This window comes from Cuculus canorus, chromosome 3 (genome assembly GCF_017976375.1).
Source record: "Cuculus canorus isolate bCucCan1 chromosome 3, bCucCan1.pri, whole genome shotgun sequence".
In the NCBI taxonomy this organism is placed as follows: Eukaryota; Metazoa; Chordata; class Aves; order Cuculiformes; family Cuculidae; genus Cuculus; species Cuculus canorus.
In genome coordinates this window covers 102,380,636-102,645,155 of record NC_071403.1, presented here as the reverse complement: position 1 = coordinate 102,645,155, position 264,520 = coordinate 102,380,636, and the positions used below count along the sequence as shown (strand labels likewise).

Below are 264,520 nucleotides of genomic sequence, written 5' to 3'. Positions count from 1 at the left end.
TCCCCCCTTTAAGTACTGAAGGGCCACTATAAGGTCTCCTGGGAGCCTTCTCTTCTCTAGGCTGAACAAGCCAAACTCCCTCAGCCTGTCTGATACAGGTGGTGCTCCAGCTCTCTGATCATCTTCATGGCCCTCCTCTGGACTTGCTCTAACAGATCCATGTCCTTCCTGTGCTGAGGACCCCAGAACAGATGGTAGTACTCCAGGTGAGCTCTCATGAGAGCAGAGTAGAGGAGAAAATCACTGCCCTTGACCTGCTGTTCACACTTCTTCTGAGGCAGCCCAGGATATATTTGGCTTTCTGGGCTGCATGTGCACATTATCAGCTCATGTTGAGCTTCTTAATCCACCAGGACTCCCAAGACCGTCTCTTCAGGGCTACTCTGAATCCATTCTCCACTCAGCCTGTAATTGTGCTTGGGATTGTCCTGACCCAGGTGCAGGACCTTGCACTTGGCCCTGTTGAACTTCAGGGGGTTAGCACAGGCCCATCTCTCAAGCCTGTCAAGGTCCCTCTGGATGGCATCCCTTCTCTCCAGCATGTCAGCCGTGCTACACAGCTCGGTATCATCTGCAAACTTACTGAGGGTGCACTCAATCCCACTGTCCATGTCTTTGACAAAGATATTAAGCAACACCAGTCTCAATACCAACTCCTGCGGAATGCCACTCATCACTGGTCTTTACTTGGCCACTGAGCCATTGACTGCAACTCTTTGAGTGAGACCAACCAGCCAATTGCTTATCCACTGAGTGGTCCATCCGTCAGATCTGTGTCTCTCCAATTTAGAGACAAGAATGGCATGTGGGACAGTGTCTAAAGACAAGAACGTATGACCAACACCCTTAAGCCAAGCAGGGATACTGTTCTGGAGTTCAGTGAGAATGGGGCCTGCATCAGTCTCCTCTGATGCAGCGATCCCACATTTCTAAGACGTCTTCCTGAAGCAATACATCTTGAGCAATACAACAACCTTTCACTGTCTCAGTTCACTCATATTTAGAATGAAAATAATGGCTCTAGCATATCTCACTGGGGGTTCTGAGGCTGAATTGGTGATTATGAACTGCTACAAGATCTCTGGAGAGCTGGAAGAGCATAGTGTTTTAACCAGTTTTCTGCTGCCTTAAATACTGGATTTGGGTAACTCAGTGTGTATCTATTTATTTGCCCTGCTTCAGAGATACTAAAGGGGGAAGATTAAGTCAGATATGGAATCAGAAAATCTTCCTTATTACGATATAATGAAGGCTAAAGGCACATTGATTCTTTTGACACATTCTTTCAGTACTCACATGCTAACACAGTTGTGGGTTAGAGACTAGGATTTTGATTGATACCTCTATGCCAGTACTTTCATTCCATGAAGAATCAATTGTTTTACTTATCAAGAAGCAAGAAACAACATAAACCAAACATTTCACCTTTGTGGATAAGGATTCAGAATGAATGTTAATAGAAAAGTGTAGGTCTTCCTTGGGGGTGCAAAAGCCAAATGTGCTCTAAGGGCTGGCAGGAGTGGACCAGAGATATCAGTGGCAAGATTCCTACTGATCATTATCTACTTCATCTTGCTGCTGAGGCTGCTGGAGGCTTCAGGTTTTCTGCAGAGGTAAAGAAGTTATTTTCTTTTCCTGGGTGAGGGTGATTTGGGGCAGGTGGAGTCACTAATCATCCCTTCTGGGTAGCCAACTGACTTCACAGCAAGGTCCTGTGCACTGGGATCACAGCCAGGCATGGTCAGCATGAAACAGGTTTCAAATCGCCAAGGTTAGGAAGTACAGTAAGCAATAGGCTAATCATGTTTCTTGAATAAGATAAGAGCCGTGTCACACAGTACCATAGCAGTTCCCTCTCCAGCCTGCCTGGATCCCCTTCAGGTCCTTATAAAATCTCTGGAAGAGTAAATCTTATCTTGGCCACCACTTAATGCAACGGTGATGCTGCTATAGATGTAGGTTGTGCATCTGCAGCTTCTGAGGTTTATACTTATCCCCCTTTTTCCATATCCTCCTCAAGTCCCTTCCCCAAAGTGAAACTAGATCATATTCCGCCCACGTTGAGCACACAGCCCTCATTGTTGGGCAGCATATGGCCAGCAACGAGGTCGTTCTTACACGTCAGTCCCTGATACTGACATTATCATGTCTTATAGTAAATACTTCACAATCTCAAGTCACCCTGGTTTTTAATGAGCCGTATTTAACAATCCGCTAGCATCAAGACCCTTGTTATTATTTCAGCTGTGCCTCTGAGATAAGGCTGGTGGTAAACAGATCCAGCTGGACAGCAGATTTGCCTGCAAAACGTGTGCTTGTTCTTTTGGAAATTTTAAAGAGCGCTTGCTTGACTTGCCCTTTAGAAAATCTTTGTTCTACTAGTTTCCTATTTCCTGCCCACAGTTTCATGTCATCTACTGGAAGCAGCTGACAAAAGCATCACATTCGCTTTTTCCATAAAGAAAATCCTTGATGTTCTGCTTGTCCTTTATGTTGATCTGCAGCATGTACCCTGACAAGTGTTTTTTGTGGGTACAGAGGAGAACAGCAACAGTATGCCCAGCCTGCCACTTTTGACCTACCAGAGCCATCTGCAACAAATTATTTACCCACTGAGTTTGAATTTTGTTTCTAAAGAGATAACAGTTTCTACAAGTGGATCTCATGCCTAGAGCTTCTCACTGGGTATTTAGTGTGAAACAATTTTAGCAGAGGGACTGTACTCATAGCCATCACTATTTGGCACTGTAGTGTTTGCAATCTAAAATCAGACTGATATGGGCTTGTTCCATGAGGTCATATAGCTGTTGGAAAATAGCTAGTATTCTACACAATCAGCTCTCATTAGCAAACAGTATAAGCATGATTTAACTATCCATCCCAAGTGCAGAATGCTCTTTGCTCCTCAGACGTGTAAGTTAGGTCAAAACAGCCACATTCCTTGTCAGCTGCCATCTGTCAGACGGTTTTGTAATGTGGAATTTTGAAAACAATTATTTTTCCTACCCTTTTCTTTTTAAAAGGCCATTCTGTAGTGAGAGATGAGAGACACTGATGTAGTTCTTTATTAGTAGACTTTGCGTGCTAGAAAGACCTTTGTGAGTGTTTACACCCCAAAACAACTCAGCAGAGATTAAGATGCTCCTCTTCTGCCAGCTTCTTTGCTAATGCCATTCCCAACGTGGTGGGAGGCTTGAGGTGGTGGCATTTCCAAAGCTGCTTTTCCTAGTGTGACAGCAATGCCTTTGAAAATGCACTGTATTGTTATGCTTGTAATGTTCTTGTTGGGAAAGGTGTTGAATGCAGCAGGAGGTTTTGTCTTTTGATTCAGACTCTTAACTAGTGAATTCTTGGCAAAGAAAGGCTTCCAACGATGATACTTGGATTGAGATTTCTGAAAGATGGGGCTGCTTGTAAAAAGACAGCCTCCCATTTTTCTGCTATTGTGAAGTATTTTGGAAGTTTTTGGTGCATTTCTAAATATTTTCTGTTCTTGTTCTCTGTTTAGCATTGTTGCATTCATAACCCTCTGCAGAGTATTAATCATAATCATCAGATTCAACAACACTGCGCTATGTAGCCAGAAAAGTCTTGGGAAGTGTCCCCCTCCCTTTCTGGGGTTGTGGAACTTAACCCCAGAAAGCATTATGACTAAAGCACAGTAAAGCTTTCCATTCACCTAATAACTACAGTGTGAAAAAGTTTCCCAGAAATTCTGCTAGATAGGAGTCCAGGAATAATAATAATAATAATATCAGTTCCAGATGGTCTGAAAATAAATTCATAAGGCTATTGCCATAAGGATTAATATCAGTTCCAGATGGTCTGAGAATAAATTCATAAGGCTATTACCATAAGGATTGAGGCTGTTTTAGGGGATAGTTTATTGGGTTTCACCTGTACATTTCATTCTAGAAGTCTTGACCAATGGGGCCCTTCTTCTCCCTCACTGCACTCTTCACTTGATCCTGCTATGGTGGAATGAGCTGGCATTAGGATCTGGATTATCCCCTGGGGTTTCCACTGAATCCGTAATAGTACTCCCACTACAAACTATTCGGGAGCTAGCAGCAGTCTGTTCATCAGAAATATCTGTATTTGAAAAATGAATGAGTTTAGATAAAAGAGAGGATGTTACCTGTTCTAAGTAAATTATTTAAACTTGCAACCTGTTTCTATCTTTTCCATATGAAAAATTAATGCACCACAGGCCCTTTTGCATTTTTGTGGTAAAACAAATCTTTTTATAGGCTTTCCCCTCTTAAGGAACAGAGAAAAGGGCTTTCTACAGCCAGCAACAAAAATTTTTGCTACCAGTCCTCTTGTTCTCCCCCCCTGCCCCAAGGCGTACAACTCATTAATGAGGATCTAAGTATTAACATAACAGAGCAGGCCCATTAATCTCCAGAGCACAATGTGCTACTGAGAAAGAAAAGCTGAGTCAAAATTGCAGCTCTTAACATTTGTGCAGAATGAAATGAGGATTTTTTTTTTTTTCCCCCATGTACCACGTGGATCTTGTACTTGGCCTTAGACCGATGCTTGGTAAAAATTAGGGTCAAAATCTTCAACCTGGGTGCATAAACTAGGCTTTTATTTTCAAATTGATGCACTACCTGAACAAAACCACCCTAATTTTCAGCAGTGCTGATCAAATGCCCTTCCAATTCATTTCACTGGCAGTTAAGAAATCTCAGCACCTCTGAAAATCAAATACTGCTCAAATTTACAGCTCCTCTACTTGAAAATATCTCCTCAAGCCTCCATCTATTTAAATGGAGAAACGTGAAGCCAAGGGCACACGGTGATCTTGGCAGTTAATAACATTTTTGGTGATGCAACAAATCAATGAAACGCTTCAAAATAATGGCATCAACTCGGATTTAACAGTTTCATGACAGTGTCACTTTCCAACAGATGGATGTTGGGAATTTTCCCCATGTACTTCTATATGTATCAGTTCTGGCAGGTCACAGTTGCATCCCTCCCTCTACCCTCCCATCTTCACTTCAACTCTTCTTATGACAAGCAAGCAGCCTGGGCATGTTACTTACTGACCATTCTGTAAAGGTTTAGAAATACCATGTAGCATCTCCAGCTTGTTGGAGACATGACATCAGGGAAAGGTGAGTGTTGCCCTTCTCATCTTGCGTGAAGGGAAATTAAGAAGAGGGGACAATTCCAGATTTTCTTGAATTGGTCTCAGTCACTATTGAGAAATACCATAGATTTTCAGCGAAGAGGCAGACTATCTGATCCCTCTAGGTTAGTTTTATGGAGCTCATCATTGAAGTAGGAAGTGATTGTCCTGTCTTTGTAAGCTGCAATGATCATGTGTCTGAGTACTTCCATGTAAAGCATTAGTATTTCTAGCTCTGGAAGTGCCTGTGCTTGCGTTTGGATTCTCACTGCACCTGCCCCATGCAGTGTTAACTTTCTCTTCCATGTTCTCTCTGCTGCGTTGCTGCCTGTGAACAAAGCTGTAGTGTTTGCTCTTCTACAAGACTGCTTTCATGGGCATACCCACATCTTTATGGGCCCATCTTTCAGGGCCTCTTGCTTCTTCTCATTACTTATTTATTGCCTTTACCTGCTTATTTGGCTGTCTACCTTCTGTCCTTGTACACCTTGTCCCCTCCGATGCCCCTCATGCATTTTAAAGACAGTTTTATTAAAAAATAAAAGCAGGTGAGTTAAATAAGAATTTGTCTGCACAAGACCTCAAAGAAAGATTTAGCTGAGTTACAGTATGAGCTTCACACCGTTATGGAAGCTGAGGTAATATTTAGGTTTGCTTCTTTTGCATAATTTGTTGCAGAGTATCCCAAGCACATGCTGCCAAACTGCTTGGCAAGCAACGAGTGAAGGGAAAGTAACTCACAAATATTTAGTGCCTTCTGATTTCCATACAACCAGCCAGATGGATAACAGTGAGATATTAAGGCTGACGTTGTGAGCTTAATGCCAATCATGTATTTAAGGATTTACTATTTTGTTCTGTTATACTCAGTGAGATACAGCTGGAAGAATCAATTGGGAGTTCTTGGGCATCAGATGAAATTTTACGTAAAAACCTGCTGTGGAAAGTCCTTTTCCCTCTGGAGATGGATGATCTACAATGGCCATCTATTTCTTTCCTTGGTATTAATAATGTGAAGTGTATATTGAGCATTGCTTTGTGAGAAATCCTTTGATATCTTTGTTAAACACTGTCCTTTGCTATAGCTTTATCTCTACCAACAAATCTGGTGTGTTTTGTACAGACAGAAAAAATGATAAAAACAACTTATTCTATTGAAGGAGACCATTCAAATTTAAAATCAGATTACTTTGTTACAAGAAAGGCGGTTTATCTGTTCCAGGGAGACTTATCTCACTCTGATCAGCTGTGCCTTGAAAGACACAACACAGCAACACCTCTTAAAAGACCTTCACAAGGCTATGGCTTGAAGAGGATTCCCTGGAGGGGCCATCCCCTGATCTTCCACCCTTGCTGTGTTTCCTCAGCAGAGCTGGGGCCCTGCCCAGAAGCACCTGAAGGGCTGCTGCCACTGGAGTGTGCTGCCTGGAGCATCCCTGCCCCCAGAAGTGCTCTATCAGAAACAGCGCGGCCGGCAGGAACAGGGAAAGGATTGTGCCCCTGTACTCAGCACTGGTGAGGCTGCACCTTGAACCCTCACTACAAGAAAGACATTAAAGTGCTGGAGCGTGTCCAGAGAAGGGCAACGACAGTGGTGAAGGGGCTGGAGAACAAGTCTTACAAGAAACGGCTGAGGGAGCTGGGGTTGCTTGGCCTGGAGGAGGCTGAGGGGAGACCTTATCACTGTCTACAACTGCCTGAAAGGAGGTTGTAGAGAGGAGGGTGTAAGAGAGGAGGGTGTTGGTCTCTTCTCCCAAGTGATAGGATGAGAGGGAATGGCCTTAAGTTGCACCAGGGAAGGTTCAGATTGGACATTAGGAAAAATGTCTTTGCCAAAAGTGTTCTCAGGTGCTGGCATGGGCTGCCCAGGGAGGTGGTTGCTCCCCGTCCCTAAAGGTATTTAAAAGCCAGATAGATGAGGTCCTCAGGGATGTTGTTTAGCAGTGGGCAGGTGTGGTTGGTGTCCACCATATCAAAGGTCTTCTGCAGCCAAAAGATTCTAAGATTCTACGACCCTCCCCCAGGCGGTGCCCCCACCCGCAGCAGCTCCAAAGGAGGGCTCCCGCCCCTCTCCCGCAGCAATTCCAACCTCCCAACGGGCTCCCCAGAGCCTCCCCTTTCCCCTCTCCCCGCCACCCTCAGGCTCCCCCGCAGAGGGAGCGGGCCCCGCGGCTCCAAGGCGGCGGTGCGGGGGATCCTTTTTCGCTTTGTTTTAGCTCTGTTCTCAGCCTGAGCGGCTGCATGGCGGCAGCAGAGTGCAGGCGCGTCGCCATGCCGGGTCCCCGTCACCGCCGCGGCGGGAGCCCAGGGCTCAAAGCGCCGTCCCTGCACCCCCGGGTGGGAAACTGCATCCATCGTGCCCAAAGGCTGCACTGCGCCGGGAAACCAGGCCGAGAAACGCGTGGTCTGGGAAACACAGGATCATAGGATCACAGAATCATGGGATCACAGAATCATAGAAGCATAGGATCATAGAACAGTGAAATCACAGAATCATCAGATCATAAAATAGTGGAATCATAGAATCATAGAAACGTAGGATCATAGAATCATGGAATCACAGAAGCCTAGAGTCATAGAATCGTGGAATCACAGAATCATAGAATCGTGGAATCACATAATTGTAGAATCATGGAATCAGAATCATAAGATCATAGAATCATGGAATAAGAATCATAGAAAAGTAGAATTATAGGATCATAGAATCATAGGATCTTAGAATCACAAAAATATAGAGTCATGGAATCACAGAATCATAGAAGCATAGGATCATAGAATAGTGGAATAACAGAATGATAGAACCTTGGAATCATAGAATGATAGAATGCTTTGGGTTGGAAGGGACCTTTACAGGTCAACTGGTCCAACACCCCCTGCAGCCAGCAGGGACACCTTCAAACAGACCAGGTTGCTCAGAGCCCCATCCAACCTGACCTTGAATGTTTCCAGGGATAGGGCATCTGCCACCTTTCTGGGCAACCTGTTCCAGTGCTTCACAAATGTGAATTGTCACGCTATAAATGAAGCGGCTGCTGGGGTGGTCGATTCCCGGCTCGCTCCTGGGCCTGGTGGTGCTGCTGGAGCAGCAGCTGTCGGGAAAGGAGCTGCTTAATATGCGGAAGGTGTCCTCCCTCTGCTTCTCATTTCATTTTGAGTAATCAATCGGGCTGCTTCAGAGCTACTGCTCACGATCTGCAATTTGTATAATTTGATTTGACAGTGATTCCATCGTTGTTATGTTTATTTACAAGAGAGGCCCTGTGATTCGTTCAGTTTTGATCTGTTGTTTTCTTTGCTTTTCGAATCATAGTTTCATAATTCCCCATCTAGTTCTTGCACACTGCCATGCATTGTGGCTCCCGAGCTGGCATTCACTTATTTGTGCCATGCACCAGGAGGGAGTATGGCTCTGTGCAGGACTTGCTCACACTTGCATAAGTAAAACTGCTGTAGTTTAACCTGAAATCTCTTATTCTATTACAGATGCATTCTGCCTTACATCAATTTAGTCTTGTACCCTTTCTCCCGCTTTTTTAAAAACAACTCACTGTGTTTACCTTCAGATGCTTGTTCATTTTGAGGGAGGCAAATAGAGCTTCCTTAAGCCTGTTTCTAAGACATAGCAAAACCACAAGGTATGGTACTGTAAATGCCAGAATGCCTTTTTTTTAATCACCTGCCCCGGAATTGAATCTGAAACCTGTGTCAAATCCCAATTGCCCTCCTTGAGTGAGGTACAGGAAAATCTCGCTATATCAAAATGACTTCCAGAACAGTGTTTTGAACCCAGGACAGACCTAACCAGTAGCAATTCTGAATGGAAGGGTTTATCATCTGTCCTGTCTCCCTAGACGTCAAGTGCTTAATTCTGAAACACTTGGGATATCGTCTGGAGTTCTTTACTGAGCAGAAATGCCTAGAAAGGGAAGAGAGCTTTTATTTTTTTCTTAACATATCTTCATTGTAGGAGGAGAGATGGAGGTGTCAACTTGGCATATAGTGACTTGTCAGAGAAACTGTGCAGAAGGTGAAAGATTGTTTTCTTTGCAACCTCACGTCTTCCAAAGTTACGTCTCTCTAGAAATATTCTAAGCCTGTAGCTTACCTGGAGAGAGGCAGAGTACTTGCTACCTGTATAATTGACGCTGTGTCATCAATGCAGAAAATAATACACAGGAAAAGGAAACTTGTCTCCTACATGAAGTAGGAGACACCTCAAACTCCAGACTTCTGATCCCTTGCCTCAGGGAACACATGGTTATTTTACCAATTAATAATGGTCATTGGAGCAATGCTCAAACCTGAATGCTGCCTTTTCTCATGTTTTATGTCCTCAGGTGTTCTATAAAAGCAGAGCATTGCCATCAATAGGCAACAACAGAGTGAAAGCTGTTGATTAGTAGTTTGTGATTTTGATGCTTTAATTATGCCTAAGACCTAACTAAGTTGCAGTCTTTTATTTTCCTCTTTAAAAAAAAACAAACAACAACAGGAAAAAAAGAAATAATGATGTGATTTTCTTTTCAATATTTCCTGTAAGTATAAGTATTTCTGCATGCATCTAAATGGTAAGATGATATTTTTTTTCCTGTGACACAAATGGCTGCTTTGGAAGGAAGCAATATCACAAAAAAATTGAACCATGTTTCAATGTCTAAATCCTATATCACACCAGTATGTGTAAGCACAGTTAAAATTTCAGGATGGAGATTCTGAAGCTAATGAGGAAAATTATTTAGGCAGGTACATGTGCTAAGCATGCAAATAAAAGGTACAGAGAAAAACTTCTAAAGTAGAGTTTACATATATTATCATTGTAACTGTATGAACAACAGGAAATTATGCAAGACTTAGTAAAATAATAGTAATAATGATTTGTGCTAGGTAATTGAAATTTATGAAGCAGTTTTGCTGTCTCTAATAAAGCTGTGATGTCTTCAAATAGAACTAATGAGTATGATAGAAGAGACTAGCATGAATAAACTTAATTCATGTTGCATTTACCAAACGAAGATAGTAAAATATTTTTTAAAGTGTCTGAATGTTAGTTTCATTGTTATATAAATGGGAAGCTGAGGCAGGAATGCAAGCCACATTTTGGTTTGCTTTGAAACGCAAGTCAGAAATGGGATATTGCAGTTCTTTGTTTAAACACCCTTTTCTCTTACTCAGTAAAATCTTGGCTTTAATTACAAACACTATGTAAAGTGCTGGTGTGCTTTGGCATTAGTTCGGTCTGTGACATGTTCCCCAAACCACTGCTGTGTTTAGCAAGTTTGATATTTTTTCTCACCTTGTCGCCACTTTAAGTGTAACTTTTTGTTACTCTTGAGTTCAGGTGTATGTCTTTTACTCTGAAGAAGCAAGCCAATTGCTCCTGCATCAAGGTGTCAGTGTCTGTGCCTTTGAGGTCTGTGAAGGAAGAAAGAAATGGGATTTCTGAAAGTAAGAGTGCTTTTGTTTGAGCCTGGATTATTTTTTAAAGTGCTGTTTCTGTGCTTAGGGTTTACATTAAGGTTGCTTTCTTCATCTGAGGGTTTTAATACTGTTTTCTTTTCTTCTGTACCATAGGCTATATTTCCAAGGTGATAGCAAATGCTTTTTATCACAAGAAAATTCTATGTAATTTGCAAGTGCAGCAATTACCATCCAGTTGGTAATTGGTCCTTGCTTTATGCATTTTGTGGGTTTTTCACCTGGACAGAGGATTAAGACCTTGGTGATGGTAAGGGTTCAGTTTCCCTTCTGTTCTTGTTTCATTGCATGTCAGTCTCCTAAAGGAAGTATGTTTGCTGCAGGACAGGATGAAACAGCATGGAATAGATTCTTTCAGCTATCTTACTGATCACATTGCTTTCTCTTGCTTCGGAAAAGTACTGGATTGTTATGGTATGGTTTGTTGGTGAAGAGTGATTTCGGGGGATTAAGAGGGACAGGGAAAAAATCCAGGAATAAGTTAGTAGAAGTGGCAAGCAAGTCAAATTGTCCTTGAGATGTGGTGTTAGTAGATTGGACTCTTCTGTCAGCAATGAGAAAGGACTGCAGAGGGCACAGAGGTTTTAAGTCCAGATTGACATATACTGGCAGAATTATGTATCAGTATTTTGAGAACTAGGAATCAGTTTATGGAATTAGTTTCTCTGTTTCCCTCCTCTCCCACTCCTTCCTTGCCTCCAGCTGAGCTCCTAATAAAAAGGCTCCGGGGAGGGGAATAGCAAGGAGCAGAAGGATGCTTATTGCTGCTTCATAGGAATGTAAATTAAGTAACTAATAATGTGCATTGAATAAATGGGTTTGGTTTTCTTACCTCACTTACTGCAGATTGCTACAAACAGCCCATCTCTGGCTTTCACTCACATATAAGCATGTGTAAATTTGATCTGTTCCTAGGAAAGTCTCAAGAAACTAAGCCTCATTTTTCAGCATCTTCCCCTTCTACAGGAACCAAGTTTCTTGATTCAGGGCTAACATGGCAAATATCCACCAATAATTATCATGTTTAGGACTACAGTGCAATGTGTGAAAGATGGATCTATCTACCCAAGCCCTGGGAATGATTTGGGTTTTTTTTTTGTAAAGCAAGAAAGTGGGTTTTGAAAGCCTGTGAGAGCAGAGAGAATGCTGGTGCTCCTCCACCACGCTTTTTATTTCTTGGTAAATTCTTAAATTTCTATGTGTGCAAGGCTGGCTGATGTTCATCCCCTCCAAATAGGCTCCTCACACAGAGAGTGACATACAGTAAAGGAGTCAAAGCTTCACACATGCACCTTTTCCTTAAGCTGCCTTTCTGGAGGGCGTTTGAGCTGCTATGAATACATTGAAATGGGAATGTTCCACATTCTCCTTTAGTAGTACGAAGCAAAGAGGGGTTCCGTGGGATTCATCACTAGGCGTGCTGTATTTGGCAAGTAACAGAAGAGGGAAGCAGAGAGGTGATGGCCTTCGGTGAGATCAACCCTGCTCTAGTCACTGGTGCTGAGGAGCCAAGAGAATAATTGGACTGACACAAGCAGTAAAAATGAGCGAAGCTACATGTCATGCCAGTTGACCTTGGAATTTAAGCTAGGACTTTGCCAGTTTAACCTAGGAATGCGGATGGGGTCGTTCGGTTCTTTCTGAAAACTGAGCCATCAAAGTCCCTTTGCATTCAGTAAGAAATACAGTGCACGAGCCTGCATTGTAAGTGGTCATAATGCTTGCTTCAGCTGCTTTAGGCTTAATATAAGAAGGTATTGTGACTCAATCCCACAGTGTAGTCTCATGACTGAGTTGCCTCACACAGCCCTTTTAGAGGGTCGGGCTCAGGTAGCTTTCTGATGGGTATCTGTTGCAGGTTTGCACTTACCTTACAGGATTATAAATTTTCTTGCTGAATAATCCAGCCTGTTTCTATGCTAACTTCACCAGCCAAGATCTAGTCTTCCTTGTTCATGTACATAGGAAACTGGGGCATTATCTTAAGATTGTGAGCTGTCTGCTCAAAGCTGCTTGGCTTCATTCAGTACAAAGACTTGCAAAATACAGTACAAAGCTTTTTCTGTGGCCTGCAATTTTTCTCTTCAGCAAGTAATAAAGAAGATGGGTGACTGCTTAAGGGATTGCTGCAAAAACATTTTGCTTCATTTTTTGTTGTTGTTTTTAAATCCTTTCCCTCCACTTCTTTGTTTTATGTTCTCTTCATGCTTGTTTTTGTCCCTATGCGCAGGCTGACCCTGAGAATTAGGGATTATCTGCTAGGATGGTAAATTGAGGTCCTTCCCAATCCCCTCTCATAATTCTCACTGTTTCTGTGAGGATCACTCAAGCAGGAAGGTGTGAAGAAAATACTGCTGGGAAAGTGTGAAAAGAGAGGAAAGATTTGTAGTAACAAAGATGTTTTTCCTTCAGCACAAACAGTTATGATCTTTTCCTGCTTGTTCCATTTCTTCATAAATATCCTGATCCTTGAACTGCATATTCTCTGGACAGCATGTCACTTAATTATTTTGCACTGGATGGAAAAAAACTGTAATTCCACTAAATTAAAAATAGAGCTGCAAATGGGCTTGGTTTGATCTCTGTGGCGTCTGAGGCAGAGGAACAAAATTAATTCCTGCGATTAGATGTTAATTGATGTCTGAGCATGTCTGTTCCTAGAAACAGCAAGACCACATATAGCATAACTAGCACCATTAAAACAGCATCATCTACCCACTGTGCTCAGCAAGCACAGAACAGGGAGGGGGGAATGACACTTATTAGGGACCTGTGTCTAAATAGAGTGGTGGGGGATGCTGTGACACGAGCAGAAGCTTGTCATGGGAAAGAGGGTGTGTAGCCTCTTTGAATGGTTGCAAGCTAGTGGTTAAATGCACGGCATATTACAGAAGAACTGTGGTTTTGTTTGTTAAACATACTTTCATTGCATTGCTGGTCAAGTCTGCTTGAGATTCACATCATAAGCAACTACAAAGGTTTATTACAAACTGATGAAATACCTGATAAAGGAAAAAAGAAAAAAACTCAGAAATTTTCTTTGGCCTTTGGAAAACCATATACTCACAGCTTTGATTAACTGGAATAAGAGGTCACTGAATCTGGTCTTTTACCTACTGTGTGTAACAGTTTCAGCTACATCCATTTCAATAATGAAATTCTGTTTCTGTGCTGCCTGTGCCTTATGTATAAAGCACCATGCACTGTATATATTTCATTTTGTTTCCATTTTACAATGCAGTAAAAATCTTTTTCAACTAGAATAGATGCTAGCCTTGGATACTGAAATTCTGAATAGAATAATAAATCCTGTGCATCACTAGCTTGACTTTCATCCAAGAGTCTCAAAGAGCTTTATAAACATCAAGTAATCTTTCCAGCATGCCCATCACAACTGGAGAGTGTTACAACCTTTGTGCAGCTATTATTATTAGTTTGTATGGTTGCATCTAAGAGCTCCAATCAGACTTAAGACTCTGCTGAGGGTATAATGAAAAGTTAAGCCCTATCCCAAAGGCCTTTGAACAATTATGGAAAAATAGGAGGGGGATACGAGAGGCTGGAGGAACACCAGGTAATAATAGAAAAGGGGAAAAAAAATCAGCTTATGAGGTGACCAGAGTTGGAACAGCATGGTTTGTCCAGCCGTTGTCATGCAACTTGTGGGCAGTGCAGTGAAGATAATACCTGAAGAATTTTTTTCAATGGTTCTTTGGGTTTTACTGTGTGGCTGCTTCCATGTTTAAAGGGCAGCTCAGGATCAGTATGTCTGAGGCACACTTGGTTTGATGAGCACTTAAGTTTGCCTGAGTACTAGGAGAAAAACTTACAGATTGGAGGTAACTGAACTGTAAAGGACTAAAGACTTGCTTTATGTGTAGTTGTAATACAAATGGAAAGAGTGAGCCAAGGAGAAGAGGAAAACAGAATGGCCAGTCCCTTGCCCTAAGAAAGCTGTCAACAAACTGAATGTGGGTGGTGGGCATTGTGACAGAGCTTCCTGCACATGCACCCTGTGATGATCTCAATTTTGTATTCCTGTTTCAGACATGCTTAGAGAGGAATTTTCAGCAGAAAAAAAAAGGAGGTACTACATCTGTACCACCATATGTATAATATTGTATATAGTTTGATCACCTGTGGTCAAACCAAATAAACTGCAGCAGGTGTGAAGAGAGCTCTTCTGGTAAATCAACAACTGCAGAAGCAACTTTAGAAAGCAATGTCTGGCATGTTTAGGCGGTGCAGTGATTTTTGGTCTTCTGGCTTGTCACTTGGGCTTACCCTTGCATTTTGTGTAGTCTAGTAAGTGAAGCACTGCCTTTCGGGTAAGGAAGAACTTGCTTCTGGGATTTCCTCCTAGCCCAGTAGCACTTAACACCTGGGGTGGTTGGGAACCTGCTTAGCTCAGAGCAGCCCCTACACTGACAGTTAAGGACTTGTCATTGGTCTCTGACCCCTACAAACAGGGGCACTGAGGTTCATCTGAGTCACCTGCACTCTGTGTGAGTTATTTATCATCTTAGCAATCCAAGAAGTGGAATGTCTCTCATTTTACAGCTCCTCTACTGCAGATCTACCCAGCGTTATACTTTCCAGCTTGTGTCTTTCAACATGCAAAGACTGAGGAACAACTACCATGGGGCTATTCGTTTTACTCTGAAATCTATTCTCCCACTTCTGAGATGCATGTGTTTATGCCTAGCTCTTACAAAGGGCAGAGCTTTTGTTGAGTACAGAAAACACCTGGAAGAGGAGAGTGCAATTCCTGTCTGCAGGTTCTGTTGCACTAGACCTCTCCTCCTCTAGGTTCATCCTTTGATTCCACCTCTGTTTTCCCTATTTGTTTTTCAGTCACCTGGCTGTTTTTGGTAAAGCTGAAGCACAACTTGGTTCTTTATCCAAATCTAGACAGTACTGTGCTTTTTGAGCAGGTTGCCTCTTCTATCTAGCTCCTTTCAGCAGTTTAGACTGGCCTGGGACATTCCTAATGTAGAAGTACGGGTGTGTAGAAACCTGTAACATTGGAAGTACAACTGTCTGTAGACTATAAGCACCTGTGTTAAAACAAAAGAAAACCCTCAGAGCCCTCACTACTTCTACCAACCAGACTGCTGGATCTCAGGTGTTTCTTAGGTATGTGTCACACTGCTTCTCCCATCCTCCACACCACCCAGGACTCCCATAGCAGGATAAGCTTCCATTGTGCCACAACTGTTGCAGTGGCTGCAGCCACCGCACTCCCTCAGTGCCAGTTTCAGCTTGCTAGCTCAAATTTGTTAGCGTGGGCGCCTTTGATATTCCACACCACTACTGCTGGTGAACCTTGCTGCTGAGGCCTTTCTCAGTGGCTGAAGCCTGTGAGTTGCACAGAACTCACAGACCTGCTGGAATTTTTCTGCAGGTCTAGCTCTTCGTGCTCTTTCTTACCATCAGTGGACTTAGGTGGCTGCTGTGTCAGAGAGCTGGGATTTGTGAATCCTTGTCTGTGGTTCTCTGCATGTATTCTACAAAATGTCTGTGATTAAGAGATTCCTCTTGTGAAGTCTCTGTTCCCTCTGTTCAGTCATGTTATCCCTGGCTTTAATCTAGAATCCTAGAGACTTTGTGACCTAGGGAGATGTCATCCAACCCAAGGATAATGGACACAATATAAACATGGTGCTGTGCCGTGAGTATAATAAGTCAGGCTGACTTAGAAACACTGGCTGTTGGTTCATTCTCATCCTGACTTGGGACCTTAGAGAAAGCTATTTGATCTGGCTGGGACTTGCACAGGAGAAGGAAAAGAGGGGTGACAATGTGGATGACCATCCTTTAACATCAGCGAATGCTGCATTCCTTTTGCATGTCTTGTTTGTCCATTCCAGTCCCTATGTCCTTGTCGGGTTATAATATGTGTGTCTCTTTCTGATGCAGTGAGATTTCACAGCCATTTTAGTGCTAGTCTGTTGCAGTAATCAGTGAAATACCTTGCAGCTGTTGGTCTCTTTGAAGATGTCACTCGAGCTAAAGATGCAGCTCAAAAGCAATCAGCCAAGGCTGGAAAAAAAGACACTCCGACTGCACAGATCAGAGTAGTATTTTACTTGGCATTCTGGCAGACTGCCACAGGCTGTGATTCTGCTCTTTTGTGAGGTAGTGCAGGTTCAAGCTTGGTCAGCTCTTAGGTGGGAGAATGCTAAGGGAAAATCTTGTGCTGCAAGGAGTGTTGTGTTTTGATGGAGGAGCTCTCTTCAAGGGCAGACAACACTTCAGTGTGATAACACGGGATGTTGTCCTTCTGGAATTGCCATCATTCATGCATGACAGGCAAATTGCATCTGGTTTATGCTGTAGATGAAAACTTGCCAAGGCACTGAGAGTCTTATTCTGCATGGCCTGTTCAAATCTCCATGTAAACAGCTTTAGTGCTGCCTCCCTAAATCTACATTCATATGATAACAAATGTTTGAGGTAATGTGTGTGAAGGACTATGTTTGCAAGAGGAGAATGTGTGTGAAGTGTTACCAAAGTGCTGGTGATAAATGATAATACAAGATTTTTAGCTGAAACCAGGTGGAAGTGGATTTACTTTGCATTTGCAGTGCGTTAAGAGCATATATGGCCTTGGCTACTGTTGCTCCATGGAAAAGCTGTATTTTGCTGTATATTGTGGTAACTCAGTCACTTGTAGTTCTATCTGGACAGAGACAGCAATCTCATTTGAACATGATTGCATTTTTTTCATGCCAAAGAAATGTGTAGTACTGCCAGTACGCTCAGAGCGATAGTGATTAGTGTGTGTCTAATCCACATCTTTGATGATTTTTCAGTGTGAAAAGCACTGTGTTTTGTTTGCTTCAATGTAGGAAACTCAGCAGTAAGGAAGTGCTCTTTGTGTTCGAGGTTTTCTCTCTGTAAAAATGAACTCTTTGTGGCTGGGCCTTTGAAGTGAGTCTGGGTCTAGTAGTAAAAATTCAGTACTGGAGTGAACATTTGGATTTTTCTAATATAAAGAATAGTGAGATGTACTGATGCCTCAAAGAGCATACCTCTGATGTCTGTGGCAGGCTAAATGCCGCTTGAAGCATTTCAGTTCTGTGATCTGGGATTGTTGGCCACCTAGGCTTCACGTGGGATTTCTAATAATTCTTTGTTGCATTTAGATTTTTTATATGACTGTAGAGACTCGTAGAAAATACTTATAATGATATTTTAGCATTTCTGCTGGCTTTTGAGATCTAAGATGAAAAAGAATGCAATAAGCCACCTAATCTGTGCAGTGCTTGCTGTCCTTTTCTTATATACAAGAGGTACTGCTTTTTTTCCTCTCACCACTAAATGACTTTATCTTCCCTTTATACCGCTAGAGGTAAGATGCTGCTATGCACTTAGAACGAGGAGGAAAAAAGGCATATACAAGGTAGGGCAGTTCAGATACCACCGAGAAACATGTACTAATTACACTGATTTTCTACCTGCATCTAGAATGACATAATTGCTTGAAAGACAGAGGGTGGAGACCTAAGATTAACTATTGTAACCTATCTTGCCTTTGAATGGGAAACCTTCTGGGTAGTTCTTTTACTTGCCGAGTGCCTGTTTTACAATGTCAGTGAAATGATTCCAAATGAGAGAAATGAGCCTAGCCAAAATACGCTGTCTCGCATGTCCTGTTTGCATGGTGGGGAGGTGACAGAGAGACAGAGAGGTGCTATATGACTGTAATTAACAAAAAAAAAAAAAAAAATCTATTTTTGCTATTCAAAAGGCATTTCTCACAGTTTCATCTGCTGGGTTCAGCATCAGACATTGATTGGCTTAGCAGTTTGACTCTGTTTCTGGTATTCTGATCTCAGTGAAAATATGTGGAAGGAGAGAGAAATGGAAGTAATAAGGAACCAAAGCCATCATATGCTATCTAATTGAATAAATCTATAAAAATCAAACAACCTCGCAATTGCTATTGAAGCTATTTCATCAAACGATCATGAAAATTCTCAAAGCTTATAGATATAAAACACGTTGGCAGCTGGGAAAGGAATCTGTAAAAAGGGAGAGCTTTTTAAAAACATTTGGATTACAGGTTCACACATCTAATTTACAAAACAAAAAGTAGAGCTGTAACACAAACCATCTCCCTCCAATTCCTGCACAGCATAGTAAACACATACTGTTAACATTCTACAGTAAAGAAAAGCCATTCAGAATTAGCAGAGCCACTGCACAGGTTTTAAGGCCATCTGGCACACAGCGCTCAACTGTCCATCACTTGAGACCCAATGTTACCTCTGGGCTCATGGAGACCTGCTATTGTCTCAGTTTCTCTATTACTGTCATTTGTTGACATGAAGAAATGGAGGTTATAGAAGATGTTGTTTATATGACCAAAACAAATGCTACCTTATTGGCAGCTGCCTTCTGTTTAGTTCCTTGTTGTAAAGGGAAGAAGGATATTGTCTTTGCAGCTCTTCATGGCTTCTTTTTAAATTGTGCACCAAATCTGACAACAAAAATCAAGGTTTATTACTCTGAATTAAATTCAGCTAGCTCACTGCTCGCAGGTCTCCTGTTCATGCTGAATGACTTTAGTTACCCTTGGCTACAGGAAATTCATTATCTTGGGTGTACTGTAGTAATGCAGATTTTAGGCACATCAGCTGAGCTGTGCTAGGACAGTTCTTGCTTTTGGTTTTTTAGTAGATGTAGACAGCACCAGATGGAGGGATTGTGCAGCAAATATAGCTGCTTGGTTTGTTGTGTTTGTTTCAAGTGCTGTGTGTTGTAACAGAGTAGCTGTGAGGAAGAGCTGCCTATTTATCTTGTAGCTCCTGCACTTGAGTGAAATACTGTGGAAGTACTTGCACCTTCTCTCAGAAAAAAATAGCCATTCTTCTCAGTTATGAAAACCTTTTAGAGGGAAAGAAGAGCAGTGACAAGGGTAAGGAAACTCCAGTAAGAAGAGACAAGAGCCCTTCTCTTTCCACAACAGCAGAGTGATGAGGATCACATCTCAGTTTTTCATCAGTTTGAAGAGAGGGCTTATTTTAGAGCCTGATAAACTAGCACATATTCTAGTTCAGAGATTGGGAGCTTCTTAGTGTACTTCGATGTGCTCAGTTGAAAGAAAAGATGGGGAGGAGTTCCACATGAATACTCTATCTGATTCAGGGTCCTGTCACAAATTATTTTTCTTCTTTCCTTTTACATTAATTGGACAAATGGAAAACAATGAAGAGAGGACATAGAACAGGCTATCTGGATCAATAAAAATGTCAGTTTGGCTGCATCGATGTAATAGGCAAAGCTAATATCATTTGGCTAAATCAATGGGTGTGGTTTTTGCAGCATCATGGTTGTCCAGAGTACTTAAAAAGTAAAGATTGTGACAGAGCTCAGCAGGAGAGACCCTGCCTAGTTTCCAACAGGAAATGATCATTATGCCAAACCACTGCTATACGGAGATCAGAGTGGGTTGTGAGGCTCAGCAGGGCAAGGCTGGGCAAGTTTAGCTGCCAAAATGGCAGTACCGTCAAATATAAAAAGTAATACAAGTTTTTAGTGAAGACTGGTCAGTGTTGCTGCTGCTGTACTTGTTGTCTGGTGGTGGTGTGTTGAGGTTACTGAGGTGTTGAGCACAGTACAGCTAGCAAATTTGCACTCAGGATATCTCAGCATTGGACTTGTCCAAGACCCACTGGTTTATAGTGATAGCATGGATTCAACCAGGGTTATTGTAGGCAAGTCCAGCTCTAACACTGCTGGCCAGGTTTCCAAGCCACCTTTGCAAGCCAAGCAATACGCACTGAGCAATATTCAAGTGAAGTATGGAACGACTTTTGCATCTGCATGAAGTGGAAGCATAGTCAGTGCAACCACATCTACGCAGTTGTTCATTGTGCCCTTAGGATGGCTGCTTTTCTCCTGACGTCAGATCTTCTTATTGCTATGAAGAAGTATTTCTTCTTTCGCTCACTTTATTTCCTACAGCATTTAAGTAGAATTACTTATACTGAAGCATTGCAACAGTTGCACAATGTTGTGCATTTAATTTACAGAATTGTTATCAGCAATATCAAACTAAAACTTTTTTGAAGAGTGTCTGCACTCTTCGCTGCCTAAAGACAGGGTAGCAAACTCATTTTCACAGCACTTAGTATTTATTGGTGTTTCTTTTAAGTTTTCACAATTAGCCCCAAAATTTACAGAAGTCCTGTGCAATTTCTCTGATGCTGCAGCATTCCCAGAGAGGTTTTCTTCAAATATTAGTGGAAGAGGAAGGAATCTTAGTGGTCAAACTGAAGGGGCAGCCAGTATATCTAGGAACAAATTTCATTTCAGTCTGATACCAGAAGTCATCATAGTTATTTGATACATCTCTTTCTTCTCAGCTTTACTTCTCAGCTGCTAAACGCTACAGTTCAATGAATTTTGTCCATTGATAATTAGATAAATATAGATGTGAAACTGGAGTGTTACCAAAGACCTGATATATGGAAGAGGTAGCCACGTGGGATGGGTGACAATTTCTCCTTTCAAGACTGCTAGAACTTAAATGAAAGTCCTTTAAACACTGACCTTCAGCTTCTTGGCTTATTTTGGTCACGTTCTTCTTTAGGAGCCACATACTGGCTTTGTTTGTACTTAGTAAAATACATAAGCATGTGACCCTTTCTTGTACACACAGGCAGCTTTTTTTTTTTTCAGGTAGAAAAGGTTCTTTATGCTATTGTGAAATTAATACTGACAGACAACTTCTTAATTGCCTGTAACACTTTCTTACAAGTATTTCAGTGCTTTACAAATATGAGTGCATGCTTTGAGCCTTTTGCCAAAGTGCAAATACCTCGGGGAGGAAGCAGCCCCATTTGCAGCATCACAAGCAAAAATCAAACATCCTCTCAGTTCAAGAAAGAAAAGAACAGTATTCCAGCTGACCTTAGGAAACCTAAATGGCTTGTAAGAAGAAGTCAGTCTGGTGTAGAACCCAGTCACCCTGTCTAGTGGCCTGTCCTTTCAGTAATCTTCCATGCCTGTTTGTTTTTCATTTCTTGTGAGCCAAAGCATTAGTTCAGCATGGAGTCAGATATGTTGTGTCATATGTTGGCATTGTGCAGTCGCTGATGCAGGGCTTATCTTAAGCAGTGAATGAAACTGTGGCTGAGAGATCTACTGTTTTCTGTTCCTGAGGAAGTTTGGTCTTGCACCCACAGGTTGGGTCAGTAACTGAAACAAGCTTCTGCAGGAAGCTCTGTGTCTTGGATGATAAAACAAGCAGTCAGTTCAGTGAAAGAACTGCTGGATTCTGCTTTCAGCCTGGCTTCTAAAAGACGATTAGTGCTAATCCTAAAAAACAGTGATGCAGTTTCCCTTGTTGCATGCAGGAGGACATTCCACCCAAGTCTTGCATCCCCCTCCCCTAAGCCTCTGTGTACCATCAAATACCACACCACCACTGTGATTTTGGAAAAGAGTTGTGGAATGTGGGAAGGAGGCTTGTGTGGAGCATGTGTCCCCCTTCACTGATCTTTGCTTGCCAACTATTCAGGACCTGGAACAAGACTTGAGGGACGGGGAGAGGGAAGGCTTCACTGTGGACTTCAGCAGTTCAGGGTGGCATGGGGAGTTGTACTCTTTCATCTTCTCTTCTAGAGCTTTTGATGTAGCATTTGCCACTTGTCTGAGGAGAGGAAGTGGGTGGATTTTATTGCAAAGACCATCTTAAGCCCTTTCCTAGTATTGGAGGAGAGGGTCTGCAGAGTACTGGCAGATAATGGCCAAGTGATGTGCGAGTGTGAAAACAATACAGGAGGTGCCTCACTAGCTCCAGCGCTGCACACAAACACTGTACAGTCAGTACCTTGCACACCACTACCCTTTTCTCCTGCCTGTATACCAAAGATGGTGCAAGAAATCTCACAGTGACTTCTCTCCACAACAACTGGGTTTTGTGCTCTTCTTTGCAGAGAGGCTGGCGCACAGATGTCAGCCTGGCCTGGTGACTGTGAACTTCTTGATACTGCCTGATTTTGGAGTGATAACTTCTATGCCAGTCACACCGGAGATGACTTGTCTTTCACTGATTTGGCAGTCAGTATGGACAAATACATAGTGAGCTCAATTCTTGTGGGTGAGTTTGGGCTGCAATTCTATATCAGAGCTGGCTACCACATTCAAGTAAATCTGGAGTAAGTGGATACTTTCGACCCCAGTATTACTTCTTTCTCCTTGCCAAATTACATGAACAAATTGGTGAACTGACTGCAGGTGAAGGTTGCGTAGTCTGTCATCTCTTATCAGATAATGCCTGTGTGTGTGTGTGAGAATACCCTGTGTGTGCCCTAGGCCTGTTGCAACTCATGCAATGTGACCAGGTTCCATGTCCTCTAGAAGGACATTTATTTTTTTGTTTGTTTTGTGCTTTTCTTACCCACCGTGTCCGACTGTTAGTTTGCTCAGTGCTCCTCAATACAAAAGAAGTTATGTTTTCTCCATAAGGCCTACATACCAGCAGAGAGGTAATACAAAAGACTGGTTAAAACAGCATCGTGTAAACCCTTTATCTGTTGCAAACCCTTGAAGTTCAGCTGCCTTCATTGACTGTAAAAGCCAGCGTGCAATGCTTGTGCTTTTATTTGTCTGGTTATGCTGGCACAGATAGGGCCCTGGTAGTCATGGATAGCAGATTGAATAATTTGTACGCAATACAAGCATGGCATGAAGAATGTGCTTCTCGCTGAAGTGAGCAAGTCACTTTATCATTGGGGTTTTTTTAAAACTAGAGATTATTTACCTGGCAGATATGAATTAACATGCTGGTGAATTCTGTGTAGAAAGAGTTTACATGTTCTTAGTAAGAAGAGTTTTCTTTTTTAGGTTTGTCTGTTTTTCTATACTTAGGAGATCAACCCCTTAGCCTCAAGTTCTAAAATAAAGGATAAAAATTACCCTTTCTAAGACTTTTTGTTTTCATTCTTGTCACATGCTTTGGAGTAGCAGTTGTCTAGTAATGGAATTACACAATACCCACAAACTGTAGTTCACAGTTAAGCTCTCTCAAACAGAAAATTACACAAAGAAATCCATAAACAGCAAGAACAGCAAGGGTCAGACTGTCTTACTGTGAAGAATTATACAGTGCGGGAAGCCTATTGCCTTTTGTTCTTTCTGCTGTTAATGCCCCAATCTCAGCTCCCATAGAGGTTTCTGAGGAAAAAAAAGAAATGTAGTGTTGTATTCGAAACACATTTCAGTATTAGAATCCTGTTTTGGTACACTTTCCACAAAACTATATAATCCTTATAGTGGATATATAGCTCTATCTGACATATTTCCTCTTTAGACTGCTCTCAAAATAATTGCTCCTCCTTGCCTTTACTCTAGAAAGATGCTGAATGTTGACTAAGGAAAACTGATCCATGTTGCTGTTAAGTGACAGGGCTGCTGTGAAATAAATGGTTAAAGACTGCATTGATCTTTCTGCCTTGCTGGATGTATACAGTCTGCATAAAGTCTAACACTTGTTTCAGTTCCTGTACAGTGATTTCAGTTCTACAGGCTGTTGAAATTCCTTCCCTACCTTTCTGCTATCAACCAAAGGCAGATAAAAGGAAGCCACCACAGAAAGCACAATTCAATCACTTCAAGATTAGCACTATCTTGTTTAATACATTATATCTCTTTATAAACAATTTTATTGTTTCACACAACAAACGTGGTTAGAAAGAGCAGGTACAATATACAACTTGATTGCCTTCGAGGACTCATGGCTGATAGGTTCTGTGAAGCTTGAGATCTTCCAGGGCTTGGGATAACAATGCAGAGCGCCACTGCAGCTGCCAAGCCAGTGGACAGCTTGCATGTCATGCAGCTGAGGCAGCATAATTGGCTCTATCTTATTATCCAGACTGAGAACAGCAAAGGCAAGGAACTGGTTCTGATTTATGCAAGAAGACAGATTGACTTGGGTCTACTTCATCCATGGTTTCTATGTCAATCAAATCTGCACATTTCAGTAGTTGTAACAGTTGAGAGCTGTCTTCACAAAGCTCGATGTAAAGAAATCAAACAAACCCAGAGTATCAGTCACATGCTAATAATTTTATATCAATCAGTGTGATTGATAAACATTTAGCATTATTTGGCAAATGAGTGATAACTTCATATTTTATCCATAGAATAACAACATTGGGTTAACAATAGAAAGAAAGAATTAAAGAGACAACAAAGACAACATCTTTTATTCTTAGTCTGGATGGGTATTCAGTACCTGTAGAGGTGCTACTAAACACGGCTTGCATACCTCTAGGGGCTGTAGTATCCAGCTAGCCTTAAGGTTCCTTGTATGGAGAAAGTCCACAAAGACGTTTAAGAGCAATGAAGAAGGGGTTTAAACTGGAAGTACAACTTAGCCTTAATGTTATCTGTTGCAGTGTATTGAGACAGATGAAGGAATCTCATTAATATTAAACAGCAGTAGTCATTTCACACTGAAAAATAACATTTTCATTACAGATGGTAACAGCTACTGGCAACACAAGCCTCAATACCTTTAGATGGGACCATCTGTACTGTTATGTTGTCTTCACATGGACTCTGTCTTTCAACATGATTATTTTGGGGGTGGGCATTGTAGTTATTGAGGGAGGATTTGCAAAAGGGATCATGGAAAAAGCCTACGGAAATTACAGCAAGCAGAATCCAGGGAGTAGAGAAATGAAGGCCTGCATGGGTACTATAACAGAGGCTGTCAGAGGTATCGGATAATAAGTTTCAAATAGCATGTATTTCCCTGCTCCCACTAATTTAGCAGGAGTTGCTGCCTCAAACAGAGGCAAAGTATTGCTATTAAGGTAGCAGCTGGAATACAGTCAGCGTCACCTAGCTGATCCTACACCTACAGACACGCATGCATTCACCCCTCACCCACTTCCACACCCCTAGGAACAGCATGACACACACTATTGAAAAATACCAGGAACCCAACAGTTTGCATTCACTCAAACTTCTCAGTTGTTGCAGGGAGGGATTTTTAATGGAATTGCAAATGAGCATAATGGTGCTTCCAGGACTAAGTCTACAGTAGTTGATAATGATTAAAATATAGCTACTATTAAACAGGCAAATTGTGATATTGAGACATGCTACATTTCCCCAGACGACAAGCCAGACAAGGACTGATTATATGTATGTGAGTGTGCAGAAAATGAGAGCTGGTTTTAGCCCAGCAGTGTAATTCTTCTCCAGACAGTTGATGCCTCAGGAGATTTGTGCGCGTGTATGTGAAAGATCCATTTGGAACTATTATTTTTGACAAGACCTGAGACAAAACATCCAACCCAGAAAAAACAAGGGGTGTGCAGTGTGACTTGAAGATAGCTATCTAGTACATAACTAACTTCTGCCTATGCGGTTAGTATTTAAACCTATATAAACATGGCCGGGGGTGGGGAGAAAGGATGAAGGGGAAAGTCTGCATGCAGACAGAATGCAGGTAAAGCCTCTGGCTGCTGCACGTGTGACAGACAATCCAAAGGAGCAGGATTCATGCAGAGCAGATACAGATTGATCAGTTAGATCTTTTGTAGTTAGCCATGATTTGAAAACTAGTGTGGACAAGAACAGTTGTGCTAGTCAACAGTGGTTAAGTTAAAATTTAACGCATTCTTAGAGCTCATCATCTTCCTCATGCTGCTGCCAAATACAGCACGTTAAGATGTCTTATCTCCAGAAACCGGTCAAGCTAAAGCTCTCAGGAATCTCAAGTAAATGTTGTATACTTTAAACACCATGGAAGAAGAAAGGGAGAAGGGAAAACCAGTAGTCAACTATTGCTAGAATGAAGAACAAACTCTGCATTTAGCTTATCAAGCAGCAGGCTCAGATTCTTTTCTCCCTCTTCTAATAGTCTTACGTTTATTTGCTTCTTTGAAAAGTTGAGAGATGAGACTAAGCATTTCAGGAGTTACCAATGAACCTTTCATTTAGCTTCTTAGTGCAGAAGTGCTGATCATGCAGGCCTTCCGTTCAAAAGATGAAACAATGCCATGCCTTTTCTTTTCTTTTAAGGATTGCTACTTTGCATCAGAAAAATACACCAACATTTTGCAGTGTTCCGAGAACCTTAAAGAGAGCTCCTTGCATCTCTGATACAGTGGATGACTTCAACAATTTGCTTTCAGAGATGTCAACTTCTTTTTTCACTTTTTAAAAAATGCTGAAGTGTTGAGAACTCATTGCAATGTGTTTTTTCCATCCTCGAGCACCACGGGTAGGTGAGGGCAAATGTCTTCTGCAACTCAGAAAATAAAAGGGACTAAGCAACCAGGAAATAGTGGGTGCCATCTTCTGGCCTTTCATGTGAAGGGAGAACCAACCGACGAGAGTAACTCTCTATAATTTTATTCTCATTAATTACAGTCACTGCACCGTGCTACAAGTTATTAACTCACAGCATACTCTTGCATGTTTTTAGCTTCGCACAAACCTAGCAGAAAGGAACATTCTGCTTATGGCTAAACCATTGCCATCAACACTTGCTACTATCAGAAGAACAAGCCCCTTTTGCCAGACGATGCAGTCACCATCTTTAAAAACTACATATAGTTTCAGTAATCTTTTCCTAATGCTTCAGATGCATGTATTGAATGTGAACTCATTTGCAGTTAGTCTTATAAAGTTCTGCTTGTTTTTCTTAAGAAAAGAGCAGCATATTGCAAAACAGAAAGGTTCTGTAGCAAAATACATAGGTATTACTAAATAATCCAACAAAAATGTTTTCTAATTATGACAGTCCTGTTTCATTTCCTTGCATATAACATACGTTGCAGAATTGACTCAGACAAACTCTACACAGGTATATTCACAAAGATAAAGCAAAGGTTTCCTGTACTACCAAGTCAAGACAGTTGGTGCTGTTCGGCAAGTAATTATTCACCTCTTTACCATTTTATGATCTGATCTGACTTGAAGGGGAAGGTGGATGTCACTTTACATCCTCTGCCTCCTGCTTTCACGCCTTCTTTTCTCCTGGCACAACTTCAGATTGGAGGATGAGGCATGCAGAGTTTGTGAGAAAGCGTATATGAACAGCATCACAGAACTGAAGTTCAAAAACCCCTTACCCTAACATCCAGAACGAGTAAATCATATCTGCATTAAGTTTCAGTTAACTGAAGAAATAGCGTATCGCTGTAGCAAAATACACAAGGAGGTTATAATTTCTATAGACCAACATCCATACTTTAATCTGCTTGAACCAACGTGCAGGGGCTTACAAGAAGAACAAAGTCGATGCTTTGTTTCCTGTGGTGAGTACTGAAAAAATCAAAGGGCAACATTCAAGCAGAACTACTTTCAAATGCTCAGCTACATGGGCTGACTGCCTCAACAAAAATGAAAAATGAATGAAGACGAGAAAGAGAAATACGTCCTTCTCACTGCTATCTTTGATAACTGTTATTTAAGAGTGGCTCTTAGCAGCAGCACTTAAGTTTTTTCTCCTGGAAAAGCTGCTGATGGTGAGAGATGAAGTCCGTCGTTGCACAAGTTCACCACATAAAATGTGCACGGTGAAGACTTTGGAACAGTTTAATCTTTTGCACTGTTTTTCCAATGTAGTCCTTTGTGTAGCAAAGTTATGTAGAGCCACAGCCTCAGCTAAGCATAAGATAATGAACTGGTTACACGAGAACTGTATCCTTCTGCAGCAGCTTCTGCCATATCAGCTTTTGTGTTGAGCCACAGCTTACTACCGCTTGTATAGTTTTTGATCTGCGTGTGGAATTCTAATCAGGTATTTGAGTGATAAAACAAACATCTGGTTCTAATAAGTAGCAGTTCTTTTTAGGTAGCGTTGTCTTGAATGTTTCCATTTGTTTTCTGGGTATAAAGGTTCCCAGGAGCATACAAAATTATTTCCAGTGTGAATTTGCTACAACCTCATTGTGACATTAAGGGATTACTTCAATAGACTTTTGCTCTGCTGTTCCACTGATGACTGCCAATTTCACTAACTACACTACGACAAAGAGAATGTTAATTCATTTGTCCGGACACTTATCTGTGTACACATCAACTGTGAGCATAGGTGCTGTCAATTATTCCACTGATGCATTTTTTGGAGTCTGTTATAAAACCTGTATTTTTATGACACCATTAATATCAGTTTTCTTCCCTGGTGAGTGTTTGTACTGAAACAGTCACTCTAAGGTTGAAAAAGAAGTGTTTTTATCCCTTAGAGATTTATACCTATGTTGGCATGTAGCCACAGAAGGAACTGCTACAAAAGTAGAACGAACACCACAATGAGTACAAAGTTAAATATAAACAGGACATGGTGTTCAAGACAACTTGTCCAAAAGAAGACAGATATGCTAATTCAAGTTTTGAATGTATTTATCACCTTCCATGGAGTAAAAACAGTCACTATTACTTTTCAACTGCTAAAATTGCACCAGGACTCCCTTCAAGGTGGTGGTGGTGCACTAGTGAAGAGTAGTTTATGTTCTTAGATACCTCATTCTAGTTACCTTGCTTCTCCTTCAAGAGACTAAACTGCTTCAAAACAGAAAATGGTGCAAGGAAGGACAGGCTCTGGCACAGAAATCTTCATGGGCAATTCTTATTTTTCCTCAAAGCCTTGGCCCACAACCACCTATAGGTTTGAAACTTGATGAAAAGGCAGAGCTGTTTCAGGTAACTTACCTTTACTATAACACAGCTGTCTTGTTCAAGATTTACACACAGTTTTATAACTGAAAGTACCATACTAACTTGAGGAAAACAATGGGTGCACGTGTCCCATGAATCAGCACAATTTCAATTCCAAACAATTTTCAGAATTGCTTTAAAATAATCACCTTCATATTCTCTCTCTCTCCAATACATTCCATTGTTGTTTAATTAGTCTTGTTTTTCTAGCATCTAAATGACAGTAGTTATTCCTCTATTTATCCATCCTGAATACAGCCCATTATGACTTGGAATACATCTGCTCTCGGTGCAGAAGTTGTCAAAACGCATGAAAAAACATTTAAGACTTTTAAAAACTTTGATGCTCATGAAAAATGCATGCAGAGTACGCGTTTGATTTAAGACTACAAACAACTTGTCATTTGATTATTGTATCTAACTTCAAAATTAAATTGACCAATACTCAGGCTACAGTAGATTTAGCCAGATTTGCTTACAAATGGAATCACTAAGCTTGAATCCAGCAGAAATATTATCCTGCCCTTCCAAACTGGCAGAAAATAATGTCCATCTTCGACCAATTGTAAAATCAGCTTCAAGTCCCTGGCCTAATGTTGATGTTCTCCCTATTCATATTTCTTACGTGAACTTGCAGCAGAAATGGTGCAAAATAGCAAGATCTGTTGGAATAGGCAGAAAGGAATTCAAACTTTAATCTGATTGGTTTAATTATTTTAGCAGGAGAAAAAAGAATAAAGTTACAAGATTCTTCTAATAATTTCACAATGTTAAACTAAAACTGAGCTCTAGGCTACATGTGTAAGTAAATCTAGAACACAAAAGGGTTAAATAAGATCTTCTTTTAAGATACAAGAACTTAAGCTTTCTTTACGTTTAACAAACTTCACAGAACAGATACTGCAAAGGAACAACCCCCTCCCCAACTTCTTTGTTTAAAGTGAACATTGTCCATAATTCACATGAACTTTAAGTAGTGTTCTCTCAAGAGCCACCTTGAAACCATTTGTGCACTTGTAACGAGATTAAAGAGAATATTAAGGAAGAACAAAATAGCATCTTCAGTATTAATGCAAAAAGTCTCGTGTATCAATCAGAATGCCCATCAAATGCTATGGTTGGATTTTGTAGGAAAAGAAAGTGCGTATCACAGCAGCCACCAAAATCCATGTTTTTTAAAACTCCTCACGGCAAATGTAAATAATATCCTTGGTCAGTCCCTCTCACTAGGACCATTCCTGAAAACGCAGCACATTACAGAAGATTTTGCTGCTGGTTTCATATTCTTGAATAATAACAATAATAAAAGAAACAGCTTGCCTTTTGGATAGCTTGCATTTTATAATGATGGGACACTTCTGATTTGTTTCGTGGTTAATTAACGCTGATACAATCAGATGCTGAGCATGTGTGTGGAGAGACATATATGTGTGTATATATATATACTCTTTTTTCTTCTTAAATTAGCTGTCTCCTTGTTAAATGCTCCTAGCTGGCTATGAAAGTCACAATATAATTTAGCCTATAAGGAGTTAGTTACCTGTAACAAGTAGAATGAAGGATGACTCGCACACGCTTACTCCCAAAACGCTGGGGTTTTTCAAGTGACACGTTACTTCACCTCTCTGATGTTTTGTATCTGCCCCGTATTTGAAGATGAGACAAAATTCTTCCCCCTCTCAGGTTTTCTTACTGATTTACCTGATTGTTATTACCTTACTAAGAGACTGAGAAGCTAAATTCACTCAGGATCAAGCTGGGCCACATCGGTACAAATCCTTTTTACCTGCGTAAACCCTGTGTGCAGCAGGAGACATGCTGATTTTTGTGGTTGCTTTTTTTGTTTCCCAGCTGACAAGACTGGTGCAATTCAGTTCAGCTCAGCTCAATGTGACATAACGTAATGCAGAACCACAGGTCTAAACAGATCCAAAACGCTCTACTCCATGTAATGTTTTTCACATTCACTTGCTATACTTGCTTTGCAATAGATGTGGGCAGAATTTTTCATGAGTGCGTTCAGCTGCATAGAAACAGGGCTGATAGAGCCCATTTGATTATCTCATTGATGCTCTGGAAGTCAGGAACACAAGCTCAATCTGATAAAGGGTGTTTTACTGGTTGTTCCCCAATACTGTTACTGAATTCCATTTGCTACAAAATGTCCATTTTTTTTTTTCCTCAATATATAAGTCTAGCTACAGAAAGTCAGTCTGTAGAATCCAGCCATGGCTACTGTGCTGTGAATTAGCCTTATTTGATCAATTATCAGATACCTGCACTTAGCAAAAGGCAAACAAGAGCCAATCAGGTTTCAGCCGGTGGGAATGGCTGCACTGCTCAAGGTACGTGGAATCTGTTCATACAACTCATAGAATCTCTGTGGATGCCATGTAAAACGTATGCACCATTTACTGCTCTGGGATGGAGTTGGCATTAAAGTGAGATCATAATTTAACCGAGAAGAAAGGAAAAAACCAAACCTGATAGGTTCTTTATAGTAAGATAGATATAAAAAATTTTCATAAGAATCTCTGTCCCCCTTTCTTTTTGGCTTCCTGGGAAGAACCAGAAAGATGTTCCTACCCCAACAGAATCCCTGATGCTGGTGACACTGCCTAACTCAAAAGCCACACGCGATGAAGGCACGAGTGACCAGTCAGGTCTTCTGGGCTTAGCAGCTGCAGTTGCTGCCTTAGAAGTATTTCACCTCCTCAGGATTCACTAGCAGTGAAGAGGTGAAAGGCTGCACATTAAACAGTTTGTCCGAAAGCCATGTGCATAGCAAACTTTTACACCAGCTTCTGTACAACTATTTGTTTTAACTCTGCAGCTGGAAGGTTTCCAGCGTAAGGCTTTTAGAGTGACTCCAGCGAAAACAGAAGCCTTTGGATTTTTCCTGTTTTGTTTAAATCCACTAGCCATGCTCAAAAATAATATTTTTTCCTGTTTTATTTTTATTCGGTAGCTAGCAGGCACCTTAGTAACCAGCCAGAAATCAATTTCAACAACCATCAACCCCTAAACTACAGTACCAGGATGGTTGGCTAAAGAAAGGAAACTGATTGGCTGTAGTCTGAAACTTGCCTAGTACAAGGTGTCTGGCTGACTTTGTCCTAAATAAGGCTAACATTAGTGAACTAAGAGAACAGCATTTGGTTGCAGTCTTGCACTCAGGAACATCCTTCGCCGATGCGTTGGCAAGATCTCCCTACTTTCCGATCCAGTTTCACCATTTTCATAATGGCTTCCTCGCGCCCACGTCCCATGTGGTCAAATGTGCAGTCATGTTGTTCAGGCAGGCGATGTAACATACAGAACACATAACCTACCATGGAAAGGGAGAAAAAAAAGGTGCAGTTAAGGACTTGGTTAAAGTGGCAGGATCTTACCTGAATCAGCAGTGAAGGCTCACCTACTGGGTGATTACTCAGTCCTCAAAAATTAATGCCAGCTTTAAGTTTTCACTTATCTTCCTTACAGGGTGTTAGTAAATATCTGCTTATTTACTGCATTTTCTTGAGTACTTTTCAACACAGTATCAAAGCTCATATTAGGTTTGGGATTTTTGCCATCCTCTCACCCACGAGAGGAAATCCTCAAAATTGCCTAAATTAGGTACACACAGTAACAAATCTAATGTTTTTTTAAGAAAAACCTGATCACCTTCACTGAAATATTTTCTACTTTACGTGGAGTTGGTTGTCACTTACGAAATTCATGCCTATGGTATTTCAGATTTAGCTCCCAAGCAGGCATTCAGGTCAGAAGTCTTAAAAGGAAGCACCTCGCTTCCTCCTTACTGCCAGTACTCCAAGTTGGCAGCAACTGCAGGAGAGGTCACTACTCCCCTACTATTCCAGTTCTCAGAAGCTTCACTTTATGAACTGTTGTGACACTAACCACAGTGGGCGAACAAGCATTTGACAGAGGGAGATGTCATGCCACATCATTGTAGATAAGAAGATGCAGGTTATTGTCGCTTTGTCTAAAGCTAGTCCATGTTATTCAGTTTTCCAGTAAGTATGTGATTCAGAAACATAGCAATACTTTTTCCTACAGGCGAGGAGGGCATCTTTAGTACCCATCTCCTTCTAGTCTTCAAAGAAAAAACAACTTTTTACTTACTTGGCTCTAACACTTTATAACAGTACAGAAATTGCCTCAAATTTCCTACCTCTAAAATGAACGTTACATAGGGATAAGTAGTATTAAGATGATATAGCAGGGAAGAGTCACATAGTTACAGGGTTCAAGTAGTCCACTGTATATGAAATGAAGTATGATATCACCCATACTGCAATATTTTTCCTGCTTGATGATGCAAAGAACATCATTCTGCCTCTCACAGAATGCTTTACACGTTACTGCTGCTCCTTGAATGCTCCAAAGATGTTTAAACTACAAAATGATTATATTTGAGAGATGGAGAAGGATAAAAATGAGTGAATGATGGAGTGTGTGTGTTTGTGCAGATATCTGTATCTATCTATACACGCATATTAAAAAAAAAAAAGTGTAAAGTATTTCAAGCTCCTGGACTATAAAATCTCAATTGTAGGAGAGAACAACAGGCTACCTTTATGTTAGCATGACTGTTAAGAAAACAGATAGGAAAAAGTATCACACACAGTATTATTAAAAAAAGAAAGCGAAGGAAAAATGATTTATCTTTGCTCTTTGTTTCAATAGCACCGGCTCTGAAAAGACATGTCCTTTATTTGTGGCTGGCTTTGAAACTCAGTTCTAGGAACAAAGTAAAAAAGACAAGTTTTCTGTATTGGTATATGCAGTTCAAAAATACGGATGGAAAGATGCAGATTGAATTGATATGTATCTTGGCCCTTGTGATCATTGCCTCCACTTCAATCTCGATCTGGGTCATACCACACTCAAATGTGACAAGTATCTTTCTTGAGGTGCCAAAAATTCAAGGTCTGATTTATAAAATGAAAACATCCTTGGACTATAGTTTCAATCCTGACAGGCATTTCATTCAGTTCTCTCTTACAGAAGGCATGGACTGAAGGTTTCCCTTTTTTGTTGAAGAAAGACTTCAAATTACTGAACCAACATCCACTGCAGGCACACGAATACATAAATACTTGACTAGATGAGCTCAAAAATCAAGTTTGTCATCTTATCTGGAATTGATGTGCAAGAAACAGATGCAAGAAAACCTGCAGACAGAGACTGGGCTGAAGTAATTTCAGTCTCTTGTAGGTAAAAAATGGTTTTAAATACAATGGTTTTACAGAATCTCTCCATATCATTAACAAATACATGTAGAAATGTTACTTAATGTTATCTAAAAGAAATCTTGAAGCTGCATACAATCTTCTACACAACTTCAGCAATACTATTTAGAGAATTCCATATATCTACTAAGAAAATACATATACAACATGTTACATAATTTTTGAAGATGACCTTTCAATTGCCCCATCTTCTCACCTTCTACAAAGCCTCCTGCCTTTTGAAGACCAGTGTAACATCATAATGTTCCTTTCTACTCTGCCACTCCTCCAACAGAGTCTATTTTGTGCTTTCCCATATCTTTACTTTTTTATTCTTTAGTTCTTTTCAGCGCACCTGTTTTCATGTAGGAAAAGCAGTAGTGTACACTGTTTTTATTCCAGATGAAATATACTATTTATTTTTTCTGTTTGTCAAGTATTTCCTTATGCATTCTTGAACATAATTTTAATAATTTTCCACAAAGAATGGCAGGAGATTTTAATTTTCCCAGTCTATGGGCAGAGCTTTTCTAATTTCAGTAACTAAATGATCTAAACCTGTTATTCATCTATGTATTTAAACATGTACTGCTAATTAGAACTTATACGATCTAGTGAAAGAATATCTAACCACATTTTGAACATTACTGAAGACAATTTTGCATATATTGACTGTTTTTTGGTTTGGTTTTTTTTGGGGGGGGGGGGGGGGCGGGTATTTCTGTTGAATGACCAACAAGGATCTTCTGGAAGTCTCATTTCCAAAAGAGACTTCAGATCTTTACTCCAATCGTTACTCCAAGTCACTGCTGCCAAAGTCATTTTAGAAACTGCAATTTGCGTTTTTGTAGGTTTTACTTAAAATGTAAAGGACTTGAGTACTGTTATACAGCATCTGGTTGAGTAACAGCAGTTCTGAACATTTTTTCACTAGTTCAGAGTAGATATGTTCAAGTAAATTACTCCCGCTACATTCACTCCTTGCTTCTTCACTGGTCTGGAAATAAGAGTGGACTTTCTGTTGTCTGTGTGTGCATAAACACATGATGTCATATCAAGACCATCAGTTTTTACAACAGTTCCATTCTTAACTGATGTGCACTGGGGTAGAAGGCCAATATATGTATTTCTATTTTGGTCCTTAAAATCAATCCAGGTTTAGAGGTGAAACCTTTTCTCCTGAGAACTCTGCTTTTATGGTTATAAAGCAAGTTAGATAACAGTAAATACACCACAAAAGTTCATTTAAGTTCATTATGGGAAGATATCAAATACAGGTTGTCTCCCTTAAAGGATTTTAGTGCAGAAATGCTCCTTTTAGTGCACTGTAACTAAAAGACAAAATAAATAACTTTCTGCTAGAAGAAAGAACATTGGAGAAGGGAATCCATCGACCAACTAAAGTTAGTTTATCCTAGTCATCAACCTGAAAACATGCCAGACTCCCACTCCAAGCACAGAAGATTTCAGTCTAGTAAATGTAATGATAGATCTCAGCAGCATTGCAATTGTTGTTTTCTGATGTAAGAAACAGTGAATCACCTACTCCTTTGGTTTCTCTTGGAAAAACATGATGTAGTGCCTCAAGACCTTTGAGCTCCTCCAAGCACCCCAAACACTACCTCACAATGCATCGTCAAAAATTCACTTCTATTTCATCACCAGAGCATAAACGTCTAAAGCCAAAAAGCACTGTTCCAGCTCTGCCTCACTTCTACCCAGGCAGATGTGTCTTTTGCATAGGACATACAAAAAAACATAATTCAAGGGAAGTCTAAGATCACACACAAGCAACTGTGAAGTCGCTTTCTTAATTCCTCAGGAATCTGCTGGGAAAAGGCAACTGGACAGGACAGAAAACAAAATAACCTTCCACATATAAGACCAGAGAATACCACAGACCTAGAGTTTGCTGTGTGAAGGTGATAGTGAAAAATGACTGCATTTTCCTCATTACATTGAAGAGCACTGGAATACGTTGAAGAATATGGAATAAGCAAATATTGCAACTAAAACCTACATTTAATTCTTAACTCCCTGTGTTCAAATTTTGAAAACATTAAGTCGCTAAAATACCAACAAAGTGACATGTGAAGCATGAGAAACAATTCAACTAAATGGCACAATAATCCAGAAGTCAAAAGTCAAGTTGTAATTTTGGAGGGTCCCTGATTTCATTAAATTTCTTTTTTTCCTCTTTGTTAACAGAAAGTTATCAGAAGAAAGTCTGGAATGTGGCACAAATGCCCAATAACCAGATTTCTCCAAACTACCAAGGGAGAAGCACAGTACACTGGCAGGGCTACCCACGGTTACATCCTTGGAAAGGCATGGAATCTCAGGCTCTTCTGATGTCCTGCTCCAGCATCACATTGTTACATAGAATTTATAATAAATATAATGATCCCTGTTACGGGAATAGTACCATACTACCTAGTGAGGTTAAATGTGAGTCTATATGCAGATTTCTGTGCAAGAACGGATTCTAAAATATCTTCAAAAGATAAATATATCTACAAGATATCATCCAACACAGCAAAACCAAGCAGATTAAGCAGCACAGAAGATTAGTTCATGCAGTGACACATGCTGCTGCAGCACTGCTCACAATAATTGGACATCATTCCCAAAAAGTGTCTAGTAATCCCAAAACAATGTTTATGCATCTTCCTTATCCCTCCCAACTGCAAAGACAACTTAATGTGTTGTAAATGGCACTAACAATAAAGCTATTAAAAAAGCTTGGGAAGGAAATGTTTTTTTTCTCTTTTCAAGACATGGAATAGGTAAGAAATCAATGTAGGATTAGAACAAATAGCCACCAAGATACAAAGCCAAGATACTGACGACTTGTGCATTGAGTACCTCAGGAAACACATGCTCTCTGGAATATACAGTATAGCTGTTACCCTAATATCTTGGAGATAGTGCAAAAGGACACCCAGCAATGGAAGGAAGTAACAGTGTCCAGCCTAGCAAAATTTCCAGTTCAGCTTGCATGTGGTCTTATGTTACAATACAGAAATATCCCAACCTGCTGATACCTTGTACTGTTCTCCTCCATTCTTGCATATACTCTAATTATCTCTTCTGATGGGAATGCTCTGCATTGGCATTGTCAGCTTTCATTACAAAACTCAAGGAATAATCCATTTTACTGACATTTTCTATAAAACCAAACCAAATCCCAACAAGCTTTCAGAAATATGTGAGCTAAATCATTCTCCTGTTTCCCTTTCCCAGCTTTGCAAGATGTCATGGACTTTGATTAAGCGCTAAGTAGTTCAGAATAACTTGGCTAGGAATCTTGCCATTCCTTCCCAAGGCAAAAGGGAAGGAAGACACATTACGGTGAAGCTTTCTAACCAAATAGATGTATTTTTTCAAACTCCACAAAACACAGCTTGAGGCAGTGCTTTCTATCATTTCTCCTACAAGAAGAGTGGATGGAGAATGTTATCCTCTCTAAGTGCTCAAAGTTAGGAGTCTCTAAATATTGATGCACAGTATCTTAAAAATAACTCACTCAAGACAGGTCAGTTCCACATTCCTTCACTAACAGTATAGCTGCAAAAGATTCAGGAAACACACAATAGGAAGAAATGTACTTCCCTTATCAACTTGTTTTTCTAGCCAACTGCTATGATCACTGCAACACGCTGTTCGATAGTTTCTTCTTTATATAGATCATCTGTATTTACTCATGACTATCAAAATGATCAATAATTGAATCAGAGGGAGGAAAAGAAAAGAAGCGGTATAAAACACCTTATAATGTTAATCTGCCAATCTGTCCCCGGAACAGCACTTGGGGCTTCTGTCCTACTCTTAAGTCAGTCATTATCTCGGGTTTCATGCTAGAAGCACATGCCTCTGTGATGTCTGCAATACTACTTAAAATTTTATGTCTGGGACTCACGATGCTTATGAGATCCTGCAGATTCATTTGCTACATGTACTACTGGTTTTATGCTTAGGAGACAAGAAGGGAGCAAAGATTTCTCTTCCTTTCTTGCCCTATTTTACTGTCTACCACAAAGAAGGTAAAGCAATATGTATGAGCAAGCATTAGACACAAAAAAGCTATGGGTGAAAAAAACTGCCCAGGAAATGAATGGCAAGAAGAAACGACATCATCTTAATCCTTTAACAGCCACTACTGGACAGATGTGGTTAAAGATTCTGCAAGAATATTTAGACTGCAAGGCAAAGACTTTGTATTTCCAAGTTTAGTCACGTATAACCTGTGTTTCAAAGTGTCTTCTGTCTGTTTTCTTGAAGATTGTAAGCCTGGGAAGCTGCTTTAGGGAGTATGCCAGAGAGGCAGGTTTTGCACTGTGGAGACTGCAAACACACTACCAAGTCCCAGTTTGTGCTAATTTCAAATTCACTTTCCTATTTATCTTACTACTTTACTTGAACAGAAAGCTGTCAAACTATTTTTCCCTACATTAAATGTGACAGAAATTTTGAACGGAGACTTTATACCACTTGAAGACAGTACGTGCTGTGTTTTTGGGGGTATTTCTCAATTAAAAATTTTTAAGGAGGTTCTTTGTAAGACACTATTTTACTCCTTGACTTTGCAACTAAGAAGAAGAACAAAAACTCAAAAGAAAAAGTTCCATCCTGGTTCTTTGAAGACAGTGAATTTGCAGTGGTGAAAATTCAGATATAGCACTCTGCTAGATTCAAGTCTTTTTTTTTTGCTCCAGTGGATACGAAGTCTGTAGAAGTAGAGAGGATCTTCAGGAACAGAACTGAGGTTTTCAGGAAATTATTTCTGAATTTCAAAGACTCCTCAATGAATCAAAGTGATAAATACAGTGTTCCTGCTTTGTAATAGTAAACTGCAATTAAAAACAGTTTGCTGTGGGTCAGGTCTTACTAAATACTGCAGGTCTCAGTCAGGATCATATCTCAGTTCTGCCATATGCCACAAAACAACAGTGCTTAAATCTTTCAGTTTGGACCAAACATTTTTCTTACTCTTCGGAACACATGCACATAAGAGTAACTACTTCTACATCACAACTTCTTTGCCTCACTACGGATTCATGAGTTAATGCCAGCATCTATGAGAGACAGTGCAGTAACAGAGCAATTTAAGTATACGATTACTTCCACGGATACAGTATGCAATGCTCATTTCTAAATTGCTTCATACCTCAGAAGTCACTGACCTACACACTTCACCTGTAGGCTCCCCTTTCAACCTTTTACACTGTCCACAATTTTTTTGTCTAAGTTGCAATTCCCAGCAGCCAGGCACAAGCAGTAGTTGCGACAGTTCAGGCTGACTTCCCAGCTAGCACAAATGGTGGGTTACCACTGCTGTGAAACACTGGCAGAACTGGGGTTTGATGCCAGTTCATCTGTGGTGATATATGCAACTTCACAGAAATCGGCATTTTAATTTGCTACATACTTTCTCAATATAACTGAAAGAAACATTTCTTTTTTTTTTTTCAAAAAGAGGTGGACAATTGTTGAAGCAAAAAAGAGGTTACAAATTAATTCTCATGTTAAATGACAATTGTCAAAGAAACCATTTTGCCCCCAACAGCTTGCAGCATCAGCAGCAGTGAGCACCAATGTATGACTAACTTGAAGGTGAAGACAAGCCAGGTTCAAAATTAGAAGTTTAGACTTGGGGTAGGTGAAGAGTTTGCTTTTTGGAAGAATCATGTGATCTTGAAATGATATATTCAGGAGAAATTAACATCACCGCTACACTTGTAAAAGGAACATTTGCTGCCATGTTTGCGGGGCAGAGAACACACTGAAACAACACTGCGTCTCCCACATAATTCCTAGTTTCATGAATTTATAGCCTGTTAGATTTGTTCTCCCACACCCTAAGAACAAGATATGCAGTAAACGAGCAGAATTATACCGAAAAGACATTCTAGCATCCAAGAGCAGACACCTAGCAAAGTAGAGGTAAACCATAATCACAGGTAACACTAATGCAAATTGTATTACTCTTATTTTATAAGATTTTCCATAGACTATATCAGCATATAAGGAAGTGTTTTTTTCCTACTTAGAACATCTTGATTTGAGAGTATGTGAAATCTTAAAACAACCTCCAAAGCCTTCTGAGAAAGGGCAGGTGGGTGACATCCTTCTGAGCATCAGTGCCTGGCCTTGCACAGAGACTGTCATTTACAAGAGTCAGATGAGTATTAATACTTACAGAATTCTCTCTACAGCAAGCCACTTGGGCTAGTACACTTCTGCCAGAAGCTGAGGATTTAATTAAAAGCCAAAGTATATCCAATAATTTAATTAAAATAGCAAGCAGTACTGAGTGATTCAATAACGTATGTCTATCATTTTGCTTAGCCCAATGAAAATGCAGGAAAGATAAAGCTACTAATAAAGAACTGGAATGAATAATGAAAGGGTCTATACTAATATATTGTATGTGTTGTATTAATTCTAACTGTTCTCCTGGATCCTGCATGTAGTTTAACTCCAAAATGTATTGTAACATCCCACGCTGAAAATGATTCGAGGTTTGACTTTCAGTATATTTCCTGAATGATATTGTTTATGCCTTGGTTTTAAACAGCTTTCTAGAGGTTGTACCATATTGATCCACAGTCTGACAACAGCTAAGCTTGCTGGTCAAATCACTGTCGAGAAGCAGCTCTTTTTCTTTAAAATCTAAATGAAATTTATTTTCTGTCTTTATCCCTTATGTATGGCTTATGTGCAAGGTCTCTTAGATTATACGCAAGTCTTCCTTTCCTGGGGACTTTTGCTATGTCGAGAGCTATTTTTCTTTTAACCTAGAGCTCCATTCAGAAGCTGTATTTATACCATAAAGGAAAAAAAATGCTTAGAATGATGTACACTTCCATCCTTACCCTCCTTTTATTTTTGAGTGCAAAGATGTACACAACATTCTCTGCTCCTGCTTGTTCAGAATACAGCAGGACCTCCCGTACATGACTTATGCACATATTTGAGCACCTTTCAGCAACTCAGGAACATCTGACAGCTGTGAACACCTCTGCAGGTAAATATTTTCATTTTGATACATATAAAGACACAGCTAAATAAAGGTATTAGTTTTAAAAACCTATTGAAGAAAATATTATACCTTAGTGATCAGGAGATCCATAAAACCACTTTTTTTTGGTCTTGAAACTTTCTTCCAAGTTCAGGGGCTTCAAAAGCCCGTGACATAGACTAATATTGTTATTTTAACTGTTGTGAAAATTGATGCGCACTGATCTTTATGCCATTTTCTTAGAAGACCTACAATAACCTAGTAGAGAACTCCAACAGGGAACCAGGTGGTCTCAAGTCCAAGTACCTCACTTTAACACTTTCTTATACCTTAAATATGGAATTTGAGACTATAGGTGTTATTTTCCTTTAGGCAATATTTCATTTAGTTAGTTTGTAGGGGAAAAAAAACCCTCTCTAGTTCCTGGAAAGAATCCTGACTTCTCAAGGCAAATTCTGACAATTCTTTTAAATATCCTTTTCCTTCTCCCAGTTCTGATGCAGCAATTGCTGTGATGGTTTTTTTTCCCACTTCTTCCTATGAAGAATTTAGACTTTCACCAACAAAATTCACTGGGCATCATTCTATCTAAGCCTTATTTCATGGTCAGCTGAACTAGTGGTTAGTGTCACTTCAAGATTTGTTAGATGATTATAGCATATTTTGGGATCTTCTGTGTTTACTTAAAATATCCAACACATTAGTAAAATCAGTAATTAAGTGCATAGCTATTTGTTAATGTATGGAAAAGTATATTCAATTCACTTTGAGGAGGATGCTTTCTAGGCGGTATCTTTCCTTCTAAGAAGACCACAAGAAGCTTTCCAAGTGCACAGTCGTGGCGAAGCTATAATGTGTGCCTGTGACACTCTGGATAAATAACAGTACTATAAAGAAAGAATTTTCAATAGAAAAGGTAGTGCATTTTAACCTTCAGAAATGTTCCCTTTAGCATCTGGCAGGTAGGTGGCTATTATCTTCATTTTTCTGATAAGAAAAAAATGACTCAAAGACTGAGCAAATCACTGCCCTAAAGGTACAGAAAGAGGAGGCATTAGAAATAAGACAGTTCCAGCTAGATTTTTGTCTTCAAGTTCACTAGGCCACATTTCTCTTGTGCATATAAGACAATTAAAACTTGCATTTGCTTTTACTTTATGCATATGCTTCTTTCATTCTGTAACCACAGTACAGCTATGTAAGGAAGAAGAGACCTAATGTAGTAGGTCTGTTTAGTTTAGTTTTCCTAAAAACAATGTTTAGTTTTTCTTCCTATACTACAGTATCCCTGCATAAACCACCTGGAGGTTATATACTGAAGGATGTAGCATATTGGTAGTGTCAAAATTAAACCTCTTTCTTTGGTTTTATTTTTAAAGGGAACATGCTAACTTGTTTTATTTAAGGGGAACTTGAGGACTTAAGAAACTGACTCGCCCAATTCAATTACACATATTGACTGGGAATATACGAAAGTAACTAAAAGGCTCAGTACACGTTACCCAATCAAGATATCCACCTCTTGCAGAACTTTAGGCAGCATGCTAGAAGAAATCAAAATCAGTACATGCTGTAAGAAACCTACATTAGTTGAACAAGGTGGCGGAATATACTAGAGCCTTTTCAAACTGTATTTCATGGTTCCTAATTATAAGCAGACCGTGAACTCCATTTACACTTTTAAAGTTGTGAACATTTTTTCTAAAGCTTAGACACTAGTGTTTTGCTGAGTCCTCTCCTTGGAGACTACGATACACCACTTACTCAACTGCTTTTTAACTGTTTTATTTCTAGTATTTTCAGAATAGATATTATTCAGAGAACAACATTAAGTAACAGCTCTTCTTATCCATAAATTAAATTACACTCTTGGGATAACATCTTTGTAAAATAAAACAAAACAAGAAGCCTTTTTAAGTTTGAATTCAAGCTTCAGTATTTTTTTCTCACTTTTTTTTTGTTCTATTTTGTTGTAAAACATTTGCAGCAATGTAAACTAAGGTGCTAGGCATTAGTGGAATGGCTGAAGCAAAAGTACTGTTCTAGGAGCAACTGTCTTGGGAGAACGGACAACAGAAGACAGCTAAAAATGGTACATCTTAAGGCCTGGCAGGAAGACTTGCCAAAAGTATAGTAAGTAACCAGTTACTAATAAGATTTATTTTTCCTTTACTACTTCTTATTGAACTGGTTGACTCATAATTTCCAGAAGCTGTGTGCATATTTAATTTTAATGAATGGAAGTACATCTGTTATACCAATACATAATCATGTCCCGAAGCCATTTTGGTTTGTACCAGATAAACCTTATCCATCTAGAAAGTGAATTTACCAGCACCATTACAAATTCTTCTCCACAGAAAAAGGTTCCATGAAAATGGAACCATGATTTAATATTTTACTGAATTGTAAGATTAGTTTCAATGCATGTTGGACTACTTCATAAAAAGAAGAAACAGTTTTTGCTTATCTATTCAAGTTTGTTTCTTTCTTCCCAACCTTTTTAAGATAATTTCTAAATTAACTAAGTAAATCAAATCATTCCAAATTTATTCTGGCACAATCCAAACAAGTGCCTCATCTCCTTTGTTTACAAGCAAGCAGCTCTGTTCTACAAGCTAAGAACCTGCAGCTGTTTTTCTTCCATCTGCTTTATTACTGTATCCCAGTAAGACCCACTTATCTGAACAAAAGGCACAGTCTCTTCTGTGTGGATACACTTTTGTTTTTGATGGCTAACAGAAATGCTTAGTGCTTGATATGAGTCTGATCCTTTCTTACTCTCAGCCCTCTGCTTAGTGGAAGACCGAAAAAGAAACAAAGCAACAGACACTTCTAAACAACCTGAAGAAAAGAAACCCACAAGGTTATTACAGCTTCACACAGAACTAAATTAAAAACAGGGATGCAGAAAAAAAAGCATAGGAACACCAGAAACTTCTTTTTTATATTTATTAACTATGCTTATGTGTTTGTGTGTGCATAATCTGAGAGAAGTTTTTGAAATGTTTTTGAAGGTATGTTTGCCAAAAATTTTTTGAACAGTTTTGCTCCTGTCCCTGCCAAGATCACATATTTTTACAATTCCTTTATAACGGTTTCTCATAGTGGTTGGATCTCCTTTAATTCACATTTACTCATTAATGTTTTAAAGTCCTTCCATTGTTAATAATATATATACTATTTATAATTTGGCAAGCACCAAATTATCTTCAGAACCCACTAGACTTATGTCAGGAGATGGTTTAGGATGTAGGATATTTTGTAAGAGATATAACGACTGTTTTGAATGTGTTCTAGTGCAAGAGAAATGTGTTCCCCACAAGAACACATTTATGTCCTCAGCACCTAACAGCCAGCTTTCCTTTAAGCTACTTTTTTCAAATGACTTCTCAAATTTGTAATTTTGTTCCCAGGCACAGCCTCCCTCATGATCACGTCTTTAATACATTTTCTCCTTTTATTTTAATAATCAACGAGAGTACCCCTGTTTCTGTCAATGATTCCTTTCATCTACTAAATAGGCATTTATAATCGCTTGTCTAATTGTCCCTATTTCTCCTGCTTGTTTTCAATCGAGTTAAGCATTCATTTATTTCCTCCTCTAGACAAGTAATCTTAAGATTACTCAAATACTTAGTTTGTTGCTTTACCTCCCTATTTTATACTGTTTGAGAGTTCAGCTTCTCCTTTACCTTTTTTTATCCCCATTTTTCTATATGAATGGATTTGTCATCCAAACCAACTACTATCCAACATGTACATCTTGTGCTACCATGCCTTATTTTCTTTATTCCCAGTTCTTCCTCTCTCTTCCTCCAATTTAAGCAAAAAACACAGAACTGTTAAGTGTTTTTATGCATTAAGTAGATAAGAAACAAGCCACAAAGTAGTTGGGTACAAATAGAGTTATCACCTATTCAGACACATTGATTTTCTGCGTTCCTGAGCCGTAGCAAGATACTTGCTATTAAACTTGTTAGAACTAGAAACCGTTTTATCAAGATAACTCTTAACAACTTTGATCACATCTTGATTAGGCATTTCACTAGCTTTGAAACAAAATGTGTCACGGCATCTACCCAGCTTGCATTAAAGTCACATTCAGCACCATCTCTGAGCAGCCCAGCACACTGCATACTGTAAAAAATAGAATCTGAGTGCTCTAGAAAGTGACATGCTTTAGTAGTTAGATCTCAATCACAATAAGCAAGAGACAATGATCTACAGGGATCAACAACCTATTGTTTGAGAAACATTAAATTTTCCAAACTACTTTGGCTTATAAAGTTCCTAACTAAATAGTAAAGAAAGTTATGCCCTTATAAAGGAGCTACAAAAATGCATTACTCCATCATTCCACATGTTAAGTGCAGAGAAGCAATAACAGATAACAGGCAAAGTTAAACTCTTGATTCGTTTCCTGACTCAGTCTTATTGCAGCAGAGGCCACTTGTGAATGTGCATGCCTTCAAATCAAGAAACAGAAAAACATCAATACTTGCCAGCATCTCACAGACAAAAATCACAAAACACCACGTTTTGCCTTCCCTCATGCCTGAGGTTAGTAGTTACTGCAGAGGCTCTATCAAGAGCAGCACTGAATACATAACTGTTCAAGTCTTTCAGTGTTCTGCAAAATTACAACTTGTTATAATACAACCTACCCTGGTAAAGCTCCAAGAGAACCTTTCCTATACACAAAGGCAAAAAATACTGCTGACAACTGTTTGCTCAGATCGCACCACAACTGAGCAGTATTTTTTTAATACAGTCAGATCGAACCAAAAGGTTTCAACAACAACCCATTCTATTAAGCATCTAGACTGGCAAAACAACACAAAAAAATTTATATTCCTATCTGGGAAGCACACAAACAAACTGGCAACATCTCTCTAAGGCACTACTGCTGGAAGCTGAAGACAGGCTAACTTTCCAAGGGCCTTTATTTTGGCCACATCATTGATTGCCAACAGTTCTGGGTTGATGGAGGCTGAGCTACAGATGTGTTGATTAGGATGTGGCCTACAAATAGCAAACCATTTTACACAATAGCTGCTGAAGAGCTGGCACTCTCTATTAATTTTTCTTTAATTGCTGACCAGGACTGGATCTAACATGATAGATGTGAAATTCCTTTATCACATTCCTTCATCCAATGTATGAAATTCCAACAATATTAAAGACCAATGCAGACTTCTCGGTGTTTGGTTTACATAGCAAGTGATACCAGAACTACTTTTTGCTGTAAAATAGTACACCTTTGCCGAAGCTATGCTTTCTGTGCAAATAATTTTTGTGTCTTAGAAGTTTACAGCTTGGGATCTTTTAAGAATATACACAACTTCATTTAGCAGTGATATACATCTAGTCAAGTAATTCAGACAAAGCCCTGCCCAGATTTTGGTTGGGAAAGAGTTAGTTTTCTTCCTAGTAGCTGGTATAGTGCTATGTTTTGATTTTACTATAAGAATAAGGCTGATAACTGAAGTTTTAGTTGTTGCTAAGCAGTGTTTACAGTAAGTCCAGGATTTTTCAGGTTCTCATGCCCTGCCAGCAAGAAACTGGGAGGGGTCACAGCCAGGACAGGTCACCCAAACTAGCCAAAGGTATATTCCACACCATATGACAACATGCTCTGTATTTAAACTGGGGGAGTTAGCTGGGGGGGTAGCTACTGCTCAGGGACAGGCTGAGCATCGGTCAGTTGGTGGTAATTGTTTTAATTTGCATCACTTATCTTTCATGGGTTTTATTTCTTTATCTTTTTGTTATTTTTATCATCATTACAATTTATTAATACTACTACTACTATTATGATTTTATTCCAATTATTAAACTATTCTTATCTCAAGCCAAGAGTTTTCTCACTTTTACTTTTCTGATTCTCCCACGTCCCACCACGAGAGAGGGGTGAGGGCAGAGGGGAGGATATAATGAAGGAGCGGCTGTGTGGTGCTTAGTTGCTGGCTGGGGTTAAACCACAACAGGCCTACAAATTTATAACATAATTTGAAAATAATCAACCTGCTTTCTAAAATACATTTCCAGAATTTTGTGTTACATAGCTTTCACTCACAAATTTGCTGCCCTTAATTTTAAAGCAAGTCTGTGGTAACCACCTGCTTACCACATCACCAAAATGACAACTTCATTTTCTGATCAAGGTTCATAGGCAATTGATTTTGGTCCACTTCATGCAAGAATGCTGTAATGGATTGCCACTTGAACAATATGATTCCTGTAATTCCTTGATGATATAACTGCCTACTAAATCTTATATTAAATAAAGACATTATTTCAATACAACTGTTATCCATCAGAAGACACTAAACTATTGAAAGGCCCACTCAAAACTAGAGAATGTTGCTGTCTGGAAAACATGCCCAGTGTAACTGTCATCTAGAAACATCTCACAGAAAGCTGGTTTTGTTCCAGTAGTGTTGATTTAAAGGTTATCCAGTCAGAGAGGCACAAAATGAGAATTAATTTTAAAATTTCTCTTTCTCACTGAAGCTGGCAAAGTGCATCAGCAATTAACAATTCCTATCACTTCTCCCAGTTCGCCGCGTGAAAAGGCTCAGAACTCATCTTACAAATTGCTCTTTTGAAGATCAAAGGGAAGCTGAATTTGTCGGTGTGCGCTCTGGATGAGTTTGTAATTTACTGGAACTTTCAGAGGAGGCTTGGCAGCACACTCGTTTGACAGCCCCAGGGTACAGGATTCAGGGGAGCTCTGTGACTCTTCCCTTCTGAGTTCCTTCCTTGCCTTTAATTGGCACCTCATTAGAAATTAATGAAAATGACATCCTCTGTTCTTCCTGCTCCAGGCACAGAATGCTACAAAAAGGCCCATCACAATTCATAACACATTCAATTTATATAGCAATGCCTCTTAAGCATTATTTATGAGATGTGAATTTCTTGTCAGCAGTTAATAACTTCTACAGAGCGGAAGCAGCATGAAAAAAGATCTTGAGAGTATGCATGTATGTGTGTATGAAAATAGATAAATCTTTCTAGAGCTAAAAAATGTTGTGTTTAAATTTGAAGGACCCTTACTGGAACTCCCTTCTCAGTAGTGAATTGTTTTTCTTCATAGCAAAGCCCTGCAGTACTGTCAAATCTGTCTAAAATTCCGTTTAGCATCAAGGGAACAAGCTGAGCAGCATCACCTCTCTCTGGACAAGTCTTACAGGAGACAGCAGAACCAATACAGCCGTTTCCCAAAGATATCAGAATTTTATGTAAAGAACCAGCCCACACTCCCTGGCCCCTTTTAAAAAGGCTGCGCCCTGTTGGACAAGCCCCAGCTATGCTGGATTAATATCTGCAGGTATGTCTATATTAAAACATTGTCCAGTGTGTATAGATTTTTCTTTCCACTACGTTTCTCTAAAAATCTCACTGGAAAAGCCACCAGGACACATCAGCAATAAAGGGAATGATTTCCAGTACTTTTAACATGAGCACAAGAAGATGAGTAACAGCAAAGAATAAAATTGCTGTTCTGTGGACTCTTAAGGATATAATTTGGGTTTTAACAGTGTTTCACACACAGCTTTGAAACAACACAATATTTATGTAGTTAATCCTTTTTCCTTCCATCCAAGCAAACACACAGATTTATCCTTCTAAAGATAGTGTCTGCTTTTTTATTGATTCTGACCATCAGATTTTTTTTTTTTTTATTTAAAGTTGATTATTTTTCCAAGTTTTTTTCCCATGGCTTTAATTCAGGATTAAGATGCCAATAACTTAACAGCAGTGGTCCAAAGACCAGATCAATGTTCTACCCTTGACCACTACTTTGGAGAATATGCATGTTTTTTTTACACCAGTTGATTTAATTTCCAACGCTTCTAGTTAAACATGTATCATCATCTGTGTTTTGCATTATACCATAGAGGATAACCCAATCTCATATGGATTTAGAAAACATCATAAATGAATGAGAATTTTAAGAGATTTATTATGCCCCACTTCCCACCTCCACAGGGTTTTTGATCTGGTTTATCATTCATGACCTAAAACCACCCAATCTTAGGGAAAAGTTAGAATGGTTTCGAAGGCAGCTTCTTTCCAAATGACAGAAGGTAAATGCTGACGGGTATTGGTGAAGCAATTTAGGTCATGTGAAGCCGAGATGACCTGTGCTGCTCAGTGGTAGGGTTTTGTTCGCTTCTTGTTAATATTCCTATTAAAAGTAAATAGTGCAGGGTATGCCTGCTTTCACACTATGAAAGCATTTCATTATAGATAACACATGTACTGAATACAGCATTAATGAAACATTATAGCTGCACAGATAAACCAAAGAACACCAGTCTTTTCAGCCCTGCCGTAAACATGGAAATAAGACTCCTGCCTCCCGCTTCTCATTAAATGCGAGGAACAGAAGTGTTTATTATACATCATTTAAACTACAGAGAATATAACACATAATGTAGGAAAGCAAATTTTCTTTTGCTTACTATTGCTGAGGAACTCGTAATTTTTTGTTTCATATTCATGTTTGTTGTGGTTTGAGCTAAATTACAGTCAGATTTCTGACTCTAGCTCAAGCTCGTCTAACTTCATTTTCTGAGAGCTAACTGATAATTTTCAGAAGTGATAACATGGGACATTACTATGCAGAAAGACCAATGCTTTTACTTATTCCTATAGTATCCAAGCCACCCTCAAGCTGTCGAAAAAAGGCCGCACCTGCAGGGAGGGGTGGAAAGGACAAGTGATCCCAATCTGACCAACAGAATATTCCATCCCATATGCGTCACACTCAGTATAAAATTGAGAGATTACAAGGGTCTTGCTCTGTTCTGCAATGGACGATGTTCAATGAGGACTTACCGTCTGACTGCCCCTAATCCTGGAACCATGCGTTCCTGAATCTGGCTCCCTCATAGCTGTGGTCCCATCCCCCTCATGTCTTCTCATGCAGCAGCAGTTATAGTGACACATAGTCATTGAGGGGTGGGAGCGCTTTCTCATATATATATATAATTACTTTCTAATTATTTCCATCATCATCAACATTATTATTATGATTTCATTAAAAATGTAGTTTTACTTTCCAACTTGCAAGTCTTTCCTCTCATTCCCTTCTCCCTTGGGGTGTGGTGGAAGGGAACTGGGAGTCCAACTGCTTGGTTTTAGCTGCCAAAATTGGCCGGGCAGGGACTAAACCATGACAATGTTTTATTAACACATTTTATGAACTTTGACAGAAGTATTTTTCCATAAAGCTGTATATATACAGTGGAAACAAAAATACTTCCTTACAACATTTGTATTGCAATAATATTGAACTATGGAACTAGTCCAGGAAAACTTGAGAGGAAGGGTCATTGGGCACTGGAACAGGCTGTCTAGGGAGGTGGTTGAGTCACTATCTCTGAAAGTATTTAAAAGATGGGTAGATGAGGTGCTCAGGGACATGGTTTAGTGATTGATAGGAATGGTTGGACTTGATGATCCAAGAGGTCTTTTCCAACCTAGTGATTCTATGAACAAACTAGATGCATTTGTCATCCAGTTCACAAAAAAAAAAAATGCAGTTCTTATTTTTCAAACACATTACTAATCAGTAGAAGGACTTTTAAAAAGTTGCTTTCAACTTCATTGCTCTTACATAGCTCCAATTTTGCAGAATCACCAAGTCATCCTTTTTGTAATTCTCCCCCAACTTGAAAAACTCTCTTGCTCCCAATATCAGGGACGATTCTTCTAGTTCAGTCAGGTACCTGCTGCAGGCGGCTTCAGTCACTTGATATGTGACAGCAACAGACCAAAAGCAGAAACTCCTGCCTCTATCATACTGAGCAGAAACAGCCATACCAAACCACGTCATTGATAAGTGTCTTCAAAGTATCTAGACACATGATTTCCATTGCAAGGATTTCAACATTACAGCTTTTGCTTTCATGTATGGTGGCTTCACAGATAGCGCATGTTAGTTCTGTGGCAATGCTCCAGTATCTGAAACAAAGCCTGTCTCACACTCAGAAGAGCACCACACAACAGTAATCTCTAAAAGGCTAAAGGCAGAAAGACGCTAAAGAACAGAGGATAACTTTGACTCTTCAGAGCTTTCTATTGCTTCTCTTCCCTTGATATTAGGTATTTGTTATAGGGTTCATTAACCAGGTCTTTGCAACCAGCTTAGGCAATCCTTTCTCTCCCCACTGCTGCTCAAGAGTACATGCCTTATACCCAGAAAACATTTTAATACAATGTTTTACATTTCAAAGATAGGATGTGAATTGTGCCAATCATCTATTTCTAAATCCTTTGACAGTTATCCCACTGCTGAGACACAGCAAATGTAACTAAACAAACTTCTCCAAATGTATCAATACAAGCATGGTCAGAAAGCACAAGTCTAAGCTTTCACTAGATAATTACATGAAAAATTAATTAGCAGGTAAAACTACTGTGTGCATTATTACTAGGTCTGATGAGCACATTTAAACCGGTTATGAACACAATTGTTCCATGAAGGAGAGAGCATCTCCTCTGGAATCTAGTCACATTAATTATTGTTTCAGAAAGATTATTTGCATGTAATATGAAACCTCAACTTTGCTGCCTGCATGAGATTATCATCCTCATTTCAATTAGCTGAACAGTATAATCAGCTTTAGAAAAAACAGGTTAGATGATTTTTAAGTGTATGGTGAACAAGTTTTGTCCCCCCCAACAGCTAACTGTGAAAATGAAAACATTTTCAGTTAGAGGCTTTTTTCGTTTTAGCTTTTTAACATAGATGTAATTATAAAACGCAGAATTTAGATACTGACCTATGTTCCTTTAAGGTCTGTAAAAACCTTGTCATCTTTGCATATTTACTGATGTGCTTTGTGTTTCTTCTCCTGTCAAGTGGGTATGACGCTCTCCCGCCTTACAGGGACTTCTAAAGCTAAATTCATTAACATCTGAGATCTCTTGAGACAAGGCAGTACACCAAGGCCAAAGTTTTAAAGGAAATTAGGCAGGAACTAATTATAATTTTTTGCTACCAGTGGAAGCTGTGGCTTCAGTTTAAAGTAACTTTGAAAGATAAAAAAATTCTAATGTTCTCTGTACTTCCACCTCTGATATGGATCCGAGCACGGCTGCGTTAACAAGCCGGATGCTACTGACAAACAGTACTCACCACAGCGACATGATCCCAGTTCCTGCTGTACTAGCTCCAATTTTGTTTGGCACTGGAAGCATCGGCGTCTACTCTTCTGTTTGGATCGACTGGTTTCTTCAGGCCTGTCATTACTGTCATCCAGTAGCCGTGGCCGTTTCACAGGAGAAGCCTCACTCTCCGACTGTGAATCTGTTGTATTCACAACAAATATTTTAGGAAAAACATTAGAACTTCCTTGCTGAGGTATCCCTTTGGGCAGACTGAAGGCATATTGCTTTCAGCTGGGGTAACCACTAAGCAGCATGATACTTCCCATTCTATTGCATATACACATTCTCTTAACAACCAAAATGAGCATCAAGTAAAGGACAAATTATCTTCCATCCCTATAAGAACTGCTCCTGCTGGCTGTACTGAATAGAAAAGAAACTGATTAGCTTCCTTCCAGCCACAGATGGGTCATATACAGCTACGTGTAGAGTACACATCATCCTAAACAACTGCAGACTTCATCTGTCGACTCATTTAGTTTCTTCTGTGCACCTTCTTTGTTCTCCCTGCACAAACCAACTGAAGTAGGCTGCTGCTGAAAAACAACTGAATGTGGGTCCGACCTATTTCCTCCCAGGGCAGGAGTGAGATTTTTAAGGCACAGCGTGTAACTATATCTCTTGTGGCTGAAGACAGTGCATGAAAGCACCATACTGTGCTTCCCTTTCTTTCCACATGGATAACAATTTAAATGTAAATTAGTATACACCAACAATACAAACCCAAACAAAATAAGTTCAACCTATACATGCACGCTATAAATTCAAGATGCTCACCCTTTTTTAAAGAATTAAATCAGAATACTACTTGCATTAATAACTTTATAAATTTCAGCTTAAAAGGAAATAGTGTTTGGAAAACCTTAAGAAGTGAAAGTTCAGGAAAGTGTTCCTTCAGGTAGTGCAGTGTGGCACCTCTTTAGCCCCCACCTTTTTTTCCTCCTTTTCCGAAGGAAAGTGTGTCGACCAAGGCTCTAGAGTAGCATACGAAATGCACATTACTGACTGGAACGTGGGATGCCCAAGTCTTATTTTCATGCATCTCAGAGGCAGCGGATTTCAGTAGGTCTGCTGCTCTGCAATCAGACTCAGGTCAGGCTAGAAAAGACATTTTCCTTTCCAAATCTGCACATAGTGGAATCTATTCTGTATTTCATATCTTGGTATGAAAAACATAGAAGCTGAAAATAAGTTTAGATTAAACAGCACAAATAAAGAAATTGTTCGTAGTAGTGTTACAAAGAGACCAACTGCTGAAAGCCATTACTGCAATCATTCAGCATACTAGTGCAAGATGGTGATCAAGCTAAAAAGAAGCATTAGTTCACTTAAATCCATTCCGAAAGGACATTAATCCAACAAATAACAAGGCAACTACATCTTTTTGGCAGGATGGTAGCCTATTGAACATGTTTTAACCTTTAAGTTTCTTCCTGCGTGGTGTCCTGGGTTTATGGAAAACATTTCTACTTTGTGTTACTGCCCAAGATTAGCCAGGGAAAGAAAACTGCTGTGTCCATATTCTTTTCATTTCAATGAACTTTTCTGATCCACTGCTTATCAACGTCACAATTTTCCTTGAGCAAATACCTAGTGAAGTCAGGCTATCAATACTCAACAGAGCATGCTCTGGAGGAAGAGGCTATTACTGTCCCTGGTTCCTCACATACAGTATAAACTAACCCACTTTTCTTACCTGAATTTCAGACCTTGTCTCACCGTGTTCTTCCAGTTGCTGGACTCCAATATTACAGCTATTATAAATATACAACTTACCTCACTTGAGTCTATTTCTGTCACACTGCTCTTAAGGTATGCTAAGAATGTGCCTGGCTTTTTGATAAGTACAAAGTCCTCTCATCTCACATTTAATAGAAAAGCGAGCTGCTTTCTACACAGTATACAGGTGATAAGTTTTTATTAAGCTGTAATATTTTTATCAGCTATGTGTCTCAATACAGCCTTCTTTTTGATCAATGTTGTAGATTAAAACTTACACCTTACAAAGTGCATCTATTAAGCCTAAACTAACATTCAGTACATAACGTACTCCACCTCTGCACACCTGGCTGTGCAAGAGCCCGGGCAAGGAAAACAAAACAGTGCGTAATGAATTAATACAGTAATGGAACAACTTGCCCTATCTTAAATTAAATCTCTGCAGAAGATGATCCAAAAGAAAGACCCCCTGAAGAGGTTGGAGATCCAGCCCTATACTCTGACAAAACATTCCTATCACACAGACACTTGTTTTCAGAGCACCTAGAAGAACAGGCTAGCCTTGAGCGTTGTAGGGTGCACGCTGCAACAGGCAGCTTGTGTACTGTAACCTGGCTGACTCAGTGTTCAGGAGAAATCTGTTCTAGCCCACCTTGTTACCAAAGATGGGGCAATACATGATTCGTAATGTATTCATTACTCAGAGAAACAGATTCACTGCTATTTTGAAATAGCTGCCTCCTGCACATCTTCGCTTCTGGAAACACAAGCCACTTCGGTACTTCCCAGAAGCGAATCTGGCATTCTGAATTATTTGATGGAAACCATAGGTGTCTGCTTATAATAAAGTTCAAATAAGGGATTCATGGGTATGAGTCAACCAGTGCCTTAATCAGTTAATGAAGCCATGTGCCTTAATGAGAAAAATAGCTACCGAGTCAGGTTAGTAGTCCTATAATTAAAATATTTAATTATACATTTCCTGTTGATTGGTTATGACTGAGTATTAACACAAACCAGTTAATATGATAAAAATAAATATTTAGATATCTACTTTTTTGAAAATGCATATATTTCTGCAATAAATTAAAGTGTTACCAGTGAGAGAAACTTACTCTGAACTCTCAGGGGCTGCACCAGTTACCTCATCATTGGTTGCATAGTGCCTTGGACATGCAAGCACAGGCTAATGTACATTACAAAATGGACTAACAGCACCCATGCGTCCATCTTCTTATGTGTAAGTACAAGGAGCGAGATGAAAGTACAGATAAAACAAATCAGAATTTTTAGATTCTGTCCTGCATGCATTTCTTCCAGATCATATTGCCTGCCACAGTACTGATACAAGCAATATAGGATGCAAAATAAATCTTCTAGCACCTAGAATCTTGCAACATTAAACTTCACCGATCTAACAGCAAAAGGAAATTGTCATGGATAGCTTTACTACCTGGATTGCAGAAAAAAATACCCTACGAACAGAGTGAACTGCTGCAACTAGAATCAAGAGTAAATTCTCAGTGTGAAGTATTAAACAATCAAAACCGGATACAGAGAACAGAATTCTTTCAGCCAGTGACTGACAGTGGCTTTCCTTAGCAGAATTATTTGTGCAACAAGAATTATTTCCTGCTTCACTTTTAAGAAACATTTTCCACACTCGCATTTTAGCATTACACCTAAACCAACAAACACTCAGTCTGAGACACAAAAAAGTAAAAAGGAAAGCTTCTCTTTTAGCTGTAGATGTCAAAATTGTAGAACTCTTCTGTAAAAACGAAGAACAACTGTAGAGGTAAGATATCCACAAAATTTCCCAAAGAAATTGCTAAGCAGAATAACTGCCACTGACACTCTCCTATCACAATTTTAATTCAGAGTTAAGAAATAAGGATTTCTCTAATCTATCTCATGATGGTGATTCTTCTAATTGTGGTGACTCTATGAAACTCTCATTTGAAGTGAGAGAAAGTAATTCAACTGAACGAGACTGAAACTGGAGGCTTCACTGGGAACAACAAGTGGAGTTGCATTCTTAAAAATTCTGTTATGTCTCGGACAGAAACTCACATTTGTTCCTTATTGTCATTGTTCTTATCTTCACTACTCACGTCCTTCCCTCAAAAATTTTTAATTAAATGGTGTTACAACTGTCAGAGCCGAATCCCACTCTTACTCTCCTGCCATGGAGGAGTTCGCAGGCTGCATGCACATGGCTTCACTAACAATCATGATGGCTCTTTTATGGCATTCTGAGGAGAGGGTGGAAAGCTCTAATCTCAGCAGAGAGGTGGGCTGAGAAAATTTAACAAGGAAGGAGGAAGGAAGAGATGGGAGAGTAGTAAGAGAAAGAGGAGCCCTCCTCTGCTGCTGCGTACTTCAAGATGAGATGAATCTGTTTAATGTCTGATTTGACGACAGCTTCAGAGGCACTCAGTCAGGTTTTTTTTTCTTTTCATAAGGAACCCATCACACTGACAGAATGACATTTACTACCCTAGCTGCCCGTGCAAACACCAGTAAAAGCAATAATTAATGAACCCTCAAACATCACTGCCATCTCCTCTGAAACATTTTTAAAAGGATCCTGAGCTGTTAAAACCCCTGTCCATGAAGAAACTTGCACGATCACAGATGATAACTACATAGTGAGGATTAACTGAAGTTTGAGCATCTTGTCATCAGTTTCTACATGAGTTTTCTTTTTTTTTTGTCCTTTATTATTCCATTTTCAGATGAGGGATTACTTAATTCCCTGTTATGTAGACAATGCATTAGAAATTTCACCCAGAAGAAACAGCCTCTTTACCAATCTTTCCTATAACATCTACCAGAACTATCACTGAAAATCATCTCCTCTGCTTCAGATCAACCTAAAATTAACACAGTTGTTCCAAAACCTGTTTGCTTGTTGACTATTAATGAAGAGACAGAAATTCAAGATTAACATCTTAAGAGTCAAGTCTGACAACTATGACCACATCAGTTCCTCCCTGTTGCTGTACAATGCTGTGGAAACAGTTATTTTGAAACTGGTATTTACACTGAGATGAACATCTCGTCCCCTCATGCAATCAAGACTGCATCTCAAAGACGTGTCAGAAACTTGAGTGCACATATCTTTGGAAGCTCATAAGAAACTAATTTCTTCTATGAATTCACCTCAAGATTTCTTAAAACATTACAGACATGTCTCAAAAAGTCTTACATAAACACTTTGGTAACATTTAACCACACAGCCTCTTTCCTAGTGTCAGTGCAGTGCTCTTAGCATCATCATTTCACTGATTGATTTTTTTCCCCTCCATAGAGTTTAAAAGCAACTGCACTAAAACTCATTGTCCGTATACAATGTGGAGTAGAGAGACCGCATAGGAATAATCCCTATAGAAATCAAGTCCTGTCAGATGCTGCTTTGCCTCAGGAGGCTCCCTGTGAAATCACTCTGTAGATTTTACATAACCCCCAGAAACTGCATTACAAAAGTTATTATTTCTTGTCAATTACTAAAAACATTCGACAGTACTTGTTTCCAGTCCTAATGAGTAAAAACAATGGAGCCACTCTGGGCATGCTGGAGGTGACTTCGCTGAGCTGGAGCCAAGGAATGAAGGTGGTGAAGCACGGAGGGACCCAGACCCACTCCCACCATTGGCCTCGTGGCAGGAAGCAAAAGAGTTTGCCGGATTCCCCCAACTATTACTTGAAAAATCTGCGAATAAGGTGGATTTTTCTTTCAAGGACTCCTGTGATCTTCGTTGGTTTTCAAGCTCCCCAACCTAGAGTTGGACTTGACGTCCTTTGTGGATCATCCTTCCAACTCAGGTCACTCTATGATTCAGTTTTTACCCTAGCTATTTGAGATACATAATTGAAAGAGTTGCCCCAATACATTCCGAATGTGAAACACTACTCATGCTTCAAACTCTGCCAGCAAAATTCACCTTCCTCTTTTGCAACAGAGATTAAGAAAAAGGCTTCCATTACAGACAGTGACTTCAAGTGTTTTTTTTTAATGAATACTAAAAAACGGTGAAAAAAACAAATTAGTATGTATATTGCTTTGAGGACAAGCATTATTTTTGAGCTCAAAAATAGCATGGCTTAATTTCCCCAAAATGAAAGCTCACACACATGATGCACATGTTGCAAGGAAAGAAGAGCAGAATCAAACTCATGCAGTATCAAGCACTTTGCTAGCCACAGTGAGAACAGGCTTCTGTAGAACACAAAGATGAACACCCCAGAGTTTCACCAAGCTTGTGTACGTGGCTAATTGACAGTACGTCTTATAAAGCACACGTACTTAGGCAAGTATGCTGCAGCTCTGTTAAGGCAACTAACACAGCCTGCGGGCTTCAGCTGACTCGAATCCAGACAACCTGAAACACAGTGAAGGCAAGGGGAGTCCTCCAGCCACCAGCCACCAGTCACCAGCAACCTGGCCTGATGCAGAGGGGCTGCCAGCCACAAACTTCAAACAGTGATGCTGATTTGTGTTGTGTTACAACCGCGCCCCCTCCAAGTATTAGGCTGCTTGTTTTCATAAAACCTGCATGTGAGAATAGTGTGTTTGAGACCTTGAAACTTTGTGAAAATGGATTAAAATTATCCAAGAGATTCAGGAGTTACTGTGGGACAAAGTACAGAGGCCTTATTTCCTTAGGAAATCAGGCAGCTGCCCCTCACCCCACTGGTTTTCATGCATCAAACTGATTTGTGTCTCTTATCACCAACCCAAAATTTAACATACTCTAGTATATAAGTATATATAAGAATGAGTACTAATGCATATATTACTGCTGGCATATGATGTCAGAAAACAGAAAAATATGTGCTATCAACTACCATCTCTTCTGAAACAGAAGAGACTAATCTAGCGCCAGAAACCCAGATGAATTAAATACATGTCAAAAATTGTATGACAAAGTGAACTAAATAGCTAAAATGCATGCAGTAGCCTAAGTTATAATTAGAAAAAGTGTGAAAATGTCTATTACCCTTTCTTGTCAATACATTTTGTAAGTGCTAAATTAAGTGAAAAGCTGATCAGCTTTCGTCACGTATTTAGTCTCCTGTATTACATCTTGTTTTATAGTTAAATTCTTGCATTACTCCCCCCGTACTCTCTGATGTCAGCATGTCTTTAGTTAATGGAAACAATTTATTTCTCAAACAACTTTACTTATATACCCAATTGATTCAAACAAGTACATATTTGAACATATTCTGTCACCTGCACTGTACAGCTCCTTTGACAGATTAAAAGGGCGTTTCAATTAGTTGAAACATTTCCTGAGGCCATGGACACCCCTGTTGCTGCCGACTGTAAGAAGGACCTTGTTTATTTGCAAGATGAGGAGAATAGGGGTCCTTTCCTGAACTACACCAAGAGGCCAAGTCTGTAAGCCTCCAAAACCCAAACCCACAACAACAGATGAGTTTTTGAAGAGAGAGCACAGATTGGACTACTCCTGCTGAGCACTTGGCCTGGCGCTTGCTGCCCATCTCTTTCCACAAGTGTAAAAAGCTGAAGAACATCTTTAAAAACAGCTGCCGACAGCAAAATCATACACAGATAGCAACTGCTACTGCATGCAGGCACAAAACTGAATTCCCGTTGTCTTGATTTCTAGGGGCAATTTATGCAGTGTAGAACCTTCATATTATTTTTAAGGATGTTAAGGGAAGCTTGGTTTGGGTTGTTATTCTTTTTAATAGCTGACAAACAGCATCTAAACCTCTTCATATATTTAGAGCAATATACAGAGTAAACCTTTGGAAGGCCAAAAGAGAAAAAAAAGCCATGACGCTAAATTTAACGGTTTTCAAAAAAACCAGAAGTGTCAATTTGAACTCGTTTTCTCATTATCAAATTATGTATTTTAGCAGCATAAGGTTAGGGTTGGGAGAGGGACAAAAGTATATTCTGCTGACAGTTAAAGCCGGAAACAAATGATACGTAATTGGCCTGAATAATCAGAACGGGATCATTATGTGAAGGAATAATGCACAAACACAGATAGCTAAGTGGAGGAACAGAAACACAAGAAGGAAGGAAAAAGCTGTAACTTGGGAATATAAATGATGAAAAAGTTATGAGGGCAAATCACGAACATCTTGGCCATTCCACAGCATCTGAAGACTACCTGCTAGTATTCAAATATGTATATTTACATACATTAGTATGTATGTACAAACACATACAAATAAGTCTATACTGGTTTTGATAAAACGGGAAATTCAAAAGCATTCTGCAACATCGTGGTTTTGCTGACTTTAATGAGAGCCCTCGTGCTTTCCGAAATTCTCTAACACTGGATTAACAAGAACAGATAATGCTATAAAGACTGCATATTTGTTTATCAGCTCAAGAGTGCATAAATAAGTGGTGCTGCTCTGCTTCAAAATCCTAGCAGTACATTCCAGCTATAGCCTCATCAATCAGATGGTATACAGTATTCAGGAAGGTAATTCTTCAAATTAATAGCCTAAACCCAGTTCTATATAGGAACTACTTGCTCTGTTATTTTTCATTCATATACTGAGTTTTTCTTAGTACACCCTTCCCCCCACTGGTGTAATGAGGGTTTTCCAAGGGTAAGACACAGATTCAGAAGAGGAATTGTAAAGAACTCCCGCCTGCTAGCAGTGAAAAAAAATATTTTCACTATTTATATTTCAAAAAACTTATTTGTCATTAACTGTAGAACCTCAGTGATGACATTAGCAACAGAAATCTTGCAATAAGAGACTATAATTCCAAGGAATGCAACTGATTAATGTTAAGGAAAAAAACCTAAGAGCTCTTGTATTTTGATAAAAATTTTACTGAATGCACTGAAAGCAGGTTATGAAATGTACAGCTAATCTATCTTCAAAACCACTTGGTTTTGATTCAGTTATTTAAAACAAAGCTTAAAAAAATGTTTATATTTGGTTGTGTTATTTTTTCTAGCAATTTTTGTGGGGAAAAAAACAACCAGCCCTGGCACAGAAGAGAATTCCACACACCTGATTGCTGTCTACAATACATAAGAAGTCAGGCTGCTTTACTAGGCAGCAATTCTGTTTCAAAAGGATATTTGGGAAGCATCCACACTAACTTGAACCAAAGACCAGATCTACACAAAGGGAGAGGCAGAACAGATCAATGAAACTCAGAGGACACATCAGTGCATGCACTGTTTTCTGTTTTACACACAGCTTTTTTTCAGCCCTCTTCTCCCTTCAATATGTTGGTTTCTTTAATTAGTCCCTGACTAACAGGAAAAAGAGGTAACTTTTTTGCATGACAATTCAGTTAACATACAAATATTTATTTTGCAGGAAGCTACACTTTCTCCTATGTATGCTAAGACTTCAGCATACTTCCAAGAGACTCTACAATTATTCTCATACATATTTTAAGATCATTCTGAAAATTAATATCTAAATTGAAAACAGTGAAAATTTGTACTTAAAAGCTGCCTGATACTCACTGAAATCATTAGTCATAATTGAGGTCTTCCCTAAGAGTCAGATGAAACCTTTGGGGCGCTACCCTCACATCAAAAAGTACAGCAGTAACGGGACCATGGATTAGTTCACTGCTTGTTACACGTTGTACATTAAGACAATAAAAAATATTAAGAAGCAAATAAACGTGATTTCAAAATATATTTCAGGCCAATTTTTTATTGTGAATTTATTAAAAAAAACCCCACCCTCCAGCACAATAAAATAAATTTTCCATGATAAAAAGCTGTGCCTCTTTTGCTTAAGTGTACCAGTAAGAAAGTTGTCTGATCTGTACAGATCAGACGAAGGTGCTGACTGCATCACTTTGAGGTAAAAATCAATTCAATTCTTCAGGCTGACGGGAGCAGAGCTCCTCATGGATTTTTAAGTTAATGTTCTCAACTGTTCTTGGTGACATTCTCCATATTGTCTTGCTACTGAGCAAGGCCAACTGAAATTAAAGCAAACCCTAAGCTCCTCAATCCTGTTCCAATGTATATTTTTATTAAGTTTTAAGAAGCGATTGTAGGTAGGAAATGCAAGACATGTAACCCCGATTTCCTTGCTCTTGAAATTAACAGACATTCAGTTTATTTGAAGTTACAAGCTTCAATTTTCTCATTTGGGAATGGCTTTCCAGCAGTCTGTGGGTGGATGCTGGTAATGAAACAAGGAATTCAGAGCTGTTGGGAGCACAAATGAGCTGAATAGACATATATTCTCTAACAATAACAATGTACCTGCTGTCAAAGGTCAGTTAACTGATCACAGAGATTCTGAAAACTAAACATAGCACAAACCCACTAAAAAATATTGGAGGTAAAGTTTTTTAATTTTAATCAAAACATAAACAAAGAATAAAGTATTTACTCTTCTGTTTCAACAAATTCAAGGACAAATCTTTCGCCATAATTCCCTAAGACTTTAATATAAAGATGTGGCCATATTTGAATTTCAAAAGATAATGTCCTCAAAAACATACGATTTTGTACTTGGCAAGAATCTCACCAGTCAGACTGAGATAGAAAAAATAGTGGTGGGAAAGTGACAACGGCAGCAGCACGCATTTTTGCAGGAAAAGGGGGATAGGAGAGTATTTTATTCACTAAAGCATACTATGCTTATCCTGCTCCTGGTCACTGAAAACCCTGCTGCAATGACTGTTCTCCCAGCCTCTTGCTTTGCACTGATGATCCCAAGTCTCCCATCTGTCCAAGAGTCTCTCACCTGGCTCTTCTCTGCAATGCTTGGGGCACTAAACGCTTGCCCATACTTCTAGAGCCTACCTGCCTCGTCTCTCATTATTGACTATGAATGCCATTAAGGTTAGACTAAATACCTTTACTGACTCAGATGATACTTGTTTTCTGTTAGCCTCATTGAGAAAAAATAATTCGGAAGGGATTTCTGGGGGTCACCCAGTCCAGCCTCTTGCTTGATGCTGAGTAAGCATCAAAGCTGGATCAGGTTTCTCAGGGCCTGGTCTAAGTTCAAAAATATTCAAGGGCAAAGACTTCGCAGCCTCTGTGGGCATCTATTCCAGTGCCAACTAGAGAGGAAACATCTCTTTCCTTGATCTGCTAGCTATGCTCTTCCCAACACATCTGATCCAGAGTCAGTGTTTACTATTCATGTATCATCTGCTACTACCTTTAATTTGACATTCAAAATAATTTTCCTACTGGCTTAGAGTTCACTGTGAACTCCTCTCAAGAGATCATCCTGTCATCTTGACTTAAGCACATTTTCCTCAAAGTTGTTCTAATTCAAATGTGATTTTTTTCATAATGGGATTCAGGACATGGAAATGAAAACAGATGAAAAATTTTAATCAAGAGCAGCAAAAAGAGATAAAGACAAGTAAAAGCTGAGGAATGGACTTACAAGCAATCAAAAAAAAGTCTTAAACAGGTTATTAGGTGAAATAAGAACAAAAAAGGAAGGTTCAAGGGCATACCTGAACAGAATAAAGGATAAAAGATGAATTTGAGCAATTTAAGAGAATAAATAAAGGTAGCAGGAGTAACAGTTTTAAGGACCTGAAGGACATTCTCTATTGAGATATTGGACTTCAAAACTTCAATGTGACTCTGAATGAACTGTTAACATGGTACTGACCTCAGGTAGATGTACTGTAAGGTACATGGAGATGTGTGCCTTAGCATCTGCTGGGAGGTTATACAGGCCAGGAGACCCTTACTGCCCATCCAAAAATGCATTTTGATTATTATTTTTTAATTCTATTGTACTGTGTGTGTGTGTGTGTGTGTGTGTGTGTGTGTGTGAGTGGGTGTCCCTCCTCACAAGGGAAGAAAAGCTTCTCATAACCTATGCACCCAATGTAACTATAATCTTCTTAAATCGGTACATTTCTGCCACTCACACTAGCATACACCAAATCCCACTTTCTGCACAATGCAGCTCATAAAGATACACTGATAAACCACACAATGGGAAAATTGTAATCCTCCGTTTCTAAAGCCTTCCTGTTGTCTTCAGGAAGGATGCATTCCTAACAGAGATCATATACGACTGCCTTACACGCTCTTAACAGAATCTGAGTTAATACAGTTTTGGGGAATACACTGTTAAAGAATGAAAAATATTAATCAATACGTAAATTATCATATTAATGCACTTCTCCCATTCCATAACAGTAATTTTGCTTTACTTCTTAAAGCCAGCAATCCTTTCATAAATGAATTCAACAGGTTGATTAGAAAAATCAGTAACTCCTAAGTAGGAATTACTAGCGCATTTTATAAACATCTTGAAAACATTATCTGTAAGTATTTCTAATTCATCTATATAGCATGTGAAATAGGCCTTCCACAGTTACATTACATTTTTTGTCCCTTTAGTCCCTTCAACTATCTCGTTTCCTCACATTATGAAGGATGCAAAAAAGGAACACCTCATAACCAGTAAGTATGAATTTTAAAGAAATAATTAAATTAATAATAAAGAAATAATTTTAAAGAAATACTGACTACGAAAAGATGAGTTTCCATTCATCTCAGTTTAATGTACCTTAGCAAAGGCAGACATAAGTATTCTTGTCCTAATATCATAAGAGGATAGAAAAAATAATCTATTTATTTTATCCTGGCTGTATTGAATAGACAAGGACAGAAGTCACTGTTTTCACATACTGTCCTGCTGCTGCACACCTTTTCATTTCTGAATGTTATACTTTTTCCACTACTCAGAAGAAAATTCTCTTCAGAAGCAAACAGCATGAGTGATTAATGTATGAACTATGAAGATGCTTGCAAAACTTCTCTTTAAGATTAAAGCAAGTACAGGCTAAATTTAAAGGCTTCTTTTTTCACCATGGTTTAGTAAAGAAATGATTAAGATGTCTAGCACAGAAATGTGCTAGACTCTCTGTGACAGATAAAAGATCAAGAAAGGCTTTTTTGTGAATATTACCAATTATTGTGTGCTATAACAAGCTCTTAAAAACCTTCCTAGAAACAGCTAAAGTTTTTAAAACTCAGAAGCGTGGACCATCATGGCTTCAGCTGACTTTTAACAAACTTTGATATATTGACCCTAAACCCATCTCTTTGGATTCTCCAACCACACTGATTATAACACTTTTAGTCTAAAATGCATGGGACGCATTTGATGTCAAAGATAGTTCAGGCAATCGTATCCACTGTTTTTAATGAATGAAGGTGATTTTGTAAAGTTTAACGAGGTAGTAGTGAAACTAAATCCTACAATTGCAGCAAGTCCTTAAATTTGTTTACAGATATGACTATTATGATCCTTACCATTAGGAAGATTTCAACCTACAATAATAATAACAGTTTGAGAAGGCTCTTAGGTAACTGGTACTGGCAACTAATGCAAAGTGTATGTGCAAAAAAGCTCGTTTTGAGTATATGTGTTCAAGAGTCTTTGAGCAGGACAGGAAACCAATCTGTCCATCCAGATAGATATGGAAGCACAGAACAGATAATACAACACATCACAGAAACAGGCAATAAGATGAGATAGTAAAAACCCATCAACATATATCATTTGATCATGGTACAGTGTCATCTCCCAGCCTCTATTAGATCTTGCTGCATCAGTGCAAGTCCCAGACACTTTATCCTGTTTATAATTGCTGATGAGCAGTAATAAGGCCTCCATGCCTCAGCTCCTGTCCGTTCCACTTCAGCGGCCACCTATTAGGTTATAACTTTTATTTACAGCCTTGCTTGATGTGCTGTTCTATTAGTATAGCTGGAAACTGAGTGAGGGCGGGGGGGAAAGAGCATCCCTAATGGGCACTGTTATTGCCAGGGCTGGGTGATTTATTATGCTGCTCAAAGGCTGTTATATCACCACCTTCCTGTTGGCAAGAGAGCTCCACGAAGGTTTGATTCCTAACACAGTGCCCTCCAGAAGTCGACCACTAAAGAACACCTTAGAAGTTCCTTGGAAAGCCAGCAGAAAACATACCTTAAAGTTGTTTTAATGTTACAAATCTGCTTCAATATATGTTTTGGTCAGGTGCTTGGCAATTCAGAGAAATTAAAAAGAAAAACCCCAACCAAACAGCAAACTCAATTGGTGGTGTACCCTGCCTTTTTGTCCTTACTCAAACACACTGATAAAAAATGATCATACAAAAGTAATGATTTCTTGGTTTGGCTCTGGCTGAAAATTTGTGTGCTTCTATTTCCACAACCTGCCCTTTTGGTAACTCCTAAGAGGCTGTCCTCCCGTTGTATAGGTTCAGCCTCAAAGCATTTCCCTTTCTAGCACTGCTACAATCAAGCACAGGTCTTAGCATAAGAACATCAATAAACACAGACTTCAAAAAAGGACCTGCTTAACTGTTTTGCTCAAGCAGTGGAAGAATCATTTGCATCTTCTAGACTAAAATTTTAAACTAGAAGCACAGAGCAATAAGACAGATATGGTAATCTCACACAATAAAAATACCACCACACCCACCTAGACAGATATAAAACGTGAGCTATCTACACAATATAACCGTACAAAATAGTAAAGATGCACATTTCTCATTAACTGCTACTAAGAAATAAAACTTAAAAACATCGGCTTTATGGATATAATGTATGAATTGATTTATTGATTGTATCATTACTGCATTTTATCTGCCTGCTTCTCCTACTCTTGCTACCGCACAATTAAAAATTAACCGAGTGCATTCACACAGTTCCACCCATTTTTTCCAGATTTCTTTAAGCTGCATGAAATGTTTTAAAATCTGGTTGTTTAGAACTGCATATTAAATCGTCTTTAAGCTGTACAGCACAAAAAGAAGAGTAATATGCCAGTTAGTAGTGCACTTTCATGACATGGGCACCCGATATAAATGGGATCTGGATGCCCCACTGACTAATATAAACCTCACAGTATCTGTCATCAATCATAACATTACCTAACCATTAAGAAACATATCGTAATACATAAGAAAATACACATCAGGCCACACATCATTTTCCCTACAAAATCTCCAGACCACTGGCTCTCAAAAACCTTTGAGGCATTACCCAAAGCAATGATCGCAAAGCTTTATTCATTCTTTTCATTAAAATCCTTGTCCTATGGGTATGCTTTGGAATAGAAATACTTTTTACCAAAGCAATGACTCAGGCAAAGAGGAAGAAGAAAAACCCCGCTATTTGGTATCATAATACAATTTTTTATCTGAACAGCTCCTCCAGCATGTAAGTCGACAAATGTATGAGGTAAAACCTCTTCTTTTTATAGGAGAATTTTTCCCATGTCTTGGCAGATTTATTGTTTTGATCTTTTGTCAATGGTTACATTAATGCTAATAAAATATGAAAGGTTCATGTCTTCCTTAATGCCTCCTAATGGGAACCTGCATATAACACAAGTAGGTCAAATTTCTAATATTCTGTCTCAAATGCTAAAATATGGCAGACTTCAGGGAAAATCTATGCTCAAAGGGGGAGGATACATGGATGAATTCCACCAAAACGTTCTTCCTTCAAAGCTCTTCCAAGCAGAAGAAATTTAAACACCTAGAAAAAAAGGCTTACACATGATGTGTAGTATTGACAAATATTGTTGGTATCACTTAAGCTTTCAAGGAAGGGACATTAAGCCAAAGTGAATGTATTGTGAGGCATTCACCTACATAGCCTGCTGCTTATGCCTGAAGATGTCAGACCACTTCTGGCTAATATTTTGTAGCCAGTGTTTTCTTGTCAATTCCCGTATTCATCTGGATTCCCAAATGCAAACTTTGAAACTAGAGTGATTTATTTCAAAAATTAAAGCTTGTTCTGGAGAAGAAAACTGTTACTCCTGGCAATAGCTTTATTAGTGTAAAGGACTACAAAAAAAATATGCAGATGACTGAGCAAATAACGTAAAAAAAATTGGGGAAATTAAGGTAATATAAAATAATTAGGTTTAGTTGACTGAAGATGAAGCTTGTGGCATCAAATTAAGAATCTCCTTATTTTATTGCTAAACACACTGAATGATTAACATAGAAGCATGTAGGGACCAACAGCATACATTGAAAATAAGAGAACTACTGAGCAAAGTTAGCCAATCATTTAATGGTTACTTTTCAACAAGCCTAGCAACTTCATCTGCCAAAGAAGCTTTTACTGTTGCCATATGACAGTCCAAATAGTGGACTTACTTTGCTAATCACAAACATATTTTTTTAAATATTCATACAGCACTCTCAGTTTACAGTATCTATAGCACCACAGAAAGCTTTTAAATTACCCTGCAATGACAGAGTTAAACATTCCAGCACCTAACATATAAAGAAAACAAAGTTCAGTAATGCCATGAGCAAAACAAGTTAGTTTGCAATGAATACAGCGGCAAACATTCCATCTTACTTAGGTAGAACTCCATGGCTACGTAGAAAAGATAATCCAGTCTTCTTATTCTGAAGAAGCTTAATCCAGTATCTTCCAGTGCCAAACTGAGAGAGCTCTTTGCCAAGCAATACTCATAGCATTGCCACAGATTATCCCACACTACTTGATATATCTACACCTGCACCAAGTGCAAGGTAATGTAGCTTCTCTCTAACCTTCCTTCACCGCAGACCAAGCCAACTTGCATCATCACACAGTGGCTGCAAGCTAACAACCCGTATATACGGAATGGCTATAGTTCAGCCAAACATACAGTAACTTGAAAGACTTTTTGAAAGAATGACTTCAGAGGAAACTTACCTTGAACTCCTGAAAGAATAAAAGCCCTTGATCAAACAGCAATATCCTTCCTTTCTAGTCACTCAATATAGGTCAATTAGTACAAAAACACAAATAGAGGCAAAGATTATTTTGGAAATGCAAGTTGCTAGAACATTACCAGTTCCTGGACACCTGCCACTCTACAGGAGGTTAAGGCTTGCCACAGTAGTGCTGGTGGAAAGGATCATATGCGCTCCCCTTAACCTACGTAAAACTGAAAAAGATCTGGGCCAATGCAGGTAGCTTGGCTGCCCACCTGAATGAGTGCTCACATGCTTCTTCGTGACAGATCTGCTGCAACAGCAGCAACTTCAGTGTCCAAGTTTTGGCTAGGAAAGAGTCAATTTTCTTCCTAGTAGCTGGCATAGTGCTGTGTTTTGGATGTAGTATGAGAATAAGCTGACAACACACTGATGTTTTAGTTGTTGCTAAGCAGTGTTAACATGAAGTTGAGGACTTTTCAGCTTCTCGCACCCTGCCAGGGGAAGCTGGGAGGGGGCACAGTCAGGACAGCTGACACAAACTGGCCAAAAGGGCTATTTCGTACCACAGGATGTCATGTTCCATATATAAACTGGGAGAGTTGGCTGGAGGTGGCCACTGGTCAGGAATTAGCTGTGTATTGGTTAACGGATGGCGAGCAATTGTCCTGTGTATCACTTGCTTTATTCTTGATGATTCTTTTATCATCATCATTATTATTCTTATTTTTCTGTCCTATTAATCCGTCTTCACCTCAAGCCACAAGTTTTACTTTTTTTTTTCCCCCCAACTCTCTCCCGGTTAAGCGACAACATTCAGCCTGGAAGCGACCTAACGTGTCACTAATAACACTATCTCTGTGAGAGATTATCCATCTATACGGTCCATATAGGAATAAAGTCACCAAAAGGACCCAAAGGAGGTAAAATTTAGTCTCAATGCAAATATCAGCTGTCTATAGTGTATCTTTGATTAGAGAAAGTGAAGTCAATGTACGCCAAACAGTTCTCTACTGGATACCTTACATTTAAAGGAGGAGATTTCCAGAACATTATTACCATCATTATATTTAAATAAAACCAATTACTCCTGTACACCTTATGTTTACAAAAATTAAGTGAAAATATATGATATTTGTGGAATTATGTTTAACAGGGCTCTGAGATGAACTATCTGCCATGCAAACCTTTTTTTATATATATTTCTGACAGCAAAGCAACAACATTTATTTTCATTTCACATTTGCCAGATATAGTTACTATCCCCGACTATTAAACTATAACCATACAGCTATATACCGTGCAAAATCTAATTCCTTGACCCCCACAAAACACATACCTGAATCACAAGATCTTTTGGTTGGTGTGGTTAACGAGGCATGAGCTGTACCTGTGCATGGCCCACCTAAAAACAGAGAAGATCATATGTCTCAAAATACCACACTTACAACCACATCAAGATTATACTTAGGAATATAAAACACTGAGGTGCACTTGTCTTTGAAAAGCACATATGGAAGTAGTCTACTGTTTTCAGCATTTCTTTCCCAGTCAAATCAAATATGTCTTGTACTGAAAAAAAAGAGACGAGAAGTCGGGACAAAAAGACAAGTTATGTTATACTTCAGAAATACTTCAAGAGACGGTTTTATGAAAATTCACATTGGAACAGTAATTCTTCCAGCGTTGACAAAGGTACCGTTTATGTTGGAACAAAGCTAGAATAGAAACATATCTAACTAACCCACAGGAAATGCATGGGACAAAGTAATCACTTCCCTGATGTCAACAAAAACCTTGTCACTGACTCCAGTGAGATAATGACTTTGCCTCTTATCTTGTTCTCATTATGATTTTGAAGTGTGGCACAAGCTTATGCTAACAAACTCTTTCCATGTTTTAATTTTTTTTGTTGAACTCTGGGCTCTTGCCCACTCATCCACTATCTGCTTGGTAGTAAATTGCTTTCTAGCTTTTTTCTTAACATGGATCATGGTTGAAGAGTTCCCCAGAGATCTTGTTAAAACAGCAACCAATTGAGTATACTCAGTGACTTGCAGTAAAAATAGATAGATAGACAGACAGACAGACAGATGCTCATACAGTGAAGCCAAGGCAAACTGACAGTAGCATTACCAGTGGTAATAACACATAATAGCTTTGATAATTGGATATAATTGGGTGATGCTAGACAGCTTGAAATTAAGTTAGATCTGGTAGAGTTTGGCTATCTAACAACAATCAAGTTTGCACTGGACTGCTGGTGATACAGTAGTACTATGCTGGCTATAAAATAGAGCTTTGTATGACAAGATAACCTTTAACATAAGTCTATACACCTGGAAAAACATTTTTTCCCTTAATTTTTTTTTTCTATCTGCATATCTGAAAAGCAGCACTGTGGCTGTGTTTATGTTATTCTCTTTTCAAATCTGGCCTTGTAGTAAACGGTTTCTTTTTGCATCCCTCAAGATGCTCCCCCTTCAAGTTTTTCTTTCTTTTCTATTTTTCAGTAATTATCAGGTGTTGGGTAACTTCATCTGCTCTATAAAACTCATAGCACTGTTATACCACAAAAGAATTTATGAAAATGGAAGGGAAAGAAGCGAGGAAATTATTTCGGTTTGATTACATTTGATTTCAATGAAATGCACTTGGGAGCAAAGATCTCACAAGTTTCACACTTTAAGTTTTCCACAGAAGGACTGACAGAACTGAGTTTTCTGTTCTCCCAAGAAGTCTCTCCACCAACATGCATCATTTCATAAGCATGCAACAGGTAATCTTTAAAGGGATGGTTACAAAGGTCAATAAGCCAGTGCTGGGCCTTCAGGCAAACACTGAGGCCGCTCATTAGCGCCTGGCCTGAGGTTAAGCAAAGCAAATAGAATTCAGAAACTACCAAACATGATATAAGAAACTGCTGCATGGGATAGGCAGCAGCATAAGCAGCTGCTGGAAGTTACAGTGCAGAGGGACAGCTGGATTTTGCAGGTGGGTAAGGATGGAGCTGGTGAGAAGTGGCTGAACTCCACAGGTAAGTGGAGGGGAGCGGTGGAGACCTCTCTGCAGAGTCAATTCCACATATGAGAAGAGTCAAACTTGCTTTTGCAGAGAGGAGGACCTGGAGGCATGGGTGCCTGGCCAACAGGAAAGCTTCCTGGATGGATGGTACCACCAGGTTGGTGCAGGCTCAACAGCACTGGCATACAGTCACCACTCTGCAGCAACCAGAAATGGTCAAGAAAGCTCAAATAATTTTTTACAAGACATCTTTTTCTAGCCTGGAATATAAAAAATGGAAGTATTGTCTTGATCTATATTCATAATACTACTGTGAAAGGCACAAAAAATGCCACCTAGTCTAGATTTTGGTGCATTTAGCAAGAAAATCAATACTGCAACAGCTCATCGAGTTTTCTATTGAAACCTTTTAGATATTAAAAAAATCACAGAGCAGGTCTGTTAAGTCAGTACCAACTTTCAAACACCAAGTACATAGTATTTGGTTTCAATATAGAATTTGTGTAAATAATATGTATACATCAGGATATGGAGTATATAAAAATATATACAACAGGGCATGGAAATTCAGTGAACTGACTTTAGACAACAGCTGCCTCTTAAGATGCAGCAGCTCTTCTCTAAATAATTTTAGTTATGTTCTTCCTGTTTTCACTGAATAGACATTGACAGGCATCAGCACTGTGGACTATCAAATAAAACTAATCCTTGCAATTATTGTACAGTAAATATTTACACTAGCTGATACTTTCAGCATCCAAATAAATAGATCTTTATTTCTCACTCTTTGAAGTACAAGTTGGTATGCATTCTGCACTTCCTTATGTCAGAGTTTTTCTTTTATTTAATCTTCCCTCATTGGGTATTACTTTCATATAGCTTTCATTTGTATAGCACAGCACCAGAGTTTCAATAAAGAATAACTTGAGATTTACATGCACGTACACCAGCACCTAATAACCAGTGAAGGCAGCATGCCCTTTGCAGCAGTTCCTTCTGTTACTGTTTTTGTTCCACCATTAAAAATGTCATGCATAATTCAATACTATGTAGTATGGGCTTGACCATGCAATTCTGTGTGGAAGTCATTACGTCGAATATTTCCGTATACATAATGGCTAATACAGGCATCTTTATATTATTTGAAATGGGGCAGTATATTTCCTGGAGCTATGAAAGAAATTCTGCATGAAAGAAAACAGAAGTTAGATACAGTAGAACACTAGTCCTTCTTGGCTATACACCAAGGTAGGCTTATTTCTTAGCATGATTCAGGGTATAACTGCACCTTCATTCTCAAAAAATAAGCGTAACAAGGGAATTTAACTGTCATACATAAAATACTTCACTGCACAGTAAAAAGGCCACACATGCCTAGCTCCTAATGTAACCGACCGTGCTGTAGACCACTACTAATTTCTCAGCACAAACAAGATTAAAATGGAAGAATAAAGATATCTTCCTACTCTATATGCAATTAACAGATTAAACAATAGCTTCTGCTCCTATTTTTTTCTAGTGTATGGTTTCTGCCATTTGCAACTCATGTTCCAAACAAAAGCAGCCACTGCCCAGTAATAATATATTCCAAAGAGAAGATTATTAAAAATGCAAAAATACTAAAAGCTACTAAAGAAATTAGTAGAATTGCAAGAATCTCTGAGCTTGCAGATTCAAACAAATAATTAATAGAGAACAAACCAACATCTTGTAACTCAAACATTATTATATATTAAAATGGAAGGCCTTGTTAATGTAGCTGCTATGATATTGGCTCCCAATAACCCTAGCTTCCTGTAAGTTCCTGTTAACTGTACTCTATCAATCTGGAAAACAGATTCAAACCCAGCTTCTCTGCTAACTCTCTAAATAGTAAAATTTTATGTATGACTGAAGCTTATATATGTGTTAATATTATTATGTACTATCATACACTTTTACAATTTCTATTTGTTTAAATTGACCTTTAGAATGCCTTTCTGCATTGTCTGCTTCCCCTTCCTGAAAGACAGTAACAATTGCCAAGGACCACCTGTCCTGCAGGACATACTCTGAGTCAGGGTAATCTCTTCCTTTCCCTTCCTGAAGTCTTTGCAAACTGAAGTGACTTCACTCAGTCAGAACCTCTTGTGCCGGAAAAAGTGAAATACTAAGATAATCCCCACCCTTCTACTGTTCAAGGAAGTACTAAGTTCAAACCCAGAGTGTGGGTATCGGGTTTATTTGAACAGCACTTAGAAGCACTTACTGAGCATAGGAAGAGATGCAGAATGGAGTGAAACCAAGCTTGTACGAGAGTACAAAGCCAAAGTGAAGGAGCCTGAAGCTCAGTAACACTCCATCAGAGTGATACAAGCATGTCCGAATGCTGCTTTGCCCTCCTGGTACTGGAATGCTTCCTTTGCAGAAAAAGCACACCTACTCCCTATATGGAACAGGCTGCAAGATGGCAGTAAGGAAGAGCTGAATTTCCTTAGCAGTGTTGTAGCAAGGACGCGGAGAATTTCACAGCTACTTTCACAGGAAAGAACCCACCTTTGGAAATGCAGCCAAACCAGTAATCTAGCTGTGCATTTTCTGAATTGGTATGGACATAAACTAAACTACAAAAACTGAGGTTGAAAACAGCCGTTGATTATAAATACCAATACATAAACAAACAGGAACATAAATCTCTGAATTCGTCTCCACAGACAGAATACACTCTCTTTCAGGAAAAAAAAGCAAAAGAAGTTTACATCACTTAAGAACAGTTTGTTTGCTGCAGAATATGTAAGCTGCATGACAATTAAAGTTATGTCATTACTAAACAGATAAGAGGATCATATCACACACAAACACATACTTTTAAAATTCTAGTTTTACAAGCCTGCCACTGTTTGCTTTTGTGGATTTTTATCTACATGCACCTTTTGGAGAAGGAAGTAAAACTCAGATGCTGCTGAATGGCTGGTAAATTTAACAACTACAACAAAGTAAATGGAGACAGGATTCAGATCCTACTCTTTTCCTCGCTATTGCCTCACTCTGTTACCTGTTTTTCCTCAGTCTCCTCCTTTGTAAAATAGACATGATCGTTCTCTACTTTATAGGTGTAAGCTGAAGTATAAAAAAGTGCTCTTGAAACTGGCAGTTAAATTCTATTTTTATAAATAATTTTTGTGTAACCTTGATAGCTGTGCAGCTCTAACCCACATTTATCTTATGTGACTGCATTTCTGTTCATGTTCCATAAGGTCCTTTCACTTTAATAAATGGGACCCCAGGATACGCTGTCTACTACTCAGTGTGAAGTGGCTATAAATCAGAGGTAACAATTAACAGTGGTGCTATTCTGCTAGTCTTCATTATGTTTCAAAATTATCATGCCATGGACATGGAAAGAAGCATTCATTTCATAAATCTATGTGCCAGATCTTTGCTTAAGATGTTAGAAGAACAAGAAATGTTCTCTAAATGAACTGGGACTGTAGAGATTAAATTGAAACTTGCAGAAAGATCCTCACGCCATGGAATGATGATGAAGGCGACACTTCTTGATACTGTTTTGTCCAAATTTCTAACTGCCTATATGTTCTGTATTGGCTCTTCATGCTGATGGCATTTCTCAAAAGACAATTCAAATAACCCACAACTCAATTTGGTTTTAAATTTGAAATCTTTCCTGCAAATTCCTAGAGAAAAACCGTTTGCATCACTACTAAAAAAAATATGTATTTTGTGATGAATACTCCAGAAAATGCAGGTTCGATGATAATTTGAAGGAAAAAAACTTATTTACCGTTAATCTTAACATTAAAAATAGTACCAAAAGGCTATTTGTACATAGCATCTAATGAAACAAGGGGGAAAAAAATCCCTTAATATGTAACACACTTTTTTCTATTATCTAACTTTATAAAAAAAAAAAGACTTGGAAAATAGCTAGTTCTTCTGTGGCAAAGAAATCCAAAGATGACTATAATATAAAAAACAGCTAACCTATTCTATATTAGGGGTGTGTCCTCTCTTGCTCTGATACAAGACACACAAAATTGTGTAAAAGAAGAAAGAACACATGACAACCTTATGAGCTGATAAGGAAAATCAGAATTATTCATCATCACCACCACCTAGCTGCAGCTTTCTCAGTTATGTTTGGGTACAAGCTTAATTGTGATATTAAATTGTGGGTCAGCTAGGCTAGTTTTTAGCTCAGTATAATTTTAAGTTACTGTACTCTTTTGGATCAGAGAAAAACATACAAATCTGTATCAGAATAAATCAGGTTAGCAACACAGCAAATTATTTTCTACAACTGTCTGTGACAAGCAAGACAAAAAAAAATAGGCAGGTAGCTTGGTCTGTTTATAGATTTAATACTTTACAGAAGTGGGTATACACATAACCTGCAGTCAGAGATGAGCCAGAAAAGAAAGTTCCCCATAGCCACTACCAGAAAAAAAAGACAGCATGTATAAAACAGACTCCTGTTACAATAAGAGACTGAATTCTCTAAGCTAGAGTATTTAGAAAGGCACGCAATCGATAGTATCCAAAAGCAATTGTTATTTTAAAAATCATTGTCCTGACTTAAAAGCCACAAAATGCAATTAAGAATATCACAATAATAATTCAAAATATGAGACATTTTCAGAGCATACATAGGAAAGCTGTCATCTAACTCTGCTGACAAACCCAAGCAAAATGCAAAAACTGGGAAGTCATTATAAATTGGTAGAAACCTTTTGCACAGTGTCAGAGAGAAGACCAACAAAAAAAGAAAGGATACACTTGTTTACCCATTTTTTCATAAGGTTATGTAAAAAAAAAAAAACTGACAGAAGATTATTTTTTTTTTATTCCAAGGACAGAAAAAAATATCATTATTTTTCTAGTATGATAGTCTATGTGGCTTTTTACAGTCATGCTTCATCAAGCCATGAAATTCAGAATATAAACACCCAATAAGTGCAGTAGAAAAAACAATCTCTCACCTTTTTGCCAGAGATCTTTTACAGAAGCCTGATGCACCTCTGTCTCGGATGTAGTGTACTTTATGTACATAAAGTAACTCCACCAAAAAAAACCCTCATAATTGGTGGCATTTCAGTACTTGCAGCATATGAAAATGCTTAATAAAATAAAAGTTTTAAAGTATCCCTCAAACTTGTCTTGCAAATGTGTTTGACATAAACTACTGATGTTTTAAACACTTAGCTTGACACACAACAGTACAAATTCTGAGGAGTATAAAATAGCTAGCCAAAATTTAAAGGCATTCAGTCCTCAAAATTGATGTTTAGGCATCTAAAATTCAACAGCACATTCAGATGTAAGGTGTGGTCAGTGATCATCACTGTGTTTCTAGGCTGAAATCTCCAATGTATTTTTTTGACATTTACAGCAATATTTCAGATCTTTGTGTATCTTCTTATAAAATCTTCAATGTAGAAATGTAGGGCATTTAACTATTCTAGAAACATAAGGAAACCCTTTTGTTCTTTTTCAACTGTGCTTCTTACTAATTCAAAGAATCCAGAAGAGTTAAGCAGATAATTAAAATAAAATCATGTAGACCAAAGCTAAGAACTACTGAAATATCAAAACTGATTCAGCTGCCAGAGTCATAGTTGTTCACATAGACAGCCCTTCTGTCACACAAGAACATAGTTAGCTTTAAACCTGCACAGCGTCAGCTTGAGGTCTACTACAGCAACAGAAAAATAATCTGACAGCCTCCAAAAAAGCAATGAAGGCCTGTAACTAAGAAAAATATTTCATGTCCAGCGTGACCTTTTCTTACCAAAATACACAGAAAATTCCTTAATAAGCTGATTTTTCTTTTTAAGGAGAGCTGGTGGCTGGAGGTAGGGAGAGAGAGAAGCAAGGGTCATTGTCAAATCCTTTTTTCCTGTCTGTTAAAAAAAAATCAAACCTCCTGCCCACCCAATAAGAAAAGGAAATCTTTCACAGAGCAACTGGCTTGTATGGTGATTAACATTGGAATAATTACCATCAGGATCTTCTAAATGAAGAAAGGAGATGGAAGGGAAAAATTAGAATAGATGAAAACTATACAAGAACTTTAAGAGAGAAACTTATCTACACATAAAGCAGCAGAGGAATAAAAGTTAGATTGATTTAACCATCTGTTAATAACAGATCATTAAAATCCACTCAAATCTAGACTTAGTAAAGCTATACCAATGTCGATATACTCCTTGTCTGCAAGACTCATTGCAGAAAACTTAATGCAACTGATGATACCTGAAGGTTCTGGATAGAAAAAGGCAATTCAGGAGGCATATGGGGAAAAAAAATGATTAGTTCATAGAATGTTTTTCTGCCCTCTCAAATAGCAACAATACCTTTTTTTAAATTGGTGATAAGTAATACTTCAAGAAAAGAAAACATATGAAGAAGAGAAGAAAAACAGTCCTGAAGCTTGATCACTGTCTCTGGGCACAAATCATTCACACATTTTTGTTGACTGTAACTCTAAGACTAAAAACTACCTTTCATATACAAGGGGGAGAAATTAACCAGCAAAACAGCTGCTGGGGTAGGTGATTGTTCAGAACTGAGGGTGGCAGGAGCTTGAAAGTCACTACAGCCTGGTTGTGCCTACAAGACTTTCAGGAACGCATACGCAACTCTCACCTAAAATCAAAACAGTAACAGAAAAAAGCAGAAATACTTGTATACCGTCAAATTGAACTCCTGCAAAATCCAGTCCAAGAAACTTTTCTCCTATGTTGTACATTCTGTGCTAAAGAGGAAATGGCTACTTAAAAACAAGCACAAAAAAGCCCCTCACTTTCTCTGACACAGAACACAACTTTACCACAAGAGATTTCAATAGTTCTCTTCAATTGTCGTAACAGAAATGGAACTTGTTAATTGCCTAAACAACTTGCTACCATTCTGTTTTTCTCTGGACTCAAATACTATTGCAAATGCCTTGATGTAAGACTCTTCTCAAGAAGCTTGAAAGGGAAGAGAGGGGAGTGGCCACAAGAATCCTTCCTGAGTACTCTAATCTTTCCACGCTTTGATAGAGATTACCATAACAATTCCATACATTGATTTCTGGTGAATTACTGTAATTCTATTCAGAACAGCACATAGCTGTAAATCACCACACAGCACTGCAAAATATTAATCTTGGAAGAATACAGCTGTAAAGAGAGCAGTGCATGCTTTATAGAACTTGCTGCAAAATAAATAAATACTGCACAGAAAAAGACACCTTCAAATTAAAATTAAAAAACACTTAAAAGTTTGGGAATTCTTCATTATGGGAAAGAATCTTCCGTACTAAGGCTATTATCCATCAGAAAAGTTCCACCTGTGTATAATTATTTCTCATAAATGATATTAAGCTTCATTAAAGAGGTAGTGGGGATGTGAAAGAAGGCAGAGAGAGCTCAAGCTGTAAATAAATCTCTCCACTGTATTTCACTTAAAATCACCCCAGCAGGAAGTCATGAAGCATTTTTTTTATAGGTAATACTTTCAGATGCTCTGCAGGCTGTGTTGCCTAATATCCATCACCTTCAGTATATGTTCACAAGCTTATAGCAATTCAGGATGAAGGACACTATTTAATTTCCTTCTTTCTTTCCCATCCCTGCAATCACCTTCCCACTTACCCCAAAGACCTTTTCAGCCACAAGATGAACACTTTGATGTAAAACAATTTAATTCCTACCTGAACAAATTTTCAGAAAATCTGACACAGTGAGCACTGGAAAAGCATCCTGTAGCATCAAATATTAAGCCAGCAGAGGTGCTGAAGCCCTCTGCCCTGTGAAGGCCTAAATGTGCTGCTGAAATACAGCGTTCCGCCTCTCTAGGAATGCTGTTTTAAGGCCTTGCTTTTACAGCAGACCACAGGTTTCCCCTGAAGGAGTGCTGGACAGAAGGAAGAGATGATGGGTGGTCAGCAGCAATTGTGTATGTGAAGGAAAGACAACAGTTAACTAGCAAGTTTACTCTTCTTACAAGAACTGGTATTAGAACACTCACATTTGTACCCTGCTGCATTTCTGACAATATCTCACATAGAGATAGAAAACAATACTTCCATTTAAAAAAATTATTTTAGTTAGTCTGATAAACTACCACAATCCCAAAATGAGACTTTGTGCTTTGCCCACAGCTTATCTACAGAAGTAAAAAGAATATGTCTGCAAAGTCTACATACCTATAAAAAAAATAAATACTTCAGCAGCTTGGCAAAACCATCCTATGCAAATTGTCAATAAAATTGAAAATAAGCATAGCTTATCAAAGATATTTTTAGTTCTAGTGCTTTGTCACATTATTTCCAGCAGTTGCTTCAATGTTCAAGAATCAGAGCAATTCTAGTAGATTCCCTACTAAAAACTGAGCATGTTTTCCTTGTAATGTGTATTTCTATTTACCAGTCAAGACGCACAAGCAAACTCAGCTCAAGAAGGATTCTCTTCATAAAGCATCTCCAAAACCAGAGCTACAGTTGAAAAGTTGAGCTTAAGTTGTAGAATGCAGATTTAAAAATTCCATATATTAGACACAGAACATATACAGAGGTCTAGAATAACTTAAAAGACTACTTTATCTCACTGTGTTCACTAATCTTTAACATCTTAGCTTACCTTTAGGGTGAATTTTTGCCTAAATAAATTAGAGAGATGGGTCACGAAAGAAAAGATGGATTACCACATGAAACAAGTTTTATGCAAGTAACTTAGGAGCAGTCTAAACAAACAAGCATTATACTCAGTGCTATGTGCAACTGTAATTATTAAAACCCCAAAGATTTTAAAGTAAAAATTTACAAGACATTGGTGTTTATACTATAATATATATATGAGTTATATATGAGTTTCAGCAATGCAGGAAAATGTCTCTCAAAATGTGAGTGCCTCAAAATTTTAATTGTACACTGCAGTTCAAACAGCTGTAAAGTTAGTTAGAAACTCCTGTGACCCCTTTTAACTCATTCTTCAGTTAAACCCATCAATGTCTATTTTGTGAATAACTTCTAACACCTCCCTTTGCCCCAAGAGACAGACTATTTGCTTCCAAAGGGATTCTGTAAAACATAAGCCTGAGAACAAGGCAAAATGTTTATTCCTCCTTTGCTGTCACTTAGGACTTGTGGACTTACATTCCTCTTTGCTTGGTGAAGTTACATTCAGTTCTGTTAAAAGTTGCTGGTTGGAGTTAGCGGCCTGCGTGGTTAGAGAGGTATTGCTGTTGTCACTGTTCGTTTCTCCAGAGAACAAATCTGACTGGCTGTTGCTTGTGCTGGGAGTAGAGTCATCGTCTGGCTGCTTCTTCTGGAAATCTATCAAAACCAAGATTTCATACATCATCCCACTTGCTCAATCTAATAATTCAATGTTATGCAAAAAAACTGAGCATAACAAAAATAAGCCCAAAACAGTGCCAGAGACATCACCATTCTGATCATTTGTACCTCTCATACAATACAAAGTTAGAGTAGCATTCAACATTTTACTTTAGATTTAAAGATATTTGTTGCTTAAGAACAACAAACAATTTCAGAACCAACAAAGTTCTTGTTTCCACAGCTGTTAAAAAGCAACCAAAGCTTACCACTGTGTATATCAGCACACAGCACGTGGAATCATTTTAAAAATAGTTCACACAAAGCATGGACAGAAGCATAAAGGAGCAAACACCCAGTGAGGGAAGAACTAAGGCATGTAATACAGCTATAAAGAAATGTTACACTTCTCTAAAAACAACACTTCTCAAAGTTGTTTTATAGCATCCCACCTGTAACAGTTTTGGCGAAGCTAGTGCATACAGCTATGGGTGTAAGTTAGCATAAAGGAGCTGGTAAGGGATTTGCATCACTTGTTTGATAGGGATTTGGTGTGTGTGTTTTTTTTACTCCTTCCTCTTTCCTTCGCACACTCCAACAGTGGTATTAAAAGTTGCTCATTGATCATGGAGTTAGACAGGGGAAGTAAATTACTACAACACACTAAAGCTATGGGCAAAAGATTTGGCTTTGAAGTTCTCCTTTTGTTTTCTTTTTGGTCAGTAAGTTCCAAGTCCCTGTCTCCAAACTGTCCCCACAATCCCAGTTCCAGTTCCATGTCTTTGACAGATGACATCCTCAGCTCCAAATCACATTCAGATTTGAGGGGAAATACTCTTCCTTTTTAAGAGCAAATACTCCCTCAAGGGCTTTCCCACACCCACAGTCCTAGTACCTGATTAATTATAGCATGAGCCTCAGTTCCTACCAGCTATGCTACCGGATGCCACTGGATGCCCCTAGGGAACAAACCTCCCAGCCAAGTGCATTTGTGCATTTTGGTTAGCTTAACGTCCAGTTATTTTCACAATGCAAAGACACCTCTTCCTTGTACAGAGCCGAGAATGAAATGCACCACTTCTTGGTATTCCTAAACGAATCTTTTTTATTTAAAAAAAAAAAAAGTGCATGTAAAGACAGAATTTATTCTTTACACAAACACAAACACAAATCACTATCAGTTGCTCATTCTTATGTCATGACAGAAAGGAAAACAGAGCAGTCCATAAATATTTCCAGATGACGACAGGTTAAAAACACAGGTTGCCAACATGACTCACTGGGATGAGGAAGCACTACAGTCAAACAGTCCCTACATGCTGAAATGATCTGAAATGATTTGCCGGAGAAATTAAGCTGTAAACTCTGCTGTGGAAGACACATCTATAAGTCCAACTTAGAGAAGAACAAGTTCAAAGCCAAGGAGGAGGAAGAAGAAGATGGCAAACTGGGCCCAGGAAGATGTCCTACTCAGGCCTCAAAGTTCCACCAGAGTTGGGCTCCTGTGCATTTCTGGAATCAAAAGAGCTTCCAGCACCTGGGACTCTGCACCAGCCACAGACAGCTGCAGTCATAAGAACTGGAGTCACCACGCCAGAAGAAACCCAACTCTTCAAACCTCTACTAAGACCACAGTCCTGACAGAACGCGAATTCCTACTCTACAAATAACCAGTACAGAAAATTTAAGAAAATAAATGAAAATTTCATATGTTACCTGCAAATATAAGGTGGCTATAAAGACTGTGCTTTACATGTGACTGCATCCAAGGCAGTGCACTGATGCAAAGCTGAGTTGTGTGCACGTATCAGAAATGGGAACAACTTCAAGGAGCAGAGTAAAAATAATATACTCAATATTATAGACCATGAACAATCCATAACATGCATTAAAAAAGTGTAGAGTTACAAGCAATAGATACTATGAAATCTATTAAAATTCTGCAAGTTAAAAAATTCTCAGCCAGTGTTTTTGGGGTTTTTTTGGTTTTTTTTGGTATTTTTGCTAGGTAGTTGCAAATACTTTACTCAGGCTGCACTAGCTTGGTGTCATTTACAGAGAAAAGCAAAATAATTTTACAAAATGGGCTACATAATAGAAATCACAATAGTCCTTTAAAGGCAGTATGGTAAGTACTTGTGCTACACTCTGTCTTGCAAAGCTGCAAATCTAAGAGTACGCTGACTACATTGAGTTTTTTTCCTGAAAAACTATTCACTTTTTCAACATATTGATAAATTCTCCAATTCGAAGAGAGCATAAAAGGCTGTCAAAAATCATCATTCAGTGACAGTATTTCCCAATAAATTTACTAGTGAAACAGTTAAGAGCTGTCACACAGCAGCAAAATCCACAAAGGCAGTTAAATGTTCTTTGCCTCCATGAATCCAAGACCTCAAGTTCAGAACTAACTTTTATTCAGACTACAAAACATTTAACTGTCAAAAAACTCTTAGCTCGCACAGTTGTGTGGAACCTCAGAACGTCTCCCATCTCGTCCTTTTAACGACTTTTTCATTGCAAACAAGAGTAGTTGAGGAAAGTGTTGAGAGTGCTGATCTGAAGCGCTGAGAGACACCAACTGTAACTGAACTTGTATTACTTACTTACACTACAGAAAATTATTAACAGTTGCCTTCATAATGAAGTGTCAACAGCAATACAAGACCTATTCAGTAATATATTTATATATTAAAATTGACCTAAACTGTGAACAGATTTTGGAAATAATGCTTTATGATTTGTGGTCCAGTGTTCACCTGGTACAAATACAAACCTAAATGACATACTGGATGAGCTGCATTATATTTCTTCTGTGTATCAGTGGACAACATTCGGCTTCTGTTAACCAGGACTCTCGTTAACACAAATAACTTGCAGATCACCTTCATCTACTCTAGCCACAATAAAAGCTGGCAATAATTACAGGAGAGCTCTGTTGGAATAAATCCAGCTAAGCCTTAACGGCTTAACCAACAAAACAAACCAAAAATACACACATACTACAGGCAAGAACCTAGCAAGTTTCGAAGAGGAGGCTTTATTCTGATTAGAATCAAATCGTCATCTGTTCACAGAACAATGACCTCCCTTAATTGTCTCAACAAGGAAAAATAGAACAAAAGTTGGCAAGAGACTAATTATGATTTCCTGAAATTACTTTTTAACTAGGGATGCCTGAAAAAGATTTTCATTTAAATTTTTTTTTTTCCTTTGTTTTTATTGAAACTCTCACTATGCTAGTAAAATTCATGCCAAAAATGCACAATGACCAAAAATCCATCTAATCTAAAATCCCTTTTCATGGGTAATGAAATGCATCTTCATAACTTTTTACAGAAACTGCAACTGGTACACAGTTTTAGTTGAACTTTCTCCTTCTGTCAGAAAATATGTTTTCTTTTTCGTTCTCAACATTGCCTCTGCCTTTGCCTAAGGTTTGGGGTACTTCTGGTGGTTGTGGTGGTTGTATTGTTTTAAAATGCAAGATATCCTGGTGTTAGTTGTGTGTTGGAGCTAGCATCAAAATAAGATGTGGTAATTTGCCATTTCATGCACAGGGGAATAACAGAAGGGAAGAGCTATCAATAAATTACATGAAATACATCCAACAACTATTCCTTCATGGTAGAGAGGCTGCTAGTAGTAGAGTAGTAAGAGTAGTAAGCAGCAACACTGCCAGTCTTGTATCTCCAAAATCTTTTTGCTTTGTTGAGTTTAAGGGTTGCACCCAGCATTTCAAGCAGCTGAGCAGAAGCAGAAAATCTCAGGCAGGGATCTCATGCACTGGATGTTAATAGTGTTAGTTTTGTTACTTAGGATTTCTAAATGAAATGACTATGTGCATGCACAGACATTACACAAACATTTCATATTCTACGTATACAATTAATTCCAATTAAAAGGAAGGCAAGAACTTAGATTTGTTTCCAGACTTCAGAAAACAAGTCCTTTTGCCAGACTATCTTTTGCCCATCTGTATTCATAAAATACCATTGGTAATGAAAACTGTTACCTTTAAAGCTTCCAACTCTCACCCATAAAACCAGAAGTGCCACACAAAATCATATCTGCATAGGACTAAAACTCCCTTGTACATTTTCCTGTTACTAGCACCAGGTCCGAGCGAGTAACCAGAAAGAGCTCATCTTCCCAGTACGTTCATTTCACCCTCCCATTAACCTCCAGATCAAACTAACAAATATTTAGAACATATAACCTCTTCCATCACCCAAAATACTCCTCAATCTGCGAGATGGAAATATAAGACAGTTCCAATTCCAGTATTTAGTTTATTTCAGCCATCAATCCAACAAAATACCTAAGGAAATATTGACTCCTCAACTTCTGATTAACTGTAACTGGTCTGTAACTAAGCAGGGAACAATCCTTCAGCTTCTGGTAAACAACTTCTGTGATTACAATCAGTTGAAACTTGAGATAAAGCAATCCCAGTGTGCCAAATAATTTTATTCTGAAAAAGATAGGCATGTCAAAGTATTACACGAAATAACATAACACTAAGCCAGAGCTTTTTCTCATTTGCACTCATGCTATAGTATGAGAAACCATAACATTTATGAAACTCCCAAAGGGTCTTAAACTCTCTTTCTGGCTTATTTTAAGGGTCAAGGTTACAAACACTTCCCATACTCTGGTCTGTAACAGATGTTTTCATTAATAAGAAATGGGTTCATTCAAATAAATTATAGATGTTGCAAAAAGCATCAGAGTAAACAGCACACTAAGAGGAGAAAATTAGACTCCTTAAAGTAATTATTTTGGTTTATAGGCAATATTGCACTACTTTAGTTTTCTGTCCTACAGCTCCCATAATTCAGTGGTATGAACTTGCAAAAAAAAAAGTTATTTGGAGAGTGCTTGCTTCTTACACTGCATTAAATGTGTAAACTGCATGTTTTTCATTACCAGAGCATCTTGTTCTTTTACAAAGCATAAATTAATGGGCAAGTGTCACATCAAATGTCTACTAGTTAGTAGTCTATCATAATCCAAAAGTACACAATAGACTTTTACCTTACTGTAGTCTAACCAGAAAACACTTCCACATTTAAAAGACAATGCATTTTGAAGTAAATCTATGGCAAGTAAAAGAAATATTATGATATTGAAACTGCTACAGTGGAATGTTTAAGTTACTGCATAATTTTAGGGTTTTTTCTTCGCCTGCCCAGCAAAATTGTTCACATTTGACAATGGAACAGTACTGCAAATCCTGAAGATTTTATTGATTTACTACTTTATTTATGTATTACCTTATTTAAATATTACTTACTTATCGAAAACTCTTCACTGGACTTTTCCAGTTCATAGCTTACCAAAGGCATTTCAAGCGTTATTGAAATATAACTACATTTTTTATAATAAATTAATGTGAATATGACCTTTCCTTTAAGTAAATACCAGAATGCGATATAACTCTCCAATAACACACTGCCAATAAAACTCCGCTTGGGAAGAGAAGAGGTTGTGTTTTTTCTTTTTAAATAATACACAGACAGAAAGATATACAAGCCCACTTGCAGAATAAACATAGAGATCCTGCCCTAAGGGGAATGCGCTGTAAAATCTGTACAAGCATTTGTATTAGGAGAAGACAATCAAAGTCATAACATGGAATTTGAGGTAAGTACTGTGCAAAATTATATTTATAAATATCTAAACAATACATAACATATAGACATATATTAAAAAAATCTTTTTAATGCATAACAATAAGTGGATGAATTGAAAAATTAGGCTGAAGAGTATGAAATAACTTTTGCAGTATACTCTTGTATGAGCTATCAGCAGAGCACTTTCACAGTTAAGCATAAAGTACAGGGAGAATTAACAAACCAGAAAAAATAAAAGAAAGATGATTTAGTATACAACTGAACTGTATTTAGAATTGTGAGCACGTATGTTACAGGAAAGCCATTCAGCTCTTGGGGGTTTTATTCATAAATACAAATTCTTCCTTTTTTTCAGGTTTTCTTCATATTTATGAAGAAAATCTGAAACAAATTCTTTATGGTCAGTTATCCTTCATGACTGCTATTTTTAAATTATTTAAAAGATTTTCAAATATAATTGTGATTTACAGGTTGCACATACTGAGCTTTTCATATACATTTTGTTTCAAATCTGAAAAAGGAACTTCATTATAACCTACAAAAGTATCCTCTGAGAGCAGCTTCCCCACAGAACAAACACTCCTTGTTCTAGCTGATGATAACAATTTGCTTACCTTAGCTATTTCAGTACTGACCAGGAAGAAGGTCACTGAAAACCTGTGTGAATAACACTTTTAAAACCCTTGTGTCACATTTCCCAGTTGTAACTTTAACTAGCATGCTTATGTTATTTCAACTAAAATTTCATTATTCTATAAAACTTATCAACATAAAGAAGAATAAATATTATTGCCTGTCATTACAGGATTCGAAGTACTGAAGCTATAAAAAGTAAACTACTATCTAAAAATCCTCTTTAAATTTCCTGTTACAGACTCCCTTAGGTGCACAGTTAGCATTCATATTTTAATTCATAACAGAGCATGTACTATATAAAGGTACTATTACACTGCAAAACCTAAAACCAGTGAGGGGTAGCTATACAGCATCTGTATCTTATAGTGGAACTAGGACATTAAGACAATTTATTACCCAACAAATTGAGACTGTATGGATTCTTGAATTGGTATCAAAGGAAATTGGTAACAATACAACCCAAAGGGGAATGCATGAACTTTGAACAGTGCAAAACAAAGCGACTGCTCCTTTATCATGATTTCAAGAAATATCTTACAATGATATGTAGAGCGGGAATTCATTAGGAAGTACATCTACCAAAATGGACCACTAGTAAAATAACAACCAAGTGGGCAGCTTGCCATGGACTCTTACTTGCTGCCACTGCAAAAGATGGCAGTGACAATAATTTGACCAACTGTAGTGAGAAATGAGAAAAAAAACTTTGGTACCTAACAGCCAGGAAAAGTAAACTGACATAAGGTTCAGGAATTAGTGTGCAAATCTGACTGGCTGCAGCTATTTGAAGGATGCATTCGGCACTTAAGAAGAATAATCATTTAACATGATCTGACTGTAATGCAACAATGGAGATATAACAGAATAAAATACAGGAGAGTTCAAACAAAGTCCCTGAGGAAAATATGGAAGCAGCTGTGACCTATGGAATTTGTTCTGAAAGGCAACTTGTGAAACATTAAACATAAGCATTTAAAAAGAGACAAAACTGTAGAAAATACCAAAACTGTAAGTTTAGAATCGACTAGGTGTAGCATACAACCTACAAAAAAGCACAGCTCTAACACCGCATTCAACTTCTGTATCGCTCTCTAGCCTTCTTTTACCACTAGTACGCCTTCATGAAACTAAACAAATTAATAAGAAGTGTCCTATTTCAAACTCAGAGTGATGGTACATGGAAGGTACATTCTTCTTCCTAAAGAGGGAGAAACACTCATTTTTATTTGAAGAATCTGATCCATAACCCATAACAAAGCACTTCGCAACAGCAGTGAGTCATATGAGCAAACTAATGAAGTGAACTTCTCCAGGTGCTTTTGTAATAAATGAGAGATCTTGAAAACGGGACTGTTAACTGATAGAAACAGAATTTAATTACCATTCATATTTATTCTGGACACTTCATTCACCAGGAACATAGGTACCAATACTGTTTTAATAAAAGAAATGTTTCAATTAGCTTTCCTGGTACTGGGGCTACCTTTTAAGTCTCCTTATCATGCCCTTTCCAATACCCAGAGAGAACCCTCTAATTTCGAAATGCATGTCTATTATTTTTTAATTAATTCCTCCAGTCTAATATACGTGGTTGCAATTAAAGTGAACATTTGACTAATTTTCTGTCAATAATGGTCACATTTACAGTTCAAGCATTGACAAATATTTGACTATACTATAAAAGGTCAGGATTTTCACAAGGGACAAAAGGCCTCTCCAATAAGTTAAACCTTCACAGTACTAATCCACAAGCCCCTCATGAATTCCCTGGCCCTCATCGCCAGTTAAGGCAACTTAATAACTTTTATTACCAAAACTCTCAAAATACCTCACAGAATCACTCATTTTTCAGACTCTTTTCCCCAGTCTCCTCTGAACAGCCTAGAGGCAGAGCTAAAGACCAAGAAGAAAAAGGAGAGTAGGCCCTCTTATTTCTCACCTCACTTTCTTACAGCAAACCCAACACTTTGAAATGTGTGTCTGTGAGAAAGAGAATATTTTATCTCTGTTTAGGTTTTACCATCGAAGCAATGAAAGGCGAGGTGAAACATAAGGGGTGAGCTTCTTCCCACTTTTCTCAGCCTGACAGGAATCCGATGTCTTTCATATGGAGTAGCTACAGAAAAGTGTGGGAGAAGACTCCCAGTCTGGCAGTCCTCAGTTGTGGGGACAAGACTTTGCAATGGTTGGAGCTTGTATGAGCAATTTGCGATTGCAATAATCTGCAATAGTATTAAAAACACAGGTCATGTTTTAATCAGAGAAGTGAAAAAGCTCACAGTAAACCCATCTGACACCCTTGCACCTTAGCTTTAAGCTCCACATTTTACTAACTTCCCACAGGAGTCCAGTAGCTTAAACAGAGCAGCTGCAGTCTCCCACTTACCATTCTCTTCATCCTATGCTGTAATCACACTGAAAGGCATGAGAGCAGTGCTCAGCCTGCCAACAAACAACTGCAGAAGTTCAAGGACCAAGGAAAGGAAGGTTGATCTAGATTTATGAATCCAAAAGGTCAAATACAACTAACTCTTTCCAGCTGCAATTGCTATAAACCACTGCGTTACATTAAATCTTGACCATGGAACACCGTGGCTCAGACACCCAACCCCAACTTAAGTACTTCTTGCTTAAGTTTCAGCAAACTTAAAATACATGTATTTCTCTTCCAGTCTTTTAGGAGCAAAAACATGAATATGCACAGATATCAAAGAACTGCCTACATAACATAAACATTGCTCAGGCGTCTCTGTGAGCAACAAAACATGCTGAAGTTCTGAGTTAAAAAAACCATTTTTTTTAATTCGTGCTTACTAAAATTGTCTTCTAGAGGAAGATAGTAAAAATTCTGAATTTAGGTCAATGCCAACACGTATTTTCATTATTAGCAAATCAATCCCAATGAAAATAGATAGAACACGTCTCAAAATCTGGAATCAGTATAAAATGGCTGCGAAGACAAGTCATCTAGTGAGTCCATATCTAAAGCTGAAGGATGTTTTGGGTTTTTGTTGTTTTTTTTTTCTTTAAACAAATGCTGACTATTGCAATATTTAGATGCTTCTTTGGTTTCTTTACATTAAAAGACATGTAGAAAAGGAATGGAAAAACTGTTGTCCTCAGAATGAAGCACTCCTACCCTCCCAGTAGAAAAGATGGATAAATACACTTCCCTTCAATTAACTTATTTTTAAAATAGCAAACACATGAAATTAAAGCATCTCGTGATACGTGATCTTTTTGTCAGTGCTGGAGGATCACTGCTGAGACTGACTAAAATAAACACTCTTGTCACATGGAAGTAAGGAAAAAGAGCAATAAACAACAAAAGCATAAGAAGAAAATTGTCCTTTTTGCTTCTCACATCCACCATTTGTGATTTGATATGATCTGGCTTCTTGCGCTACACTTGCAAGTTACTGGAGAAGAGAAAATTAGCCTTTCACCAGGGCTGTTTTATTATTTGGCATAATAGGCCTGGAATCCCTAAAAATAAATCAAAGTATCAGTGCGCCGACTTTGAACAACACATTACATAAATGTTAGTAAAGTTGGGGTCCTGAATATGAAATTAGATTCTCTGGCCAGTCTTCCAAGTTTCAAGTTTTGTTTCTGTCAATTTAACACTGTCATGGCGATGAAATTAGGACTCCAAGCCATAGAAAGGGCCCAGCTATTTTGCTTTACATCTGGAGCCTTACAGAAGATTTACAATGTTTTGCAGGTTTTTATATTAATGACACACAAAAAAAGCAAAAATTATTTTGAGTGTTCAATGTGGGCAGGGGGTGAGTAGGTGGAGAAGAACAGGTTTTGTTACGCTTCTAAAGAACAACAGGAAAAATCATCCTAAAATGCTTACTAAACAGAAAGGAAAATAAAGATGAAAAATGTTACTCAAACTTTCAGCTAGTTTGTTACACTTTCTGAAGTGCAATGTCCATGAAAAGCAAGGAACTAAAACATGCTTTCAACTAGAGTTTGAAAGCATTCTTTCAAGCATTCTTTGTTATGCCTAAACAGAGCTAGAAATAATCATACAGCTTCTTCAGGGGCTCACATTCTATACATCGACAGACTGAACCTATCCCTGAGTAGTGTGTATGGGGAAAATCCTAGAAATTATCTGTTTCTTGGCATTAATAAACTACAAGATAAACTATTAACAACAACTTTCCTCCAGTTAGGGTGGCTAATTGTGTTTTGAGTACAAGTAATTACAGGCATTACTTTGGAAACTAACTGAGGACCAGCACATCAAATTCAGATCAAAAAGCTAAATATGAATAAACTAAAGGATGAATAATTTTTCAGAAAGAGCCAAACGATTGCTAGAAGCTATTAGCTGTTTTTCTGCATGCTTTTCTGATCACCTGCTTAAAGCACAAACACCCATAAAGCCGATCCTTAAAGCCCAGCTAAAAATGCCAAAACGCAACTGATTGCAGCAGCAAGAGGGGAAGGCAGCAGAAAAATTTAATTAACTGACAAAACTCAGAATAAACTGGGTCAAGCAGCTCAAACACCCCCCCCCCCCCATCATACTCAAAAGGGCTGGAGTGGCAGGAAATTCAATTACCTCCAAAAAAAATTTCTACTAGTTCTTCAGGAGCAGTCTGAGAGACATCCCCCACCACAAATTTCCATTTCAGTGTGTGATACAGCACATTAAACTATGTAATGTCTACCACCAGAGGGAGGTGTACTATTAGACTGCATTTTCCAAAAACTTCCATGCCTACATACTGATTTCAATTCCATTTAATCATCATCAGTAGAGAACAAGCTTTTTTCTCTCTGTAAAGACACTTTGAAGAGTCTCTTGTTATGTATGTCCACTTTAGACTAATTACCGCTATGCTAAATTTAATTTTCTATTTAACAGAAACAACTTGGTAACTAACTCATCATTTCCATCTTAAATTATCAACAACCCCCTGCTCTTTCACTTGTCTCTTCGACTCACAACACAATGACCACAGAAATGCTTATCTTCCACTGGACCAGGGACCATTACAGATTTTTTTCCAACACTGTAATTATTACTACCGCTTTCTTCAGTGAGGAAAGAAAAAAATAAAAAGTGAAGTGTCATTACCATGCTACTTTGCACGAATCAGGTCAGCAAATCATCAAATTTGAAACATATATAAATTAAATAGCAGAAAAAGAGACAGTTGCAGAAGCATGACTGACGTAATTTCTTCTTTGGTAAATTCTGCTGTATGAATTAGTGGGAATAAGCAGTAGTACAGTTTTCTAAAAGACAAAGGGGTGGTGCCAACAACGTCTAACTGAAGACATTTAATTTGTACAAAAGTATGAGACAGACTCTTCTGGAAAAAGATTCAGAGTACCAACATGAAAAGAAAAAAAAATATAAAGTGCCTCAAAATATCTACTTGCCTTTATAGACTACAGTGGGCATGGTAAAAAAAAAAAAATTCCACAATCCAGACATCTTGCTTTACAGTGGTTCCACCTATTCTGCACACATAAGGAACAAAACCAACTCCCTTGTGTTTGAAAAATGAGACTTATAGGCTTCCTACGCTACAGAGCTAAAGAGCTAATACCTGCAAACAACAAAAAGAAATACAGTTGAAAATAACACCATTAGGCTTTCCTGTGTGTTTAATTTCAAATATGGGGTACAACTCCAGTCTTAAGAAGAAACCTGTCATCCACTGCATTGGCTACTCCTAATTAAAATCTGCAAGTTCTTCAATATATGAACTTCAGACGGTAGCTTTTATCAAGAGACTCTCCAATGTTCAATCTGATATTGCTGGAGAAGCAGAAATAAATTTAATAAAAACATGGGGAGTAACGTTTTTCTTATTAAACAATTTTTGCTTGGAAACAGCAATGGTAAATCTAACAGGTAATACTCTGTGGCTGACTTTCCACTGTTTTTCCTCATCTAAAATGCTATAAGGTAACATTTTAATGCTGCCTGATTTTCTGTATATTAAAATATCTCTGACGCAAACAACTTCAGAAGTTGTTCTTCCAAAGGATGGATTTTATTCTCATAATTGTACAGTAGGACTATAGTGACACATTCAACACCAGATACACTTTTTTTTTGCCTATATATAGAATAGACTTCAACAAAAGAAATACATTTAGTGCAGGCCAGAAAACAAAGAGGATATTTTTTCTATATAAAAAAGGAACACCAGAAACATTACTTTTATTCACACTTTGGGCTTGGATTATCTCTAGAAACACTACTTATACACACACACACACAAATATTTTATATGTTTATTTAAATAAAAAATGGGCTGCACTAGGTATTCTAAAAGTCAGCTTAAGGGAACATTTCTCTTTCTTGTACAATGTTTCTGTAAGCATTAATATATTAAGATTCCCAGCAAGTAATAGTGGCAGCTTGAATGAAATCAAGAGTCAAATTAAGGTATTTCAGATTATTACATCAAATCACAGCTTAATCCTTGAGGTGTTTATCCTAGAACTAAATTCCATGTTGATGCATGTTTGATCCAAGATTTTAACTAAGAAATTAATTCGTACACTTGCATGTTTACTGCACTGATATTCCACAGGAATGTAAATTCAGTTAAGAGTAAAAATTTGAATCTGAAATCTTGTTTCATAAAGGCGGAACTTCTGCAAATCTCCTGCACTTGATTTCACAAAGACTGACGAGTGTTCCTGGTTACGCCCTATCTTCTTCCTGCCAAAGTCAGCAATGACTAAGAACACATTAGCACTACACACACTCTGATATGAAACCCATGTATTCGATTCCATCAGCTCGTACTCCTGTACTCCCTTGATAATTAATTTGTGACCTCTGCAACACACTCTGAAACTTCAATCTACAATCTCCTCCAGTTCCCAGCTCAGAACATAATCCAATCTTGACTGCAACACTGGTCTGGCTTCCCACTTATTCCTCCATTTCCAAGTTCCCTAAGCTATATCAGAACATGCCAGCTGCCTCTAGGATAAACAGCATGGTTACACAGAAGCTCAACTTTCAATTACAAGATTTCAATACCTCATATTTAATTTTAGGAAGAACACTCATTTTTACATTTTGCAGATGCTTACATTGACAGCTGTGCTACTTCTGCTTTGCCTAGTCTGTACCGAGATGAATTCTGCTTTATTAAATTACCACCAAACCATGCTCTGGCTGTGATGCTGCTTGAAATAATAGATTTAATTTTGCACATTTAAAAATTTTTGAAAAACAAAGACAAATAAATCAGTGCCCCAAAAGGGACCATGGTGGCAGAGGGGACTGATGAAATCCAAGCTTCTGCAAAATGTTGAAATGGAATATTTCAAGCTGCTTTGTATTGAACTGTAAACCATTTAGAGTGAAAAATGTCCCATGTTATACGTCTAGAGGTAAAGTTTGTGTTTATTCACAGTATTATTTAACAGTATTTGCAATGCTGTTAGCTACATTTTCACAACCGTTTTGTAAGGATATCCCACTGCCTTTAAAGATAGGGAAAACCTGTGTATGAAGAAAATTAAGCCACTTGCCCAATTTCATACTGGAGATGCATGACAAGTCAGGAAGCCTATATTCATTTCAAATTTAGGAAGGGATTTTTTGGTGAGTATTTTTAGAATTTTTTAGAACCGTTTGCCCTGTTTTCTTAGTCTGGCACTCTTGGCCACTACTGATGACAGGGTGCTGGCTAGGCATAGCTTTGGCTGCCCCTGTACAGACATTCTTTTATTCAATTTCATGAATTATTTAGTAATTGTTCACTTGTGCACAGGGAACAGTCTGAAAGGAGTAAGCAAGACTGTAAAGAGAATAGAGCTGAGGAAAGAAGAACAAAAATCAGCAAAGAAAGAATATAGTTAGGAGCAACGTTGTGTGAAGATCTCAAATATGCAAATGTGAATATTCTGATAGTACACATTTTGCTTGCAAATTTTAAGGCTTGTGATTTCTATCTTGTTTAATCACACTGACCCTTCTAAATAAACAAAACCTGTTTTAAAAAATTATTTATAAAAAATAGCTCAACAGCCTTTCTGAAAAGAAACAGCACTCATAACATCATTATAAACATTGCACAATTCCCAAGCAGCTTGTTATTTTGCAAACAGTGAAGTGACTAGCGTAAATTCAAATAAAGTAATACCATAGTTGGCATCAAGAGCTTTTAAGTCCCTGACTTTTGCTCTTCTTTTCCAGAGAACTCTGAAAGAGCTCATCACGATGTATGGAAAAATTACCACTTTCTGGTTATAGAGCTTTCTCTTATTCTTACTCATCAAACCTGAAATTTCTTCTCTTCACCACACTCTCTCAAATAAGTAGTTTTAAAACATGAAATTTATGTTCTCTAGTCAATTTATAGATTTATTTACACAGTCTGTATTTCCTATCAAACTTGCTTTATGGGAAAACTGCACAGTGTTATTAATTTGCAACACCAGGAGAACAACTATACCAGTCTGTAAATCTGCAGCAGTCCTTCAGGTTGAAGATATGGCATGACTCTTAAGAATTTTCAGACTAGTTTTCACATCAAAATTAAATATCAGAAAAGTAATGTTTTAGGGTTTTTTTTAAAGCATTACAGGCACAAAGACTGCTAGGACAGGCTTGTCTGTCAAACTGATGGCAAAGCTAGATTCTCAAGCTTTCTGTTAATTCATGCTAAAAATTGAGGCAGGCATTGGTCATTGGAGAGTGGTAGATGTATGTGTCCACAAATGATGGATCACTAGCTTCTACATTCAAGACTCATGTTTATGATTTTCTCCATTACCTGCTTGCCAGGCTTCTTGCAGTGCAGTAAAAAGAATTTCATCTTGGTCATAGATGCCTTCTTTTCATAATTGGATTTTAAGGGGTCTGTATCAGATCTTACATGAACGGACACTTCTGGCAACACTTTTTTTACCTCCTTTTTAATAATACTCCCAAGCAAATGATATCTTAAAGATATTCTACAAAAAAGAAGTTAAGACTATTGTTGGTCATGTTTGAATTATCTTCTCACTTGAGCATTATTGTACTTTCTTTTCTTTAGTCTTTCTCTTAATTCTGCTATCAAGCACAAGGGGAAGGCTAGAAGCAAGTAAGAATGACTTTATTCTTAACATTCTGTGCTAGCAAAAATGCTAACATTAGGCAAATGTAATAGTCCTGATGCACTTGATTCCTGTCAAAAGCAGAACATACCGATTATATCACGTGTAGGGAGATCTAGAAGTTCAGTAAAGGTACAGCGTTATCCCTCTGCTGTTCTGAACTGATTTTCACAGTTTCTTTAAGGAAACAAATCTTAGCCTGCTATTTTCAAGGCGAAAAAGTAGTTTCTATTATCCTCATTACCTGCACAATGATATAAAATCTCATGTGGTGAAGAACCAAAAGCTGTAATTTTCCATCTGGACACCAGAATAGTAATAAAATATCTTCAAAACCATCTGCTTTTAAAAACAGAAATTGAAAGCACAGCTCTCTAGGTTAATACAAAATGACTACTTAATTGAAGTTCAAATGAAACTTATCCAAATCTGCCAGGCTGCAACTGCTTTACAGATTTTTGTCTTACTGACAAAGTTAGAAGCTATTTTCACATTGTGATTTTTCACAAGAAGACAAGAAGAATTGTTTCTAGTGGGTTATGTCATGGATCTATCACTGATGCCTAGAAGTTCCTCTGAGCTCCTATGTTCAGGTCCCTACACTTGCTCAGTTTACAGAAGGAATTGGAAATACGAAGTTTACCCGTGGGAATTTCTACAATTTTTAAACAGGGGTTACATGCCTTGTTTAGGCAAAAGACAGCATTTATTCTGTATGCAGCTGCAAACAAGAGATTTTTGGAAATGCTACCTAAGTTAGCGAACTAGAATTCACATCAGAAAAATAAAGAACACTAGAATATATATGCATCCACTTAAGAACAGGTGTTATTTCTTCAAAATATCTAGGGTATGTACCAATAACTTACGTTGTTTCTTTAAGAAGTGATTATTCCATAATTCAATTATTCATCTATTAGACATCTGTAGATGCAAATGGAAAAGTAACTTCAAGTATTTTCCCAACTAAAACTGTAAGTGCAACCTAAATATTTATTTAAAAAGTTGTTCAACAACCAAATATAAGGAGAGCAGAGAGAATAAATAGAGAGCAATTAGCTAAATAAAGAGAGAAAAGATGCTCCTGAGGTATCGAGCACTTGAAAGTAATTTTATCAGAAAACAACTATCAGAATAAGCCTCACAAAACCCCCAAAAATAGCCTGCACTTTACATACTGCTTTGACTTAAAAAAATATCATTTAAGACAGCACTAAATAATCCTAGTTTAATTAAGACTCAGAATTATTAGAAAAGTGTGTGTGTGTGTATATACACACATATATACACACAGCAAGCACTTGCTATACTACCCAAAAAGGTCACTTAGTTTGGTCAGCTCACTTTAAAGCATAATGAACCTATAAATCTCTCTTAAATTTAATAAAGTTTATGCATATCTGCTGCTCTCCTAGAAATGATTTGGCAGGCAAAACTTTGTGAGGACATCCAGTAGCTCCATTCTCGACTCTGTTGTCTAAACTCTACCACGGTCCTCCCTTTTCAAATGCAAATGGTGCCTGAGAGCAGAACTATTTAATTCACCCATTTAATCCTCTTAATATTTTAAATATGCTAGAATTTGATCACAATGAAGAAAGCTTTTCTCTTGTGGCATAGCATTACCTTTATCTACTGTATTTCAGTATCTATTACCATGCCCATTCATCCTAATTAGGGCTTTTCAGAGCAAGAAGGTAACAATTACTGGGGTCTCTAGCCAGTATAATGTCATTTCTTCTAAAAGACATGTTGAAAAAGACAATGTCCTCACCCTCCACCTCCCAAAAAATAAAAAACATAACCCAAAACAGAATAAACCCATTATTTTAATCCAGTACCATGACAGGCACTTATTACCAGAGACTGTGAAACACACTATATTTTCAAACCCTATTCTTAGTAAATCCATGAGCTAGAATTACAAGAGATGCTGCTCTGCCCTTATTAAAACCCAAGTCCATATCCAAATGCAAACTTGAATTTCTCCACAGAAGTGAAAAGAAGTCACAGCATTGAAGAAATGTGAAAGAACAGCAACTTACATCTGGTTACAGAAGTTTCTACTACTTGAATTATTTTTGCCAACTTTATGACATCTTAGTTTTACTGATTAAGAACCTTTCCCCTTGGGTATCCATACTGGCTGTACAGTCCCCACAGAGAAGAGCAGTCTTTTGTATAAATATTCATGTTTTACATCTACAAAGGCAGTCAGCTGTGAAAAATAAGTTTTTCTTCAGAACTTTATTTTGATTTTCGGTGGCTCCACCCAATACTGCATAACTTGAGTTAGCTACAAGATTCCACTGGGATTTTAATCTTTTATGTGATCATTTATATTTTATGTACTTAATTAGAAGGATTAAAAATATGCATTCAAATGTTTCGGTATACAAAAACCATGCTTTAGGAGATATTGTATGGCGAAGAAGTCTGCAATGGCACTTTGAAATGCTGAGGAAAAACATGCCCCCAAAGTGAATTTTATTTTTTCCCCCTCTTTCTTTCACCAGACTCAAAAGAACAAAGTAACTTCTTGGTTGCCACTCACCATTTCATGACCTACACTTTTCACTTGCAGATTTTTAAGAGCAACTTAAAAATTTAGAACATCTTCTAACATTTACATTTAACATAGTCATAACATGTTCACAGTACTTGGTCTGATGAAGAAAGGAGGAAAGGGGAAGAAAAACAATTTGAAAAACATGCAAGTTTTGTGATTATACTGATAAGAGTCCCCAGAACTGAAAAACTACTGAACATGTCTGACATGTGGAGTCAATACTTTGCTTTAAGATTTCACCATCAATTTCCAAGTTACTATCAGTAAATACATGGTTCTGCGTCAAACATCAATTAAATATTTTTCAGATTTTAGGTACAAGCATTTAAACAGGTTTAACTTGAGTTAGTACCTTTAAACTATGGAATAAGTCCTTGTGGTTGTGAAGCATCTTGCTTCCTAGTGCTAGAATCTCAAAGATCTTGATTAACATATTCAGGTTCTGACAGTTTGCTATTTATACATACTCGGGAAGTCTTAACTCCTCTTGCTTACAGCTTCTAGGATTCAAAATTTTTCTCAAGCCCCGGAGACATACTCAACATATGATGTAACCTCCACATAGCTGAATTAATACACATCATCTTCAGCATCCAGGGCTTGGAGTACAGGTTTGAAATACAGGCAAATATTAAAACTGCTTTTTCCTGCTTCTTGAGTTAGTATGTTGCTTTGTGTAAGGATTGCTTTATTTCTGTTTACATGGTGCTCAGATCTGAATTTCTTTCGCAGATATTTAAATGGTACTGATCTCTCATAATACACATTTTACAAAAGACACACAAGTAGAAAAACTAAATAATTCGTTTTCAGGGTAGTAAGGTCATTTGTGGGAAATTCCAAGCTAGTCCCACACCTTCAAATCCTTTTCTTTACATACTTGCATTACTTCTACTGTACTGAGTTTACCATCGCTTTATAGACTTGGGTACCTAGATAATATTCTAATTAATGAGTGCACTTACCTCCTTATCCATCTGTCTGTCTACCTATCTATGTAATATACTAAAGATATATACAGAATCATAGAATGGTTTGGGTTAGGAGGGACCTTAAAGATCACCCAGTTCCAACCTCCCCTGCCTTGGGCAGGGACACCTCCCACTAGATTAGGTTGCTCAAAGCCTCATCCAACCTGGCCTTGAACACATCCAAGGGTGGGTCATTTGCAAATTCTCTGGGCAATCTGTTCTCACAGTAAAGAATGTCTTCCTAATATCTAACCTAAACTTCCCCTCTATCAGCTTAATACCATTGTCCCTCATCCTATACCTGATAAAGAGCCTCTTCACAGCTTTCCTGTAGGCTGCCTTTAAGTACTGGAAGCCTGCTGTAAGGTCTCCCTGGAGCCTTTTCTTCTTTAGACTAAATAAGCCTAACTCTCTCAGCCTGTTCTCATATGGGACGCCTATATACATAATACATAGATCTATAATATCTCTATCTATATATAGATATCATATACATTATCTTCATATTAAAAGTAAAAATAAAATATAGAGACCCTAATTGACAACCTGTGTGCCCTACTGTCTTTAAATAAATCTAAAAGTCACTTTTGAAGATATCCTAATGGACAAATTGATTGCATTTAAGAGAGCTCTTCTTTCACCTCCAAGGGACTTTGTCAATGGAAAACAACAGTTACTATGGCTGTCATTTTCTATTGGATAGGAGACACTTGACCATTTCGGTGGAAAACGGTCCTGGTTTTGATTGTGTGTACATTTTCTGTGCATACACAGTTGTGTATGCACAACTTCTATGCAATTCTATGCACTCACAGTTGTGGATACAGATAGGCACATCTGCTCAGAAAACGGGGTGTTTGGAATTAAATCAATCTTTGTTCTTCATATAGCTTCCAAAACAGTTAGGATCATATTCAAAATGCTTTAAAAGTGTTTCACAAGAGATGGCACTGACATTATGTCTGACAGATCTTTGGAGTAAGGGAATATGTTTTTAAAATAAAAATCAGATAGTTTAAGTGGAGGAGGCAAACTGTTCACCGCTAGCTCATTTCATTCTGCTACATATCCGAAGTATGTTTTTTGTCCCTTCTAACATATAACACACATATATACATTTCCACTTGCCTAGTACCATAAATAGGAAAATGAATACAAAAATTTACTGCAGCCATTTTTTGAAGACTGCACCATCCACTGAATAGGATACACATTTGTTTCAAAGCACTTAGGAGGTATTCTCTTCCAAGACTGACTGTCCAATTAATGTTGCAAAAATCAGTTCAGTTGAGTCTCTTTCCATATTTTCTGTATCCTGGCATTGCCAAATTAGCTTGCAGACACATAAGCACAATAATTTGCTCTCTGAATTCACTTATGAAGAATGCTCAGGAAAGCTAACTTAAATGACAATTAATTAAGTATTAGAGCATAAGTGTAAGTATAGGTAAAGACTCAAATAAATTTCTCAGTGATTCCAAATGTTTAGATTCAGCCTTACACCTCCAACACACTTAAGTTTTCCAATGTCTTGCATTGGCCTTCTATACATGTTCAACAGCAGACTTCCAAACTGAATGATAAAATAAAAGCCAGGATATACAAAAGTACTGCTTTTCTAGTTAATTATTCATTATTGAGTTTACTGCTTCAAGTAATACAAAGAAATTTCCATTCAAAAAAGGTTCGTTGTCTTAACTAGAATCAGAATTTCCTATTCTGCAAAAATACACTACATTAATATGCAGCAAACTAGCTACAGCCCAACAAATTGACCTAGCATTGCTCCATTTCAGTACATCTCTTGGAAAGCCTTACAACAATAACCCTTCTACATACTGACTTTCTTGGACAAATCATTAATCTTTCACACACTGCTCATCTCAGCTAGGATAACGTTTGATTTAATTCTAACAGATTTTCATTTCAGAACCAATTGTAAATCTCAGCATGGGATTATACACAACTTCAATGACAGCATCTCATTCAAGAATCTGCTGACATGCATTTGTTTAGATTTGCACTGTTTTCCTTACAGGGGTGGGAGCTCAAGGAGAAAGGTTAGTTGGAAAAAGAAAATATAAAAAGTAACACCTCTTTTCTGCTAATCATATTGATATGACTATATATGAAATATGACTTAACTGCTCATGGCATTCCTATTTACCTTCAGAAATTTCAAGGCAAGCTCTGTGTTCTCTCTTTAGAAGTGCTTTTCACTGCATATAGTGAGTTACAGCAATTAATGCAAAGCAAGAAAGCAGCTCTGTAAACTTGCTGACAGCCATTTAATGGGAGAGGTGGCAAGTGGTGGACATGTCCTGGCAGCGTGCTTAATGGATACACAAACACCCACAGCCGTCAGCCTAAAGTGATACTGGCAGAAAATTAACTACGAGATACAAAGCTCATTTAACAAAGAGACCCAGAGCAATCTGGATAATATAAGACTAGGTAAAGGTTGGGAGAGGGAAAATGAGAAGATGCACTTCTTCAAGGAGATGGCAGTCTTTAATTTCACAAGTCATTTTATTTAGCCTTGTTACTTCAATGCACAAACCATCGCCTCTGCTTTGCAAAGCAAATGCTTTTGTACGGATCTGTAAGCTCCCTGGATAGAGCATGTCACAGACTTGTTTGAGTTAAAAGGAGATTTTCATGTTAATAACACTGCCACCATATCATGTTTTCTTCAGACACTTCAGAACGTGGCTGTAATAGAAATGATACTCTCTCTCATATTATGACCATTTCAAAACTTAAACAACCACTGTCAGACCTATTGTAATTACTGACAGAAAAGCAAATCACAATATTGACTTATGCCAACTACTGGCATTGGGAAATAAAGCCAAAGACCTACTGAGAATGACCAAAAAAAAAAACCCAAAAAACCAAACCCCAAAACCTCACTACGTGCTTAAATAAGAAAAAAAAAAAATTCTTTTTCTATTCCTAACCAGCAAACAGAGAGGGCTGCTGTTCTATGAAACAAGGTACGAAGCAAACAGAAGAGAACATGCAGAGGCAAGAATACAGAAAGGATCTTTGGGATATTACAGAGTACTTCAAATATTGTTATGGAATCACAAGTTCAAAGTCTTCTTTAACATTTCTATGAGAGTCTGTCTTTGTGATAACTAAGATAAAAAGATCAAACTACACTGTTTCGTGATCTAGTATAAAGGGCAATCGCCCTGTTAATCACCATTTTTAAGCAACTTTCTGTGGCACTGAGAGCATGCTTCTTATCACAGAGTTATGAAATTCCATGAATCTCTGCAATAATTAAAATAAGGAAAATGTCCAGACTGTTTTCTGGGATCTGACATTTCCTAACACAGAACACACATTCCTGAAGTGACCTGTAAATCCCCTATTTGCTCTCTTCCTCCAGACCTTCTCTTTGAACTGTTTGTACACCAAGGGATAGAGAAAACAAGTCTATAAACCCCCATATACTGCAATAGTATAAATAGCCAGCATTCCCTGAAGTTTTAGAATTATGCAGCTAATAGTAAGTCTTGCTATCCTTCCTTCATATGTAAGATTATGGAAGAAATGTTTTACATGTAAAAAAATATATAATAATATATATATAAAATACCCTTAGCAAAAATAAACCTCCCTTCACCTTTAAAAAGCAGTTTTTGAAATACAGTCCATCTAATCTCTAGTTGAGTATAATTTTATTCCTCAAACTGGGAAATAAAACCCCACCCTAAATGTATTCCACCCAATTACCTATATGAGCCAGAAGTCTGAAATTCTGTCCAATGCAGAAATACCCTAAGCACTTTCCAACCAAAATGTATCCAAAACAAGATGACAGCATCATTTAAAAATCTAATCTTGAAGACAGGAACACGTTACAGCTAAGAATATTTCTTCTAACAGCTGCAGCAGTTTAAGCAGCTCTCCCTGTATGTTCCTCAGCCACCCGTCCTAAGCTCTGTTTTCAGCTGTGCCAGTACTGCACTGTGATTAACTACACCAGAAAATTCACCTGAATTTGGAAAAAATACATCACCTCCTCTCATCCCAAAGAGTCTCACATAACAGAATAAGCACATTTTTGTTGTCAGTTCTTTTTTGACAGCATCCTGTAGTTGCCAGTCCAGCTAGGCAACACAACAGGAGAAAGAGGGGAGGCTGCAACACTGAGGAGGGAAAAAACACCAGAGAGTCCTTGAAACTGTATCAGTGACAGAATAAATGTACTCAAAAAGCTGCCTTTAGTTTCATTGAGTGAGCAGGGACACAATTTTCATAGCAGGCAAATTCTGAGTGTTTGAAGCCGTTTGCAAAATCCAGTAACTTACTTATCTTTGCTTCAGTAACCTTATGGGAAAGCTTTCTTAAATTACACCCTCCTCTTATAAGGCATACATATTTTAATATCAATGAACAGTGCTATACATGGACATAGTATGTCAACACCCTTCACCCTTCCCACTCTCTTCCCTGCAGCAAAATTATGGAACACCTTTATCTTTTGGCATGACAGACTCAAAAAAGACTTTCAATATACTTTCCATTTATAAGTAACTGTACAAACCATAAGTAAGTAATACTGTCTCTCTGGCACAGTTTAGTATCTGTAACAAACATCCTAAAATCAGCCACACATCTTCTATAAATATCCCTTCTTCCATTTTTTAGCTAAAAGACAAAATTCCTTTCTTTGTAATCCTGCATGTCTCTGCCAGAGTGATCATGGGAGCCAGTGTTTTAGAAAGATTCAAAAGAGGCAACATTGTCAACACTTCTATCTAAATTATAACTTAAACACTCCTGCTCCAGAGAGAAATCAGTTGCCAACAAGGGTCAAAAATAAGTCTCCCTTTGCTATCAGTTATTAGGTGGTTGTGCATTTCGTACTCTAGATATTCCTTTTCCTCTTTTTCTTAGTAAAAGTCCTGGATACCTCCCAGACAAGGTTCTGAACGCAACCCAACTTGGTGTAGTAATTTCCATTATATTTCTGAATTTTTCTCAGCAATAATGAAGAGAATTAATAAATTTATTTTTATCTTTGGGATTTAACTACTGTATTTGGAAGGCATCTCTGAGCACTGCCATGTCCAAAACAGGTTAGAATTAGCCGTTAGTGTTGACTCCTTTTTTCCTAGGACAGAGGTGACAAAATCAAGACATCTCTAGTTATTCCTAAATTGCCTTCCAGACAATTTGACAAAAAATATATCCTTTGTTTGTAATTAGCTTATTAATTTCCACTACACATCCATTTTACGCCATGTGTAATTGCCCCTCCTCTTCTCCCTCCCCCCCTTTTTTTGGTCTCAAAGCTATTTGTGCGGTGGTAGAAAGTACTGAAATGGAGAACTCATCCAGGTGTTTGCATTTTGATGGATCATTTTCCCCACTTCAGTCTGCTGTGTGGCCAAAACAGCCAGACCAGCAGAGTGACACAGAAAGTGAGGCTTTCTAATTTGTTTTACCTATACTAGTTCACACTGCTGGTGGAACTCTTAAAGAGTAACTTAAATTTTGAGATAAATTTAAGCTAGCTTGACTTTGATAATCTACACATAGAAAGCTTAATGAGGTACAGCCTCAGATGAAATTTCCCAACATAAAGCCTGGAACTAGTTACTAGGGGAAGGGATGCGGGGAGCAAGACTGGTCCAAATACAGATAAACCCTACAAAATGAAAACAAGGCTGATAAATTTAAAGAGCAAACTGGACAACTCAATAGTTTAAGCACTACTTTGAAGCACGATTAACGCTTGGCAGGTATGAATAGGTAAGAGCAATACAGTGTAACCAAACAATCTATACCACCATTTGTATAATTCTACATGACATAAAAGATGATGTTCAAAATTAAAACAAAATCATAACATTAAGAATAGAGTGGAAAGATACTAGATAAAAGCAGCTATTAAATCAGTAGATGGTAGAGGCCTTCTTAAAGTGATTTACAGAAAAAGTAGTAACCTGAAACAACATCGTGTCTCTATGGGAAGGTTTTATCTTTGAGATAAAAATATTGAACACATCGTAATATCGCTTTGCTGTATACCGAGAAACCTGTATTCCATCAGAAGTCTAACTCAAAGAACACCACCAGGAGAAATCTGAGCAGTGAGTTCTACAGCTTCTGAAAAGTTCTATGATTTTCCATTCTTCCTCCGTGGAAGATACAGAATATTTGTTTTCCTTCTGTCACTTCCACATTGTCAAGAAACGATAGAAAAGCTTTTAAGAATAAACATTGATATCAGAATTTATCTTGAAATCCTGCATGCACAAAGTAAATAGAAGCAGTTAAGTGTTTTCAAAACAAGGAACAGTGATATAGTGAAAGTAAGCAGATCAAGTTTTCAGACTGCATTTTAAAAGCATCAAAACACATGGGTGGCTGGACACACTAATAACAAACTTCAAATACCAGCTGAAGTAGCTCTATGATGGAAAGACATCCTAATTACATAAATGGCAAGCAGGAAAACCAGGTTATTTTTCCATTACTCCTACTCGCTTGTCCACGAAACCCACAACAGAAGCGTCTACTATTTGCCCTCCATCTAATTTATCTTATTGAAAACAAACATACATAAACTTATATAAGCGGAAGTTCAGAACTATTTTGTGTTCAAGGCTAATGACTGAGGTTATATTTCTTAAAAGTATCCCATTATTTTTGCCTGTTTTAGAAAGTGTTACGCACTGCTCTAAAAATAAACTCAAAATTACTGAACTACTCTGAATCTGGATAAAACGTATTTCTTTAGATTTAGGAGCACTATAGTAAATATTTGCTTTTTATTTTCATCATATCTAAAAGAGTGAGAATGACCTCTTCCTGGTTCTGCCATGTCCACAAGTTCTAAAACCACAGCTGCAGTCCCTGGAATACCCAAGCATGTTTTCACTGTATATGGCGCAGTGCTTCTGTTATTACAACTATTTTTTTTTTTTTTTTCTTCTGAGCTTAACACACAATCCCCACTACGTTATGTGATAGAAGTTAGAATGGAAAGAATTGAACTGTGTATCCCAGGTATCAACGTCTAAAAGATATGGTTAACAAAAAGCATTTTGAACAATTACGGCAGAACCCAAGATAGCGTCTCATCTCCTTAAACGGGAAGTCATTCCTGCTCTGAAAAAAGCTCCTATGCTGTCCAAGAGCAAGGTAAAGCCATGAGAAGACACATGAGAATCAAGGGAATTAGCAGCCAGAAGTGAAAACAGCACTATAAACTCTTTAACATATAAATACTAATTAGCACACTAGAACAAAATCCCTTGATGACTCAAGTAATAAACTATGGTTTGGGGGAGAAAATTTTGGTATAGAAAGTATACAGGATACATGTTCTTTAGCAGTGATAGGAATTTTAGGATGTTATTATTCATAGTTAAATGTACTGGTGATCAGCATAATACAAAATTAAAAATTCAAGTAAGGAAAGCAGTGTGGCTTACAAGCTTTTGTTAACCATACAAATATTTATCACACGTGTAAGTAGGAAGCACTGTGACAAATGAGAAAGCTGGGGTTTCCTAAATGGATTGAAGAGTTTACATAAACACAACAGCCGTCTCAAAGCATAGAAACTTGCTTTGGCAGGTTGTTGCAAAACCAACAGATGTAAAACAGATTTTCAGATGTTACATTGTTTCACCTGTTATTACAAATTGCAGTGTGTTTGAGTTGCATTTGGTGTAAATACTGTAAAATTGTTAGTAAATACTGTTTTCAACAGATACATTCCTGTGTTTTGGAAAGGATACTGTTCCACAGAGATGGATTGTGAAATTTCACCTATAACAAACACTAGTGTAAGCAAGACAGATCGCACAGGACACTGCTTCTGTCATTTGCACACTGGACATCAAATATTTTCTGCATGGCACTATATAAAGGACATTCAGATAAACAATAAAAAAATATCATACCGATGATGGTTGCTCATTATTTTTAAAGGTACAGATGCAGCTACTTCCCCACGTGTTTGTGTTAGTATGACATTAACGTACAGTAAAGAAAATTTTTGATAACAAACATGAAACAATGAATAGCAATTTACCTTAAGGGGTTGATCATTTTGCTCTAGTAAATCAAGAGGTATAAGCAACGTTTCACTCCTACAGAAACCCCTAATAGGCAGCCCTTGGAGCACTTAAATGATTTCTTAAGGACAAAACAAAGAAGTGAAAAAGGCAGACACACCTGTGAATTCGTTCCTATTACTTCCAGAAACAGAAAATTGAAACTAAAGGATTGACAGATGTTATCTGAGCTTCCTGCTAAGTACTTCTGTTGTTTTAAATAGTCCAAGTCCAATAAATACAAGATGCTTTTGAACTGTAATTCTGCTCAGTCAGAACACAAAACAGGTAATCAAACAAATACATCATCAGGGTACAGCTTAAAAAATGCAATATAGACTTCCCCACTCACACACAAATGCACAACTACTTTGCAGTGTATGAAGTACCTTGTAGCATGTCATGCACAACAGACAGAAATTAATGTTTTTACAGTATGTATCAAGGCAGCAAAATATTATAACTTCTGGCACTCATCATGTAGACAGGCTCTTGGTGGGGTGAGGTGTGTGTGTCAGGAAGGGAAAATAGTAAAATCATGTCTACATAAGCATATGTAGGAAGCGACATCCTTAATTGAAGGCTACCTTTAGTTTTGCTAACCCCAAACCAGGAAAGTGCCGTAAAAATATCTTCTTCTTGCAATTTCAGTGTTTCTGAACCAAATACTAACAATATTTCATTGATTTAGGAACAGGTTTATGTATCACACAGTCATCATTCACTCACTGTCTGACCTGCTTAACACTAGGTTAAAACAGTTAATAACAATCATTGAATACTTCAACCAAGAATGTGAACTTTGGGTTGGTTTTTTTTTTTCCTGTTTCTTCCTCTCCTAATTCTTTGATATAGAAAAACAAAACATGCATGCTTACATCACAATAGAACATTATTTTCTCAGTTACAAAGTACTTAAAACCATGCAGACAGTTTAAAAAACCAGAAACATTACTGAAAATTCAATACACATTTATGCCAAAGGTAGTTCTCTACATACGAATCCCTTTTATAGTTCACCTGCATCCATCTGAACCATTAAAAGCTCAGGTTCAACACTGGATAAGATGTGCTATGCTCAGAGCATATATATATATATATTTATGTATGTATATAAATAGACGTTGAGAGGTTTCCGTTTAATTCTAGATATGCTGAAGAAATTAACGCTATCTTCATTATAACACTTCCAAAGAGTCTTTGTAGCCAAAACAAAACATTGACTTCCCCTCCAATATATGTCAGTTTGCACTTTTCAACTCATATGGTGATCCCCGAAGTAATTCTGATTTTCAAATATGCTCTTCTATCATAGTTAGCAATCACCTTCTCAAGAGGGTACTCATTTATGGTACATGATTTCATTCTCAACATTTTTCAAATTAGCTGACATTGAGATGCTACAACTTCTCGTAATAAGCAAGTGTTATTTATTCTGTTAGCACATGGTGCAACCCTTCTGCCGCCCATCAAGGAATACAAGAATTACCAGGGGATGGTACCACCTTCTAATTACTTAGTCCCTCCAAAATTAACACCTTCATCATCGTATTTTGTAATGTATCTAAATTCCATTTCCTGTTGATTTCTTCCTGAGAATCTCTTGTTACCCCTGGAACCTCAAACGCAAATCCAAAACTCACATTTAAAGGCAAATTACCAGGATTTTGAAAAAGCAAGCAAATTATTATGCAGGTGTCCAAAGTAAAACAATTCAGGACAAACTGTAACCTGCTAACCAATGCAAATTAGTCAAGAAAATGAGAGAGAGAACTGTGCAGGCACCACAGAGGCATCACTTGCAGCGAAGTCCTGTTTCAAATCAGTTGTGAAGTTACGTACCATCCCTTCAAGGCATATCACTGAAGAGGAGTGAAAGTACTTTGGAAATTAGTTTGATTAAATCTCTGGGTTTATATTTAATTTAGAGAGGGCATTCTCTTAATTGCAAGAGCCTCTTCATGCTTTGCATAAAAAAAAAAGAAACAATTAGAACAATCTGAAACAAGAGAAGTGTGAAATTTCTCCACCACCTCACATGCCATGGCAGCAAGCGCAGGGACATGTAACAGATGGTCAATTTAACTTACATTCTCAGTTATTAAACATTACCGGCAGGTCCATTAAACTGCTTTTCTACTGGAAACACTATATAAATTACTTAGTACCCACAATGCAGAGGATTAACTTGACCTTTCTCTAGGGCATGATACATTTCTGCTGAAAGCCATTCAAATACAAAACTAAAATGATATTAGCTGTTCTTCTAGTGTCAAATTTTACAGTTACATCTTTAGTAAGTGAGCTGGAGAATGTCAGTCATCCACCTTATTGTTTCTTTACGACAAACACCACGGAGTTAATGGGTACTAGAAAAAAAGCACAGTGACAGATGAAGGTACTATAAAACAGTCGTGTGGTCCCAGGAATTTAAAATCCTAGTCACAAGAAGGAGAGAAAAAGGCTGAAGAACTGTTTTACACTGTTGCTGTTGTATGCAATTTACATGATAACTTTTCCCTCTTCTTACAAGCATGCTTCAATAGCTCCTGGAAATGACAATACACAATACTGGGCCACTGTTTTTAATACTCTGCCTAGAAAAAAATTAAAATATTGAGAACTTGATCAAATACCGGGTTTATCCAAAGTAAATGCTTGCCTTATGGCAAGCTACAACTTATTAACTGCGTATATCACAATAATTGTATGTAAATTAAGATGACTTCTGAAATCCATCATTACAGCTAGCCTAATTACTTGATTTAATGTATTCAGATCGCTGTAAATAGTCTAGAGGATGAAATGCTGTTCATTATTATTAAAACCTTGAGTAAAACTACTCCTGCTTCAAATGACTGCATTTTGGGAAGTATGAAAACAAATTCTCCTGTGCTTCCTATTATATGGCCTTTACATCTGAACTCTCAAGAAAATACAAACCCATTGATCAGGAACTACAATTCTGCTTGAATGAGCTCTAAGACACAGAAATTTAGGTGAAAAAGAATCCTACTATGCACCACAGAAAGACAATTCAGGGACATATTTGGTTGGTACACCATTACGGATTCAGATATATAGCCATGTCAGAGCAGCAGAACTTTGAAAACGCTGTTCTTTCCACATAATGACTTCAACACATAACAGCCCAAGGAGGCAAGAAATACTCATAGAATCACAGAATTGCAGAATGGTTTGGGTTGGAAGGGACCTTAAAGATCATCCAGTTCTGATCCCCTTGCCATGGGCAGGGACACCTTCCACTAGATCAGACTGCACAAGGCCCCATCCAACCTGCCCTTGAACACTTCTAGCGAGGGGGCATCCACAACTTCCCTGGGCAACTTGTTCCAGTGTCTCACTACCCTCATTGTGAAAAATTTCTTCTTAATGTCTAGTCTAAACATTGCCCCCTTTCCTTTAAGCAACCTGAAGCATTAAGAATCTAACTACACTTTTCTTCCTCCTTCACAAATATTTATTTCAGAATAGTAAAGATAAATACTTAGATCACCTGCTCATCCTGCTCCTTCCAACCACATTGCCTCAAATATGGGAAATGGGCACAAACTGAAACACAGGAGGCTCCATCTGAATATCAGAAAACACTTTTGCACTGTGACAATGACCGTGCACTGACACAGGTTGCCCAGGCAGGTTGCAAGGTAGCTGCATCCTTGGACATATTCAAAAGCAGTCTAGATGTGCCCCTGGACAAGCAGCTTTAAGTGGCCCTGCTTCAGTAGGAGGGGTTGGATTAGATTACCCCCAGAGATCCCTTTCAACCTCAACCCTTCTGTGATTCTGCAAAACGTCCAAGTCTGACCAATGATCAAGAATCCTTCTCTGCGTAAAGGAGTTCTCATTAACTGCTGAAAGAGCTATCAGCCAGTACTGAGACTATGTTCCTGATTTGAGAATAGAAACAAACAAAAGATTTAGACAGTATGGGGAATATCAAATCAACAGCATCTGTGAAAATCATGGATGACCACCTACTGTCAACTTACATGAGACAACTATATATGAACACCTACATGTATCTATGTACCAAGCTATATATACCACCCATACATATATATATATATATATATATATATATATATATAAAAATTCACACATGTACACCGACGCCTCCAGGTAAACGTGCTCTCTAACAAATGGCTGCATCAGAGGGAGCTGCATACTATCTGAAGGTCATGACCTAGTTTCAACTACTTTCAGCTTTGTCATACCTTGGACGCTCTACAGAAATGTATCTTCTCTAAAGACAAGGTATACTTTGGTGATCTGGCTTTTGCTAACATAAATACAGAATAGAGCATGAAATAGATTAAATAACAGCCCTACAGAATTTACCTTGTTGAAAGAAAAAACTCACCACCCATAACAGATATTAATCACATTGCTTAATTAATTTCAGGCATTACAATAGGGAGAATTATACAGGAAACAAAAACCCATACCAAGGAGGTAAATTCATTAGAAAAATGCCACATTAGAGCCAACACGATTAGCAGTCCAGGACACTATCAAAACACTATGTTTGAGGCAGACAAGTAGTCATGCTGGAACACAATATCCTCTAGAAGATCACGCAATGCCACAAAGAATTAAGAGAGCGTCTGTGCTCTTGCTGGGTAGAACATTAACATGAAAGGCTGCCAACAGCTTGGAAGTATTATTCCGTAGTATGTAAATACAGGCAGACACACTTTAAACACTTCAGGCAAGAGTATTTGTAATTCTTACAATATTCCATAATAAAAGATGACAGTACAGAAAGAAAATACAAATACTTGAGTATTGACAGAGAATTCATTTTAAAGAACGTGTCTGGATTTTTCTCAAAGACATCCTGTAATGTGGTTTAACTTCTCTCATGAATTTTAACCTGTTCCCTTTTTGTTTACATACATTTGCTTGTTAAAACATAATTTTACGTATGTTTTCCTTTCATATCCACTACACTGGAAACTAACTCACATTTTTGTCTTCTAATATTGACATGCAATAAAAGTATCTGGAGCATAAGTTTAAGATTTGAGGGCTTCCACCAAAGCAAATGATTTGCATGTTTACACTTCATGTCAAAAGCATTCTACCCTATATTCCATGTTCAACACTAGGGTGTGGCAACCGATAAATTAAAGCAAATTCTTCAAAATGGGCAAAAACATTTTTTTTTCTTCTCTTCACACAGCAAGTACTTTATAGATATACTTAAATTGACCACACATTCATTTTGTTTAACGAAGGTAAGAGCAAGACTCAACTCTTTGGAGCTACTGTCTGGCTTTGAGATTTATCGCATCTATAGTGACAATGACTGATGCCATCTTCTTCACCACTATTCTCAGCTTTTAGCTAATGAAAATTCCACTTTTGGAACAATACTTGATAATTGTACAGTTTTAGTAACTCAGCTTCTTTTAGCAATTGTTATCTGTTAAAATTTTCATAAAGTGCAATCAGGATAGCAGAGACAATTGCCATGCATAAAAAGAAGAAGAAAGAAGAAGTATGCAAAACCCAAATGGATACTGTGCCTATGAGAATATTTAAGTACTTTGAAACAGACATAAATCCTACAAAAGTAGTATAAGTTTATCTTTTAATTCATTACTCAAAACCAAAAAGTAAAACGCATAGGTTTGATTTTATCATCATCATCATGACAATAACTGTAAACTATGCCTACTTATGTCTGCAGACAGGAGATAAAGGAGAATGAAAATTCAACTCAAAATTGTATGTTGAGGTTCTTATGCCAAGATGAAATTTTTTTTCCTTCTCTTATTTGTTTCACTAAACAATTCTGTAAAGTATATTCTCTACATTCCCTAGCCAAATCATACCTTCCAGAGTGAAAAACGGTTAGCAGCAAGGATGTACATGCACACCTAGCAGAATAAATCCATGTTAGAGACAGCATCAAACAGAATTCACTGCAGAAATTTTTAGCTTGATTTGAGTAAGGCAACTGAAATAGAGATTTATTTCCAAAAACTGGAAATAAAACTCTAACTAAAGCCTCTGATATACATTAGTTTCCTTATGCTAATTCAACAGAGGCAAAGGTACAGTCTGTGTCAGTTTAACAAATTAAATTTCTACTTAGAAGCTTCATACATTGAGATAAATCTGTTTAATGGAATCTGTCCAAGAGTCAATACCTTCCACTATGCCCCTGACACAAGGCAGTGCATCAACAGACCTAATATTCTTTTACAAATGTCTCCAGTGTTATGATGCTGTCACCTTCTCTTTTTTGTTTTCACTTCTCACTCTCCTATTCATTCACTGTCACATTCACTGTGGGTTGTCAATTCTTATTTCACTAGCAGCAAGACAGATTTTTTTACTTAGAACTGTTGATGTAGTAGAGGATACATTTCAGGCCATGATCAATGCATTTTCCTCTCCCTTTTTAAACATGTTTGATGAGCCTTTCACCAGGGGAAAAAAATAAAACAAAAAATAAAATAAAATAAAATAAAATAAAATAAAATAAAATAAAATAAAATAAAATAAAATAAAATGATGTATTTACACATAGAAGAGAACATGCGTAGAGAATGTGCTCTTGCAAAAGTCCATCCAGAATTCCAATATGGGGTGAAGGATAAACACATTCTGTTACTCTGTCAAATGTTCACTCGGCAGGCTTAGGTTAACAGTTGGGACTCTATGGTCTTAAAGGTCTTTTCTAGCTGCAATGACTGCATGATTCTATAAGTTAGGAAGCAGATGAAAATGCATTTTACTGATAAAACATTCTCACTGCTGCAAAGCACAATGACGGGTAACAAGAAGAAAATGTGCCAGTACTTACTCCTAGGAAGGAGAGTATCTTCAATCAAGGAATGAAACTTGAAATGAGGAATATTCCCTCCTTCTATTGAAACTGGGATAACTGTCACTTATTTCTATAGAAACGTAGCCAAAACAAAGGGGGAAAAAAGGATTTGAAAACCTTCCGTATATAACTGCGAGAGAAACAATATAAATAATATGTGCCTACATACAGCATACACTTCCTTATTCCTTACCCCTTATCTCTCCTAAGTCAGCCACAACAGTCTAATACCACTTTACATTTAAATAAGACATCTAACACGTCATATCATGCCAAATATCTTTGGAAAAAAGCTGCTCTCAGAATTAAAACCAACACATTATGCCCCAAGAAGAAAAAATAGGCAACAGATTCAATGGTTTGCTGCCATCAGAGTTTTCAGAAGCTATTACAACCTCAGGGTTTCACAGGACAAGCATGCTGCTTACAGCTGCAGGCAGAACACCCTTCCCCAATACCACCTATACTGAGTCTTGCACTCCCGTTTCTTTGAAAGTCTTTGCTTTGATGAACACTTACTGAGTGAAGGACCGTTTAGAAAGCAAGTAAGGAAACATTCCTTCTTAAAGGAGCTTACTTTAATGAATCAAAAATATGCTTTATATGGGGCTATCTGATCGAGAAAAAGAAAAAAAAAAAACTGATGTGGACATGCCTATACACTCCAGCAGCATTAGCTGATTTTGCTCACAGTATTCCTGATTTTACCTCATGAGTAAAGATCCTGCACCCATTGCAGAGTCTTTGATGAATTCTGTGCCTTGCTTTGATTTGCACTCATATTTTTCATGAACTGTTCCTCTGTAACAGCAGAAGTTAAACAGGAAGAGAGAAGATACTACCTCCGTTCATAAAGAGGCAGCTTTTTGTAAGGTGGTATTCCAAACCCAATACACATTTGCAATCAAAATTCATCTTGCTTGCCTGTACCACACAGGAAACTCCCCTTAAAAGCCCATATGAGCTCCACCTTGAAAAAGGAAACAGAATTCATGCTTTCAAAAAGAATCTTCTCCTTTTTCCACACAGTTCATTCATTGAAGTATTTCCCTCCTCCACGCCACTTGTTCAGGATCACAATCTAAGAGAAGATAAATGGTCACTGAACTACACCAATGAAAAGCACAACATTGTGAACTACACAATGAAAAGCAAGATGACCCCACAGGCTGAGCTCTGCAGAAGCACCTGTCCCCTTCTCTCCCTTCAATGTTAAGGAAGGCCATTCTACGCCTCTGAACCCCCAAAGGAAACATAATTCAGTTAGTTATGCTCCACAGTGGACAAGAACTATGTAAAAATTTCTTCTACAAATGTTTTCTCTTTAAAGTTCAAACACAGCTTTGATTAATTAGTTATCTAAAAATACTACTTTAAAATAAAATATATTAAAAAAAAAATCAATAACTCACCTCAAAATCAAACAGTCAGAATTTTATTACGCATGGAACTTTTTGTCATTGATGTGGAATGAAGAATTTTAAGTAGTACAGGACTTTTCCCACTGTGAGAGGCTTGCCTGCGTGTTCCTTCTACCTGTGGCCTCTGCCTTCCCAGCGCACTGCCAGTCTCCTGGCTCTCACACTTGAGCTCATACTGTCAATCACCACTTTTATTTGTACAGTACAGAGCTCTATTTTTGACTGAAGCACATGGAAACTACAAAGCCAACTGCCTAAACAGTAGAAAAGCCACACAATAAAATTCCATAAACACTACTGTTATCATAAAATGAAATTGAAATTAGCATCCAGTTTTCATCATTGGTTTTACTGAAAGTCATCTAGGAGATTTATTACGATGACAGAGCACTAGGCAGTAAAGAATTTTCAGGCTTGCAAATAACTTTTCATCACCAGTGTACTTTTCATCACAGGGTACCACCAACTCGTGAAGATTCAATTATTTTTAAATTTACTAATTACTGAATAGCCTTGATGGGTTCCAAAAGAGTAGCACAATTTTCCAGACCAGCTGCCAACCCTATGTAAGTGAGTGCAGCACTACGATTTAGCGCTTTCAAGAAATTTGACTGGCATACTGTAAATAAATAGCAACTCAGATTTTTGTCAAGATGTTTAAACTGAATCCTAAAATTCAATGTGAATTCTCTAACTTTTCTCTTTACTTCACATCCCTCTCTCTCTCTCTTCTGCCCTACGGATGGAGCTCTGCATAGGCATTGCACTGGCTACAGGCAAAAGAGAAGCTACAGCTGTGATTCCCCCAACTGTACTAGGCAGTCAGACACAAGCTGCTGAACAAAACCAAAAAATACATACTCCAAATTTTCAAAGGTGAGCACAGTTTCTCTATGGATCTTCTTCCAGTTAGCTACTACACCTTTCACAATCTGTCAGTACCTAGTAACTTAACTATACTCTAGATTTTTAATTGTGGAAGAATCCAATACCACACACATACAATATTGCCAGGTTAGAGTTAAGATTAATTTTCAGTTCCTTTGGAAAAGTAATAAGCATACACACAGAAAAAAAAAATTCACTCTACACAGAACCTAGTACATTTCATAGAATCATAGAATAGCTTGGGTTGGAAAGGATCTTAAATACCATTCAGTTCTAACCCCCCTGCCACAGGCAGGGACACCTCCTACCAGATCAGGCTGCCCAAGGCGCCATCCACCTAGGCTTGGATACTCTCAGGGATGGGGCCTCCACAGCTTCCCTGGGCAATCTGTGCCAGTGTCTCACCAGTCTCATCGTGAAGAATTTCTTCCTAATGTCTAATCTAATTCTAACCCCTTACAAGTTAGAGCCATACCCCTACCGCTACATGCCCTTGAAAAGCATGACCACACCCTAAAGCCATGATCAGAAAATAAAACAGTTTTGAAACCTCATTATAAACATTAAAAGAAAAGGCCCAATTAATTTAAGCACCAGACGGCACAGATGCAGAAAACTCCTTCAAAAATGCAGCTCCTATTTATCATTTATACCTACATGGAACATGACAACGGGGGGAAGGGAGGAGCATTATCACAAATTACTTACCATGTTAATGAAGAATAAAACTGTTAATGTTTCACTTATTTTCTCACAGTGAAAAACACTAGGAGCATGCTGCTTAATGTTCTAACACACATCTGCTTCTTAGAGAAACTTAATAATATTGGTTTTACAATTCTTGAGCACTGTGGGTTTGATTTCAAGTATTTAAAGAGGCTTCCACAAAATGCCTGATTTCTAAGGAAAGCTCACCACTGATCATACCAGACAGGCAATGTATCACACCCCAGGGATTAAAACTGCTTCTCAGAAAGCTATCAGAGATACAGATGCTTTCCTTTAACCTTCTTTTACTGCATTCTGTAAGATATTACCACACTGAAAGATGTGTATCTACCACTCACCTTCTGAATCAAACCAGAAAACAAAAAACCAAAAAAAGATCATGTGTGGGGGGCACGACAACAGCGACAGGAGAGGGACATGACAAAGAACCCTTCATTTTTTTCTGTTCAAACAGATTTACCATTTTCTTCTGCGCATTTCTGTAGATCAAATTGAATAATTTCAACTATCATATGCATCTTAAATAATCCCCCAAAAATAATAATGGTCTGTTGTGAGTTGGGACCAATGATGAGTACAGCTAAGGCAGGAGCTGTAGCCTATAAGGCCAAGGTAGGAGAAGCTAAGTTAGACTGACAGTGCTGTAAGAATACTTAAAAAAAAAATACAGAAAAAAATAAAGCAGTTCCAGAGTAAGGTACACCTCAGTCTATCAGGAGTCAAACTATGTCCAGCATCCTGTGAAGGTCTTCATTCTCAGAAGGAAGGAGAAAGATTAAAAAAATGAAAAAAAAAGATAAAATATCAGTGTTACCCTCATTTATTTTAATCCTAGAAATCCCACTCTCATGTCCTGCACTATTTTGGTAAGCTAACATATGTACGAATCTAATGTTTTTATTTTACAAACTCTAGAAGTCTGTAGCATCAAATACAGACCAAATGCAACAACTCTGACATGAAAATAGAGGAAAATGCTATTTTCTTGTATGCAATACTCAGATTTTAAGTATATGAATTTCAGTTCCTCTTAGTATCTCATTTGGTAAATACTGCAAAAATGAGCATTTTTCCTTTGTTCTTTGTAAAGATGAAGCAATTACATTCACTTATTTACCTTTTAATCTCAGTGCAATTTTCTGTAGCCCACATCATATGCCAAAAGCAGATCAGGAATCATTACTGTCTGCAGACAGACTAGGTGATCAAACTGGTTTTGCTTTACTAATTTATGGCTTCTGACAAACCAAAGCTTTCTTCTTTATAAATGCCATTACAGGAAGACTCAGTCCCACCAGATGAAAGATTTCAGACTTTTGGAAGAAAAGTCTCCAACTATGCCTTCATGATCTAAATTTCAGCAACATGGGTCATAAGAAAGAAGCCAACTCTAACTCTAACTTTCATACCTGAACCTACCTCTCCGTCCAGCGCATGACTCTAGTTTAACCAGCAGTTTGCACCCATTTAAAATGTTTTAGGTACAAACCTATGGAAATTTAACTTATATTTGTTTTATCTTTATATCTGAGCCAGAAGAACATAATTCAAAGACATTAACTTTAATCAAATGTGTTAAAAATATACACCTCATGACTCCGTTGCCACTCTGCAGGAGATCAAGTGGAAGAAAAGGCACTACAAAAATGCCTGGAAAAACACAATCCTTCCACAGAAAAAAACTTAAGATAACTTTCTTCTTCTTCAGCTATCACATGCTGCTGGCCACCCCATTAAGATAAAAAAACCAACTAACTGAAACAAAGCAAATATAGAACAATAAATACAAATCTTCACTTCCCTAATGAATATAACAGGTTCTGAAATGACCAATTTTAAAACTATCTCTCAGAAAATGTAATGCTTCTGTACAGGGATGTTAATTAGTGAATTATTTGCCATTAATCTTTTTTTTTGTGAAAGTGTTTTCCTTGTACAGATCACCCCTCTTGGCAGACCTCTGTGCTCCACCACTTCTGTCAAATACCAGCTCACCTACTTTATGCTTAAGCTTTGTCTGTAGGACTGCAAGTCTCCAAGTGCAGTGGTGAAATTTTCTTAAAAGCAAACCAAAATTTCTTTCCACTTGCCCAACTCCAATCTCTGTATTGGTTATGGTGGGCACTCCAGCTCTCTCTCTCTCTGGATCCATCTCTTTGTTAAAATGAAATGTTTCAACTGGACACTGAAAATTTTATAAAAATGTTAAAAAGAAATAGGATTATGAGCCAATTTGTCTTCTGTAGGTTAAAAGAAATTCCTTAGCAGTAAGTTCTACTTAGGTTCAGCCCAAGTTGAATTGGAACAAAAATCTATAATGAAAGCATTTGTAAAATGCCTGCTCCAAACCCACACCCACTTCTGCAAAAACGTTCTGTTCAAAGCAAACAAAACACTCCAGCCACCAGGATTGACATTTAATTTCAAACAGCTTTCCCACCTCTCTGTACATCATATGAAATTCAAATCAACAAATAGCAAACAATGTCATGAGACAGTTACTGAAAAGGCATCAGAATGCTCACAAAAAGCAGAACTCTCTGAAGAGTTACTATCCTTTGCAATACCAGTCTGGATGGACACAAATCCCTCTTCTTCTGCAGTCTGCTCTGTCTCACTGTGATTTCAACTCATCCTTACCTCCTGCATTCATCTGGGGCCCTGAATGCTACAAACCACGTTTCCATAAATGAAAGCAAATCTAAAGCAGAGATTGATCTTACTTTATGATTTTCTACAAGAATTCCACTTCAACCAAGGTACTGCTAATCAAACAATTATTTTTAATATTCCAGCAATAAGATTTTTTTATGTTCCAATCTGTAGACAAGAACAAATACAGTAATAGAACATCAACGTTAATTTAAGAGGAGATGAAAAATGACTTAATAACACTGCAGCAGGATAACCTTCGACAATAAGTCATGAAGACATAAAATTTTTAACAAATTCATTCTTGTACCACTGTATATTCCTGCTAATAGACCAGGGCACAACTGAAAGATTCTTAATAACATGCTGCACAAACTTATATAGCAGAAAAAAACCCCAACTTTTATAGTTTTAGTTTCCCTGATGAGCAGTAAAACTGGGAAAAGGCAAGAAGCTTCCTACTTGCTTTCCCTTGAGCAAAGGGCAGAAAATGAGTTGCAGTTAACCACAAAATTCAACATTGAGCCTCTATTTAATAAACTATACTAAATAGTACTATAGAAAGGTTTTAGCAAAGAACGCTGTATGTACCTAGAGAGCCAGAATAGGACCAAAAGAGGCATGACAGTAATTTGCTACTAGTTTCACTCAACCACACTCCAACTGGAAGCTGCGGTACAGTCAAAACTCAGGAAATTCTCCCTTTGCTAATCCAGTTACGCATGAATTAGTGTTTTGTAAAGGGGCCTATGTTCTTACTAGTACACAGACCTGCTATACGCAGTAAAAGACACAATATAAAAGGGAACAAGAATTCTCTAATACAAAGCACAAAAAAACGTGAAGGTTTTGTATATACTAAATTCCATGCCACTGTAACTTCTCCCCCCGCACCCAACCCTCAGCCTTTCAGAGAACAGGGAACCAGATTGGTCAGTAGGTGACCAGGCACGTGCAAAGCTGAGTTCTAAAAGGCTTCCTCTGAGAGTGTAAAAGCTGAAGCACACTGAATTCTTTTAGGCTAAGCAAAAAGGAAGGTTGGGCAGAAACCAGAAAACATCTCAACCCTTGCATGCTTATATGCATTCTACAGGTATTCAGTCTCAGTCTTGGTAGCGAATGCAAAACAGAATACAGGATTTCTTCACCCACTCAGTAATACAATTTCATATTTGCTTATGCTTTTCTTTAGTTCTCAGGTCCTAGATTCCTTAGAATTTCACTAGGAAAGGAGAAATGGAAGGAACTGGTTCTAACCTAGTAGGTATAGAAAGAATTGTCAGATTTTAAACTTATTGAACGTTATTCTTGTACGGTAAATGTTATTCTTTCTATTCATGAAAGACTGATTTAAACCAAAATATTTTATAAATCAGTAATCAAGTTTAAAGACTGATTATCCGTCACTGTTCACGTCTAAACCTGAAATTAAGCACTTGTTTTTCATAACTAAAAAAATAAGGCATATCTACCTGCATTTACAAAATAATTAAGCTTAGTATTTGTCCTGTTTCGTTGGACATTTCTTGCTTGCTAGCCTATTTGTCTATTCATAGTTTAGGAATGAATGGAAATTGGAATTTAATGGAAAGTTCACAAATACAGGAATTAGAAATTGATCACTTAGTTAAATAAAAATCTAAAGCTTTTGAATTAATTTCTTTTTTGTGTTTAGGACATGCTGCATATTTATTTAGAGGTGTTACTACCATTAGTAAAAAAGATCCATTCAGATTGTCACATCCTGCATGACATTCCTTCCCAAAACCCCTGTTTAAAGATTAAAGCTAATTGTCACTCTTACGTTCAACAATTTCATGTTAATCATTAAAATAAACCAAACTAATAAAATAGTTTCCCTGCACTTCCAGAAGAGGTTACTCTAACAAGAGGTAGGTTAGTATTTCCATACAAGTGCTGAGGTCAGTGATTTCTAACACGTCATGCCTCTCCTGCTCCTTTGTAGCATCTAGCAGGTAAAACCTAGTTGACTCAAAAGTACATGGGACTTGGCACATCACTGAGGTCTTTCAATTCCTGAAGGATTATTTTCATTGGGACTGTGAAAACTTAAAGTTAAAAAAAGTGAAGTAACTTCATAATGGGAAATATTTAAGATAAAATTTGGAGTAGAAGTCAATTCAGAGCACTTACATAAAATATAGAAGACATATCAAGAGAACGCATATACTTGTAAAAATACAGAACGGGTATGTACATGTGTATACGTTTATAGAAACAGACCAAGATTTTAGCTTACTTCCCCACTAAATATGTAGACACACAACAAATATGGCCCAGATTAAGAGATCTTTACTTTATTCCTGACTGTTATGGAACAACGCTGTAGGAAAACAAAATTGATAAAGAATTTCAGTATTTTTCTACTGAAGAACAATATTTTAAAAAACTATGGAGACGAGAGCATTTAAGCTGGCATTACTCAAGCACCATCTGCCAAGATGCAAGACTTCTGCTTAAAATGCAAGCCTTGAAATGGCACCCTCACACACATTTATATAGATAAATATATTAAAAATCTGTTTCAAATTTTGAAACCTCTAGAACGGTTTGAAAGTTTTTTCTCCCTAAATAAACCCTTATGAAGTCCATGAAGTAACCATTATAAAGTTCAGGTCTCAGTTTTACTAGAGTACAGAAAGAGTTACAAACTGTTCCTGTTCTTCACAGGAATCATTTTCAACTTGAATTTATATAATTTACGTGTTATCCTACCAATAAATTTATCTGCTTAACTTATATTCTTTTTTAAAAAAAGCAGGTACACTCTAATTTGAACAAGCTGCCATAATAGAATCCAATGTTTAGTACTCGATCATTTTCTGAAGTCTCCTGAAAGGACACACTGTCAAGTCCTACTGACAACATCTTCAGACGTCAAGAGTGAGTCATAAGTTTTCCTTTCATGTACGTTAAGGCAGGATTTAATTTCTCAGGCTCAGGTGTGTGTATGAAAAGAATCACAACTGACAATTCATTCTCTCTCTATAGGGAGTTACTTATTGCAGCTCGGTGTGCGAAAGAGAAATCAGGTTAAAGTATTATAAAAAATAAAACAACTACTTTGCTCTCCCATAAATGGACTTTTTGTACTTTTCTACAGTACCAACAGAAAAGGCCCCAATAAATACCTTAAAATTCCTTTCACCATTTACTAGGGCATGGTCAGCAGCACACAATGCTGCTCACAATGTCAGATGTTTATGCAGCACTAACTCACAGTAAATATCTCATATATCAAGGGCAAAATAGCGTTCATTCTGTCAAAAAGAGCTCAAGTGGGAACAAATACACGAAATCTGACCTTTACATCAAAAAAGCTCTTTTGGTTACCACTGAGAAAAATAGGTTCTGTTACAAAAGCTTCCAGCAGTCTGCATTTCTAAACCTGTTTGATGAATATTCCTATGTATTTTCCCCCAACTGAGGCACACCAAGATATTTTCAAAGAAAGAAAAAAGAAACAGAAAAGAAAAGGAAAGAAAAAAGATGGATTGAAATGCAGTGCAGACCTACTGCTGTCCACAGCTACCAGATATATCAATTTGGACAACATTACCTGCCACCTTAATTTCGGATTCAGAGACACTTTTTTCTTTTTCAGTTCAGTTGTTCCAAGAGCCCAATTAAAAAAAAAAAAAAAGTTATTCATATTGGAACCCACCTACTTACCTCTGACCAGCAGCAGTCATGCATAAGTTATGATTTTCATGTGCTGATTATCAAAACACATGACTGCTACGATCTTAAATAAAACCCTCTACAATGATTTTAACTCTTTTAAAATAATTACCACAGACACTACCAGAAATTGTAGCAAATAAAGACTAACAGTTGAGGTATTTCTAAACATTAACTTACCTTTGTCAGCTGTGCAGATGCTGACACCCATTACAGGCTTCTGCATTTCTAGGATTATTTATCACAGTTTTCTCTAGAAAACTAGTGATTCTCATAAAAAAAAAAAAAAAAAAAAAAAAAGAGAGAGAAAAGGGAACCAGTGTTGTCAAGATCCATGTTTTGAATTGCTGATCAGAGCTCTTCAGCAGACATCACTTACAGTAAAGACTTGAAGTGATGCATGGATGGACAAAAGCTTGTCTATTAAGAGCAGTAACACTACATTAAACATTGCTAAAATGCAATGGTAGATGGCACAATATATTTCATTTTCATCCTAGAAATGAGCCAGACTCCAGTATTTACCTCTACAGACACCATCTAAAGTGTTGGAAGGTTTTTTTTCCAACACTGAAGGAAAAACAGACACAATGCGAAAATATCCCATCTTTGCTTAAGAAAGCAAAGCCTGAAACTTACACAATTAACCAAAGAAGAAATGTATATTTTATTGTTGATTTAGCTCACTGTAAACAACTTTCACCTCCGATAAAGAGCATTTAACTGGAAGCAAGGGAATACTAAGCCCACTTTGAGCAATCCTAAAGTATTTGAGATGTACAAGTTTACTTTTGGCCATTTCTAACGCTTACAACCTGTCAAACATATATTGCCTGTCTGTAACTTGTTCTCCATTTATACGGGACCTTTCCCACAGAGCAGGGCAGAAACACCCCATTCCCAAAATATAAAAGTTCCTGTTATTTAGTTACACAGATCAAACAAAAATGCTACCAATTTTGCTTAACTGCAAATGTATATAAGTGTACATAAATACAAAACAAAGTTTAGAAAGCTCCAAGGTTTCCTCCTTATACACTAAGTTTATTAACCTTGCTCAGCACGAAATTTATGTGTTCACTTATTCAAGTAAAAAACAACTACAGTGTGTGTAACACTGGCAGTTAAAAATACACAAACCAAGGCCTCCTTCCAAATTTATCTTAAAGCAAAGGAGAGAGAAAAACCTTGCATCATGCTCTGAAGCCCATTACCAGAGCTATTTTGCTTTTCCTGTTGCAGCCAGAAGAGAGAAATCAGAGGGTAGACTCTATAGGAGACTATCACTAGACTGTTTGTTCAGCTTCAGCACTTCTGACTACAAGTGAGACAAAATATTTAGGTCCAACTCGTGACCTGAATACAGCCCAACAGCTCAGAATCAACACTCCTGACTCATGGTTTCCAAATTCTTTGGCCCATAATAGTCAACAGTTCCACATAACTGAATTTATTCATACCAAAAGGATGGGGCAGCATTACAGGATTGCAAAATCCTACACTAAGCTGGAAAAAATCAAGCAGCCTGAAATCACGAAGTGTCTGAAGTAATAATTTTTGGACACTTGTGATCTGACCTCTTTAATTTTAAATTATTTTCATAATGCATGCAAGCAATCACAGATCTTCTCTTTTAGAGGACCCTTAACTTGCTTAATGGATAGAACGAAAGATCAAAATGTGCAACTGGTATTTTATGGAAAGCAAAGCTCTGTTCTGCTAGACCAGATTCTTGCCTTTGTTTTAACTCTCAGGAAAAGTCTGAAGAGAAATCAGGGACAACTAAATTCTACCCCCTGTCTCTGCCACAGAATTCCTGTGAAACTTTTCTAAGTTCCTCCTACTCATACTTATTTTCAGGATGTTCAAATGGATGTTCTTGGGTCCCCAGTAGCAGAAGCATTCAATACCCTTGCAGTTCCATCAAGGAAGGGATACTTCCAATATTTAAAGCATCATAAAAATTATATGCTTTGCGGGAGGGAGATTAAGAAAGGACTACTGTCCCAAGGCTTATCAAGGTTGATATACAACATCTGTGTATGTTTGACATTTGTGCTTTAGATTCTTATCTATGTATAACGAACAAGAATACCACCACCTCGTCTCACAGAAATGTCAAGATGGTAAATTACTTACTTTCTTGAAGCACTAGGGGGCTAATTAGTTCTCTAAAGAAATTCTGTAAAGAAAATAATTATTCTCTATTCAGGTCAATGGGCTAATGTTGTAGTAAGAAGATACATGGCATGATAGAATGCCTTATATTGCTTCCTATTCAATACAATGAAGGAGAGTACAATTCTGTCAAAATAGCCCTACAGTGCTGCAATTAAAAACGTGTACCTTATTTCTTACTTAATAGTAAGGGAGGTTTTTCGTTAGCAATACTAGCACACGATGATGCATGCAGAACCCTCAGTAACTTGACATCAGGACAGGTTATCTGTTTAAAATAGGAATTTCCAGCAAACAGATCTTACCTAGATGATACCTAATAATCTCTGATTTAAACCAGGAGATTAGGCCAGTGATCCTATACTTTCTTGTACTCTTTGATCCTTTTAGCATAATTAAAAGACAGGTATAACGCACACATGTAAATTGCATTAATTATTACTGCACCATAACCTGTCTTGTCATTTCCTAAATCTTCAGTGACAGATTCAGTCAAGACCTTATGCCTTCTGCAAAGGAAAGGAACAAACTCTTACAAGTTCAGTTACTACCAATGCAGTTATTTTGGATATCTTTTCAAGAAAGGCCTTTTCTACTGACCCGCAGTAGAAGATTTCTGCTCCCTGTCCTACCACTCCATTATGGTCTACTCACAAATAAAGATTAAAGCCAGATTCCTGCTGGAAACTATTTTAAACCTACTATTATTCTCGCTGACTAAAAATTAAATTATATTTTGATGGGATCACAAGAGAAGAGTGATTTTTTTTCTTCCCCAAAGTTTGCCAATTAGTCCAACGGCTTAAATGTTGACTTAAAAATTCTCTCATTCAACAAAAAGCACTCATTTCTGTATTTCTGAAGAAGATAGTAATTATACTTTTCACATTCCACCTAATTAATACCACATGTAAGCTCATTCACAGACAATATTGTTCTTTGGTTTTGGTTTTTTTTTTTAAATATCACAAAAAAAAGAGGCAAAGTTATAGCTGTACTGACTAAATCTGCATGAACAGCTTGCCCCCTGGCAACTAACTCGGCGAGAACATACAAGATTTGTTAACAGATATATGAAGCCTGATATGAATAAAGAATGACTAGAATGTTTGTAGGGTTCACAAGAAACAGCATTAAAAGGTTGAAAAGAAATACTATGCATTAATTACAACAGCACAATGTGACTTCATTCAAATTAAGAACAAACTGAACTAAAGATAAAGTGTCAAGAAGATGAAGAACAGAACTGCAGCTGTAAAGCAGCCATATATGGGAACGGAGAGAAATGAAATTCTAGAACTTTGCCTAAGACAAAACAAAGAAGCAAAATGTCTTCTGCAGCACCCATTTCTCAAGGGTACAAATGACAAGTACAAAATCAGTTTGTCATCATGGTGAGGGCTCAACAGCCAGAACTCCTTGTTTTCTATGTTGTTTACAGGTAATGTTGGTCTGACTACTTGGACACGCATCTCTGGGCTTCTGAGTATATGGGTGCAAAAGCATAAATAGACAAAATCAACTTAATTGCAGATTTTGTTAAAGAAAATTGCCTTCCTCCTCCATAAGATCCGACACTAATTTGTTACACTTATTTTCTGCTACACTTATTTTCTACACTTATTTTCACTAACACTGCTAGAGCTGGGGGTAGATGAATTTGCACTACATAAAACCAAAGGATCAAGCTCCTATATCCTGAAGTCTGGGCAATTTACTCAGCCTGAGGGCCCTGACTGACTTTGAAGACAGCCAATTTGCATTTTAATCTAGTAAGTGCTAATAGCACACTTACTTCAAGCTGATTTGAAGAGGAAAACAGGTATTTTTCCTCAAAATGACCTTTAGTTTTCCAAGACAGGGTTCCTTAGATAACTACCGCTACTGTACTGAACATCATATATATTTTACCTTCATAAACATTCCAGTGAAGCAGGGAAATATTATAATTTCTTCACAACTAATAAGGAACAGAAGTGGAAGACAAAAAAAAAAGAAAAAAAAAAGACTTATCTAGTACCACAATTAAATGCTCATTGACTGTGAAAAGTAAATCAGGTCTCGAGTTCCTAGCTAGTTGTCTAGCTGCTAGAAAACATTCCTTTCATATAAAATGGACAGACAATTGAAAAGTCAGTTACATTTTGTTCTGTTATCCAGATTACATTTGTTCTGTGCTTACCTAACAGCCTAAGTCACCTTAGCAAACAGCTATAGTTCCCTTATATCTAGCTGCTGAGCTAAAAGGTTTTCAAAGGCAGGTTTTTCTTGGTTTTCCCTTGCTTGTGTTGAAATGTTGTCTGAGTCAATTGCCATGACTGTTCACCTCAATTCTTCACAGAGCCTTTACCTGAAGGTTGCTGGTGGACAGTAACTTCTTCCCTTTGAAGATGCACGAGCATGTAGAAGGTGCAAGTTAGAAAGAAGAGAGAGGAAAGGAAATGTTGGGGCTGGAACGCCAAGAAAAAAATGCTAAGTAGAGGTAACTTCTAAGATTGTTTCAGTACCTTGCTTGGACTTACCAGGAAATTTAGCTAATGTGAAGACCAGTAGAGTGCTGGGTAATTTCTGCAACAACTATACATACTAATTGTTATGGAATTAGCTTTTCTCACTGACCTTTAAATGGCAGAATAACAATGAGCCCTTCCTCATGGTCACCTAGCACATAAACTTAGTACTCTTAGTAAATAAGAGTTCTTTTAGGTTCCTTCCCTTGTAAAACATGTTTTGAAACTAGCTTTTTTACCACGCAGCCTCTTCCTACCTCCGTCTCTTGGGAAGCAGTATGGAAAAAAGAAAGGTTAGCTGTTAGTCCTGTGCAATTTTCATGTGGCATTAACGACTAGAATTCTAGAAAACATGTGGTCAACAGCTATCCTTGTGCATTGCCAAGTACTCTGCATGCACTACTACATAACAGCTCTCAATGACAACTAAATTTTATTTGAAAGATTAAACATGAATCCGCATCATAATTCTCAAAGGAATGAGCTGAATGTCGCTCAAATGTGCTCAGCGTTAGTGACCTCTCGTCTCAGAGGGAAAGAGTTAAATATCCCCTTTTATTCCCTGAAGGCTGCTGGACCCATGCATAGGTGCCATGTTTTATTTAAAACATGCTCTCTCTCAGTAACCACTTGTTCTAATTGGCAAGGCAAGGCTGGGTCCCTAAAGCACATAGCTCGTTACATTCAGTTTGGATTACAAAAACACGATGAAACAAACTGCATCGAAACGTACAAATTAACAGCTCAGGAGTGCACAACACGAACATGGAATTAGATTGTAATATGGAACAAACTCCACAGGGAGGCTCAGGAACAAATCACTAGTGTCTCTATGAACTACAGAAGGTTTCCAAATGAGCAAGTACACAAAACAGAGCACAGACTTTTCTATAACTCAAGCAAATTGCTAAATGGAAAAAAAAGAAAAACATTGCCTCTCTTATCTTCTGCATGCATTTATAGGAGAATAGAGTTACAAGGAAGTTTAATAAATTAAACCTGTGGGTTGCACATTCTAAATAGGTAATCCTGCTTTCATGCTGGCAATATGCAAACATCATGGCAATTAAGTCATATTTCTAAACATTTCTTTTTTACATCATCAGAGAACCTATACACAAGAGACTGAATTACAGCTGGTGTTTCAATGAGTCATTTGCAAAGGTTATGAGTTAGAAGGTGAACAAGATATTAACAAAATAGAAAGAAACCAGCTTTACCAGAAAGAAGAAAACATACTAGAAAACGGAGCTATAAAAAACTAAAATAATTTAAGTCTGAGAACAAAAAGGGTTGAGCTCTTTTCTTTGCTTGTAGAACAACCTCTACAATGGGTTTGTTAATCCCCTGTGACAAGAAAAAGAAATACATGGAAAAATATGTGACGTTCTGTCAAAACAGAGTTAAAAATTAAATTAAGACTATTTGGCAGTCTTTTCAAGTAGCCAGTACTGAGAAGTATTCACATTTTTATTTTGAGTGTAATTCATATTTTTAACAAATGAATTTAGCAACATGCAATCCAATGAAACAGCCACTAAAGTTCTACAGGGTAGTTTGCCGATAGGATTGATTGACTGTAAAATGTTGAAGTTCTTAATTAAGAAGGCATTTAATTTTCCTAGACTGTGTGGGTGAAAAGATACCTTCAAGTGTGACTGAAAAAAGCCCTACTAATTTGAACATAGTAGTAGCCAAGTAGAAAAGAAGAAAAGGAAAAACCTGTCCTACCTCAATACACAATATTTGAGTGCCAGCTACGAAAGAAATTCTCTTTCTTCCACTAATGATTATACATAAATAGAAATACTTCACTGGTTTGTCCTCCATCAGTGCTTGCCCCTTCCCGCTATGGGAAAGTAAAAAAATCTTCAGGGTCAGCAGTGAAAATCCAGCTTATTAATAAGTGAAGTCCCACCAAAGTAATTTATCCATTTTTGTTTGGTTGGCTTTTGCTCTTTTTTTAATTCATTCCATGGTCTTCTCAAGCTTAGCATTTATCTCAGCTGTTCAAGTTTACTAATTATGCTAAGATAGTTCTTGCCTACCGGTCTTCCCCTTTTAAAAATTTCTTGGGTATAGAGCAAAAGAAATTAAATGTATGCCAAACGATATCTATGCTTTCATCTGGAATGCTATCATTACTTATTAGGAGGTGCTCTAGAAATCAGGAATACCTTTGTTGCCACTGTAACCAGCTATACAATTTTCCAAAGAATTACTTAGCTTCCAGCCTGCGTAATAAAAGTTGAAGATGAAACTTGACTACTCTCAAGTGGCAGCCAGCAAGCACTAGTGAGCAGTCCATGCACTTCAAAATACAAAGATAGGCATGAATACAGCAACAAATTGAGGCACCAATTTTCACTAGGAGCCAACAAAGTGAATTTCATACTGAAAAAGAAACATTTTGTGTATAGAAAAAAGAAAACTAGCACTCAGTGCTATTTTCAAACTTTTGAAAATGCTGCTGCTTTTCCAGCAAGGCAGTATAATGTGGATCAGAACTTACAAGGATAAAAAAGCAAACATAACAGATTTTTAATCATTCACTTAGGAATTAAAACTTTATGAAAAGAGAAGGGCTCAATAAAGCTTAATTTATAGTTTACCATACAGTAGGATACAGCAAAGATAAAATTTGAACTAGCAACATGCAAGATGCACCTGTCAAAAATATTTCCAGTAAGCAAGTGGACACCTTGACTGTGGATCAAGTTAGCAGTTGATTAACAGCAAAATCTATTTAGGCAGCAACACTGACTTTTGCCAGCTCATGCTTGCAGTAGGCGTTATTACTGCCAGACAAGACACTGTTCTAAATAGCTCTTAAGGTTTCCAAAGACTGAGAGAAGAGGAACTTGTGTATTCAAGTGCCTCTGAGTCACATAAACCCCCCAATTTTGTAAGCTCTGAAAACTGTGTGAGACTTAGGCATGAGAAAATAAAGGTCTGCTCAACAAAGCAGCAGGGTTAAGATGCACAAAACCATGAAATAACTCTACAGTCAGCCATCCGAGTGAGTTCAGGAAAGAGAAAGAACAGCAGATAATCTGATACTTCTAGAACCAGATGAAATACAGAAGATATCAGTGTCTAATTTTATTCTTTTCCCCTTATCAGATCTCTCAAATTCAGGAGAATAAAAGACACTACTGAAGCTGCAAAAATTTCATCACGTGGCATAGAGCCAAGCATGTGTATTGACAATACCTATATAGTTCCAGCAATACTGATTTCTGACTGATAGATTGAGATTAAAAATCTATAATTTTTACTCAGCAAAATACCAGTATATAAAAAAAGTCTTTGATTTCAAACTTAAAAGAAAAACCCTCAACTAAGACTTGGGGCCCTTAAAAGTCAAAAGAATTCTTGTGTTGAAATATTTTCTCAAATTCAGTGATGCTGATCTACTGCTTCACAGAACATGAACACAAACATTGCACAGCTCGATTAAGAAGAGAGATGGACATCCACCTCTAGAAGTTTCAATTATACCTTCAGACAGAAGGGCTATGAAATTGATTCACAAATCCATGAATCTCCTAACCATCAATTAATCTTTTTCCAGTTTTCTGAGTGCATTTCTCCATCAAACCATACAGTGCCGCACTTACCTTCAGCTTCACATACTACTGAACAAACTGAAATCCATTTCCTGCACCCCTCTTTCCAGTGCTGATTGCACTATAACACAAATCAAACTTTCTAGACTGACAGTCAAATGGATTGAAGGCAGACTGCACTTTTTTGGGTGATTTAAGTAGAAAGCCTAGTTTTACAGTTTTCTGTATTTAAATATTTGTTCTTACTCAGTAACAGTTTGTTCTGTGACTGTTCCCTGAGGTTTCAATTAAAACTGAATTCTTGAGGTACCACGCGGTGGTTTTGTGAATGTTTGTAGAATTCCTGCCTGAAAGAGACTATTTTGTAAAAGTGGCTTTTCAAAAGTACTCAAATAATGTCCCGACCTGAAGTTGATATTAAAGCTTACATAAACCTAATGGGAGCAAAGATAGATTAATAAAGAATACTTTTGAAAAATTTCACTCATCACTGTTCTCTATTTTAATCATTCATATTTCACCGTTTACCATATTGAAAGAAGAGAGGTTGCAGTATTAGCAAAAGATGTGGTGTCACTAGGGGAGGCACTGGCTGTAATTTGCATTTTTTCACTTACTAGTCTATATTCTGATTAAAACCCTCCACACTTTATTGCATTTCTATTCTGAGTGTTGCAAGAAGTCTGAAGCAAGTATGCCTTAACCATCTGAACAGCAAATTTATTTCAAGCAACTTAATATGTAGAATTACACTTGTACTGCATTTGGAGACTCTGAGGCACGGATAGCACGTGGTCAGTGCTGAACAGGAGACAATGTTGTAAAGTACTTCACAGAAGTACAATTAACGTGAAATTATTTTAGAGAGGCTCTTGAACATTTCAGAATCTGCTCCTTCTATGGGGCTTAAATAAAACAGGACAGGTATTCCTCCTAAGAACAGACAGATGGGATGAACAGGAGTCAAAGAGGGCTGAAAAGGATAGCAAACTTCAAGCTTCTCTCTGGTACTTATCAACCTTTATGGAAATGAACGGCAGATTTGTGGTTGTACAGAAGAGCTTAATGAACCTTCTAGATCTAAGTCAGCACAGCGGGCAAAAGGTTGCATATATCCATGCAGTATCCAGCTTACTCTTGCCACAGATATCTGAGCAGCCTAATCTATATAATAACCTGTGAAAAGTGTTCCCATGTTTAATATTAAAAAAAAGTACAAAGATAGCAGAAACAAGGAATTCTACTCTCCTTGCTAAATAACCTTGTTGCTTTTGCTGTTTGTTTAATCTGGGGACAAATTGCAGTGAAAATACTGTGAATTTAACTTGATAATAAATGTAGAAATCACAAGTATTTGGTCAAGACAAACTGACAGCCCCAAACCATTGCCCTTTGCTCCATTTCTGTGCTAATTAACCATCACAGACATTAAATTATGACCAGGGATGGGGAGAAGAAGGGCAGAAGTAAAGAAGAGCTCATGATCATGTCTTTACAAACTCAGACATAATTCAGAAGGTCTGAATTTCTGTGTAATAATTCACACTGCAATGTAAACCCAACAATGTTTTCATCTCTTGCTGATTTGTTGCCCTTCTCCCAATTTATGTAAAAAGATAATGCTTACATAAATGCAAGGGGCATTGCTGCTCTGTGTGTCTCAAATTACTTAAAAAAACCAAGAAGATTGGATCCCCTCTAAAAAACCAACCCATTTAATGAAGTTACTAACCTTTCTCGTTGTGTGGATTTCTTTTCTCTAAAAATAAAAGAGAAAGGAAACGATGATCAAGAGAAATAATACTTCTCAATTTTCCTTTGCATATAAATCTGCTTCAATACATCTGAATTAATAACTTGCCATATCAAAAGATAAATAAGAGCAACTTTTTTCACATAGTATCTTTGGCGTGCCTGGGCTGGTGAAAAAGCATCTTTCAGCAGCTTATTTGCCTAAAACTTTACTATCTGCGGTGGCTTAATTTACAGAAACAATACCATACATCTTTATTTCAATACGGTGGCTGGAAACCCAATATAAAAAACATGCTAAAATATTACAGTAACACGAAAAAAGAAAAAAAATAAAAAAGACTTATCTGGGATTGATGACAGGTTTTTATTTACTATTCAAACAGACTGCTTATTTTAATGCTACTTGGTGAGGGAATTGTAGTTAAAAATCTAAAACGGTAGAGTAAATTTGTCATTTTCCACAATACCTACTTTTGTTACAACTAGTGGTAGCTTTTTAAGTTACTCAAACTCTTCAAGTCTTATTTCATTAAAATAAACAGATTATAAAGAAAATCTCGACGTTTTCAAAAGCTAAGCTTACCCTCCAAATCACAGAAGTGTTTAGATATCATCTTGTGTTTTTACAATAGAAAAATGAACTTCATCACAGGTAATGGCTTTTCACAAGAATTATGGAATAGAAGTGACGAATTTTCCTTCTTGTTCAAAACAAAGCAATCAAACAAAAAAAACACAGTAAAACCAAAATAATAGATGCTTTGTTTAATACCTGGCCTACTGGCTGTGAAGTTTTAGATACTCTGTTAAACCCCAAATATGAGGGATGGGCCATTCTGACATCTTGGAATCAGAAAATCTACATTTCTGAGGTATGCAAACAGAAATTTTTTACAGTACTAACGAACACAACAGTTGTACTAAGCTTGTTTCTAACAGTGGCCAGTAGGGGTCCTATAAGAAAGGACTTGCACTTTGTTTGATACACTCTTTCCAGCGATCCATGGCTTTAGAAATCAGCCGGAGAGATATATGCATCATTTTGCTGAACAGCCTTTGACAATCTTTATAGTCCATATGTTTGTTTAATGAAGTGATGCTGAACCCAAGATCTGACATCTACAAGTAAAAAAATCTTTTTTTTAAAAAAATCTGAATATTTTGTCTGTTCCTCTAGGAGGTATTACAAATGCTGAACTATGACATTCCTTTAAATATAATTAAAAATAAGTTCACAATACTAAATACAACCAAAAAAAACCAGAAGGGCAAAGCTAGAAAATAGTAACAGGAGAAGGTCAATAGCAATTCCTAATATCTTAGACAGTAGAAATGACCTTGCAATAAGAAAACAACATGTAGCAATTAGAATTAGCCTACTGATGAGCTACTAATGATTTAACGTTCAAAGGCTGTAGGTTTAGAAGAAGTGGAGCAAGGGGTTTTCTACACCAACTTTTCATTTTTTATCAATACTGTATTTCAGAGGTTATTACAAAATAAATCCTACAAAATTCCAAATTATAGTTCAAACTTATGCATTTTGAAAAGCACATCATCCGCACAGGAGCTGTGCTGACAGCAGAACTCTGTAGTTCAAGGGTGTTCCAGGATTCGATAACTTCAAGAACAAGGTTTGATTGGTACATTTACCCAAGTAGTTCTTGATTAGCAAATAAATAGAGCACCAAAGTGAGGAAAATCTGATTACATATACATACTGGAGAAGAAAAACTCATGCACAACTCCTGAAGGAGATGCCAATAATATGGTTTTGATAATCTAACAAAAACACAAAGCCTTTTACTGCACTTACCAGCAAAGCATTTCGAACAGAGATTCATAGTCTTGCTGGACCTGGGGCAAAAATAAAAAAAAAAAATAGAGCTAAAAATTTCATTATAATTCTAATCAACAGAGGGAAGTTTTTTGGGGAATGAAGCAAGGGTACAAAGAGGGTAACATCTTAAATGGCTAGGAATCAAAGATAAGTGGCTGGAAGTGGCTGAACTAGGAAGAGGGACGGGGGAAGAGACTTCATATGGCAATCTCTTTCCAATTTAAAGAGCTTCCAAAACACGACTTGCACGCATTTACCTCACATTCGAAAATAAACTTACTTTACCATTCAAGGTATAAGTTACATTCAGATCTTTCTATTGCAATATGATAATAACTATCAACAGGAAGAGCCAACACATTCCACTTGAATATCAGACTCTCCTTGGCAACGGTTTTGCAGTCCTGACAAATCCTGAATACAGTACAGCAATAGACAGATTAAAGCATTGCACTTATGAGGACACAGATGCGCTCTTGGAAGTCTAGCAGAAACGTCTTTAAGAAGTTATTACATCAAGCTGTTCATTACCACCTTTGGCTGCATCCAGAAGTAATTTAAAATAACCTGGCTGACTTTGCAGCGACATGGACTAGTATAGTTCATATGATCCATTAGTGTGGCTCAACTTTGCGGGCAGTAACCTTCAGCTGAGAGAAAACCAGCTGGAGAATGACAGCAATATCTTACACCTCCCAGATGTCTCCAATGTGTTTGCGCAATTATGCCACAAGTGTTCACCCTCATAAACAAAGTCAGTAGACCCATAAAAAAAAGAAAAAAAAAGAAAAAAAAAGAGGATATAGACCTCTCTAGGGCTACCATGAACCAGTATACAATGGGAGCATAAGTTTCCCCAAGTTTACAAAAAGTTCTCTTCTAACATCACAATATTCTCTTCTAGAAAGTGAGCTGGAGAATATTCTCAAAAGCTCTTCACTTGTTGAAATGTCTTTAGGTTAAGAGCATCCCAGTTTCTGTGCACACTGCCCCATATTTGATTTGTTCAGTGTTCCTGAATCAGCTCTACCATTACAGATAAGCATTAACACCATCCTGACCAGTTATGAAAGTACATCTTGCCAGGCAAGATTGTATCAGAACTGTCCATGCCCACAAGATTTTTTGCCTCCTCAGGGTAGCCTCTACCTGTAGCCAAATGAATTGTATCTTCATCTTTAGAAATATGCATACAGAAAATCAACTGAGACTAACAAACCAGTTGTTTTCTATTTCCAGCCAAACATGGATGGAATTTTGAGATGAGATCTGCACCTTACAATATACACATTATAAAAATCAAAACTGCTTATTGTTGCAAGACGAATTTTGACATGTTTTTCAAAGCAATTATATCACAAATGAACACAGCTATCAGAATTACAGAATTCACCACTACCACCCCTGAGTTTGCAAATGGGTATTTTGAGCTATTTTCCAGTAACAAAGTCTATCCAGACTTGATCAATGATATCTTAGTATTAGTCACATTAAAAAATTACAAATGCTTTTCAAATCATGCATGTTTTAAAGCTGGTTTACGTCAGGCTCAAGAATTCTATAAGAACACAGTTCACTGCAGATATTGGATATAAGCGTTTGCCAGCTATAGCAAGAGCCACAGACACATGAAAGGTAGTTTTAAATGCAAACAGTATGTGCACAAGAGAAAAGTTAATTCCCAGGAAAAGAAAAGAAAAACAGCATTTGTAGCCATACAAATACATCATCATCTTGGTATATACTCAAAGATTTGATATCTATGTTGACAGCCTGCACAGATTATCTACCTTGAAAAGAACTGCAATTAAAAAAGCATGGTGAGTCAACACCTACAGCATTAGTGTGCTGCAGTTCAGTACTCACTGCTTATGGGTTAGACCTCTGGAGCAGCTCAATATGCCAGGGAGGAGCTCCTCTGCAAAGCCATTAAACCCCAGGAGCAGCAAAGAAAAAGGCAGGCACAGTTCAGGTGGTTCATACTGATGACATTGGAACGGGCAATGACAAATGTTTTCAGTGGCATTATCAACCATCTCAGCTGTTAAATATCAATCCAAAGCTTCATATAATATTTACTTATCAGCACAACCACAAAGGAAAATGCTCGCACACAGACAACATACGGGGGGGGGGAGGGGGAGGAAAAAAGGCTGCCATTTACTCATAACACAAAACCCTCCAGATTTTCTGAAAGGACAGTACTATTGGGCAAGTGACCTTGTGAGTTCAATGACTTCAGTTCACTGTTACAGTTTCAAGGATCACTTTCTCTGTGATCCTTTTATATGATTTTTTTTAAGGTACCCATGTCTGTCTGAAGCTGCTCTGTAAGATAAGGATCAAAACTTTGACAGGATTTTTTCTGCTTCAGCTTCTTTTACACAGTCACGTATGTCACTGCAGATCAATCAACATTAAACTGAACTAAGAAAATGGCATTTTTTATTAGAGACAGAGTTAATACTGCCGATCAACAATCAGCCTCTTTTTGAAAGTGCAATATTTAATAAGAGCAAGTGCTTTATAAAGAAAATGCATTAAGCAGTTTACATACATCAAACTTCCTAGGTATTATCTGAGAGTCATGCCAATGTCTGTCACGAAAAATGCATGTTTGACACCCGTTACACTGCAAATCCCTCCTCTCATGGTTAGGATTTCCTCTTTATAGCAGGCAAGGGTTCCCTCACCAGACTCAAAATTAGGCAAACCTCCATATTGCTGCTTTCTCTGTGATGTAAATCTTGTTAACCACATTGCTGGAGTATATTAAATACTTCCCAGTGTCACCAGCATTCACCAGAAACTCATACAGCCAGCTAGAAACACCAAAATACAGAATTTCTTTGCTCCTAGTATCCTTTTCAAATGTATCACACATCTGTAATATCTGTTACTTCTTGAGGCAGTTTTATTTGAAACACTCAATCACCTAAACACTAAATCATCAAATACTCCTGGTCACAGCCTCCTTTCCTTCCACTTCATAGAAAAGAGATGGTCACAGCAGCCAACTTGATTTAGAGAAGGTGTCTTTTACGGAAAGTAATACATTTCAGATTTCTAGGAGCATACAGTGAAATCATGAGTGCAAAGGTAAATCAGGCACAACAAAGCTAAAGTTCAAAGTCAGTCCTAGCAACGAATTGTGTGGTTTAGATTGCAAGTTTTGAGGTTGACACCCAACATTTCTACATCTTTGTGTTACAGTTAGGTCAGGGATATTCAACATGCTTGTGAAACAGTTTTCAAATCACCACGATTTTTAACTAGTATATATTAAGGTAATGCCCATATCTCCCTCATAGAAGTCCTCTTTATGCTTAACAGCGCCTAATCCAGAATTGCTACAATACACGTTAAACATACAATACCCCTAAAAAGCCAGTTTTATACTAGTAATTTACAATCTCCACTTGTAAAAAATTTAAGCTAGCATTCAGAGAGACATTCATATGTATGGATAAATCAAGTCAAATAGAACAGCATTATCTCCAAGGAAGAATATAAAAGTTAAACCCTACTTGAAAGTATTTCCATCTGTCAAAAAGAAACCACTTAAATAAAGGGTGACATAGAATTATTATGTAGATCAGAAACCACAACGTGAAGCAAACTTGGAAGGTCAAGTGGCAGAGCAAGTTAAAGGCAGATGATACTTCAAGTCAGTTGGAAAACCCCAGAGGGTACAGAATGATTGCATGCAACAACTCCCCAAGACTTGGCCTCAAACAAGTGTAGGTATTAAAAATGCTTACACTGCCAAAGAAAAAAAGGCTCCCTAACAACACAGCATGAAAGTAGTAACAATGACATAGGGACTATTGCGGGGTACCATTCAAATCAATGTGTATTGCACTCTATGGTCAATGGAAGTTTTTTTTTCCTTTCCCCTCTCCCAGTAAATGAATTTATCAATAAGAAACCACATCTAGAGAATGAAGTTGATCATCTAGCCATAAACCTCAAAGACAAGACTGTTAGACATACAATAGGTGATCCGAATAGTCAGAATCTAAGAAAGACAAATCTCAATCTGAAGGTTCAAGAACAAATAATGTGGAAATTTTGTGCATTCAAAGAGAGTTAAAAAGAAATATACAGAAGTCTGCTTGATCTCAGCCTCCCTCACAAAAATAATTTTCTGCCAAGAAATTTATATAGGCATTCCCAAAGAACATTCAAGGTTTTGCAACAAAAGCCTGTGTTTTCCAGCAGATTGTCAGACACTTCCCAGGTTCCCGATTCCCCTCTTCAAAAGGAAATTAAGAAAAAAAAAAAAAGGAAAAACAAAACACAAACCAAACCAGGAATGCCAACAACTAGCTTAAATCCACAAAAGTGCCAAAGGGCAATACAAAATGCTCAATTTTGTCTATATTACGTCTCCTACACTTTTTAAGGTAGTAGTGAACTAGGATTATTAATGCAAATACCGACCAACAGCAAGAATCATGCAGCTGTGCTACAGTAAAAATAATTAATGATTCTAGCATGGGTGTATATTCTCAGTGCTTGAAAACCAAGCCAGAATAATTGTCATTCTTGAAAATAAATTTTGTTCATTTGTCTTTTGAAGACAGAAGAAAAGGGCATTTGGAGAAAAAAAATAATTTCGTATAACATGCACGCATTAGATATTTTACTTTAAAGATATCTAAGCCACAGATGCTAATTAAGTACAATTGCAATATCCCACATTCTGCATTTTTATTGGGAACAAGGTTTACCAGCAAATCTAGTAATGATTCTTTTCGATTCAGAAGTTCCTATGACTCCGTAGTAGGAAAACATATCTGCTTCAGTGGCACTATAATTGTGTTGGTGATTAAATGCATCATGTTAAATGCTTCTTGGTCCCCTTCCAGTACAGCAATCAGAGCGAGATCGCTATGTCATTACAATACAAATATGTCAAAGGCCCTGAATGATACCTGTCCAATACAGTCAGGAGCCACATGTTTGAAGAATCATTAATATGATATGAATAATGTATTTGATTAGTTAAACCTACAAGGAAGCCTCCTCCCTATACATTCAGCACATACTGTTTCACATATTTAGCAACTCTGGACAACTATACATAAGTTAAATCAACGCATTTATGCTACTGTAGTTAATGGTCTATCACCATTTCCATTATAAAGCAATTTTCAAAGGTTTATGACTCCGCTGAAGAATTCACTCTAAGTTGAATCCTGGCACACAGCAAAAGCAAAACCACAGCCCACATATGTTTACTTTCATCCAAAAAGACTAGAAGGATTATTTAGCATTAAAAGAAAAACTGATCCAGTTCTGTATTTCCCCTTAGACTTTTCATCATTCACTTAGAGCATACAACACTTCACTTTGTACAGGAAGGAGGTTAATTAGATTGTGCTAATAAGACCCTCAGTCGTCCTTTGAAAGTTACGTATATCCTGCACAGCAGCTTCTGAGGCAAGCCATTTGACTTTTCTAGATCAGAACTCGCCTCACTGATTTCATATATGCTGCATATTTGATATTTATAATTCCTCCTTAATTTATGATCCTGCTAATGGCATACAGGCAAGGTTTTCTGGACACTTTAAACAACTGTTCATATTTGTAGACTAAGGCAGCTCAGTTACTTTTCAATAATGATGAATGCCAAATTCATCTCAAATAAAAGAGCAGAAGTGGAGCATGTCAAATGCAGGTGGACTTGCAGAGAACTTGGCAAACAGAATGTTCACATACACTCAGAAACAGATTCTTAAGTGAAATAAAATCTGAAATCAAATATCCCATAAAAGCAATGTCCTGTACTCTATCCATTCTATACTCATACATTCAGTGATAAGCATTCTAATTTCATTAGAAGAGTGTTAGCAGTAAGATTTCCTTATTACTACTACTACAAGGTTTTTTTGCTTCGAAAATATGAATTTTGGTTTTTAACTCCCTTTTAACCATGAGCAATTTAAGTGTTGCTTATCATTTCAAGAATTTTGGTAAGCTGCAGAAAATGATGCTTCAGACAGTGAGTCACACATTTACAAGATCCCCATCATTCTGACCTCAATCTGAAAAGAAATGGAGGGTAAACTTTATGCACAGCACTGTGTACCAGTGCAATGCCCTTGTGGGAGCATTTCACGCTCAAAAGATACCCTGATGCATCCCAACAAAGTAGCTGTACCACAATTTATTAATTTTTTCAATAGCTACACTAAAGCATTCTTTTACAACTCTGTGGCTGAAGCACTTCTTACGTTTTGAAGATACAGACTCTGATGAGCTATGTTGACAATAAGGACACAGAAGAGCACCAGAAAATGGAAAAAATACACATCAACAAAGTAGCACCTTACTTTTATAAAACATCATCGGCTGTGACACAAAAGCACTGATAGAGTTTCAATTCAAAGCATTCTCCAACAATTCATACAATAAACTGCAAAGAATCCAATGCATCTAAAATAGGTAAGACAGGCTGTAAGAACTTAGATCAGATTCAACTGGGTTTCCAGCTGAGCTTACAAGTTGTTGCACTCCAGTCAAAGCTAAATGCTTCATACTCCCATAAATACACCTATCTACACTTTCTTTTAAAAAATCTCAGCAGTAAAACCCTATACCAAACATTCCTCTGCAAGTCTTCAATACCCTTTTCACAAAGGTGTGTAGCCTGTCACTTAAAGGACAGTAAAAAGGTTGAAATACTAAGCATTAAGAGTCCAAAAGGCATTTAATTGAAAAGCAAGAATAAAATTTGAAAGTTCTGATCTACCACTTTCCACAAATTCCTCAGGGACAATATTATTTACATGTAAATAACTAACACTGCCTGTATGACAACCCAATCATCTTCTTCAGAATTAAAATTTGAAATCATATCAACTTTATCTTTTTCTTCAGATCAGACACCCCTACGCTCAGCTGCTAAACAGCATTCAAAAGCCTATTCCATCTGTGTTATTCCTTTTACCACAGGGCCAGTAATATATACTAAATAGTAAGAAGTTGTTAGCAGAAAGAAGCTGGAAGAAACCTCAAGAAAGTATCCATTTTGAATCCTGACTTAAAGGCATGGCTAATTAAGTATCAAATCTCCACAGGAAACCTATCCCAATACTCTGTGGCCTCAACAACTAGAGTTAGCTCAGAAAACGGGAAAACTTTCAATTTTTGCTGTTTGTCCCTTTTACACACACACACACACACAAAAGCCTTGCAATGTATTTAAAAGATGTTCTCTGTTGTACACACAATAAATAACATTTACAGGGACAACTTACATAAACCTGTCAAAAAATTGCTGTCGCGTAGTAGTAACACAACACACTAACAAAGTTGGATTTAAGTACTGTGCCATAAGTGATCTCTCAAAAGCTAGCAGAATATCAAAATTATAAGATGAACTCCTTTGTTGTAGAGATCTATTTTTAATATCTAACAACTCAAACATTACACAAACAAAAAGGAGTTTAATGTGTTAATCATCCCAACTACGGAGACAGAAAGCACTTAATGGTGCACTGTATGCAAAAGATGTGACGGGATGAGTCAAAACCCCAAGAACTATTTTGAATTATTAATTTTCATGAGTTAAAGCACAGTAAGCTATGTTCAGAAATCAAGCAGTCAGAAAGAAGAGGAAAGACTGTCCCTTAGACAAAGAAAGAAAGCATGAGTTTCGAGACTTGTACAGGGCTACATCCTATTCAGTAAGAGGCAGGTTATCCAGTAGGATACCTCACTTGTCTAGATGTCCCTAAGCCACCCCAAAAAGTAGCAATATAACATTGTATTTTCATGAATAAGTGACAATCTCAGTTTTAAACTTCTTTATACTCCTTGCTTATTGAACCCATCTGGAATCACATGCTAAAGGAGCACTTTTCAAAATGTAGTTGAAGAATTTTGACAAGGTGCCTACAATCTTGTTTTATTAACACTGTTCATAAACATACACCTAAAAGAAGCTACCAGCATGTAAGTTACCGGGCATTTTTCCTCCTTCCCATTTAAAACAGCTTTCAATAAAGTCTTCAAAAGGTTAGCTGGAGGTTCACTGCAGCAAATGCACTTTCTGCCTTCCCAGTTATAATTGTACCAAATCGTGTAGTCAGGAAGCTCTAACTTCAGTCAGTGCTGCCTCTAATCTGACTACGCACAGCCATTTTCATTTTCCAGGTCTAATTATGCTGTCCTAGAGAATAAGAGTACTTCAGCTGTTCTTTCAGGAATTTTACATGAATCATTCCAAGGATATGTCTACGCTAGGACCAATCTGCCAGTTAACTGTTTAAGGAAAACATCCCTAAAAACAGATCCCCACATACTAGCAGAAAGCATTTCAGCCCTGGGGAAAAAAAAAAAAAAAAAAAAAAAAAAAAAAAAAAAACAGAAAAAGTCACTTTTAGTAGCTGAATAAACCATGGTTAACTCATCACCATCACTGCAAAAAAACACTAAGGTCCTTTCTGGCAGCTGTATTTCAATGATCCAGCTTTGAAGCATCCCAAAGCAGCACAAGCAGGTTTGAGTGCTTCTTAGTCACCCAGAAATTTCACCCAAATTCCCAATAGCTCTCAGGTAGAAGTCTGTACTAGATTTGGCATCTCAGGTAATGAGCAGAGACTCCCAGCCTCAAAGAACATCCCAGTATAAAGAAACAGGGTGCCATCCATTTGTTACATTGCCGCAATATTACAAAATGGTATTCACACCAACATCTTACACAAACTTATGGCCCAGTAGGGCACTTGGGATATTTAAACCTGATATCTCCTTTCATAGGTGACTTCCGTTTTTTCTAACACAAAGTCAGCATAAAACCATTCAACTTCTGAAATGTCTGAAAAAATCTAAATAAATGAGGTACTATTTAAAAGAGTTCAAGGAACAAACCAATACAAACATAAATGTTTTGCAACACTTCTTAGAAAAGCAAATAAGTCCTCAAAAAAAAAAACCCCAAAAAACCCAAAAAAAAAATCCCACCACACTATAAGCAAGACTTAGGCTAATAATGACAAATAGCAGAACATACAAAGCAAGATAATAATCTGAACCTAAAAGGTGGAATTTTTCCATAAATGTGCACCTAGACACAAGCACAGGTAAAGAAATGCAAAAGCAGCCATACACTAAACATCACTAATTCAGTGAAAGATGACTTAAGCTCTTACATACAGATCCATTGTAGATCTTTTCAGAGAAACACCTGGTACAAATTTGCTTTCTAAGGAGCTTCTAAGAAGCTTCTAAGACACAGAGGATGCTGGCCATGAAAACTACTTTTAGCCCTCAGATCCTCCACTTGTTATGATATACTCTCTATAAGTCATCCCAAATCATCCTATTAAAAGACAAAGCCAAAATGGGGGGGGAAAAATCTGCAGTTAAGTCAAGAAATCTAGGATGAACTGGAAGTGCATGAAAGACCAAGTAACAGAGGGAACACTGCAAGCGGTGCAAGTTTTGAACCCTTAACACAAGGCAGCATGTAGGACATCATTATGCTTATTCCTCTTCCTTCTACCTCTGAGAAGAATCTCTGTCTCGCCGATCACTTGTGATCCATACACTCAACATATTCTTCATGACACCTACAAGATATGTTTCTTTAGTTGTTTCTTGCTTTTGGGTTTGGGGTTGGTTTTGCTTCAGTTTTTTTTTTTCGTTTGTTTGTTTGAGTTTGTGGGATTTTTCTCCTAGGATTTTTGTTGGGTTTTTCTTGTTTAGTCTTTTTTTTTTTTTAATGATTAAAGCCTTAAGCATACAAAAGATATTTTAATTCCTGAAAACCTCAATTGCTGCCTACACTTTCAATGTGACTTCTGAGACCCAAGCTTGACTTGGGGAACACTGGTCAAGTCCATTTGCTTTCCAAGTGAAGGATGCTGGAAAGTTAACAACTCAATGATGGGGTAGAGTTCATCAACTGGACTGCAAGTAAATGTGCCACTTCCCTCAAATCCTATGACTCATGTGCCCAAGAGGAACAGCTGCCTCAACTTTGCACTTCACCCAGATATGCTCTTTCAAAACTCTTTTCAATTTTACTTTGAGTAGAAAAATGCTTCAAAAACACTGAAGTGGACTAAAAAGCTACACATTAAAGTACAGCATCACTGTAATAAACATCCTGAGCACAAATCACTTCAGCCACAATGTCCAGAATTTATGTGGCGTAAAATAAGGAACATCTTTAAAATAATGTAATGTTCCACAGTGCCAATGTCTTGCTTTTTTAAGCATTCTGAAAGCAAATGCCTGATCTCCAAGAGCAAATACAATAGTAGTAGTATTCCAGTTTTTTTCTCAGGAAGAAAAAGCACACCAATTCCAGGGAGGGGGCTGTATTTGCAAATACAGCAAAGCAAGTTGGGGAGAGAATGTTTGCTCATCATGTGTTAAGGGGTGCTTACTTCCCCTAGGCCTTCACACATAGCCAAAGTCAGAAAATTAAATCGACTATTAAACTCTGATGATCCTCTGTAATTTCAAACATACTATAGATAGAACCCACTGCCCATAAGATCACAAGGCACCACAGAAAAGTACCCACACAGCACAGAAGTTTGTGTACTGCTGTGTGACAAAATCTGCACTCTGTGGGCCTCTGCCAGTTTACACTGAACATTTATAATTCTCTGGGTACTCTACCATCTGTGAAACATTTTATAACTCAAACTATCAGCACACAAGGGCTCCTGCTGTTGTGAACTCTGAATCAGCTGAACTACTAGAAACATTAATGAGAATTTACTGCATAAAGGAAATGTATTACAGAAACAGGTTACCACACTTCAGTACCAATGGATGAGTCACAGCAGGACTTATAGCAAGTTCAGAAGATCACCCCTCAGCTCTACAAAATCCAAGTTAAATCACAGCCTTCTTACGTTTGTCTTGCAAGGCTGCAGCAAATGCCATCTGCAGTGGGTACTACTATATGATAGTCCAGCCTGCAATCTCTGCAAATGAAACTATAGGGAACAAACATAAATTATAAAAACTGGACTGCACTATTAAGAGCCTATCAGTACTATACAGCAACCAAATACATGTATTGATGCGGTGATCTTGTGTGTTAATTATGGAAGGGGAAATGCTGTATACCATATTAAGAGAAACAGATAAATCTTATTACAGGATTCAGTATCACATATGCAAAATAATCTAGAAATTTTACTCAGTAAATGAAATAAGTAATCTACATGAAAATCTATTAGTTTGCCTCCTTTTTACACATTACATTACAAGAGTTCTGGGCTATTTTTTCCTGCTTCTCTTTTCAGCATAAGAACTACCAAATCGGAAGGTGGAAGAATGAACATGTCCAAATGTATAATTACAAAACCCCCAAAATCTATGAAACCAAACATGAATATTTAATCTATTTAAACAGAATAAAAGAGTCATTCAAATACCTGAGCAATGCTAAAGTAAACAATATCATACATTTCAACTCGCTTCCTGCTCTCTTAGTAAAGGTTTACAAGAGCTCTCCCTTCTGGTCTTGAGACTTTATTAAATTCAACAGAAGCAAAGAAGTGGTTTGGCAGTCCCAACAGTTCTATAGATAAAACAAATTTCAAAGCCTTTAAGTGTCTCTATAAAGGTTAAAACAACAACAGAAAAAGCAGCAAAAGACACTTTCTTTTAGTAGTCCCTTTTTAAAAAGGTAAGTGGCTCAGGCTTTTCAGTCAGCTGAAGCTTCAGACTTCAGAATTAAAATTTCCTCAAAATTTAATTTGTTGGATTATAATTATCAGAACTGCTAAACACTGATGAAGTTTTTAAATGTTCTATTCATCACAGAAGAAATGACCAAATTTTGTTTCCCTGCATCCTAAAGCTTAAAAACAGATAACACAGCTTCTTTGCCAATGTCAACTACACTGATTAAATATTTGAGTTAATAATAAAAATACTAAGGCCCGTGGCTTTAATTTACGTGATACAAGTAATATATATATGTGTATTTATGTAAGGATGCTGTTAATATCATCAATTCATAACTTATGAAACATGTTGCCTGGAAACCCTAAACTGGTTAGAAATGGTACAAGAGACAACAACACTGCAATGGTTAAGCTCCCGCAGTCAGCTCTTGGGTTTAAGTAACATAAGAAAACAGAATAATATGAAGACATACTGCTTAATAGCCGTTTTCTCTAGACAACTTTCTAAACATACCTAAGAACCACCTGATTCTTTAAATCCTTTCATTTTAAATGAAATGCTTTAACATTATAAAACAAGTTCGTCCCTTTTATAATACTTATGAATAAGAAAACAAAAAGAAAAACCACAAATCCTCCCATCTCAACAATCTCACACTATTTTTGCTATTAAAACTAAATTTTCTTATGAGTTGCAAATCAGTGACCAACACCTTCCTAAAGCTTCAAGATGCAAATACAACTCTAGCTTTCATTTAACTAATTCACCAGTCACAGTTTGCCCATCAGGTACAGCAACGCAAACACTACTGCGGAACAGAAGTTTATTCATTTTTTTATTTTTTAGCTACTCTGCAAAAGAACCATAATTCCACTGCAAGAGTTTTCATTTTTCCTTTATGACACCCACACTAAAGCCAGTTCACACAACGCGAGCAGGGTTTGTTTCTGTAATACACCATGAACGTTTCATCCTGAAGCGCACAAGGAGGTCCAGAAACCTCCTCAGTAACAGAAGGGTCCAAAGCAAAAAAAAAAAGAAGAGTTTTTAAATGAACTGCCTCTTTCTTCTCAGCTGCCATTAGGACAGACTGTCAGATATGTCTTTCCCTGTACTACTCTGCGTTCCTTAAAGGCAAGTCATCACTTTTATTTGGAACAAAAGTAATACATGGGTTTGTTTGCTTGTTTTAAAAAGAAGAAGGAAAAAAAAAGGCCTATGAATTGGACTGACTGGATGAATACTCCTGTTTTCCTAAGTGAAGTTTCCCTGATGTACAAAGCAATGCCCTTTATATCTCAGTCCCAAAGCTTTTGAAAATTTTTATCATACCACTACATACCTGAAGGTCAGTGACTGCAGCTGTATTTATGGCATTTACAGTATATAATATGGAAAAAGCTGCATGTTTTCATAGAAGTACCACAGGCTGGTTGGGGATAGCAGAACACCTCTAAAAACATTAGCATTATCTATAAAAGCTATTTTGTATGAAACCATTACATTCTATCGATACTGCATGTAATTACAAAAGCAGAATTTGTGTGCATGGAATAATGCGTTTTCTTCATTACTGACTCATCTTCAGAGTTAGGGAGACTTTTGAAAATGCACTGTATTAAACATCACACCCTGGAATGCTAGAGTGTGCAGTCTGTCTAAACTCAGGGACTATTTGTTACCCAGTGCCGGGATCCACATGTCACTGAAATTAAAAGGGACTTTGTTGGGTGCATGTATCAACGCTTTATTATGGCAAAAACTGGTGGTAAAAGTAAAAATATTCCAAACTACTTCTAAGCTCATAGCATTGAACATTAAACATCCATATTAATGACAGCTATCGCCCTTCCCTCTCCCCTCCAAATTTAACAGCAAAGTCTGTGAAACAGAGAACCTGCTGATTCAGGATACCTGAACTTAAGTTGTCTTTTAAACACCTTATTTTCCCCCATTATCATCATCTAAATTGTTCCCCCTACCCTGGTCAATGTCTTCAGTAATTCTGTCTTATTCCCTACTTCAAGCAATTTACGCGATTGCACTATTTAGGGGTAATCCTATTGCTACCAGGGTTCCAACATGCTGTTACAGTATGCATTGAATGTACAAGAAAAGTGGATAAGGATAGGAGAAATCTGTCATGGCCTATTTAAAAACATCACGCAATGAGGCTGCAGAGAAATTTGTACAGGAGTTAGAAGGCAACAGGAGAATAGATCTACTCGATCTAGGATTTCCAAATTTTACCTTCCAAAATGGTAGACCATTTTGTTGGCTCTAAACATGCTTATGCAACAAATATTCATCTTTTACGGAGAAAAATGACTATACCTTTCCGAAGCACAACATGTATCTGAAATAATTTCCAACTCAAAACTGTTTGGAAATAGGTCAAATGACACAAAAATTAGATATGCTGCTACAGAGCCTGTCAGCGAAACAGTCATAAATAGAATGTGAGCATAATGCTGAGAACTTATTTCTCCCAAAGTAGTCTATGACCAGAAATAATAATATATTACTGTGGAGAGACACATCTTACTAATAGGGATTTTTTTTTTTAAATACATGAGATTATTTCTGCCCATAATTAAAGACACAAAAGAGCAAACAGTCAGGAGTCAAAAAAATACTGCCTTATGACATTAATTATTATTGTACATCTACAATGATAATAATGACATTTCTGACCACAGCCATTGAAAAAAATTTCATATTGATATTTAAAAGACTAATCAGTAACCACATATTTATGGCTCATCTTCACATGTGCAAACTATGGACAATGCTACAGTTAGTTACACTGTTTGATGGCACTCCTTCAAGAAAATGAAATTTTACTACAAGACTGAATGCAAACTATAGACTGAATATACAACAGTTTTTGCTCTGTTATCCTGCTAGTTGTGGGAAACATGAGAATGTAAAATTATACTATTTATTCCAACATGTAACTAATTTCAAAGTTGTTAAAAAATGGTGCAATATTAGATGTATACATGCTTATAAAAGGATGAAGTGACGCACAAGCCCATCAAATGCTGACTCTTGCTACCAAACTAAATCACTCCGCTCAGCTGTTCGCCACGTTTTTGGCTCTGGATTTAGACCTGTAAGTCTACAATCACTGATCACATTACATAAGTATGGATGGTAACATAACATTTCCAAAGGCTCCTGAGTGGCAATAAGATTTGACACACAAGTCATTTAAATGCTTTGAAATCATTTATTATATTTGGACTTTCAGTGAAGGCCACTCGGTTACAAGAACTATGTTTGCCTTGTAACCCACAAAAGATAAAAGGTTTTTTTCGGTTTTAACCTGATCATGTTACTTACAGGGCTTCTCTACCTATGCCCTCTCAGTAAATAAATCAAAACTCAACTTTCACAAGATAAAAAAATACATTAGATCCTACGTTATATGATCAGAATTCAGGTGGGTTTATTTCAGTTCTGAGCTTTTCAGTATTCGAAGGCATATGAAAAAGGCTAAACAATCTCAGTGAAAGAAACCCAGGAAGCTGAAACTGTAATATTGCGTAGGCTGAAAATGTCCACTGATTCATGATCTCTATCAATAACTTTCTTCATTTTCATGCTCCAAGGTGTAGAAGAGAGGTAAAACGAAGTCTGAGCTCGCTCTTACTGTTTCTCTCCCAAAGCTGGGGTTTGACAGTACCCATCAACTGCAACAAAAAGCTGTTCTGCACCTCCTCTGGAATTTAGTTCCAATGACTCACAGATGTGCAGTGTATGAGCAACCCCCTCATCTGCTCCCAGCCAGTCACAACTCAAATTTTGCTCCTGTAAGTAGCAAGTGATGTACCTAGCAAAGTGTATTTAACATTCCCCACTCCATTTGTAAATGCCCCTCTATGTCTGCAGTAACGTAACAAATACCTTGTATTTCAATCTCCTGTGCATTTTCCCCAACCTGATAACTATGCCTTTGTAGATGACCTCATCTGTACCGCTGCTAACCTCAGGTATTTCCTGGTCTATGTTGCATCACACTTCTCTCTTATCCAATTACTTAGGAAAGCAATTCCGTTTTAGGATTCTGAACTATTCTACTGCAGAACACCCTGATTTATTAATAGTTGACAATTTTGCATAATGTCAACTTGATACATTGTTTTTCCAGTTTCAGCAGTTCTTTGTGTCTCTAAAGTACAAATAAAGATTTTCATATGATTGCTATTCCAAATTCAGGTTTAGTAAAATCGAAGTTTTAATGAAAAATGTATTCATCTTATATTTCTGTCTCTCAGTGGCAGCTCTGCAAAGCAGGGTGTACATGGCTAGCACAAATCACGTAAAGCTTTCTTAAAAAAAACATTTCCTATTAATTTTATAATCTTAGCAGCACAGCAGTATCAGAAAGTGTTATATTTTGGCAGATTACTGTATAAATAAAACCTGCTAATCTCATCTCCTCTCAGTATCTAACTAATGAGAAAAGCAACTAAGTAAACACTTTGCATGCTAAATCACAGGGGGTTAGTTAAGTGTTTAGCTTAACAATCAAACATGCTGTCAACAAGAAGAAGTCTTGTTTGGAATCATCTTAGACGTAACTAATCTGTTGAGTTAATCAGTGACCCACAAATCTAAGATCCCAAATTTAACTAGCTCGATCTACATCAGTCCACTTTTGCATTTTAAACACGCAAGTTCTGTTAATTCATACAATTAATCCAAGACAAGCACTAGCTGCTTCTTCTGAACTACATAAAGTCCATTAGCAGCCAATTTTAAGTAAATAAATTACCAGGATCTCTCAGACACTTTAAACATCACTCTCCAACATACCACCTACTCCCTCAACATCTAAAGTAAAACTGTAGAAAGTATTGGTATTTACCATCCTATAATGTGTATCTTGCTTTGTCATAATACAATTGGGACATCAGCAAAGAGTGTTTTTCCTGAAGAGTTTTAAGCAGTATGTGGAGAAGTTTGCAATGTCTACATAATTAACAAGATAGATCAAATTTTGTGCCTAGCTGCTTGACATTTTCCTTATAAATTTATAACTAAAGCCTTTATGCAAGTACAGCAAATCTAAAATTTAATAGCTGGAAGACAGAAAGAACAAGGTCACCCAAAACTGTTAAGTTTTATTCTCTGAGAAAAATAAAAACCAAGTTTTTCTTTTCTACTTATGAGAACTTAGAAGAAAAGCTAACAAGGAAACTAAGGAATAATCAAGATATGAATATGGTCTACCCTCGTCCCTTCAAAGTTTTGCCACATTCTAAATTAATTCACTCGTGTAGACATTTGTGATAGCCTTCCCCATGTTGTGCCTTGAAAGCTCACTGTCAAGAGCTCTTCTCCCACTGCTGCTCAGGTGAAAGGCCCCTAAGTAAGACTGCAACCACTGCAGAGGGCAGTGTGGACCACCAGTGTGGAGAAACGAGCTGCTGGATGTGCCCTCAACCAGTGGTAGAGCAGAGAATGGCGCTTTCCAGAAAGGGTGCCAGAGTGGATAAGACCCCTTACCTAATGCACTGTGCCTTTCTCCTGCTTTACACAGCACACTTCCCAAGAGTCAGGCAATTGCATTTCAATTACCAGGGTAGAAGGAATTCAGCATGCATGTTTTGCTTTAAAGTTCAAGGGTTTTAAACATCTAGTGAAAAAACAATCCTTCATTCCACATCCTTCATCCCCTGACAGGAGAAGGAAACCTTTTCACAGGCTGGTATTTTGGCTTTTCTATCTTTGGTGATCCACATTAATGCAAACGCAAACTGTAATCTTCACAGTTGTCATTTTCACAGGGTAGCTTTTACTGTTTTCTAAGTGTTCAAAGTAGACAGCCTGGATTTATTTACATGCACAAAAACAAGGGTATCACAGCACTTAAAAATCATTACACTATCCTCATCAGTTTTCTGGTTTGAAATAACATAGAGAAAGTGTTGGAACAAGACTCAACTTCTTATTTTCCTCTGCTAATTGATACTGAAGGGACAAATCACAATCAGTACACCTACTTCATCTTATTCAGACAGTGGGAAATCAGGGCCAAGTTAAATATTTCATTCACATGCATGGAGAGCGAACAGCAAAGGCTCTTTCGTTACATCAGCTTTTTACGCATTTCTGAAGGTAATCTTAGGCAAAGGCATGGTAACCAAGCACAGAATGATCATTAACAGTAGGTAATGAAAATGAGTCCTGTAACATTACCTCATCCTGAACTCTCATCCAAGCTTTGTGTAACCTTCTCGGTACACAAGGAGACCAAGCAAGTTTTAACTACCTATGCACTGTTACAGCCACCAGCTGCAAACTGCAACTCTACCACTTCATTAACCATGTCATATTAACAGTTAACCCTAAAGACAAGACGCAGTTAAAAGTTGTAAAAAATTAACAAAGTAAGCAGCAGTATCAGCCAGTAACTATTCAGTTATCTCCAGACTCCAAGAAAAATAAAATAAAAGAAAGAAAAACTGTTTCAACAATTCGGCTTGACTTTAAGCTTTTAATCATACACCTCTGCACCTTCTTCAGCTGCATCCTCTACCCATGGAAGGCTCCTTCTGAAAGGAGGCCAGAAGGCCACACAATCTTCTCTCAATCTCCTTTTTAACAAACGCACCACAGCAGTCTGCGAAACGAAGCAGCAGGTACAAGGAAAAAAGATATCTTCAACTATAAAACAAATGAATAGCAGATACGTAAACTATGAACTTCATGTACATTGCTTCCGTGCCCCCTTACTTTGCAATACTTTTACTTAAGACCCTACCCCATACAAACATTAGACTGGCAGATGAAAATGTTGCCTCTTCAGCTACCCAAGCATCATTTTTCTCAAATCAATTTATGTAGATGTTTCATTCTGTTAGAGGAAGGTAAAATGTTATCCACACCCTTTCAAAGAAAAAACACCTGCCTAATTCAACTAGAATCATAGGAAATTAAACATATCCATGCTCATCTTCAGATGGTACAAATTGAACGAGCACCTTATATCTTTTGTTGTAAGGATAATACCACACTCAGTGTTTGCTATATATCCTGCTACATGGTTTTAGCAGAAACAGCAGTTTTTGAGTGATAGCCACAAAAAAACAGCTGACAACAAACAGAGAAACATTAATGCAGCCCATCTGCCCAGCTAGCTGGTGGAAGACACGCATCTTTCATGTCTTAGTAGTAGCTTTGTTGCAGCCATGACAACCTAAGGATACAGGTAAAACTGAGACAGAGGTAATAGCTAGGGATATACTTAGTTGAAGTAGACCAGCTTCCCCACATACTGAAGAAAAGCCTCTATCTCCACAAGCTGGTCTACTTTTTCCAAACTAGGAAATCATTTGTGCTACTAAAAACATAACATCTACCTTCAGAATTTGTCCTGCATAGCTGAGGGACAAGAAAGCTAGGCAGAAGAAAGGAAAGCATTTGATTAGCCAACTAATAATAAATCCCAAGATAAGAATCATGTACACCATTTCCCTTACCCCCTTCTCCTACTGCCTTCACAGACATCCAAATAATAGAAGCCTTTGGAGCACCCATTTGTGTCACAATCTTACTACATAACCTTAAAAAGGGTACAAATCCATTTGGACCAGAAGTGGACCAAAGTATTTATTGATTGAGCAGCCTTAAGTAGTGCTAACAAGTAATTTTTTTTAAAAAATTCAAGATCATCTCTGATTTTATTTTTATGACATTCACGCCAGAAAAAATACTATTAGAATAGGTAGTCAAAGTCATGCTCAAACAGAAAACATTTATTTTATAGCTGGTTTCATCCTGAAAATTGATAAACACAAGAGGATTTCTGTGCTATAGTAAGTCATTAGTCACACAATGCACCTATGAGTGCTTCAGAAGCTGCCACTTCAGCTTTTATAATTCTGCGTCAAAAGTTGCAAAAAAAATAAAGTTCTGTGTGTGTATATATATAAATATAAATGAAAACCACACACATTTTCAACATTTCCAACCACAACATAAAGACTACTTAAAAGCACTTCTGTATTAAAGTTCGTAACAAACATGTTGCTAAGAGAAGTCAGAAACCCACTACTAAATCAGCAAACCGAAATAAGGACAGGAAGAATGTTAATAAGAAAGCAGCTAAATCACCTCCCGTCTCAATGGCGTCTAACAGTGTGTTGGAAACCTGACCTGAAGACACATAAAAAAAAAAGAAACCAAAATTATAGCAGCCTCTGAAAGCTGTAGGTTTAAGTTTCTCAAAGCACTGGTCTAATTCTGTTTAGTTTGCGTTTCCAATTACAGCAGTTTCAAAAGCAACCAGTAATTTCAGTTATCTGAATTTCAGATGCACTTCAGAAGACACGTCAGCTCAGGCTACTGAATCCTAACCTGTAGTGCCAGAGTTCCATTGTGCCAGGCAGCAATGGAATTTCCAGTATTTTAATTTATTTTGAAAGAATGATGTAATGCATCAGTTTAGTTTACTAAATATACATGACTCTCTTTTTCTTTTACCTTTTGAATCTGCACAAGTCACTTCAGCAGGACCGGAAGTGTTAACTATTCATCAGAAAGATTTCTGGTCTCCCCTGCATTAGTAACATGAGAACTTTAATAGTCGAAGGAGAGACTGCATCACAGAATAATGGATAATAATAGGGTGCTATCTTCATCAACAGAGTGCTGCAAAACCACCTGAGATGTGTAATGCAGGCAGTTCTTGCTCTTCTAATTGCATAGCAACTCTTTTGATTGAAAGAGACTTCCTCCACCCACCACAAACACTTCCTTCTACATGAACATCCTTGGAAACAACATGTCAACGAGTCAATATTGTCCTACAGCAAGTTTGTATTTAAAACCAACACCTATCTCTCAAGGCTCCTAAAGCACTGTGGAGTTAAATGAAGAGTGATGTAAGATTCACTTCAGCGAAGCAACCAGCTGTCACACAGTACATCAGTGGCAGAAGTAATAATAAATCCTTTCTAAACTTAAATGCCAAGAAGGAGATGTTTATTAAAAAAGGAACATTCCACCATCCCTATCTTTATGGGTTTATAGTTGCTAAACTCTTGTAATAAATGTAAGGTGTATAAAAAAAATTTAAATTAGCATTAGAGGAACAATGTCTATATATTTTGAATCGCAGTACTCCAGCAGTAAGTTAAAACAGGAACATGGTCTGTGTCCAAAATAAAACCAACTGTTAACAAACTACAGACAAAATAAGAAAAAAATATACAGAAACATTCAACACTTCCACTTCTAACTAAATCTGGAAAAAGAAATATACGCTAAAATAAGAATATTAGAAGTATCACAAACACTCCATGTATTTGACAACACCAGAAGGCACAAGCAGCATAGTCCACTTCCTCAAATCAAATCAAGAGTCCATTTGCTTCATCTCAAGCTAATTATTTCCATGGCAAGTTTAATTTCAATTACTTTGCAATGAAGTATTAATCAAAAAGCCTCAATGCCAAGAAAACATATTTGAAATATTCAAATACTACTGTTAAGTGCTTTCTTTTGAAAGCTTAAAAATTAGTTAATACCTACAGAAGTCACTGATTAATCCTAAAAGCCTTTTATTGGTTACAACACAGCTGACTGTCCATCTACATATCTATGCAAAAATAACAGGAAAAAATCCAAGATTTCAGGTCCCTCAAAGAACTACTTTATTTCACATCTTCTAAAATTCTGAGTATTTTTAAAAATCAAATCAAGACTCTTTTCATATGATTTTTTTAATACTAAAAACTGAATGATTACACTAACATGCTTGTAAAAGAAAACTGGAAAGAACTTTTATTATGGAAACACACAATGCTAAAAATGCTTTCACTCACACTGTACTTCAGTGTACAGAAGTACACAGTCAAAACTTGATTCCAAAAATAGAAATGATTAGATTTTAAATTTATTAACATGTTAACAATTTGGAGGAACAGTTGAAACCTATCTGCATGAATAAGCAAACCCCTGTTAACATGCAGACAATTTTATAAACCATTATTGTCCGTTAGTTCACTGAAGGAGATTACAAACAAACCCAAGTAACACTAGGACATTAAACAATGAACAAGCATCACTGCATCCGACATCTAACATCTCTTCTTGCAAACTGGTGTCAGCAATACCTGACCTAGGATTCACCTTTCTCCAGCTAAAAATGCATTTCACTAAGTAATACTGGATATTTGTTAAAGAAAATTTTCAAAGACAAATAATTAATTTATCAAAGAGCTAAACTCCTCAATATTAACAGTATCTTGGAACCAAACTGCATCTAATCAACAGTTAGATTCTGTTAGTTAGAAGGACAATACAGTTTCCAGTACTGAGGGACTCTCACTAAATGACCGCATTTTAACTTCTTATATACGCAACTTCCTATGAGACACCTCTAACAACATATAATTAGAGATCAAAATGCTGCTGTGGCGACAGGGCTGATATCCATAACAGTCATATTGGGAAGGTTGGTTGTGTTTTAGCAATTAAGTCAATGAAGCCAAGACTTTGGATTCTGTTTTTTTAAGTGCACAATTAGGAGGTTATCGTGGAACCAATCTGCTTTTTGAAAAGAAACAAAAAACACTGCTTCCAATCTAGTGTTGTGCTCCTTTCTTCTCCCCCTTCCTTAAGCACTTAGAAACTAAATACGATTTCTACATTCAAACACGGAGAAGTTAAATGCATACATTACTAAAACAGGCCCTCAAACTAAAGAGCTCAACCAGCATCAGAATCTACATGGACTAAAGAGCTAGAAACTCAAGACAGTAATAAAACAATCTCTTCTTCTCTCAGTTTGCCTGATTGCTTATTAAAATTATTTTATGAAAATCATTTTTTAAGCCCACTCAAAATTTTTCATAACTTCTACAGTTAAACACCAGAAATCCAACACTGGCCAAACTAATTTTTTAAAGGACACAATGCCAATGAATGTAATTTTAAAGATAAAGTCCCTTAAACCACTAATAAAAATACTACAACATTTAGAAACAGAAATTTATCTTTCTCCTATTTACCTACACCGTTTGAGTTCAGAGGATGCATATGGTGGCCAGGTTAAAAAGCAGGAAGCAGACGGGATACCTACAATTCTTTCATAAATAACATAGGACAGCAGTCCCTGCAGCAGGGAAGACCCCAGAGGACAGGTTAAGTGTAAAAATCCATCAACAACTTCTTAATACAGCTTCTCTGTACGGGCATGTACTGGACTTAACCATGATGCTACTACTCAGATGCTCTTAACAGAGAAATTGAACAGACAACTGCAAACGCCTTCATTCTTCAATTCATGACATACCAAAAACTCTTCAATTAATACATTTTCCTGAGTACAGGTGAAGAATACTTCACAGTGAATAGAGCTCAGGACTACAATACACTGTTTGACTTCTGACTTACAAGATTTCAGAATGATGCCGTAATAAAAAACTCTCAAGTTTCAACCCCACACTCCTTAAGCATATAAAATTCTCACCAATTCAAACCAACAATTAATCTGTATTATTAAAAAAAACAATCTCACACAGACACATACCAAAAACCTGTAACTTAAAAATCTTTCATTAGAAGATAATGGTTGGGCATTTTTACAGAATATAAAAATACCAGCTCATTTCTGCTGTGCGTTAACATCACCTCTATGGTCTGAAACCACTGATCGTGGTCATCCACAAAAAAGATTTATTTTCAGAATGTGTTTTTCAGAATCATTTTGTACTGACTGCATATAGTGTCCTTAACAACATTTTCTTCTGCAGCCTTTTCAGTGTCCTAAGAAGATGCCTTTCTAGTATCTGCAAATACTCTAACCTGGTATTCAGAGAAGTCAATTCATGCAGCAGCTATTGCCTGGGTTTTACTTCTTCCAAGGAAAGAAAGGACTCCGTGCTAGTGAGCTGTGCCCATACTGAACAGATAGGAAGAATTTTTACCATTTGAGCAAAAGAGAAGGGAAAAAAAGGCAGAACACATCATTGTAATTTACCTGCTTACACTGAATATAAAGTTTATCTCCAAAATCCAAATAAGGGATTCACCATAATCGAGATCAAACACTGTCCAAAAACATCCACAAGACGTTTGTGATAACACAAATAAGAGATACCACGTTAGTCAGTCAAGGTTACATGCTTGAGGAGATAGAGGAGAAGAGTGGCATTTTAAACTTCAAAGAATATAAGCAATATTTCACTGAGAAAATCTATCACATCTATCATTCCCACCAATTACTCCTAAAGAAACTCGTTTCTATTTATATGTACAAACTGCTGACTTAAAACAATTTTAAAATCCAATAAACACTGGCACACCATGTTAGTGAAAATATTCAATTCAAAACCAAACATCTCCAAAGAATATCCCCATCAAGAATCATTCTTCAAAGTTAATGCTTTCTACCACCGATTTCAACGCTTTAAAGGTAGTACTGATGCTTCCATCATTTCGAGCCTTCAGCAGGTCTCCAAACCCAACATGCTCTTCAGGATCTCTAAGTCCAATATGCAGCAACATTACTGCTTTTAGTTTGATGTTGAAGTGGTTAAAATTTACACAGTTACAAACAATAGCAGTATTTCCTTAATCATGTTCAATAAACGAATATACAAACCACAACATATCTTTGCTACCATACAGCAGCAAAACATTTTACTACATAGTGTTGCTGGGTATTTTGTAGCACTAAGTGTGGAATAATCATGAGCACTGTCCAAACCACAAAATCTTCAACTAATCCCAGTTTACGAAAGATATGTGAAAGGTACTGACTGACAGGAAGATTGAAAGAAACCTGGGAGGTGACCTATACACAGTAATTTTTAACTTTCCAAGCTTCAAAAAGCAGCACAAAATCTACTTCTATCCTGTTAGTTCCACTTGTAGAAGCAGCAGGTATGACACTGAATTTCATCCTGACCAACAAGTAAGTTACAGTCACATTAAGAGGTGCTGGATATGTCTATCTATAACTAGCATCGCATCCATCTACAATTAGAAAATATTTGCATAACATTTTATATGAAGATTTTTAATAAATTCATGGCTTAAGCTAACATTTTCTGAAATTCTGGCTTCACTGAAGAAGTGAACAGACATTTTAATTCAAGCAGGCTTATTTTTTGGATCTTCTTAAACGAAAAGCCCTCATACTCCACCTGTTTGAATATATTCACTCTGTAGAACTATCACACAGCAAGATTAAAGGAAAATTTTTTTTTTTCATAAAGACACTAGTTAAATTATGGAACTACTTGCTGCAGGATGTTGTGAGGGTCAAAAGTACATATGGATTCATGAAGTCACTATGCATACAAAAAAATAAGTAAGACCTACTAAGCCATAAATCTACGAAACAGAGGACAACCTTATGTCAGACTGCCAGAAGCAAAGGAGGTAACCACAATAAGCATTACTGCATGACTGCTCTGTCCTTATGCTTATTCCCCCAGCATCACTTATCACCCAAATCAGAAACAGGGCTCGATGCATCTTTGGTCTGATCCAGAACAGCCGTTTTTCATTAAATAACAAAATCTCCTTTCTGTTTTGTCTATTCCATTAAGTACCACAGAAGAAAGCATTGTTTTCACATTCCTAGCAAAGACCTTATTACAGTTAAAGTATTAAATCCAGTTCATCTGCTTTTACTTTGAGTGCCAATAACCCCTATTCCTAAAGGTAAACTTCTGCAGCAAACAGCTCTGATCCAGAATATGGTACCTCGTAACTGCAGTTGCAAGAGGCAATTGCTCACTGTGTAGAAAAGTTAAAAAAAAAAAAAAGTTTTATCTTTTGACTTCAGTTGAGATGCGTTTCCAGATGTAATATGACTGAGGCAAATCACAAGAACCCTACAATTTATCATTCTTTATCCTGCACATTCTTATTCAAGCAGGGAACATGACAAAGTCCAATTTCCTCCCCCCTCATTCCTCAGGTAGAGGCTTCCCTTTGCCTCATAAGAGCCAAGCAAAGAATTTCAATGTCTCTCCAATGGCTGCTGACATCCTCTGTAGCACTTCCTATGAATAAAATAATTTCTAGTAAATAAAATAATTCCTAGGAATAAAACATTATTCCTAGGAATAAAATAATCCCTAGTAAATAAAATAATTCCTCAGACAGTTAAATAAACTAACAGAAACAAAATTTGTCACTTCTATCAGCGTAACACACCAGTAGATGTGTTACAGAAGTTAATAATGGCTTTAACTACAACCTGCTTCTAGTTAACCCAAGGCTTAATAGGTTCACATGTAACAAAAAAACCCCACAACAATATTCAAGTATTTTTAGTCTGAATCCAGGACCAAACAGGGCACAAGGACCACAGCAGGCAAAGTAATTACATTATTCCAATCAGCTACAGTTTTCTATAATAGATGGCCTATAAGCATTTGCAAACAGCCTTTATCTTAGTCACAAAAACACAGTTTAGGTCTTGTACAAGGTAGTAAAAACTAGCTTTCCCAAAACATAAATGTCATTAAATTATTGATCTAAATCAATTCATCATTTTAGAGGGAAAAACTGCCATTTCTGATCATCAATAACTGCAGAGAAACCCTGCCTCTCATACAGCACTACCCACACACCTACCTCAAAGCACCTTCTTTGATCCTCACTGCTTACCATTCTCTCAAAGACTTCAGTTAATTCTAATAAACAATAACTTGTTTGGTAGCGCATACATTGTCTTGCACGAACTGACAAATTCATTGCTTGTTCTAGCATCTGATCCAAAGAAAAAGCCTGGCTAAGTAACTGCATGATACAAGCCCAGTGAAAACTAATCCTCAGAGGGAAAGGTATGTACTTTAACAGTTTTCTCAAGCCTCATTTAGGAATATCTATGTGAGGTTTCAACAGTGGTTAAGTCAAAATTAGATTTATGAAGGCCTTATTCATTCACAATGACCTATGCAGCCTATGAGATTAGGAAGCATTTATTAAAAGGACAGTCACTGAAAGTTCATATGGAATGAACAGCTGTAATCGACAAAAAAAAAAAAGAAAGGAAGGAAAAGACTAGCCAGAAAAGAGGTTTCTTAATATCATTTACATACATACCCATTATTTGTTCAGAAGCTAAAAGCAAGCTTTGGCGACATACAGTCACAAACTAATCATGCTTATGTTAAATGACTCACCATTTGATCAAATGTTTAATTTTAGTAAACAAAATTGAGAAAAGAGCCAGATTGGCATGGCAGGGACCTGATGACACATAAGTGACTGGAAAATCCAGATTCAGAAACAAACTCTGCATTGGGCCTGCACAGAATGCTTGGGGCACAATGTCTCATCACACATATGATGCATGCAGTGTCAGAGAAAGGCAGAACAAATGGCAACATCATGCAAACACCCTGCTGGCATGTTCTCAAACATCATTGCCATTAGACCTTATAGTTGCCAAAAATAAGATGAGATGAAACTCATCATACTGTGTTTTCAATCAACTTCCTGCTGGCTGCCACCATTTCAAGAATGGAATTCATTTGCTTTATGACCATTAACACATTTCCGTTTCATGGTTCTAATGCAGTGAATGCAATGGTACGGTATCAGTCTGGACCGTAAGAAATATAAGCATCAGTGAGTACAATTCAAATAGATCTATTCAATTATTACCCTCTCTGACATACTCCTTCATGGTATACGCTTCTACCAGCCAAGGAGTATTTTAGCTTACAAGTCTCATCTTTGCATACAATCATGTAATAGTAAAAGCCCCAGCCCTCTGATAAGCTATACACAAGTGAAACCTTCGTGGAGAACTTTAAAGCCAACGGGGAACTGCCAACACATAGTCCATTAAAGAATTATGCTTCAGCTCTAATAAGAAAAAAGGCTTAACTGAAATATATACATATAGTAATATTTTCATGTATTTATTAACTTAGAGCTGAAGATTTTATATATGCTATAAAGTGAAACAAGCTTCTGAAATCCACTTATTTAAGAAAAAAACCTGAAGTGCTACATGGTCTGTTAATCAGGAAAAGTAAAAAGAATTATTCCAGAACATAAGAATGAGAAATTGAGCACAGCATGAAGCAACCTAAAAAAAACCAACTTGCATACTGCACCCTTTCTAACCTTTGTACAATAAGACTATTCCAATAAAAAGTGAGATAGTTGCAACTGGCGGGAGTTTAAGACATAAAAATAGGAAGAGGAGCAAAATATTTCCAAGCAATAAGTCATGCGAATTTTTCATAGATAACATGAACACAGATAAGGTTTCCCCATTCAGAGTATCTGGATAACTGCAATGATTTTGTAAAATAAGAAGATCATCTCACTGCTGCATTTGAACTTTACTTGGGCAGAAATGACAGACTGGACATTCTAAAAAGACGGGCAAGTCTGCCAGAGATTTAAGGATGGATCTTGTGATCCTCAAGAAAAGGTAAGCAAACATTAGCCGCTGACCTTAAGCAGGTATTTCAAAAGTTCTAAACAGTATTCTGAACAGTCCCTTATTTCAGCTGTTCATTCTTCAGTCTCTTAGATCTTGAAACATCAAGAGTTTAGTAGTTTTCCAGTCACTAGAGATTCTTACAACCTACAAGATCTGAATTTCTAATGTAAACCACAACATTTTAGAAGAAACCCTCCAACATTATAGTACCCTCCAACTGCAATAGTACATACCAATTTTCTCCTGTAATCTCTTTGCATGCCACCACTATTAACGTGCATCTCTGGAGCTACTTCTAATATTGTTTACCAAAAGGCAAATTTTAGCCCAGAGACCCACAGCTTACTTCAATTGTAATGCTTCTTTCAGTATTTTCCTCAATGTCTCCTGTATTTGCAGATTACTGTAGAAAGCGTGCATCTTACTGCAAACAGTCCTCACTAAGCATTACATAAAATCAATTTTAAAAAAAAAAATCACTGTCTCTTATACTTGGCAAAATCTAGACCCCATTGTTTGACCCACTGACACTGGATTGTTCTGCTGTCTACATGGTTCGGGCTCACTCAAGAACAACCATGAAAGGATTCTCAACCACTGGACTGAAGGGAACAAAAACATAAAGCAACACTACTCCTCTACACTACTTTATTTAAAAATTTCATGAAAACTACTAAATTAAATTACAAATTTCAGTTTTCATTTTTTAAGTGTCCTGCAGAGAAAGTGTAAATATGGCCCTGTTATTCCAAACCGTGACTTGATAGGCATATAAAAGGGACATGAAAGTCATAGATAAGATTCTGTCTTAAGACACATTGCTAGTGATAACCCAGGTTGACATCTAGAGCAGCACAATTCCAACTTCAGATATACATAAATGTGTCTGCTATCATGACTTACTTTCTTCAGAAAGCTGATATGAAACTGCGACCCCTTAATGGCCCTTGCCAATGCAGCTTCACTAGAAGGGCAGGTCTACACAGATTAAGGAGCTGATCTTTACAAGCACCAGCAAGACCTAGGTAACTAAGGACAAGATGACAGAAGTTTCTTCAGGACTGAGAAGTACAACAAACCATGGAACTCTGGAGGCTGACAGCACTGTTTTGGGTTTTGATGCCTTTTGTTTAGGTTTTTTAAGTGAAAAAAATAGATATGTAGTTTGCTGATGTGTACCGAAATGCATTTGGCAGACACTTAAAGAAACTGAAAACCAGATTAATTTATTCACTGTACTGGTGGATAAAGTGAGCTCTTTTTTCATAGCTCTGTCTTTCAGAAATATCTTACAAGAAACACCATTGCATGGATGACACCTGGGGGGGGATAGCAAAAAAAAACCCCTTTTGGATAGTTGCTCGTGCATGAGCAATGTATGTTAAAAAAAGAAAAATAACAGCAGCAGCTTTAAAGCAATGGGTTTTCTTGAGAGCCTCCTGTAACCATTAAGTAGATTCTTGAAAGCAGCCTCCTGTCACCATTCAGCAGATCCTTGAATGCAAAGCACCACATTTTCTTCTGATCGCAACATACTGAACTAGCCAAGAAGTTCAGTCCAACAAAAAAGTTCAATCCCAGCTTTCTGCAACTCCCCTTCCAAATCAGTATCACATTGCAAAAATCACTACATTACATTGGAGATAGCAGCAACTTGCTTTGCACTACATTACAGAAAGCATCAGGCCCAAATGGAGCCTAATAAAACGAAAGTAAACAAAAAAAATGTACTGTATATTTATAATCTATCTTGCAAGATCACTCCCAGCAGGGCCGTGGCATTTGTTGCAGTTCACACTTCTGTCATAACACGAAAATGGGATTTCATTTAAAATCGTGCCACTCCAACAAACCAATCAAATGTATAGTGACATCACTAAATCACTCTTATTGCTTCTCCTTCCTCTCAGCCTCCGGTCCCTGAGAGCCTTTAAATCGCATGACATAAATCCCAAGCAGGTACGATCACAGACAAGTGTAAATCTCAGGTGGGCCCTCAAAAGTCTTCTCTGAACTTTCCATAAATAAGAACATTAGGGACTAATGTTTCTGCAATACACATGAAGGGTGCTTCATGATCACGTCTCTCTGCCAGTATACCATCTGCCATGATACATCCGAATTTCTGTTCTAAAAATTGATCGATCGATAATGGAAACATCTTCAGCAGACGTGACCCTGGAGGTGACAGGAGTTTAGCAAGGAACAGGCTCACTTTTTTCACCCTCGGCAAACAGGAATGACCCTACTTCCTTCTTTCCAAAAGAGGAATCAGCCAACAGCTGACGAGGACCTTATCTCTTACAAACCGCCCTGCCTTCGTAAGGTGGAGAAAGAAGTATATTTTGGTCCCTAGTCTTTTCTTTCCTTCCCTCGTTACGCTGCCCCGCGTGAAGAGCAGCAGGGCTCCCTGGGCAGGGCTGTGTCAGGCCCCCCAGGGGCCAAGGCAGGCCGACGAGCTCCAGGCAGGCCTGGAGGGGAGGCGCCCACTCCGGGAAACCTGCCTGCACCGGGAAACCTGCCTGCACCGGGAAGCCACCAGCCCCACCCCCCTCGAGGCCTTGGGGCCGGCCCCCACCCCCGGGAAACACAGGGGCCACACGGTCACCTCCCCCCGGGCCACCGCTGCCTCCAGCCCAGGAGCCGCCCCCGCCCCCACCCGGGAGGCAGCGGGGGGGACACAGACACCCCCCACCCCCCTCCCCTGGCAGGGCCTGGCGGCCGCCCACCCCCCCCCCAAGGCCAAGCTCGGCACCCCTCGCGGGCCCCGCTCACCCCCAGAAGCCGCAGGGGCAGCGCGGGGGCAGGCTGGGCGCTTTGCTGCGCTCGCTGCCGGCGTCTCCCATGGCGGGGCCGGGGCGGCGGCGGCGGGGGGGGCTCCCGACCGGGATTCCAGGCCGGTCAGCTGGAGCCTGGGCGCGACCACTGGGGAGGCGGCGCGGGGGTAGTGGGGGAGGACGGCGGCGGCCGCGCCCAGCCGGCCGGGCCCGTGGCGGAGCGGAGCTCTCAGCGGCGGCGCCTCCCGCCCGCCGGTGCCGACCCCGCTGTCGACCCCGCTGTCGCGACGGGGCGCGAGCGTCCGCGGTCCCCCCTGCCGGTCGGCTTTGTGACTCAACAATGCGTGTCGTGTGCGTGTCGTCGTCGTCGTCGTCCCCCCCCCGCGCGCTCCGGCGACTCGCTTCCCCCTGTCCTGAGCCGGATGGTTTCGCCAAGCCACCGGATCAGCTGGGAGTGGCGTATACCATAGCCCGTTCTTGGGGGGAGGAGTTGGATTACTTCGAGAGCGGAAACTGGGAGACAAACAAGCTTGGAAGGCACCTGTAGACCCGATAAGGAAACAAATTCTCTATGACGAAGCTTAGGAGGGGGCTAAGGCTTCTCTGAGGTACCCGGAGCCGATGTCCCTTTCCGCCTCCCTCCACGAGATAGGCACACAGTGGTACGGTCGGGGCAGCCCTTGCAGGGCTGGGGCGCCGGCACTGGCTGCGCATGCGCAGAGGGGCCGCGACGCGGAAGTCGGTGGGTGCAGAGTGGGGTCCCCGGGGGCCTCCACCCCCCTTCTCCCTCGGTGTGGGGGGGTCGGGCCGAGCTCTCCGCAGGCTCTCTTGGCTTCTCTGCCAGGGCCCCCGCGCTGCGAGGGGGTCTGGAGGCCGGGGAGGGTTCAGAGCGCGACGCTCTGCCTTCTCGTTGTGTAGGGGTTCGTCCTGGGCGCCCCTCGGTGCGAAATGAAGTGGGTCAGGTGTCCAGAGTCGGTGGGAGTCTCCCTGCCTCTGACAGAGCAGCTCAGAGGACGCGGGGCTGAGGGCTGGCTGAAGCCAGGAGAAGGGAGGCCACCTCGGCACCTGTATTTTGGCCTAAAGAAAAGCACCCGCAGAAGGTAAGGTGTGGCCACCAGAGCAGCAGGCTGGGCGCACCGGGATTCTTGCCTTTCGATGGACGGAAAGGAGAGGAGAAGTTCCAGAACCTGGACCCGTGGTGGATGCCCCCTCCCTGGAAGTGTTCAAGGCCAAGTTGGATGGGGCCTGGAGCAGCCTGGTCTGATGGGAGGTGTCCCTGACCATGGAAGGGGGCTGGCATTGGATGATCTTTAGGGTCCCTTCCAACCCAAACCATTCTATGATTCTGTGACTTGTGGTCTGGGTAATGGGGATTGTACTTCATGTGCAAGTTGAACAAATGCGCTGGAGCGAGTATTGCTCTCGCTGCACTAAGGTTTTGTCTGTGAAGTAGAAATATTGCTGGCCCTCTGCTAGAAATTGCTTTTTTATCTGAGTGAAAAGCGCTCTGTGGACAAATACCTGTGCAGCAATAATGAAGGTTGAATTTTGATACATTCACGAGCTGCTATTACCTATCTATTCTTTGATTTCCGCTATACGCTTCAAACCAAGGTTATTTGACATTGACAATGATAAACATCCTTAACAGAGTCCAGAGTATGTAGGTCTGTGTGAACAACTAATTAATTCTGCCAACGACCTTTTGAATATAGGTCAATACCCAAGACATTCTTGAAAAATATAACATTCTTAAAGAATTCTATATCAAGTGAATTCATGACAGAGAAAAAAGTAGTAATGAAGCCCATGTACACACATGCTAAAACTTTTTAATAAAAAGTTGAAATTTAATTGAAATCTTGTAAACAATTCTTTTGAAGAGACTGGTTTATGACAGAGTTTACTAATAGCGATTGTTTCATTTAACTGTTCAGTCTGTGATTGCTCGACTCCCTGTTGATGCGTCCAGCAGGCCATTAGTGCTTCAGTAGCTCAACCAGTCGCTGCTCTTCCTCAACAGCAACTTCGAATGCAGTAACATTACTGAGTGTAAGACCAACATGGTACGATAGAGATGGGATGCGTAGAGAGTTTTCATTGACATGTTAACTGGTCCAACTGCTAGCCCACTTTAAATTGCTTGTGGCTGCATACCACCCTGCGCGTGGAAGCATGAGAGCTTCCTATTAGCACAGCTTTCTGAGGAGCCTGGCTGCTGAGGCAGCACTGCTGAGAGCACCAAGAGAAATGAGTGCTTAGACAAAATAGTCTGAGTCTCATTAACTTGGCCTTTTGAGCCAGTAAGTCAACTGAAAATTAAAATTTTCTCACATTTGCTGGCTACCTGTACTGCTACTGGAGGCTGTGAAGTCCTCAGATAAGGAGTACATACTGTGTTTTTAAAAGGTGTTTTGATAGTTTCTGTGTCCTTATTTGCTGTTATAGTGAGCTCATGTTGAGTTAGCTTTCAAGTATTACAAATGTCATGCAGAAGGATTCTCTTTGGTGTTCTTCCTTGGTATTCTTGTGTCATTTTAAATAAACCTTTCATGATTTTGTGAAGTTGTGTTGGGATAATGTCAAAATTGTAGTATTCTGAGCAGTTCAGATTTTTTAAAACCCTACAGTGGTGTGATAATTCACTCCAAAGTTAAATATAAGAAAAATGTGGGTTTAGGGATAATGTTGTTACATGAAGCAAATGCATATTGAACATGATGACAATGAAGACACCTGAACGACTTTAACTGCCTACTACTAGTGCCCTAAAGAAGAATAATCTGGAGGGGGAGGGAACTTTATAGTTCAGTTGAATACTCAGGGATGGAGCAGAGGGAACATGTGCTTTGATGCTGTCAAGCCATATATTTGTAATAATATATTTGTTTGTTTTGTTTTATTAAAGTATGACTTCTGCAACACTGGTTTTGTATAATTGTGGTATTTCCTGCTTTGTTTAAACAACACAAAATTTCAAGTCCTGTGTATCCATTCAGCATCATTTCCTGAAAATTTAATGTATTAATCTATAGCTGCTTTTCTAAATCCTTTAATGTTTTGATATATGTCGTGTTTCTTCTAATCATACTCGTCCATTTGTAACCACCAGAAGGTGTGTTTTTGTATTGCAGCGTGGCAGCAGAGGGAAATACCCACGTGCAATGCGTCTTCAGAGGCAAGCAGGGGAAAAAATTGGTTCAACTGATCTAAAATGAACATGATTCTGAGCAGGGCATCACGACCTCCTGTTGAACCAGGCCTCTGGCTCCCTGAGGAGTTTCCATACTGGCTGACATTTTTTTCTAGCTTTCCATTAGGAGAATCTAAGCCCTGGATGCTTTCTAAACTGATGTATGAGCACTCGGAGACAAAAGGATACACAGCGCTTAGGAAGTATGTGCATGGTATTAGATAGTGTGGGGAATATTCATACACGGAAGGTCATCATGTCACCCAGATGTAGCAAAACATATTTTAACCTTGGGAAGCAAATATGAATTGTAAATACCTGGATGGGGTGGAGGTGAACCTACCTAGTGATAGGGAAATTAACTTGGAAGAACAGTGGTAACAGAAGAAAACTAGTGAGCAACAGTTTATGACAACAGAAACAGCCGATGTTGTTTTAGTTCTGTATATCCAAGTGCATGAAATCAATGGGGAAGGTGGTAGTCCTTAGTAAGACTCTAGTGACCCTGCAGGTGTTCTCCGAGCATCTTTTTGCAGACGATCAGAGAAAACGCAGAGAAGAGCAATGAAAATACAGGCTGCAGATGCTGAAATACTTTTGAAGTCTGGTGTTTATAGTTTGATCTGGGAAAGATTTCATATGGGAAGAGATCATAACGGTACATTCATGTTTAAAATTATAAATGAAAATGGAAGGTATTTGCCAGCAGGACATAACAGAGTTCAGTAAAAGATGTCTGTAAATGGAGAAACATTTAGGACATACAGGGAAAATGTTCTCAAGGTAAAGTTTGATTTTTTTACCTCTCACTGATTCTGGCTCATTGTCAGCAGGGACTTGTAGGATTAGTTGAGGAAACTGACTTCAGGATCGGCAGGCAAAACTCCACCAGATTTATAAGCAACAATTAAAAATCATTGTTTCTCAAGCGCTTCTTTTATTTCAGGTATAGTAGAAAAGTAGAAAATTACATAGTTGTACCTGTATGTAATTAGAAGATTGGGGGTGGTTTATTTTAATATAGACATGATTGTCTGATTGAGATACATGTGCACAACCACAAAGTGGAGCAGGTGGAAAATGTCACAAGTATTGTACATCTTCCTTGTTATCTTGAGATCTGAATTACCATAAAATGATAAAAGTGACTCATGTGGTTCCAATCTGTTAGAGAGACTCGTAAACTGATTGAAATAATCACCACTTTTTATTCCTTTCCAGTAGGCAGAAAGTCTTAGTGAAATCTTTTCTTCTGGAAGGTCATTCTTGTTAAACCCTATGTTGAGACTAAAAATAAGATGAGTGTGTGGTTCAGGGCAGTGGAGAGGACATGTTGAAGCTATAGTCATAGCTAACGATGAAGGTGAACAGTTATGATGATTTGCTAGCGCTCAGTGCGTAGGCTACAGACTTTGAAGACATTAACCTGCAGCAAGTCAGCAACACAGATGTGACCCTGGAAAAGGCAACTGAACTGTGCCAAAGGCTGTCTGAATCACGACCAAGACTGCTAGGCTTTCAAATGCCTGCTTTTCAATGCATGCTCACCTCATTTTCTACATTTGAAAAGCATCTCTTGTTTTTCATATGCACCTGGTGTTGCAGGGTGTGATCCTGCTGAATGCTTCAGAATTTGCTTATTCATTTAGTTTAATTTAGGTGTCAGCACAAGCAGTCTGAAGAGGGAACTGCCCGCACCTTAGCCTCTGGCTTAAGCCTCAATGAACACGGCTCCAGTTTTCTTTGCTGCTTGAAGGAAGTCTCCAGATTAAAGAAGGCAAGCTGAGTTCACGTTGGCTTTCAACGGTTGTGTTGACAAAGCGAAAAAAAAAAAAAAAAACAGCTGTGGATTATCAACTTATGAGTCACGTAGATTAGAAGGTTTTTGTAGCTGTATCTCTGTAAAACATAAGTTTGAAAACAAAAGGACAAGTTTAAGTAGTTACAGCAGAGAATTTCGAGTCAGGACTTCGACATTCTTCTGGTTATTTTAAGTCTTTCCATGCCTTAGTTTAGTTTTCTGAAATGGAAACAATAATAATAATCTCATGGACAGTCTGGTAAATTAATCTTTATTGGATGGCATTTTTAGAAATGCGGAATTGCTGTTGTTATTACTGTGACTAAGGGACTGCCATTTCTCTGCAATTAATGGCTGGATGGAGGGTCCAAGGTGAAAGAGAAACCTCTTAACACAGCTAGTTGCAATTTGCATGGATATGACTAACCCAAAGGCAATTACCATTAATAATACTTTTATTTATTTCACGCATGTATTACTTCCCCTTCCTGCCCCTTATGTAATCCAGGGCACTTTGAGAAAAGCACAAAGGCAAAAAAAATGGAATGCAATCAAACAGACATTCTAAGCAAGCCTAAAAATGCTAGATAAAATATTTAAAATAAAAAAAAATCATGATTTAATAAAAGGAGAGAGAATGCCTAGGAAACAAAAATGAGTAGTGGCCACATACAGATGTGACAGTGACTAATACTGAAATCATTTAGGGAAAAATAAACTTACAGACGTTCTATATAAGCCAATAATTTTGTTATTATAAACTGTGAGACGTATGAACGTGTAGTGATGTTCACATTGTGCTAGGTATTTCCTGATGCTGGATAGCAGACTCAGCAAAGACCATTCTTAGCCTTTGAAAGCTGTTTTTAGTAAATGATCTCCAAGCACTTTTTTTTTTTTAATAAAAAAAAAGGGTAGGCATTGTTACAGCAATTTGACTAGGAGAAAAGCAACCTTGGAAAGTGAAACAAGCTGCTCAGGGTCACACAAGAAGGCACCTGCAGGTCTAGTAATACCATTCACATCGCTCAACTCCCAATATAGCAAACGACACAGTCTGTGCTCTCCTGCAAAGCTCGTGTCTTGGGTGCTCCTTTAGCAACCACTAACACCTGCCCCCTCTGCCGTGGCATCCAGGTTCACTTAACAGTGGTATGCCAGATCATCTTTGGTGCAACTGCTTGGTTTATAAATTAAATGAGTAAAAATAAATAAAGCACTATGCATGTCCACCCATTTAGAAAAGGAGCCTAGGCCAAAAAAATATAGTTAAAGGGAAAGGTAGAGTGTTAGTGATATTTATATATTTCCTCTGTTTTCTTTATCTGGCTTCTCTTCAGCGTTTTTGTAATGCCTAGTGCAAAAGGACTTCGCTTGCATCTATGTCTTCCGAGTCCTACAGCAGCACAGATAAACAAGCATAATAAAACCCCCATCTTATGTCAATATAAAACAGTCCAACCTTCATTAGACTGAAGGTGCCTGCCCCTGCCAATCTGTTTGAATATAAAGCTATTTCTGCTCTTTCCTCCGCTGCTCTGAAGATGTCAGGCCGGGGACCCGGCAGCTGAACATATTTCCAGGCACCTCAATAGGTTTATCAATTCTCTGACTTCTGACCTGGTGTTTCTGAGCATGTCTGAGATGAGTGGTAATTCCATCATAAAAGCTCTGGTATTAGGGAGGCTTAATTGCTCAGTGGCATGAGAAAGTGTTCGGTAGTTCAATGACAAAAGGTCGTAAGAGAATGTGAAATCGAAGTCTTCATCTCTCCGTTGGTGCCCCTGCCTGCTCCCCTCCATAATGTATTCAATATTTAGCGTTTTCAGGGCTGTGGCACCAACACTCAGAAAACCCTGATCTTGATGTTTATGATATCTATGTGATCACAGCAAGATCAGAAGTTAGAAGTCGTAAGTGCAGCCTGGGTAATTTTGTAAACAGCAGCACCAACAATTTCTTTTACAGCAAGTCAAAAAAAAAGACATTGCCGCTGGAAATGAAGAGCATACAGAGCAGCTGTTTCAAATTTGTCTGACGCTGTTATAAAACAAGTTTAAAGTGTTAACAGTCGTATCCGTGGCACAGTTTTCCCTGCTGTGTGCACAGAGACAGCTTTTCTTTATGCTGTAAAACTGAGCTGCCACATTTGTGCTCAGTCCCCTTGCCTTTCAGATCAACAACTCTGAGAAGCATTTCCCCAGCTGCTGACTGCAAATGGCTGGGCAGACTCCATTTGGACTTGCAGGCTGGTGGGCAAGGATGCTATGCAGTCAACCCCAACTGCCACGTTGCGCAGAACCCTCTGCTAGGCTGACCAGTGCACGTGGTGGTCCTTAAACCTTCCACCCCACCTGGTTAAATCCATACCTTCTCCTGACCTTGTGCTGGGAGCCATCCCTCCAGCTTCCCAGGGAGCCACAAAGTTTCCCACCCTGCCCACTGCACTGAGGGGAGGGTGACGGATTACAAGCAGCAAAGTCTGGAGGAAGTAGTGGTTCTGAGTAGCTTGGTCTTCCCTAGGCAACCACAGCAGCCACCAACCTTGGACAGACAGTAAAGAGTGAGGAAGAATAGGCAAGTTGGTGAGGGGCTGCTGGGAAGTTCTGCCTCCTATAGTTACACAGCCACCGCAGCACACTCTGCGCTCCTTTCCCTTGGCTAGAAATGCTGAGATGTGAAGGAATCTTTCACCCCAAGGGGAGAGCCTCAACTCCAGTTTGAGTTGAGGTATGTGCCGGGGGTAAGAAATGGTCCTCCTCAAAGGTGAGTAAGGAGAATGCTGAAGTTTTGAATTGTGCTTAGAAGCACAGCAAAGGACCTCTATATCTCCCTCGGTCAGGTTGAAAAGCATTTCACTTTAACAAACCAGCGCTGAAGCCGGGACACTCCATTTCGTTTCAGAATTGAGCAAGAAACTTGAGGAGAGCATAGAGAGCGTAGCAGCAGATAAGAAACCAGAAGAGCAAGGTATGAAGTAATGATTTCTGGGGAACTAGGAGAGTTTGGACCGGGAGTTGGGGAGTACAGCAGTCGTAAGGGAGATGCTTCTGACAAGATACCAGCCATGGGGAGAAACCTTGGCTCATTTGCAAGAGAAACTGAGCTGTGCAACAATATTGTAGTTGTAGATGAGGCAAAAAGTGGAGAGCGGAGTGGGTAAGAGCAGCTGCCACAACCAAGCCACATGACCACAGTCCCTGGTGTGGACATCTGTGTATCTCCAGCTGCTGATCCTTAATTTGTTTCTGCACAGCTCTGTTGATGCTACCAGTAGTGCAGAAAGAGGAATGGACTGTACGATGTGGAGCTACTGCTGGTGGAATGATATTCCCCATAGCAGAGGCAGTAGCACTCTTTTTCTTTCCTGCAGCAGCAGGAATAGCAAGCTTTGTCTCAATGTCTTTTGGACTCTTCTCCACCCCACATTGCATAGCATGTAACACACACCCCAAGGAGAGAGATGGTTCCAGAGTCACAATCGGCTCCTGCAGGAGGGAAGTCTTATCAGTAAATGGGAGGGAAATTGGCTGTGTTTGTGTACAAGTCAGGGATATAAAGGTCCTGGAGCTGGGAGGGGAGATGGAAACAGACTCATTGCAGCTTCCTTATTTCACTTTCTGAAGGTGCGCTCACCCCTCCAGCTTCCCAAACCCATCTTTGATTTCAGCAGTGAGTCTGGCCTGTACGGTCTATTAATGTGTGGATTCATAGAACAAATGAGACTGTGAGTGAGTTAAGAGTCTGAAGACCACACTCAGGTTTGGAGCTGAGGGCTTGCACAGGAAGGAAACACGGATCATCGTGTATGTCTAACCACCCCTATCCTGTGTAGGAGAGAGCAGACAAGTCACTATTTGGGTTTGAAAATGGATTTCAGGAGGATTACTACATTTTACAAACAACTTTTCAGCAGAGGGACAGGTTACAGGGCACATCTCGAGGGCTGTTGACAGGAGGAGACTGGAGGAGGTAGAACATGGGGACAGGGCAATGGTTAATAAGCTGAAAATTGTTTAGTGAGAATGGAGAAAAGAGTAACAGAAGGACAGGAAAAGGGAAGGTATCAGTGAACTCTTGGAAAGCAATAAAAAAAATTAGAGACTTCTGAGCAGGGATCCTTGAGCCCTTACTGTCACAATCAGCCTCCTGAAGCTGGTCAGTATGTCTGGGACTGTTGGTTGTGTTGCCTGCTGGGTTTATTCATTCCTTTATTAACACCCCCAGCAGTGGTTAACAGGGACATGGGAGGTTTAAGGAGGCCAAGGGAAAAGCTGGCACAGTGACTTTGCCTGTAATAACATCTATTTCTAAAGTGATGCAACGGTTTAACACCTTGAAATGAGATCTGGGACAAACTGCTTTGTTTTCCTACTCTGTTATTAATAGTCAGTGTTGGATTAAGACCATGTCAGTGAAGGCCAATTTCTAATCAGTTCTCCAGGGAAGAAAGCTTTCTGCTTTTCTGGTTTCAAACAAAAGCTTGAAAAACCCTATTCAGGAATTTCTACCAGCTTTTGAAGACAACTTATAGACAGTAGCTCTGAAATGTGAGCTGCCTGTGCTTATTTGTGAAGTACTGTTGTTACCTTCAATTAGTAGAAGGGTCTCCTTAATTTATGTAAGCTCATTCATCTGTGTGATCAGGAGGTGACACAAGTCCTCCAGGCAGCATGATTTGGAGTAGGTGTTGATAGCCGTTACTCATTCTCAGCAGTGGCTTCCTGCACTGTTGGGATGGGCATATCACCTCCCTGCTTTGGGTCCCCAAGGAGGGCCACACACTGTGACTTCTCCGTTCTACCCCAGCACTTTCTGGCCGTGTAAATTATTGCAGGGAGGGAGGCAGGTGCTCTCACACCCAGAGTCTTTCACCTGGCCCTTGGCTGCACCAGGAAAAAGGGCTACAGCAACCAGGCAAGGAACCCTGCACTTCTTATACTGCAAGCTGCAATGCCCTTTTTAAAGAGAAGCAGACTGCTAGAAGGTCAAGAAGTTAAATGTCAAAATCAAAGTACCTGGGAGAAGGTGGTTTGTATGTGTCAAGCTGGCACAAGTGCACATATCTGGTGCACTGAAAGCTTAGCCATGCTGCCTGCAAAGCCCACTGGATGCAGCTCGTATTTACTGCAGCACAGTGCATCTGCACAACATCTGTAAGAAGATGAGGAGAATTCTTCAGGAAAGGGTCCAAAGACTTATTAGTTTGTACACCTGCATGGGCAGACAGCAAAGGCACTCATCTGCGCTGTGGCTGGACGGAAGTGTCAAAGGGATGAGGACCTGTGTCCTCATGATTGACAGCTCACAGTGATGCTGTGCTGGGGGTATGTGATGCTGCACACAATTGTCAAGGGCAGAGAAAGACACTACCCTTCTTTTTATACTTGTAGAAGAGTTTGATGCTTCATCACAAACTTTGTATATAAATTCCTTATATTTGCTTCTTTCTCCAGCATATATGTACAGATCTACTGTCTGCTCTAACCAATTTATGTAGGCATAGCAAAGGTTTTAAATAACAAATGTGACACTGAAGATCTTCACAGCTGCCGGTGAGCAGTATGCATCGCCAAGAATGAAGAGGAGTGCATCTGGTATGAAAAGACCTATGACACTAGGTGATGTTTAACTGGACTTGCACAATGCCTGGTCTGCTGCTGTGGTGACAGAGGGTGACAGGGCAGTGAATAGTGACTTTTTCCCAAGATAGGGGAATTCACCACCAGCATCACCCTCTTAGGTGCTTCGCAGGATGTGGAGATTGCTTGTTTGCTATGGAAGGAGGCGGTACTGACTGTCACAAGCACTGTAGATGGGTTTTTTACTTGATGGCCATTGAAACAATGAGCCATTCAAGCTGTTGCTGCTGCTGTTTGTCCTGTTCCTTCTCTTCACACCCTATATATTGTCTCTGTCTCTGCTTCTCTTGCTCCTGTCTTCTCTTCCCCTCTCTGTCTCTCCCTACTGGTACTCAGGCATATTTACAAAGCCCCTAGACTTTCCTTTATGTCTTGCTCCTTCTGTTATTTTGCATCTGTCTTCCAGCATCACACACGTCTGTCCACCTTACCCAGGCTGAGGGGGAAAATCCTATCAAAACAATGGAAGAACATATTATTATTTTTTGTCCAGAAAGAAAAAGAAAATCCTGTATTACACCCTACAGCATGGCATGGCCACAAGTTAGTATTATTATTATTAAAGTTAGTATTATTATTATTAAACTGCTTACTATGCATGCCTACATTTAATTGCTTAGCCTGTTCAAAAGATATTAGTAGCCTGCTTACCACCAGCAGCCACACCTGTGCTATTGTCCTGGTTTCAAATAGTTTCATTAAAAAAAACTTAGGAAAAAACTGTAAGGGGAGTAGCTTGAAATGTTAAGGCAGTCAGGTGTATGGCCCATTTCCACAGCTGTTCTAATGCTTCTCCAGCCTAGGGAAACCCCGCAAGGATGGCATGTTCCTGTAGAACACTAAACAAGGGAATGGATAACTTTTCTTGGGCTTTTGATAGAAAGCCATCTATATATTCAGAAGGGAGATTTCAACACCTGTTGGTTGCTCGTCCATATGAATGAATGGGGAGACCTAGCTGGCAGCTGTTGGACATTTATCCTGCTTACGGATATCACAGCTTGTAGCAAGCCTCTTCTCCGTAAAAAATTGGAAGCATCCAGTCAGGAATAAGGAATAACTGGGTTGAATGCCCCGTGGTGCTGAACTGAGATGCCAGAAGATAGTTTAAAAAATTCTCTCTTCTCCAGCTTCCTGCATTATTCCCAAGCAGCAGGCTGTGAACAAATCACCTCTGGAGGCTAGTATTTCTGTCAACAGTTTCGTTTAGTATAGACCGGGGACTTATAACAGCCTGCGCGGGACAATGTTACACCACAAGTATCGGCACATCTGTCTAACAGCGCACTGACCTGCTAAAAAGAAATTTACCCATGTAGACCACGGTTCTCTCTTTCATTCTCCATGCTAATAAATGTACCAATAGCTATCTACATAGCTACAGATCCAGCCCTGCAGCTGCTTCTATTCTGAGCCTATTCCTCAGGAGATCTTTAAAATACAATTATCTCCAGCTCCACTTAATCACACAATCTGTCCCAAGGTCTGTTCCTGCTTTTTTGGTTCTCGTGTTGCCAAGGTCTCTCCCAAGGTACTCTCTTCTCTCTTCTCTTTGATGCTGTATCTACACTCCACTGTGTGCCTTGTCAGCCACCTTGCTGCGGGACAGCCTTGTGACCATTGTTCCTGTTGCAGTACTTGGTTTTGAAAAGGAGATTGTGGGATGGTCTAATAGTATTTAATCTGTCCTGATGCAGGACATCCCTCTGCCGGACAATTTCATTTGCCAGCCTGCTGTGGCTGTTTTCATGCAGGTGTTAGTGTGTTTCCTCAAATCGTGTTCTTTCCCCTTCTGTCACCAGTGAGCACCTTGGGCTGAGCACTCAGGCCTGTAAGTAGCCCATTCAGGTAGTATCTTTCCAGGCTGTTGAAGAGAGCTGAACAGGGAAGAAATGGAGCATGTTGTGATATTTGGGATTTCAGCTTTGCTCGAAACAATCAGATGGCTTCTAATAAGCTGAAGGAAAATAAGGGGCAATAGAGAGGCTGGAAAGTACAGACTTAGGAGATGCAGTGGCATTGAAGGACGACGACTACTACTAAAATTAAACTCCGCTCTCTAGGTTTCAGTTTGGGTGTCCAGTTTGGCTTCAGCTTACACTGAAACCTAGGCTCTAATTTATACCCCTGCAAGAGGTCTATGGTTAGGTTTTTTCAGGAGGATGAAATAAAGTTTGGAATAAAACACATGAAGACTGCAGCCACAGGTGAGGCAGTACAAAAACAGATGAGAGACAAACAATCAGTTGTTACCTGTAGCTTAGTCCGTAATTATTTACAGCAGAATGTCTTACACCCATGTTTGTCTCATGTAGTCTATTTCTGGAGACAGGCTGTTAGGCATTGGTTAAGCAGGTGGTTTGCCCATGACTCCTACATAATATATTGATCTGTTCTGCTCTCCCTGTTCCTGGCTGGCCACTTTATCAAGACAGAATTGCCGTGGTGGTTTATATTTTGACAGTGCCCAGCAGTACTAGTCTCCTGAATGAAGCACATAAAATCCTCTACACGTATAAAACCACTAAAACCCCTAGGCTAAAGTATCATTAAACGGCCTCTCCCCTCTCATGCACTGCCATGCTGTGCCAACCCTGAATAAAACCTAAAAAAAGCTCAGCTTTTCCCCAGAGAATCTGTGAGCATCAGTTCTCCTCCCTCAAGCTGCAAGGTGCTAAAGCTGCTTCTCAGTCCCCTACTAAACCCCCTGCCCGGGTGGCAGCACGTCTCAGGAAGAGCCACTCAATTAAACATGTCAGTCCTGTAAAATACCTGTGAGTTTTCTTTGTCTTTTCTGCTGTCTGATCTTTTTGGCTATGCAGGACCCATCCTAGACTGATTTCCTCCTTTGCCAAGTACCAGCACCCGCTTCTTCCTGATGACTATTCGCCCCAGCTTTCAATGCCATGACAGAAACGATAGCATGCAGCTTTTTTTACTGCTTGTTTCCTGGCTCATGCAGGCAGATGAGAGCTCTGCCATGCAGCGTGCCCAATGTTTTATGCTGTGCCTCTGCGGTGCTTAGGCATTTAGAATAACACATCTCTTCATCGTTTTCCCATCCAAACGCTCGAAGGAGCTAGCACTAATACTTCATATATTGGGTCTGTTAAACACAAAGAAGTATCTTCTTCATTAGAGAGCACTGACAGTGGTCCTGTATTTTCTTAAAGTGACAGAACTGGGCCTTTGATATCAGTTATCTGATTCACCCAGCTGACAACAAAAAATTGTAGGAGAGCCCAAGGGCACTGGTTCAGAATTTTGGTTTTCGGAGTCAGATGCTCTGTCTGTGGGTGAAAAGAAGTCATGCTGCAAATTTTTGGATTAAGTGCAGGGCACTAATTGATTCCTCATCAGACAGAGCTCAGTCAGAGCTATGACCCTCCTCACACCTTCAAAAAACACTCAGAGAAAGGATTGTAGATGGGCTTCTTAGGAGGCAGAAGAAGACAATGACCTTGGGGAAAGGTGGAGTTCATATACTGGATGATAAGAATAGTTTGAATCCCCAGACCAGTTTTTTTCCCCACTCTCTGAGTTTGGTTATAAACTTTCTTTTCCAGAAAAAAGCTATTTTTTGCCTTTTTTTGTGCATACTTTTTGCTCAGCCATACCCTTTCCTTCCAACAGCTTATTTTACATGTCATCTTTTGCCTGGCAGCAAAATGTCTAAGAATGGTTTGAAAATCAAGGAGGGCAATCTTACAGCAGAGAAATAAAAATGCCTTATTTCCAAACTGAGTTCTGCATGATATCTATAAGCTGCAGTTACTTATGCTGTCTGAATCAAAATCATTTATTGCCATTATAAAAAAAAAAATTAGGAGTTTCAAATGGGAACTTGTAGCTTGATGCAGTCATTGGTGCTCACAGATTTATTAGACATGTGATAAGTAACTTGAGAATAAGAAGATAGCTGTAATCATTTGAAGATGCATTTAACTTTTAAAGATATGGAACCGAAAAGTATATATTGGTTGTAATGCTTAGAAAGCATATGCCTTATTTCTTATTGGAAAGTCTGACCTGTCTTGAGTTTTGCAGCGACAGTTCAGAAGTAGATTTCATCAGCTCACATGGATATCTAAGAAATAAGTTTCCTATTCCCTTGAAAAGAGGTAAAACGTCTTACCAGGATCTGATAAACTGTTTTCATAAGTGTTCTAAACGTTTCAGCATCTCCTCGTATTCTTGTTTCAGGTGGTCTGCAAGATATTTCCAGCTTGTTTCATTTATTGCTGAAAGACTAGACAGCTCAGGAAACACAAGGTTTAGTTCTCCTGCTTCCTTGGTTTTAAAAGTGTAAAATCCTATTTGAAAGGAAATGACACCTGCTTTACACCAGTTTAAGGGTGCAATTATTAACATTATAGGAGCCTTAATAGGACATATATAATCATTCTTGGGATTAGGGCCAAAGTGGAAGAGAGGTCATGCACGTGACACATTGTCCTCTTGGAGTTATAGAAAGCTTCATTGTCTAAGGGGTAGATTATGAATCTGAGAACCAGAGCTCCCGGGTTTCTGCTATTAGTACTACTATGAATTCATTTTCACAGATCATTTGATCTTTATGTGTCTTGGTTTGCAATGGCTATGATACTTTTTCTAACAGGGAGGCGTAACGCATTGATAGTTGTAGAATGCTTTGAGACTGTTGTATAGAAGATACTGCACGAAGCCCCAAATTATGTGCAGCAAGCCTAACTTCAGACTTCCTGACACTTTTCTGGATGACTTATTTCAATTACTGTGGGTTATGCAGCTGTAAACATGCAACTGTTGTATTTTGAACAAAGGTTTTTGTTCCTGAGTTCCCATTCTGTTGTGTGGTTCTGAGTTGATCAGTGCTGTCTCTGCTGATCCTCTTTTGGTTTCTCCCTTGCAATCCATTCCAGCAGTGATGAATTCACCTCTTGAAATTAATAATGTCCAGATTGTCAATATTTTAAAACCCAAACTTAATTTTGCCCTCTTGAGTCTCGCTTTTGGCTAGCGAAAGCAGAAGCTTTAAACTCTATTATTTGAGAAGTCTACTGGGATGTCTTGGTGTGGCAGGTGCTATATAAGTTTAGTGCTGCATCACTATTAAAGTCCATTAAGAAGGATCTTTCGGGGGCTGTCAGCACACTGCAAATTAAAACCAGGAAAATAAAGGCACACTGAACAAATACTGCTGTAATGGTTCAGATAGCTGCAGAGAGAGGACTCAACTTTGGCTTGTGATCAGTTTACTTCTGGGTTCAATGAAAAGGTTGTTTGGCTTCCCGTATAAGCTCTGAAAAAAAAAAAAATCAATGTGAAGAAGCTTGGATGAGAGCCAGAAGAAATGCTGTACTGAATCCAGAATATAGAAATCCTTCACAGTTTCTATATTATATTCTGCTCCATACAGGCTCTTGATATTCTACCAAGAACTAAGCTTTACTATCATTACTCCAGTTCCACTGTAGGGTTGAGTAGGATGTGAACAAATTGTCAAGTTTTATTTGGTCATTTAAAACCGCATATCAAAACCCTCTATCAAGATACTCTTAAGAAGGTGGGTAAAAGGTGAGAGGAGGAGCCATCAGACACCTGCAAAAAGACTGGGAAGAACCCGTAAGAATAAGCAACCAGTTTTTAAGTTGGTAAAGATTGACAGCAAGAGGCCTCTTTAATCCCTGATGTGGCAACTGTTTAACTGTTTGGTAAAGAGAGGATAAAGTGAGGGGTAAGAAGTGGATCTGACACTGCTAGGAAGTCTCCTCACGTCTAAGGAGGTGGAGCAGTGTCAGAGGCAACCTGTGGGAGCAGGCAGTGGTGATGGGCCTGTTTCCATGCTGGCAGGCACAGGGCAGTGCCTCCAGAAGGTTTGGTGGAGAGCACCCAGGCACTGGGTTTTACTTGAGCTGTAACACCATGGGAAGGGAAGTGCGGTTCCACAGGGGAGAGCATGTTGGATTCTCTTGCTCAAGGCATAATAGGGTGATCAAATATGCAAATAAATCATTCTGCCTGTAGTATGGGGCAAGCCAGTCTGCAATGGTGGTAATGCTCTTGTTTAAGTCAGTGGCACAATCTTCTTGCCCTGCTCTGGTTCCTTGTTTTTGTAAGGATACTGAATAAGAGTCTTGGATACAAGTGGCAAAAATTGCAGAATGACATGAATATGGTGTTCAAATGGGGAAGGTCTGTAAACACTGAATGCTGTTTGTCAGAGAGGAAGTCCCTGACTGGGATGTGGAAAATGTGGGTGGCAGAAAGAAGAGAAGATAGATGCTGCTATTCACCCTCCCAGAATGCAAGGACAAGGCAACGTTCAGTGGAAATAAAAGGCAGCAAATATAAAACTGTTAAAGGGAAATACATTTTATACAATGCCTAATTAGCTCATTCCCATAAGATAACATTAAGCCTAAGAGATTAGTAGGATTTGAAAAAAGGATTAGACATTTATATGGATAATGTAATTGGGGATGTTCTCATTAAATAGAATACATATTTTCTTTTGTTACAAAAGGATGTAAACCCTCTTGCTTCAGGGCCTAGGCTAGTTGCTAACTGATAAGAATTAAAAAGAAACTTCCCCTCTTGTCAAGTCATTCCCTACTTGTCTTCTGCTAAGTTCCCTGTACTTAATCTGAAGCATTTCATCAGACAATATCACAGTGGGATTATTAAACTATATGGTCCATTTGTTTGGTATGGCACAGCAATTCTGTTTCTCCGTAATCAGACATCTCACTGTGACAGATCACAAAAATCCCAGCTGTCTGAAATGGAAACCCTTTTTTCTTCTGCGAGCTACGTAAAAGGATTGACCTGATGTGCCCATGTATTAGATACCAGCAAATCAGCACTAAAAAATTACACCAGTCTTAAGAGTGACACCTTCAAATTCACCTTCAGAGGTTACACGAAACCAGTTAGAGAGGTGGCAGGACACCAAAGACCCTCCACAATCTACAGCTTTTGAGAGCATGTCCTTCTCCCACACATGTGAATGGGATTGTATCTTGGAGGCTGCAGACTGTCAGAAGTTGGAAGAAAACATGTTAAGGTAAAAATGAAACAATTGTGATCAGAAGGAAAAAATGCTTCCAACCTCTTTTCACTTCCAGGTAAGTGGATAAGAAAGATGCTAGTAGTAGCCTAGCCTTCCCATTTAAAAGCATCAGGAGGCCTTATCTAACCTGGATAAAATTCAATTGTCTTGCATTTTGATTACTGAAACACCCTTCTCTTTGGTCTCACCAAGAGTAATTTCAGTCTGTGCACATTCCTGCAAAAAACTGCTGCAAAGATCATCCTCCTAATCCATCAGTTTGAGGGTTTTACACATTCCTTGCTTCTCCCTACTACATTCCTCTATTTTACTCCATGAAACACAACCTATTTATCTTTCCTGTCAAGGCCCTTCCCACCCTACGAAAGAACTCTCCTTTGCTATGACAGTGTCATTTCCCTTCTCATCATTCTGTCAATCTGTATTTCTCAGTTGTTAACATTTTTATAGAAACACTTCTGCGATATTTTTCTTTTCTGTTATTGGGAGGAATCTTGGTAAAGAGCAGTGAAAGACGCTCATTATATTTGAAGCCCTTCCTTTTCTATGCTACTTATGAAGAATGGTTTGGCCACTCCGCATTGTACTGACAAACAGGAGTCCATTCATCCTACCCACTGCCCTGTCTGCCCAAATATGTCTACTGCCTTTTGAATACCCACATCTGTAAGGCAGGTATGGTCTTTTGGTTCTGCAAAGTGTCTTTACAACAGTTTCTCCATCATTGACTAGGATTTCTAAGGGCCACGACAAAACAAAAGCTGATGTTCCTCAATCCTTTTCTCTGAAGGTTCACTTGAACAATTTACCTGAGCCCTGATGCTTTTGTGCTAGTGAAACACTCAAGTTAGCAACTGCTTTCTGTAGGAGCTGTATGTGAAAGGTCATCATGCTCTGCAGCCGATGCTTTTCTGAAGATGTATGCAATGAAAAGCGCGCTCCAGAGAAGTGTGCAATTTAGCTCTGTTCTCAGCAATGTTTGTTTTCCCTCATCTACTAATGACTCCTGCAAAACCTCCAGTCCAAGAGGGTGTCTTTTGTGTACTAAATGCTGCCATTATTTATAAAGCAGTGTTATTGAATGTGCTTAAAGTCAGTCCTGCAGGACAGTTTCAATCAAATTCTGTTCAATTTATTCCAGCTGAATAACTCTGAAATGTAAATAAAATTCAATTAATGGTCCTGTGTTTGTATCCTGTTACAAATGTAATAAGCTTGAAGTAATGCTGACTGTAAAATCAGATGAAGACTGTAGAGTAAAAACCAACCTCTAGAAAGCAGCACAAAGTTTGGTATCTGGCTTGCAAGAGTAATCAGGGGTACATTTAATCCAGAGGGTCTTTTTAATCATATTTGTTCATTCTGCATCTCTGCTTCATGCTAATAAAAGGTGAGAATAACTTGGTCTCTGTAGTAGTTATGTTTGGTTTAACAAATATGCAGAATATCCTGTATCTGTTCCTGGATCACTGTTTGGGGACTTGCAATCATATTGTTATTAATAATAATCTTACATTTATAGGACACCTTTAATCCCAAAGCACATTATGAAATAGAGTCGAGGCCCATAGTGCTTACTTAGCACTATCAAAATATGTGTGAGTTCTTTCAATGATTTATTAAGAGACTCCAGATTTGGTGCTAGAAATAGTAAATATTGATCTGTACGTGGCAGAATATCTTATCTATTTAATACCTCCCCAGGAAATTTACTCCACAGAGGGTGCAGGATTCCTGTCAGTTAGATATTTGAATCACTCCTGGTGCAAACATTACCCAAAACCACAGGGGAAAACCCAGCTTTCACCAAGAATGCTACAAAACTTATTGCAGGCATATCAACCAGGCGCAGTGTCTAGATGTGAAGGTCTTATGTAGAGCATTAGCGACAGGAAGATATGTGGAGTGCAGTTAAGCAACTGGGAATAGCTAGCTGAATTGGCCCTGCTGGAACTCAAGCCCCTGGTTCCAGGGAGTCCAGATATTTTGAACACCGCCATCTGCTCAGCTACAAGTGTGGGCCTGGGGAATAGTTAGGAGCCCATCCAGTCTCTCACACACTTGTTCCGCCTATTTTACAGGAGCATCAAGGTCTTCATGGTATACAGGCAAGTGGTTCAACAGACTCAGTGAAAGGATACAAAAATATCTAGGGCTGCACAGGTAGGAGGAAGGGGAAAGAAGTGGGTCTGAGCTGACAAATACTCCCATCCCACATGAGGCATGCAAGCTGCGCTGCGGAGGGCTGATCAACCCCCTCAGAACCTTTCTGCTTCTACACCTCTGTTGATTTATTTCCAGAGGCTCTAAAGCACAATGCAGTGGAGTTCCTCCCACAGCAAACAATGCTCCAAACACTGGTGGATCTCAGGTCTTCACCAGTTACAGCAATAGCCACCTCTATGTCTGAAGCAAAGTCTCTTTGGTAAGATAATCAATATTGGGCTATCACGTTAAAAATGAGGTTGCTAGTGGACAAGAAACTCTTCTGAGCTGTTAACAAACTATAGATATTAAGGACATCTGGTTTCCAAAACCTTTGTGACCTCAAAGCGCTCAGCCAGCTGCCTCTGAAAGTCCTGTCAGATCAACTATGGATCCTGATGTTTGAAGTGATACGGAAAATATTAAATCAAGGTCAGTGTTAATAGAAATAAAAGAATAGGTGGCTTAATATTCCCTCCCTTCAAACCCTCACCTAGGAAGCTTTCCAGGTTCATTCAGACTGGGGTAAAATTAATTAAGCTACACTCATACCTTTCTTTCTATTTTATTTCTATTTCATACATTTCTTTCACAACTGCCAAGCGCAGTTATGTGGCCTCAAGAAGAGACGGCAAAATCAGCACTGTGATAATGGGGCGCATCTCGGTGGAAGGAACTGGGATTATGCCAAGACCACATTTAGTCCAAAGGGTACCAGCCCAAAGTGCTGCGCTAAGGTGTTCTCAATATACCACCCAAGAACCATTGAGGCCTTTCAGTAATCTTTTATTTTGAATTAAACAACTAAGCGGTCAGTGGGTTAAATAAATTCCTAGGAGGAAGAAGCTCTAACATTTGTTCTGATCCTCCTTTCTTTCATGGTGCTCTCGTATGTGCTGCTCATGTGCTTTCCTCAGTTGTTCGAATCCACATGACAAACGCTACCTAATGGCTGGCTTGTTCTATTTGTGCTTTTGTACTACCCTCTTCTTACAAACCTGAAACACTTTGAATTCACGCAGTGAACTACAGCAAGTCGATGTTCGCTTTTCATAGACTGGATTCATTTGAAAAACGGCTTATGTGAAAATCTTTGGATGAGCTACAGTGTATTAAGTTTTGTGTGGACACATCTGTACTTTGAAGTTTTCTGCTTGACCTCTTGCTGATGTCCCATGATATTGCTTCATGCCAGGGCTGATTCATCTGCTTACCTGTAGGCTCTCACTGGATCAAGGGTAACGCTAATAGGATTCAGCTAATGATGTGTGTACTCCAAAGTAGCCTGTGAATATGCACTCTCAAATTCTCATGTACTATATCATGCCTTAAAAACCTCCTTACCCAGCATATATGAAGGGTCATCCAGAAGTCATATGTCATCGTATCCCCAGGGAAAGCAGCTGTTGAGACTTAACTAGGGTGACCAGGAGATATAGGATTATATATCGAAAGTGGAGAAGGATCTACTTAGTATGTAGTTTATTGCAAGAAAGAAGGAATAAAGCTCTAGCAAAAAATGAAGGGAAAACCCCTAAGGCAGTAAACAAGGCCTCTGGCAATGTTCCACATACCTATTTGTTCTCCAAGGCTTTGAGTCTGATATTTGGTGCAGAAATTAGTGTGCAAGCTATGGCCTGTGCTGGAGGCAAAGAGGAGATTTATCCTAATTTAGCCAGGACTATGAGGATGGCAAATTCCTGTAAACACGGGATCTTTTCCTTGTGCAAAAAGCCAGGGCAGACCCAGACAAAGATGCTCCCTAAAACAGCATAAACTTACTGTACCACTGCAGTAAGATGGTTCTCTAGAAGTGGTAGCAGACTTTATGTTAATGTGTCTTTTGGGATTATAGAGAAAGAGGTGAGAGAAAGCACACAAATACGTTCTTCAGGCCCTGCAGTTGATGTTATTTTAGGCCAACAGGAGTTAGGAGGAGTTTCTCTGATCTGTTTGGCTTGTAACTCCCATTTTGAAGCTATTTGCTGCAAGCGGCATCCATAACCAGGGAAGTTTTGTTTGGTGATGATCACTCCCCTAAAATTTGCATAGTAACTGTGCACTGTCACTTACCATCCCCATTGTCCAAAGCCTTCTGCATTTTCGTACTATCCAGGCTGAACACTGCAGCACATGCCTCTACTTCAATCAAACTAATGACAGTGCAGCACTTTCAGATAGATAAATGCCTAAGAGAGGCATCCAAGTCTACTGATAGGTCAGCTAGGGAGAATTTGGACAATAAACAAGTCACTTTCCTATTTGATGGACACTATTAGCTTTCAGCTTCCAGGGCATTTTATGAGATATTTTTCCCCAAAAAGGATGTGTGGAAATGGAAAGAGATTTAATACCCCTTGGCTGGGAACAGTCTCACTCTTGGCATCATCAGAGCTTAGGTCTAGTAGGGTTATCGCAGGACCCTGTTTGGTGTTGTGCTTTGAATGTGTCTCCTGCTGAAATAAGGACTAACATTGAGCAAAGGCAGTGCTGCAGCTTCTCACCAAAGAGGGCAAGACAAAGCAGGTCCAGATAGGTTGTTGTTGAAGTGATGCTACATGTGTGAGAGGACTGTTATGCCACGTAAGTGTCTGCATGTCCTTTGTCTGTCCTCTGCTTTTCATATAGCTCCCTTCTCTGCCCTTTCAGGCCTTATTTACATCAGGGTGAACTCCTTCAGCATGAGGACAGCCTTCCTCAACACACAGGCAGGACTAACCACATTCCCTCTCAGTCCCTGTTCCTCTTCCAGCTCATTATTCCATGGTTTTCTCCTTCCTAAGCTCCCAATGCCTCTCATCACCACCACTGTTCCAACTTCTCATGGTCCCTTTCTAAAGGGGAAGCACTGTGGGAAGCATTTTATTGTTGCTAAGCCTTGCCTTGCCTGAGAAGACACTTGAGAATGGCATTGCAAAATCATCATTTTAGAAACGTTGCCATGGCTGCTAGAGAGATCCCAGCTGACACAGTAATGACTCAATCTATTCCTCAGCCTTCTCTTGCTGCCACATCACAGTCTCCAAGAAGGGGGAGAGTATCAATCGCAGAGTGCTTAACTAAATCATAAGTGAGAAAGAAAAGCAAAGAGATCAAGTGTTTCACGTGTTGTTGGTATTGTGGAGGATGAACAAAGGAAAAGATGAGGAGCAGAAGGGAGGTCTCTGAGCAGAAATACATGGCAGTTTTTTACTTGAACGGGAGAGGGAGAGACAAAAATGAACAGCAGAAAGTGAAAAGCAGCAACAGCAAACTGAAAATCTGCAGAAGGGGTTTCTGGAGCAGAGACAAAAGCAGAAAGCTGATGTAGAATGTGCTTGTGGCTCATTCCTGCACACTATGTCAACCCCAGCCAGTTGTACTCTGGAGCCCAGAAGGAGAAGTGCTTATTGAGGACAACTGAAACACAAGCCAGAAACTCTTTCCTTTGTACTGCAAAAGCAAGGGCAACAAAACCAGCACATGCCCTGCAACTCCCACGCATCAGACAGAATCGCCATATCTGTACTCACCTGGCAGCATTGCAGTTGTACTGCATGAATGCAGCAGCTATTCCACTGCTTTACAGCACAGGTTTCATTGACAGTACTTCACAGATTACTCTGTGGATGAGTCTATGCCATGCCAGATGGAAAATTTTGCCTGGATTTGTCTGATGGGAGGTTTCACTACTTGGACTATTTGATTTTCAGTAAAGGCTATTTTTGACAAAAATGTTAGTTTCACAAATTTATATGCTATCTCATTAACACCACAAGCCCTTTTTGACAAATCTAATAAATGTAACAAAATGCCCTTTCAATAAAGTCACTGAAATCTTGCCAGGCTGCATGATGAAGTTACTTTTCGGCATGGTTAGCACCTAGGTTTAAAGAAGGAATGCAAAACCATTCTCACCTCTGAGCCATGATTAGTTGCAGTTTGCTGACCTTAACATGTTCAAAGACCTTGCACTTCACCTTTTTACCAGGTATTGAGGCTCAGGGCTAAGTTTAGCTGTGAAGCAAAAAATACAGTAGGTTCACATTTCACCGGAGCATATTGCTCAGAAGCTTCCAGCTTTGTCAAATCTTTATCACCTTTCCAAACACATATTTCATATGCATTCCACATTAACTCTTGGTAGAATGGAACAGGTCTTACAGAAGTGCCCAGGAAAAAGTTTCATGAGCTGAGGATATGATGAGCAGATTGTTTTCTTAGAACAGAAGAGTCACAAGACCCTTGCAGTAAAAGTGTTGTTGAAGAGAGAAGAGCTACATTTCTCATTCGATGAAATAAGCCTAGCTTTTTATAGGTCCTGACATTCTAGATCTAGGCTGATCACACCATATAAATATGGGCAGACCTTTGCCAGATGTGAACCAGCCCCTTAATTTCTTTTGTGGGTGAAGTCTTACTGCTGTTCCATGTGTCTGCATTTATTTGGTGAGGGTAAGGGAGGAATCATCAGTTGCAGTCAGAAAGCCTAACTGTACAAATTTGTCAGAAACCTGTGCATCACCCAGCTGCCTGCCCAGGACTGTGAGCACCATTGCCATTGCTTCCCTGGTAGCAACCCCAGCAGCAACCCATAACCAGGTAGTTACCAGCTGGTGGTAGCTGGGAGAGGTCAACTTGCAGTGTAATGAAGTAGTGACATCTGTGAGCACAAACAGAGAAGGAGTAAACCCTCTGGGATATGTGTCCAGAATTACAAAGCTCCTATTTCTCAAGAAGTGCTACAGCCTTGCAGCTCTCTGGAGGCACTGAGGAGAAAGCTGGATGAGTAGAGGCAGTGCACTTGGAGCAATTACACTGACAACGATTGTGAGAAAAGAATAAGGTCTGAAAGAAATCCCAGCAACCCTACTTTCAAAACCAAAGCTATGTGGCTGCAGGGCATCAAATAGACACCTTTCTCCCACTCTCAACATTGAGTCTTTCATAAATAAAGGCAAATATTGTCAGAGAGTACCCATTTACTCAATTTAGTTAAAACGAGGGCAAACAAACTGTTAGATAAACTGTCAGTCCCTTCAGGACTGCTGGGCTCTTGCATGCAAACATCCAAAACGAAGGAACATATGCAAGGAATAAACCCATTCCAGGAGAGGACCTGAGCTGGTCCAGTGCTTTGCTTCTCTTTCGGCTCTTATCTTTACCCCTCAGCACTAGAACACAACCCCAAGCGAAGGCAACTGCCTTGCTGTTATGCCTGACCCAAAGCAGGCTGCAGTATTACGCTGCGGGGAAAGCTGCTGAAGGAGTGCTGTGCTATGGGGAAAGCTGCCAAAAGCTTCTGTCATATGGCTTCAGGAAAAAAAAGCCTCTCAGTTATACCTTTTCCTAGATACATTACTTATACACACACCTTTCCTGAGACTGTGTGTGTGCATGCTTTTCCTTGTTCCTTTGCCTCTGTGCTGGGAAGAGACTGCAAGACACCCATACTTAGCTTCTGCTGCCTGCATGCAAGTCACGCATCCTGTTTTCCCAACTCACTATCATCCCATTCTCCCTTTATCCAAGAAGTGGAGGATGGTAATGGAGAGATGGGAAAACAGAGAGAAAGGAACATTCCTATGTAGACGATGCAGCAGGAGCACAGTCAAAGGGATACGGGTAGTGCTTGGGTGAGTGCTACCACATTTGCAGGTTTGTTTCATATATGCCACATGGCCTTATTCTTAAGCTGGAGCATCTTAAGCAGCTTCCAGAGTTTCTTAGAGAAACAAAAGAAGACTATCACTCTGACACTGCTACAGAGGCACGATCCTACGGGGGCTGAGGGATGCCGTCTTCTCTGTGTGATGCAAACACTTTTCTGGCTCCTATCTCTCCCTGCAGATACTCTGCCCTCCACAACATGGTTAAGAGAGGCTTAGCAGTGGCAGCTCAGAGCCATGGGATGCCATTAGTAGCACTATGCTGTTCATTGCAAGGAAGTGTTGTTATTTCCATTTTCTTCAACTAGCCTGATCAATTTGGGTAGCAAATCAAGAGCAAGGCCAGTGTCTCCCCTCAGCTCAGTGAACAGTGCTCTCCCCTAATGAAGCCAGTGAGTTCTCCCTAACTTGTGTCATCCATAAGTATTTTCTTCTTGGTGTTAGCCTCCTTCCACAAATAATCGCAGAATGGTCATGGAAATAATTTGAAGTTATCTCTTGCTCTGACAGATGAACTGCTAAGTGTGAAATGTCTCTCCACTGGTGGTGTTTATTAAGATCCTTCTGAAAATGACATGCATCTTCCAGTGGGCTCTAGGTTGGCAGCTGATAGCTGAACATGAATGGGAACTCCTGCTTGCAGAGGAAAAGATAAACAGCAGGAAACAGCAAAGTACATCTCTGTCCCACAGATGAAGTGACATTCTTCAGCATTCCCTTCTGCTTTCTCCAATTTCATGGAATGTATTTAATTACTTTCTATTATAAATGAGACAAATTAGATGAATGTGCTCAGAAAATCTTCCTTTCATTGCACAGCTATATTAACTTTATGATGTCACTAATGTCAGAATAAAACATTTATATTCTTCTCTTTATTGGCTAAAATTTGTCTGTGGTTGTAAATCCATGGAATCCAATTAGATTACACCAGATAACAATTTGATCTTGTTTGTCTAGGTTCTGGCGTGAAAAGATTTACTAATGACTCTAATTCCCTTATTTCCAGAGTTAGTTATCAAATTCACTTAAATGGTATTCTGCCTTCATTGCCATGAGAGCTATTACCAAAAGTGGAGGCAGAGGAGAGTCAGATGCTGTGTGGAAGATATAGCACAATCTGAGAATGCAACAAACCAAAACCGCATAGTTTTTGCCTGGCCTCCATCTGACCTAGATTCTCTCTTAGGCTGGGTCTCTGGGTATGCTTCTTTCAATTTCATATTTGCTAGGTCAAGCCATTTATCCATTGTTTTGAGATTCACTACCCACTTTGTGCCTCACAGTATAGAACAAGCAGTGAGATTTGCCTGATTTTCACCAGCAAAGTGTGGCTCTTCTCTGACAGCTTTTCACATTCATTGACAGCTTCAGTGGGAGGTGTCTGCTGGTGGTCAGTGGGTGATGTTGTTGTCCAGAGCTTCAGACTGAGCTGTGTAGGCTCAGGAAAGGGCTCCACAGCAGTGGAAAACAGAACAAGGCTGCAAGTGCTGATTTTTAAAATGTCTTTAATTAATAAGGTCCCATGCAGCAAAGGAGAGTAAAAGCATTCCATCAAAATCTCTAAACTGGATTCCTCACTGGCTCCTTTGGGTTGAAAGGTACTACAGAAATGTAAGATGCTCTTGTAATTGACTGCATCAAAATGGCTCAGTAGCATCGAGGGAGGCATTGTTTAGAATGACAATGCAGGTTTGCTTAACCTTCACTGGTAAAGTCATGCCAGTTCTGGAGCTTTTATGGGGAGTCCAGGAAGGTGATGAGTAATGCTGACTCTAGTTGTTTCCTCTGTCCAAATGAAATGGACATAAGCTATATGATTATATCAATCAAAGTCCGCAGTACCACAACTTAATGTGTGAAAACAGTCTACGCTACTGTAAATCTACTGAACTTACAATAAATTCAGTGGATTCGTTCCAGATTTACTGCCGCTAAGACTAGAATCTGTCCTAATTGTTATTAACTGACAAGTATGGTCAAAAATTCCCTTTGTCTGTGGGTGTCTGCATTTATACATATAGCTATGCTACTAAGATAACCATAAGGGATTTAACACTGCATCACTGGTGTAACTATGAGAAATGAGCATCATTAAGCCAGAGCACTCCAAAACACTGATTCTGGAAAATGCCATTATAATATACTGCATCCCTTGGCCAATTATGTCTCTTTTGACCTAGATCTCACAGGTCCAGAACATTTCTGAGTTCAGCGTGGATCTGGTTTACCCAATACCGGAAGCTTTAACTGAGCAAAGTTCCCTAAGCTCATTTTAATGAATATTGAGTGGATATGTTAGCGAGTTTCTTTCTGAATCATCAGAGTTCTCATTTGTTCTGGCATCTGTAGTTTCCAACAACTTTACTTTAGCTTGGAACACATTTGTATCCATCCTTTTACCTATTTGTACGTGAATATAGGATGATAGCTGAAGAATGAAAAAAATTCCAGGAGAAACATTCACGCTCCATTTATCCATTTCCTATTTATACACTTCTTGTTTAATAACGATTCAGCTCTTTCTCCAGAATGAACTTGAGGGAAGACTGAGTCAAAACTGAACTACAGCCTCTGAAAACCGGGCATTATTAAATGCTTGTTCCTTTACCTATAACATTGCCATACAGATATATTACTGACACTAAGAAAAAATAAAGAAAGAAACATACATGGAGAGATTGGAACAATGTGGCATTCAGTTTCTGCAGTGACCTCTGACACACTCGTGGACTCCAGTCCAGTCCCAGAAGAGCACCTCCTTGATTAATTTCTAAATATCAGTCACTTTCTGCTATTTGTGTGCTGCTAATTATTATCCTTAGGTTCATTTCAGGAAGAATATAGGGGAATGAGAGAATAGGAAGGAAGAAGTGTCTACAATAAGACATAAATGGTCTCTTTCAGCTTCTTCAAACTTTTTCCTAGAATAGGTGGTCTTTCCAGGCTTCTCTCAGAGGCTGCACATTTTCTACATTTCCTTATGCCCAAACGCTCAAACGGAGGTGTTTCATGTAAGAAAGGAGTTTCTCAAAATGTGCAAGGAAGCCCCAGGAGTTTGTTTAATTCAAATACCCAAAAGTATAAGTTTGCCCTGAAAGAATGAAACAAACTTAAGAAGCTTCTGAACACCCTCAGTCGTTTCTCACCAGGTGCCCTGGACTGTGAAAGGCTCTGTCCTTCATGTATCCTTTTTCCTTCTATCAAAAGAATAAAGCTACAGGAGACATCACCTGTCTGCTAAACTCTCAGATCACTAACTAGGTGGATCTGTACATTTTCATCCTGGAATAGCTACCTGCTTTGCTGCTTCTTTACTTCTTGCTTATAGGGTGGTGTCAAAAGTGTCATTCCTTATGAAAGCTAGGAGGAAAGGACAATGTCGGTGTGTGATGTGTAGGGACTGTGACAGGGAGACAGGCCATAGATATAGGTCTAATGTCCTTAATAATATATGAGGCAGCACAATGGGAGATCTCTGGAGAGAAAGGTAGCACTTAAGGGATTCTGGATAGGTGGAATTCAGTCCTCCTTTCGGGGTTAATCACACTAATTGGCCCAATATATCCAGATATTTTCACCTCCTTTGATATATTAGATCATTTCAAACATTTAACCTTGAAATGACAGAGCTTCTGTAGCTGTTCTTGCATGGTCGTGCCTAATAAATCGAAACTAGTCTGGGTCATCTTGGAGTCTCAGGCTTTGCCTGAGTCTCGAAGAGATGCTGTTTTTATTGCCACAAGAACTATTCCAGCTAAGGCACAGACTACAGAAGATCTGTAATGACTTTCTTACTATAAATTTCAAGCTATTTTGTTCTTGATTCACTACTGCCTTAAGAACTTATCCTCTCAGCTACCACTGACTTCACTGGGAGTAGCAGTTCTGAGCACTCTACTTGAGATACACAGCGCCGTGCACCTTCATGTAACAATTAGACATTTGAGGGTAGGGTGATTGTAAAAGAGAAGAAATTCCAGTACAGCTCCTGTCAGCCAGACCCACTTCCTACCCACTCCACAGGGACAGCTGCTGGAGGGAATGCAAAGATGACAGAGCAATGTCTTTTGTCTCCTTTTCTTGAGTGAATGCTCCAAAAGCCCAAACACTCAGTCATTGTCTAAATGCTGCACAAATATTGGTAACTGATTTGTATGCTATGCTATTCTGATAAAGCAAACAAGTAATTTTGTTTATACATGCAAGGCTTTCTCCCTACCGGGTTATATTAAATTAAAGTTTGGGCCAAGATCATCTGATGTTCTTTAAATTAGAGGGAAAATATGGATGTCACATTCATGATTGAATTGGCATGTGAAATTTGTGACTGTGTTTATGTCGGTGGGATTACCTTGAAGTATGGGTTTACTTTTACACTACACCAAGTCTCACACACTGTGGGACTCTGACACAGTTGCCAGGACAGCCAGACAGATTGCTCCCCAAGCAAGCTGATACTGCACACCTCTTTTCCAGGGGAGTATTGGTGCTTTTCCTCATTACCACTTTTCCTTCCCTCCAGTATTCTTTCCTCCCACCATTATTCCTAGTTTACCGTGCACACCACCAGCAGGGTTCAGTCCTTACCCCAGACTACTTTTTGAGAGCTTCCTGGCGTTTTTCATGGAATACTACAAGAGTGAATGTAGGAGTGAAAAATGCTGATTGCATAGAGCTGAAAAGGCAGAGGGCAGTGTTCAGCCTTCCTCTTGCTACACCAAACTCAGTTGCACCAGCACAACTTTACTTAAGGTCTTTCATTCTGTTCAGTGAGAACTGAGCTCCAGCAATTGCATCCCTTTGAAATCAATGTCAGGCACTCAAAGGCAGCTCCAACATTTGGCATCTGAGCAGGAACTTCCCAATTTATGTGGGGAAGGCACTGGTCAGCATCCAACTTAGGGCTCTTCTTGTGCACAACAAATAGACATTGGTTTATTTCGCTTTCAGTAGCCTTGGAGACAGATGCTTCTCACCAGATGCAGCTCACTTTATGCAGTGCTAGCCTTGGAGAAGGCTTTCAACAAAGCATGAGACCCCTGTCTGTGAAGCTTCTGCTGACTTTCTATCCCTGTGCTGTGTTCAGAGATATTGCACAGGAGGAATAAAACAGCTCTAAGAGTCTTTGCTGGGAACTCCTCCATGGCTAGGCAGGCAAGCTGGGGAGCTGCCATTCTCAGTGGGCTGACCTGTCTTCCTCTGTTTACCTCTGTGGGACGATAAGGGTCAAGTGTAATAGAAGAGGTGAGTGGAGTGTCTATTTTATACCTGGGATGGGTCACAGGTGAAAAAACATTGGTTTTGCTGTTTGTTGGAGTATCGTTCACCTTTGGGGTCACAGGTGTCATTCCCTGCCCCTCTGAATAGTTCCCACATTGGTTAGCAGTCGCTCCCTCAATCTCCACTGGGAGGTGAAAACAGCACCGACTAAATTTCACATGCCCTGCCTTCAGCGTGACAGCTGCCTCCTCTGGGGCAATGCGGCTGTCACACAATGATACTGCTGGCTGAGAGCCCTTTACAAGGCTGATTCACCCACTTGCTTCCTTCAAGCTTAATTTGACTGTGTGTCAGTGCCAGACACAGCTCCACTTTTAGAGTGAGTCTTTTCAGAGAGGGCTCCAACACTAGGGACCCATCCTGCCACCACTTTCATCTACATCCATCTGAACCACAATTTTCTCACAGTGTTCCTTGAAATGAAAGCATTGTAACGACGTATTTATTCCTTTCTGATATCTCTATTGCTCTCCCTTTAAGGAACTCAGCATGTTTTGTCTGAATTATAAGATGATTGCAATACTGTGTTTGTATTGTACTCTGTAATGCTTCTACTGTTGTTCTACAGTGCCTCAAGTGTCCTGGCTGCAAAGTGCTGTTAAAATTTACGGCTGGATTTTTGCTTTGCATAGGTAAAGGCTGGAAAATAGGTTTACTGGTATTGACATATGCATTGGAGCAAGCCCTGAATATATGTATAAACGCACGCGCCAGAGTTCACATAAATAAGCAGCAGGTACATGCACACCTACACTTACACTACAATATTGTATTTGTGCACTTAAACTGCCAGCAGCCATCAAAGAAATATGCTGAGAAGATCACCTCAATTTTCTCTGCCTTTAAGGGTTTCAGGTTAAGTTTGAATGCAAATCTGAGCTCATTCATTGCATCTCCCGATTTCTATAAAAGCTTCTCCTGCTTTTATGTGGCTGCCTTAAACCCCCAAAATATTTCTCATTTCTGTCTTGCATAGCCTGTACCCACAACGACAGGCATGTGGAAAATCTTGTTAAACCAAGGGAGTTTTCTGTCCTTGTGAGAGGAAATCTGGGGAGAAATGCTCATTAGCTTCTGGCAGCAGTAATTCAGAAGGCACACCAAATCGTGTTGTGAGGCACCTTGGGCACTCTCTCATTTACTTTCTTCCTCCTGAATGTCTATCCCTGTGAGGCAGGGAAAGCAAATAACAGCCAAGTTGCAGTGGGCTGTGCATGTGGATGCACAAGAAAAGACACAGAATGAAGGTTCCTTCCAGGCTGAACAAACAGGAAGACACTCTGAAGAAAATACAAGACTTCTTTACTACCCTGGTGGTTGCTCATGTAAATACAATGATGCTGGCACAAAAAAAAAAAGGAAGGTTCATTGAAGCCTTTGCCTTTCCACAAGAAAATGATGGCAGGAGCTTGCTAGCTCAATAGGGCAGTGGAATAAAAGTAATTAAGTTGGTAAGAAAGCCAGATTTCAATTGAACTTCATTTCTTTGCTCCTGGCCCATGGCTTTTCAGATAGATCTTTTTCAAGTATACAACATTTGGCCTCTTTTCTCAGAAATCCTTGAGTTGTTTCTCTTTCCAGTATTTTGATCAGATTTGACTAGGAACAAAAGCATCAAGTTGAGGTGATCTATAGCAAAAGGAGCACAGTTTATCTTAGTTAGCTAGGCCTTGTTCTTCACTTTTATTTTGTCTTGTCTTGATTATTGTTATATATGGCTGTGCCTGCAGAAATTCAATAGGAATTAAAGGTACCTTCCAAGGAGCTCAGCATTGTCCTTTACTGCATTTTCTTGGACCCTGGGCAGCAGGAAAGGAGAAAATTCCATGCTATCCTCTTGCTCCTTACCTCTACTGTAAAATGCCAGCCTGACTGAGCGAGACTGTGACAGTTTTGCAACAGTACAGCCCTGGCTGCTGACATTTACACTGCAATATTGCTTAAATTGGTTTGTGAGGGCCCAGATGATGTGATAAAGTGACAGAGACAGCACTGTTCCTCTCTCTGTCCTAGCCCTGCCACTGTGCTGCCGTTGACAGAAGTGGCAGCAGTGAAGGATGGTTTTAACAAATTAAAATCAGTGAAGCTCTATGAACATATGAATCTATATGGACCCCTGCTTATGAAAGGCAGGTTTTATTTAGATTTACAGACTGGATTAGTTGGAAGCAGCAATGTGCCTCGAGCTTCCTCTCATTAAGAGAGGCTCACAAGCTTGTTCTCCTTAAAGCCAAGTTTATCATTAGCTGCCTTGGCAAGGCAAATTTTAATAAAATTTCAAGCTATTAACTCTTAAATCATAAATTTACTTATTGATCACGTCTATAAGAGGAACCAAGAAAACAGCCATGCTGCATCACATCAGAAGTCCATTTGGTCCAACAGTCTTTCTGGGAGTGGCAGTGGTGGTGATTCAGTGTAGATGTAAGGACATGACATTTATCCCTCGCCTGGTTCACTTCCGCAGCCTTGGTGATCAGCATTTGAAAAGCTTCCCATTTTGTTAATCCAGGATTTGTTTCTAAGACTGTACCTTCCAGCAAAAGTTACAGGATGAAAAAGTTTTTCAGGGATATATAGAGGTGTGACAGCAAGAGAAAACAGGAGCATTGCTTTTTTCATGTCAGGCAGTAAAGGAAGACTTTCTGCTGTCTTTGGCCCCTTCTTTTCCTCTACCTCAGTATATCAGCTCTTCCAGACCTTTAGATCAAGGAGATTTCTAGTCTCATCTGTACAGGTGATTGGTCTGCTTAACTGGCGATGATGAGATATCCATTTCCCTTCATGACAATTAGAAACAATGTGTGGGTGGAGAAGGACCTGAGGGTTTATTTCTAAGGTGGAGGAGCAGAAAAATTTTTAAGGTGATCTGCCAGTACTGAAATATTCCTGTGGCTCCAAGCAGAATGTTGCAAACATCCCTGTTTATACTAGTGTACTTTGCACGTGCTCTTGAACCTTTTTCCGCTTTGATCAGTGAACCAGCTGTTTGCAGTAACACCTTGTGATAAATAAGCCATAAAAACAGAGCAAAGACTGAGTGATGGATAATTAATGTGAAGATTTTATTCTTGGCCTTTTGTGTCTTGACTAAGAGTACCTTGCTTAACAAATTATTAAAATTGAACTGAATGAACTGTTACATCTCTTAATTGCTGTATGCAGAAAACAAAGTTGGATTATTACCATCTCTCACAAGAACCAGATTGCCGCCTTCTTTTGCAGCTTTTTGCTAAGCACCTTCAACATCTTCTTCATTCCCTCACATTTGCAATACTCTTTGTCATGTCTTAGTAGGTACAATCACTGACCCAGCTCTGCTCAGGAGTGTTTGGATGGGTAAGTCAGTCCATCATCTCCCTTTGTTTTTTGAAAACCCAACCGAGCAGCTGGATTTCCCTAGCTAACACCTGGCAGACCTCTGCTTTCATCTGGGACACTCCATCCCACAGCAGAGAATTTTCTTCAGTTCCTTGTTAAATACAGTGCGTCCAAATTACCTGGCTGGTTAATCATGGAGCTCGTGCCTTAATGTTCTTTTTATGGCCTTGTCTTAGTCACACTTGGCCACACAATTAGATCTCCCAAGGCAGGGAGAGCTCTTGTCCAGATTTTGGCTGCTGAACTGGATGTCAGCTGTGCTAGAGAATCAGTAAATCATCATCCCACATTTTAACTGTAGGATCCCTAGATCCAGCAGCCCGATCCAATCCAAATATTAGTTTTCTTTCATAATTTTTTTCTTGGCATATTTGTAACTCTTGTTATCCTCACTATAAGTCTCTCTGGAGGCCCATCTCTCTGTCTTTTAACAACACTTGTGCCCATGGCATACAAGCATCCTCCAAGCATCCTTTTGTGTCTCAGCACCTGTAGGATGGAGCTGAGGATTCATCAGCAAACAGGTAGCAGAGCTGAGAATGACCCCAGAGATGATCTGAACTAAATCTTTCAAAGCTTTTAGATCATGGTGATTTAATTATCTAACAGAGAGCTAAGTACTCTGGGCCCTTGCAACATCACCCTGCAACTGGCTGCTTTTCTGGGCCAAGAATCTTACGGCACTAAAAGCTTGGGAGATTGTCACCTTTTATCTGTCTTGCAAACTTTGCCATTGGTTTTGAATGTGACATTTGCTAATGTAGCAACTGTACATCATAAAATAAAAATAAAAAAAAAAGGAAAGAAAGAAGAAAAAAACCTTCTCAGTCTCTGGAGAAGAATAGCTCCTGCCATTTCTCTTTTGTATCCACTGCCGAGGTATTTGAAAAGAGCAGGAGATAAGTAGCCTTATGACTATTACAGATTAACAGGCTCTGAGGTACCGAATGTGGATTGCTGCTGCTGAGAGTATAATGGCTATTGAAATTCACATTTATGCAGACATTTCCATGGTGGCACTGCAAAGAACAGGGTGTATAGAAGGCTACAGACCATAAATGCTGAGGCCATGCAAAATAAGACAAGGAGCAAAACTCCTGTCAGTGGGAAGCAGCAGGGCACTGACAAGTTCCTGCCATAAAGGCGACTGTCTCCAATTTCAGATTATGGATCTTCCTCAGACACAAAGGATACAGTAAAGCTTGGAGAATTCCTGTCAGGGGCTTTCTACAGGGGAGAGAAAATGGGTCCCTGACCTGCAACGCTTAGTGACAAACTGCCATGAGGTGTCTGCTCCCCTGGTGGGCTCCCCGAGTCAGCTCGTAGATATTGAGGGACTTCTGCCAGGTGAGCCAGTGAACCTCTGGAGGATTAAGGTACAATGGAGTTTTGAGTTCTCTTGAAATCTTTGTTTTTCCTTATGGTTTGTTTTGCACAGCTCATTGAACAGGGATGGGGCTTCATGCAAGAGGTGCTATGGCTTGAAACTGTTGCAAATGCATGTGGTGCAGTTGTCCTTGACCCGTGGGCTACAAGATGCCATGCCATCATTTTTCAGTGTGTATCACAAAGCACAAGCAGGGTCTGTTCAAGGCTGGCTAAAGCAAGAATGACTTTTGATTTCCTTGCTTTAGCACTGGCATATGAGAGGCTCAAAATCAGCTGCAATAGGGTTGCAGCAGGACAATGACAAAATCTCTGATGCAAGTCATGAAGCATTCTGCATGCAAGAGAACTCATCTTTCTCAGTCTTCTTAATTGTAAGGTCAGTAGTGCTGTTCCCATACTATGGCTGGGGAAATGGATGTACTTGAGAAGGAAAGTGCTTTTTCCAGCATCAACTAGAAGACCAAGGACAGACTTGGGAAAATAACACAAATATCCTTGCTCCAAGTCTCCTGTTTTAACCCCTGCAGAAGCAATTTCCCAATAAAAACACAAATCAGTCCTTTTTGCACATCCTCATGGTGTACAACATCTACACTCACAGCCTCTGAACACCTTCCAAGTACTTCCACCATACCTGCGAAGGAAATACTAGAGTGCCTCTTTTATTGCTAAGAAATAGCAGTGCAGGGAGTCTAAGACATGTCTCCTGCCTTTGGTTTGAACAAATCCAAGATTGTATGTAAAGCTGAACTGGTAATAAGTAATGGTTGCCTAAGTTCCAGAAGAAAACACTGTAATAATCTTTTTTTTTTTAAATATATATATATGTATATATTTAGTTGCAGGAACCTTAATAATTCCCCTGCAAGGAGAGCAGGGGCCAATTCTTAAATAAACTTTCATGGTTGCACCTCTCTGGAGAGTAGAATTTACACATAGTTGTTAGATTTCAGTTATATCCACAGATTTAGCTCCAGCTGCTGCTGTTACTCAGCAGAAAGGTGGGATGCTGGTTTTAATCTCTTATGTGCTTTCAATTAACTAACCTCCAAGGAAAAGAGGGATTAAAAACCACATCTGCAGGCTACCAAGGATATGTCCTAGACAGATCTGTTCCTGCCCCTCCCTCCTGTCCTGCAGTTTTCTGTCCTCTAAATACAGAGAGTTTTCAGAGAAAAGGAAAATGATTCCAACATGTGTGATGGTTTTGTGTTATCCCATCAGAAAAATGTATTGCCTGCCTTGCGTGGGGTGCTCAGTGCTATAACAGTAGGACTGAGCAACATTGGCAGAAATATGAGGGGTTGGCACTGCAATACTGATGTGACCTGGAGGTCAGAAGTGAAGAAGCTGGCAGATTTTGGTGTGTGGCACATTTTGATGCCAAATACCTTTGTCGAAGAGATAGATCCTTACTGCAGGGGAGCCATCAACACTCAGGGCAAATTCATTGTGTCAGAGGAGCCACAGTTCCTTCTAGAATTGCTGAAATTCAGTAGCAAACAATTAAACGCTAAAAATAACTCCATTGCTGTACCTATTCCTCTCACTAAGTAAATGTTTACTTTCGTTTTTTTCTACGTTAGTGGTACCGGCCAAGACAGCACTCGGCTGCAGCAGAACTGAAAGAGTTATTGTTTTAGCATCCAGGGTCACACGGAGCACATGGACACGATGCGAGAAGCACATAACTTATTTTTACTGGAGGGAGAATGTGGAAATGATCCCCAGGTCTACAAAGAGAAGAAGCTGGTCCCATAACAGTTAAGGCCATCAGACTGTCTTATTAAGGTCAGATCTAGTGTGTCATATTGAACGTAATTATTCCACTGCTTATAATTTCAGGACATTTGATTCTGAATTTAAAATGAGGCAATTTTCTTCCTGGGGATAAGAGAAATGTGTGCCTTTGCAGAGCATGAGACACAATCACTCTCAAACTGGCCAGCTTTATTTCTTCCTGATGAGGCACTGCCTCCCCAGGGAATAAGTTGAAAACAGTATTTTCAACAGAGAGGGCAAAATACAAAGAAGAAAGTTTTTCTTCTGCTCTCAGGGGTCTTGTGCTTGGATGGTGGCCTGTTGCTAAGTGGTCCCATGGGAATGATTCCCAAAAGGATCATAGTTCTGTGTCTGGGGATTTCATTCCCTTTAGACCTCTTTCATCTTTTCATTCAAATCCTAATGCTGAGATTGACCCTGTAAGCTATTATATGCCCTCAGTACCATTCTTCCTGTTTTAAAAGCAAGGCTGATAGGAACATTAAAAAAAAAAAAAGGACTCTTCGGACCTGGCAAATCTTATCATTAGGTAAGTGCAAGATACTATTTCCCCCCCTTTCCTTTGTGAAGTGAATGGAATTGGATTCTTTGTTGCCTTGCACTTTACTCTGAAAAGTATGCATGTGCCAAATACTTATAACATGCTGCCAAATCCAAAGAGTAGCATTTTGTATGTTCTTTGTTCAGGCATGAATGCCTGTGCAAGGTGGAAAGCAGGACAAGCTCAGATGCCACAATAGCCCCTACCACAGAATGTTACTAGCAAATATAAAACACCATAGCACATTTCCTTAGTTCTTCTGCCTCCTGTCTGAAACTGGAGTCACTGAGGCTGAGCAAAGTCCTCACCCTACAAAACTGGCATAAATTTTTGAAACCTACTAGGTATAAAACACCACTTCCTATGGCCTTGTTCACTTGTAACCTGCAAATAATATTTATTTTTTCACAATTTGAGCCCGTATAGGAATTACATCGCCCGTTTGTACCCTCAATAACTTGCACTTTTCCTGTGATCACCTCTAACTGCAGCACAAAATAGATGGCAAAGGATTCTGTGTGCACTCACAACTAAAACACCTGCTACTTCTGATCCACTTCAAACCTCAAATGGATTTAATATTTTTCTGTTATTAATGGTCTTGCACATTTTTCTTCTTTTTCTAAATTGTTTGTAGTCCTGCAAAATGTTCTAGGTGATGGCAGCCTGACAGCAGTGTGCCATCCCTTAAGGATTACTTTCAGAGCACGTCCTCCTTGCTATAGCAGCATAGAGGCTGGGGTCCATCTTGTTAAAAAGAGAGACATCCTTGTGGGATGAGAGATGGTAGTAGTTGCTGAAGAACCCTTTAAGTGAGTTTATTTCCTGCTTCTGCAAGTGAGGTAGTCTCCATCTGGTGTCCCCGGGATATGTCTGCCAGTCCAAATCTGGAGGTTTTGATGATGCGGGTTCTTGAAGTGTTTGGTGTTTTGGTCTGTTATCCTTAGGAAAATGAGTATGATCTATGTGAACACACTCAGTTAGGAAGAAGGTCATTAACTGTAAAAAGACATGGCTGGTGCTAAGAGTTGCCAATGCTTTTTTTGGATGAACACTAGCCAGCTGTGGTTACCCCAGGCAGTGCTGAACATGACTGCTAGGGAGCTGCACCCTGGTGATTCTAGTTCTTCTTTCAGCTCCTCATGGCAGGGACGGACAAAGACCTGTTCTGTGGGAAAGAGAAATAAATGGAGTTATATTCTGCTCCTTCTTGAAAAACAGAAGCTTTATCATTGAGGTTGTCCACATGACAGAATTTGACATCCGCTTCTTATGTTTTTGACCTGAAAGAGTCTCTATCTTTAGCTCTTAGCTCCTGTGTTAACTTCAAGGCCACTTCTTCACCCAATTCAGTGTGGAGATGGGTTTTATCTTAGCACTGAGAGATGGAGAGGCTGGAGTAAGCTGGCTTGAAGACCAATCTCAGGGTATAAAGTATAGAGAAAATTCCTGAGCAAAAATTGCTGGACTAGGATCCTATGATCTGTGTAAAAGTATGGTGTTGAATTACTGCTAAACACTTGAATAAGTGTAGTGATGGGATTCACTGAGAGCATCACTATCTACCACATGAACTTGCTGTGTTTGACTCAGTCTGCAGCCTCCCTGGAGATCAACTGGCATTTAATTTTGTTCAGTGCAGAAAAGGGAGGCTGCGCTTGCAACAGTGGCTGACTTAGCTGATGTTTATGAAAATGTTATTAAAATGGGAAAATGTCTCTCCAAATGGATTTTGCTTCTCTATTTAAAAATCCCATGTAAATGATGCACAAAGGATTTGGAGTGGGGGAACTATAAGAGACAATAATAAACTGTTAATACAAACTAGTCAGTTTTCACTCGGCGGGATTAAGACTCAGTCACGTCTCGTTTAGGAGTGTAGTATTAAGCTGTCCTTCAGACGTGACAAGGTTTATGTTTTCCCTGAATTGTTTCCAAATGAGCAGGGAAATCTCAATTAATTTAAATATTTGCCTGGTGTCAGTCCTGCCTCTGTAGGTTTGGAAGTATAACCTGATGCCATAACCTAAAGCAGCAGCAATGGATGTAGGTTTATCATTGACAAGGGAGCAATAAGTACCAATAAGAGATGTCAAGCATGGGAAGGGTTGTTGGAGGAAGGGGCACTAAGAGGAATGTGGAACAACCCACTCCACTCTCTAGGAGCGATAAAAGTTGCCATAGAAAGGGAATTTAAAATGGTAGATTGTTTTACTCTCGGGAAAACAGAAGTTTCTTTTTTTTTCTAGCACTGGCTGCTAGAAAATCATAGCTATATGTGGAGAAGGCCAACTCAGCATTGCCTTAGCTGCCTCTGTGCAAAGTAGCTACCAAACTGAATGTCTGCATCTCAAGAACGTCGCTCCTACCATTTCTCTTGCTATTCTGTCCCTTGGCTGGCAGATCCCATTAGTAGAAGTTCTTTTGTTCATGATACCTAACGTTCGTTATCTTCTGTAGGATTTTAGTGTTTTATTTTTACAGCCCATCGAAGCAGCTGAAACAGGGAACTCACCTGTGATGTAGTTAAAACATATGGCATGGGTGAGTCCTCATTGTGTCACAGCTGGATTCACTGACTTGGCTTAGCAAAATACAGATACATTGTTATATTTAGGTACTATTAACAGTGGACTTATTCAACTCTGTTATATAGGATCTTCAAATATGTGCAGAGATTTATTTTGTCCTCCTTAGATGTCCCTTTACAAAATTCAGCATCAGCAGAGCTTTGGCCACTTGTTGCAGTATCTGTGGTGTTGTCATTATTCCAAATATTGTAGCATTTAGAGATATATTGAATTAGCAGGATGGGATCGGACCATCCGTCTTTTGTACAAGAGAAATGTACCAACTAAACTCAAGATACCTCCAGTCATTACCACTGGAGCAAAATCAACCGTTTAAGAGACTCTTTTAATGAGTTTGCCATCAGCATCTGTGGTTTCAATTGAATTCACTAGGATTTGTCTTAGCTTAGCATATCTCTTCAGGTTATCTAAAACTTCTCTCTGAAATGTCTCCCATGTTAGGAGATGTAAGCTCAAACCACTGCTCTCCCCAAAGTGTAACCTTCATTTTGATATCTCTAGTCCTTTGCTGTGATATTTGCAAGTCGTCCCTTGTTACGGGACTTGGTTATCGTTGTCCCCGCCATGCTCTCTTCTGGTGAGCTGGATGCCAGAATTCCAGGAGCACATACGCACTCAGAGATTTTGTAAAAAGGGAGAATTTCCTTGCTTACAGTTTACTGGGAATTTTAGATGGTATGTGAATTGTTTTCAGAGAGTGAATTTTGAATTTATAATAGAATCTGCCTCTGAAAAACAGTATTAGCAGTTAACGAGGGACAACAGTAGGGGATGGAGAAGCATATTAAATCATCTATAAATCTAGACAAAACCAGGACAATTCCAGGTTCTGAATTTTTGCAGCCAACAGCTTGTGAATGAACTGTAGATAAGTTGAATTAATTAAAAGGTTTCCCAATAAAATTTAAAATGATGAATTAATTTCAGAAAAAAAATCTCAAATTAGTGAACAGGCACTTTGTAAAGAGTAAACAGATGAAAAGATAAACGTAATTCAAGAAGTTATTTGCATTAAATAAATTGTTCTACTCCACAGATTTAGCAGTTCACCCTTTTGATTTCAGCCCCACGCACACACAAACACAGAGACGCACACACAAGCATACAGATGCGCACACACTCTCTTTGTCCCTGTGAGCTCTTGCAGTGTCTTGTCATTAGCCATAATCACTAGTGCCACAGTTCTTTGCTGTTCCAATTCCTTGTCTATCACCTTTTTAGGGTCTGCTTGTGCATTACTATGATTCGTCTCTGTCTTGTAGAATTATTTTTAAACATAGAGACTTACATGCTTCAGTCTTTAGATGGCACCAAAACTGAATGCTCTAATTACAGAAGCTTTATAATTTCTATTATTTTCCAGTCACAGATAGGCCTGTTTTTTTTGAGCTTGTAAAGGTTCACAAGCCCTGATTTGGCAAGGCTTTCTATGAGTTCTACATATATGCTGTCAGTAGTGCTAGGTCTTAAACTGATTAAAGGGCACCATCTAAACAGAAACAATTGCACTAGCAGCTCTGAAGTGCTTTGTATGTTAGTAAAAACTGTACTGAATTGAATGGCATGAGTTTAACAACAAAATATAATCATGCTCTTGACATACAAAATTAAATGGTCAGCTTGTCTAATGTTGGTAGTGGTCCTTTCAACTCCTTCCTACTCAACTGTATGAAACTGTCAAATATTTTCTTTTCATCTCAGGGCATTATTATCTTTAAGGAGTTCATGTACAGAGTTCAAGCTGTCTAGGTGGTATTGACTGAAACAAAGCAATGCATGCAATTGCATTTCTAAAGAACTAGTGCAAAATAATATGAAATTAAAATAGATGGAGACATTAAGTGCTCCCCCAGGGCAATTACACTTGCACTTAATGGTCAGAGATGTACAAGAAACAAAACTAGGAGTTATTTATTACATAAATCCTTACAGCCAGACTTCTGGAAACTGGAGCTGTGCTGGAGGAAGGTCTGCAATTGTTGCTTTCTTTCCGTGCTAGTGTTGGGGTGGTCACAGTCTACCTAAACTGATCACTTCCTGATCCTCAACCTTTCCCATATTTCTGTGCCTCTCACAAAACTGCTTGTTTCTTTAACAGTAGTTAAAGCACAGTCAGAAGACCAGAGTCCTAGAAAGCAGAGTAACTTCAAGAAAAACTCATCAGGTTCATCATTCTTGAATTGAAATTGAATTACATACATTATCTTTTGTTTATTTATATGGTACTTCCAACCTGAGCACTTTCGTGGCTAATGAGCAAGTGACCTAGAAGATTTGAATTTTAACAAGTATGAAGTTTATGCTAAATACTGAAATCTTACTCTCGGTTGGTGCTAGGATTCCTCAAAGAAATACTCCAGTGTGTGCAAGCATATTGTACTGTCTATGCACTCCGTCTGGATTAATTCATTGTTTCAGATAGCTCAACAGACTGACTCTCATTTTTCAAAAGTATTCTAAATACACATTTGATAATAGCCATCATGTAGAACAGAGACAACACAACAAGTCTGCTATAAGATTGACCTGACCCAGCAGTTAAAATTTGATTTCATTAGAGAAGCAGCAATGTTTTTGTTATCTCAGATGTCACTAATTTGACAATATAAACTACACCTGTGTTGCAACTTCTTAGAAATATCACAGCTTTCCTTGGGTATTCAAAGGTTTGCTGCAGCCTGTGCCTCTCTCCTTTTCTTCAATGGGACAAGTCTGAGGGGCCATGACTATCACAAGAGCCAGCCAAATGGCAGCAAGGTTTATGAAGTGAGGGACTCACCCAGGAGTTATGGGAACCTCTGACCTTTGTTAACTACACTCAAACTAGCAGGTCGTAACCTGCCCTCTAGAAAGAAATGTTTCTTGAAGGTTTCAGTCCTTCTCCTGTGCCTGACTGCTCATATAAGCATCGGCACTTGTTCCAATGAGATCTCTTCCAGCAGTGACTCAGCACTTAGGCCATATTTTTAATGCACTAACTTTGGCACTGACTGGCATAACTTGTTCTATTTATTGTCTTCTGACCTGGATTGCTCATTGCTGCTTGTTTTTGTCTCTGTACCCACGATGACCATCCCCTTGACCGTACTGTGGACCTGAACCACTCGGTAAAGACGAGGGAGAAGATGGTAGGAAATTTGCTGCAGCCATGTTATCCAGCAGAACAAATGTGTAACACTGTAAGACTAATAAAAACATTGGTAGCATGATGGGTAATAAAGGAATTCCTAAATCCTCTTGGTTTTGAAGTGCAGTGTGGCCAGTCCTCTGATAAAGGATGTGCTAGACTCACAGCAGCGGCTCTTCCAGCTGAATTACGTTACAGACCTTTCCCTCTCCACACTGCTCACCAAATGGCTGTACAGGCTGACTTGCACTTCCCTAGGAGCTAGCATTCTTGATGTATTTTTTAGCTGAACAAAGGTTTGAAACACTAACTCACCAGCTCCTCTTGTGGACCTTAGGATTTTCTTGGGTAGGTGCTGAGCCCAGAGCAAACAGTGGCCACACCAAGACTTGCTTTCCATGTTTTGCCTTGAAAGGATAGCTCAAGACAGATTCCAGCCATAAAGTCCTTTATTAAGTTCCCGTACCAGCCTGCAAGTTGAGTGGTCAAGCAGTAGAACAAGTCTCCAGAGAGACTGTGGCATCACTATCCTTGAATATTTTCAATCGTTCTGGACAAGGCCCTCAGCAATATGAACTACTTTTGAAGCTGACTTTAAGCTTGCACTTGGATTAGAGCGACTTCTAAAATACTTTCAAGCCTGAATTATTCTATGATAGATCTTAGAACTCCTTTGTGTTGATTGTTTTGGCTCATTGTCTCCTTTAATTTCCTTTCTGTCTGGTCTCCCTTAAAAAATGAACTCCCTTAAATATTATCTTCTCTGTTTTGAAAAAAAAAAAAAAAAAAAAAGGTAGGATCCACAGAAAAACACAGGTGACCCAAGTGGAACTTTTAGTGGTACCATTACATCAGAGGAGGGCTTTAATTGGTAGTCCTGAAGTAAAGATAATCAATTCTCTCTATATTGTTACGGACATGAGTGGGATGTTAAAGAGATAGAGACCGTAATTTATTAAAATAAAGGGTATCTTCTTTAACCTTGCAAAGATCTCTATTCCAACACTTTGCTTCCCTTCTTAAGCAGCTCAGCAAGGCAATAACTGTAAAGGGAAGAAAGAAAAAGAGGATTCAGAGAAATAGAACTTGAGGAAGCCATAAACTATCACACCTAAAATGTGTTTTTTAACTTTTACGTCGCTGGTGGGTTCTTTCTAAGGAACTGCACAGATTTACTTGTCCTGTAAGGAAGAGCTTCATTCCGCATGAACTCAGCCAGGAGGAAAGGCATTGTGCCTTGCTTTCATGGGCAAAGTTTTAGCATAGGAGCAAGGGAGCAGGGCTGCAGGTATACTTCTTGTTAGAAAGATGATTCCTTTCCAGTGATGCAGTATGGTCACTGGGGCTGCACAATGTGACTCTGGATCTGTGGTGCCCCAGAGAGAGCTCCCACCACAGAGATGAGAGTGCTGTGCAGTAAGGCTTTACCTGTCTTCAGCCTCCCTGGGAATGCATCCCTCCTCTTTGCAACAGAGATGGAAAGGAGACTTTGGCCAGGCCACGTGCACCCATGTTCACAGGTGCTCATTGAAGGGGAGAGCAGTCTGAAGGATGAACAGAAATTCCCATATCTGGTTTAGGAAACCAAACCTGGCACCAATAGGGAAAAAGTAATTAAGGACAACATGGTAGGATTCCCACTGAACACTATCTTGGATTATTAGGCATTTATGATCCTCTGTTTCCTAAATACTCCTTGCTGTTGTATCTCTTGGAGAATGGAAGAAGCTACAAGGACACAGAAAAAAAAATGGTAATGCAATAAGGAGAAAATGAAAGAGAAAGGCAGTGACTGTAAAAGAGAAAGGATCAAATTTTCATAAGTGTCTAAGAAACTTAGGAGATAAATCTGTGGTAAATTTAAGTCACTTGAGGCACTTCTGATAATTTACCCAATTTACCAGGAAAAAGCAAGTTATAAAAAGCTTGGCACAGGTTATGCTGGAGGCAAATGAACCCTTACTCACAAGGGCTCTCACTAAACTCTCTATATCCTAAACAGGCTAGTGGATCCCTAGGGAATTTCCCCTCAAACAAACTTTCTTAGCATTCAGAGAGAAACTAACGTGCAAGATTGCATGGAAGAGTAGCTAGTCACTGGTTTTGAGTGACAGCACGGAAACCATACAGTATCCAGTAGAAAGGCTGTCTGCTGGTATTTCAGTTCTCTGGTTGGGATTCTGTTTCCCCTGTAGTCTGGCCTCTCCTTGTCTATTTGTTTTGTTATCGTTTGTATGGAGATCATCATATCCAAGTACGTTTGACATATGGAGATAACAGTCAGGAAAGGAAACAACATATGGCAGACAATTCATATCCATCAAGATCTGTCATAAAACCATTTTTAGCACTAGAAGAAGAGTAGAAAAAGACAGCAGGTTTGAATTTAAAATAAGCATGAGACTCTGACAAACAGGAGGGCTTCAGGCTTGCTTTACTAAATGAGACTACTGGTTCACTGAAGCCAGCATCTGTTGGTACACAGTGCTTCAATGGCGGGTTAAGATCCTCTGCAGTGCATTGGTCAATTACTTTTTGACCATCATGACTGATTAATGACTAGTATAAAGCCTTGAATGAAGGGAACTGCACTGTCTATGTAGCCTGTTGAATCACTCACTGCCTTGGGGTACTTCTGGGCTAATCCAATTGTTCAGCTCACAGTTATAGGGAGGAGGGAGAAAGGAAACACAGTAGTGCACAGCTGCTAAAGGGTGAGTGTACCTGGAGACCCCAGTGTGTGATGCACAGATCTGCTGTCCTCATGTATCCTGTTTGCCCTGTAGTAACACTGCATAACTAATCAGACAGATGAGATTGTCCAAGTCTTTCCTAGCTGAGCACTAACATTGACTGTTGGAAGGGTGGGAAGGACTGAATTGAGGCTAGTTTCAAATCATCTACAAGGGTGCTTTGGATATGTAGCCCTGGGTCTCAGGAGTGCCCTCAGCTTCAGACTTCTTCTGGGACTGACCACCTCAGGTAAGGTGTGGATATATGCCAGAATAGGGATGCTACCCAGTTGTGTTGTGATGGAATCAGGAAGGCCAAGGTGAAGCTAGTCTTCACTTCTCTGGCAAGGGAAGTGAAGACTAACAAGAAGGGCTTCTACAGGTACATCAATCAGAAAAGGAAGGTTAAAGAAAGTGTACCCCCACTGATGGATGAAAATGGTGACCTTGTATCAACAGATGAGGACAAGGCTGAGGTACTCAACAAATTTTTTGCCTTGGTCTTCAGCAACAACTGCTCTCCTCACCCCTCCTGGGTCTTGGGTCAATAGACAACAAGGTGGAGACCAGGGGGGTAACACACCCCACTGCCTCCCCCCCCAGGTAGAGGAGGATCAGGTTCGTGACCACCTGAGGAACCTGAACATATACAAGTCTATGGGACCTAATGAGATGCATCCCACAATCCTGAGAGAATTGGATGATGTGGTTGCCAAGCCACTCTCCACAATATTTGAAAAGTTATGGCAATCAGGAGAAGTCCCCGGTGACTGGAAGAAAGGCAACATTCTGCCTGTCTTCAAAAAGGGTAGAAAAGATGACCCTGGGAACTACCGACCTGTCAGCCTCACCTCTGTGCCTGGGAAGATCATGGAACAGATCCTCCTAGAAGCTATGCTAAAGCACATGGAGGATGGGGAGGTGATCAGTGGCAGCCAGCATGGCTTCACCAGGGGCAAGTCCTGTGTGACAAACCTAGTGGCATTCTATGCTGAAGAATGACCAAAAGCTGAAAACCAGAGGAGAAATAGCCACAGTGGAGAGAGATGCATTAAGGGATTATTTTCTCCCAGTCTTATTTCCTGGTGTTCTTTGACATAACTTCCAGTGTGGTCGACCCCCTTCCTTCTCTGCCAACTGTCTTCCATCTGATATTTCCTCTGCCTCAGGAGCAGCGTAGGTAAACTGTAATGATTGGGTTTGCTGGTGCTCTATCTCTGGAAGTAAAGATCTTGTAGAGGAAGAAACAAATGCTCTCTGAGCCTATTCAATGATCCATGGCATCTCACTAGGAATGGAATCAGTTAACTTCATTTATGGGTTAAATATTGTGAGATGAGCAGGGTTACATGAGAAAGGAGCTTGGCCAAGTGTATCTCCAGTTACTGTGGTGAGCAGGAAGGATGAAACAAAGGTTTCATCCTTCCTGCTCGCCCAGACGGGAGCTGGCATCATAAGGGCATCATAAGCCCAGCCCTGCCCAGAACCTTGCCACAGTGTCAGAAGAAGGAGGTGCGGCTGCTGAGCATAGCAATCCTTTATAGGTGCCAACTTGGAGGGTTTAAAATGCAAAATGGCATTTCAATGTTTAAGAATAGCAAGTAATTTGATGGCTGTAATAGAAAAGCTTCCAATCCTTTAGCAATGTGTTCCAGAGCTGCATAACACTGCTGATAAAATTGCCTTTGGATTCCTTGTCTAATATTCCAGCCTTTCTCTCGCTCAGCAAAACACAATAGCTTGCACTAAGCCTCCCTGGGAGGGTAGCTAACAGCACATTTACTAGACACTTCAAACATTTGATCATATTTCTCCTGAGTGTATTTAATATCTGTTAATGTCAGCAGCCCCAGCCTGATCAAAATACCTGCATTGCTGGGAAAAATGTTTAATATAAAAGATGACATGGGTAAGCAATCACTTACTGATGTCTTTTGGAAATGGATAGGTGACTACCTAAGCTCCCTCTACTCCCCTTCTTCTGCCTCCCCCCCTCTCCAGCTCTACTCTGTTGCCACCGAGCTGCTGTGTGCTTCTCTGAATGCATTACAGTGGTTATTCTGAGTATGCAGGAGATGCCAGGAATAGTTTCAGGTTTCCTGCCTCATCAAACCAAATTCAATCTGTAAAAAATTAATACACCCAGAAGGAACAGTTAAAAGCATCTCCAATCAATTAATGTTAAAACAGGGGCTAGGAGGCTGATTTGTTAAAGGAAACCAAATCCAGCTCAGAACTCAAGGGGGTACTAACACAAGAGTACGGTCAACAAGCCAAGCTGTAGTGTTTCAAAAGAGGGTAGCAGATAAGGTATAGGTTGAAGCTATGAATGTATTGCTCTCAACTGCTCATTGCTTTAGGCTTGAGGACCCCAAAGACACACTCTGTTTTGGGCAGGCCAAGAAGCCTCAGCAGAGCAAGGCTTCTTCCCAGAATTCCCACAAAGTTGCAGATGGCACAAGCTTAACTGTTTGCACTGGCCATTTGCATCTTCTGTCTTTTCTCCCAGTAACGTCTGGAGTGATAAATAAAGGACACAGGCAACAGGCTTGAGGGACCTGCATACTTACAACAGCCCTATGTCCACTGCACTGCTCACTCCTGCAGTTCAGAAGACAAGGTTACACCATCCTTATGAGTTTGCCTTTAAAAATCGTAAGTCAAAAAAGAGATAGAAGTTGAGTTTTTTTCTTGAGATCTGAACCTTGTTGACATTCAACATTATGTTTGTGACCATAAGTCATACCTCAGTTGTATTCGTGATAGAGACTGAAACTCTCCTATCAAGTCTTGACTTCAGGGCCTGGAGCTTCAAGCTGAAGTTTGAAAACCATGTGAATAAGTTTCAAGAATGTGCAACCAAGATACTCATGGTAAAATTAAATAGAAATCTCAGTAGTTTATACACAAGAGGGTTCAATCTGCAACTCTTGACTGGATCTTGTCTGAAGTGCCAGTCCTCATAAAGGCGAATTCTATTTTTTCCCCTCAAATGCTGTCTGATTTTTTTGAAGTATAGAAAAATCATGTCTGAAATCACAATTGAATGAAGTCTTTTTAAGCATGTTTTCTTGGTGTGTTAAAATGTAAACACACATGTAACCAGGTGTGTTAAAAATAAATAAATAAATAAATAAATAAAATTAGATACACAACCATCTGAAGCCTATTGTCACTATTTTACCTCTGATTAATGTAGGTCACAATTTTCTTCCTTCCAGATGTTAGGTATTTGGATACATTTAGAATTTAATCCCTTTTTTTTTTACCATAGAGCATTGAGATAAGTGGTATAAAAATGGGAAAAGGGTGTTAAGGCAGTAATGCAGCTTTGGAATAAACTGGCCTGAGATTAGTGCTTGAATCTAAAGAGCTTACTGAAGGGAGAAAGCAAAATAAAAAAAGAGTGGCAGGAGAAACTGAGGCAATAGGACCTGAGCCAATATTAATAGTTATCTAGATGATGTATTGAAGGCAGTCCTTGAGAGAAAGGGTTAATGAAACTGCTTTTTCTTGAGTGTTGACTGGGCAGAGCTATGAGTGAAGGAAGTCTGCTGAAGGCTAAGATAGGATCGCTAGGATGTGGGTAAGAAAGTAGTTCAGATGGTGCTGGAGCTGTGCCGCTGTGGGCTGCTGTGTTCAGGAAGGGCTTCACATGGTTACAAGGAGGAATCAGAGAGGCTCACAGCTGCTGAGATTGGAAGGGTTCATATTTTATTGTCTATCTTCCTCTATAGCCAGCAGTGTGCCCAGGTGGCCAAGAAGGCCAACGGCATCTTGGCTTGTATCAGAAATGGGGTCACCAGCAGGTCCAGGGAGGTTATTCTCCCTCTGTACTCAGCACTGGTGAGACCGCACCTCGAATACTGTGTTCAGTTCTGGGCCCCTCACCACAAGAAGGATGTTGAGGCTCTGGAGCGTGTCCAGAGAAGAGCAACAAAGCTGGTGAGGGGGCTGGAGAACAAGTCTTACGAGGAGCGGCTGAGAGAGCTGGGGTTGTTTAGCCTTGAGAAGAGGAGGCTGAGGGGAGACCTTATTACTCTCTACAACTACCTGAAAGGAGGTTGTGGAGAGGAGGGAGCTGGCCTCTTCTCCCAAGTGACAGGGGACAGGACAAGAGGGAATGGCCTGAAGCTCCGTCAGGGGAGGTTCAGGTTGGATATCAGAAAAAAATTCTTCACAGTAAGAGTCATTGGGCACTGGAATAGGCTGCTCAGGGAGGTGGTCGAGTCGCCTTCCCTAGAGGTGTTTAAGGAACGGGTGGATGAAGTGCTTAGGGACATGGTTTAGGGAGTGTTAGGAATGGTTGGACTCGATGATCCAATGGGTCCTTTCCAACCTTGTGATTCTGTGATTCTGTGATTCTGTGATAGCCCTCTGTCCTGTAGAAGAGAACCGTACCTGAGAAATACATTCACTTTGTTCACAAATCTTTGCCTCTGAAATTTAGTGTATTCTGGGCTTGATCTGTTCTGACAACTATATTTCCTTTGGAGGTGGGAGGGAAATTTTGTAGACACCAGCAAGAACTCTGCTCATAGTGAGCAGACTTGGGATTTTTTCTATTTTCTTCTTTATCTTACATGGTAGCAGCATCCTTTCTTCTGGTTAAAGTAGAGGAAACTGGCTGGAGAAAGCTCAGGTAAAGCCTGTTATGATATTCATACTTTCACTAAAAGAAGTTTACACAGAAACACAATTATTGGTCTCTTCTGTCAATAACTGGGAACATTGAATCCATAATACCCTAGCTCATACTTCCAGTTCTTTGCTGTTTGGGAGCCAAACTTGATTTCCCTATGAAATTTTGAAAATAAAATACATGTTTAAGGAGACGTGTTCTGTGTCACGACAGATATAAACTGGCTTTTGCTGAAAAGAGAGCATTTCTGTTCCATTTATCCAGGTTTGGGCTAAAGGAATGATGTTCCTCAGTCAGGTATAGGAGCCTACGCTACATAGATTTGCTCTACACTAAGATACAATAACATACAGGTGGTGCAGCTTTAATTTTAATTCAAAATAAATATTTCCATAACCTACAAAATTCCTCTAATACACTTATCTGGGAGAAAACAAAGATTAAAGAAATCCTGCAAAGTCCTTTATCTTTCAGATACAGGGCTGAAAACAAAGACATCCAAACCTTTAGCCATTTAGAAGAGGAAGAAGCCCAAATCTATGCCAGAGATTTGACTGCTGGGTTTACTCACAGCTTCAGGTAAGCTTCTTTTCCTGGATTGTTTAGCATTTCAGAAGCTCTGTGTTCCTCAAGGAGAGCTGTGGATTACAGGCATAAAACCTTGCATAGCTTGCAGCCAAGGCAGAGCGGAGGGAATACAAACAAGTTAATCCAGGGTGCCTTCCCATCCAGCATCCCACTTCTGACCCTGGCCAGCCCTACATGCTTCAGAGGAAGATGTAAGAACCTCACAGCAGGCAGATGCAGGATAATCAATCCTTTCAACCTTGTTCTCAAGCCCCATTAGATCTCATCCTGATCCCTAAATAGTCAGAGGTTGGATTAAGACTTGAAGAATGGCATTTAATATACTCTAAAAATTGTTATCATTAACTCCCAAGACTCTGGAAACTAATGTTATCCATAGACAAATATATTTTCATTTTGGATCATCCTGTGTCCTTGGCCTGCTATAGCAATGACTACATAGTCTTAAATACCTGTTTGCAAAAAGTATTTAATATTTCTTTCTATCTGTGGTGATTCCTCTGTGATTTTTTTTTTTTGCTACATGTCTATTTTTCTGACATTATGAAGTAAAGAGTAGGGGTAAAGTGAGTATACTCTAAAGATTACACATTCCTTCATCTCATTATCGTACAAAAGGTCTCAGGAGATAAATCCTTTCAGCAGCTTAAGCAGTGGTTTGGCAGCCTGTTTTCAACCCACTCAAAAATAGAGATAGGCTTTGCACCTCTCCCAACACAAACCCTAATCCATACCTTAGTCCAAATTGCTGACCTTGGCTGACATCCCAGCATTCCCAGTCATGGCTAGGATGAGCAAGCTCTCATGGGAGAGCTATTTTTTAAGCTTTGAGCAGCCTGGTCCAGTGGAAGGTGTGCCTGCCCGTGACAGGGGGGCTGGAACTAAATGATCTTTAATGTCCCTTCCAACCCAAACTATTCTATGATTCTGTGATTCTGTTTTTGCAGATATTATATCTCTCGGCAGTCTCTTTCCTGCCCTACTCCTGCTGGAACAGTATGTTTTTGTCTGTCTCCCAACACTAACCTTAACCCTTTCACTTGCCCTTTTTGTCAGTACAGCTTTACCCAAGACCCTCAGGCGTCCTGGAGGTGGAAGAGCTACCACAGCAGAATGCATTTGCAGCCTCCCTGTTCCTTTGGCATCACTATTTCTCCCTACTCCATCTGTAGCTATCGTTGCAAGTTTTAACCTTAACCCTAGCTGTTGGCCTTGTCTTCTGCTCTTTCCCTAGCAAGTCTTAATATCTTGGCTTTTTTCTCCCCTTTGCATCTCATAACCTCATTTAACTTGTGCAGTATCTCTGGGGAAGTTTCTAGAGCTTATGGAGAGATGTCATGTGTAGGATTTCAACTCGATCTGTAGTGCTTAGAAAGTGCTTATGTAATGCTCAAACATTTTTGAGTGTTTCATTTCTATTTAATTTTGACTCTTTGCTATCGTTTGTGCATATATTGAATCTGCATGAATGTATCTACAGTGATGACTTGGACTACTTCATTGTGTCACCTGCACTACATCTTTGTACCATAGTGCAGGTGCAGCATCCTCTCCCTAGCCTCATCTCTCGACTGTTCCTCCCTCCTGCTTTGTCTGTGTCCTTTTTTTCATCTCCTCTTTATAACGTCGCAGCATCTTTCTCTTTCCTGTTGCATCCTCTGCCCTTCTCTATACTTCTGCTTGATGCTCCTCACTGCAACAGAGACCAAGGGACATCTGAGTGACCCATGTGTCTGTGGTGGACAAGAGAAGGCAGGGGAGGACCTACCTGAGTGAACTGACAGAGTCCTACACAGTGGACCAGGAGGAGGAAGGCAGGCAGGGGAGGCATTGACCTGCCTCTCCCATGGTGGGATGGGGCAATTGCCACTCAGAGTCATGGTGACATTCTGTGCCAGAGACGCTGGGCCTACGCCAGCTATGGTGATGCACTGTGCAGCGATGAGTTTGGGGGCACAGACCTCGAATGGGTATAAACAAAAATATTTTTCTTGATAAAGAAAAAAATTCTTGGTAAATAAAAATTTATTTACCCCACCTCCATCTAGGATCCAGTGCAAGCACTCCTCCCACCCCCACTTTCTAATGTTACATATCTTCAGTGCTTCAGCACTGGAATCAGATTATGTGGGCCAGTCACCTGGTTGCCTATGGTCTTCCTGAATGTCATCATAATTGTTCGTACCTCTGACCCACCTAAAAATTTGTAGCTGGTGTCACTTCTGTTATTTCAGTTCCACCCCTTTCTATATCATTCATAAACCCAAGCAGATTAAACAGTGCGGGACCTAGGGTGCGGCTTGGAGGAGTATGGTGCTTGCCAGGGTGAAAAAAGGATATTTGATTCTTCACTTCTTTGCTTCTTTTTATTAAAGTTTCATCCAGAAAATATTTTGCTCCCCTCTCTTATACTGTCTTAATTCCTAGAGTTTCTCTTTTTTGCAATGTTTGCTCAAAAGCATTTTAGCAGACTGAGTCTGGCTTTCTTTCGACATTGTTAGAGAATTGTGAGAGATCAGTGAAATAGTTTTGCTTTCTGTGGGTATCATTTTAAACACTCCGTTACTATTTTCTCCCCATTCTTAATGCTGCTTTCAAGGAAGAATGGCTAAAACTGTCCAGCCAGAGGTATCTCTGCAGACTCCAAAAACCCATTTCTATTACCGTGCTGATCACATCACCTCTCTGCACTAGCAGGCTTTTAAATGAGGAGATCAGTAGTAATTGGAGGAGCATGAGAAAGGGCAGATTTCAAGAGCTTAGGGCTTGATTTTCCAAACAGATCAGTACTCATACTTGGGACTAGAGTTTCACAGGCTTAACACAGTGAGGACTGAACTGTTTTGGAAACCTGACCCAGGGCTGTGCGGCGGTACCTCTTAACAAGCTGGTGAGTCTTCATGGCACATTGCAGCTCTGTGCGGATAACAGCTCATCTTCCAGAGATCCGGTAGACCTTATAGTGGCCAATAAATTAGCCCTGCTGTACAGCAATGCAACTTTACACCTATTCTCTTTCCAGTTAGGGAGATAATTAGAGCAGAATTAACTTGGTTTCCTTTGCCCTGTGCATGGTTGCATGAATCAGACAAGTTTATCCTTTGTGCCCATCATTGCCTTTTGGAAGCTCACAGAAAGTGCTTTGGGGAGTGTCTAGGTTTGCCTCCTGTCTCAGACAATGAGAGTTCTTCTTGTAACCACTTCTGCATGGAGTGAACCCCAAAACCTACAGAGGCTGTTTCCCTTGTTTGCCAAGGGATGTACTGAGGAGATGCTGGATGCCATTGCCCCAGGAACTCATCAAAATGAATCTCTGACCCTCATGGCTTTTTCAGAACTGTTGGATCTCTAAGATCAGGCCATTCATCCTACTTCTCCCAGTGAAGTGTGGCTTGTCCACTGGGATACGTATTTCATTGCAGATGGTTCTTCTGGTTGGCATGACTAATAAAGCAGCCCTTGACTAGATGCACATGAGGATCTGCAGGATTCTGCTACTGCCTAATGCTGCTGTGAAGAAATGGATGCTGCATTTGACGACATAGCCTACTCAATGGACACAATTCCTGAGGGGGGAAAAAAACCCCGAACAAACAAAACCTAAACCCAAAAGACCTGGGAAATGCAGCTCCATATAATCTCAACTGTCTTGTCCTGCTGCTAAGAGAAGCCATGTGGCTGTTACAGAGACAGGCAGGAAAATGGTGTTATTAGAGGCATCAGGCATTTGTTCAGGAGACTGTGGGATGCAGCAATTTCTTGGGCACTGCAGGTGTATTTACAGTATTAAAAGGTCAAACAATCTTTCTATTTCCCCGTTTGCTTCGAAGAGTTTTGTTGAACATTCTCATTATTCGTTGCGGTATTTCTTTGATTTAAGAGGATTTCTCTACATGACCATAATTATTGGAAAGCAGTGTGTGTGCAGTGAATGTGTTATTACTATAACAAGCTTCTCCTTGTACTAGATATTTATTCTGGATGCTTTTCATTCATTTGTGGTGTGGCAGTGAAGACAAGATGGGGCAGGTAATTTTGAAAAAAGACAGAGTAGAATATGAGAAGGACACAAAATTAATAGTTTAGAGTGGTGACTTCTGTTCCTGCCTTTGTTATGGGCTCTATGACAATTATTACCTTACTTTCTTGGCCTTTTTAGAAAGAGGGAAGCTCTGTACAACAGCCTAGAGACCTTGAGGATTGGACCAAATTTTCCTCCTTGCACAGTTTTCTCCTAATTGCAGGCAGGGCTTTTGGCACTATTAACCTCTAGGTGAATGGCAGTAAGCCTCCAAATCCCTAGGCAGTTGTTGTGGGTCCTTCCTGATCCTCCTCCAGGGTTTGCTTGCTGTTCCTCGTCCATGACACCCCTTCAGTGCTGGAGAAGAGAAAGCAGCAGCAGAAGGGGTTTGCTGGAACGAGGGACAGCAAAACACACCACGCAGACCCTCCAGTTTACTGGGAGGAAGTAGAAGCAATGAGGAATTTCTGTAGGCTTGGGAACAGTAGGAATGCTGGCATTACCAGGTAGAGATAATCAATTATAATGAGGCCAGGGAGTCAAAGGCCCTGTCATGATTTCCAGTCTGTATTTTAAAAGCTGCAGCACACAGGCTTAGATAAGGATGATTACTTCCAAGAAGAAGTAACTGAAGAGTCTGCTAAACATCATCTAGTAAGATAACATATACCTAAGGGTTTTAAGAGAGCTGGCTCAGGAAACGTCTGGTTTCAATGCACCTGGAAGTGCTGGCAATATTACAGATGACTATGAAATTCTTAGGTTTTGCCAGTACTTCAGTGTGAGGAGCGGTTAAGATAATTATGTGCTGACCAACCCAAAGTCAGTATCTGGCAAAATAATGCACAGGGAAATATGAGATTCAGTTACTAACTAGAAATGTAGTCAATATCAGGCAACATAGCTTTCAAGCAGGTAGAGCCTGATAAACAGAACCACTTTCATTTTGAGTGTGATATTACAAATTTAGTTGTTGTCAGTGACTGCAGAGAGATAATGTGCTTTGCAATGTATTCAGCATGGCTCAATGCAGTATTTTGACATGAGTCAAAAGAAGCAGGGAATGCTGACTGATGGGACTGAGGTCTTTATAAAAGTCTGTGTCTGGTGTTATTTCAATTTCTCTATCAGTGATCTGGAAATAAATATAAAATTGCTGCTGATAAAATCTGAGCATGACACACAAACTGAGAGAGTAACCAATAATGATGGGAAGAGAGTGGTTACACAGAGAAATAGGATGGTGCAGTCTGCGGTGCCCATGTCAATGAAATGCTTTTTAATGTTGCCAAATGCCAAGTCATTCACCTGGATTGCAGGAACAAAGAACTCTTCTGATCTGCTCTACTCTTTTCAACTCTTATTCATGGTAGCCCTAAAACAGACCCTTCCTTCCTTCCTTCCTTCCTTCCTTCCTTCCTTCCTTCCTTCCTTCCTTCCTTCCTTCCTTCCTTCCTTCCTTCCCTTCTATGATTCTTTCTTTTGTAGTATCTATCACCTGAAGTTAATACATTTGGATCTTATCACTGTTTTTGCCAGCACAGGCTTTTTTTTAGGTGGTTGCGCACGTTCGCATTTGCCTGTTACAGGTGAGGGTGACAGTGTTGTATCAGCAACGAGTGAATCAGACTCCGGGAGGGTGTAGGTGACTGCTGAGACCTATTCTATGCTCAGCATGTGTCACTATGCTACTGATGATACCCTTCTCCTTGTGTGCTTTTTCTGCCCAGAGGCAAGCTGATTTAAGCGGTTTATACCTTTCCTGTGCTTGTGACTCAAGATTCATGCATTGGCTGATAAATTACACATAATCAAATGTGCATTTAAACTTACTTGAAATACTTTCTTGGACAAACGCCCTTCCCAGTTCGTTATTTGGGCATTCTTGTACCATCTGTCCAAACCATGAGCCCAGCTTACTGCAGCTGGGTCTTCATTAACAGACTCTCAAGAGTGAGTCTTTATGCTGCAAGATATGAAGGGTGATTAGCATCTTACACTGTCTTGGTCAGAGGAAGGAGAGAAAGTCGTAGTAGCAGAATTTCTCCAGCTGGTGATTGCTCTGAAGTATCACAGACTCATATTCCTATAGAACAATGTAAACACAGTAGAAGGGGAGTCTATTTCCAGTTAAATATTACAAATATTTTGATTTCATCCGGAATCTCAAGTGAAAGTAAAAAAATTTAAAAGACAAGTTGCACATGTGAAGATGTATCCATTCATAGATTTTAGTAGCTTTTTTGCCCCTCAAAACCAAGAAAACTTCATTGTGGTGGGTTGATCCTGGCTGGACACAAGGTGCCCACTAAAGCTGCTCTATCAGTCTCCTCCTCAGGGAGGACAGGCATAGTGGAGAGAAAATATAACAGAAGACTCACAGGTCAAGATAAAGCAGGGAGATCACTCAACAGTCATCATCATGGGCAAAACAGACTCAGCTTGGGGGAAAATTTAATTTATTACCAATCAAAGCAGAGTACGGTAATGATAAAATTAAAACAAATCTTAGAACACCTTCCCCCACCCCTCCCTTCTTCCTGCGCTTAACTTTACTCCTGAATTCTCTACCTCTTCCCATCTGGTAGTTCAGGGGAACCAGGAATGCCATCAGTTCATCACATATTTTCTGTGCTGCTCCTTCTTCCTCACAGGGAGAACTTCTCACATACTTCCCCTGCTCCAGCACGGGGCCCCTCCCATGGGAGACAGTTTTCCATGAACTTCTCCAACATGAGCCCTTCCCATGAGTTGCAGTTCTTCAGGAACTGCTATAGTCTGGGTCATTTTCATGGATGCAGTCCTTCAGGAACAGACTGCTCCACTGTGGGTCCCCCACAGGGTCACAAGTCCTGCCAGCAAACCTGGGCTCCCCTCTCCACGAGTTCACAGGCTCTGCTCCAGCACAGGCTTCCCACGAGGTCACAGCTTCTTTCAGTGCATCCTGCTCTGGCATGGAGTCCTCCTTGGGGTGCAGATGGATATCTACTCCACTTAACAAAATGGGCTGCAGGGGTAAATATTCTTCACCACAGGCTGCAGGGGAATCTCTGCCCCGGCAGCTGGAGCATCTCCTCCTCCTCCTTCTTCACTGATCTGTGTGTCTTGTGTAATTGTTTCTTACATATGCTCACTAATGTCTCTGGCTGCAGTTGCTGTGCCCAGGTTTATTTTTCTCTCTTCTGAAATATCTTATCATGGAGGTGCTACCACTGCCTCTGATGGGCTTGGCCCTGGGCAGTGGTGGATCTGTCCTGGAGTTACCTGTCATTGGCTCTATCAGACATAGTGGAAGCTTCTAGCAGCATTTTATAAAAGGCACCCATTAGTCCCTCCTGCTACCAAAATCTTGCCATGCAAACCCGGTACAATCACTTACTGTAATATAAATCTGCAAAGTTTTGTGGAATCTTTTATGGTTACAGATTTTGAGAACGTTGTCTCCGCATCTCTTTTCACAGGTCACTACACCAGGCAAACGTCAGCCAGGGTGCTGAGCTCAAGGCCTGGCTTGCAGAACTGTCAGGCAGCTTTCCTCCATTACTTCCATTGTTTCTCTACACTCGCACGGGCTCCCACTGAACACATTGCCAAAGTTACTGCCACTTAGCTTGTGAGAGTTGATGAGATCAAAACCTGGGAAAACAGTTAGCTTTATTAAAGTAGGGACTTGAGAACTGAACCAGTTTCTAAAATTTATTTCTCATCATTAACCCTGACAGATCAATGTGTTTAAATTTCTTTTTCTAATGTATTAATGCTGAGCAGGCTTTGATTAAAACCAAACATATCTGTGAACTATTATCTGTTTCTTTGCAGGAGACTGCCTCATGATACCTATTGAGCTATAAATATCATCGTGGTTGTTAGAATTTTTTTCCCCTGTGATGGTCTCATATTGAAAGGAATGACAGGCTGTTAATTGTACTAATTACACATCTTTCAAAACTTACTTGCTGGATTATGTACTGCCTCCTACTTCTGAGTAATAAATGATACGGGCATACCTGCATTTGGAGGGTTTTTTTAAACATCTGAACCAGCAGCTTGAGGACTAAGACAATCCTCCCTTTGCATGATAGACTTTGCTAAGACAGGAGGAAGGACTTTGTGTCCCCTCCTATGTTTCTACAGAGAGAGCAGTGACTCAGGACTGTATGGCAGAGATTGTGCCTGAGCTTGGCTGTCCTCTTGCTGCAACAGAAGTGAAAGCAGGGCTATAAAATTAATTTATGAAGTGCTAATGACAAAAAAGTTGGGGTCCCTCTCTCAAAGTCCTCAGCCTACGACTGTTGTGTCAGGTCTATTTACAGCAGAACTGATGAGTATAACAAGAACCAGGAGGGAAACATGACCCTCCTGCTTGTGATGATATGGTGAAAAAATAGATCCCTCCAGAGACCTGGACCTGAACTGTCATCCCAAGGTTAGGAGGGGGCTCCCCTTGGCTGCTGCCTTCTCCAGCCTGTGGGAAAGCAATAGGTAGATGCGTCCTTTAGCAAGAATGACCTCGCAGGGCAGGAGTCTTTCCAGGCTCTCACTTCTCCTTCCAGCTGTTTGTAGCAGCTGTTAAACAAATTGCATCTGACCATCGGCAAAGTGCCTGGTGTACTTCCCGTACTCTGCTCTGTCCTCTGTAACTGCTGCTTCCAGGGAAGCTGAATGTCTTGTGGATGATTCCCTCTGTCTTCTCCTACCCTTGGGGTAAAACTGCCTAAGCTGCTGTTTGGGGCTCCTCAGCAGGGCCTCTTGGGCCAATCTAGCCTTGACCTATCCAAATACACGACCCTCAGCAAACTGTAATGGAGCAGCATTCACTGGGTCATTTTATCTGGCTTGGGGTCTTGTGCAGGCTGGGTTGGTGCCAGCATCTGTGCCTCCAGTGACGCTATAGAGTAGGAAAGCACATGGCAGGAGAACATGCAGTTCAAGTGACAGGCAGATGATGAGTCACTTTCAATTTTTCTGTGGCCCTTTCTCTGAATCTGTTTTGGGGCTCACATTGCCTGTGACCTTGCTACACTCTTCCATCACCCAAAAGCAAGGCTGGGACTTGAAGGGGGATGAGAAGTAAAGGATGGATTTGGCTTACCCTGTAGCGTTGGCTTTTAAGTTGCCTTTCCATATCAGTGAAATCTCAACATCTGTAAATATTTCTATCCTCCAGATAGAGTAGATATTGCCCATACTGTGTTATCTATGAAAAATCTTTGCCCCAAAACCTTATTTGTGGCTCCATTAACCTAAAGAACTTGTCTGAATGCTCCACTTGCCTTTAAATAAAAACCAAGTGATTGCTGAGGACTCGCTTCCCTATCATTTTTTGTTGCTTTCCTCATTCTGAAAGGAACATAAGGGTCCCTAATCACTATTTCTGACTCTGTCATTAGCAAAGGTCTGCAAAGTGTGTTTTCGCTCCATTAGCCTCCAGAAATAAAAAGAATGATTGCACAAATCGAGGATAATTGTTTCATCCAGCTTTCCTTGATGCTTTGCTGTGGAACAGGCTGGGGCCTAAACGCAGGCTGACAAATTCTTTTCTATGATTTTTACTTTCTAGAAGAAAAGCACCATGTTCAGGACTATTCAGCAACACAAATGGCTTTATTTGTGGTTTTATGCACTTCTCTGGTTGCTGATAACAAACATCAGGAAGCTGATAGCTTCCCTCGTGATGTCTGCCAAGATTTCTGCAATACACCCTTGGAACAGTGTGTAAAACAGAGATTCCTTGATCTGTTATAGTTCTTTTGTTTCTCAGAGGTGTGTGGATACTTTTTTTAACTGGGACCTCTTTCTCTAATGATACCTTTCCGTAATGATGTTGAAGTTCACGGTTATGCGACTGGATGTTGGCATGTGAGTCAGGGCCTCATTCAGATGAAATGAACAGGACCCTTCCAATGTTCAGAGCACTTTCTTCTTTGCTGTAAAGAAAGGTTGCAACGACCCTTTCTTTTGTCCTGTTAGAAGACCAAAGTGCAGACATTTTTCTTCTGGATAGATCATTAATACTTACTAGACCTCTGAGAGATCTGGAATTACTTAGTGAGACATGCTTACCACCAAATAGGGGTCATGGAGTATGGTCTCTTTCAAGGTGTCTTCAAATGACACAGCATGAGTGTGAAGGAACAGTAAGTCAGGGCCAGTGAGATGGAGAACCTCTGTCTCCTGTTCATTGTTAGCAGGGACGAGCTGCTTCACAGTACCTTCAGTCAGCTGTTCCAACAGCAAAAGGAAGGCAAAAGTCAGTAGAATATGATAAATAATACAGGGATATTAGCAATCTTGAATAGAAAGTACCATAGAAGTATTATTTCTTATTTTGACTGAAGATGCTCTTCAGTTGCTGGAGATACTAAAGGTAATTACAATGCAGCTGAGAGCTTGAAGCAAAATTGGGTTGAAGACTACTCAGTCCCCCTTCCCAACTGAAATAAACTTTTAAACACTTACTTTTAAATATTTACTTTTAAATTACTAATGAGCTAATTCGCATGAAGGAGAGTGTCCCCCATAGATCCATGCAGTTCCTTTCACAGCAAGTTGTTCATCTAGAGCTTTCAGTGGAGGTAGGAAAAATCACATTCTCCTTGACAGTGAAAAGTTGTGAGCTATTGGTTTTGTGGTTTTTTTTTTTTTTAACAGATGTTTGGTTGCTGAATGAGATGTGGATTACAGCTTGACATTGTAGATATTCTGTGCACAGAAGGCATTCAGTGAGAGGCAGAGGTGATCAGCACAGAAAAGAAAACCCAGGTGGTGTTGTGAATCGTGATATCATGCCAGATTTTTACGTTAATTGCACACCTTGTTTTCCTCACCACCTAGTGTGCTAGTTCCTAGGAGAGGAAAGAGTTCAAAGGCTTGACTCCAGCAAACCCGCAGAAAGCCTGCAGTCATTTACACTTATCTATTAACCCAAAGCATAAGCTGAAAGACAAAGAAAGATGTCCTCTATCTGACAGCGCTGTAAAGCAGTGATCATGGTCCCCATCTCCTCTGGATAATATTCATGGAAACTTGGCAACAACATCTAAGATAGAAGAGACCTCTGACCAGCAGGGTCAAAAGAAAAGCATTGATCCCGACACAAATGGATTCATCATAGCTTTGAGACTGACCTGAACTTTAAAGGATCTATCTGAGGCCAAGCACGCAAAGAATAAGAATTGGCACGTGTCACAGTAACTTGTAGAAGCAGGCACCTGTAGTAGCTGACACAATTGTCATTTTTGCTGGAGGATTCATGGTAGAGGCAAAGGCCTCATCAAAATGGCCCAGAGAAGCTATGGGATATGCCTACGGAGCTGTGACATACGGCCCTAACCTACAAAACTACATGAGACGGCACCTCATCCACCAGAACTGTATCAGTATCAGATCAGCTGAGGAGGTGATTTGAAACATTTGGGTGATAAGCACTTGGAGATCCTGATAGACATCAAGGCTAGAATTATAACAAAATAAAGCAGAGTCGAAGCAAAGGTGCAAGATGAGATAAGGAACATCATGTTAAGGGCTTCTATAAGGTCAGATTGCATTACATAGTGGTCTCTTCTGGCCTGGATTCCATATGTTTGCACAGGATAGAGCAGGCTTTTCCACCCTCTGGTTTCCTCTGCTCCAACAAAATGCTTCAGGATGAATTTGGGTACGATATTCTGCAATAGCAGTCCACTCACAAAGCCCAGAACCACGAGAAGATCCATTGGGCTGTGAGATGGACTTGAACATTCTCACCTTCAGGTTGCGGGATGCATCTGTATGAGCTTCCTCTGCTGGGAGATTCACATGGGTTGCTAATACAGCCGGCATTGTAATTAATAAATACAGTAATGGAGCCTTCATTGCATCATTGTGACATTTTGAAATTTACTCTGGGAAACCTTTCAACTCTATTAAATCTGCCTTTGTCACAAGATAAAGTGCTGCTCATAATAGGCTTATTAATATTCAGACCTCAGTTCAGCCCCATCCATTAACAGCTGGCGAGCAGAATTTTCCAAAAAGACCCCAAGAAACATTTTCCTTGACCAAGTCCTGGATTCCTCAACACATCTGTTAGTCCTGTGTTGGATGTTTTGTGATAGGGAAACTTCCCCGCTAACTTCCCCATGCCATTTAAATGTACTGCCTAGATGAGCTGTAATCAGTTAGGGATCTGGAAAAATCTGCCAGGAGTTCCCACCATGCTGCTGAGGTCTTTATTTGACTCAAAAGCTGCCACAAGTGGAAGACGCCAGCCCCATGCAACAGCCATGGGCATTTTCCTCCTCTGTCCTGCTTGGCTGACTTTCATTTACAGCCCAAGTGTCAGCTGCTCTGATCAAGTGCATTAGAGACGTGTGCGATGATTAACAGTGAATGATAACAAGAGCATTTCAGTGGTGGCTAATAGGCTTCCAAACTTAATCTCTCACACTCTCACAGAGATAAAAACGAGATAATTCTTCCAGCGATAATGATTACACAATAAAGTTTGTATTTGCTCCATGCTGATGTGACTGGTTTCACCCAGCAGCTCTTTAGAGGCTCCAGGGCTGGTATGTTGCCAGCTCAGGATTTTACTGAGTCTATGATGTCTCATAGGTCTGTCTCCTGGAGCTGGGTGATTACAAAGAATTAATGCCTTACCTCCCCTCCCTCCCTCCCTCCCTCCCTCCCTTCCTCCCTTCCTTCCTTCCTTCCTTCCTTCCTTCCTTCCTTCCTTCCTTCCTTCCTTCCTTCCTTCCTTCCTTCCTTCCCTTTCTTTCCTTCTTTCTCCCTTTCCTTCTCATTCGTTCATTCCCAAATCTCCAGCCAACTACTCATAGGGAAATACAGGCTAAGGGAAATGGAAATTGTCCCTAAATAATCTATTTGAGCTTACAACCCTGGGACAAAACTCATGACTTGGGGGCACCATTTATTGATTTGAGCACTCAGGATTATCAGTTCAGTCGGGCATATCCACAGCATGTGATAGAGTTAAAAAATGGTTAGTGGGCTGACCCACTAAGCACTGGGAGCCGATTTTCTGAATGAAATGAAAGCCTGTCAGCGACTGGGATAAATGAAAAACTTGACCTGAAGATTTGAGGCTTCAAGGTGTCACACCAGTCTGAACGCCAGGACACCGGGATGTACCAGTCCACCCAGGCACAGATTCAGCGAGTAGCTCAGCATCGGTAAAACATGCATCAGTCTTCACTGAAAAGTATCCATAGCCCAAAGCAGACTGAGTTCAAGAGAGCAAAGCTCCTGCTGAACTTGTAAATGAAACACGGGCAGCCTGCTTTGTTACAGGCCAGTGCCTGCTATGAGAGGAACCCTCGTTCCCTCAGACCTGTCCATCATCCCATGGTGCAGACAGCAGTAACCTGTGGGGAAGGCTCTGTGTCACTGAAATCAATGGGTGTCCCACAGCTCTGCATTTCAGGAGTTACCCTTTGCTTCTTGAATTCTTACAAAAGAAAAATTGTTCTTTTTCTTAACCTCAAGTATTGCCTTTTTTGTTCCTGAGCTGCCAGGCAGGAGGTCAGCTCTTTCAAAGATGTTGCTCAGATCCCTCTTGACCAGCCCTAAACACAAGCTCTAGAACAAGAACAGTACAATGCTAGTCGCACATTCAGTGAGAAAACCCTTATTTTGGGGACAGGCAGGACGGCAAAGCAGAATATACATCCCACTGCTAGAGCTTAATGTGATTTAGTGGACAAACAGCAAGACATTATAGTTAGCTTTTACAGCTGCTAAATGTGTTAGTCCTTAAACAAACATTTAATAGGATTTTAAGCCTTGATTCTTTTGAAATATCGGGCTTCAGAGGAGGGCTATTTTCTTATACAGTCTAGCATCGTGTCTTCAGGCTGTGGGATATTATTAAAAAAAAAGTCAAAGCAGAGTTCATCTCTGATGTATTAAGCCTCATTCAGTTTGGATTTTTGCATTTTCTCATGCACAGAATTCCTGCTTCTTTCTGCTCTGCCTCTGGTATCCCAGTCGTTCACTTTTCCTTGGCTTAGGTTTCATTTCATCAAGTCAAGAAGCAAATTTCAGCAAAACCAAGAGAATTTACAATTAGGTCCATCTTTTAAAGAGAAAATATTGTACCTGTGCCTTAAAGTATGTTTTGTTGTAGCAGCACAGCACAGTTCCTGTAATCATGTCTTATCAGTTTGTTGAGACCATATCTTTATGGGATCTCTATCCCTCCAGATCTCCTATGCAGGAAACAAAAGACGCTCATTATATTCACAGTTGCACTGCCCTGAACCTCTATTTGAAAATTAAAGCAGTTCAATTATTCTTTTTATTCTTCATTTTTACCCATTTCTGCATTGCTGGCTGTATCTGGGATAAAAGATTGTCACCCAAACACAGGCCAAGGTTGGAATTTACTTGAGGTCTATTTCTTACAAAATATTGAAACACTTCACCAGGCTTTGGCACCCTGCTATTTCCCCTTGAAGAAAGAGTTATTATTTCTTCCAGCTGCATCAGTCCTCTTCTAACCTTGCACGTGTCATACCCTGAGTGATTTTAACTCACTAAGATATCAGAAAACCACCCCAGAAAGCAGGATGATATCCTGCGAGGCTAATTCACATAGTTCACTGGAGGATCTGGTGAGCAACAAGAATTGGCTCAGGGGAAAAGATAGGCCCACAATGTTGGGAGAAGGGGAAAGGTAAAGAAAGATAAGGAGGCGAGGAAGCAGGTGCCTTCCTTTCAGCAGAAACATCTGTGTTGCCTCAGCTGAGCATGCAAGAAATCTTGTTTTCACCCATGGTAGAGCAAGTTCAGTATCCCCTTCTGGATCCACGGTTCATTTCTTAAGGGGAATAGGTATTTTTTTAATTTCTGACACACTGTTATAGACAAACAGCCGTTCTCTCTGCAGGCCTCTCTCTCTCGTTCACCCTCCTTCCTTTGCACAGGTACAGGCTGTTCCTGCTCACCGGTGGCATCTGAGAGAGGCTCCAAGGTCTCCATTTAGAGCCAGCTTAGCACATACAACCAGACTGACTTTTCTTCATTCTAATCGACCTGCAATTCTTTTTTGTATAAATGGGGAGGCAAACCCTCTCTGCATCGAATAAAGCTCTGATTCCCATACTTTGTCCTCCAAGGTTTAAATTTATTGTATGTGCTTTGTTTCTGCTCAGGCTTCTCCTCAACACTCCATGTTGTCTATTACTATGTATAAAAATGATCTGTGTTGACACAAGACTGAGTGGGCACTTCGTATCATCAGCTCCAGCATTTGCCTCTGTCTTCTATTTCAAGCAACAAAAGCATATTTCACTGCAAGGTGGTTTCTTGAAAGGTTTTCCACTGACTATTTGCCTAAAAAGAGCTGGTGCTACAGAAGGCAGAAAGCTGGGTTTCTTCACCCATTCAGCAAAGTTACTGTGGAAACTGCTTGGCCCCTCACCACAAGAAGGATGTTGAGGCTCTGGAGCGTGTCCAGAGAAGAGCAACAAAGCTGGTGAGGGGGCTGGAGAACAAGTCTTACGAGGAGCGGCTGAGAGGGCTGGGGTTGTTTAGCCTGGAGAAGAGGAGGCTGAGGGGAGACCTTATTACTCCCTACAACTACCTGAAAGGAGGTTGTGGAGAGGAGGGAGCTGGCCTCTTCTCCCAAGTGACTGAGGACAGGACAAGAGGGAATGGCCTGAAGCTCCGCCAGGGGAGGTTCAGGCTGGATATCAGAAAAAAATTCTTCACAGAAAGAGTCATTGGGCACTGGAACAGCTGCCCAGGGAGGGGGTCGAGTCGCGTTCCCTGGAGGTGTTTAAGGAACGGGTGGATGAAGTGCTTAGGGACATGGTTTAAGGGAGTGTTAGGAATGGTTGGACTCGATGATCCAATGGGTCCCTTCCAACCTGGTGATTCTATGATTCTATGATTCTATGCTTGAGGCTTTGAGGCTGCTGCTGTGGACCTGGGCGCACATTTTATTTGCAGAGCTTCTGATCGCATTGGTTAATGGGATGGGAAACAACCCCTCTTTCAGGGCTTGCTGGGTGCCTCTGGCAGTATGAGGGCCCCTGGGAGCAGGGTCAACCAGCTGCAGTGCTTTGTGTGAGCTCTCCGAGACCACCTCTGGCCTCCCTGCAGCCTCCCTGTGCGCATCAGCCTTGCTGGTCCTCACCAGCTCACATTGGTCCACCACAAACAGGGACGTGCTGGCTGCACACCATTCTCTCTTCTTCAACAGCAGGCTTTTTCCACTGCTGCTGGCTGAACTGTTTTTAATTATCCTCTTCGGAATTTTGTGCACAATAATCAACAGTTAATTGCAAACAATCAGACAAATTGGAAAGAGAGAAGAGTGACAGAGAGGAGCAGGGACTAAAGCAGGAGCCAGTTCCAGTGATGAGCATGGCTGATGGCAAGCAGCTGTTTGGAGTAGAGGGGGCTTGATGGAAAAGGGGCTGCAGTGAAAGCCAAACCACCTCCTCTTTCCTCTGCCTTTGAAGCATTTTCACTTTGCAACTCACTTCTGCCACACCACCTCTGTTGTAAGACAATATGAATTGGGTTTGGAGGCGCTACTGTTAGATCCCACCAGTCTGTGGGGAAAAAGACTCACTGGAGAACAGCAAATTAAAAGCCTTAAAAAATAGCAGCAATGCCGCTGCTTTTCCTGGAGTGGCCCAGATATTCCCCAGCGTCTTGGAGAAGACCTGTCAGGCTGGAGGTGAGCTCCAGGGGGGTGAAAGCCTCAAAGAAGTGGCCCAGGCACATGGCAGAAGCGAGGTCTTTCCAGGAGGATCAGATGCAGGGAAGAACTCAGGAGCCTAAGGCTGATGTTATAGTTCCCGCACACAATGGCTGTTGTATTTTGACTCATTTGCAGTTTGATGCTAACGTTAGCAATGAGAGGGAATTAAGGGGTTGTGTCTGTTCATTTTCTATCACTTCCTGGTTGCTGTATTCTTAAGCATAGTCGGTTATTTGTTTAATTACCCAGAGTGCCATCTTTTTCTAAAGCCGTTATTATTTTTTTATCGATGCCTGCTCAGCAGCCCGGAGGTGCCTGAAGGCAGATCGCGCTGTTCTTACATCCCCCCACAGCCACCCCCGGCCGCGGGGACGCGCCTGGCCCGGCGCTGGGGGCGGTGCCCGAGGCCGCTGCGGAGCCGCGCCAGGACGGGCCGGCAGGGGGCAGCACTGCCCCGGGCGCCCAGCACGACGCCGAGCCGCGCCGAGCCGCGCCGAGCTGTGCCGAGCCGCGCCGAGCCGCGCCGAGCTGTGCCAAGCCGCGCCGAGCCGAGTCGAGCCGAGCCGAGCCGAGCCGAGCCGCGCCGAGCCGAGCCGAGCCGAGCCGCGCCGAGCTGAGCCGTGCCGAGCCGAGCCGAGCCGCGCCGAGCCGAGCCGAGCCGTGTCGTGCCGAGCCGAGCCGAGCCGCGCCGAGCCGAGCAGAGCCGAGCCGAGCCTTGTCGTGCCGAGCCGAGCTGAGCCGTGCCGAGCCGAGCCGAGCCGCGCCGAGCCGAGCCGAGCTGTGCCGAGGCACGCCGAGCCGAGCCGTGTCGTGCCGAGCCGAGCCGAGCCGAGCCGAGCCGAGCCGAGCCGAGTCGTGCCGAGCCGAGCCGAGCCGAGCCGTGCCGAGCCAAGCCGAGCTGAGCCAAGCCATGCCGAGCTGAGCCAAGCCGAGCCGAGCTGAGCCGAGCCGAGCCGAGCCGAGCCGAGCTGTGCCTAGCCGCGCTGAGCCGAGCCGAGCCGTGCCGAGCCGAGCCGGTCCGAGCTGGGCTGTGCCAAGCCGAGCCGTACCAAGCCGAGCCGAGCTGTGCCAAGCCGAGCTGAGCCAAGCCGAACTGAGCCATGCCAAGCTGTGCTGAGCCGAGCTGTGCAAAGTGGAGCCGAACTGTGCAGAACTGTGCTGATTCATGCCGAGCCATGCTGAGTCAATCTGAGCCATGCCAAGCCAAGCCAAGGTATGCCAAGCTGAGCTGAGCCGAGCTGAACCGTGCTAAGCTGACCCAAGCCTAGCCATGCTGTGCTGAGATGAGCCAAACCTAGCCGAGCCTGGTTGTGCTGTGCTGTGCCGAGCCGAGCTGAGCCAAGCCAAACAGAGCCAAGGCAAGACGGGCCGTGCTGAGCCTAGTCGTGCCATGCTGTGCCATGCTGAGCCGTGCTGAGCTGAGCTAAGCCACTCCGTGCCCAGCCAAGCCAAACTGTGCTCGGGGACTCTTCCCGGGCCATCCCTAGGAACAGATTTTCCAGGCTGTGCTCCAGTCACTTTGCGCATTATACCTTTCCTGCTGCTGTGTTCCCTTGCAATGTTTTCCTGGGGTCTAAAATATTAATTAAGGGGGGGGGGGGGGGAAGCTCTTTTAAAATGCATCACTGTATTAAACTTACAGCACTATAAATCGGCACCATATAACTGTAAGTCAAGGGTTGGGTGTTAGACAAACCTGACGAGCTGCTGTGGGAAAGGCAGAGATCTTAATAAACTATATCATATGCAAGTTTCTGTAATGTACATAAAACTTACTGGTTTGTACCTCTGTTAGTTATTTTTTACAATATTTTCACAGAAAAAAAAATGGCAAGCAATACAAACAAGCAAATAATTTCAGGAAAATAAAAGTCGACATGAGCTTGCATCCACAAAATGAGTGACGGTTCAGGCTTTCTTTTTTTTTTATTTGTTTGTTTGCTTATTTGAAGTGGTTTGAGGAAGCTGGGTTAACTTAAAAATATTTTCCTTCCAGTTCCTTTAATTTCTTTATTTCCCACATGCAGGTCAGCATGGGTGCTGCTGTTTAATGAAGGCACGGTAAAATCTGTTATTCCTTAATATATTTTCAGTCTGATCTCCAGGTTTCTACCCCTCAAATGAAAATAATCTGTTTTGATCTCTATTGCTTTTTCATGTTCACAGATGACCTCCAGAGGCTTATTCTCCCTGTCTCCCACCTCAATGGAAAAAAATACCCCCTTGGTTTGTCCATTTTGGTTTTACCCTTAAAACCTTAAATTCCAACTTTCTCCTCCTCACTAGAAGAACTCTGACAAGAACTTTTGCGACCACAAATAGTCATGGCATTATAAAGCAGTAACGTGGGCTGCAGCTCTCCCTTCGTGGGAGGGGTGGGCAGTGGTACGCAGCTTGTTAGTCTCCTGTTCTGTGTGAAGAAACGGAGAGTTGTATTTCATTTTTAAGTGTCATGCGACATTGCAGATCAGGTCCTCTGGAAAAGAGGAGGAAGCAATCACCAAATATGCTGAAGTGAGTAATTACACGTAGTGAAGAAAATCCTTTGATGCGAGCATCGTGTAGGTAATGCAGTATTTATTTACCACAAAGAAACTGTAAAGAGCACAGCATTGATTTCTTGGGTTTTGGTTTTTTTTTCAGGTTGTTTTCGTGGGGCTTTGTCTTTTGGGAGGATTTTCTGAGAAGCATCTGAATAGCTGATATCTGGATAGCTTCAGCACTGACCTCTTTGACTGACTGCTCACAATATTCCTGGAATGACACAGGGGCTTTGGCTGGAGTCAGGCCAGGACATTAGATGAACTGCTTTTGTGGCACGTCTGCTTCTGCTGGCTAGAGGACAGATTTCCCGCTGTATCTCTCTGCAGCATTTAACTCTGTTGACCACAAACCCTTGCTGGCCCCTGCTAAGAAGGGGAGTTGCAGTCTGGTGGGAATGATTTGGTGGGACATGCTCAGTTAGTAGAGATGTGAATGTACGCTGCTAATGCCGAGCTGCAGTGCTGTCCCACAGGATCTATGCTTTTCTCTTTTTTGCTGATCCAGTTAAGCACAAAGCCATCAGGGTGTGGGAGACATTGCTGCAGCCCAGAACGCTTCAAGAGCTCAAGCTGGTTGTGCCATCCCCTCCTCTCAAGTTTTAAGAGAATGTGTAATCTAGTTCAAAGTCTCAGTCCTTGAAAACCTTTGTAGCCTGGATCAGGTATCTAAAAACCCACCTTATTAGCAATGTCTGAATTGTACAAGAGTCTTGTCATTTCCTGCTGTGGCAAAAAGTAAGATGGGGAAGAGGTGGCTCTCTGATATTGTCTTCCAGTGGTTGTAAGCATTGTCTCTCTAAAGCGCAGAAAGCAATCTCCTCACCCAGGTTAGAACTCTCCTTACAAAGATGCCAAGCGTCTGCACATTGCCTTGTACTTCACGCAAGTGGGGAATATTCACTGCCTCTGGAACGTTTCCCTCCTGACTAGAACAAGGTAGCACAGTGTTTCCTAACAGCATCAGGACTGGCCTTTAGGGGTTTCAGCCTTCCCATTCCACGTATTGGCCTCAAAGTGATGGCGGGACGGCATGCTTATCAATGCGGTGTATAAACTCTCTCCTCTGGTCTGTTTATTCACGAACACTTGTGCATCCCCCACATACATAACGCTTATCTTTAGTTTTGTGCACTTTTAAGCCATACACTTTCTTAAGAGGGTTAAAAATGTCAAGTGAATTCAGAAGAAAGAGATGAAAAGAAGCATTCTGAGACACTGAGAGGGTTGGTAGAGAGACAACTCCTGGCTTTCTTTGGTACTGAAGTTAATTGCAGGCATCTATGCTTTAAAGACCTTGTGTTACTGATGGGGGTGTGTTAGCAACAGGAGGGATTGACTCTAACATTAAACTGGGTTTTAGCTTGTACAGTAGGCTGTCAAGATAAAGAAATAAGAACAAAGGAGACTGTTATTATCTTTTGTTATTATCTTTTAATTCCTCCCCCCGTTTTCCTTCTGCATGCTCTCTCTCTCTCATCCCGCTCTTTTTCAATAATTACAATAATCAACTTACAATGATAACAGAAATAATCTCCTGCAAGATAGCTAAACAAACCACATGTTATCTCTACTGAACTGTGCTCACTTACAGTAGGTATATCACTTATGGAAAAGCCAATAAAATTTTAATTAAAAAAGCATGTAGGCTGTCAGTTAAGATGCAGAAAGAGTGTGCAAACACATGCAAAGTGGTCCTTAAATTGTTTGGTATTTGATAGAACACGTAGGAGGGCAAACCCACCCCAAACAAAACAAAAGCAAACTAAAGCCTCCAGGTTTGAGGAGCTCTATTTATGTTGCTCTATATGGAGCACTAATTGCCTGGGATTTGAAAAGCAGGGGGAGGAGAGAATTGTCCCTCAAGCAACAATCGTATTCACCCACTTCCACCAGTGCTGGGAGCAAGCATGTAAAAGTTAATTAAAGATTTTGCATCTCCCCACTGCAGTGCTGGATTGATAGCTCTGGATCCTGAGATAAACTAAAGCTCTCCCACACTGTATTGCTAATACGCCTTCAACTTTGCCCTGGAGCCACCACCTCTGGGGATCAGGTGTTTGGTTTTCCCTGGTGTATTCAGAGCCTGGATACTCTGCTAGCGCTGAAAGCAAGAGGAGTGATGAATGCCAATCGATAGGTAGGTACTTGTCTCACAGGAGCAGGGCTGTAGGTAATTACCCAGTCATGAGTCATGGTGGCTTGTGAGGACCCCAGGATCTTCATGCTAGTTGTTTGTTCTAAATATGTAAAGAGTGTATCGCATACGCTCTTTAGCTATTTGGCATAGAAATGATGAAAAGTAATAACGTTTGCATGGATACTGTGAATGTAAATCAGGTTTTCAGCTGACAAAAGTGAAGGGTTTGCTGAAGCCAATTATGATATGAAGAAAGTCCTCAACACCACTTGGTGCCCTGAGTTTGCCTCACTCCCCGTAGTCCCTCTTTCTTGTAGTTCTGGTGTGAATCCTGGCATGATCTGCTCAAGGCCCACCTTTGCTCTCCTACGTTAGACCAAAAAATGCATCTTCAGTTGTATCTTTGAAGACAGAAGTGCATACCCTTCATCCAGACTTTTCTCCAAGCTCCTTGCTGCAGGGCATTGCTAGGAAGAAATTTCAGTGTGGGAGGATCAGTACAAATCAACAGTTGTGCTTTGCACCTTTCTCCCTCCATGAGTGAACAACAACCTCCTGGGATTGTATTCTAGTGCAGAGTAGACCTTTTGGATAACAGCATGACAAATGTGTGAGGATGTGTGAGGACATCCTGAGAGTGTCTGAAATTGCTTCCTCTTGGTTCAACATTCGGCTTCAGCTGTAATGAGTGGATATGCCCTGCGCAGGCTGCACGAGAGAGCATTTTCACAGGGAAAGAAGCGTGGCCGTGAGGTGGAAGGACTGATCTCCTCAGCAAGGACACTGAGTTTTGAGGCTATTATAAATAGATAATGCTTACATGTTGCTCTTTACTTTTACAGAAATCTACAGAATGCACGTATTATAGAACCACTGCAGCCTGGCAAGGCGGGACAGTTAGGATTAGCCTTCTTTTAGACATGAAATTCAGACAATGGTATTAAAATGCATGAGTAGGGTTAGGGGTGTGGGGTCAGTGAGAAAGCCAACATTAAAACATCAGACTTGCATATTCCCAGTCCTCTTCTTAACATGTGTGTCAGACAAAGAAATTGATGTTAATGACTTACTAACCTCTCTCATCTGAAGATCTCAAAATGTTTCGTTCTGATTTGCTTTCTTTATGCTGCTCTGTCATAAGCTGATGGTCTTTCAAAAGGGAAAAGTGCAGGCTGCTCCGTGCTGTACGTGTGTTTGTATTGCTTCCAGCTCCCTGTAGGGAGGAGGTGCTCGGGGTTAGTCACCACTGTCACTGGGAAAGGTGATCATACTACAGTAACTGTAGATGCTGTGGAGGGAAGGTGTAGGACAAAGGCTTCATACGGGTTGAGAGAATCTGGTGCAACAGTGGTTCACATTACAGGGCAGAGTTGCACCAAGGTTAAGGGGTATCAGGATGCAATGGTTATCTAGAGAACTTACAACGGGATCCATGCAGGAAGAGGGGAGCAGAAAAGAGAGATAGATAGGACCTCTTTGGGGAAGGCTGGACAGAAAAATTGGCCAAGGGGAAAACCAAAGGTCTCATTTGCGCATTTTCTTCAGAAATAAATCTTTTGCCACCGCAGCTCTACGCTGGGAGGAGAGGTGGCTGCTGGCCCTGGCTAGGAGGGCTGAGGCCAGCCCAAGATCCCACATGGCAGCCCAGGAGAGGTCTGTGAGCCAGCGGGCAGCACAGTGCCGCAGCCAGGTGCTGAGTGGGCCAGCTCTGGGATGGCTGAGGGACCTGGGAGAAGTGTTGAAAGCAAAGCGGGTTTAATTTTCCTCATCTTCTCTTTTGGGACTTGAATACCCTGGAAAAGCTAGACCTTTGCAGAGGCTGAGGGAGAGGATTAAAAATGATACATGAACTTTAACTGCTGTGGGTCTTTGGAGGCTTGAGGGGAAACTGAGGCATTGTGAGCAATGCCCTAATGAGCCACAACTGTGGACCAGAAGGACTTTCTCTCGTTAGTGCTTTCTTTGCGAATGAAATATGAGGCATGTAGGAGGCTGAAGCAATTACTGCCTGGGAAAGCGGAGAGGAGCGTGGCACTGCCAGCTGCTGCTGTGAACTGCCCCAGGCTCGCTTCTTGTCCCCCACACGGGGTCTTGCTTTATCCCTTCTCAGGGAAACTTCTGCATTTTGCCACAGCTTTCATCCAAAGCTTCTGCATGGGGTCCCTGTGTGAACTGGGGGCAGTTTCCCCTGCAGCTGCCAGTGAGTGGCATTTTTTTCTCTTGTTTTGATTACGGAACTGCTCTCTTATTCTAGCAAGTCTGAAATTAGATACAGGTGCAAATTAACTAAGTCACAAGTGCATTACATTTAGTAATTTTTCTGTCAAGAGTCATATTGAAGGGTTGCAGAGAATAACAAGAGCAGTCAAGAGCCAACTGGCAGGTTCAGGTGTGCCTGGCTACTGTGTGTGCCTCCCTGGCAGAGGTATGAGGCAGTGGGGTCTATTTTCACATTGCATGTTGTGAGGTCACGCCCTTCCTCTTAGTTTTCTACCCCTGATTTTTGTCTGTCATTCCTCATGGCTGGTTGCAAGTGCCTTTCAGTACTCACTCCCCTGGTTGCAGAGCAGTAGTTGTCATGGTTATGTTGTGGTCCTAGGAATTCCCAAAGGCAGTAGAGCAAGAGCCTGGATCTCCCTTCTCCTCTAGCAGTATAGACCCTGTGGTTTTTCCATCTGAAGGGAGAAAGGCTGTTAGCTGTCAGTCTGCCCAGCTATGACAGGTAGATGAGGGAATCCAGTTCCATCTGCCACCACCAAGCAGGTATGTAAGGATCTTTTAACTTGCAAGAGAGCAGTGGTTGCAGGGGAAGCTTCCAAGCAGTCAAGATAATCCAATCAGCTGAGCTGTCATAACAAAACCATCAGACGCCTTGTCTATCTTCACTGTCTCTAAGGAGGTGTGAGCGTCTTGTGTAGAGCATGGCATAAATAGCTTAAGTGAGGTGGGTGGCATAGGACAATAAGACAGCGGGAGGATGCATGAAAGTGTTATTCTGCTGTGGCTGCTCACAGCTGTGTAGCATTCATGTTGTAGAGAGAACATTTCTGGCTCCCTGTGGCAACTCGCTAGTCACTTCAGTTCCAAGGATGCTGAGATTCAAACGCAGGAAATGCGGCAAGTCTCGGAGCCAGCTGCCCTCTGTGAAAACTTTCTGCCCTGATATGCACTAATTGGCCCGAGAGAGATTATGGGGTGCCAGAGCTGGGGAGCTGAGCTCCTTCCTTGAACTCCTCAAATGAAGCTGTGCACTTATCTGTCAAATCAAGGTTGCAGCGTGCTGGCAGGTCAGCGCGTGGAGAAAGCTTGTCCTGCTGGTCTCTCACAGATAAGCAGAGGGCTTCATTCACCAAGCAGTTAATCTGGAGTGCTTTCACCAGTGCTAAATCCGTACTATTTATTTAAAGATTAAATTAATGGTTCTATGCAAATTTACAAATTAGCTAATGACATAATTGCATCAAATGGTAAGTATGGTGCTGCACAAAGCTGGGCAGGGAAACCATTTCAGTCCTGAGTTTCCTCTTGCTGTGGTATTCAGACAGCTTCTCACTCCAGTGGAGCTGGGGTCTTTGCCTCTGCTGGGGTGTGCGTGGAGCTGAGACAGGGCTTCACCCCACCCTGTCCCTCACCTGAGTGCTGATGCTTTACAAGACTTATTGCTCATAACCACGCAGGGCGTGCTGGAGGTGCCTTCTCCATTTGGGTCCGTGTTTTGAGATAAGGGAAAATTCATGTCAATTAGTCGCTTTCTCCTCAAAATTCATGTGCTCTGTAACTTCAGGAACAGGTCAGCACTTGCAGACTTGATTTCAGCAACATTTTCTTGGAAGTTTCAAAGATAAACATACACTTTTAGCGCAAAGCCATTGTGAGCTGCTTATAGTGTTTCATCCTGGGCTGAGATCTTCCCTTTCGAGCTCATGTAGTCAGAGCTGCCTTCCAGGAATGCAGGACGTGACCATCCAAACAGCTGCTCTGGGTGAGACCCAAGAGCCACTTTGCTCAGGATCCAGTATTTGTTGCCTAGAGAAGAGCATCAGAAATAAGCTGTTACATGATGACGCTTCCTTGGTGCACTCTCCCTGGCCACCTGTAGTCTGCAGCTATGGGACCTCCTGAGCCAGAGGTGGCACTGAGGGACAGTAATAAACTGACTTTTGTGTACATACTGTGCACAACTGTATGTACCTGTTACAGGTACATACAGGTAAACTGTACCTGTTTATCTGCTGAAATAGCTTTATTTTCTCCCTTGGCCCTTTCTGAAACTTCTTTAACCCAACAGATTTTAGTGGATTTATGGAATATTCCTGCTTCTTCTTGGGGCTAAATCTTTCTGTAAAACGTTATAATTGTAGCACATGTGGAATACGGGAACCTTATTATAGGAGATTATAGGCAGCAGCCAGGCACCATTAACATTGGGATCAACACATAACTCCCCAATGCAAAAGAGAGTCATAATTCTCGTTTGTTTTAGAAATTAGAACAGTAGCAATCATCTTCCAGGGGCTGACGGAGTGTGATTCATAGACAGGAAATCAAAAGAAGTTCGTCAAACAATCACTGAAGTAATTTATGGCTTCATGCAAACCCCTTTGTAAGTGCTCAGCTCTCCCGAGTGGTACAATTGCAAAGCTTTCTCAGTTTGCCCCCCGCATCTACTTGGAAAAGTAATTGTGTATGTCAGAATGAAAGGGAGAAGGGGCAAGTGATAGAGAGAGGCTGGTAAAAGTGTGAAGTAAGGAAATAATAGCTACAACTTTTTCATGGGGACAGCCTAGACCCCCTAATGCCTCCACGAGCAGTCCCTCCCACCTGCAGTACTGCTTTCTTGATCAGCTTTACAGCCCCTCTACCAAATCCCTTGCTAATCCCATGGCCTCTGTTTATTAGCACAAGAACACCTCTGAGCAAACTAACCTTATTCTCTAGCCAATGTCCTCGTTCCTGTGTTCAAAGCTGAAGAATTTCTAATCTATTTTCACTTCTGTCACTGATTCTGCTGTGGCTCCTGGCTAATCACACAAAGTGTTTTGTAACCTTGTCTGCTCTGTCCATGCTGATAGCATTGCAGTCCTCACTTACGCATAGCTACTTCTCTAATGCCAAAGTCTGTGTTTGAGCCCTGGTCTCAAACCAGAAAGGTTAATCCTCCAAACCCTCCAGCACTCACATCTCTTGAGAAACACCTTTTCTGGCCATTCTCCACTGTACTGTCACAGCGCTGGGAAGAATATAGAAAGATGTCCTTTTGAGATAATGACGTTAAACCTTAGGTCTAAATTCACTTTACATGACTCAGATTTTATTACTGCTCGAGCAGTATTTTCTTAGTGATTTCTCTGGAGCATTTCAATGTATCTATACTTCTTTCGTTTACAAAAAGATTTTGGAACTAGGAAGAGTGGAAAGATTTCTTGACCTTTCTGACCATGGCTCTCCTCTGAGCGTGCTCTCTCTAGGTAACTAGTTAGTAGGACAAACTCATCTGGATAAAAGGTCACTTAAATTGTGTACACCACTTCTATCATTCTAAGTGATTGTGTTTTATTTGGGGACATCATCTGCTGGAGCAGGAGGTTGAAGGTTAGGTCACTGACCTTTGTCACAAATTGACAGTCTCGATGGTCTTGTTTCCAAGAAAGGATGTCCTGCTGCTAAAGTAAATCGATAATAAACCTGTAACTAAGCAATTACACGAATTTTTAAACTACCTCTTATTCTAGAAAGACAAACATTGACTACATATCCAGCACTTCTTTATCTGAATGGTTTCACAATTTTAATGCAGCACCGATTAAACAAAACTGTTCATTGAATGTAGGCCAATTACAAACTGGCCATGTATATGGAAGAGTGTTAAAATACCCAAAACATGCCTGTTAAAGATCCATATAGCATCGCATCTTTCCTCTGTCAGGAGCCAAAAATTGGACCTTTCAGGAAAAATGTAAGGCCAGTGTAAGCAGTTAGTGATACTTCCCACTGCAATAAATAGTGCTGTCATTTCAAAAAGGGCCCTACAATGTTTCATAATTAACTTCATTATTCTTTTGGAGAGTCTCATAACCCTCCTCTCGACTGTCCAGTCTGTTTTGTTTTGACTTCGGTGGTAGAGAACATGATTTATCTTGCATAAGCAGATGCAGGGCAGAGACAACAGTAGTGGGATTAAACCTGCTGCTGTGGGTGGTGTTGATGTTCAGTTGAGTAGGTCACCTCTTTGACACAGAATTTTAAAAGCAGTCCTGGAAATTAGCTATTTGTCTTCACTGTTAAGAGAGTAATGTTCATCTATGCAATGCAAGGAGATCTGGCAGAATCTTTAGAGGTCGTATAGAAAGTAAAGCTAGGATCGACTTTTTGCATTTCCAAAAGCGTTACAGGACAGAAACCAGAATTCTAGAGGGGATAAAAGCACTGAGTGTATTAAGCCTGTCATCTGAAAACAAAGACCTAGCAAGCTCTCTTTTTAGACATTCCTTGCCTTTCTGTTCTCTTGCATTTGGGAATATCGTGGGAGCATCAAATGGATTAAGGAAATCACCCACTACCCTGCAAAGCTGAATATGTGTGTGTGGGACCAAAAACATTTTGAAAATATTCATTTTCTTTAGAAATGTGGCTATGCCCCGATTAACAGATCTGTTCTGGTACAGCAATTTCCATGTTTCCATTCCTGGTGATTGCCCATGGTCATGTGCTTTTGGATCTTCACATGGACCAAAACAAGATGACTTTAAAGTCTCTGTAGTTAGTAGTTCTCCCCAGCATCACAAATTTAACTCTCTCTATAAGAGATGCAGGTTGCCCCTTCAAGCAAGATAAAGCTGCTGCATCCTCAATCTCACATTTCATAGATGCCCGGATCAAAATAAAGACATGTTTAGCTCTGTTCCTCCTCTTTCAACCTGTAGCGAGAGCGGCCAGCAATAAGGTTACATCTCGTGGAACTTTAAAACCCACTGTTTCTCTAGAGAGGGCCCTGGGATTTACAAACTCCAGGATTCACACAGCAACTGCTTAATTTCTGAAGTGTTAACTGAAATTTACTACAAATGCAATTTTATGCCAACACATTTTTTGTTGTTGTTGTTACTAAGGCAGCTATTCCATAGTTACTATTTTGGTTCCCATGACGACTGCATTGCTACCGGAGTTGGAGACGATAAAATTGCTATGTTGACAGTTTCTGATTGACTGTTGATACCAGTTGGCAGAAGAAATGAAGAGTTTCTGATAGGTTAATATGTATATTTTCAGGAAGAAAACAAAAAAGCACAAATTAGGTTTTGGTACTATTAAACATTACTAGCAGCAGAAACTAAAGTTCATATTAAGAAAACCAGCAGCCCAGAAGCTGCCTGAGAGGAAAGGAAGGAAGGAGGGAGGAAGAAAAGGAAGAAGCAAGAGGAAGAAGAGTTGATATCTGAATTTCAAGGAGTCTCTTTACCTTGTTGCCTATTGCTCATGTTAGAGAAAGAACCATTGTCAGCAGCCAGGATATTATTTTTCTAAAGCAGATACCTGGCACAGTATCCTGGGGTAGATGGTGGAGAAATTAATTGAGCTGAACTGTGCAGGAAGCCCTAGCAGTTTGGAGGATGGTCTACTACCAACTTATAGGACCCTTGTATAATACCAGATTTCTCTGCACTAGGGAGCCACAGCCGGAATATCAGAGGGATCTGAATATTGGCTGGTAGTTGGAGCAGCAGCTGGAGCAAGATACCTTGAAAATATCAAGAGAAGGGAAATGGATCTTGAGTGGGAGGCTAGAGAGAAGCCACAGCAAGATGACCACACTTGCCACAGGTCCTTTTGCTTTTTGTCCACGTTGGTGCTATAGGCCATGTTAGTCCTCACTGCACTGCTCTCTTGAAGTGATGCAGACCCCATACAAGTGTGTTGAGGGAGTCTTTTGTGTCTGGCAGATGTGGTTATTAATGAAATTCTGGCAGTTTTTTGATGCCCACAGTTGTTCCGGGAGCCCTGAGAAGGTTTGCAGTGGGGCAGCTGCAGTTCTTAGTTAGCTAGGGACACTCCTACTGTGGAGAATTCTCTCTAGCATTCTCCAAAAAGTTCTTAAGACACAATTTTGTCACAGAGCTTATACATTACATGTGACTCAAATTACTGTTTAGTGATATGAGGATTGACTGGATTGTGGTATTTTCCCCTTTTTGCCCTCTCAAGTGTGATTATGAAGATGTACGTATTCTCAACATCAGAATGGCCAAATAGACGGAAGAAATTTGGTGTTCAAACTGAGCTAGAAGAAAGGAAAAGTGCATTCTCTGAGATGTGATTTGTACAGGGAACTTATCCTCCATTTTATACTTAAAATTAATTGGTCATCTCCAGGACCAGGATCATGCACCTTAGAGTGCGTGCCTCTGAGCTGTGGTGCACCCAGCACGCTAGCAAACATTTCAGCTACTAAAGAGTCCAGATGCTCACAGCAATTCTAGTGATGGGACTGGTGACAAGGTCAGTGCCGTCATACTAAGAGTGAAACATGAGAGGAAGGAAGAATGGTGAGAGGAAAGGACAGGTCAAAAAGGTTATCTGTCTGGAAAACAACTTTTCACATGTATGCAGCCTGGTGCAGCCAAGATTTTGGTTCTTGCCCAGTGCTCCTGGGTGCTACCACATCAAAAAAAGAGTTGGGAAAAAAGTAGTCTTTCTGTGGCTGTTCCTCATGTTTCTGGGATACAGTAACACTTGCTACTGCTGACCTGTCACTCAGAAAACTGCCCAGTGTTGATCCCAGTATTTACCAGCATCTGTCAGGATGTGGAAATAACCATATTCCAACATGCATTCAATGCCTGGCCTCCTTGTTTCTTACAAGGGAGAGTTTTGATTATTGTTGGGGTTTTTTTGTTGGTTTTTTTTTTTTTCTTTTTGGTAAATGCTACAGTGCTTTGCTGCCTGCCGTTTCCAATCTCCTTCTAACCTCCCTGCAATCTCCTTGGCAGTGACTGTAATTTACTGTGAATTAACCTAGTCACCAGGGAGCTCCTAATGGCCATTCTACAGGTTCTCAGATTATCTTAAGCAACTGATATTTAGTGCAGAAAAAAAGAAAACTTCTAAAAGATTTAGTAAATGTCATGAAAAGTCTATTACATAGCTTGAGGTTTGGAGGTTTTTTTTCCTTTTTCTTTTTCCCCACTGTTGCTTGGTTTTCCCCAGTCCAGGTAGAGGCCAGCCTAGCCATATACTGAATCCATGCATGGAGAGAAAATGGAAGGAAGTGAATGTGCCAGAGCAGAGGCAAGATGCCAGTTCCTCTCTTGCAGAGCGTGGCAGCACAAAGAGGAGGTATATGTTGCCTGCTGAGGCTTCCCCTGCACAAAGATGCCTTGTTGTTCTTTATCTCACTCATGTTACTTAACAGCAGGGCTGGTTTGTACAAACCCAGATTAGAGCAGATAAGAAAATGAAGCTCTGAATTATTCAGCGGGGGAGGGAGGAAGCGGCGAGGGGTTACTGGATAAAACTGTGGCCTCCAATTGAGCTGTCTGTCCCTTGGGTTTTGTATCTAAATCTATTTGCTGTGCTTAAGCCTGTTTCTGGTTGTGGAAGAATTAAGACAATGATTTATTTTGCTTTGGCAGCTGCAGAAAATGGGAGTAAAAAAGGGCCTCATGAGATCTGCTGGTCCATCTTCCTACCTCAGCAGGGTTTGTTAGAGCTGCATCTCTCCTGGCAGATATGTGCCCACACCAGAAACTTCCCAGGGAAGATGAGCTGTGGCAACATGTGCCTCTTGTGTTTCTCCTGAGGCTCGAGGACATGAGTCCTCTGTCAAAGCCTCCTTAAATCATTTTCTGTTGGACGTCCCAGTCCCTATTTTGGGAGCTTCTCTAGTTCGGGGAAAATACCTGCTGCTCATCCTTTGTTTTAGTTAGGTTGAAGACGATTTGTTCAATACGTCTCAGAGTTGGGTTTGGCAGGGCAGCAGTTACGACAGGGAGTTTGGACACCACTTGCCCAAGAAGAGGCTCCTTCATCTCCTCTTTTAAGTCTCTGCTGGTGCTTTGGAAAGAGAGGTGGCAATGAGGAATAGACCGAGGGTTTCTTCTCTTTGCTTTGCTGCTGTTTGCTCCTCTCTCAGTCAGTGAGGGATAATTACTATTGTGGTGCCAAACCAGAGCGCTCTCTGCAATAGCTAATTATTAGCACTGGTGCTTTCTCTGTGGGCTGCTGCTCTACAAGTCGTCCCAAAGAGTAAGCACAACTTCTCCCATCTGCACACTGGTTAGGCAATACAGCGATTGTAGATGTCCTGATCTCCAAGAGACACTTTTCCCGATCCTAGGACTGGGAGCACCATCTACAAGCTCCTTAAGGCCACGGCAGACAAAGCTTTCAACTGTCATTTTCATTGTTGTTATTTTATCTGAGGTAGCTTGGGATGCCTGGATTGCTTTTACTATAAATAGATCTAGAGAGGAACAGAAATCCAGAGACAATAGAGGCCTGCTGCTGCCGTGCTTGATGGCAAAGTAATTACATCATAAGTTTCCTTTGCTTACAAAGCTGACTTAAGGAATTTCTGCTCTCATGCCTCATTTGCAGCCCTCTCAGTTGTCACGATACCACTGATTGTAGGGTTGTGCTGTGCATTGATAAGAAGATTGAGGTTAGCTTCTCCAGCCCTTTTCTGGAAATACTTTTTTTAACCGACGTCTTTTTGCGTGTTGCTGAACTCACCATATTATGCAGCTCCCCCTTCAACTGCAACTGTGTCGATTCTGTTTCTGTTCAGGTGTTCAGTGCTTTGATGCTTCTTCAGATGCTAAATGCTGGGCTGGCACGCCTGTTCAGAAATGCTGCACCAAGGGCAGAAAAAGAGAATCCTGATTGCCCACCCTTCAGCTGTGCTTTCCCCTGCTCATGTGTGAAGCCCATCGCTCATCTCAGGCTATGACCTTAGCTGATGTCCCTAGCTGCAGAATGACTGAACGAGCAGAGACCTGACCAAGAAACCTGCCTATGGAAATTTGAGGCTTTTTGGCAAGAAACCGTAGTGCTCATGTAACTTAGGATGTACCCTTAAGGGCATGGTTAAACATTGCCCAAGTTCATTGCTTTCAGACTCTCGTTGCTCACTTTAAATTGAAAGATCAGTCCCACCTTCCTGGCACGTGGTGCTGTCTTACACTGCTGTGACTGTTTCCCTCCAGGTGCAGCCACTCTTCCCTTTCCAGCACAGTGACCGGTTCCCGTACCTAGGTTTATTGTAGTCCCTTTAGGAAAGGAGACAGCTAAAATGTCTGAAACACTTGTTATCACAGAGGCAGCCCCCAGCAAAGCCCAATATGTCCCGTGGTCCCTCCAGTTCAAAGTTTACTGTATGGCCTCCGAACTCCTGTGCGAGGAAACTGTGCTTTCAGCACCATCATCCATCTCCTTTTTGACATTGGAAGTCAGGCCAAAGCTTAATGGCTTGAAACACAACTCCTGCTCTCCAGCATCAGTTCTTCAGGGCCTGTTAGAGCCCTCAATCCACACATTGGAAAAGCATTGGCTTTCACTACTTTTTTTCTTCCTCATCAGACAAAAATTAATGACCTTCAAGCAGTGCAGTGATACTGCCTTGGGCCCTCTACTCAGCCAAGCTGCTTTGCTCTTGGGTGCAGAGCGCATCGGATACAAACATTCTCAAGGTTCCTGGGGAGTATCATGTTTGCCAGGAGCCAGGCTATGAGCTCTCCCTCTGTGCCCTGGCTGAATTACGCCATTGATTAATAGTACAACTTGTGGTCGTCTTGTTCCTTGCAAATAGGACCGCGAGCTCCTACCATTTAACAGGGGTGAGGAATATGAGAAAAGCTGAAATGTCAGCACATCACAGTGGCCATTAATCATAAAAATGCTTTAAAAAAAAAGGAAACAAGAAAAAGGAACTATCAGAACTATCAAGGAGCCAATTTAATTGAGGCAAATCCATGCATGGCAGCTGCTTTTTAACTTTACCCACGTTTCAATTAGACAGGGTTAGAATTCTCTTTGTTTCTGCTTTTGAAAAGTCTAAAACTCTGCAGGTTTGATCAATGGTGAGGGACAGAAAGGAAATGAGCAGGAGACGAAAGGGCCGAGTTTCCCTAGAAGCTGTCATAGTAATTTATGGCCCTGGCAGATAAAGCTTTTTACTAGTCAAATATGAGCTAGGAAATAGTGAAAGTGAGCCTTGGGGGAATGATCCCAACCAGTGAAGTCTTCTGAGAAACCTAGCATGAACAGGTCCTTGCTTGAGAACGCTGGAACAGTCACTCTTGACTCCCACTCCTCCCTTGCCTTGCTCTGGACAGGTCTTGCTCCAGAAGAGCCAAATGCTGTGATTTTTTTTTCTTTTTTTTTTTTTTTTTTCTGTCAGATCTGTATCAGCTGGCAACGGCAACGTCTCTGCTTGGTATATGTTGACCAAGGTGGCTGGAGGGAGATGCAACCAGTGTCAGCAAGAGGCAGTTACAAGAAGTGAAGAATATGGAATCATTTGGGGTTCTGCTTCTGACCTGTCCTACAAAAGTAGGCAGCAACTACCTGCATCAGTACTCCACTGTGGGAAACCCAGCCGCTGCAGGAAATGGCACCAGTGTTTTGGTGTCTGTGTTTGCAGGGAACAGCCACTTTCTTGCCTTTGAATCCATGCTCAACAAAAGAGTCAGCAAGACCTGGTGGAACAGTACAGCTAGTGATATATTTAATCCCTGAAAAATGACATAGTTTTTCTCCCGTGGATAAAGGGTAGCAGCATCCTGGACCAGTTCTAACCCACTCAATTCAGCTGTTTTTACATTTCCTGGCTGGAAAATCTCAGTACTTGATTACTTTTTGAACTGTGTCTGACCCCTCTCTTTGAAGAAAAAGTGTGTGGTGTTAAGGAGCAATGGATGTTTGCAGAACAAGAAGATGACCACTTAGACACCATAAAGCTGTGTTCTGTAGAGGGAGCCTGAAGCCAACTAGTCAAATTTATTTTAGAACAGAAATCCATGAGATAAAAGAGTTAGTGAGGTCTCCTGGTCTGCTACCCACACCACTGACTTTCTCATCTTCCTGTCTTTCAATCCAAATGCTGTGTCATGCAGTGACAGTAACTCTGTGGTGAAAGAACATCATAGTAAATCATTGGAAAGTATGTTTTCACTTTGCACCAGAGACCTCAGACAAAGCCTTGGTTTTTTGGCTGGAGGCTACCTCCTATGGATGTCCTGTCCTCTCACCCTTGCTGGGTTGGGAAACTCCCCTTTTCCCATCTTCTTCTTCCAAGATCCCCAAACCCCTTACCCGACTTATTCCACAATGCTCTAAGGGAGAGGCGATCAGATGGAAGCTGATTCCCCTTTGTCCATCTACTGTTTCTCTTCGCAGTTTTGGAGTCCCACAGGGAATTATATGGGTAGGAGGTACCATAATCAGAACAGAGGCACAAAGGTCAGAGAGGTTATCCCTCCTCCAGTCCTCAAAATACCTCTGGGGGTCCTTGGGACACACCAGCTTTCAGCCATTGGCTTGGTATAGGTCCCAGCATTTCACTTGGTGCCATTTCTTCAAACCAGAAAGTTTCTCTGGAGCTCAGTGTGCATTTGAGAGCTATGAAATGCACTGCTGCCTTCACCGTACAAATTTCTTCTCAGAGGATAAAAGCATAGAGTGACTCGGGAGCCTTTGTGCGTCTTGGTCAAGGAGACAAAATGCCTCCTATCTGTGCTAGTCCATCTGTGAGCAGTGAGAGGAGGGTCTGAATGGACACTTGGAAAGAAAAAGATGGTTTTTTTGAGGGTGGCAGTTGATGGGGAAAGCTGTTGCTGAGGAGTTACTCTCTGACTCTTAGCAGCTGTGCTACCTTCTCTTCCTCCTCCAAGCCCAGGAGTCACAGCTATCACTTTGCACCCATAGGTGTACCGGGGGGTATCAGAGGTGAGCACTGCCCATAGTGGTGGCTACTTCCATGTAAACTGGGTGTACACTGAAACTACAGTCATCTTCCCAGTTTTATTAGGGAAGACGATCAGCCTTGCTTCCTGCAGAATTCATCACGGGTTAAAGAAGTAAAACTATATCATTGATCATAGTCCTGGTCATCTTCCAGCCGGTTCTCTTTTCAGTTGGAAAAACACTGGCCTCCCTCCCCAATTTATCCAAGATTTGAGCCAATTTGATTCAACACGGTTAATACATAAATCCTAGTATGACTGGCTGCTACAGATGGGTGAACCAAGAAATTACTTCACATATTTGCTTATACAGTGTATGAAACTGGTTGTCTTGTTCAGGAAGGATAACTCCAAATTATCAGTAATCCACTGGATCTTGGTGGCATTAGAAAGAAATATGAAAAGATTTGTGAAAATGCAGGGATATCCATATATATACATATACTCAGATTTATACGCGTACATATGTGGTCCAACACAAAATAATATTGTTAAATATTTTTATTTAACAAATTAAGAAAATCAACTATGATTACCTTCAAAATAGTTCCCTTCTGAGTTGACACAGGGCTGCAGAGGATACTGCCAACTTTCAATGCAATTCTGCAGATCATTTTCTGGAAGGCTGTTGAGGATCTCTGTCAGTTTTGCTTTCATATTTTCTACTGACAAAAAATAGGATCCTTTGAGCACCAACTTGATCTTCGGGTTTTCTTCATAGTAAGCCTCAGTCAGTAACCAAAAAGTTTCCATTACATATTTCTTCAGTTTCACAAGAAGCTTGATGTTAACTCGCTGTTTGCTCTTGCACATTGACATTTTCCACCAGAGAGTAAGAAAACATCTATATTTGAACACATGTGCACTCATACTGAGTGAAACAATCAAGTTAGCCTTGCCTCATTCTAACAGGTTAAAAGATATTCTATAACCACCTTTTTATCTCTCCCCTGCTACTCTTGGTTCCCAAGCTCCGAGGTTAGTCTCTTTTTTTTTTTTTGTGTTGGACCTTGTATATACAGTGTCACTGAAAGTGCCGCCTGCTTATTGCCCATTTCACACAAGCCTAAACTCACACGCCCACATGACCTCTTTGAGCATTCACATCCCTGAGAGCTGCCCACAGCCATAAGCTGGTAGAGGGTTATTTCTCAAATGTACCTGCCAAAGGTCACATTTCCCTCCCCGCCCTCCTTCTTCCCTTCCTCCTCGACCATGGGATTTCTCCTTCTCTCCCCTTCCCAGGAATCTTGCCCAAAGCCTTGGAGGGGCCAGAGCTATTCAGTGCTGTAGAGGAACATTTTGAACCTGATTCCCATTTACACTACAACAGATTTTACAGCACTTTGGCATGTGGAAATAAACCATGAGATGAATATAGATCACTCCAATTTAAAGCTCCTTTATATTATATAAGGGAACACCATGAAAATGGAAATTGGGTCCCCTATTTTTAAAGCCTGTCAGCAGGTGTCTATAAAACTAGAAAAGATACTCCTATTGCCTGGGCAATGGGAAATTATGTTCTTCCCTGGAGGAGGTGACACTGCATTCATCTCGGTTGTGCTGTCGGGTGGGTAAGGAGCAAAATATCCCAGAAGTGACCTCCGAGTGGCAAATTACAGGGCAAGCCTGCATGCTACCTACCTGTCAGCTGATGAGCTCTGTGGGTAGCAAGATGTGACTGGGCTCAGTCTCCATGGGAAAGACAGGCACAGTAGCCGTGATTTGTACCCAATATCCACCAGCCATTTCACATGGGCAACAAAGAGCTGGGCTGGGCCAGTGGAAGAGCTGATTCACTGCTGCAACTCATCAGTCGTTGGCTTTTCTGATCACTCTCATCCCCACTTCCCATCCCTGCTGACAGCCACATCCACACTGGCAGCCGTGTGATGCCAGTGGCTGCAACTGCCCAGAGGTGAAGCATCTCCACCACGCATCCCTCTCTCTGGCAGCAGTCCCCAAGGTCTAGTGTGCTGATGCCCCGCAGTGTGGTGATGGTGGGTTGTGGAGTCAGTTCTGCTCCACAGAACAGTTCCCCTCCACTTTGTCTTCTGTCCTCTCCCTCTGAAAAAGGATATCTGCTGTGCCTGCTTGTTCAGTGGCCTTTGCTGACTGCCTTCTGGATTTTATCGACCAAAGCACTTGAAGTGAACCTGCCCAGCTTGAGCTACAGGAAAACTGCTTGGCAGTGGCAGTGGGGGCTTTCTGACTGGTCCATTCCTCACTGCAGGGACCTGAATGTTACCCACATGTACTGTTCCCTTCCTGGGGAGACACAGTTCTTCAGGTCTCAGGTAGTAGGAAGAGTGAGCTGGGAGAGTGGTTTCCTGCAGCTCCTCAGTGGAGAGTGTAGGGCAGTCTCTGGGGGAAGAGATCTCTGCCCAACCTCCATCCAGTGCTGCTCCCAAGCAGCTGGTGTGGGTTTGTGTATGTGGGGCTAACACAGAGACTGGAGGGCAATTCATACAGCCCATAAACAGGGAGAACAGGAAAAGGCTATGACAAGTGGACAGAGATGCAGAGGATGGGAAACTGCTAACCTGAACAAAGCCAATAATCTGTTTCTTAAAGATGCAAGTGCCATCATGGGTGAGGAGCAGGGAGAGAGAATTTAAACCATTCAGTGACACCACTGTGCTTTCACTTAAGGGAAGGAAAAACATGAGCTTTCTGATACACAGACCTCTGTGAAACCCCTTCAGCATGCAGGAAGGTGGTGAAGCAAAGCAAAGAACATCTGGAAATGTAATAGGAGATCAACTATGTGGCAATGTTATAATATTGCTAGATGGCTTGTTTTTACTTGCAATACTGTACTCAGCCCTGGAGGTGTGTTCAGAAAACAAGTAGAAGAAGTAAAAGGAACTGGTAGCCAGACAGAAAATACTTGGAAAAGGGGCTGGAAATACTGGATCTCTTTATCAAACAGGAAAAATAAGTAGCAAGGGAGATGGTAAGCAAAACAATAGATGGATTAGAGAGGGTATACTAGATGCTCCTAATTGCTTTCTTTCATGGATATAAGCCGTTAAATTGAAAAACTGCACGTGAAAAGTTGCGATATGTTTTTTGTGTAATACACCGTTGCAGGTCCGTGGAACTCTTTGCTGCTGGAAATTAATGTGTCCAAAACTCATAATGGAGGCAAAATAAACAATTGAGTATGAATACAGATAATGGAATATCCTTGGTTTGATTAGATGGATAACAAATCTCCATGCTTTATGGCAGAGGTCAGTTTCTATGAGATGGGTGGTGGACAAAGTTTCTCAAAAGGAAACATGTCTTTATAAATTTGTGCTGCAGGGTTTTTTCATTGTCCTCTGAAAGTCTTAGTAAGGAGGTGACCACAGCACTTGCTCAAGGTGCTTCCCCATATTTCAAGTCAGAGGCTTAAGTGTGAGAGTCCCCACAGCCCACTCAGCCCCATACAGTCTATTTGCTCCATGACAACAGATCAGGAAAATGGTGGCTTTTCCTTCCTTCTTTCCTCTGGATTTCCTCCTTTCCAGATGGACAGAGGACTCTGCACACAGAGGCTGTGCAAGCAGGAGGCATCTCCCAGTGATGAGGGTGAATAGCCATAGGTGCAATCATTTTGGACACTCCAAGCTCATCCCTCTACCCTTAACAAGGTAGTTTTGTGTCGCCTAGGACATGACCGGTGGGCAGTGCAAAGAAGGATTTGGCCTGGGTAACGCAACATTTTTTCCACAGGCTTTGAGGTTGTGCAGCCCTCGTGGGGCCGGCTGTAGGGAAGTGCAGTGCCCTTTCTGTTATGCTGAGGCTGTCAAGAATCCACTCAAGCGATGCAGTTAAGTTTATTGAAAAATCAGTGGAGGAAATCAGCTTGTGGGTAGTCTTTAAAGGCAGATGAACTTCATTCCCCGTTTCCCACTTCCAGTGTTGGAAATGGAAACTGGCAGCTCTGGCAGATGGGGAAAGGGTCCATTTCCCACTCCTGCTGCCGACTCACAAGTGAGCCTATCCTCACGTCCTCCCCTCAGGCTCCTGGTCTGTGGAGCAGAGGTACTTACTTACCAGCAAGTGCAGTTCCCAGAGCAAAAAAAAGCCATTGAGCCAAGGTGCTCATGCCCATGATTCTGGGCAAGAAGGCAGGTGGCAGCAAGCCAGAGAGCTTGCAGACACCATTTGAACTGGCCCAACCCAGAAGCCTGACTGGCTGCAGGCTGAAGTCCTCACAGCCATCTGTCGGAGATTAGAGGAGCTGAGTTAATATTAAAAGGTCTAGTGTTTTGCATGATGCCTTCAAACCTTCAAGGCTTGTTCTGGGAATGGGTGCATGGGCAGACCTGCTGGGTGCCCTGCAAAGGACAGTGCCATGGACAGCGCGACTGCCACATGGCAGATGCTGGATGGCTTGCACGGGGACCTCCCAGTTCAGGCTGGAAGCCACATCCATAACTAGGGTCCAACAACCCAGCCCTGAGCTGGGGAGGGACCTCCCTCTCCAAAGGCAGTGGCCACAGTTCTTCTCTCCTTCTGCAGCAGTGTAGCATCACTGCTTGGATGGAGTCACTCCTGATGTCCTACTCAGCACAGAGGTGCAAGTGGGGCTACTGGGTGGGCTGCCATCATCAGAGGGGCCAAGGTGAGCAGTAAACAGGCACGGAGTGCACTTTGCCCGGCCTGAACAGAGTTACAGCAAAGCTTTGAGTGGTTATTATTCCACCACCTGCACGGCTCCAGCTCAGTGGCTCATTAGCAGGTAAGATATATTAGTAACTGTCAAACAATTGGAGAGGTACCTTGTTGGGTGAATGGATGAAAACACATTAACTCCCACGAAAGGGGGAGAAGCAATGATTAGCTGGTGAGATGACAATATGAAATGTCAGAGGCACAGACAGTAAGCACAACTGTTCATTATTACATTAACAACTTTAATTTTCTGCCTTTAAACACCAGCTTCCTGTCAGTCCAATTAGATTGTGTGTGTGTGTGTTTAATTTAGATCAATATACTGCTGTGTTTGGAGTTTTCCTCACACATCCTCTGCGAGCAAACAGAGGACCAGCCAGCAGAAGCATCTTTTCTTACTGTCCTTGAGGTGAAAGGCAGTTTGTGAAGAGGGTATTTAGGTGATGCATGTCTTCAGGTTAGGTGAGTGTAACCTGCAGTGATTTGTGAAATTCCCACAGCGTGGGGTGGGGAAGAGGTAGAGGCGCAGGAAGGTTTTGAAGAGGCAGACAGAGTAAACAGCATGTTGCAATATTTTAAGTCAATTATCTTACAGACCGCAGAAAATACGGAGACAAAGAAAGGCAGGGAGACAGTCTCATGCCAGGAATGACTGAAGGCCTGATTCTGATCATGGTGACACCACTCTAAGTCTGAAGTTGCTCAGATGATGTTAATGCTGCCTTGATGCCTGTAAAAGTGAGATCAGGATTAGGGCTAGATGCTCGGTGCCAGGGAACAGCTCATCTAGGAATGATATTTCCCTGGTTTCTCCTGTACAAGCAAGTAACAGCATATTGACCCAAGTGACAAGAGGAAGGGAAGCCCAAGAGAGCACAGGGCTTTCTGCACTGATTCCAGCCTGGATTTGCTCAATGTCAGTGTACTTCCACCTCTCCTGGTGCCAAGTGCCTGCGTCTTTCTCATGTTCATCTTTCCTGCTTTGCACACAAAGGCATATCCTTTCTGCTCACCGGAGCAGGCAGATACATAGCTTTCACCCGTATTTGAACATTATGGAGTTCTGATGACAGAGCAACAGTAAAACAGAGACACCTGAGCACCTCCCCTCTCTTTCAGCTTTGGCCCAGCACTTCTGTACCTAGTTGCTCTGAACATTACTTAGGGTATTTTTCTCCTGATAAAGTCAATGGGCTAATACAGTATGACTCAAGAAGCTCTATTTTTAGTAGCTAGTCCTGTTTTTTTTTTTTTGCTTTATCACTCTTTATAGCTCTGATCTATTCAAGATCTTACCTCATCCTGCTGAGACTCCTGGATCATCAAGTTTTCTCTGTGAGCTCAAGTAGTTTACATTGGCTTCTCATCTCCTTAAGTCTCAGCCTCTGGAAGTTCTGCTGCTCCATCCCCATTTCCTAGAGAGGGAGAAAGCTCTCTGCTGTGGGGTGACTCTGACTTCCAAGCCTTCCATCTCTGACCCAGACTGCTGGTTTCAGCCTGGAGAGAGGAATGAACCTTTGATGAGGATCTTGTTTGCCCTCCATCCTGATCCTATTAGAAGAGGCTGCCAAGTATAAGAGGAGATGGTGTCCTGCCAGCCATATATCTCCAAGAAGTACAGCGTAAAAATAACAAAACAAAGGATCAAAGGGATCCCAGACCAGCAGAGCTGAAACAGGGTAACTCGTTAACAGTTCCATGAAACATAAGCAACACTGCTGCAACACCAACCCGGGTACATAGCAGACACTAAGTGGATACCAGAAAGTCTTTCCCTGCCATGGATGTGCAGAAATGGCAATGCTGGGGCTGACGCTTGCTCAGCAACTCCAGACATGAGCCCCAGCACTTGAGGCTGGGCAGCAAAATCATCTAAGATGAAAGCCCAAAGGGCCTGGAAATGTATTAGCCGTCATGTATTACAGGGCACAGGAACTGTCATGTTGGATTAAACTAATGGTTTGTCTATCTCAGAGCAAGACTCCCTGGCAGTGGTCAGCAGCACAAATTCAGCCTGCAGGAATGGCCAAAACGAAGTGCTGGAGCGGGATCTGGAGCCATGCAGTGATCTGATTTTCAGCTTCTGAATACTTGGTTGATATTGTGATGTCATGTATCATCTAAAAAGCTCTTCTTTACTCACATCTCTAGGACCTACCACTCCTCCTTCAGGAGGTATGAGCAATTGTAAGGAAATACCAGCACCTGAAGGCTGTATCAGAAGGAAGAGGTGAGTGGCTGGGAGCACTCCCTGCCCAAGGAGTGGTGTTTGGTGCAAGTTTTGGGAACTTGACTCATGGTGGAGTTGACTCTCCTTACTATCCAGTTTAGGGAAATTTAGATGCAGGGTTTAATCTCCAGTGTCTTCTTCCTACAACACACACAACCCCAGGTAAAAAACCTCCCTGTATGTCTAGACATCCCTCCTGACTTGCCTTGAAGCTTTGACTGGACAACAATTCCTATAGCAAGCTGCTTTCCCCCTTTCTTTGATCTTGGGCTCCTTTCTTCCCTTTCAAAGTTAACAAAGTACCTGAGCCTGCACATGTGTTAACTTTCCATCTGGAGCATAACCCTTTCTGCTTTCCAGGCTGGAGCATAAACGTTACGAATGAAATTTCCAATGGGTAAAGAATGAACAATCACTTTCTTAATTTTTTTTTAAAGGCACTTTAGAGCTTTTATCAGCAAAGCATTGTGTCCATTAGGAAACGAAGTCATTCTGTAGGCAAGCTAAGTGCTGTTCCCATGCCAGAATTAATACCTCCTCTTTCCACTGGGGATGTTTAAGGGTCCCTCCCCCATGCCCTGGGATTACAGCTACTTTTAGTTCACAGAGGGAAGATTAATCAGTGGAGCTCCTTTGCAGAGCTCCTGAAATAGAAATCACAAATCAGGGAGACTGGGAAGGAGCCTGGGAAGTGACAAATGTGAAATCATGTTGCACTTTGTTTGGTGTCTGTGCAGAGAAGATGACTGCAGTGACTTAGAGGTGCTCACCTGATGCAGGGTGCAGCTAGTTCCTTCACAAGGAAGCCTGGAGTTTGGGGAGAAGGAAGGGCAGGGCAGAGAGGATGGAAGGACAGCTGTGAACTTCAGCACCCAAACAAGGAGTCGTGAGACTTGATAGGGCTGTATATAGGAGGACATACAGGCAATAGTTGAAATCATCACATTGTTCTTTGCCATCAGGAGTGGAGATATTAATGCTGGTGTGAGATTAGAAGCTGTAACTTCTACTGTCTTTTGGGGCTTTCTTGGCATGGTGCCCCAAATCAAATGTTTATTGATTCCTTTTCGTGACATCCATAGATGCTGATTCACCGCTTGTCCTACTAAGCATAAGATCAGAGTGTAAGATGATTTGCCCTGTTAGTATTACGTGCCTACACTTGGACACATTTAATTTTGTCAGAAGGGTTTCAGTATTTCAACCCTAGTCCATCCCTTGACGATGTTGCAGCTGTCCAGATGTAATACAGGTGTGCAGAGAAGGAAGAATTAAGGCAGTTAATTTTCCTGCTAGTGATACCATTATAAGTCCCTTTATACCAGTTAAAGTGTGCCTGTGGAGGAGGAGGGAATGCTACTTTAATTACATTGGCTTTGAAGCTAATATAGTTAAGTCAGTATGAAAAATTGTGCGTAGACTATCCCTAAGGGTCTAAATTGAAAAAATACCTATTGAAGAAAAAGTTTAATAGAGAAAGCCATTGACAAAATGGTGTAAAGAAGGATAAACCTTCTCCCAGCTCCCCACTCAGTACATTTTGTCCAGCTAAGTCTGTTTTGGGGCTGAAAGTCTCTGATGGCTTAGCTGAAGGGAAGACAGCTTGACAGATCCTGTCTTTTAACTTAATTTTGGTTCTTCTGGGCTTTTACTTAGAGCAGAATGAGATGACCCCTGAAAGAAAAGGTGCATCACTACTTAACAAAAATGTCTGCGGTTGCTAATTGGGACTCATTATTCCATCAAGTAAGTCACAAAATTGTTACTCCTGGTCTTTACCTGGCTGCATGTGGGGCCCCAGCATTCACCCCATCAGAGCACCCGGGGAGTTTTGCATTGGCTGTTGGGTTTCCACACAGACTTATGAAATTTTCTCAAAAAATCAGACCCAAAATATATCCATTAAATGATTCTTAGTCCTATATGGGAATTGCCCTCAGTTTCTGACAGTCTCAACTGTTCATATCACCAGATGCTTTAATTTAATCCCCTTGGCCTGGAGAAGAAAGTGTATTTGAAACACCTCCCTTCCTCCAGGGACGGTTTATGTGCAGAACCAAAACACCTCCAGGCCTGTGTTGATGACCAGGCACAGTTTCATCCTGGGTCTAAATACAGGAGAGAGCAGATGCTCTTCCTAGCTTTGGCTGTCAGGGGACTTCTCTGTGAGCTGCATGACCCACATCGGTCCAGCTGAATGGGTCAGCATGGAAAGCTGCAGCAATTCCTGCCACCTACCCCTTTTAGCAAAGTATGATGAGGTCTAGCTAGCAAAATCTTCAGTTGCACATGCGGATGGCCTCTTTCTCCTTTCCTGCACCTCAACTCTTTACATCAGGTGCTAAGTCAAGGGCACATATCTGCTCCCAGATACAGACTCTCTTGAGCAAAACTCATGGCACTAATACAGAAGCTTCATTATTTTCTTCGCACTGTCTCTCTTTTAGGCAGCCAAGTTTTTTTTCCACTGCTCACATTCAGGCTGGTACCTTCTGCATATTGCTCCAGGGAGACCTGAGTGTACATGTCTCAGAGCTGCCCTGCTTTTAACCATTTTTTCCCCACTGTGAGGGATGCTATTCTGCCAGAGGAGCTTCAGCAAATGCTTCTCTCAGTCTCTAAGGCAGTCAAATACGGAGACAGGAGAGAAGAGCTTTCTTTCCAGCCTGCATGTATAGATATCCATCAGGGGCAGTTCTCTCCTGCCAGATCCACGTGACTGTCCTCTTACACTTCTTTTCAACGTGTTAGACAGCTGCCATCCAACCCAGACCCTAAACATCCATCTTACTGCTGAGGTGTAATCCTCAAAACAGCCTGTCATGCTGCCTTGCGCACTACGGAGAATGACCCCACATTGCAAGTCAGACACCAAACACCCCCACGGCCGTGAGCCAGCACCAGTGTTTGACCTTTGAAGATTTGCTGCCTTTCTGCTTTGCATCTGGGGATTTGGAAGAAGTGAAAGAAGTGAAAAGGGAAAGGTGAGGGGCAGAGGGGCTGGAGCTTAGCTCATCCAGTCACTCTGTGGAGCTGCTTTAATGAAGGAGCCCTGAAGAATGGTTTTCACTAAGTCCTGCTTTCACTGACGGGGGAATGTCCACCTGACTTCGTAAATAGCTGAAGGAACAGTAAATATTTGTTTTTTCTGCTGTCTGA

At 39.9% G+C, this 264,520-nt stretch overlaps 1 protein-coding gene across 2 annotated transcripts; it reads right to left on the bottom strand.

Moving 5' to 3' along the window:
• Positions 1-29,993: 29,993 nt before the first annotated feature.
• Positions 29,994-167,716, bottom strand: ZFAND3 (zinc finger AN1-type containing 3). 2 transcript variants are annotated; one of them, XM_054062431.1, is made up of 7 exons: positions 167,495-167,716; positions 136,594-136,634; positions 134,755-134,781; positions 81,334-81,513; positions 70,513-70,578; positions 52,722-52,892; positions 29,994-32,636 (listed from the first exon to the last, which is right to left on the bottom strand). In XM_054062431.1, the coding sequence occupies exons 1-7, from the start codon at positions 167,563-167,565 to the stop codon at positions 32,482-32,484; spliced, it is 711 nt and encodes a 236-aa protein (XP_053918406.1). In that variant the 5' UTR covers positions 167,566-167,716; the 3' UTR covers positions 29,994-32,481. The 2 variants fall into 2 exon arrangements, with proteins under 2 accessions (XP_053918406.1, XP_053918407.1); XM_054062432.1 differs by lacking the exon at positions 81,334-81,513.
• Positions 167,717-264,520: the final 96,804 nt, after the last annotated feature.

Bases quoted from the DNA above. Each gene is read 5' to 3' on its own strand.
- ZFAND3 (XM_054062431.1), bottom strand. From the start codon at position 167,565: ATGGGAGACGCCGGCAGCGAGCGCAGCAAAGCGCCCAGCCTGCCCCCG. The intron at 134,782-136,593 runs GTAAGTGCAGTA...TTTTATTTTTAG, and splicing joins CTGTTCGAAATGCTTTGCTG to AGAAAAGAAATCCACACAAC. The intron at 70,579-81,333 runs GTAAGTCCACAA...CTCTGTTTTTAG, and splicing joins TTCACCAAGCAAAGAGGAAT to GTGGGCCATGCACAGGTACA.